The sequence below is a fragment of the Phoxinus phoxinus genome (genome assembly GCF_949152265.1).
Source record: "Phoxinus phoxinus genome assembly, chromosome: 15".
Lineage (NCBI taxonomy): Eukaryota > Metazoa > Chordata > Actinopteri > Cypriniformes > Leuciscidae > Phoxinus > Phoxinus phoxinus.
Window position 1 is genome coordinate 28,729,117 of NC_136890.1, and position 288,358 is coordinate 29,017,474.

The 288,358-nt window shown below is 37.6% G+C and overlaps 9 protein-coding genes and 1 long non-coding RNA gene across 26 annotated transcripts in view; 6 read left to right on the plus strand and 4 right to left on the minus strand.

Moving 5' to 3' along the window:
• Positions 1 to 17,686: 17,686 nt before the first annotated feature.
• rapgef1a (Rap guanine nucleotide exchange factor (GEF) 1a) lies at positions 17,687 to 46,635 on the plus strand. Of its 4 annotated transcripts, XM_079638891.1 has the most exons (25): positions 17,687 to 17,947; positions 23,288 to 23,433; positions 23,570 to 23,748; positions 23,857 to 24,013; positions 24,171 to 24,259; positions 24,355 to 24,507; positions 28,499 to 28,619; positions 29,517 to 29,697; positions 29,797 to 30,180; positions 32,979 to 33,175; positions 34,674 to 34,838; positions 38,310 to 38,402; positions 39,996 to 40,072; positions 40,228 to 40,333; positions 40,926 to 41,001; positions 41,537 to 41,621; positions 41,702 to 41,794; positions 42,098 to 42,283; positions 42,371 to 42,455; positions 42,531 to 42,625; positions 43,627 to 43,705; positions 43,803 to 43,904; positions 43,985 to 44,082; positions 44,483 to 44,611; positions 44,868 to 46,635. In XM_079638891.1, the coding sequence occupies exons 1-25, from the start codon at positions 17,920 to 17,922 to the stop codon at positions 45,016 to 45,018; spliced, it is 3,255 nt and encodes a 1,084-aa protein (XP_079495017.1). In that variant the 5' UTR covers positions 17,687 to 17,919; the 3' UTR covers positions 45,019 to 46,635. The 4 variants fall into 4 exon arrangements, with proteins under 4 accessions (XP_079495017.1, XP_079495018.1, XP_079495019.1 ...); XM_079638892.1 differs by lacking the exon at positions 38,310 to 38,402; XM_079638893.1 differs by lacking the exon at positions 34,674 to 34,838.
• Positions 46,636 to 46,893: 258 nt separating this feature from the next.
• anapc7 (anaphase promoting complex subunit 7) lies at positions 46,894 to 53,224 on the plus strand. Its single transcript, XM_079636781.1, has 11 exons — positions 46,894 to 47,154; positions 47,721 to 47,910; positions 48,611 to 48,730; positions 48,868 to 48,979; positions 49,072 to 49,225; positions 49,777 to 49,919; positions 49,997 to 50,114; positions 50,557 to 50,753; positions 51,640 to 51,864; positions 52,269 to 52,419; positions 52,494 to 53,224. The coding sequence occupies exons 1-11, from the start codon at positions 47,054 to 47,056 to the stop codon at positions 52,681 to 52,683; spliced, it is 1,701 nt and encodes a 566-aa protein (XP_079492907.1). The 5' UTR covers positions 46,894 to 47,053; the 3' UTR covers positions 52,684 to 53,224.
• A 753-nt stretch (positions 53,225 to 53,977) lies between these two features.
• Positions 53,978 to 80,444, minus strand: atp2a2a (ATPase sarcoplasmic/endoplasmic reticulum Ca2+ transporting 2a). Of its 4 annotated transcripts, none has more exons than XM_079636779.1 (22): positions 80,194 to 80,444; positions 79,929 to 80,079; positions 77,985 to 78,002; positions 77,817 to 77,899; positions 73,705 to 73,809; positions 73,410 to 73,548; positions 64,174 to 64,254; positions 64,004 to 64,089; positions 63,087 to 63,551; positions 61,727 to 61,815; positions 61,540 to 61,642; positions 60,435 to 60,566; positions 60,233 to 60,352; positions 59,914 to 60,132; positions 58,397 to 58,732; positions 57,443 to 57,663; positions 57,162 to 57,364; positions 56,960 to 57,045; positions 56,279 to 56,412; positions 56,077 to 56,194; positions 55,756 to 55,876; positions 53,978 to 54,285 (listed from the first exon to the last, which is right to left on the minus strand). In XM_079636779.1, the coding sequence occupies exons 2-22, from the start codon at positions 80,044 to 80,046 to the stop codon at positions 54,272 to 54,274; spliced, it is 2,991 nt and encodes a 996-aa protein (XP_079492905.1). In that variant the 5' UTR covers positions 80,047 to 80,079; positions 80,194 to 80,444; the 3' UTR covers positions 53,978 to 54,271. The 4 variants fall into 4 exon arrangements, with proteins under 4 accessions (XP_079492905.1, XP_079492906.1, XP_079492903.1 ...); XM_079636780.1 differs by having other exon boundaries at positions 79,929 to 80,083; positions 80,194 to 80,406; XM_079636777.1 differs by lacking the exon at positions 53,978 to 54,285 and having other exon boundaries at positions 54,579 to 55,876.
• Positions 80,445 to 81,702: 1,258 nt separating this feature from the next.
• ift81 (intraflagellar transport 81 homolog) lies at positions 81,703 to 100,011 on the minus strand. The gene is made up of 18 exons (XM_079636984.1): positions 99,565 to 100,011; positions 99,220 to 99,323; positions 98,575 to 98,755; positions 98,020 to 98,109; positions 97,876 to 97,941; positions 96,938 to 97,048; positions 96,700 to 96,784; positions 96,099 to 96,262; positions 95,488 to 95,583; positions 93,474 to 93,620; positions 89,712 to 89,861; positions 85,800 to 85,928; positions 85,541 to 85,630; positions 85,305 to 85,391; positions 84,346 to 84,417; positions 84,177 to 84,262; positions 83,047 to 83,092; positions 81,703 to 82,470 (listed from the first exon to the last, which is right to left on the minus strand). Exons 1-18 carry the CDS (start codon positions 99,706 to 99,708, stop codon positions 82,288 to 82,290), a joined length of 2,031 nt encoding a protein of 676 aa, XP_079493110.1. The 5' UTR covers positions 99,709 to 100,011; the 3' UTR covers positions 81,703 to 82,287.
• Positions 100,012 to 100,699: 688 nt separating this feature from the next.
• On the plus strand, positions 100,700 to 127,001 carry fnbp1a (formin binding protein 1a). 4 transcript variants are annotated; one of them, XM_079637166.1, is made up of 17 exons: positions 100,700 to 101,148; positions 103,086 to 103,201; positions 106,214 to 106,270; positions 108,085 to 108,232; positions 110,096 to 110,158; positions 110,734 to 110,838; positions 115,467 to 115,595; positions 116,038 to 116,184; positions 119,452 to 119,631; positions 120,645 to 120,827; positions 121,086 to 121,100; positions 121,382 to 121,491; positions 122,051 to 122,183; positions 122,551 to 122,678; positions 123,243 to 123,385; positions 124,868 to 125,026; positions 126,411 to 126,548. In XM_079637166.1, exons 1-17 carry the CDS (start codon positions 101,074 to 101,076, stop codon positions 126,416 to 126,418), a joined length of 1,899 nt encoding a protein of 632 aa, XP_079493292.1. In that variant the 5' UTR covers positions 100,700 to 101,073; the 3' UTR covers positions 126,419 to 126,548. The 4 variants fall into 4 exon arrangements, with proteins under 4 accessions (XP_079493292.1, XP_079493294.1, XP_079493291.1 ...); XM_079637168.1 differs by lacking the exon at positions 121,086 to 121,100 and having other exon boundaries at positions 120,645 to 120,839; positions 126,411 to 127,001; XM_079637165.1 differs by lacking the exon at positions 126,411 to 126,548 and having other exon boundaries at positions 124,868 to 125,847.
• Positions 127,002 to 138,583: 11,582 nt separating this feature from the next.
• LOC307011472 lies at positions 138,584 to 139,530 on the plus strand. The gene is made up of 3 exons (XR_013800425.1): positions 138,584 to 138,719; positions 139,101 to 139,174; positions 139,393 to 139,530. It is a non-coding gene; the product is annotated as an uncharacterized lncRNA (long non-coding RNA).
• Positions 139,531 to 140,139: 609 nt separating this feature from the next.
• pierce1 (piercer of microtubule wall 1) lies at positions 140,140 to 141,468 on the plus strand. The gene is made up of 3 exons (XM_079637178.1): positions 140,140 to 140,385; positions 140,642 to 140,720; positions 140,817 to 141,468. Exons 1-3 carry the CDS (start codon positions 140,237 to 140,239, stop codon positions 140,997 to 140,999), a joined length of 411 nt encoding a protein of 136 aa, XP_079493304.1. The 5' UTR covers positions 140,140 to 140,236; the 3' UTR covers positions 141,000 to 141,468.
• Positions 141,459 to 234,987, minus strand: tjp2b (tight junction protein 2b (zona occludens 2)). 6 transcript variants are annotated; one of them, XM_079637169.1, is made up of 24 exons: positions 234,849 to 234,987; positions 219,467 to 219,599; positions 176,424 to 176,477; positions 174,015 to 174,139; positions 173,292 to 173,394; positions 172,035 to 172,656; positions 167,906 to 168,009; positions 166,442 to 166,595; positions 160,844 to 160,955; positions 160,033 to 160,154; positions 159,351 to 159,414; positions 156,257 to 156,407; positions 154,709 to 154,817; positions 153,080 to 153,299; positions 152,648 to 152,829; positions 152,084 to 152,179; positions 151,450 to 151,529; positions 151,117 to 151,327; positions 150,412 to 150,512; positions 148,218 to 148,439; positions 146,880 to 146,996; positions 144,970 to 145,320; positions 143,781 to 143,866; positions 141,459 to 142,601 (listed from the first exon to the last, which is right to left on the minus strand). In XM_079637169.1, exons 1-24 carry the CDS (start codon positions 234,953 to 234,955, stop codon positions 142,430 to 142,432), a joined length of 3,798 nt encoding a protein of 1,265 aa, XP_079493295.1. In that variant the 5' UTR covers positions 234,956 to 234,987; the 3' UTR covers positions 141,459 to 142,429. The 6 variants fall into 6 exon arrangements, with proteins under 6 accessions (XP_079493295.1, XP_079493297.1, XP_079493298.1 ...); XM_079637171.1 differs by lacking the exons at positions 219,467 to 219,599; positions 234,849 to 234,987 and adding an exon at positions 230,800 to 231,079; XM_079637172.1 differs by lacking the exons at positions 219,467 to 219,599; positions 234,849 to 234,987 and adding an exon at positions 212,190 to 212,464.
• Positions 234,988 to 247,075: 12,088 nt separating this feature from the next.
• Positions 247,076 to 252,588, minus strand: fxn (frataxin). The gene is made up of 6 exons (XM_079637177.1): positions 252,388 to 252,588; positions 251,906 to 251,992; positions 251,690 to 251,766; positions 250,728 to 250,848; positions 248,356 to 248,453; positions 247,076 to 248,093 (listed from the first exon to the last, which is right to left on the minus strand). Exons 1-6 carry the CDS (start codon positions 252,496 to 252,498, stop codon positions 247,955 to 247,957), a joined length of 633 nt encoding a protein of 210 aa, XP_079493303.1. The 5' UTR covers positions 252,499 to 252,588; the 3' UTR covers positions 247,076 to 247,954.
• A 734-nt stretch (positions 252,589 to 253,322) lies between these two features.
• pip5k1bb (phosphatidylinositol-4-phosphate 5-kinase, type I, beta b) overlaps positions 253,323 to 288,358 on the plus strand; it is a 44,634-nt gene continuing 9,598 nt past the window's right edge. The window contains exons 1-7 of one of the 3 annotated variants that reach the window (XM_079637175.1): positions 253,323 to 253,545; positions 267,762 to 267,871; positions 268,097 to 268,165; positions 273,722 to 273,852; positions 278,099 to 278,216; positions 281,878 to 282,030; positions 283,319 to 283,615. In XM_079637175.1, the coding sequence (XP_079493301.1) occupies positions 268,097 to 268,165; positions 273,722 to 273,852; positions 278,099 to 278,216; positions 281,878 to 282,030; positions 283,319 to 283,615 (768 nt within the window). In that variant the 5' untranslated portion in view covers positions 253,323 to 253,545; positions 267,762 to 267,871. Of the gene's footprint in view, positions 253,546 to 267,761; positions 267,872 to 268,096; positions 268,166 to 270,136; positions 270,406 to 273,721; positions 273,853 to 278,098; positions 278,217 to 281,877; positions 282,031 to 283,318; positions 283,616 to 288,358 lie in introns of those variants that run through there. The other 2 variants (XR_013800424.1, XM_079637176.1) reach the window with 2 other exon arrangements.

Sequence of the window (288,358 nt, forward strand, 5' to 3'; positions counted from 1 at the left end):
ATACAGCCACAGAAGTGCAATATGGATGCTTAAAAAAAAAAGAAGTCACAACTGAAACACTTACTGTAGTATAATCACAATTTTGCTTGCAAAGATTTATTTTATGAATAAACAGTTACTTTTAAACAGGCCTTAAGATATATAGCCTATTTACAACTAAAGATAAAGGACATTAAAATAGTGAGCGTCACAATGTGTAACTATTTATGCAGGTCATGTTTCATGTAAAAAAAACATCTAATAAAAATAATTAATAATTGTATATGTGTGTGAAAAAATATAATGGAACTTTCTGGGGGGAAAAAACGAATAGAACAAATTATAAAAACTCATATGTATATAATTAGATAATAAATATTTGTCATAATTAATTATACTAATTGTTTTTTTAGTAATTACATTTATTAATGTTTAGTGACATGAGGCAAAATAAGTTTGAAACATCAACCACATGACAAACTGAAATGGCATGGCTTTTAAACGTTGTTTCTGTTTACAAATTTGGAAACTTATTCTTACTATTAAGAGAACAAACTAATTAAAAAACTGGGCATTCCCGTTTATTAATAAATTAGGCACTGAACGGTTTGAAGCGTTCACACTGACACTGAATTCACTCCTGTTTTGTGTTCTTCATCAATGGCCTCATTTCTGGCTATGCTTTGTGTGTGCGTTTAGTAATTCTTCCTGTTGATTCACACAAGTCTGGCAAAGTGCACGTCTCCTCTTAACAATACCGCGCCATCATCTGTTTTTGTAGACTTAACAGGTGGTGCAGATGATCCAAACAGAATTGTCTTATGGTTCATATTTGCCCACCCAAGACAAACGGCCGGTGAATTTCATTGACAGGCGACTGCGTATCTCTGAGCTGGTGAGCACAGGGGTGTCGGGAGGCGGGGAAGGTCTATGTTGGGAGGTTGTCCTGGGAGACAGATGGTGACTAGATCCTCTAGATGCCAAGAATGTTCTGGAAGATCTCCATGCTAACAGTCTCAGGCTTATGTAGGAGGTGCGTACATCGGCACCATGTTCAGGCACAGGCCACATCCACGTTCCATCTGTTCCCTGCTCATCTTATCTGCATTGTGCCGAATGCCTATGGGTTTGCGGTACATACCTGAAAGTAGCTGTAATGTTAAGCATTGTGTGAACACTTGATTCTCTGCACTGAATGGGGCTTTAGCCTTAGCTTTAGTGGTGTATAAAATCACATTGTAACCATTTATGTTCAAAGTAGCAATGGGAAAATCTCACAATAAATCCACTGTTCTTAATGCATATATGCATATAAGAGCACTGTGTGAGACAGCTTAAACATTATTAACAAGAACAGACACACACAAGCATCTATTCGCACGATTCTCTGGCACCAACTCGTCGCTTTGCGCTGATGTGTCACTGATCTGTGCCGGGAACTAAGATTCACGCTTCGCTCTGAAATTATGGAGCTCACCCTCTTGGCATGTTGAATTACCACCCACTAGAACTGTTAACAAGACCTACTATGCATCAGATGCTCGAAAACTCTAGCACTTATACAGACAGAATTTTTAACAGCTTATCGCAGATGGCGAGAACTTTCTCATGCACTAAAGTTGAACACGCAAGACGCAGAAACCAGGCACAGAGTATAGTGCCAGCATTACTCATGGTTTTAGTTAAATGTTATACGTGAAGAAAAAACAACTAGGCCTAATGGATGTTTGCTTTGCATAATTACAGGAACTGTCATGTAGACTAATGAGGATAGAGCTGACCCCTACGAAACCATTAAAGACTTAGGAATTTTTAGGTTTTGCAGCATGATATTGTGCAATGATGCCTCATAAAATTGTCATTTCAGATCGTACACAAACATGATTACTAGCCCTTTAAACTTTCACTTATTTCTCAATTTTCATTCAATAGCACGATAGACGAGACGGAACATAATCTGCAAATGATTGGCCAAGGCTATAACACAAACATTTGATAATGAACCACTTTATTCCTGCACCACAGAATATAATTGTTGGCTCTGTATCGACATCTGTGGTTGAAATATGAAATTGCATGTTACTTCTTCTGAGTGGGTGAATCTGATGGTTTGAGGTGAATCTGAATAGCTACACCAAGAGTCCCTATTTTCATGTTCTGGCTCAGTAATTCATTGAAACTTTCTCCTAAATAAACTTTTTAACTGATATAAAATAAGCAATTTTCCAGGAAACTGAGAAAAAATTACTGATGACTCGTCCTGCACTCAGAGGCAGTGCAAACATTTGTCCAATCTTTTTTCAATCAAAAATATTATAAATACTATAAATTATTATAGGAGTAATTTTTATGTATTGCTTTATATAATTTTTCATATTTAAATATTTCATATTTTAAAGAAAATGTATTTGTAGTTACGTGAGACATAATAAGTTTTAAAAAATCAACCACAACATAACTGTCCTGCATCTTCTACTTACAAATTTGGAGGCTTCTTATTGGATCAATAAAGGTAAATGTCATATTATGGGACAACCCTTTACTTTATGGAGAGCTTAGCTACAGTAAGCTCTGCCTTAAAGGTGCAGTAAGCGATTTCTGAGAAATGTAGCCAATCAGCAGTAGGGGGCGTGTCCACCCGTGATGGGGGAGGAGAGAGAGAGTGAGCAAGAGGGAGATTTGAAGAACGGCTGTAAAAAGAGAGATGGCTGAGAGACATTACAAAAGAGAAAATATCAGAGGAATTTCAGGAAAGAGTCCCACATTAATATTATAAAAGCTTTCCCGTGCTGGAGAGACCTAAGCAGGAAGGCTTTAAAACGGACGCTGAGGTTGTGTTGTTTCTAGCGAGTTAGTTTTGTCGTTGGTTCGTCATCTTCACTTTATTTTTTGTAAAGCATTATTTTGGGGACGAAGCAATGAAGGCAGGATGGGTTTGTTTGGGTTTATTTCAAATATCAACAGTGTTTCTCAGAAATTGCTTACTGCACCCTTAAGAACAAACTAATTAAAAAACAGAACTTTCCAGCCACTTAAATACCTTTTTAAATAGGAAATACAACATGGGACAGTGCATTTCGAGCCATTTCGTATAGGTTTTTTAAAGTGTATGTTTCTGTTGGGAGGACGGATGTTCACAGATGATAACATTATCAACTGGCGATTGTGTGACCTGTCATCCCTCTGCATATTAGAGCTTTCATTTCCGAGCGAATGAAAATATCAGCCTTGTCTTGTTGTTCTTTTGAATATTTGTTTTATTAGATATATTCAAATTAAAGTCCCCAGGCCTATCTATTCAAAAGCAATGCAGCATACTCTCTTGTCCTTCTGCTGAAAATAAATGCCACGTTGTTTGTTGATAGAAATGATTGTATTATTGAAATAGCAGCCATGCCGTGTGTTTGGACTGATCCAAGGGCATAGAGGTTGGCCAGCTTATTGTAAATGTAAATAAATGCAAATATTAAAATGGGGCTTTGTGCCCATGATACGGCATTAGAGCGTTGTTTTATGTCCGTCGGGGGTTAATAATGTGAAATCCATTGATTTCTGGCTTTTAGAGAACGATCCGTCCAAAAATGAAATTTCCGTCAGTATTTACTCACCCTGTCATTCTAAACCTGTTCGACTTTTGTTCTTCTGTGGAACACAAGAGGAGACATTTTGAAGAGTGTTGCTAGCGGTTCCCTTTGACTTCCTTAGTATGGACAAAAAATACAATAGAAGTCAATGGCAACTGAAACTGTTTGGTTACTAACATTTTTCAAAACAACATTTAATGTGTTCAGCAGAAGAAATAAGTCAAGCATACGTTAGGAATGACATGATGAGAGTGAATGATGACAGGTAAATAATGAGAGAATTTTCATTTTTGAGTGGACCCTTTAAAGCACATATATTACAATCATACATTTTATGATTTTATGCCATTTAAGTTGCTAAATATTGTTAATATAATATATTGTTGCTTGATATCATGAACTACATGTTACACAATCATGCTAACCAGTCAAGCATTGACCCATTGGTTTAAGTGATTTTGGTCTGAATAAAGTAGTCGTGTGGAATTTCATTTTTCTCTTTTTTTTTCACTTCATGAGGAAGACTGTAATTTTTAATAGTACTAGTACGATAAAATAAAGGGCATAGGGTGCACAGTTGGTGTATTACTGAAACTTATCTAAATAGCTTTCATTTTCTTATGGCTGCAGAGAATTGTGGGATATGTAGTTTTGTTGCACAGGTGCTACCTTATTAACTGGCTAAATGAGTATGCTATTTTCTGACAACCTTTATTGCTATTCTCCATCAACAGGGCACTAAATGCATACAAACTAAATTGCATATTCACATTTAAAGTCTATTATGATCAATATCTCTTTGAATTTCATAAATACAGTAATTCATGGCATGACTTGAAGGCAGCATTTAACCTTTGTATGTACAAACTTGTAACTGCAGTTTGACCTCCAGGCTCCAATTTATCTACCTAATTACTTTCTCAGAGTTCCTCATCATTCATTTTTCTTTTCTTTTCTTTTTTTAAACCTCAATCTGTACCTCTATTCAACCTCATAAGACATGTTGATCGATTCTAGGTGGAACATTCATCCTTGTTTAAAAACTCTCAGAAAAATGATGTAAGCCACTCCATTTTCCACAGCGCTCTTGAAAGCACATTTCCTTGAAAAGGAAAAGAAGACAAATGCAAGAACCCACACGCACACAAAACAAGAACTAATCCCTGACCTGACAGGCGGGAGAGGAAAAGCTATGAATTAATCTAAAAGAAAGATCACAAATAAAATCAGCCTAGTTGTGACCGTTCACTGACAGGCAACGGTTTCCCATATGTCTCTCTTCCTTTGAAGAAACCGAATGAAATTGCAGAGTGCTATTGAATGTAATCATACATTTGTTTAAGTGTGTAAGAGAGGCAGTCACATCCCATAACAGACTAATCTATATCCCTTAAACGCTGCCTGGCTGTCAAGAAAATGAGTCAACGGGATCGTTTAGGAATTTGTGCTGAGTCAAGTGTTTTTCCTATATAAAAGAGCCACACTGAAGAGCTGACAGCAATGACCTTCCACCTGTCACCTGTTATGACAAACCGAAACCGTTTGGCTGTATCCGAAATCGCATGCTTCCCTACTATATAATGTCTGAATTCACAGTACTCATAAAAGAGTAAGTACCCGGATGACCTATTCTTTCGGGCGAGATTCTGAAGTGTGCATACAGTGGACACTACTATCCCATGAGGCCACGGGAAAGGATTTGTGAATGGTGGTGACGTGACGTAACTGATGCTGGTAGGTCACATGATAATGACAACATGGCGAATGTTTGTCCAGATTAGGCTACATTCATACTACACACATACTATAGAACATCATTTTTTAGCAGTCAATTGTTTTTATTAGTTATTCAAAAGAACTACCTACTCAAGAGAGTTTGCGATTTCGAAAGCAACCAGTGTTTATTATTTTGCAGCTTGGGAATGAAAAAAAAAAAACTTATTTCTGAATGTTCTCTAAACATTTAAAATGTCTAGTTTTACAAATGTTTAAAAAACATATTTTCTTGGTACTGCAAATGTTAAGGGAACATTCAATTCTATCATTTTGCTAACATAATGGTAACAAACATCCAACTAAACGTTTCAGGTGAAAATGTTCCATGATCAATGTATAAATAATGTCCTTTCATGACAACTCTCGGAGTGGTTGGCATGGTAATGGAGATAACAATGTTGATATGTTTGGTCTTGGCAGAATAGATCTGCTACGCTGCTGCAGAGTAAGTACGGGACACATACGACACACTGCTGTGAGCGAGTAAGACATGCTGCTGCTGAACAATATAGCATGTGTGAATTACCCATAGCAGATCTATACAGGTGGAGCTGGGGAAGGTGGAGGGTTTCTGAAAGCGCTGCTAAGGCAAATACTAACCGAGTACAGTGGGGGAATCATTTTTTGATCCCCTGCTGAATTTTGTAAGTTCTCCCACTTACAAAGAAATTAAGGATCTATATTTTTTATGGTAGGTTTATTTTAACGGATAGAGACAGAATATCAACCAACAATCCAAAAAAAAACACATTATAGAAAGGTTATAAATTGATTTGCATTTCAGTAAGTGAAATAAGTATTTGATCCCCAAGCAAACCATGCCTTAGTACTTGGTGGAGAAACCCATGTTGGCCAGCACGACGTTTCCTGTTGGTACCAGGTTTGCACACATCCATGGAGGGATTTTGGTCCACTCCTCTTTACAGATACCCTCAAAATCCTTAAGGTTTCTTGGCTGTGGCTTGGTAACTCAAAGTTTCAGCTCCCTCCACAGTTTTTCTATAGGATTAAGGTCTGGAGACTGGCTAAGCCACTCAAAGACCTTAAAGCTAGGGTAGGTAATGTTGGAGAGCTAGCCAGATTTGAAAGTGGCACCTCTTCTAAGCTCCGCCCCCTCCTGTCAGTGCTCCGTCCAAATCTACGCCCCCCCCACAAACATGAACGCGCATCCACATTTGGAGTCAGCTCAGTGTTGCCAGACGTACGATATTTATCGTATTTGTACGATAATTTAGACCTCTGTACGATGTACGATCAATAATGAAAAAATCCCATAATGTACGATAATTTCAGAATTGTCCGCAAATTAGTTCAAATCTCCCGGAATCTAGATCGAGCGAGCAAGATCGCGCATGGGCGCGCACAACAGAGAAAGGGAGCGAGACCTTGCGTGTGTGTGCTAGTGTGCGTGTGTGCCTCACAGTGGTGCTCGGGCACGAGACATGAAGGCATCTGATTGGTTCTTTACATTCGCACCGAATGGCAGTGATTGGTCAGAGTTTTTACTGTCCTACAGCTGCTACAGAGGTCAGATTTTTTTCATTCCTTTTTCAGAACACATAATGTATTGACTACTATCAGAATGGAAGGACCATTTCACCCAGTATAAAAAAAAAATGTTTTTGAACAGGATTACCAACCCTACCTTTAATGTGCTTCTTGAGCCACTCCTTTGTTGCCTTGGCGGTATGTTTTGGGTCATTGTCATGCTAGAAGACCCATCCACGACCCATCTTCAGAGTTCTGGCTGAATTAAGGAGGTTCTAGTCCAAGATTTTACGGTGCATTGTCCCGTCCATACGGTGAATTTGTCCTGTACCCTCAGCAGAGAAACAGCCCCAGAGCATAATGTCTCCGTGCTTTACTGTAGGGATGATGTTCTTGGGGTCATAGTCAGCATTTCTCTCCCTCCAAACATGGCGGGTTGAGTTGATGCCAAAGAGCTCAATCTGACCACAGCACTTTCTCCCAAGCCTTCTCTGAATTATTAGATGTTTATTGGCTAATTTCATACAGGCTTATGTGCCTTCTTGAGCAGGGGGACCTTGCGGTGCTGCAGGATTTCAATCCATTGCGGCGTAGTAAAATGAATAAAGTGAATCATTCAGAGCTGTTGCTATGTTCACAACTGAAATGTGTATAATTTTTTGGTTATGTGAAATCCGACTGTATTCTAGAACTAGAAATCAGATTAAGATAATAAGATTTAATCTGTTTACTGACTGCTTATTCATATTAAAACACGTTATTAGATATACTTATACACAATATATTGTAAAATTTATATTTTGAAAAATGTAAAATAAATACAATTAAAAAAAAGTTTTAAAACTTAAATTGTCATAAGATAAGACATATGATGGTCCCATATGACCAAAAGCACTGCACCATAATCATACTTTTTAAAGGTGAAAGTCTTTGCAGTATTCCTCCGCACTATGATAACAACGTGTACACCATCATATCCATATTGAATAGTGAGCGGGGAGTGAAACCAGCCCTGCAGAGATGGCATTCCGATGAGGGGGAGTCATTATAAATTCTTTTTGATAGGAAATGTATTTGAATATCTTTCAAGCTGTCCCACTCACACCCCACACCTTTTATTTTTTCTTCCATGATTTAATCTTAAATTTGTCGTTGCAGGGTTCATTTTGCAGTGTACAAAGAATTTGCGCTAAACAAGTCATTTTCCAAAAAGAAAAATTACCCCTTGGCCTCATATACTTTGGAATATCGCTATGATCTGAAAGCAGCCGCCCACACTGTCTCCGACTGAGATTTTAAACTTCAGGAGATGAAATGTGGGATTGTGGGTGTTTGGATTGAATCCCTGTCCATGTGTCTATTCTTGTCATTTTTTACTTTTTTTTTTTTTTTTATACAATCAGCTAAATGCATTAGCTAGTTAGCATTTAACACTACGAGTAAATACCTAAAAGTAAATGAAGGTACAGTATTAGCAAATCTAGCACACATACGTATTATGAACATATGTATTAGCTATATTTACATCTAGTCAGCCAAGCTGAAGTTTTTGCATTGACCTCAACTTGAATCAAATGAAGTCAACACAGCCATATTTTTCAGATTGTGTCTTGTTTAAGGTTTAAATTAGAAATTGATGAAAGAATTAAGAAAATGTTTTATCAGTAACAAGACATTTAGTAGACATGGAAGTTAGATTTATTGCCTTTTTATGACAAATATAGATGATTTAGCAGAATACATTTTTAATTGACACACAAAAATATGAAATTCATTAGGAATGTTTTAAAATGAATATATTATTTATTATTGTTATTTATGCCATTATATGTATGCCAATGTATGCAAAATACACTAAATATTATATTTTACCCCTGAATAGAGACACAGTATGATGCCATTTATTGGTATAGAGATATATTAATAAAGAGCCAATAATCAATTGTTTACAGAACTGGAGTAAAAAAAGTAGAGGTCAAACTAGTTACTGGTCTATCTAAAAAAATACATGATCAATAAGTCATCAGAATAAGTTAAGCCATTTCCCAAGTAAATAAGATTAAAAAAAAATGTTATGTCAGTTTAATGTAATTTGAGTTGGAATGACTTCCATTGTACTTAAAAATTTGAGGCAGCAACTCTTTTTTTTACAGCGGTTCTCCATGTTTGTCTACGGACTTTTGTCATACTTCCTGTCCCGAGTGCCTTGTAGTCTTTTGTAGTTTTTCATGTTGATTAGTTCCCTGATTTGTCCTGCCTTGTTACCCCATGCTGTGTATAAATAGCCCTTGTGTTTCTCTTGTTCTCTGTTATTTGTTTGATTTAAATGCTTGTGTTCCTACTCAATGTGTTTCCTGGTTTCTTCTTGATTTGTTTATTAAATCATTCTGTATTCAGATCCATCTCCACCTGTCTTTTTCGCCTCGCCAGCATTACAACTGGAAATAAACAGAAAAATTTGAAACAAAGAAGTTTTGTAATTTGATATTCTAACATCTGCACTATTTTTAGGTTCCTAATCAAATAGAAGAAAATTAGTTGCGTTAACAAAAAGAGGGACAAAATAAAATAGGAAATTCTGATTAGTTAGGGAACTAGAAGCACTAGTGGTTACTAAGCACAGGTAGTGTTATATAGCTACAGTATGTCAGCCAAGTAAACATGTTTGCAATGGCGGGAAGAAAAGATTTGGTGACTATAATAACTATGTACTGGGTTCATCATTATCATCAGTATCCAAACAGCTGAAGTAGGACCAGCCTGCATTCTTGCCTTGCGTGCTTCTCTTTGAATGAGCTGCCCTGTGGATCTGTTTCCCTGCCGCCCGTCAAATGATCTCTGTCTTTTCCCAGAGTTACTAAAGGAGCTGTTCTGCTCTGCCCATCAAATCCTGTTTAATCTCTCTTTAAGAACACAGCCTTTCATCTCTCCAGCCCCTCATGGGAAATGCCCATTTAGGACCATCACCGTAAGGGTCATTCATTAAGGTCATAGAAGACGTGCTGCTCGATGCATACAACTCTTGCTAAAATCAGTATAGGATGGTGTGTGTCCTGATATTAACCAAGGACAAAGAGACATCTGAAGTGTCATTGGTCTGTTCTGATGGGAGGTAAGGTCATTGCGGTGCATTGCAGCACCGTGAAATCGGAAAACTGTTATATGCATTTAGATGCGTTTGACAAACATACTGACATGTAACAGATTTTAAGATGTTTAAGACCTACTTCAAAAAACAGTAAAAACAGTAATGAAATATTACAGTTTAAAATAAGTTTTCTATTTGTATATATTAAAAATAATAATAATAATGTACAGTATTCCTGTGATCATTACTCCAGTCTTCAGTGTCACATGATCCTTCAGAAATCATTCTAATATGCATGCTCAAGAAACATTTCTTATTATTTTCAGTGTTGAACACAGTTGTGCTGCCTAATATTTTTGCATAAAGTGTTTTAAGAACTCTTTGATGAATATAAAGTTGAAGTGAACAGTTAGTTGAAATTAAATTTTTGTAACAATATAAAAGTCTTTACTGTTACTTTTGACAAATTGAATGAATCCTTGTGGAATAAAAAGTATACATTTATTTTACTTTAAAAGCGTACTGGTATTTATTTTGAAAAAAAACGCTTTTTTGATATTGCAATAAATATGATGGATAGATGTTGGCTATACATTGAGATGCTGTTGACAAACACAAAATTACTTGAAAACTGATTTTAAGATGTTTAGGACCCCCTTGATGGATAGCTACTTTACAGATGATGTGTCAAAAACGGCATTAATTAAAATCTCTCTGGAATCTCTCCAGCCAAAAGCGTGTTTTTACAATCTCTATACAGGATTTGCGAGATGGTACCTGAGGGACACCGTAGAAAACGGGGGCAGAGGGAACGGGCTCTTCATTCATTTTCATCACCAATCAGCATGCGCCTCTTAAATAATGCATTGATCTCTGGGCTTGCTGTTAATTCCCCCGTTATCAAGATGTGCAAAGTGAACGTGGCAGCGCTTGATGGATGAGAGGTACAGGCCAGCTGTCTATTTGCTTTGACAGACATATTCCCACTGCAGTGGAAGCTCAGGCAACCTTTGAGTATCAACGTCTTATCTGTCTTTCAAAGTAGAGCAGAGGACAGAGTCTCATTAAACCACAGGCAGTGCTTTTCAAAAACAACTTATAAGTTATTATAGCAGTTCACATATAAAGCTCTTTCCTGGCAGATGCAAAGCTGTTTAATTCTGAGATACAGCTCAAAAAGAGATGCAAGGCATTTCTTTAGGCACAAAAAGTAGTACATCTTCATTACACACCTGTAATCTGCCCACAAATGACCATGAGATGGTATCATGAATATCATATACTATATCACATCAAATCCTTGACGTATTTTCTATTGAATAGGAAGCATTCTTCCTATGTAGTGTGCAAAAAAATACTCAGATGACTGAGATTCTGATGTGTGAACACTTTTCTGTCCCATAACTGAGGAGTGTCAGATTCAAAAATTAAATTATAATATAGGCTACAGTAAACTATGCCGTTCAAAAGTTTGGGAATAAAAATAAAATGGGAGGAAGAAATGGGCACTGTGATCCCAGACACAGAATTATGGGAAAAGAGTTTGGAACATACTCATCGATGTTCTAATAATGCAAGGCACTGCCTAATTCACTTTAAGATTCTACATCATCTTCAAAATATACCCTGAGATATCCCCTCTATGTGACCGATGCCTTGTTGCAGAAGACACGTTGCTTCACAGCTTCGTCCTGTGTCCCAAGGTTAAGATCTTTTGGTTTAATATCTTCTAGGATACTTAACATACAATTGGAGCCTAATCCACACATTATTATTTTAGGAATTTCAGACGTAAACAACTAACAATGCCTCCTGTCCTATAGTCTCATCACCGCAAAGAAGCTACTTCTCATGCATTGGAAAATTAGAGAAACACCCACCACAAAGATATGGCTTAGTGATCTTACTAACACTCTCTACTTAGAGAGAATAAAATATATTCTTATGGATAAACTCCCACACTTTGAAAAAGTGTGGTCACCTCTCATTCACTATCTCACACCTGGCAGTGGAAATGAATGTTTCCCTCTAACTATAATTAAGTAGTATTTAGACGGAAGGATAAGGCTGGATAGGGTGGGAAGAGAGATTATTTAGTTTTTCTGTACTCTGTATGTCTTTCTGTTGATTCTGTTCTTCTTTTACCATTGTTGTATGTTCTAAAAACAAAAAGAGGACAGTATGTCCTAACTGCACACATTTCTATGTGGATATACATCATACCCTTGTGTATGATGATATAACGATGTGAATATGTGCTCTAATAAAAATATTTGAAACAAAAGTTTGGGGTTGGTATAAGAAAAAAAAAAAAATTAAAGATGTTTTTTTATGCTGACCAAGGCTGCATTTATTTAATCAAAAATACTGAAAAAAGTAGCCAAATGCTGTGAAATATTATTACAATTTTAAATTTTCATTTATTCGTGTGATGGCAAGGGCTGACATTTCAGCAGCCATTACTCCAGTCTTCAGTGTCACATGTGCTCTGCATCTTTAGAAGGACGCCTTTGAAGGCCGATTGCATCACCGCGGCGCGACAAAGGCTGTCCCAATTCGACGTCTCCTTCAGCCTCCAAATGCGCCCTTCGTTTCGTGGGCAATAAAGGATACAACAGATGGATCCTTCGCGGCCTTGCCTAACCCAGAATTCATTGCGCGCCAGTGACTAGAGGATTTTTTTTTTAGAGAAATTGCTGGATTACACTTTTAAATGTAAGTAAGGGCTGTCCCAATTTAAAGGCTGAATCCTTCGAAGGACTCGGACTTTAAAGGCCACGCCTTCGAATGCGCGAATGTCCAACTGAGCGTTGTTAAATGGGACAGTCTAGCTAGCCTATGGAGGACTGTTCTTGTTGCCTAGCAACTGTGACAGCTGCCGTTGATGAGTGACAGTAACATTGGAAATGGACTTTTTTGAAAATTATATTAACCCTCAGCACAGCATTTCCTCAGGCAACGAAAAGTTTTCTTAGGCCCCATGTTCAGTACATGTTTCTTTAAATGATTGCAACCAATTAGAATGGTCAAAAAAAGGTGTGGGAGTCACTATCAAGCACCATTTGAAAGCGGTACTTTCTTTTCTGACACAGGTCACAGGAGCACATGGTGTGAGAAGAAGGCAGGATTATTTGCTTTAGTAATCTTATTTAAAATGACATGAACATAAAAAAGTATGCATGTGTGTATAAAGGTGTAAGAAGCCATTATGAAGGTTTTATGAAGTTTTTTTTATTTTACATGCTCAGAAATTCAGTTTTTCCTTTCATTGCGCGATAAAGGGTACTTTTCAATGATGTCTTCCTTGCGAACAATGTGTTTGGACGTTATCACATATTAGTTCACAATATATGCTAAGCTCTACATATAGTTGTATTCATTTATTTTTGATTTCTTGATATTTTTTAAAAAGATTTGTGATTTTACATTGCTCTCTGATCATTGTCTTTCTTATGATATGTGAATTAATCATTTTCACTTTGATTCTGTAAAAAAAAAAAAGTTTTATCAATAAAATGTTGCCAAATGAACCAAGAAATTATGTGGAATCATTTTGATCATGTACCATCAAAATGTTTGCTGTAGAGAGTTAAACTGTCTGAAAACAAAACAGGGTTAGTGTTAGACCACAAAACCAGTCTCAAGTCGCACGGGTATATCTGTGGCAATAGCCAACAATACATTGTATGGGTCAAAATTATAGATTTTTCTTTTATGCCAAAAATCATTAGGATATTAAGTAAATATCATGTTCCATGAAGATATTTGATAAATTTCCTACCGTAAATATATAAAACATTTATTTTTGTGAGTGAATGCAGCACAATCGTGAACATAAATGGACAATTTTAAAGGTGATTTTCTTAATGTTTCGATTTTTTTTGCACCCTCAGATTCCAGATTTCCAAATAGTTGTATCTCAGCCAAATATTAACAACAAACCAAACTTAACAAGCCATACATCTTATCAATAAAGTATAAATCTCAATTTCAAATAACTGACCCATGGTTTTGTGGTCCAGGGTCACAAATATGTTCACCATGGTCCATTTCTGTAAATAATAAAGAGTATAAACAATGTATAATCACATCTTGGTAAGAAATAAATTTGCTTTATAGGCTATGCTGTACTGTTTCGTTAGATTATTTGAGTAAATCATACTCAATAATACCCAATACTTCCATTTGAAAGTGTAATCCAGCAAGGCCACAAATGGTCCATCTGTTGTATCTTTCATTGCCCACGAAATGAAGGGTGCATTTTGAGTCCGCATTTAAAGGAGACTTTGAATTAGGACAGCCTTCGCCACGCCGCGGTGACGCAGTCGCTCTTCGAAGGATGCAGACACCAGGAAGTGGCGCTGCACTGACCGATCGGCATATGACATCAAAGTTATGACATCTCCATTTGCTGTTGAAACACTCTCGTGGTACTTTGATGTCATGCACTGATCGGTCTGCGCAGCACCACTTCAAGTCGAACACAACTATTCTAATATGCTGATTGAAAACAGTTGTGCTGCTTAATGTTTTGTGTCCAAAATACCATTCTCTCTTGAGTAGGTACTTATTTTGAATAAGTACTTCACGACTGTGATCAGTGCAATTTTTTGAAGGGGTTAAAGTGCTTCTTTTGACTTAAATTGTTGCCTACTTTAAGAACACCAATTATTTTGCGGTTTTATTTATGTCACATTAAAGCTACACTGTGCTACACATTAATTACTCCCATCTAGCGGTGAAATTGTATATGACTACCAACTGAATATTACTTTCTAGCCCCTCCCATTCCGAGGGCGTTTTAACTCCTACGATGGACGTATTATTTCAAATCTGCCGGCAGTCGCGAGTAATCTCCCCCTCGCATTCGTCGCGGTGCCACTGAGTGTAAAAACGTGAAAGGCGAAGCTTGAATTTCCATGTCCCTCTTTGGCTAATGTATTTTCAAGATGGAGGCGCAACATGGCTTCCGCCAATCGAGTAGCTCACCCATATGTATTATAAATGGTAGATTCTACGCTTACGAGAATACTTGATTAGTTGGAATAAGTAATTATACATTAATGAGCACATATAATTTTGAAAGAACAAAAGTGTTTTTTGCTAAGAATCAACTTAAAAAATGACACAATGTAGCTTTAAAGGACATTTGGTCAGTCGTGTAGCTGCAGTCCGTAACTTTTGGCGCTCTAGCGGTTAATAAACAGAACTGCATGCGGCTTGCGGAAGAACATTGTAGCCAAACTACTTCACTCTGTTTATGTCTACAAGTCACTCAGGTACTGTGCTACTCCACAGTGCTACAAACCAGTCTAAATTAGTCTGAACATAAACACTTATTATAGGTGTACGGTGTACCGTATTCAGGGTAAGACAAAAACACAGTTTGGAAAATGCATTCTTGATGTACTCGCTTATTATATCAATTTTGAACACAAAAAAAGTAACTGACTTTAAGGTTAATTTGGTCAGCTTTTTTTTAATGATTTTGTTGACTGAGGTAAGGCTGTAAGTAAACCGTACTAGAGACTCTCTAAATAAGAAGGTTATCATGACTTTAAAAGCTTGTGAGCTTTACAAAGCATTCATTTTATTTCTATACCTTTGATTTCTTTAGACCTGCATGTACCTAATGATATTTGCAAATTGATGACCTCAAAGCTAATATATTTGGGGTAAAACCCACTAAACTTCAATTTGGTTTTCACAGGGTCATATGTAAACTTTTTCTCCCTGTTCATTTTTCAGATAGGCTACATAAAAGAAGGCAAACTAAAAAAAGATGTAAAAGACAGGTTTAGTGCCTCATTTGGTTACAGACAGTTATGAATCATTGCTTTAATTCGATTTTTTTGATTAACGTAAGGTTGCGGGACATCAGGAGACATCAGTCCCCTTGTTCCAAAATGTAGAACTGACATCTCAAACCCTTCGATAATGTTGTATTCAATATTACTACATGTTCTGTGTACACATGATAGATGAATATGATACTGATGATGTCATTATTTGAGCTGAGTGACAGAGAGTTCAGATGTGGTTAATGTGCGTCCTCTGCTGGCTACAGACTGAAGTTACAGTATATACAACTATTCTCCATCAATATTACAACTATTCTCCATCAATAGGAAATACAAATCACAAATTAGATATCTTAATATCAGCTGATTTCTTACACAGCAAATAAATTAAGGCTGAAGTCTCCGTGTATCTCAAAACTTTTCCCTAAAAAGTCCCCAAGTAATAATTTCAGGTCTCCTCTTGAGTTTCAAAAGAGAGCTCAACAATTGTTCAGAATCTGCAATCAAAAGTGAGAGATTCAGTTAATTATTACCAAAACTGAATATTTAAATGAGCTGATTCTGAGTTATGTCCTCATTCATCTATCACCCCGTAGCCCTAGACTGGTTTCCCACTGCATCTTAGCAGGGTTGAGCCTGGTCAGTACCTGGATGGGAGACTCCTGTTGCTAAAGAGGTGTTAGTGAGGCCAGCAGGGGTGCAGGGGGGGGGGGGGGGGCTCTCCATGCAGTCTGTGTGGGTCCTAACACCCAGTACAGTGATGGGGACACTATTCTGTCGATACACTACACAGATGAGATGTTAAACCGAGGTCCTGACTCTCTGTGGTCATTAAAATTACCGGGATGTCCTTTGAAAAAAAAGTAGGGGTGCAACCCCAGCATCCTGGCTAAATTTGCCCATTGTCCTCTGTCCTCCTAATCATCTATATATAATATATATATAGATACTGATTGGCTTCATCACTCAGTCTCTTCTCCACCAGTAAGCTGGTGTTTGGTGGGAGTTATGGCGCACTAGGCTGCTGTCGCATCATCAGGTGGATGCTGCACAATGTTGGTTGAGGAGATTCCCACCTTATGTAAGGTTCCCACCTCTGAGTTCCCATGAAAAGCGCTATTATAACTAATGATTAGTATTATTATCATCATCATCATCATCATCGTCATCATAGCTCTATACTAGTATTCCTATATGTCAACAATTGACTGATTAGTGTCTATTTTTCCTGTAAAGAAATTTACGAGAAACAAAACAACACCCTGAATAGCTCCATTAAGATATTATATTATATTATATTATATTATATTATATTATATTATATTATATTATATTATATTATATTATATTATATTATATTATATTATATTATATTATATTTAGGGCTGTCAAAAGATTAATCGTGATTAATCGCATCCAAAATAAAAGTTTGTGTTTGCATAATATATGTGTGTGTACTTTGTATAATTATTATGTATAAATACACACACATTCATGTATATAAATATTTGCATTTATATACTGTATATACATTTATATAATTTATATTATATATAAATATTTTATATATAAATATAACCAATTTTTCTTAAATATATACATGATTGTGTGTTTTTATATATATAAATAATTATACACAGTACACACACATATATTATGCAAACACAAACTTTTATTTTGGATGCGATTAATCACGATTAATTTTTTGACTAATTATATTATATTATATTATATTATATTGAATTATATTATATTATATTATTATATTATATTAATTAGTATTATATTATATTATATAAAACACGCCATTGTAATGCAATGTAAGCAAAAGTGGTATAATATAATATAATATAATATAATATAATATAATATAATATAATATAATATAATATAATATAATATAATAGTAGGCAATTTTGCCTATGCTGCAAGCCCTCACTGTTTTATTCTCTCCATATGGCGGCGACATTACTGCAAAAATCACACTCTTCCACTCACCATCATCATCTACTGCTGGCCTGTCTGTGTGAGTGTTCGAGTGTGTGTGTGTGCGTGTGTGTGTGTGGATGGAGGAGGCAGAGCCAAACACACACACAGACCAGGACCACACCGACCGGTCTGTCTCCTTAAGATGCTGGAATAACGGCGAGAAACGAACATCTTTAGATTGTTAACCGTGGCCAGCTCACTTACTGTCACCAAAATGTCTGGAAAAATAGACAGTAAGCAAGGTGAGTGTTTACATTTGTTTACATGTATTAATAATGTGTAGATGAACTTCAGTTAGCCGCGTTAGCATTAGCGTCAGACGAGGGTTCAAGGCCACTGACAGGATCAGTGCATCTTATCTTAATCTTATTTTTAATTGCCAAATACATCATATAAATGACCTGTATTATATATTTAGGAAATTAAATACATTTATTAAAGGATATGGTATAAATGTCTCTACGAGTTCGTCTCAGACAGATGTATTTGGGTGTGGACGGAGCTGCTCAGCGCTGTTGTTTATTTTAGCTAGCTATCAGACTTCTCGTTTTCATATTTCTCCTATTTGCTGTTTATTTATAAGATGTAGTTTGTGTTATGTAGCATTGATTATCTATGTAGAGTTTGTGTTGCAGTTGTTTTTGTGTTGCTGTCTGGCATTTTGTATCAGTTTTTTGGTGTGTTTTAATGGTCTGTTGTGCACAAAATTGACTAGTCTGTATATTTAATTATACTGATTATTATTTAAAAGAAAAATCTGAACTTTTATCAGACGAAATTTCTCATTTATGTTGTATAAAAGCTCCTAACGTTATAGTTTATACGAGCTTGTGGCAAATGACAGTCTGATAGATAAGTTAGACAGACAGACAGTTTATAGGCTATATATTCAAATAGCTAGATTATTACTAATTACTAATAACCAGCTCTGGTTATTAGATTCTATCCTGTTAACTTGAATATTTTTATTGTGTGTGTGTGTGTGTGTGTGTGTGTGTGTGTGTGTGTGTGTGTGTGTGTGTGTGTGTGTGTGTGTGTGTGTGTGTGTGTGCGTGCGAGAGATACTGTTAGCTTACTTTACGCAGACAGGTAACAACAACCACTGTCACTTCCTTTCACAGAGGTTTTAGAGAAGTTTGAGTAGTCTAATTTACTATGCCAGTTCAATAATATTCAATAGAAATGTTGTCTTTTTATATACATGTGATTCACAATATGCATATATATTGAAATAAATACATAATTCCATTGCATCAACGCTCTTATATTTTATGCATTTATCTGTGGTTTGCATAATATTTATGTATTTATTATTATTTTTTTGTGCATGGGGAATTGTAATTTACTCTTATGGGCTGTATCCATTGTCACTTCCTTAACTTGGTTTGGAAAGATTTGAATCACTTTATTCATGTTAGGCTTGCTAGATTACATAGTGGTGCATAAACTGTTCTGTTAAACACAAGTTTAATATTTTATCCTGTTGCATTCAGTGACTGAATGTTTTTATGAATAAGGCAATATATCTGTTAACTAGCCTGTGAGGTTGCCAGCATTGTCACTTCCTTTCTGTGAGGGTTCAGAGAAATTTGAATCACTTGTGAACTTCTTGTCAGAAGTTCAGTTGTTCATCTCTAAATGGCCCACAAATGTAGACTCTTGTTTGCGTAGGAGGATGTTGGCCAATGTCTTCTGGTTTCAGTCATAGGCCTATCTCTTGAACTGCACTTGTTTTAGCTGGTAGAGATGTTTGCATTATTTGGTTTCAGTAAGAATCAGAAACTGAAAGGGGAAGTTTCTTTGCTCTTTTCAAGTTTATCAGGTCATGCTAACAATATTTTCATCTTCATCTTTCTTCGTTTTTTATCATTTAAATATATAACTGTTGTGGATTGCAACTTTGCACAAATCTGTTTTATTTAGAGTGATTGCTTTGTAAGATAAAACCAAAAAGAACATATAAAATCAATGCAAAAATTGCAGTACAAATTTAACCTGTCTAAAAACAGGTTTTACTAGAACATTTTACTGTAATAAAGCTTTGTGCATTGATATTTCGGTAACACTTTACAATAATCATATTTGCTAACATGAACTAGCAATGAGCAAAACGTTTGTTACAGTATTTATTAGTTAATACAAATACAGCTGTTCATTGTTTGTTCATGTTAGTTCACAGTACATTAACTAATGTTAACTAATACAACCTTTGATTTTAATAATGTATTAGTAAATGTTGAAATTAATAATAACTAAGATTAATGAATGATGAAGAATATTGTTCATTCTTAATTCGTGTTGTTAACTAAGGTAGTTAGCTAATGTTAACTAATGAGCCATATTGTAAATTGTTACTGATATTTCAAGCCCAGCCTCTGTGTTTGGTAGTAGAAACTTCAGGTTAAGATGTGGCCAGAGTTTGAGGACGGTTCTTTCTGCGTAAAAGGAAAAAAAAAGTCTGTTCAGAGCTTGTGGTCGACTACTTTGTCTGTTTCAGAAGAGGATATGTAGAAAAAGAGGATATGAATTAGTAGATGGCACTTCTCACTACGTGAGGATGAAGAAGCAGATGGAAAGATCACATCCTCTAAAGGCTTAAGCTCTCGCCTTATTGGTTTGTTGTGTTTTTATTAGCAGAGCACCGCATTTTCTTAGACAGTCATTCCGCAAGTTGGCTTGGCTCTAATGTTAATGTCAGATGTGACCGATAAGACTAACATCCTTCTGGGTAATTCCAGTCCTGCACAATTTTCAACTCATTAATTATCTTTCAGTAACCGTATCAGATTATTTTCCTGCTGTTATCTCTTTTTGTTTTTGACCGATAGAGGTCAGATTGCCAATAATATTTAATTGTTAATTTACAATCTTTTTATATAAAGCTAGAGTGTCCATAACTTTTTTGGGTTAAAAATTATCAAATAAATGTTTGCGCAAGTATGTACATAACCAGCCAGTGTTCAAAACGATCTGCTTGCTCAAAACGGTAAGCTTGTAATAATGTTTTTTAATTCCAGTGGTAATGGAGGATTTCCGCGGGAAATTCAAGCATGTCTTTGCGTCATTACATCACATCTGTACATATAAAGAAGGAGTCTCGGCTAGTAGGCTATACTGTGTGTGAGGATGTTGGAGGTGGAGATTTATAGCCTTTTCTCACAGCACTTGATATTATTAAACTTATCAATTTAATGGCGGATCCAGAAAGGTTCAAATGACAATCACCAGTGACAACTGGAGATTCACCCGTTGTAAAATGCAAAAGACTTCAAACTTCGGAGTGGCTACAGAAAAAAAAAACGTCAACCGGTCCCATGTGAAAACAGGGATAAATATCGGAAGAGCATTAAATGTAGGCTAGTCACGCAATGCTGATGGTTTTAATAACATTAACAATTTGAGAACAAAGTATAATTTGCACGGTTTGACGTGATATGATTAGCGATCGTTAGATTTAAGCAGCGTGATTTACTGCAATGCTTTTTTCCCTTAGTTGGTCAGAACAAAGTGAATGTTACTTACTTGTTCAGATGACATTTTCCGGTGAAAAATCTTATGTTGGCCATATTTCCAAAAAGTATAATCTGTGATTCCGAATGACAGTATCCACACCAATGACTGAGAGCCGCACATTCTCCTCAAATCATTGGATTCATCCATGCCGTGCCGAGTTACAACCCACGTAAAGTTGATAGTGAATAACTGCAATTGCAGATTTCGAACAGAGATGGCGAGAGAGGAAAAACTACGGACTGCAGCTTTAAGGAAAACAGTCCTAAAATATTTTTGATGTCTAACCCAGTTCCAAATTTTTGATTGTTTAAGGAATGAGAATGTCCTTTTCGCTCTAGCCAGCTGCATCTGACTAGCAATAATTAGTACATTACATTAGTACAGATGTAGATGTACAGATGTAGGCTACTAAACTAAAGCCTTGGATTGGCTAATTTTTAAAGGGTTAGGCTAGTTCACCCAAAAATGTTAATCTTTGGAACACAAATTAAGATCTTTTCCCACATTGACAGCTACAGAACTACCAATGTGATGCTTCAAAAACTTCATAAAGACATCGTAAAACGAATCCATAAGAATTGAGCGGTTTAGTCCTAATTTTCTGAAGAGACTCGATCGCTTTTTATGATGAGAATTGAACAGATTTAATTTAGGCTTTTATTCACATTTAAACATTCATCAACTCACACATCAGTTGTGGTAAAGCTCAAACATGTTCACTCGAGAACCAATGAGGTTCATTCTCGTGTTACGCAGCACGTTTGAGCTTCAGCAAGAATGTGGTTTGTTCTCGCGTGTCAAGCAGGGTCGGTTGAGCTTCTGTTTATGTTCGCTGATCAATGTTTAAATGTGAATTTAAAAAATCTAATAAATCTGTTCATCATATGGCGATCTAATCTCTTCAGAAATTTTGGACTAAACCGCTCAGTTCATATGGATTAGTTTTACGATCTCTTTATGAACTTTTTGAAGTGTCAGTTGTGTAGCTGTCAGTGGAGGGACAGAAAGCTCTCAGATTTCATCAAAAAAGATCTTCATTTGTCTTCCGAAGATGAACAAAAGTCTGACGGGCAAACTGTTTGATCCTCACTTTTCAATAGAAAGAAAAGCTTCTATCTTTGAAATGTGGTTGTCTTCTTTATGCCTCCTAAATACTTGGGAGCTCATCTACTCTACTTTCAAAGCTAGTATCCACATGAGTCGAACATCCTGACAAAACTCCATTAAATTCACTTGTCGGACTCTTTCTGGCTTTGATAAAAAATAATCTGTGTCTGTGTCGTATGGTTTGAAACTTCACAGAGCGCCCTCGCAAACCCCGAGCGCTTCATTCCTCTAATGTGTGTGAGGATAAATTGCCCCTAAATGGCTTTGTGCCCTGCACAATAGTGTCATCACCAGAATTCGTTCCAGAGCGACGCGCTCCAAGAGAGCGGTAAGACCCACTGTGACAAATTCAGTTTGTAGTCAAAGAGAATTTCTCTGTACACAAAACCCCAAAGTCAAAAGTCTCCTCTCGCATGAATTCGCAAGGTACAGAATATGGTTAATGTCTCATAGCGTATTGAACCCGAAAGCTACTAAAACTATTAAAAATGTAATTAATTGAAATAAAGCTAAAATAAAATATAAATTGGCAACTAAATAAAATAAGACTAGGTGAAGTACCTAAATTACTCAAACTAAACCTGAAATCAAAATAAATTAAAGCTAATTAGATTTTTTTTAAACTAATAAAAATGACAAAAGCACATAACAAAATTACTAAAACTTAAGTAAAATTAAAAGGTAAAAGCTAATTCAAAATATGAATATATTGTAATATGATATTATTATATTATATTATAACATAATACTATAAGAACACTGCTTTTGTCTGGACGACATTGTGTAGCGTGAAATGTCACTTTATATTATGATAAAGGCGTGAAATGTCACTTTATATTATGATAAAGGTGTGAAACAATATATATTTATTACATTTATGTTTATCTTGGTTTATGTTGTAATAACATATAATAAGGAAATGCACTCATTTTCTTCATAATAATGGTTTTGTTTTCCTTTAGAATCCCAGCGTTCCCACTTGACATCCTTTACAATGAAACTAAAGGACAAATTCCATTCTCCCAAAATCAAGAGGACGCCATCAAACAAAAAGTCCAAACCACCACCAGAGCAACCCGTGAAGTCCCCAGAAAAGACTGTGACCAAGGTACGAAGTAAAGTTACTATCGTCGAAGTATTTCCGGATGTTCACTATATAAACAAAGCTTTTTTCTGAAAACACAGGCAGTTTGAAAGCTAATATGCTTATTGATGGTTTTGTCGGCATTCTCTTCCACATTTAGTGTCTGAGTCGATTAGAGGAGCATGAGAAAGAAGTGGTCAGCGCCTTGCGGTATTTCAAGACTATTATCGACAAGATGGTGGTGGACAAGAAGGTCTTGGAAATGCTTCCTGGTTCTGCTAGCAAAGTTTTGGAGGCCATCATGAGCTTGGTACAACTTGATGGCAAGACACTGAGCAGGTAAAAATGTTTTATAGCATCTTGAGAGGAATAGTTTATTGTTCAGCTTTAAAAACAACAGTCATACATATACATTTTTATTTTACTTCCCCCTCCGTCCGTCTGCAGTTCAAGAGTGTCCTCCTGTCTCAGTCGTCTCTATCAAAGTCTCGCAAACCTCATTCGCTGGTCGGACCAAGTGATGCTGGAAGGGGTGAATTTAGAAGATAAAGAAGTAGTTGCAACTGTCACCACTGTGATCAAAGCAGTGCTGGATGGTGTGAAGGTATTAATGTTCAACAGAACTCTGTCAGGGCTTGTTTTGCAGTCTGTTGACATCTCCATCTATTCTCCACCCATAATCCAGCTGTATTTAGCCATGGGTTTTGTTCTTAGTTGATGGTATTGTGTGTAAAGATGACTATGCCTGTGTTTTCTTGTAGGAGTTGGTTAAAGTCGCCATTGAGAAGCAGGAGCACCCCTCCCCTACGACACCCGTCAAAACCCTGCCTCCTGTCACCAGTCCAAAGCGGTAAGAGCTTTTTGTGAAAGAACATGCCTTATCTTTAAAAGTGAGGTGGCTGATGTTGAAATATGTAATTCGTTTTTACCACTTTATCATGGCAGTGTTCCAGAACCCCCCATCACTGAGTCGAAGGAAACCGTCTTGAATGAGACCCCTACCCCAGCCGAGGCCACAGAGACCCCAAACGACGCCCCTGATGAGGAGATGGCCCCTCCTAAACCCCCTCTACCTGGACTCAAAGTGCCTGAACATTGGTATGAAAGCTTTGCTTAGTCAAACCTTAATCTTCGTGGCCTGAGAAATGCGTTCAGCTATGTGTCCGGGACTATCCACAAATATGGTTCATTTTATAAGCAATAAAGACACAATTCTTGTGTTTTCAGTTGTGGTGTTAAAAGCATTGAATATGTTATTATTATTAATATCATTATTACCACTGAGATATATATATACATATATATATACATATGACCCTGGACCACAAAACCAGTCACAAGTCGCATGGGTATATCTGTGGCAATAGCCAACAATACATTGTATGGGTCGAAATTATCGTTTTTTCTTTTATGCCAAAAATCATTAGGATATTAAGTAAAGATCATGTTCCATGAAGATATTTGGTAAATTTACTACCGTAAATATATAAAACATTTATTTTTGTGAGTGAATGCAGTCCAATCGCGAACATAAATGGACAATTTTAAAGGCGATTTTCTCAACGTTTCGATTTTTTTTGCACCCTCAGATTCCAGTTGTTCAAATAGTTGTATCTCAGACAAATATTGTCATATCCTAACAAACCGTACATCAATGGAAAGTTTATTTATTCAGCTTTCATATGATGTATAAATCTCAATTTCAAAATTGTGACCCATGTGACTGGTTTTGTGGTCCAGGGTCACATATATATATATAATTTATATATGGGTCAAAACACAATATGGGTTTCGGCTTGTTGGTAAAATGAACAATTAATCAGTATCACAGACAGAACACCAGTACTATCTGCAAGTTAAACTTTTTTTCTAAAAATAAATTCTTAATAAATTCTTAAAAAATGTAAACAGTTGAACTTGCAAAATAGTTCTGGTGTTCTGTTATGCTGTCAGTCGTTGGTTTATCACAACCAATGACATCCAACATTCTGCCCTAAACTAGCTGTCTCCTACTAAACTTACTGGGCAAAATCTGAAACCTTGTTACACATTTGTTTTAAATTTATTATAAAAATATTCGTTTTTTTTAATGTTTAAAATATACATGTAATTAAAATATTTTTTGTTTGTTTTTCCATTTAATTTAATTAATTTTTAAATGTATCACTAGGATATTATAACATCACACATCTGGGTTTTAAACGGAGTTCCCCAGTTTAAAAAAAAATACAGAAAATACAACAGAAAAGGTCATGGCCCTGTTGTATGCGCTATCATAGAAATGGGTGTTTATTTAGTTTACAAGTTTCATGGAGTGAAACAAACATAAGTGTGATTATATGAAAGGTGATACTGCACACGGGGAACAGTTTATAAGAGGAAATGTGAAATGGGCTGTGTTATCTTAACGTGCAATCTTATCTGGATTACATGCTGTAAACATCTAGGTACCACAGGTGATGTGGTTTGCAACTGCATGTCGTGTTTTAAGCGCTGTGTTTAGCTACAGATGATTGCACAGACCCATCACGGTTTGCGGGAAGCCTAAAAGAAAAGGTGTGAAAGAGAGATATAAATAGTGGTATTCTTGAGAATTCAGGTCTTTGGGTGCAGCAGTAAAGCCCCGGCTTCCTCTGGCAGAAAGTCATTGACATATGGGCTGTTTTCTGAGAAATGATCTTTAGAGTGTCAGCTCTCCTCTGTCGACTGAAAGAGACAAGAAAGAGAGGGTGCAAGAAGGGATATTCTGATACCAAGTCTAGACAGTAGAGGATTAAGTTGTGCTGCTGGCAATAAAGAGAGTTCGCTTTGTACTCTGAATTATTTCCTGGCATTTCCATCTTTTTGGCGGGTTTCCAGCCTTCCAACAAGTCTGTGTTTCCGATAGATGAGCTTTTTGTTGGAGATGCCAAGTTTAGCCTACCAACTGGTCTGTTCACTGAGCAGCCTGGTGTTTTTTGTCTATAATTTAAAGTCAGCTTGGTATTTAAAAGAGTTAATTCACACATAATTGTAAATTCTGTCATCATTGACATTTACTCATCCTCATGCCGTTCCAAATCTTCTCTCTGCTGTGGTACCCCATACAGAAATGTAATATATGACATAAATGTCCCTATATCGCTAGTGATGCCGTCATTATGCTAAATATAAGACAATATATTGGTATCACATATATACATATCTCTACATATATGTTGATATAGGTTTTTAACATATATAAATTTCCCATATTAAATTAGTATATTGACATATCTTAATATGATGTATATGATTATTATTTATATAATACTGTATGTTTTGACCATATATGTCACCGATAATATGTTTAATTTATATATGCCAAACTATTCACTATTTAACTATTTATTTCAAGTCTACAGATCAAGTCTACATATCCACATTTCCTTTCAATTTCTATCTCACTTTCGAATCTTTTATAAATAAAATGTACTATTTATTATTATTTTACCTCTTCTTGACCAGCTCATAAAAACAAAACAAGTACTACACAAATTCTATTTGGAAACTGATAATTATATATGTGACATGTATATAAAAAAACACTATTATACATACATAAAATAAATGTGCTGGTTTTATGTCAACTGTTCCATGTTCTAATAGGTTTTATATATGGGCATATATATCTTATATATGTGGATATATTTAATATATGTATATTTCATATGTGTACATATATTACATACATTACCCCCCCCACCCCCCACCCCCCCCATAAAATGTTAATTGTTAAAGGGTTTGTTACCTCTTTCAAGCCCCAGAAAGGTAGTAAATACATTATGTGACTCTGGATTACTTTTATGATGTCTTTACTACCTTTCTGGGCCTAGTTTTTCAGACTAGTTGCATAGGCTGCCAATAGAGGAAAGCTCTCAGATTTCATTTAAAATATCTTCATTCGTGTTCAGAATAAACAAAATTCATACCGGTTTGGAACGACATGAGGGTGAGCAATTAATGACATAAATTTTAATTTATGGCTTAACTTACCCTTTAATATAAATAAGGCAGCAAAGAAAATGGCTACTCTCTGCTGTAGTTTGTTCACTTGAATAATTAATGGGAAATCTAGATGCAATGTTTACTTCATTGAGAAATACCCTGTCATCAAGTTAATTTGATAATATTTATATGAATGTTTAATAACAACTTTAATAGCTTACTGTATATAAAGAAAATAGTTTTTTTTCTTGGAAAAAAAACTGGAATTTTGATCTTATGTAGACAAATATTAAATGCTGTAGAAGTTTTGTTCATGTAACTAATATTAACAAATGAAACCTTATTCTTTCATGACTGCAAGCAGTCTCTGATGAAGTTGTTCATGCGTAGTTCAACAACCTGATTAATAAGGAAATTCGCTATTGTGTGTTTTCAGTTGTCGTTGCAGTCCTAATATCCCAGAAGCACAGTTAGCTCAATGAAATGGCATGTAGATGCTTTCATGGCCAACAGTCCCTCGGCTCCCAGCCGAGGTGTCTCATCCCTTTACCAGCAGCCCTGTGTTAGTTTACATCAGTCAGACTGTTAAAATAAATGACCATGTTAGGACTACGACAGATCTTCCAGGTGTTTTATAGTTTTCTTTTCATAGCGAGAACCTTATTTAATCGCCTTTCAAGCCTCTCGTCTGGTGCAACAATTTAATACTTTAATGAAATCTGTCTGACCTGGCATGTTAAGACTGGTTAATCAGCAGATAATCGCTGTTTGTAAATGTCAGCCAGACATGCTCTACATTCACTATGAGTCAGTTCTTCTGCTAGTTGCTCTTCTGTATGACATCACCGTTAGCAGCTGTTTTGGGGCGACAGAGCAACTAACCAGACTGACTGAATGGCTGATTTATAAAGTTGCGGTTTGTGGTTCTAGAGCTGGATTCCACTGTCGCTTTGCAAAAATGTTCCTGGTTGCTTGGGATTGGTTGCAGAGACTTTCATAGCCCAGAATGTGTCTGTAGGTTTCTTGATTGACAGCTTGTATGCGACTTTTTAATATGGTTGAACTATAACTATAGTTAATCTGTTTGACACTAGCATTGGCTAAACAAACTCTCCCTTTGCAGTCCACCGGCTCTCCCCCCGAAGAAGCGTCAGTCGGCACCGTCTCCCACGAGGATTGCTGTGGTTGCGCCAATGAGTCGTACCACAAGTGGATCAAGTCTTCCTATTGGTATCTTTCGACAGGTGAGATTTTGGTGTTCCCTTGGTGCTCCAACCTACTTAAGAACCTTAAATGAAAGTGTCCCAAATGTGTTCTGTAGAAACCACTCAGAATTAATCTGAAGTTTTGTGCAATGAAAGATCACTCAGTTGTCAGTAGCAAGGACAACTTTTTAAGGAATAGTTCACCAAAAAAAAAAAATCTGTAATTCACTCATCCTAATGCCATCATGGAGCACAAAACAAATGTCAAAGGACATTTCAATTGTTTTTGCCAATAAAATTTAAGTCATTAGGGTCTAAAACAGCATTGCACTTAACTGATTTTTATTGTATGGATAAAAAATGAAAAAAATCAATGGTTTATCAATAATTATCAACCAACATTATATTCCAGACTAGCTTGCTCCTACTAATCTTACTAAATCAAATAAAATTATAATGAAAATATTATTTTATTTATTTATTTTCTATTTAATTTTAGTACAATAGAATAGTACAAAATCACAAATCAGAATTTTAAATGTCTTTTTTTCTGTGTGTGAAAAATGTCAAATCTAATAGAAAATCAATGCAAAGAAATGAAAGGTCACTTGGTTGTCAGTAGCTTGGATGACTTCCTACCCAAAAATGAAAATGAATTACTTGTCCTAATTATCTGTAAAACAAATAAGATATTTTGAAGAATGTTTTCAAACTATTTTGTTCACTTGGCTCTAAAACAACATTGGACTCCAATAACTTTCATTTTATGGATATAAAAGGCACTGAAACAATTCAAAATATCATCTTTTTTGTTGTATGGAAATAAAAAAGTCATGCAGGTTTGGAACATCATGAGGGTGATTAAATAAATGAATATCAGTCGGGAATAATGTTCGACTGTATCTTGAGGTTAACTGTTCTTATTTTCACCTAAAGGAATATGAGGCAGATGCTTTACAAAGGCGTTTTTCAGGAGGTAGTCACTCCTATGGAGGGGAATCGCCACGACTGTCCCCATGTGGCAGCATCGGCATATTGAGCAGGTCAGATGAACAGCTGTCCTCTTTGGAGCAGGACAGTGGTCAGTGCTCTCGTAACACCAGCTGTGAGACTCTAGGTGAGTGTTTAAATCATGATTGGGAAAGCTACTTTGAAACAGTAGCCTGTCAGGCTGATGGAGTTATATACTGATGGAGTTGTCCCCTTGCTTACTTAGACACAGCAGAGAGCTACGACCCTGACTATGACTTCCTGCATCAGGACCTGTCTAGCATTGACCAGATCCCTCCCGCACACACAGGGGGTTGTCTGAGCCCGCTCCCCGAGTCTCACCACGAATTATCCTCCTCCCCTGTTCAGTTTCAGTTGATACCACCCGCTCTCCCGAAGAAGGAACGGCGACCCCCTCCGCCTCAGGTGGAACGACTGTACTCTCAATATGACAATGTTTCAGATGAAGACATGCAGACCCCACCCTTCCCCCTCTTCGCTTCGATGCCACCCTCGAACCCTGGAGAATTCATGGGAAACTTCGGCCCCGCTGAGAACACACAGATCCCTCTGAGCCCTCCACCCCTGCCGGAGAAGAAGAGTCGGCATAGTGAGTATGAGGAATTCAGGTGTGCTGTTGGGAGGGTAGCAGATCACTGGGTTGTGGAACCGCTCTGACATTGTTGCGCAGATGCGTCTGGTATTTTGGTCCTTTACCAATTAGAGTGCGGATCGGGCCGAATTTTTCAGTCCGAGCCCGGCCTGCGTCCGACAGAGCAGTAACCGAACCCGACCCGAGCCCGACAGGCATAAAGATATTTATGTTCGAGCCCGACCCGAGCCCGACAGTTAAAATCCCATTTTTTTCTCATACTAATGACAATTGTACGTTTGTTTGTGTGGAAAGCCAGCTTTTATTAAGCAACTGTAGGAAGGTAATCGGAAATGTCAACAGGACAAGCGCATCAGCGCGCGGAGCAACAAGCGCTCTTAACACCTGGCGCGTGCACATTATGCACGCGTTTCGTTGTCACGGCTACATAAACAAATGTCCACACACAGGAAGACGGATGTTATGGTAATATTTTACATGTATTTAATCACAAAAACGAACGTTTGCATCAAGTGAAAGCATCAGGCACATCGCCTACCTACATAATAAGCTGTTTTAAATTTAAAATGTTAAATGCCTTATCGCGCTGATGTGACCGAGCCCGACCCGAACCCGAACATCATTTCTAAATATCTGTCCGAACCCGGCCCGGCCCGTCGGGTACCGGCGGGTCCCGTCGGGTCCCGTCGGGCTCGGGTCGGGTATCCATCCTCTATTACCAATCACATCCCCTTCTACTCTCCCTCTTTGCTTCCTGTCAATTCTCTGGATTGTCCTGTCCAAAACAAAGGCAAAAACAGCTAACTAAATTTTACTAAACTAACATAAAATATTTAATTTGATTGAGGTGGAAAACAAATTTCTGAAGGTGCTGGAAAAGAATAAAAGGAATGTTTTAAAGGAAACCTAAAACTGAAGATTCCCTTCAGTGAAAATATGAATAATAAAAAAATAATAATTATAAAAAATTAAATAAAAAACAGAAACATCATTCATATGGAAGCTTGTTTCCGCCACTGAATAAAAAATAAAAAGCTAATTGCAAGTTTATATCTCACAATTCTGATTATTTTCTCGCAATTGCTAGTTATAAAGTCAGAATTGTGTGATAAAATTCACAATTATCTTTTGTAGTATTTTATTCCAAGTAGTATAAAAATTTCAAAGTCAAGATAGATCTTCTCTTCCGTGTTGTGATGTACATCCAGTGAAGCGGATTATTGTAAAAAAAAAAAAAAAAAAAAAAAAAAAATCTATCAGAGTTGTTGATTAGATGGATATGAAGGCAAGCTTGCAGTCAGTTGTAAGAAAGGGGCGGGGTTTATGGACAAAGTCTGGCATACATCAGCAAAAAGAAATTATTAGGTAAAAAAAAACTGAAAAGATGAATCATATGCACACTTGAATCAATCACATTAAGATTAGTAACATGAATTTAGAAAATAGTGTGATTTTTCTTTTCATGCCGACTTTAAAACAACATTTTCAAGTACTACGACCAAACAAGTAGTTTTAGCCCTGGCTTTTCTGTTTTTCTCCAGACTAAGCCGTTTTCACAGGTCACTAATTCCTTGTGTAATGTGTGCAATGTGTGACGCAGTATGGCAAAGCCAGTTTTTCACGCGTTTTTCTCTGTAAAGCCCCTCAGTGTTGGGAAACAGTGATGTCACCTTTAGTTTGGGGTCAGATGGAATAATGCCTTTGTTGAAGAAATCTATGGCTGAATACAGTTCAAGGCCTCACCCAAGCCGGCAGGAAATGAGCTCTTGCTAAAAGACTCTTGTTTGGAGGGGAGGGGTTTTTGAATCATGTCATACTGTAATTCACGCATGAACCGCATGGCTTGACACAAGAGTTTATGTGAGTCCACACAGAGGATATAATTTTTCTCTTTTAAAATTGATTTAAATTACAGTGACTGTTTATGTCTAATTGTGTTCAAGCCTTTTGATAACTGTCATATTCCACGTAGGAGATGCACCTACTACTGTATGTATTAAAAAATATTGGCCAAGAATCAAGATGCTTTTGCCCATCTGCATATTTATTTGAATATAAATGAATTCAAATATAAATAAATATATGTAAAAAATAAATAAATGTTCAAATTAATATTAAAGTAGTTTTAGTATAGTAATATTACGATTAATCAAATAATTTTAATTAATATTTTATTATATACACTACCTTTCAAATGTTTGTGGTCAGTAAGATTTATTAATGTTTTAAAAGAAGTCTCTTATGCTCAACATGGTTGCATTTATTTAATCAAAAAATACAGTAAAAACAGTAATGTTGTGAAATATTAATACAATTTTAAATAACTGTTTTCTATGTGAATAAATGTGTTTAAAATTCCATTTAATCCTGTAATGGCAAAGCTGAATTTTCAGCATCATTACTCCAGTCTTTCAGTGTCACATGATCCTTCAGAAATCATTCTAAAATGCTGAGTCTTATTTTAAGACTTCATTTAATTTTGATGAATACATGCAAATGCCTACTGTTTTATCCAGGTTCATTCTAGTTATCAGAATATTGAAATCATCAGTATTCATTTACATAACGCATACAACATGGCCAAATTCCGATTAACTTCAGAATAAACCGAACAGAATGCTGAACACACACCATGAATGACTTGTGAGGTAAAGTGTGAAGTGTCACACTCTCTCAGCTTCTCACAATCTCAGAGCCTCTTGGCATCCTAACCCTTGCCCTATTAATGCATGTACTTGCATTTAGCACCTGCGTGTTAATGTAACCTATGTACTTTTTGCCTCGTCTACCCGCAGTCCTGAAGTACATGCAGTTTATGGAGGACTATTCCGAGCCGCTGCCTTCCGTCTTCTACCAGACGCCGCAGAGCGAAAGCATTTATGAGCAGCGCAATAGGAAGCGCTTTCAGGAAGTGTATGGCCTCAGCGACTCGTTCAGCAGCAGTGACGAGACCCTCCCTCCACCAGCGCTGCCACCCAAACAGAGACAACTGGTGAGAGCTAGATCACTGCCCACACACGCCGTCTCATTCTCACCCTCCCTAGATGTTGTGCAATGTTTTCCTTCCTACTGACAGTCACCGTTAATCACAATGGTAGAGGTATTATGTTTCCCATAGCGTCAGAGTATTACTTGTATCAAGTTGCTTATGGCACAGTATTCAAGTGTATTCATCCTCTGTTGGTCTAAGTGAAGTTCAAGTGTTGCCCAAGGCGATCCGCATCATCTATTTCCTCATTGTGTGTTGCGTGAACATGTCTGTTTATTCAGCTATAGCCTGAGAGGAACAACTCAAATGTGGTAACTTCCTTCAAATCTTGCACCGTTCCTTGCTGTGTGTAGCACATGCCGCTCTTTTTTTAGCGTTCAAGCGTTAGAAACAATCGACTGAAGTTTATTTTTAACAAGGTCCCTGGTCATTTTTGTGACCCATTCGAGAACAGAAACTTGTTTTGTTTTTTTGATCCTGTAATGCAGTTTTATAAAGAGGCTGTTTTTGAAGGATGGGACGTTTTTATGTCAAAACTAATCAAATGTGTACAGGACCTACCAGAAGATTTGAAAACTTGAAAAGAGGCAGCAACACTGTATCTACTTTCACATGTAAAGAGGGAATTTACATGGAAGTCTTGAAGGCACAACATAAATGGTTGTTAAACTCAAGGGTTAGAGAATGGACATGAATGTTTTGTTGCAAAAATATTTTTTTATCAAGTTTATATTATGTTGTACTTATGTTTATAAGTGAGCCGCAAGGGAGAAAAAAAAATGTTATATGGTTAGAAATGGGGTCAAATTCTATATATATACATAGTACATGATTTTCATGGCTTCCAAATTGCCTTTTAAAGCAAGGAAAACAACTGTTTTAATGTTTTGTGCTATTCTTGCTTTTGTTCTCATTCTTGTCTTGCTAACCCATCTACCTCATTTCATTTGACTCGGTTTCCACTGTTTTTTCTCTCATTCCACGTGACTGAGCAGAAGGATTCACCAAGGTGTGTTGCTTAGAGCTTTGAGCTCAGGTATAAAGTAACCTTAAGTGCTAGTAGCTATATTATCCACAAGTTTAGCCATTTATTTGAGCTTTTAGTCTTAGTAATTCCCTGTTTTTGTTCCCACACTCTGATTAGTAAGCACAAGCAGTTACCAGGCAAAAAGTAGAATCCTTTGTCTCTTAATATTTTACACTTTCACAAGTCAATTATTTCACATAACGTTGCTCTTTCCTGCTGCACAGTAGACTTTTAGTCTGAGTTGATGAAAATAACTTCCAGATAGGACTTTAAGGTCTTGGGTCACGTCTAATTTTCACAAACCATGTTTTAAAACGTTTCATTTGCGTCACATTTAATATTTCTTGCGTCACGTTTCTACTCCTGACTAAGGTCTTTTTCTCCATTCAGCTCACATCTGCTCAGAAATCTACGCTGTGCATGAATCTCTGGCCTTTTTTCTCTTCCTTCCTCCACTCTTCTCTTCCCTCTTAGGCTTCCTCACACTCTGCGTCTCCTTCCTCCTCCTCTTCCTCCTCTCTGTCATGTCAGCTGCAGCAGTGTGCGTCCGGGCCTGGCCCTGGTGAGACAGAAACCGCTCTCAGCCTTTCCGCATCTAACTCCTCTCTGAACCGCCAGGGCTCGCTGCCTGTCACTACGGTGAGTCCCGGCTGCCTTTCGCTGGCCTCTAACATGTTTTCCTTGTCTTCTTGTAACTAATAAAGTCTATATCTTCTTAATATAAAAGAAACAGCAATGCTTGCATTGCAGCAAAAGACTAGTGTTGATGTTTTTGGTAAGTTTAGGTTTCAGGAACCAATTGTAGAGGTTTAATTCTATGGCACAGCCTTGCAATCACTGCAGTTATGATTCTGTAGTTTTTCAGTTCATCCTCACATGCTGAGAAGTAGCACAAACATGCAAACACTGCTGATTGTCTAATTATTGACTCTGTGTAGGCGTGTGTGCCTGCGGCTACAAGAGGAAACATGTTCATAATAGCTCACATGAATCACAGGTGCTGTAGCCTGTAGGCAATGAATAGTTCACCGCCTCAATTAATGGTGGCACTGCCTCGTTAGGGTTCAGTGATACCCCCCACGCCTCTAGTCTTCAGTGGCGGTGATCTAAAGATCGCAAGAGTCAAAGGCATGTACCACGCGGGGGTCCTGCAACTGTGACCTGCGGAAAAGCTGAGGTTAAACACGCATCATCCCGCAGGGACCCGTTGGGTTTCCAGCTGTTAGGTGACTGAGTTGCCTGTTATGATGTTGTCTGCTGAGCTGTATCCTCTACTGAACGACAGGGAACTCTTTTCAATACCTCTTATTGGAAAAGCGACTACTAAATATAGGTGATCTGTTTTAAGGTTGATAGCTGGTTCTCTGTGTACCATATATTTGTAGTATAAAGCTCTCGAAAAAATTAAGACCACAGCAATTTTTTCTTAAATCAGTATCTCTACATGTATGGCAGCCATTTCATTTCAGTGTCTGTTGAATTCCAACACAGGCACACCTCATTCTACTGAGGAAAAGTATTAAAAAACTGCTGTGGTCATCACTATCCTCTTGCAATAGGACCAGCTGGATGGCAAAAACAGTGCTAGTAGTACCTCAAAAGTAATTGGAATCAAAAAATAACTATTGACTATGCCAAAAGTGTTGAAAAGGAAGGTTTTGAGTTAGGAAAAGAAGGGTTAAATTCTGGCTTTACTGGCAGAGGAATACAGTGTGCGTCGGGTTGCTTGCATCCTTAAAATTTCAAAATCGGCGGTTCAAGGTCAAGCTGCCAAGGTTAAGCTACAGACATTGAGGACAACAAAGCTACAGACCGGCAGAGGGCGTAAACGACTCTCCACTGCCCGGGATGACCGCCAACTCATTCGAATGTCACTCAACAACTGTAGGATGACATTAAGTGACCTACAAAAAGATTGGAAAACAGCAGTTGGGGTGAAGTGCACGGCGAGGAACAGGGTCCAAATGGCAGGGCTGAAGTCGTGCAAAGCTAGAAAAAAGCCCTTCATCAATGAGAAGCAAAGAAGAGCCAGACTGAGGTTTGCAAAAGGACATAAGGATTGGACTGTAGAGGACTGGACGAGTAAGGTCATCTTCTCTGATGAATCCAATTTCCAGTTTTGTCCAACACCTGGTCGTCTAATGGTTAGACGGAGACCTGGAGAGGCCTACAAGCCACAGTGTCTCGCACCCACTGTGAAATTTGGTGGAGGATACTTGTGAAGGACGCATGAATCAAGCCACGTACAAGGTTGTCCAGGAAGAACTCTGAGGATTGGTCTTTCCTGCAGGATAATGCTCCATGCCACACAGCCAGGTCAATCAAGGTGTGGATGGAGGACCAGCTGATGAAGACTCTGTCATGGCCAGCCCAATCTCCTGACCTGAACCGCATTGAAAACCTCTGGAATGTGATCAAGAGGAAGATGGATGGTCACAAGCCATCAAACAAAGCCGAGCTGCTTGAATTTTTGCACCAGGAGTGGCATAAAGTCACCCGACATCAATGTGAAAGACCAGGACGCATGAAAGCTATGATGAAATATCAGAGTTATTCCACCAAATATTGATTTCTGAACTCTTCCTAAGTTAAAACATTAGTATTGTGTTTAAAAATTAATATAAACGTATTTTCATTCCATTATTCAAGGTCTGACAACACTGCATCTTATTTGTTATGTTGACCAGTTGTCGATTTCTGCAAATAAATGCTCTAAATGACAATATTTTTATTTGGAATATGGGAGAAATGTCAGTAGTTTATAGAATAAAATAAAAATGTTAATTTTACCCAAACACATATCTATAAATGTCCAGAGCTGTATATATCTGAGTGGCAATGATTCAATGGATCAGTTATGAGATTACATTTTTATATATACTTCATGATGATGACAATAATAGTAGTTTTGTTTCATTTTTTTATTTTATTGTTACTGTTTTATTATTATTTTAATATAATTAGATTATTATTATTAATTCTTTAAATCGTGTTATAATATTATAATAAATATTACAATTAGAATAATTCTACCAATATATTTTCATTCATGACACAATACAATTATTTATAATAATATAGTAATAATAATCAAAAATGTATTTGTATAGCACCTTTCATATAATAAATGCAGCTTAAAGTCCTATACAAAACAGCATTACAAAAAGCTTTTTTAAGATACCATAATTATAACATACAGTAAGATTAAAAATAAAATCCATAATTGATGCAAAAGATGAAACACATAATAATAAAATAAGATAAAATGAATGTGCATACAGTGAAATGCATAACAAAATATGGATATTAAAACGAAGTAGTTAAAAGAACATGTATGAAAACAATACATATAATGCTTCAAAAAATTGCTTGTTAAATGCTAAAGTAAATTGATTTTTAGCTTGCATTTAAAATATTTTCACTTCTGAATCCACTATATCCACTATCCAGTAAATCCACTATATCAAAAACATAATAATGAGTAACTACTGCAATAATGGAATTGAATTAAACGGAATCAAATTGAATTAAACGAAAACAAACTGAATAAAATTGTAATCTACACCAAATTGTTAGAGAAAATATGAACTCTGGTGGACTCAACACTGGAAGCCTGCAGTTTGTTGTGACAGGAAACTGGACGGCTCGCATCATAATTGATGATTATTATGTCGGCTCAAGACGAGTCTGACGTCAATACACAATACACAGGCAGCAATGCGGATTATAATGGAAGCAATTGAGTTTTATTGCATAAATAGCTTGCTACACTGTGTTAGGATTATAAACGATATTATTTGTTGGAAGAATTGTTTATTGTGATAGTTATGAATAAATGTGATCGTATATTGAACATTTGATGTCTCCAACTTCATATAGTAATATCACTCTAATGCACAGCCTCTTGCCAAGTTTCCAGGCACCTGTCATGCAGTACCTTGCTTTGCTATAAGTGTCCTTTGATTTCAGGCCCACCAAAACAATAGTGGCTCCCTCTGAGAGTTTATTTCAGCTGTTCTTCAGCCTTGTGAGCATCAGCTCCAAACCACACCTTTACTCACCTTGACGCCTGCCAATGCTTGTGCTGTCCTCCCTCTTGTTTTCCTGTAGAGCGAAAGTGCTAATGATGAAGGTGGGGAGGGTGAATACGTCAATCTGTATTCATCCAACCAAGCCAATGGAGATGTGACTCTCTCCAATGGAGTAAGTAACAGCATGTCAGCGGTTGCAACCGACATGCTGGTTCCTTCATGCTGCGCTTGTGCTGTTTGTGGCGGTAATGCTTGGCTTTGCATCATGCAACTGGTTGATTGTAAATTTGCTGACAAGACACAAGTGTCCAAAAGCAACCGACAAGAAATCTCTTGCATGTTAATCTAAGTTTTGTCTTAACCAGCCATGTTTGTCAATATCGCACTGTGCTGGGTGGCCCTGCCCACGGTTAAATTTAATTGGTTCAAAATTCTGCTCTATATTGCTAGATTTGAAATGTCTTTTTGTGACCGTGCAGGATTTAGCATGTAGTATGGACAAAAAAAGAAGCAAAAAAAGCTAATTTTAGATGACTTTGTATGCAGACATTGTTGGGAAATCGAGTTTCTCTGGTAGAATTCAAGAACTGAAAAGAGGAATTGTTGATTTGATGATAGTGTGCTTTTCAAAAATAAAACCTGCAATTTAAGCAGTAGTTATTAAACCTCTTAACAGATCATCGGATTCATCCCGAAGTAGGACGCCCAATGTTACAGAAAGCGGAGTTATAATGTTAGTCACATCAGCATTACATTTCTGCGATATGTAATTTGACATTGACCTTGAATTATGGCATGACTTAAAAAAACAGAATATGTAAACATTTACAACACTCTAAAAAATGCTGGGTTGTTTCAACCCAATTTTGGGTAAAATATGGACAAACCCAGCCGTTGGGTTACATTTTTACATTACATTTTTAACCCAACGTTTGGGTTTGTCCATATTTTACCCAAAATTGGGTTGAAACAACCCAGCATTTTTTAGAGTGAAATTTTACACCAAAGCTATTAGCACCACACTTTCAACATTCTTTGAAAGTAGGAATAAATTAAATGAATTGTGTACAAACAACCAACAACAAAAAAATCCATAATTGGTGAAACAAGAGGTAATTGCAGTGCAATATTTTGGTGTTCACATATGTAGATATTTTTACTACGGAATATACATATTGAAGAATAACAAATTTATTAAATGTTTAATTTAGGAAACTGCAATATCTAATATATCTAATATGTAAAGATACAAATACTTTAAGTATATTTTCTTCAGTTATGATTTGTGTTTGATTATAAATTAACAGCTTAGCACAAATTATTTATCTAACCTCATGTTTTATAATCACATCATGCTTTCTGTAACGCTACTTTTGAAAAATATTTATTGTGATTTATGTGTGTGTGTGTGTGTGTGTGTATGTGTGTATATATATATATATATATATATGTGTGTGTGTGTGTGTGTGTGTGTGTGTGTGTATATATATATAGTGTGTGTGTGTATATATATATATATATATATATATATAGTGTGTGTGTATATATATATATATATAAACATTTTACATGTTTGTGATTGTGACTTCACTATATTATAATGTGTCATCAATATGCCCCAATCTTGTGTTAAATGTTTTGTGAAATGCAGAACTATCACCTTGTGCTCTTCTCTTAATTTTGCATTTTATTAAGATATCTCGTTTTTCACCCCATTGTATGGATGCAGTGATAGGCCTTGAATAATTGTTTCTGTCATTCCCAGGACTCTTCTTGTGGTGCTGAGGACTCACTCCAGGACTCAGAGTCAGAGAACAGTAAAGATCCGGCCGACAGAGAGGGGTAACATTCATTTGCTTCTGCTCAAAACCTTGTATCCTCTCTTTAGTTGTTCATCTTTTGAAACAATTTCAGACGTTTTTGTCTCCCACCATAAAAATGCAATTGCCTTCCGTGTTTTTGACTTTTTGATAACCTATCCATCCTCTCATCCACAGCTGGAAGCAGAAGTGTGTAGACTCCGAGTTGACCTCAGAAGAGGTGGACGAGCTCTCGCTGATAGACCATGATGAGATCATGTCTCGCTTAACACTAAAGCAAGAGGTAAAACTTGTGTGTAAGGTGTTGCATCTACTGCAGGTGTACAGAAATGCCAAGTTTTTGAAGTTTATAACTTGACTTACATTGGTTGTACTGATAGTTGAGTATTAGTGTGCTCTCTGCTGCCCTCTGCCTATGACTCAAAGCCTCTGCAGTGCCGCTGTGGTGAACCCCAGCATTGAAGTGCATGTGAAATACTGTTGTTCACACTGTAAGGTCAGACCTACCGCAGAGAGCATCTCCCCTGAAAGAATACATAAGTTAATAAGCGGACTACTCATACTCATAAGACAGGAAATGTATGACTCTAATGAGCTGGCTTGCTTTATCTTGTTCCAGTTTGTCTTTGAACACAAGAACATGCCTTGAAATGAAACATCCAGACATCTCAACATGTTTCTAATTGGGGTCAGTTGACCCTAATTATATAGGGCTTCCTAAAGTCCAACTGGTCACTGAGCCACTGACTAGTAGATTTTGAAAATATTATTTTGCACATCCCTCCAAGAAGTTACATTTAGGAGCTGATTACATGAAAAGCTCTAACTTTGACCTGCATGTTGAAAACTGCATAATCCTAATCTGTATTTCTCAGAACGATGACGGCCCTGATGTCAGAGCTGGATCAGGCGATATTTTATTAGTTCATGCCACCGAAACAGATCGCAAAGGTAAGAGTAATCCCTTTTAATCTGGGCGAGTCAGTTATTTTGTGCTCAATATTTATTTATACAACAGCAAATATGTTCAACTAGGGGATTCAAAATGTAGCTTTTTAATTACCGTTCAAAAGTTTGAGGTCAGTAGTTATCATTTTTTTAAGCTAATATTTTTATTCAGGTAGACCACTAGTGAAAAATGACCAAAATTATCAAACGTAACAGTAAAGACTTTTATAATGTTACAAAAGATTTATATTTCAAATAAAAAATGTCAATTTTTGAACTTTCCATTCGTCCACAATAATAGCATAACAGTTTTCAACTGATAATAAGAAATGTTTCTTGAGCACCAAATCATCATTAGAATAATTTCTGAAGGATCATGTGACTTTGAAGACTGACAGTTCTTTTACATTTTTAATGTTTCACACTATTACTGTTTTTACTGTAGTGTATTTTTTATATTTATTTACTCTAGTTCACATTCCCAAATCTTGACCTATAATTATGATTAAATAAATGCATCTCATGTTCTCTTTTGTAGATCGAGTTTTATACTGTGAAGCTTTCTTGACCACATACCGAACATTTCTAACCCCAGAGGACCTCATTAAAAAACTCCGCTACAGATATCCTTTCTGATGGTGGTACATCTTTAAATCTTTGCATTCCTACCCTTTTTATTCTTATTAACCTTAACTCTGAACACGTTTACCAGATTTTCTGTCAGCTCTGATATCATCAAACAACGATCTAGTAAAAACACCTTCTTCGTGCTGGTGCGCGTTGTGGACGAGCTTTGGTGAGCTGGAACTCAATTATGGGACATCAGATACACACTTTACAAACACAATTGAGGGGTCTCATTATATAAATATCTAAAGGCACTGATGCAGTTATTCCACACTTATTTACTTGTAGGCCAATGTGATGTCTAAAAAAAACTACATTAACATAACATACACAAAAATTCAGCAAACATAAATATTAAAGCTAGTACAAGCTAGTTGTTATTTACTGTTTCATGTTGCTAGTGACTTATGAAAGTGTTGTTGTTGCTTATGAATCATTATTTGAATAAAGACCCTTTTTTGTGTGTCATCAGTTTGGTGGAGCTGACAGAAGACATCTTGAAGCAGCTCATGGAGCTTGTGTTCAGTCTGTTGTGTAATGGAGAGCTCACGCTGGCCCGGGTTCTGCGCAAGAACATCTTAGATAAAGTCCAACAGAAGAAGTTTCTGCAGTACACTAACTCCCTCAAAACACTGGCTGCGCGAGGTGTGGCGGCCAGGTAATGCTCACCGCAATCATGTTCTTTCAGTGTTTCTTTTAGAAATCCATAGAGTGAATTTAATCGATTTTGGCTATTTATTACCAGGCCCGGCACTCTGCACGACTTCCGTAGTCATGAGATCGCAGACCAGCTGACTCTCCTTGATGCGGAGCTGTTTTATAAGATAGAGGTACAGCTTCTCTAATGTCATTCATCACACTTCCTACTGAGAGTTTTCCAACACGTTTGTTATGTTTGTCTGCAGATCCCAGAGGTGTTACTTTGGGCAAAGGAACAGAATGAGGAAAAAAGCCCCAATCTGACCCAGTTTACAGAGCACTTCAACAACATGTCATACTGGTATGATGCTTTGATTCTCAAGCTAGCATAAAACCATCAACACTTAAGAAAATAAACTTCAGTAGTTTAAGGCCACGTTCACACAGCAAAAGTATACGATTGAGTCCGGTTATGTTCGCGCGCAGTTCAGTTATTTTCTACATTCTATAACCAAACTCATGGCGGTACATTTTCAGAAAACCTGCGCTGTGTGAACTAGTTGTCTGTCACGTCATACAGTGTGAGAGACCTGCTCTGCGCTTCACAAACACGTGTGTTACGGGTTTTCATGTGTGGTTTTGGTAACTTATATCGACAGAGCTGTGTCATCTGAAGGTTTTAGATCCAGACACTGTTCTCCACCGGAGCTGCTCCTGTCAGTTTTGTGTTCGAAGTGCGACTCAAATGCTCCACTCCACACAGATAAAAAAAAACTGCTGTCAGTTAGTAAATATTTGATGGATGAACTCGGCTCGATTGAACTCTTGTCGTGTCAAAATAAGACTTTTCAGTGTTATGGACGTCTCCGTCTTTTAAATTACTTTGGTCATTGTCGCTGTGGTTACTGGATAGAGAGTACGGGCTTGACTCCCGTTGTACATTCATACAGACCGTAGACGCTACTGTAAGTTGCTATGTGAACGGGACATTTCGAGACTCACACCTGTGAAGTAAATGTGATCAGTGTGTAGCCTAAGAGAAAACTTTTTTCTTTTGGCTTACAGCGTAAAGTTTGTTTCATATTACAGCTTAATCTGCGAGAACTGCCCATTTAGACACTTTTTACATTATATACGTCTATATTTATTTGTCTAAAAATGAAGGTCACCGCTGGACCATTTAAAATAAACTAGTGAAGATTAAATTGGTGAAAAATAAATGGTGAACACTTACCTAAATGATACACAATTTCTTCTTTTAAATTTCTATCTTAAATCTTATGTTAATGGAGAAAAAAATATTTATGGACATGTTAATGAGTATACAGTACATTATATGTATTTTTATCTCTCTTTTTTAAGGGTTCGGTCCTTAATAATACAGCAGGAGAAAGCCCAGGATCGGGAAAAACTTCTTCTAAAGTTCATCAAAATTATGAAGGTACAAATTAATTTTATTCTTCCAAATTGAAATCAATGATTTATTGGCTTGATTTCTATTACAAAATAACTTTAACCCATGTCCCTTTGTATTCTAGCACTTAAGAAAACTCAATAACTTCAACTCCTACTTGGCAATATTATCAGCGTTGGATTCAGCGCCTATCAGAAGACTGGAATGGCAGAAGCAAACGTCAGAGGTAAATCACATCCATGCATCCCTGTCTCTTTTATCTTGGTTTTCAGCCGATCGTCATTATACCTTATGTTATCTTTACAGGGCTTGGAGGAATATTGCACTTTAATTGACAGTTCCTCCTCCTTCCGGGCGTACAGAGCAGCTTTGGCGGATGTGGAGCCTCCATGCATACCGTATCTGTAAGGACATGTTAAGCATTTAAAGTTGCCATGAAATGGAAGTTGCGATAGTCTTTTCTTTCCTTATTTTGATGTATGCCTGTGTAAAATGGCTTCTCAAACAAGAAAAAATGTAGGGCGGAACTTAATTTTGTCCATCGGGAATTTATTGGATGGTCGTGGTTTGCTATTGGTCAATCTCATGAGAGACAGTAAATATGTCGCTGCAAGAGGGAGAGGAAGTTATTTTGACGCATGAATTTCTTTAAATAATGATGTGCACAGATAAATCATTTATAATAAATACTGCAATATTCCATAAAAACAAGAAATGTTGACTTTAAAGAAAAGATACACATTTTTATTGTAATTCAAATGTCATATTTTGTGTATAACTTCCCTATTTTTTCACAAAATGCAGAGGTCTCATCCTCCAGGACTTAACGTTTGTGCATCTTGGGAATCCAGACCTCATTAAAGGAAAGATAAACTTTTCCAAACGCTGGCAGCAGTTCAACATCCTGGACACCATGAGGCGCTTCCAGCAAGTGTGAGTACTTGGACAATATGAAGCATCGTTCGCAATCCATGTAACTTCCATAATCAGAGTGAAAGCAAAATATTCAACAAAGTAAAAAATCTATTGGAACTGTATTGGATCGTGAAAAGCTTGGCTATGGCATTATTGGTGCTTGGCGTTAACCTACAAAAATAGATAATTAAGATGGGATAGAAAAAAATATAATTTTGTACATTTTAAACCGTTATCAGCATTTTGTGTGACTTGCACTTTCTCTTTCTTCCAGGCACTATGACCTCAAACACAACGACGACATTGTCTCCTTCTTCAACGACTTCAGTGACCATCTAGCTGAGGAGGCATTGTGGGAGCTTTCTTTGAAGATCAAGCCTCGCAACATCACTCGCCGGAAAACCGAACGAGAGGAAAAGACATAGCTCGCTCGGCTAGACGAACAAACTGCTTTTAAAAGCCACCCTCCTCCGAAGTTGCAAGACACAGCAATCAGAAGTTACTGTAATGGCAGCTACGAGACTGAAAACAATACTGTATTTCTGTTACAGTTTACATAAACTTTTTTTTTAAATGATTAGATTTTATTTTGTAATTGCACTGAGTCTGAACCTGTGTAAATTTGAAATGTGGAACAGTGCCGAGCGCAAAGACGGAAAACATGATACATGAGATTACGGGGTTTGCGGTCGTAACCTGGGATTTACGGTACGGTCTCCCCATCTGGATGTTTGCGGTGCAATCTGGACAAACAACTGCGACTCCAACTGCAAACTGATACCATGATGCCTCAACGGGCACTTTGGATGTTGAAGTTCCTTGAAGACTGATATTTTTATTTATTTATTTTGTATATAACAAATGCACATAGAGACTCTTTAGATTTAGGGGGATTGCTGTACGTTTAGCTGCTGGATTGAACAGCTTTAAGCATGTATGATAATAGGTCACGATGAGGACACACAGCCAGAGTTATTAATAGCACTATCAGGATTTTGTTGCTTATTCTGCAAGATTAACAGTATCTGCTTTAAAGCTTTTTTGGACTTTAGTTTCTGAATTCACTGAACCCACTAAAATTCTTCAAACAAGAGCATGCCAGTTTTAACGTGCATCGAGTTCAGATAACTTCATCGTCATATTCTGTTTATATTAAATTCATACTTCTCATTACCGTAATTTGAGGCCTATTTCAAATCAGTTGTCTTCCAATTACAATTAATTGCTAATAATCAGGGAAACCCATTGTTTTGTTAAACCTGCTTGTTATTTATTTGTAAATGTATGTGCGTAGATTAACAATATGCTTTGTATTACATGATCATTTGCAAAGGAAGCCTGCTTTGCCACTGTGGTTGTTGCAAGCAAGGTTTTAGGAGTTGTGTTACAACTGTATGTCTGGTACATTTCAATATTTTTCACTTTGCACACCAGTACGGTACAAAATAACCATATTTCTGTAGATCTCCGAGAGCCATCGCAGTGATCAAAGACCTACTATCAAGTGCTTGAAGCTGTTCATGAAGTGGTGTCAATGTGATTTTATTTTATATAATGCAGTTTTCCTTTTGTTTTTAAAAAGGATTTTACATGGAAATTTGCAGAGAGATTTACTCTGTTGTTGTGAGATGTGATCAAATGTGCACTTTGAAGTTGATTGTGGGAAACAAAGATTAAAAGCTGTTAGGTAACAGTTTTTAAGTGGACATGCATATGAGCCTGAACCCCTTCAACAATGCTTTCGGGGGGAACCTGTTCTTACCTGCAAATTGGACTGGAGTTCCAAAGACCCCAGACCACAATCATAATGTTTGAACATAATGATGATGAATCAGTTGCGTATAAAATACAACTGACATGTACCTCTGTACACATAACCCTGTGAAACCTGGTAAAAAATCATATACATATCATCAATGTCTGCTTTGTGTGTGTGTGGGATCCAGTTGTTCTGGTTAGGGGACAGCATAGAATAAAAATATATAAAAAAGCTGTGACAGTCATTAAAATCTATGCGTGAATAAAGATAAGTTTGCATTTAAGTAATTTGTCATATGTGAACAAAATGTTATATATAAAAACACGCATTAGTGATTTTCAATAGAAAGATTCTCTAACGTGTAAGTAAGGAGAAATCACTCACAATTAATATTATTTCCTATCATTATTTAGAAAGCAAATACGTTTTCTTTCTTTTTAAATCCCCCCCAAAAAAATGTAAATTAATATTTTTCAATACCAGTATGTCCAGTGTTTTAAACCTTTCTCTTTAAGATCGAAGATCTTTGTAAACAACAACATTTGCCAAGTTCGGACTTTGGAGACTTTTATTTTGAAATCGCATCATTTCCTTCCGTTTAAAAAACTCTTCTCTTCAGAACTGCTGCATCTTCCGCTTTGTTGCTGCGCATCTATATTAACTAGATTTTTTCTTCCAGACCGAAAGATAACCGATTGAAGATGAATGTGATCGATCATGTGCGGGATATGGCAGCGGCCGGACTGCACTCTAATGTCCGGATCATCAGTAGTTTACTCCTGACCATGAGCACCAACAACCCGTGAGTAGCTTCAGCTTTTAGGATGTAAACAGATCTGGAAGCTGTCTGATGTGAAGTGTGTGTCTGCCCAATAATGCCTTTAACATTTAACGATTTATTATATTAGATGCGCAGTATGCAGAAACAAGCTCATACGAAGTAAAAAATAATATTTAACAAAAGTGTTCATGCATTATTTTAGACAGTTGTAAATGACAAAAAATTCACCATGTAAACATAGTTTTCCCAAAATACTTTAGTTACTGCTGTCATTTCGATAGCTACCATAGTTTTGGGCCATGCTATAATAAATAAAAATGGGATCTCCTTTTAATTGTGTAAGAAACCTCAAGAATATTTTTGTCATTTTTTGAAATATCTTTTTAATAGATACCACGATGTTAATTTGGCAAAAACTATTTTTATTGTCTTAATACAATAACCCATGTCTTGTTTTGTCATTTAACACCCAATTCCCCACTGATAAAATCAAGTAGTCAATGTCTCACTAAAACGCATCATGGCAATGTGTGCCAGTTTTAAGAGACGAAGCCAAATCCATAGAAGTGTGTGTTTCTCTCTTTCAGGGAGCTGTTCTCACCGTCTCAGAAGTACCAGCTGCTGGTGTATCACGCTGATGCCATCTTCCATGATAAAGAGTACAGGAACGCAGCCTGTAAGTACAACATGGCTTTACAGCAGAAGAAAGTGCTCAGCAAGACATCTAAAGTTCGTCCCTCCAGCACAGGCGGCACGACATCTGCAGTGCAGGCACAGGTGAGCTCCACCAAATGTGCATTATTAGCTCATTTTTCTTGCTGACTAATGAGTTTTTGGTCACTGAATGGCTTTTCTGAGGTAAATGTAACATTGCGTGACATGGCTGTTTTATTGACGTCTTTCTGCGTTTGAAACACTGATTGGGCAATTACATGAGTCATGATATGGATTTCGGTAAGTCAGTATCATTCTGTCAACATACCTTCTGATGTTCATTCATTTCGTTTTGTAACGACTAGTAAAGCGTGTATATTACACTACAACCGTTCGTGTCAGTAAGATTAAATGTGTTTTAGAGAAGTCTATTATGCTCACCAAGGCTGCTTTAATTTGATTTAGAAAATACAGTAAAACATGATATTGTGAAATATTGTTACATTTTATTATTTGATTGAGATTTTCAGCATCATTACTCCAGTCCTCAGTGTCACATGATCCTTCAGAAAACATTCTAATATGTGGATTTGCTGCTCAATAAACATTTCTGCCACTTAATATTTTTGGGGAAACTATTTTAATCGAAAAATCTTGAAAATAATATCACAAAGTTAAAATTATGTGTATTTGCTGTGGCATTTAGGTGGAAATTATGGTTATCATGGTGATTTTTGTAATGGCTGCATTATTTCTAATGTTCATATATCTGTTTAAATGAAGTTTGACTCTAGTTAACCAGCTCTGTGTTGATTGACTGCAGAACTTGCCATCAGAGATTGAAGTGAAATATAAAATCGCTGAGTGTTACACTATTCTGAAGCTGGATAAAGATGCAATATCAGTGCTGGATGGGATTCCTTCACGCCAGAGAACGCCAAAGGTGTGTTTTCACACTCGGTTATTTACTTTATAATTCTGTGTGTGTCAATCTGACAAGCTAACATCATTAACATCTAAAAAATGAAATGAAATAAAATCAAAGAGAACATTGTTTAACTGTACGTGTTTCAATTACAGATCAACATGATGCTGGCGAATCTTTACAGAAAGGCCGGTCAGGAGCGTTCAGCCGTGACGAGCTACAAGGAAGTGTTGAGACAGTGTCCTCTGGCTCTTGATGCCATTATCGGTCAGTAAGAATACAGCATCTCGTCCTTTCTTTGTCTTTAAAGTTCACTGTGAGCCCAACATTAAAGCATCCTCGTGTGTGATCCGCTGCAGGGCTTCTGTCTCTGTCGGTGAAGGGGGCAGAGGTCGCTTCCATGACGATGGACGTGATTCAGAGCATCCCCAATCTTGATTGGCTGTCTGTCTGGATTAAAGCACATGCTTTCATACATGGAGGGGACAATCAGAGAGCGATCAACACTATCTGGTGAAGATTTGACACTGAATGAAAATAGGCTTTTCATGAATAAATCCACAATTTCAGTAAAGCAGATTTCTTAGCTGTTGCTCGGACATTTTTTGTAGAAATCTCTTTACAGAAATGTTTTATACATTAATTTTATTTATTAAAGTATAATAAATATTTGTTCTTGTGTGACTTGTTATTAGCCACCACTGTCATCAATCAGTTAATCATTATATTCACGGTTATTATTGTTGATTCATATATTTAAATTGACTTTTATTTAAAAATATATATTTTTCTTTTTAATTTTAGTTTGTCGTTTTTATAATTTTTTTTAATAGTTGTTTTATTTCAGTTAGTTGCCAAAGTATCATTTTTGTTTTTTATTCAAGTTTAATATTTCATCTTTTTTTCAATTAACCAAGATGATTTTTATTAGTTTTAGTTAATAACAATTATTATATTATATGTTGATTTTTCGATTTTCCATGTGAAAATGTTTAGAAAGCCCACCTTTTGAGGTATCTTTCCAGTCTTGAGCCGTTTTTGTTGAGTTGTACGTCTCTCCTCAGCTCTTTGGAGAAGAAGTCCCTCTTGAGGGATAACGTGGATCTTTTAGTGACCCTGGCGGACGTGTACTTCAGGGCTGGAGACACCAAGAACTCCATCTTGAAGTTTGAGCAGGCGCAGATGCTTGACCCTTACCTCATCAAAGGTATGTTCCTTTAGCCAATAGTTGTATTGCCTGATGATCCTTGTTGGTTTGAATGAAAGTATCATGCTGTTTTGTAGGTATGGATGTATACGGCTATCTTATGGCCAGGGAGGGTCATCTAGAAGATGTGGAGGTTCTCGGAGGACGGCTGTTCAACATATCTGACCAGCATGCAGAGCCCTGGGTCATATCTGGGTGAGTTTGACCTTCTAATAGGGCTTTTAACACTTGAAATAGTTATCCCTAGGTCAAGAATCCTGGATTATCTTGCTTCAGGTTTCACATAGTTTCCATAAAGGTTCCAAAATAGCACATCCTCATATTATGTATTGCTGACAGTACAGAAGGTTGAGCAGCGATCTCATTGGTTACTGATACAGCAGGAACCAATCAGCAGTGCCCTATAGAGGATGATGTGATTACAAGCAGATTGAGTTAATGACCTATCAGCCATTTAATGAGTTTAATGTCTGAACTTTGAATGTGTGAAACGCTCCTTTACCCAGGGTTAAAAGTGGGGTTTAGAACGACGATAACCCGGGGTTAAGCACAGTGTGAAAAGCCCTGATCCTGTGTCTGAAACTTCTTCAGATTAAGAAGATGCTAAACACCTTTTAAAAATGTTTGTTTTCCTCAGATGTCACAGTTTCTACAGCAAGCGCTACTCTCGCGCCCTCTATCTGGGAGCTAAAGCCATCCAGCTGAACAGCAACAGTGTGCAGGCGCTCCTCCTGAAGGGGGTTGCTCTGCGAAACATGGGCCGAGTGCAGGAAGCCATCATACACTTCAGAGAAGCCATGAGACTGGCGCCCTGTCGTCTGGACTGCTACGAAGGCAAGAAGCGTCTCATGATGATGGGGATGCGCCCGCTGGCTCCACTCAGTTGCCCGTCAACCTACAAGTCGTTTAGTCGGCTAGCTCATTTTTGTGATATTTTTGCTGGCAATGCTTTAAAGGGGATGAATTGAGAGAAGCTAGTTCTCCGAGAGCATTTTATCATGCAGTCAAAATGGAAATTACCCTTTCTGTTCTCTAAATGGGTGTTATTGATCTTGTTGTGAACAAGTCATCTTTGCAGTTTTCTTTTTATATTATGTTTTTCAACATTTGACCTCGTAATTTTCCATCTAAATGTCCCAACTTGATCCTCCAGTGAAATTAATTCCCTCTGGTGACGTATGCTGGACTTGTCCAATCATTTCGTCCACATAAACCCCGCCCCCTTCTTTAATCCGCAAAAAAACCTGCCCTACACTTTTTCTTTTTTAATAATCAGTTTCACTCGGCCTCCTTTTCATCATGTCTTTAAAGAGATGGTTTACCTAAAAAATAAAATTCTGTCATTAATTACTCACCCCCATCAGACTTTCGTTCATCTTCAGAACACAAATGAAGATCTTTTTGATGAATAACTGACACTTTGACACTTCAAAAAGTCCATTGAGAGATCATAAAACTAATCCATATGAATTGAGCAGTTTAGTCCGAATTTTCCAAAGAGAAACAATCACTATATACGATGAACAGATTTAATTTAGGCTTTTAATCTTCTGCTGGACAATAAAGTCTTTAACTTGAACTTATTCGTCAGTTGTGGTAAACAGAAGCTCAAGCATACAGACTTTGATCAAATATTTCAGATATTTAACCTATTTATTAGTTACTTAACCTCTGTTAGTTACTCTGTTGTGTTGTGTCCTATTTCCCCCCATGTCTTCAGGTCTGATTGACTGCTACCTTGCGTCTAATGGTATCCGGGAGGCTATGGGAATGGCTAACAATATTTACAAGACGCTGGGAGCGAACGCCCAAACTCTCACCATCCTGGCCACAGTGTGTCTGGAAGATCCCATGACCCAGGAGAAGGCCAAGACTCTGCTGGACAAAGCCCTCGCTCAGCGGCCCGACTATATCAAAGCTGTCGTGAAGAAAGCAGAGCTCCTCAGTACGTCAACTGTGCTCATAACAACTTCATTTATTTTAATTTACTTATTATAATTTTCTTAATTTATTCAATTTTTTTCTATTTATTATTTTTATTTATTTATTTATTTATATTTCTTCTTAAATAGTTTTTACCTATTATTTATTTATAAATTATATTATTAATTTTATTAGTATTTATTTATATAAATATATATATATATATATATATATAATTTATATAAAAAAGAATGAATAATATTAGATAAATGTGTATATATATATATATATAATATGTGTGTGTGTATATATAATATATTTTATTATTTTTTTAAATCTAATATTCTTATTAATATTAATTATAAATTATTGATAGCTGATAAATTGGTGTATTGCTATGTAACCCCTACTTCGTTTTCATTACAGGTCGAGAACAGAAGTACGAGGAAGGAATAGCACTTTTACGAAATACTTTAGCCAATCAGAGCGACTGCGTGCTGCACAGAATGCTGGGGGATTTTCTGGTAGCTGTTAATGACTATCAGGAGGCCATGGACCAGTACAGTATAGCGCTAAGGTAGCGTCATTTCCTCTCTACTGTACTTAACCTGAAACTCTCACTGAACTGATCGTTCTATTCCTCCTCCGTAGCCTCGATCCAAACGACCAGAAGTCTCTGGAGGGCATGCAGAAGATGGAGAAGGAGGAAAGTCCCACGGACGCCACGGTGGAGCTGGACGGGGACGATATGGAGGGCAGCGGGGAGGAGGGAGACCTGGAGGGCAGCGACAGCGAGGCGGCGCAGTGGGCCGATCAGGAACAGTGGTTCGGCATGCAGTGACCATCAACTAAGAGACTCTTAAGAGCTTGAGCACTTCAGACTTCACAGAAAGCATCCACACTTTTGCATTTTGATGTGTTTGAACAGAGAGATGCCATAATGCTCACTGCTGCCCTCTGGTGGTGAGTCACAGACATAACCCAATTTTTTTTTGTCATATCAAGAGATTAATTTTCAGAAAAAACCTGTATTGTCAGTGTATATAACTGGTCTCGGATGAGAATACAGCACAACTAAATTAACCAACACCAACATTACGACAAAGGAACGGGTGATCATATTTCAACATACAATGCTACCGGCATTTGTCTAAATACACAATATTATTTTCTAACAATTTATTAACATTAATTAAACATCATGCTTCTATTTTGTTGTATGTACAGGACTAGTGAACTCTGCTGCTCGCCCCATTGTATTATTAAATGTGTCAAATCTGTAAATATTTTCCATGCGCTTTCAAGCCTTTTTTGGTTGCAGCGCCAGTAAAAGTGATGATTGCTTCTGATGAAAATGCCTCAGGAAATGAGCCTATTACAAATTTCACATAATTTGAGACAATTTAAAAATGTCACTCCATTTTGCATTACTGCAATTTTACTGCTTATTCTCAATATTGATTTTCCATTACAATAATGCAGTGATATCTTTAATTATCACTTTGTTAGTGCAAAAGTAGTTTTTGGTTTATTTTATGCCATTATTTTCCTTTTGGTTTTGGGGTAAATGTATTTCTTGACAAGTTTTGTGAAATATACCGGAGCATATAAACGAGGCAATCAAAAATTATAAAAAAAAAGAGAAAAGAAATCTGTAGCCTTGTTTTTTTTTTTTTTTTTGCAGTGTGTTTGTCTTAATGTTTCTATATTGTGTAAATAAGACTTTTTGTAAATGTTTTGGAATTAAAATCATGGCATGAAAAAATGTGATGTTCAATTTTAGTAAATAGAATATAACTTTTACTAATACAAAAAAAAAAATCAACCGTTGACACTGCAACCATGTAATATCATTTTATTAACCACAAGTCATTGTGATAATTACAACACTAATTCGGCAGCTCCCGCCCTCCAGTTGTCATGGGAACTGCTGTAAAAGACCGCCTGTCTCTCAATGTCTCACACACACACACCGAACACCTGAAATGAGCCTCGGCTTTAAAACATATTGCACATCCCTGCGCAAAGCAACAAGAACAATCATTTTTGGTTATTTTACATATCTCACAAAAGATTTAAGGGGAAAAACAATGCCCTTTTCCACTAATGGCATCTTTCGCTTCTTTTTTTTCGTCTTCAAATTAAATATTGCAGTGCTATACAAAAGTTTATCATAAGGGGACATGCACCATGAAAATTGCTGTAATGTTACATTTGAAGTGTTTATTTTTTTTCACTGGCTTCAGATCTGGTCTCAAATAAGCTGTTATTTTACCACATTACTTTTTCCTAAACTAATGCAAATTTGTAAGTTTTAGCACAGTTGACATGCAGGCCTAGAAAGATGTGTGGAGCTGCTCAAAACAACACATGCACTAAAGTCAAGAAAACCTCACAGGTTCTGCAAGGAATACAGAGAGCGGATTGGCTCAATCATCCCGAGCTGGAGAGAGAGAGAGAGAAAGACGTGAAAATAAGACATTTGATCAAACAACTGAAGTACAAATCAAAAACACAAAAAGACCGTACACACAGAAATGTCGTCATGCAACTGCAATAGTCGTCAAACGTGATTAATTGCCTCTTCAGAGCCGTGATATGGAGCTCCTGTATAAATGTTTTCCAGATAATGGTGTGTATTACATCAGTCAGCACCACAAACAAACACAACGTTGTGATGGTGTATCATGAGTATTGCAGAATTATGTGAGCAGTACACACTCTCTTATGCACACAGGACAACACGGTTAGTTTTAATACGTCGAATTTAATCATGCATGATGTCTGGTGATCACCTGCAGCAAGACACTTTTACAAGAGAACTGCTTTTTAAAAAATGGAAGAAAAAAAACAGGACCCCTAGTGAATAAGTTGTGCCATTTACAGTTAAAGAGGTCTTTATCCAGCAACACTAGTTTACTAATATCACGGGTTTTATCCCAGAATTCATCCTAGATATTATAATACAAAAAAAGAGGATGATTTGATTTGTGCCCAGTTCATTTTCTCATATACCTAGTATATACACATATACATTACAGTAAAAATTATTGATCTATAATATTATATTCTCTACACTGTCCCTATAAATACATCCAACACGTGATAAAGTAAACAGCTTCAGAGAATGTGTTCAAAAACACTAGCTGTTAAAGAAAAAAGGAAACTGACAGTGTTTTAGAACAAGAGAACTGGTGCATTTGGCTAGTCTTCTATCAAGCAAAACTACAAAATGAAAGCAACCGACTGAACTGAGGTAGCTGCGATCTACTTAACACAGAGAGAGGAAATCATTTTGCTTCAAGCGAGGAGAGGAAACAGAAATGACATGGGTGACGTTACTGTAGAAAACTTCTAAATATAACTCAAATGCACATTCGTTCTTTTTGGCCCAGCGGATTCAAAAGGCTATAAAGACATCTCGGAGCTGTGAGCCAAAAATATCCAAAGCAATCTGATAAATATTTCATCTCTCTGTTTCAGACATCCAAAAAAAGGCCATAAAGGGACCTGAGAAAATATACACCTTTAATAATAATAATAAAAAACCATGAAATGTGCTTAAAAATGGAATGTAAAAAAAAAAGAACATACTATTTTCTGACAGCAATATGCCATATATGAGGATAAACATTATATAAAAATTCAAACAAGGCTTGGATGCATGTGCAAATGTGAACAGGTAAATGTTGGTGGTTAATGTTGCTTTTGTGGTTATTTGGAGTCACGTGTTAGCTTGACGGCAGCTCTGGGATCAGTCAGGAGGACCAGAACAGCTGGGTTATGTTAGTGTCTGTGCCGTACAGCCACGCCACTAGAGGGAGTGTCAGAGCTACAAAGGGCCAGGAGACGCCCTCAGTGCATGCAGAGAGGGACCAGCCTCTCCTGTCGGGCTCCTGGTCCAGGTCTTTACCGGGCTCCAGGTAATTCCTTGCCACGAATTTGAGCAGCTCGTCCAGGAGGATGACGGGCAATGAGATCTTCAGCACCATCATCCACTGGGTCACATTCAGAGGCGTGATCTGGAAGATGACCTGTGGAGCAAACAAAAGCATGGAATCAAACTTTTCACAGACAACAGCCGGTAGAACCCGGATGCAGGGCAGCACGAATAGCTCAAATAAATATTATCTAATCCTACTCTGGGCCCCAAGATGATGTTTGACATATACTCTAGTACATTGGGCACCTAATAATCTGTAAATGTTCAGATAAATCAGGATGGTTGCTGTACCGGCAGAGGCTCCACATGGAGGATGAGGAAATGCAGAGACATGGAGAGGCAGATGGCTCCCAGCAGCCAGATGTTCTCCCAGGGAGGCATGCGCAGCAGAGACTGGTTCTCTGACAGACTGCAGGAGGGAGGAGGAGGAGACTACTTTATTTGGGTTCAAATCTCAAATCTTTTTAAATGTCTGGATGTCATGAGGACTGACCTGTTGAGGGCGTTACACATCTCGATGGTGACCAGCACAGACAGGGCCATGGTCATGGGGTAGGGAGACTCAAACACGTGGCACTCCAGGTCCTGGAAGTCAGGATTATCCGGAGAACATTGCAGGAAATGACTCTGAGAAAAAGAGAGAGTGCAAAAGAGAAATAGTTAGAATATACAAACAAAAGTGGTGACTAACAAAATAAAACAACAATAATGATGACACAGATGAAATTATTCTTTTATATAATAATTACATTAAATACCAAACAAATAAATAAATATTTTAAATATTTTAATTAAATTACACAGGATAATGTGACTGGAGACTGGAGTAATGGCATGACAAAAATATTAAAAATATTGTATATTAGACAATATTAGACTTTTTTGATCAAAGAAATGCAGTTTTCTGGAGCATGAGTGACATCTTCTAAAATAAAAAGCGTAATATTTTTTTGCAATTCTAAATTATTTATTTTTTATTATTTAAAAATGTATTTATAAAAAAAATTAGGAGTCAAATAAATTGTGCTGCAATCAGTTGAATGTCAAATTCATGAAGACATTCGGGGGGACAATCCGATGATTCGACGTCAGTCTAGTTCTGAGCATACATTTTACATGTGTGTAATTAAATCTGATACAATAACATCTCTTAGTTTAAAACAGAGATATATACCAGCTGGTAAAGTGAGATTAGTGGACCATCTTCAGCAATAACGAACCACCAGGTTGCAGCTCCTACAGTCGCAGCACCCACATAACCTGAGAAACACCAGTTAATGCAACGGTTAACAGACCAGCAATAATTGATACTTTAGTAGATGCCAAATGATCTTATAGTCCGATCAAAGGATGCACAGGTCATGTTTGTGACTCACAGCCAATGGCCAGGTATCTGAAAAAGAGCCATCCAGAGATGAGGGGCTCCTTGGCTCTGCGGGGGGGCTTGTTCATGATGTCCAGGTCAGGTGGGTTGAAGCCCAGAGCGGTGGCGGGCAGACCGTCCGTCACCAGATTCACCCACAGCAGCTGGACGGGGATCAGGGCCTCAGGGAAACCCAGTGCAGCGGTGAGGAAGATACTGAGGAGGAGTAATTCATATCAGCAACAGATACACACAAACCTAAAACACCCACTGGCAGATGAAACACGGACTGACCAGACGACCTCGCCCACGTTGGAGGAGATGAGATAACGGATGAACTGCTTCATGTTGTTGTAGATAGCTCTACCTTCCTCAACGGCGGCCACAATGGTGGAAAAGTTGTCATCAGCGAGGACCATCTCTGAGGCTGACTTGGCCACAGCAGTGCCAGAGCCCATGGCGATGCCAATCTCTGCCTTCTTTAGGGCAGGGGCATCGTTCACGCCATCTCCTGTCTGCAAAGACACAACCGTAACAATCACAGTTGAGCTAAATCCAGAGGTGGACAAAGTACACTTCCTTACTTGGGTGAAAGTACAGATACTACTGGTCAAATATTACTCCATTGTAAAGTTAAAAGTTGTAAAGACCCAGAAGTACGTATCAAAAGTAAATGTCAATGCATTGTTTTATTATTGTATGCAATACTTACAGTACATTATGCCTCTGAATCTATGCCTGCTTACCTACCCTCATATCAATATCAAATTGATTTCTAGAACACAGTTCCAGTAGTGGGATTGAATGCGAGATTGAATAAGTGCACTCAACGTCCACAATGGTTTTGGATACCCAAATGGCTGTTCCCTCAAATAGTATCCTATTTAAAGTTTTTTGCTTTTAGTATGAATATATTAGCCTTACTGTTATCTATAAGCTAATGTCGGGTTCTGACGTCAACCCGACTTTATTTGCCAACCAAAATCCAACGTCGTCTATATGACGTCGGGTTCTGACGTCAATGCGACTTTCATTTCCAACCAAAATGAAACCCCTGCAACCAAAATCATCCCCTGACTAATGTTACTTCTTTCTACTCAAGGGACCATGACAAAATTGTAGTGGAGTAAAAAGTAAGATATTTGTCTTTCAAATGTAACCAAGTTAAAGTAAAAAGTGTACATTCACTTGATTACTGTACTTCTGTCCACCTAAATCACTATCTATTATCACCATAGGGCCACCTACCATGGCAGTGATCTCGTCAAAGCCCTGCAGGAACTCCACAATCTTGGACTTGTGTGAAGGCTCGACACGTGCGAAGCAACGAGCATTAATGACCGCCTCGCGTTGGGCGTGGGGTGAAAGGTCGTCGAATTCGCGGCCTGTGAAAGCCATGCTTTCGACGTCATCATCCTCTGAGAAGATGCCGATGCGTCTGCAGATGGCCACGGCCGTGCCCTTGTTGTCCCCGGTGATCATGATGACCCGGATGCCAGCGTGGCGGCAGAGCTTGATGGAAGCGGCCACTTCTGTACGAGGAGGATCCAGCATGCCCACGCAGCCCACGAAGGTCAGATCAGACTGGCAGATGGAGAGGACAGGCAAGTTTAGAAAAACTTAGGATAAACTGTTAAAACCTCATCAAATGTGGTCTTTTCTGGTTTCCACTTCATTAGCTAGATGGATAGATGCTTTGAGATAGCTAGCTAGACATAAATATGCTTTATTAGATACTGTGGCTATATATGTCATTAGAGAGCTAACTAGCTAGATAAATAAACACTTTATTAGATAGTTACCTAGTTGGATAAATCATGTATTAGATGGGAAGCTAGATGAATAAAAATATTTATGTTAGTACTATACAAGTTAGTAGTTACTAGCAAGATAAATACTTTTAGACGGCTAACTAGATAGATGAATTATCACTTTATTAAATTGCGATCTAGCTAAATGGACAAATATTTGCATAATATACTTTATTAAATTGCGATCTAGCTAAATGGACAAATATTTGCATAATATAAATATTTATTAAGCAAACAAGCATGACAATGAAACTTCATTAGATAGCTAGATATATTACGAGATAGCTACATAGTTAAATTATGTTATTAATAAACCATTTTGCATCTTAGTAGTTACAGTAGCTTTCTAGACAGCTTAATAGCTAGATGGATTATCACGAGTAGATGGCAAACTAGATAGAGTAAAAAGTGTCTCCATCAACCTGAATTCCCCCCATACATTACTAGATAGCTAGAAAGGTAAATACTTTATTAGATAAATAACTAGCAAAATGGAAAACAAAGTATTAGATTGTTAACTTGATGGATTAAAACTGAGATCGTTAACTGGCTAGATTGAAAAATATTTAATATGATAAATAGGAAGCTAGTGAGATGCAAAGATACTTTATAAGATAGCTAGATGTTACTAGATAGCTAGACAGGCAAATACTTAAATAGCTAACTAGCTAGATGGAAAATTGTTTATTAGAAACCAGCTAGATTAATGATTTATGATGTAGCAAGCTACCAAGAAGCAAAAAATAGATTTATTAGGTAGCTAGCAAGGTACCAAATAGCTATCCACCGTAATAAACTATCTAGCTAATTAGCTAGATGGATAAATGGTTTATAAGATAGTAAACAAGCTAGTGGTACAAAGATACTGTATTAGATACTAGAGAGCCATCTAGATGGATACACACTATGTCAGTACGACACACAGACTAGTAAAGTACAGTGTAACTCAGTCACCTCATACTCTCCAAAGCTGGCTGTCTCTGACAGGATCATCTCCTCTTTCCTCAGAGGATTATCACGGGTGGCCAGCGCCAGGCAGCGCAGGGTATCCCGGCCCGTGCCGTACTCTCTGATCACAGACATGATCTTATCCTTGATGCCTTGAGTCATGGGAACCCTGGATCCACCCACACGCACATATGTGCACCTATCGATCACTCCCTCTGGGGCTCCCTGAGGAAGACACTCTAGTTTAACAATGTGATCAAAACATCAGCAGTACAATGACATATATATATATACATATATAACAAAACCAGTATCCAGTTTACACCTTGACAAACATCTTAGAAGAAGAGGATTTGGCCTTGCTAGGGGAACAGTACACAGACATGGACTTCCTGTCTCTGGAGAACTCCAGGGTGAACTCCTTCTTCATCAGCTGCTTGATCACCTACACATACACACAGAGAGTTAGCAAATCATGATTAAACAAGTACAGGCATAATCATTTACTAGTAATCAGAAATATTTACCGAGTTGCAGGCGTTGGCTCTGTCGATCTTAGACAGGCTCCTGACGTCAGTGTCGAAAACGTTCATCTTTTCCACTAGGCAGGTCAGAGCCGTCTCCGTGGCCTCTCCAACCTTCTCAAAAACGCCTTTAGCCTGAAAGAATTGCATTTATCAAGGTACATCCTCCATGTGTGGAAATTACCTTCTCCCAAAGCTTTTCATAGTGCCTGTTCTACTGCTGGCAAACATGGTTAGATACACAATCCAATTATACAAGGAATGATTGAACATATTATATAAAACACACACACACTGCTGTTCAAACAGTTGTGATCAGTAAGATATTTTAATGTTTTTAATGTTGAAAACAGTTTTTTTTTTTTTTTTTTTACAGTATTATTTGATGAATAGAAAGTTTAAAAGATCTGCATTTATTTTAAATAGAATATTTTGTAACATTATAAATGTATTTACTGTCACTTTTGGTCAATTCAATGTATCCTTACTGAATAAAATGATTTTCTTTCTATAAAAAAAAAATCTTACCGACCCCAACCTTTTGACCAGTAGTGTATAATGTTACATAAACTGTCTATTTCAGATGCTGTTTTGTTTTCTTTGTTTTCCTCAAAGAATCCCCCCCCCCCCCCAAAAAAAAAAACTCGATCAACTCTCACGCAACATTGATAATAATAACAAATGTTTCTTGAGCAGCAAATCAGCATATTAGACTGATTTCTGAAGGTGTCATGTGACACTGAAGACTGGAGTAATGATGCTGAAAATTCAGCTTTGCATCACAGGAAAAAATTACATTATATAATATATTCGATTAGAGAACAGTCATTTTGAATAGTAATAATATTTTGTAAGTTTTTTTTTTATATAAAAAAATGCCGTATATCAATGATTCTTTCATATATCATACATATGATTTAATCAGTAATGTACACTTATTTTTCAGGAGTTTTGGAATCAGTTTTTCATAAAACTGTGTATAGTGTGATATTTCTGAGAAGAGAATATCAGTTTCATAAATACTCATTTTCATATTCATTATAAATGTATAATGATATCAGTTTTGCTTATATCTTCCACCTTAATAAAGGACAATTAGTACGCCTACCTCATTGAAATCCAGGGAGGAATCATTGCACAAGGCACAGATGGTCGCCAGCTCCACCAACCCATCATACTTGGAGCTCTTCACTATTCGGTTATCAAGGCATCTGAGTGACAAAAATGTGAAATCATGAGCATCAGTTTGACTGCAGTAATACAAGTACATATCAGAGCAGAGACAGAAAACTCACACGTCTCCTTCAGGAGCATATGTGGAGCCAGAGATGGTGAATTCACTCAGTGAGCACTTCTCCCCCTCTGCCTTGTCCATGATGAACATCTGAAACACAGATACATGTTAGGAACAGTCTTATTTATATACCACCTCATGTTATTCCAAACCTGTATATTAATATAACAATTCTCATTTTTGGGTGAACCTTAATGATACCATTTCCAACTGTTAGCTGAATGCATCAGTCCATCTAGAAGGAATTTGTTGAAAAGTTAACTGATGTTAAAGCTGACTATGTTAATTTGGACACTACAGCCATCCATCATCGAGCTCATTCTTGTATTTCTGCAGAGCGAGCAGCTCAGTCCTTTGACAAATCCCTATCATTGATGTTCTTGAAGCTGCACCAAACACTTCATTTCCAGAGAACGACTGAGGATTCTTAAAAGTCCAAATATACCAAATCAGAATAAAAAGATATCCTGAACGAGTACTGTTGAGTGCAGTTACCATGGGTTTTCAACGATTTGTAATGTGAAGCATTTATAAACCTGTTTCCAACCAAGGAGAAGATTTAAGCGCTTTAGAATGAAACAGTATTATTTCAATAGTAATATTTTTTCTTGTTTAATATATATATATATATATATATATATATATATATATTCTCTTGATATATAAATCACTATTATTTTGCCCAAATTGAACAGCATACATGGAGCTCTTTAAAAAAAAAAAATGAAAGCACAAAAAATTAGCTACCGGTATTACGATTTTTTTTTTTAGATCTGGAAGATCTAACGGCAAGAACAATCTTATCCCCTATGATACCGGTACTTATTTAAAGGCCCCATTTAAACCTAGGCTTTTAGTCCATGTTTATGTCTAGTCATTTTTTGCAGATATATGCAACAAATTTACCATCTTTTTCCCCCCAGGACAACAGACTTAAGGCTGGTTCACACATAACACGTTTTTGCTGTTTAAAACGCTAGACGCAGGTCAGTGTCAAGCTAAATCTAGAGTTGCATTTTTTTTTTAAAGTTGAACTTCTTTTAACTTGAGTGTCGCATTTTTAGATTGCCGTGTCATGCACGAGACGTGAACGCAACGGTTAAAGATGTTCGTCCAGCGCGTTTATATTGCGCTACTCTTCCATTGTTTTTCAGTGGAATGAAAAAACGCGATCTGTGTGAACGGCCCTTAGGGTTTTATACTCATTGAACAAGTAGCAAATCATGTAAACTGAAGGCTACTGGCCATCTGCCACAACTTCCTGTTTCAAATATGTCAACAGCAATCCTCAAGCCATTTTCATGGAGTTATTACTTTTGCACAAAGCCTAGGATGACTAAACTGCTAAAGGATGAGCTCACCCTGCAGACAGACATCTGGTTGGTGGTGAGGGTGCCAGTCTTGTCAGAGCAGATGACGGAGGTGCAACCCAGCGTCTCCACGGAGGGCAGAGAGCGGACGATGGCGTTCTTCTTGGCCATCCGGCGGGTGCCGAGAGCCAGGCAGGTGGTGATGACAGCGGGAAGACCTTCAGGGATGGCAGCCACAGCCAGAGCGACAGCGATCTTGAAGTAGTAAACGGCGCCACGGATCCAGGAGCCGCCATGGACGGGGTCGTTGAAGTGGCCAATGTTGATGATCCACACGGCGATGCAGATCAGGGTGATGACCTTGGAGAGCTGCTCGCCAAACTCATCCAGCTTCTGCTGCAAGGGGGTCCTCTCCTGCTCGGTGGAGGCCATTTCATCACGGATTTTACCAATCTCTGTGTTTACGCCTGTGGCCACCACCACACCCACAGCTCTGCCGGCAGCAATGTTGGTTCCCTGGAATGCACATTTAAAATGAACAGGAAGATATATTTAGTTTGGAAAAAAAATAATGAAGAGCGTACTAAAGCGTGTCTGGTTTCTCCATTTATGCTGATGGAGTTTGGGTTCCTTGCCGCTGACACCTTTTGCCTTGCTTAGTTTGGGACACTTAATATTCTGCAATCACTCACATTTTCCTCCAGAGCTGCTTTATAGATGAATTGAACTCATTCCAAAATTGATTAACTTTATTGAACCAAACTGAATCCACAAAGAACTGATTTCAACTGAATAATGACTGTTTACTATTGTCTTTTTAGAGTTGTTTTACAGCAGAATTGAATTCTGTTTGCATCACTGAATTATTATGTTCATGTTTATCACTGTAAAGCTTGGAAACAATCTGTATTGTATAAAGCACTTTAAATAAAGGTGACTAAAGATCAGCTGAAATCCAATTTTCTCACCGAGAACAACATGTTCTTCTTGTCCTGATTGACGGCACGGGGATCCGGCACAGGGTCGGTGTGCTTAATGACAGAGACAGACTCACCTGTAAGGTGAGAGAAATAAGAGTAAAACCCACAGCCAAATACAGTAGATGATACACCAACAAATGATCAAAACACTTGGTTACCTGTCAGGATAGACTGGTCCACTCTGAGTGTGGTGGACTTAATAGCAGAGAGACGGATATCGGCAGGTACCTTGTCACCCACTAGATAAGAAAATAGAAACAATAAGATATTTAGAATATAATAAATCATCAGAAAACAGACAAATTCACAGTTAAAATTGCTATTAAATGCAGTGATATAATAAAAATAAACTTTCTCTTCCATACAAAAAATTGTAGAATATAACTTGCAAGTCAATGTTTTTTTTTTTAATGACATGATTGTCATTTTAAGGACAAAAACAGTTTAAATGTTTTTCAAAATACTGTATTTTGTTTTGTCTTACAGAAGACAAAGTCTTACAGGTTTGGAACAACATGAAGGCGAGTAAATTACTATTTTCATTTTTGGGTGAAAACTAAATAAGCACATACATTATAGGTTAGCAATCATAAACCTCTTTGCAACTCAGCTGGGCTAATTTAACAGTCCTTAAGCGTAAAATATGTAAAGTTATGCATTATGAAGGTACTTCAGAAAGTTCCAACTTCCACATTGCAACATTAACTAGAAAAATAGTTTATAAATCAACAGTGTTTCTTCTATAGTCAAACTAAGCATCTAAGCTATGTGCATTGTATTTTGTGTGTTTTTTCATATGTAGTATCCTAACTGCATGTTTTATCCACAAATTGCATCATTGCAAGTGTCAGAGAACACAGTGTTCAGAAAGCATTAGATTAAATGTTTTCAGAAATCTCCAGACTAATAAAAAAAATCTTGGCAAGATGAACCCAAATCAAATTATGATCTTTAATCAAATCCACTAGTCCCTTGTGCAAAATCATGAAATAACTTACAGGACTTAAAAAGGGAACCAAGAGAGAGCGAGAGCGTGCTCACCCATCGAGAACGAAACACACATGCAAGCTCATCTGCGCCCTTGAGGGTGAGAGAGGAAAATCGCATGGGGAGGAACAATGCTCCACGCCAAAAATGGGAAAACTATTCAGATATGTTCGCCGATGCTCTGATCAGGTTTAAACATGACAGCAGCTGCCCCTGCGCTCAATAGGAAGAGTAAAGAGGGTTAACAACCACCAAACTGTCAATCAACTAAAACAACCTAAATGTACTCATAACTTATAACAATGGTGTTCAAGAGCAGCTTTGAGGACCATGTTTGTAATATGCTTCCTTAGGCCACATACTTCAAATATTTCTTTGCTGATCTGCTCATGTTAAACATTAACATGTCTATCAGAGAAAGTCTGGGGAATTTGCCCAGCCATTATGTGAGCGTGGCAGCAAAAAACGACAGGGTCTGACAACAATGGATGCTGCGTGGCCTTGGCACTGATCATCACACGTGAGTGCAATAGGATCTCTTCGCTGTGGATTAACAGGCCGTCCGTTTGCCACGATCTGTGAGCCGCTACACCGGCAAGGTCGTACACACGGGGCAGTGACGGCTTTTCTCAGAAAGACTTAATGGATCTCAATTGCAACTTCAGCCACCTAAATAGAGAACAAATGTACACAATGAGGTCCAGTTCCCAGAAGGTCACCCAGCATTGTTCTCTGGTAACAAGAGAACAAACTCAGCCAACATTTCTAGTGCGAATGAGGTTTTGATCATTGAAGAATTGATCATGAGGCTGTCTGATGGACAAACCATGATTTGGAGGTGAAGTGCAGATGATGTTACAGATAACTGTTCAAATGTTGGTGTAATGCAGGGTTGGGTAAAAGTCAGAATTTAATAATTGGCTGCTTTACAACTCACAAATGTGAATTGGCCATACAGCATAAATCGAATTAGTAGAAAGAGGAATACACTGAATTGCAATTCAAAGAAATTATTAATCATGATGAAATCATGAAAAGCACATTTTGACCTCCAAAAATGGACTCCAATGTTACTCGACCCTAAATAGAACCACTAAATTGGCCAATGATCTATTAATTAAACAATTTAAAGAAAGACAAATCCTCTCCAAATACAGATTAAGTGACCATGATCTAGAAATAGAGAGAAGACGTAGACAAACATGGACAGACAGAGCAGAGGATCGGCAGACACTGATGATCAACAGCAAATAGAGGACGAGAAACACTTTCCACTCATCTGTACTAAATATACCAATGTAAGAAACTTTTCTGCCCAGATTTGAAACATTGATTCCATCATTCATTGAACTTAGTGATACTGAGAAAATGTCCTTCATACTTGAATATGATAGCATAGCTGCAAAATATGTGTTAGCCATTCACAATGTCAGAGACGGGTAACTCCCTAGACCCGCTTTATTTATTAATTTAAGATGGACTGCATTTATTTACAATGCTACATATGACATGATTTATACATATGTTTTTTTATTATTTATATATAATATGTTAATGCTTTGGCAACATTGTGATACACAGTCAATGCTAATAAAGCTAATTTGAAATTGGATTTGAAGGTACATTTCAACAGTTAACGCATTCTAAGAAATAAAGTTAATTTATTGAACATAAATAAAATAATTACATAAAAGCGTTTGTATTCGCTGCAGAAGGGAGAAGAATTCAAGCATTCAAGTGAGAAGCATTCAAATTCAGTGCATAACAAACCAGGAGAAACATTATGCCATGAACAAGTTATAGAAGGCTTTTCCGTCCACAAATCACATTCACCATGGATTTAATGTAGTAATGCTAACCGTAACCATGATGGTATTGTGGCAGGAATTGAAAAATAAAAATTTAATTATTCATTTCAGGTTTCGTACAACCTTTTGAGAATGAAATTCAATCACTTTAAGGACTTTGAAATGCTTCACACACCTTTTTTCCCATCACTTCAAAGCTCTAAATATTATCCAATTTAAATTTTATTTTTTAACGTGATGACCAACTTATTGGCTTATTAGCCATTTCCACTCCCTAATATTTTTTCGTTTTGCTTTTGAATGTATACCGGTATTTAGAAATTATGAAATCAACTCAACCTTTATTTATAAAGCACTTTCAACACCACAATGTGGAGCCAAAGTGCTGTACAAAAGAAAAAAAGAAGACATTACAAGACATTTTCAAATGCTAAAGGAAACAAATGAGGTGTTAGCAAACTCTGAAATAAACTAAGTGTAAGGACAGAGAAAGCTTATTCTAGAGCCTTGGAGCGGCTACAGAAAAAGCAAAGAGGAACAGAGGAACCATAAGATGATGTAGCTGATCATTTGAACTTAGAAACCTATTAGATTGATACCAAATTATTAAATTAGAAACAGACTCTGGTTATAGGCCATGTCAAATCTTTGAAATCACATAGGAGAACTTTGTAATGAATTCTGAATCATATTGGAAACCAGTGTAAAAAAAATCTAATATTATACCAACAAGAAATCAATTTGTCAAAAGTTTGGCACTTTCTGTACTGAACTATGAAGTGTCACAAAATCTCATGAATGAAAATAAACCTTTTTGTTTCAAATTGAAAATGAATTACACAGAAAGCAAGTAAAGAGTGCGGCTTTTATAAACCTTTTTGTTTCAAATTGAAAATGAATTACACAGAAAGCAAGTACAGAGTGCGGCTTTTATAGTCACTGAAGCTGGTCAGTTCAGAATGATACTATAGAAGTGCTACCAAATCAGGTGCTGGTGCCACCATCTGTAGAACTTAGGCTACGTTCACACTCTCAGTCCAAATCAAATTATGTGTGCATCCAATTTGAATCTGATCTTAAATGATTGACATCCAGATTGCAACTGTTCACATCCAAATGTGTGCCCATGCCGCTCTTTAGTTTTCCGGAACATCTGCGTTGGTTTCTCTGGCAATGTTGTTGTGTTGGTAGGTAGGCATATGCCAAAACAACAACAAACACCGCAACATGGAGGGGTTTGCAAAACAGATGTCGTCTTATTTACAACATGACAATATGTAGCCGCTGTCCTGGACTACAGCGTCTTCTGAAGCAGCGGCAGAAACTGAGGCTGGTATGTGTGGCTTTATTCCAAGCTGTCGTCTCAGCTTGTTTCAAAACATGTCCCTGTTATATTGTCATTTTCTGCAGTAACTGTCAGCATGTTTTCTAGAACAAGAACAACCGGTGCCGTTTACGTTTTACGTGGTGTGAGAAAGTCACAAACCACACAAAATCCAATCAGAGCAGTCCGACTGAAACCGATTTCCAGAAATCCAACCGAATTTCATGAATTTTTTGCCTTTGTTTCACACAATCAGATTTTAATCTGATATGCACAAAAATTGGATTTGGACTGGCAGTCTGAACGTAGCCTTTTGGCACTGGTGCTGCTGCTCTTAAATGTTAGTCTGGACATACATAATGTATTACAATCTAAATTCATAAGACAATTAACCTACATAAACAAATAAAATCTATAGGTGACATTCAAAATCTATCCAAGGTCAACACATTTTCAAAAGCTTAAAAAAAAAAAAAAGCATTTGTAAAATCAAGTTCTTGACAAAGCATTACATGAATCTCATTCATTTGAATTCAAATCACAATTCTCCATCTTGTTTGCAACTTCAAATTACATTGTTCAAATTTAAATTTATATTTGAATATAAAAGGCACTCAAAATTCATGCTTCACAATGCACACCCCTGGTCCTGGATGAAGTGGATTAGATAGACTTTCTTTCTTAAAAGGTCCATACTTCAGATGATATGGGTACTTTTCAAAGATGCTTAATTGTGCTGCTGACTAATGCAGACTCGTACCACAAGGTGAGAATGAAGTGTCCATTCAATTCCGCTCTACCTGAGCGCTGATTCATGACTTAAGAGAGGCCCGATGGCGCTATTCACAAGTGTCAACACTTTCCAGAACATAGCAGCATTTATCAGTATGCATATACAAAAAGCCCCAGCGATGAGCTATTTCAGGCGTATCTGGCCTCCAGGTAGAAGCGTGACCTCCGAACCCCTGAGCTGTTGGAGTTATCTATCCGCCCACTGTACGCACACAGTCTCCTCATCGGCCCTCGAGGAGCACGGATTGCCCAGAACAAACCCAGCAAAAGGGCCCTACACAACACCCACACAAGGACTCGCCACATATTCAGCTCGATACTGAACTAGTAATGGAGCATTGCATTCAAGATCAAGAAATAACACAATTCAAAGAAAGATGGAGCATATGCGTGCAATCCAGCTGTCATATCAAAGCACTTAAGTCTCTTAAAATACCTTCAGCATGCATCAATCAGCAGGGTAAAATAGCTCACACCTAACCCTCCGCGGGAGGAGGAGGTCGGGGGACGGAGAGCAGTTCAGTTTTGTTTAAAGGTTTTTGCTTGCATCGGTCCCCCAGCAACACAGCACCGTCTCTGCTTTCATTCCTCTGCTCGCTGTAGCGACGCAGGAGTCAAACAAATATGCCTGCATTTTACTTGCCATGTCATCACAGAATAGCGCGAGCCATGGGGGGTCTTGAGGTTGTTGGGTCGAGCTCAAAAATGTACACTTATTTTAGAAAAGCTGAATTCTGCGAAAAGGACAGTCCTCATACATGCACATAATTTTGGGGGTGGACAATAGAGATAAATCAAGGCTGATAATCAGTTAATCCATATTTTTTAAATAATACTCTTTTCAGGGGGGAAAAAAATTAAACAAGGTTAATTTTCTATAGGTCTAACTAAGGTCTTTCTACATGTTAGATTTTGTTTTCTGAAATGGATACCCCACAGTATGTGCTTGTATGATGACAGCTCCCATTCACAACAATAGTATTGACAGTGACAGGTAAATTAACTTAAGTTTAATAATAACAACAACAACTTTTAAATGCTTAACACAGACAGCACAAAACAAAGATGATAATACATGTGCAACAATTTAAATAAATAAAAAATATTTAAACAATGAAACATCAAAATACCATGTATAGGTCATAAAAATGCATTTTCTGCCAATCTCTAATCTACAAATCGCTGTTTTTTTGATTGGCCACTCAGAGAAGTGTGATGTGAATTATTGGACACCTGTTCCAACCCCAACATTGATAAATGTCTAGTATCTCCTTTACTCTCATTCATATTAACTCAGCCATTTGTGGATTCTTGCTGACAGCCTGGGGGCATCAAACACCTGGCGGGCCCCTGCCGCGGTGATAGCCGATGGTTACCAGGTCCAGCAGAATGTTGCATACCACCCCGCCTGGGTGCTTGAATTCCCAAAGCACAGACTATGCTGATGGGTAAGGGTAAGGCCAATGTGAAAGCTTTTGCATTAAGGGGAAAAGGGGTGGTACATCATGGGCACTTCCCTATAAGGTCATCTCTCTGAGTGAACAATAGGAACAGCTGTTAGACCTGGACACCTTCCACTTGACAATTGACTGTTGCAACGTCCAGACTTCGAAAAGGTTCATTGTTTTAAGTATTGTTTATGCCTCAGACAATGACAATCAGCAATACACAAAAGGTCTTTCAGGACTAATGGACCAGTCTAAAACATAGTTGGCTAGACAAGCTCTTTCTGTTTGATGTTGTTAAAGACAACATAACCACATGGCCTGACGAGTCCATTTTTTCCAGCGTCAATGCATTTACCACATATACACATATGAATCACACACCTTAATGGACCCTTCGGGGGGGGGGGGGCTTGATTGACAGGTGATCTGACCAATCATACTTCGCCATCCGCCATTTTGTCCGACAAAGCAGTCAGGAGAGTTAGCAGATTAACATGGGAGGATTTGAACTTGCAAAACGGTGTGTACTGACATCTGTCTGCAGTTAAAAAAACATCCCTTCTTATGTTCATTCATGTTTATTTGATGTTATAAATAAACTAGAAGGAAGAGATTATTATTATTATCGGTTCACGAGCAGCTTAACTGAGGGTCTTTGCAAACGATCAATTGGCAGATGCTTTTATGCAAAATTATCATCAATTCATGCATTGAGCACCCATGAGCTTGGCGTTGTTAGTGCCATGCTCTATTGTTAAAGCTACAAGCTGGATGGATAGGTAAATAAGTAAACAAAACAGTTAAATATAATTGTAAAAAAAAAATAAAAAAAATCCTGCCCATGAGGACAATGCATGAACATGGACAGTAGTGGAATATTGAAATTATAATAGCCAAAAATAGCCAACTTAAGTACAGTAGCATATAGATGGCCCCAAAGCTATAAGAAAAAAAACCCCATTGCATTTAAACTGCTCATATACTGTACCAAGAATTATCCTTACATAAGGCATTACTCAAGATTACACCTGCAGTTGTCTTATATACCAAAGCACCTTGGCTTAGAATATCAAAGAGCATTGAGATGTAGCCTATGCTAATTAAAGCATCAGATGTGCACTGAGAGGACGGCGAGGTGGCCCACATGCTGAGCTCGGCCCTGCGCGGAACTGATAGGCTGTCAGGGTGCCGCTGGCTTCATTTGTAATTCTGTTCACGCCTAAACTGGTTACAGTCCCAGAGTCCTCTGCAGCGGGTGTGCCGAGCAGAGGCACGGATTGCGATATGCTCACAACCCACAGCAGGAGCAGAGACAGATTCAGAGAGAGACCACAAGGAAACATTTTAAACGATCAGCACAGATGCCATCACAGAGCAGATTCAGCCAAAAAGCTCCAGGTGACCCTCTCTTCCTAAATTAACCACATCGAAACAGTTGGTCGGTCAAATCTGTTATCACGTTATCTGCAAAATGTTATCTGCAAAACGTTCAGACAGTGAAATTGTGGATCGAGAAATTATGAAACAAAATGCATTCGTAGAAAATTTACCCACGTTTGAGCCTAATCACTAACCCCAAAACAGCATCATTCCACAATGACCTTTCTCCAAGGTGACTTTGCAGTCTGTCTGAATCATGTCTGACGTCACAGGCTGCAATTCTGTGAGACGCTGCAGAAGGGGTGGGCTCAGGGCCGGCACCTGTCATCTGCACCATTGTCGCTGTGAGTTATAATTAAACCATTCCATAATCTGAACAGCCTATCAGTGCTAAATATAACATCTACCACTTTACACACACACAAAAACAGCACCAGTTGTACTGCACAGGAGTTAAAGGTTAAAACATTACCACAATCCACATCACAGCTTTCATTTTGGTTGCTTTTCCATCTCTAAAGTCTTCAAAAATAGTAATTATGCAAGAAACTAGGAGCTTCATCTACAAAACGATCTGATCCTACATTAGATTTATAAAAGCAGAAACTGAGGCTGCATAATCAAAGGAAACAAAACCAGAACATGATATGATGCAAAGTGTGATGATCAAACTGCAAAGGCATTGATTTAATTAACCTTGAAATGAGAAGCGATTCGAAACCATCTGTTGTCCACAAAAGAGTAGATTTAAAGTCGCCCAGCAGTCTTCCACCAAAATGGTTTAGCGTTAGAAACCACCACGCTTGATGGTTTAGCGTTGGAAAAAGAAATTTAACAGCCATAAATATCAGTATTGTAATTTTACAGTTACTGTAAAAGTATTTATTTTTTTACAGTAAAATATTACAATAAAATAATATAAAAATTACTCAATCACAAAATTTATAGAGTGATATAAATCACAAATGGTGCAGCTCTACAAACAAGCACTTTTTATTGCTAACGATAAGAACAAAAAAAAAAAATTTTGTAAACGTACAATATATGCTAAATAAAAAGCTGATTATTTTGTAATACGTCACATTTTTGGAGCAATGAGGAGCGAGAATTATGATCACATAATGATGTGGACTAAAACGTTTTAAATGAATCAACCTATAATAGACTGATTTTAAAATAATTTGCGATTTATAAAGCAGGATGCAGGATCATTCTCTACATGTATTTATTAATTATTAATGCGTAAAGCAAAACATTATTAATTTGCGAGAACTCAAATTTGAGACACATTATCAGGCATCTCCAAAAAGAAGGCGCAAAAATATGAGAAGCAAATCAAAAGAGCCAGCGCTGTGTCCAACAGATATAGATGTGCTTCTGGGAAGAGCATGAGCGCTGACGAACATGTGATGAGGACTGACGCACACAGTCCATTGAGAATCAACAGGTGCAACCAAAAATACCTATACTCATACAATGAAGCTGTACGGGGTCCATACAGGGACAGAAGAGCTGAGAGGCTGTTACTTATCTCACATAACAACCCATAAATGCAGTGACCTTGCTAATATCTGCATTCAGAGAAATTACTGAGGCTGGACTGAGTGACACTGTGATCACATTGTCTTTATCATGATATAAAATGCAATGCTTACCAGCGATCTCCACAATGTCTCCAGGCACAATTTCTTTGGCTTTGATCCTCTGCACACTCTTCCTGTCCTGACGGTACACCTTGCCCATCTCTGGCTCATACTCCTTAAGGGCTTCAATGGCATTTTCTGCATTACGTTCCTGAGATGGACAGAATCAAATGTATTAAAAAAAGTTGATTTTATTCACAGGGAAATTTTGCAGTGGAGTTTGGGATGTGACTTTCATATGTGAGAAACCTGTTTGCCAACAGTCATTATTGTCGCAATTGTTCAAAATTCATGATACTTTACTGACCTGCCAAACACCTACGATGGCGTTAGCTATAAGAATCAGTAAGATAACAAAAGGCTCCACAAAGGCTGTGATCGTTTCCTCCCCCTCCTCAAACCAGGCTAATACCTGCAGGAAAAAACAAAGTCATGTCACAACACATCCCCTTAGATCTAATCAAGTATTTCACATTCAAAACACCCTCTGGATATTTCAAGACCAGTAGATCAAGATTCTAGACGAGACATGCCAGTGACATTTGCCTTCTCATAATGGATTCAACACAGCCGTTTACAAATTAGATTGTGTTTGGATTGCATTAACTGCATGATTTTAAACAAGTTTAAACATGAGGAATTTTTTTTTAAACGACAAAGCCAATCACAGGTGTATGATTTAATGACTAGATATAAAACTCCCACAGCTCACTGCAGCAACGACATTTTGCACCTTTAAAAATATAATTTGCATGATCTGCTTCATATAAAAAGTCCTCAGATGCACAGATTGAAGCCTTCCAATCAACATCTTGGTGGTTTTCTCGAGAGACAGTGGAGTTGCTGGTCTGTCTGTGGTAATGAGAGGCCTGCAACTGAAGGTCAGAGGCCTAATTTGGCCTGCAGAGATGCCCTCTTACACAGCCAACTATGAGACAGCTGTCAAACCGCAGACTCCAACACCTCAGTATCACTCCGCTGGGCGATGCTGGCATACCTCTCTACTTCCAGCCGACCAAGCAGCTTCATCTCATCCGCTATGTGCATGCATTCTAACTAATGCTTTTGGGTCAAACTGCCAAAGCATAATGATCAACCACCTTATCCTTACTTTCCAGGTTTAAATTATTCATTAAATTACAGTATATTAAAATTAGTAGTAATTTAAAGGATATGATCATATATGTGTGAGTGTGTGTGTGTGTGTGTGTGTGTGTGTGTGTGTACCTACAGTATTTACTGTATACAGAAACAAGTCAATTTAAATTTTAATATTTCACAGTATTACTATCTTTTTGATTAAATAAATGCAGCCTTGGTGAGATTAAGAGACTACTTTTGAAAAAAACTAAAACGTATCTTTAATGTGTAGAAAATTTGCAGGAATCAATTAAAATCTTTCATTTAATAACCCTTTCAAGTCTCCAAGCAAACAGCCACGTGTCTTTTCATCTGGTGGTAAACTCTTGGCTAATTCAAGAGGTCCTTAAACCTCAGCTGTAAAACTGCAGTGCACTGAGATGTCTTGTTTGGCAGCTAGTGACAGACACTCAATCTCATTGAATGCTGTTGTCACCATTCCTGAAGGAGTTCCGCTTCCTCAGCTGTTAGCCCTTCTGATCTGCGAGTAACCCAAGACAAGCGTGCAAGACTCGTGGAGCTAACGAGACATCTTCACTTTCACAGCACTTCCGGATACCAGTCGGTGTTTATTTCAGCGCATGTAACGCTGTGGTTTGTTTATAATGTAAAACGATTAACACCTGACATGAAACTGTGCTGAATCGCATCTGAGAAATGGCAGTAATTACCCTATTGAAACTCAAAGGTGGTCTCACTTAGGGCTGGGCGATAAAACGATAACGATAATTATCGCGATATATTTTTTCTCGATAAAACGATATCAAGAGTTCGATAAATGTTCGATAATGTTTTTGCGCCAAAAGCGGAACGAATCTCATTTGAACCGCGCGCGCCACACGGACCGTTTATCCGCTCGGCTCAAAGTCCAAATGGCAGCGCGAGCGCGAGCTCACTCATACTGTCTATGAGCTCACTCGACTGACTCGAGCAGACGCGTTTACTCTGATCGGTCTCGGTCACTAGATCCAGTGAGAGCGCTTGAATTCAGCAAGGAACAGAAATGTCTCAGTGATTTAAACCAGTTTAAAGGCAGATGAGACCGCGCTGACGAACAGGAGAAGCACTGTGCGCAACGATACAGTCAGAAGCTTTTCCGTCTACACATTCCCATCATTTACCACGGATTTAACGTTACTGTAACGTTAGTCTAGTAATATTAACTGCACCATGAAATAAGGGATATATATATATATTGAATTGTATAATATTATTAATGTAGACAATGTATTAAAGGACTAATGGAATATAATTACAGTTTTTAATAATGTATTTAGGCTACTGGTTTTCATAAATACCATAGAAACGTCACAATATGTGACGTTTCTCACATAGAAACCATAAAGTTACAATAGAAACCATAAAGTTACATTTTATCTGTGGTTATCACAGTGGTGGGCCGTCAGGGCCAGCAAGGCCTTCTCTGCTGGCCTAAATATTATCAGAATCACTGACTTGAACTTTAATATATATATTTTATGAATGAGTATTACATGATTTGATTCCCAATAGTCCATTCTCGTAATGTCATAGCTTTTCTCTTGGTTACGCTGCTTCCAGTAGTGTATGTTTATTTTAGCGCTTTTATCCAATCATATTTCAGCCATCATGTGTTGCCAGGTCAAATATATCTGCCTCGAGGCCTTCAGAATCGATAGTGCGGGCGCCTGTAGCTTAAAATGAATGGAAATGTAACGGTTGCTTTAACCAATCAGATAATCAGTCAGATTTAATAAGCCAATCAGATTTCGAGTTGAATGCACCGGGGCCATCTAGAAGGCATACAATAACGTAAGCATTTTCACGCCCTTTGATTGGATGGTCAGAGCGTGTACTATTATTACTGGAAGTCTGAGCTAGCTAACCGCATCAGTAGCGAACTGTGTAAACTAAAATATATTCCTGTAGATTTAATAGTTTTTCAACCCACAAATTAATGTTTCTTTCCTTCCTCGACCACCAGCAGGTTCAAACCTACCGGAAAAAATCCCTTATTCAGCTTTATTCAGTTTACGCAGAGTCACGGATCTCTATCGATCTGTCCGGGTAAAAACAGAACTGACTGCAATGTAACGTTATGCCAGGGCTGATTTCGAAGCCAAAAGTCGCGCTGATCTCATTGATATCGTTCAAAAATCTGTGTGAGAGCTTGTGTCGGCTGTAACGTTACACATCGTCATGTTTTGCGGTGTTTTCCCTGTTTACTGCTTCTGTCGAGCAGACACTCGCAGCACTAAAGCCAATTAAAACTTATGCCAGAAATACGTCGGGACAGACTCGACTTTCAGCACTTTATAGCCTCGATGGCAATAGAAAAGGTTGTTGGGACTGAAACGCACAGACAACCTGTACATCCAAGTAATTTAAGTCTTTTTGAGGAAAGAAATTAGAATGGATTTTGTATTTTAAAAATAATACATTCATACGAGTATAATGCATTTTTTGCCCCCGTTTTTGTCCGTGCATAATATTTTCTTCCTAATTTTTCTTGTAAATTTATGATCGAAGCAACTTCTTTTTTCAAACATTAATACTATTGTAACCATTAAAGGACAAGACAAGGGAGTTTCCTTTTCTGAATTTATAATCAGAACGCAAGAACCACTGTAGCCTACACTTTAAAGCCGAACTCACTCGCTCGTTTCTCTCTACCCAGGCTTTCCCGAACTCACCGCATTAACCCTATAACTGCCGGTGCAAAATAAAAACAGTAATTTCACTGTTTTTCGTTATTAATTCAGGTTGGGCATCACTGAAGGCCTAGGTGTGAAATGCACGGCCCGCCACTGGGTTATCATGATCTAAATGCATGATGCTGGATGACCAATGGTTAATTTTAATAAAACTAAAGAACATTTTACCAAATAAAAAGAATGTTGTTACTTTTTTTTTTATAAAGTAAATCTGCATCCTAACTCAAGCTAATACTACTGAAATAAAGATATTTATTTTGTTAAGGAAAAATGTCAAATATTTGAATGTTCTACCTCGGATTTGTGAAATGATCCCCTGTTTGGCAAGTGTTTGTCATGATATGTTCTAACAATAAAGAGTAGTTTAAAAACACAACGCTCTGTTTTCTACAGCTTTCACTTAGGAGTACAAATCTGTCTTTAAACTTGAAATAAATAAAGATTTGACATTTATCGATAATTATCGATATCGACTGATATAAAAAAAAATATCGTGATATTTTTTTTTGGCCATATCGCCCAGCCCTAGTCTCACTCAAAGAATAGTGTACAATAATAATAATAACTGCCAGAACATGTTACTTACAAAAGATATACAAGCTGCCAGTAGAAGAATCCGCACAAGTAAATCTTCAAACTGCTCGATGACAAGCTCCCATATAGACTTTCCTGTCAAACATCAAAATCAAATGTATCAGAATATCACGAGTAAAACAATGATAACATCATGTTACAGTTTAAAAAAGAATATTACCTTCCTCAGCAGGTAACTCTGTGTGGTTAATTGAAGGATATGGAAAGAAAAAAACAAAGAATAATGTTACAAAAATACAGTGAATACATTCCCAAACAGAAATTTATTTGACATTGACTATAACACAATTGTCAATTACATTAAGACTTGTGACCTTTAAGAGCCTATTAAAACTCAAATATTACATTCATCTTCTTTACTTTAAAATGTTGATCAATGTTACACCCAAGTTTAATATTTGAGAAGGGATAGTTACAAACAGTAAATATCTCATCATGTCACAATTTCAAACACCTTGCACTCTAAGAAGAAAACTTCAAATCCAAATGAGTGATTATCTGACTCATCTGTGAAATATATATACACATTTATTTATTTATTTATATTTATATATATATATATATATATATATATATATATATATATATATATATATATACACACACACACACACACACACACACACAAAAGCTGTTCTGAGCCAGCTGCAAACAGAACTATTTTCATATGTTTTCATAAAAACATGATTCTGTTAAATTGATGAAAGATGAAGACTGGAGAGCGGTCTTAGCTATGCGCGCTTTGCTTTTGCAGAAACATAATAAAGCCGGATAGATTTAAACATCTCTTTCGGCTTATTTCTGTGCTGGAAGGGCCTGTGTGTGCCTGTCTTCCAACCTTGTCAAAGTCTAGAGGAAATGTGCATGGCAAGCGGTTTTAACATTTTTTTCCCTTAAAACTTAGGGTACGATGTTTACACCACAACGACGTACTAAAGCATAGAAGTTTTTCCATTTATGTTTTTCATGCACAGATAACAACATTGCCAAAACGATCCCGATCACATGCATTACATCACTGTTTTCACAAATTCACATTTTTGTAGTTTACACAGACAATAGTAGTTTTTTTTTTTAAACTTGCACTTTGAAACCTATTTTCAAAAGTTTGTATTGTCAGACACCCCAAAACACTGTTGTCATGTACATGTCATGACAAATGAATGGCCAAAACGCTTTCCATTTTTAGTTGTCTCCTTGTAAAACTACAAAAACATGAATTTGTGAAAACAGTGACATCATGCACATGCATTTTACACATTCAGTCTATAGGTGTGTAGTGTTTCTCTACAAAGTGATATCACCAACTACTGGCCTCGGCCTGGCATGCGTTATACAGCATAAGTCGTTTTTCGCAGATCCATGTGAACGGGATTGTTTTGACCACTTTGTCGACTCGTCTGTATGCGAAAACTTTCAAGAACACAAAAGGAAAAACTTTTCCATTTTTAATACTCTGTTGCCATGTAAAGTACCCCAAGTAGTATCCATTTATAGCCAAAAGCACTTATTCAATAATTCCATAATGACTAGTATTTTTCAGTTTCACTAATAACTATTCATAATATTCCAATAGTGACTCATATCTATTCAATTAGTCACTAGTATTTCTTCTTGTGCTATTTATCATAATGGCAGTTAAGACAAGAAACTATTCAATTGATCCTTTGTAATTATTTAAGAAAAAAAATTCTTAGATTGTAGTACCTATTCTATTACTTGTATAATTTCTACAGTTCATCTCACTAGCTTCAATTGCTTTTTTGTTGTTGTTGTAATAAGTAAATGAATAATCAGAATGACTACTAATAAATAGAAATACTGCAAGTAACAACTATAATACATTACTAGCGTCTATTAATTTAGTGCTAGGAAAACTGAAAGCAAAATATACTAGTCACTACAGACCTAGCATAAAACAGATGCTAGTTTGCTTTTAAAAAAAATGAATGTTACACCAGCTTGCCACAAAGCGTGTTTGATGACGTCAGTTGTTTCGAACGCTCCTGCCGGCTGATTGCAACAAATGTAACAATTTCATGTCAACTTCAAAGCGTCTGTGTGGCGTCGCAGGCTGCGAAGAACACAAAAGTATGAGACGTACCGTTGAGACCCCATTTTTCTTTCTGCTTTTTCACCTGGTCTAAAGTCAGTCCCGTGCTCTCGTTGACGCTGAAATAACTATAAACTTCTTCCACACTCTTCGTGTGAGCGTTCTCCATCGTTAGACTGGAATAGAATCCCGCTCAAGAAATCTGCCTTGGTCAAAAAAAAAATAGATACGAATATGCCTATGAGTGACACATATATTGACATCCAATGGGACACAATGAAAAACATATGTGGAAAGTTGAGACGGGCAAATGCACCTTCCAATAGTCTTATCCAACAGAGTTCTTCTTTATTCGTCTTGTTGTTTCCCAAAGAACTGGGAGTCAGTGGAAGCCAAAAGAAAAGATCCTTGTTTAGTACATCACATTCAGCCCCCGTCCAAGCCTCTGCCTGCCTGGAAATGTGACGGACGACCCCTTTACACGTCCTTCTCTCCCGTTGAGTGGTGATGGAAACGGCGGCGTTTACTCGTTTTATCGCAGGAGACTCACTACTGCCTCTCTGCCGCATGTGGAGGACGCTGATTGGACAGCAAGTGTCCAAAGGAGCCCATCAACATCCAATCAATCGACTTTGGCTAGGGCGGCACTGACGTATATTGAGCAGACGTTTGTTTATTGGTATAACAGACTGTCACTCAATGCAGCTGATGTAACGTTTGCCCAGCCTCTCCAATGCAGGTGAATCCACCACAGGTAAACGGTGTTCTTAGAAAGCTGTCTGCACTTGTATATATTTTTGTACCCTATAGTATTTTATATATATTTCTCGTATGGTGAATGCGCATATGTAATTCATTTTCTTTGTCCGGATAAAGTACATTTAAAAAAAATACATTGATACAAAACATTTCTCTGTGATGTTTTCAATGTCTGAATCTCGTCAAGAAGTCATTAAAAGTTATCTATTGGTGAAATTTGTTTTTATCATACATTTAATCTAAGTTTTATTATAATCTTTTAGTATTGTTTATTTTAAATAAACATGAAAATAATATGTGTGTATGTGTATATATTTGAAACATTAATACTTTGATTTTAAGCCACGTTTGTTCAATTCAGTAGAAAACATGATAGTTACTAAGAACAATTTTTTTACATAAAAATAATTATTAATGTTCACTTACATGTATTCAACTAAAATCATTTTAACAATTTAATAAGTATAAAAAATTAAATGTGTGGATACACGCATTACATTTTTAAGAAGATTATTTTTTTTTTTTTTTTTTTTTATCACCTCATATACCTATATAGAATGTAAGATAAATAATACTTTTCTATTTTCCTCTAAATGCTGGTAAAAGAAAATCAAACTGTGATTATGATGTGAGACCGTTTGAACGAGACTGACTCAGTATTAAATCTTTTCAAGCTGCCAGATGTTCATTATACTGTGCAGACACACAGATATGCAACAGTACGTGAGGATGCAATGCTTACACCTACTCAGGGTGACCTATGCATATTATTATATTATTAATATGAGAATAAATGAATGAATTACCACCCTGGAGCTCTATATCTGCATACGGTATATGTATAGAAATCTGTATATAAGGGTTAATAATTATTGTCCAAACAATGACATTCTAGATGGATGAATGGACCAGACAGAAAAAGAAAGAGAGAAAGTTTTACTAGGTTTTAAAAAGAACCAGCAGAACAGCACCTGGAGCTGCAGGGTCACGCTGAAAACAGGATCTGATTCTGAACTGCTGAAGATTCTAAATTAGAATCTTAAAAAATATAAATACAACAACTGCATAACTGTATAAAATTACTTTATTATACAATATGTTTAGATATTTTTTTTATTTAAAATTTTCAAACAAAGATAGAAGTGAACTAGCCTAGCATAGTCTTCTCACTTTTCCATACAAGGAATTATTTTTATTTTTTTTACTAAATATATGATGATGGAAAAAAGGAGTGTTTACTACTTTAGCACTACCATGACAGAGCAACATTCGGAGATCTAACTGAATTCCTAAATTGGACCGCTCTTCTGGCCAAGGTCATGGCTGTTGTTTCCCAAAATAACTTGCAGCACAGGCGCATCCAAAGTGTAGCACTTTGTAAGGCGTTATCTTCAGACACATAGACTGGAGCTTGGTTCTTAAAGACGTGTCAAAACCGAGACTAGGGACTTGTTGGAAGTTAGTGTGTCAGCTTTGAGCACTCTTATTCAGACAACTCTCAGATTTCTTTTACTTTAGAATGCACATAGGCATATTCATATACAGTTTCATCATACATAATATACAAACAATTGTATATATATTGTGTATATATTGTATACTGTATATATTATTCATGTATAGAAAGACAACTTTTACATGGGAAATGGCATCACAGAACTAGCATATCCTTGCCAACATCCTGGATGACGTGCCCAATAGGCGCCTGGCTCTGAGCCTTGAGGTAGCACTGCTTCTTGCACTCCAACAGCGTCTCCAGGTCCTTCCACATCTTCATCTGTCTCATATTGGGCTCCTGGTTCTCTCGCACCTGCTTCACCTGCTGACGTAGAGCCTGAGAGTCCACAGAGACACAATGTTCGTCAGCTTTGAAAAACACGTCTAGTGCTGCATGTTCTGATGCTAATTGGAGATAAAAACAATCATTTACATATGTTCAAAGCACGGTTGGTGCAAAAAACCTGACCCCACGACACCTTATCCGAATTTCAAATTCTTGCTGAGCCGTTCAATGTATTGTACCCAGGTGCCGGAAGTCAAATCTGGTGTAATTCATGGATTCAGAAAGCTTGTGAAGTAGCAGCAGTAAACAGTTAAAGGGCAGAACGGGCAGTTATGGGAGAGCTTGGCATACCGCCGTGTCTGCTTCCACCGTGCTGAGAGGGTGATCCACTGGTTGGACATCAGGGCAATGATTACACAAGCTTTGTTTTAACACTGGCATGATGTGGCGTGACACTGATCGCATGCTCCACGCGGTTTAGCCGAAATATGTCAGAGGCCAGGCCCCCCACTCTTAACTAACACCAAGTTGAGCCCGACAGATGAGATAAAGACGAGAGAACGACCTGGTGGAACCAACTTATGAGTCAGAAAGGTTTGACAGATGGTCAAAGACGGTCTTCCTCACCTTGCCCAAGGACTCCTGCTCAGCTGTGTTCGAAATGTACTTCTCTCTGCAAGGGAAGGATAGACAAGTTGTTTTAGTTTAGTTAACAAATTCTGTCTTCATGTTCTCACTCTTATAGTGTTCCAAATAAACTTGCTGTATTTTCCAGAAAACTTTTGGATTTGTGCCGAATGAGAGAAGTATGTGAAGTTTATTTGTATATTGCATTTCCCCACATGCCAGTAGTTTCAGTTTTGCTTTAACTAAATTAGTTTAGGCATTTACAATAAATGTTGTTTATAATAAAAGGCACTAGAATTTATGATTGTTTTATTCTTATTTTTTCCTTCCTGTTCTGCTCTGAATTAAATTGAAAGGATTTGTTGTAGAGTATAATGTTTGTAAACGTTTCGTTTTATTTAACAGACATAACTGTTTTTTGTTTTTCTCTCAACAATGCAATTTTGACCCAGTGCGATTTGTTGTCAGGTTCTACTTATTTTCTGGAGCTTGACTGATCCTGCTCTCAAATAAATTCTACACAATTTATTATTATTGTTCTACACAAAAAAAAGAAATTCATACAGGTTTGAAACGACATGAGGGTGAGGAAATTATGACAGAATGTTTTTTACATTTTTAGGTGAACAATCCTTTTAAATGTCACATTTAGTTACTTTCTATTGAGCAGGTATCCAAATACACTTTCATTGCGCTAATCTTATCTAACAATAAGCAAAATAACTTATGATTTCTGATTACAGCACTTCTCCAATTCCTGAGTCACTCCTGCTTAGGATTGAACCTGCAACCTTTGTGTTAACAGCTGAAATCCTTAACCACAAGGCTACCGCCCACTTCCACATTTAACAGAAATTGTGCTCAACTTTTCAAATGTGTAGGCTGTATGGATAAAAAATGGGTGAATAGATACTTGAAGCATAGCTGAAACAAAAGACGTGAAAAAAAGAAGAAAAAACACATTCTGAGCAGTAGGCAGGCAGGCATGCTGAGAGCTGCGAGCTCAAAAGAGTCTCTCAGGGATCATTTGTTTATCAGTTATGAAGCACGAATTTGTGTGTTTGTGCATGTCTGTCTTTTCACTGGAGCTTTGAGGTTTCTCTATAGCAGATACATCTTCAGTTTCTTACCTGAGAGCCGTCCTCCGCACCTGTAAGTCCATTGACTGATTGATCTTACTCTGCTCTGTAGCTCTCTGCATTTGACTCTCAATAATCTGTGAAGGAGAGGCCGAGGGAAGAGTGAGAGAAAACAACAGGACTGGAAATCTCTGATGTCTGAGAGGAAAATGGGTTTTACCTCTCTCATGCAGTTAATGCGATGATATCGGCTTTCTTCCTGTGCAGTCTCTTCCCTGAGTGTCCTCACTTCCTGTATTACATCAGGACATTAAATCACTGTCTGCTCATCTAAGTATATTACTAAATGTATTTCATAAGATGCTAAAAAAAACAAGATGAGACCAAGGTCAGGCAAGAATTTAATAATAGCTATTTTTGGAATTTGAACCGCATTGGCCACACAGGACGCTGAACCTGAATCTGAACTGGACTGAGAGGAATAATTGCAGTTAAAATTAATATAAGATATAAACCTGCTTTGTTGTTTAGCTATCCAAATATAAAGACATGAAAAACTATACATTTCAATTTTCAGTATGAATTACCCCCAACATAATTATCATAACGATGGTGTGTACATTACATTATTCATGATAATAGCAATAATTATATTTATATTTATTTATGAAATAATATAGTTTATTAATTAAATATAATTTGATCCATCATGCTGTTAGGCTCCATTTTGAATATTTTCAATATTAACTGAAAAACAGCATTTTCCACCATGGCCTATTAAATGAAAGTTATTAGTTCTATATAATTTAACTGTATTAAAACAAAAATAAGTTACATTTTATAGATAATGTATATCAATCTAAAATACACTATATATAATTATTATAAATAAATGTAAATGTAATTATTACTATCACCATAAAATATATATATTACATTATTAAAATAATCGAATGTTTCTGGAAATACCTCAGATCTCGTGTGTATAATAAAATGTTTATGGGTTATTCATAATGAAAAGTTAAATGCAGAATTAAACAGAGAGTGCATTTTAATTTTACTTTCTGGAATTCAAATTACAATTATAACAAGTCTCAATTCAGTCTTAGGAGTTTCATTTAAAATATACTATATTTTGTGAATGTTACACAACCCTGGTTGAGCCCCATAATAGAGTACCTGTTCCAGTTTGGATCTGTTGCTCTCCAGTCCTGCAGCACAGGTGTCATACTGACCCTTTTTTTGCTCAAAATCTGGAGCGAGCTCCTGTTTTAACAAGCAAAACAAAAGAGAATATAATTCTGACAGAGCTGATATGCTGATTGGCTCTTTGTAGTTGATAGTAATTCTCAGTATGGGGGAGAGAAACAAATGGCTTTGTATCTCCAGTATCTTGCTTGACGCTAAACACTCACCGCATGTTCCTGTCTCAGAGCTCTCAGATCCTTTATCAATGGAGATAGAGCAGACTTCTTCTCTGCTATCACTGAATTCAGCTTTTTTACCTAAATAAACAAATCTTCATGAGAGATGATGATCCAAGAGAGAAACTACTAAATGCATTCACATGAAAAAGTCAGATAAAGAAACATAGTTTTAATGTTTTATTATTATATGGTATTTAGTGAATTCAGAATGGAGGCGGTTTGTATTCATGTACTTGGCCCAGCTCACCATTTCAGACATGTCGTCCAGCGTTCGCCCCTTCATCTCGTCCAGCTCGCTCTTGATAGCGGAGACTCTCTCCAGCTCTTCCTGAGTATCACTGTAGCCCGAGATCCCCCGCTGAGCCTCCAGTGATTGCTGAACACGACAACACAAACAAAGCATAAATAGAACAAATGTTTATTCACCTTGTCAGTTTGATTAGATTACTTACTGAAATGTTTCTCAGTTTGAGTATACTATTTGCATAAGGTAACCAATCAGTGGTACTTCGTAACATTTTAGCTGCGAGCTGCATAATTTCAGCTCACAAATCAAGATCTGAACCATGTTAGTCAACCTTTGTAGCAACAGACTTATAATGAATTCAAAATTGGCCCTATTTACTTACATAATAAATCCCCCCAGTGGGGGGGGGGGGACATTCCTGTTTATTATTACGCATCTGCCGTCAGACAGTCTAAAACGTCATTGCTATGAGTTGTTATGGCTTGACAGACTGGCATTCTGACACTGCCAGCTTGCTATGACCACTATTTACTCTTTTATATGATATATGAATGTTTTTAAAAATGTTATAGCCACGAATAAATAGAGGCTCTCGAGATAGACAAATCTCGAGTGCCCTGGCACTTGTTTTTGACAAGGAGTTTATGTCAGTAAATTTGCAAATTCATAACTGTTACCATACATTCTAGTTTACAAAAGCAATCGAGAACCACGGACCATGGCTCTCTTAGTGATTGCTAGTGTGTATTAGCCTGGGTTTCCCCATACTGCCTTTGCGCAGCGCGATTTTATTCACACTGAAAGGCAGTCTGGATACCATGGACCAGATTTTCGCCTCATCTAGGGAACCAATCACAGAACGGGGAGGGAGCAGCAAGACGATGATGATATCTATGTGACACAACTAAGCAGTTTGTTTATATCCATATATACCTTCGACCCTCATGTTTATCTTGCACAAACGGCAATAGTCGCTGAACGTCATTGTTTACACAAAAATATCTTACCCATCGTCTTCTTCCTTGTGTAATTTCTGTCGCTCTACATACGTCATTTGGTATAATGGAAACGATTAGCTATGAGCTACGCACAGGCGCATTTGATAGACATTCTTAGCACCCAATAAACGGCGCCGGGCATTCGTAACCACGCCTCAAATACGAGAAAATGCACATGTGGTTCCCAGACCCAAGTCTCAACGAGAATTGGGTCTGGCGTTAGCCAGGCTAAGTGTGTATATTCAATTGTACAAAAATTTGCATATTACATAATTCAGCCATGTCCATTTGTCATGTATAATACACAAACCAATCATGATGTAGCACAACAAGCTCAAATTTCGAATGCAGATTTCGAAGGCTGGTGTGTTTGTGCACGGCTACGTCAGCTAGTGTCATGGTTAAGCACTTTCTGACGGGTTGTGTCTACAGACATTCAGGACTCAAAGCCACAAATCGCAGTGCAAAGCACTTTATTCTCTGGGTACAGAGGGAACTTCACAGGTCAAGCTGAAACGAACGGCCATGGGTTTTATAATAGGACAGAAATGTGCTGAGCACTATATCCTGGGAAGATTACATGACTTATCACATTTTGGCACTTCAGTCTGACCCAACTCAACTTGCCATCATCTCCTAAACATGTTAGACTAGTCAGGGAAATTTAAATATGCAAATATTACGGGTGTAGAGGTAAAAAAATATATATATATTAGTGCTGTGATCACAGTTTCGGTTTGGTTCTGTAAATAGAAATGTCCATATTATATAACATATGGACAACAGACATAAACAGATCTCTAGTTACTGGGAAAAATCAATGTGGTAACCAATAAATGTATGAAGTTTCAGTATCAAAATATTAAAATTCGAAACGGCGCCAGTGAAAAAGCATTTTACGCAGTACCTCTTCGTAATATCTGTCTGTCAAGTGGTTGCTAGTTGCTCATTAGGGTATTGCTAGGATGTTCTGGTTGCAAGGGTGTCGCTAATGTTTCTGGATGGTTGCTAAGGTGTTGCTAGGTGGCTGTGGATGCTATGCTATGGCATTGCTATGGAGTTGCTAGGGTATTCTGGCTGGTTGCTATACAATGCAACACAGAAAACGCAGCCAAATACAGAAACAAGCTGCAAATACTTACAGCGCAACCAAATACAGAAACGCCTGCAAATACCGTACTCACAACGGAACCAAATATTGAAACACACTGCAAATACTCACACAACTCAAACAAATACAGAAGCACACTGTAAATACTCACAATGCAACTAAATACATAAACGCACAGCAAATACTCACAACACAACCAAATACAGAAACGCGCTGCAAATATAGAAACAATTAAAGTGGACCCTAACAAGTGACAAACCTGGTTGTCGAAGACGTGAAACATTGGGGTTTTTAGTTTATTTTAATATCCTGATCGTAAAATTCCTTAGCCTTTTGGATATTTAATTAGCCTGAATGATCTGACAAATTACACAATTAGCCTAACTGTGAAACGTTAAAGCGCAATTCTGTATTTAGTTGCGTTGTGAGTATTTGTAGTGTGTTTCTGCATTTAGTTGCGTTGTTGAGTATTTGTAGTGTGTTTCTGCATTTAGTTGCGTTGTTGAGTATTTGTAGTGTGTTTCTGCATTTAGTTGCGTTGTTGAGTATTTGTAGTGCGTTTCTGCATTTAGTTGCGTTGTTGAGTATTTGTAGTGTGTTTCTGCATTTAGTTGCGTTGTGAGTATTTGTAGTGTGTTTCTGCATTTAGTTGCGTTGTGAGTATTTGTAGTGTGTTTTTTTGTATTTGGTTGCGTTGTGAGTATTTGCAGCATGTGTTGTCCAACTGATGAAGATACTTTCTTAATTTGCTGGGGGGTTTTCTATTTGCATGTGTTTTCTTCAGTTGTCACGCGTTAGGCTCTCTCAGCCACCACACCGTATTATAAAAATTTTGCCCATGGTATTTTGATCTTATTTTCAGCATAAAGCTTTTACATTTAGCAGACGCTTTTATCCAAAGCGACTTACAAGTGAGGACTAAAGCAAGCAAGTCCTCCTGAAGATGCAAAAACAACGCAGAAAGTGCTCAAAATACAAGTTTTGCTGAGTAGCATAAGCCAGACAAGGGTGGATTAAAGGAAAAGGAAAGAATTATTATTATTTTTATTTAATTTTTTTAGGTTAAGTGCTCACGGAAGAGATGAGTTTTCAGTTGTTTTCAGAACATTTCTGAGGCATTCTAAAATACGTCATTAACAACTAGTTGTTCAGTTCAGCTATGTTCACTGTGTAGAATTTTGCAGTTGTCACTTCCTGCATTTTTGTGGTCCAGGCTCATGGAACCAACTGCAAAACTGAGGGGGAAAATTCCCCTACTCAAAAAATAACAGCATAGTACGCAGACAGGGAGCAAATGCCGTGATCACAAATAGCCCAAGCTCAGCCTTTCTGCGTCAAATGGGCTATCAGCAAGTCAGAGGCAGGGAGGATTCAGAGGTGTGAAGTCATTTCCAGGAAGGTGCAGTAACTCCAGCATTAATGCAATTTGTATAGACAGTGATGGGTACAGGGAAGGTAGATTATGTACCAGTGTGTATAAAATGCTGAAATTATATGCTGATAGACACAAGCTAAAACATTATTGATGTAAGCAGAACAAAGGTGGCCATTAAGCAGGGTTTATCAACATTTAGAGAAATTTCAATCCCTGAATTTGAGGATGCAGATTCGAATTTTAATGCAAGGAAGTGGATTTAAAATAAATTGAAATTGAAATACGAATGACAGTAATTTGTAATAAGAAAAGCAAGGTTGGCCTGGCTTGCTTTTTTGTCTGTGTTCAAAAAAGTTTGAACAAAGTATGAGCGTTTATAGGCCTTAAGGAGAGAGAGAGCAGTAGAATGATGGATAATGTGCGCTTACCAGCTGCTGTTGTCCAGCTGTGTGTCGTTCTCTCAGGATCTCTTCAGTCCTCTGCAGGACACCGTACTCTGCCTTCAGCTCAGCAATCTCCTGACGTTTTTTCTTATACGTGCTGCTCTTGCCTCGCATCTTGGCCACATATCGCTTAAACTGAAACACAGGCAGAAAAATCGAAACCTTAATCAAGACATGGAAAAAGGACAATAAGAAAGCAAAGAAAAACAACAGTAAAAAAGACTATAAGAAAAATAAGAAAAAAAGGAAAAGGGGCAATAAGAAAAAAAAAAGGCTGGCAAATAAGACAGAAAATATCCAGGAAAAAAATACTCAAATACTATTTCTTCTTTATCAAGATGTTAAGTAAATAAATGTATGAATGTAAAAGGAATTTAGGAATGTAACATTTTTAATTTCTCTTTTTCCATCACTAGTTAATTTCAAATGGTCCTGTGGTGTGACAAATGAGTTTTTAAAAACATAAGCACTCATGTAGTTTCTCAATTAATCATAGTTTAATTTTAGGTAATTGAATCTGCATTTATAATTATTATTTAAAAAAAACTAAGCCAAATGCAGTTTGAAGTAGTTTTACATGAAGTATAGCATGTCACACTGCAGATAGTCCCAAAAAGTAGGTATATTTCATGTAAACTAGGCCTACGTCTCAACTAATATAAAAAAAAAAAAAAAAAAGTAAATGCTTATGAGTCATACATTTTGGACAGTGAATACTTGTACGTATACAATAACAAGGACAGTCAATTTCATTTCATTTCATACAACAGGGTCAAAAGAATCAGGGTCAAGTGACATTGGATATTTCAGACAGGATCAACACAGATCACAAACACAATGAGCCCTGGTTGAGTGACTGTCTCACTAATGACTGCAAACAGAGCAAAGCTGTCATCTCACATGGGAAAATGGAATTCACACACACACCACCCGAGGTGCATGCGCATGTACGGGCTAAAGGATGCAATGAGGCAAAGTCAGGGGAACATTGTGGCCTTGGCTCAGTCTCTGGTAAGGTGAGAGGAAGGTGAGAATCTCTAAGAGAAAACAGCTCTGAGGAATGAGGGGGTGTGAAGAAGGGGCAAACCAGGGTGGCACTGGGACAACTCAGTGGATCGCAACAAAAGAAACCTGAGCCCGCCGGCATGCAGCCAGAGGGGATAAAAAACATCTTCATCTGGCAGCTCGCTCGCTCAGGCTATTCTTCTGTCCGTACTGCCAATGGCTATAAATGTTGAGAGGCACCAGAGAGCAAACTCAGAAATCACACAATGTGCCGTATGTCACTTGGGGCATGCGGAGATTGTGAGTGAGAGTTTATGCTTTGTGTATTTTGAGACAGCAAGGGCAGACAAGGTTGGAGCAATTTGGGAGGGGAGCAGGAATAATGCTGTGCTGTGTTCCAAGTTCCATCATCACAAACGATCAAAGCAGTAACACGTGAGCATTGAAATGCATTATTGCCGGTTCAATACAAGTTTACAGTTAAAATACAAGCTCGAATGACAGCATTTGTTGCGTAATGCTGATTACCACAAAAAAATTATTTCACTTCGTCCCTCGTTGTCTTTATAAAAAGGTCACGCTGAGACACTTAAGCCCAAAGTATACTTCGGCCGGACGTAGTTTTCATCATCAGGAGGGTTTATGGACGTTGCACATGCGCATACAACAGCGCAGTGCGAGTGACTTGAGCGCTTGAAAACAATGTCCATTAGATAGTGTGCACGTGCCGAATGTGTGTTTCCGCACTCATGGCCAAAGGAGTATACTTTAAAAGGCTTGCGCGCTCAACTGTGCGTGAGAGGGAGTGGAACGCAAACAAATAAGTATACCCAGGCCTTTACAATGGAAGTACATAGGATTTAAAATAAGAAATGTGAAGCTTATTATAATTTCATAAACTTGTGTATTATTTGAGCTGTGAAGTTTAAAAATATATATATTTTAAGGGTCATTTTAGGGTTTTAGGCTGTGGTCACACTAGACTTTGGACATGCAAAATTTCTTTGGACATTGCAAGGTTTGCGATGTCACGTTCTGTTCCGTCTTTTTAAAAGCATTCTGTAAATTCAACATAAAGCATATTGCATATATATCAGATCCATCTGGTTAATATATCAGATCTGTTTCATTTGGGTCATAGATGGGTCTCCCACTGGTCCAAAAGCCATTCTCTTCCCTTCTTTTTCCTTGTATTTTGTGCCACAAGTTGACCATACTTGGATTATGTCTATTTCAGCAGCTCAGACTTGCACATCTGCAGACACACACTCCCTCTATAGTTTCAGCTATCCATCACTTGGCTGCTACTGTTCACAGTTGGATGAACCATGGACAGAAGTAAGCGTTATCGTGGGGAGGCTGATAAAATCGCAGGAAGTCTAGAATTGGGGGAGGGATGGTGGCTATTTTAGCCAGGGTGCCGCTCTATCTGCTCACCCTGCCAATATCTCTGCCAAAGGGCAGGCAGGGAATGGAACGTCTGCTTGTTAAAAAAAATGCAGACAGACAGCAAAAAGTGAGGACAGGATAGTTCACAGGTCTCAGAAACAGACACAGGCCTGTTCATCACTGACAGTTGCTATGGGAAATATCCTGGGAAAAACTATTACAGCTCTGGCTCTGAGGCCAGTGTGAGAAAGTTCAGGCCAACTGACGTAACTGTCACCTGCCCTATCGGAGCTGTGCTGCTTAAAGGGGTAATTCACTGTTGGCAAGATGGCTTTTTATAAAACTTAGTCATCTATGCAATAGATTTTTTTTTCCAAAGAGGCCATATTATGTGAAGGCCAAGTATGGTAATCCATACTCGGAATTTGTCCTCTGCATTTAACCCATCAAAGTTAGTGCACATACATTAGGAGGAGTGAGTAGTGAACACACAAACACACTGCAAGCCATGGGGCACACACATCCAGAGCAGTGGGCAGCCATTTCACTGTGGCACCCAGGGAGCAATTGGGGGTTAGGTGCCTTACTCAAGGGCACCTCAGTCATTTCCTGCCGGTATATTGAGAATCGAAACCCATTACCTTCGGGTTACCAGTCTGACTCTCTTACTATTAGGCCACGACTGCCCTTTCACAAAATCTTGATTTTGTTTTTGGGGTCTACTAGAATATGTTTTCATGCTTGAATGTTCAAAAAACACATTCTTTTTCACATACTGTACATTGCTGCAGCACCTCTCTTCCCAGTCTGTCATCAAAGCTCTAATTAGTTCTTGTCTCTATGAAGCCCCTCCTTCTGAAAAGCACAATGTGGTCTGATTGGTCGGCTGGACCAGTGTGTTGTGAATGGTCAGCCACTTTGTGCGTGTTTTGGAAATGTCACACCTCTTACCATAACCATGAGTTTCAGCACACTACTAACACAACTCAATAAGGCCTCGCCCCTTTTTTTGCATATGCCCTAGGCAGGAATTAATTGTGTTGTATACATTCCCGGAAGAAAACTCAAGACTACAATCAAAGTGTTTTAGGGAGTTCAGAAAGAGTCCTTACAGATATAGAGAATAACTCTCCTTGGAGTGACTTTGCACTTTGTAACTCTGCAGATATATTTCAAGCTCAAACACCAACATTACACACTAAGTTGAAAATGTATAAGAGGGCTGTGGCATTGCCAAAAACCTGGTTAATACAGAATTTTTAATATGACAAATACTGTAATATTTCTATACAGAAGCAGATGAACCCTGAAGCACGTGCAGCGGCGTTTCTTTGTGCTGTGTGTGTTCAGTACCTCATCTCCACGGATCAGCTCCGCTCCGCCCCGTTCTCGTGCCTGACTGCTCTTCATGTTCAGTTCTCTTTCCACAGCTCCCAGCTCCTCACGGGCCTCCTGCAACTCCTCCACCTTGGTTTCCTTCTTATGGACTATAATAGCAGCCTAAAAGAACAAATTCATTGCATTTTACATTTATTACTTTTTGCTGGTTTATTGTATCCCACATGATAATTTGTTTTAATGCAAATTTCAACCTGAATATATATATATATATATATATATATATATATATATATATATATATATATATATATATATAAAGTTCTAATTTTTTTTTCTAGGTCATATAAGCAAATTTACAATATTGATGCTGATAAACAAATGTAATTTGTCACAAAATGTATTAAAAACATTAAAAACAAAGAAGAATTCTCACTACTGGCATTAGGGGACGTTCCCACAGAATGTGTTTTTTGCATTCCATTGTGCTGCTTTTACATAGTTTTTAATGTAAAAACACAAGATCTGGATCTCTATAGATGTGTTTGACTGTTGCGCTCGCATTTGTAATCCCGTTCTAAAAATGCAGCGCTCAAATTAAAAAGTTCAAATAAAAAAAAAACATGTCTCTATGTCTTGCGTTTTATCCACTGCCCTGCGTTTCATTCTGTGTGAATGGCCCCATAGACCTTCAGAAACCACTGTGTGTATCAGTTCGGTTGCGTGGGACAAAGGTCAATTATACAGTCTAGTTGTCATACAAAAGTTTTTGACTGACCAATCAGAATCAAGTATTCTGGAGAGCCATGTAAATAGGCTATGATAATAGACATCTGGCAATTACATATGAAACAAATGCACACTGTTGTATTAGCAAGTCAGAGAACATCAAACATTCTTTCATGTTCAAAGACTCGCAGGACAAAGTGCATCATCTCTCCATTACGGTTATGAAGGCCAGAGCGTGAGACAGGACTCTGTCAGGTAAACCTGCACCTGCCCCGCACCAGCAGTACTTAACCGTGCACACGACTCGTTATCTGACAACAGCACTAATTTAATTTTGTACCCGACCAGACCAGTTTGACATAAAGACCACGATCTGAACCGTACCTGCATTAAATCTACTACATCAGGTAGACAACATTCCGACAGCATTCTGAGTTGATGCATTTAAGAAAAAATAAACACACAGCCCAACATGGTAATAAAGAAAGCGCATCCGTCCTGTAAACAATACAAAACTTTTGCTTACATCATGTGAACAATCTGCCCATACAGGCTATTTTGTAATGTACAGCCAAATGTAAGCCTATACTGTCAAACAATATCAGGACTATTTTAGAAAATTCACTCTGAAATGAAATGCGGTTGTCTCTCCTGAAACTCTGCAGTTTATACGTGGCTGTTGAAACTCTTAGCAGCATGAAAGATTAACCTTTTATTCCAATTGCGAATAGATAATAAACAGAATGCCAGCAAGGACCCCTGCCTTAATGACTGAAGCTGTCAATCACTTCAGTTGCAGCGCGCGAACGCTGTCCTCAACGCTGCAAATCACATTGCAATTAGAAACCTTTGACGTTCTTTAGACTGCACAGCGTGAACAGAAATAAGCACGGGACCGTTTGAAAGCAGCTGCCTATCAGTGGGTAACGAATTGAGTCGAAGAAGTCTTGGCTATTGAACCGCAGTCCACCCATGCCTATTGATTCCCACACCGCAGATGACCACATAAATATTATTCCACCCGTTACATCATATATTAGCAGTTCACCCGCATACGTGCAGGACTCTGGGCCAGAGGTCACATGGTCACCTATACCCTGTGTTTCCATTCTGGGCACGTTGGGCTTAAAAGGCTTAAGGGGCAAACACTAAATCACACATTACTCAACCCTGCATGAATAAAGATAGTCTGCAAAACAAAATAAACGTGACCCATCAGGTAAATCGTGAAGAACAACACCCGTTTAAACTTTCAAAGTCACATAGGGGAGAAAAGGGAAAAAGAGAGATAACATCTAACCTGCTGTCTGAACAGAGAGAGTTTATCATCCATTGGGTCATTGCGCATCATCTTCTTTTCGATCAGATGGTTGATCTCCGTGTTGATTTCTCTGATCTAATGAACAAAAGACTCATTTCATTACTACATACACCACCATTCAAAGGTTTGGAGTCAAGGAGTTTTCTTTTTTCAACAAGGACACAATAACATGATCAAAAATTTATAGTAGTAATTACAAAATATTTATATTGTAAATAAGTGTTATTTTGAACTTTCTATTCATCAAAGATGCTGAAAATATGTATAATAATATCAGTTGATAATAATAAGAAATGTTTGATTGAAGACTGGAGTAATGATGCTGAAAATTCATATTTTCCACCACAGCAACAAATTGTATTTTAAAATATATTAAAATAGAACATGATATTAAATTGTAATTATATTTCACAATGTTACTGTTTTTACTGTATTCTACTAAACATAAGAGAGTTCTTCCAAAATATTTTAAAAAATGCCTTAAAAAAAAAAACTCCACTTTGAACATAACAATACTCAACAGTACAGAGCAGTGTTTGTTAAAGTTTGAACTGTAACAATAATATTCAAATCCATGCCCACAGGCTGACCTTGTCGTCCAGCTCCCTCAGCTCTGCTTGCCCCATAGCAGGCTCAGACGCCACCTTCTGTAGGTACTGCACCACCTTTCTCATGTTCTCCAACTCTCTGGGCAGCTTCTCAGACACCATGTAGGAGTTGAACTTGATGTCCTCCTCAAGTCTCTTCATGAGGCCTGTGGTTTAGGATCACATGTGTGTTCTATAGGGATCTCACTCTGTGTCGCAACGCTTGTCTATTGCAGTGAGAGTGTAATAAGATTCCGTGAATGTCAAAGAAGCTGTTTTGGAGTTCTGAAACTTGCAATGTGCGACCACAAGAAAGAGTCACAAAGTAAAAAACAAATACACTGGGAATAAACGATTAAATAAGGGTCACAAAACTAGGTACAAATGACAAAAGGTTAAAAAGTCGTCAAATCGCCATAATTTTATATCCTTTCTAAATAGAAAGTCAGCTTTGTTTAAAAAAAATCCTATTTATATTTAATTTGTATGTGTGTGCGCTGGGAATCGAACCCATGACCATTGCATTTTGTCAGCACTAGCTCTAACAACAAGAACACTCTCGAGTTAGTCTGGGACAGGTGTCCTCTCAAGTATAACAACTTACTCTCTGGCTTTTCGTCTGCGGCTGCCTGCTGCAAGTCTTTGAGCTGGATATGAGATCTCTGCAGTCTCTGCTCTGCCTGGAAGAGCTACGCCAGAGACAAAACACAGCCTATCATATCAGAATGTCCAGTAGACAGTGATTGCTTGAAAACAGGTCATGGAGCTCCAATGTGTTTATTCAGACATAAACACACAATCACAAACTGACGTAATCGTGCAAGTATTCAGACTGTCTCTACCTGGTTTTTCTGCTCTTGTTTCTGATGAGCAAGAGACTCTTCTCTTTCTTTTTCCACTCTCAACTGTCTGGCCAGTTCCAGCATGCGCTGGTGGTTTGACACTGCTTCCACCTAGTGGAGTAGAAGAACATCAAAAAAAACAGTAAAAAAAAATGTATTACATACTTTGATTACCAGCTGAAAGCAATAACAAATTAGCTAAACTATTAATCAATAATTATGCAAACATAAATAGCTTTTGTCCAAATTCTGTGGTTGCAACCTGCTAACAGGCATTATATGGGGTTTCCTGTTATGCCATCTTTTCACTATCATCTTGTCATCTCCGACAAACGACAGACTGTCATTAATTTTCAAATTGGGAGCTGTGAGGAGTTACAATCATATGCGTATGTGGAATTTCCAGATGTGTTGAAATATCAGAACTTTTTTGGCTAGACCGAATGCGACTGCCAGACCGGATGTGATGTATTCAAAGTGAGAATTACTAAAAAAATCCTCTAAAATGTTTATACTTCTTTAAACACCATTTCAGTTAAATGGCTGGTTATGAATAATTATGTTCTTGTACATTATACGTTTTGTTCATAAATTCTATGTTCTTATAATTAAACTTTTAAATAATTATTTACATTGATTAGTCCAAAAACCTATACTTTGTTTTTCTATCACAAGCTTAGATTCGCTATTCCTTCATTTTACCATGGTGAATAAGCGAAAGGCAAAGGATGCTTCAGGACCAACTTGACAGTTCTGTGCAACTGCCACTAGGGGGCATAATCCAACAATCATACACAAATGTTTGAAGGCAGCTTTAGCCTTTTAAACAGTGACATCAGCAGCTCACTTTGATAGTTCTCTGTAAATGTATTTGCAGGTGCGATTCCATTATTTGATTTAGTTTCACATACAGATTCTATAGGATTTTAGATCCTTACCCTCTTTCTAAGACGCTCCACCCTTTTGATAAGTTGGTCCTTCTCCTCCTCCATTGCAACAATGTCCTGCAGCGACACATTATTATTGTATAATGCAAAACACTACATGACCAGATGGGATTTTGGCGATGTATTCTTTCTTACCCGCCGGATGTCAGCGGTGGAGAAACCTGAGCTCTTCAGCTGTTCACACTCTTTATGGATGTTCTTGAATCCCTCCACCAGCTCCTCATACTGTGAAAACAATAGAATGAAAACAACTGAAAAACGCACAAAAAATAAAGTCACCATGAGAAGTAAAGACCAAGTAAAGTAACATTTTAAGAACTAAACTGAAGGAAAACCAATAAGTCAACATTTTTTAAATGTAAATGTCTCGGGAGAAGCACAACGAGTTAGCAACACTTCTGATCACACTGTAAAAAAAAAAAAAGCCATGTTCTTCCTCAGTATTTTTGCCTTGCTTCCAGTTCAAATCTAAAGATTCTTAAATCAAGATGCAAATACTTGAGATGCAAAAGGAAATAAAATGTGAACTAAAGTCTTGTTTTCTGTTAAATTGTTTAAACAATAACCAATATCATAATCTATAGGAGATACACAAACAGGGTACAATCATGGAAATAAAACGGAAGATAATAGAATAGAATCTAAAAACAAATCTTTTTTAAGGCCAAGCCATATGTTCAGTAGGTATACCTGGTGGTAGGTCTCAGAAATGATATCATCTTGGAGAAACTCAGCAGGAACCTCTAGTTTGAAGAGGAATCTGGCCAGATACGCTCTCTTCTTCAGCTCTGGAATCCTCTGTAACAGCCAGTGCAAGATGGGGTGCACCACAGGCTTACTGCCTGCCACCAAACCCTGCCGAAAACTGCTTCTGTTGAGGAATGCACATTTCAAAGCTGATTGGATATTTGAAGTACTTAAATCAATTTCATCTTCTATTTGAATAGCAGAAAATGGTGCCCATTTGTCCTGATCTAACCCCGCTAACAAAAATATGTTCTTGAACGCTTTGCTAACATTCCCGTTAAGTTATGAAAACTTTATTTCTGAATGTTCTCAGAACTGAAGAAGACTAGTAAGACGTTATTTCTGAATGTTCTCAGAACTGAAGAAGACTAGTAATCATGCTGAAAATTCAGCTTTGCATCACAGAAATACAGTAAATAATAATAATTTTTAAGTATATTAAAATAGACCTTGATGAGCATGTGAGACTTCTTTCAAAAAACATTAAAATTAGTAATGTTTCTAAACTTTTGACTGGTTCTGTATATACAATACCTATACATTTTTTCTGCACTGTTACATACTAATTTTTCACTATTTCTGCCTTACACTTCAGATATTCCTCCAGGCGGTTTGTATTTCAGCATCCCCAAAAGAGTAAACATTCTCTTGGCTGTCTGTTCGGGGATTTCCTCACGTATATCGAGGGCTTGCTGAAACAAAATATACATGGATCAAGACAAGATAACGTTAAAGTGTTACAAACAGCTGAGTAGTGGGAAGATTTAACACATTTAAGTTAAATAAACCTGACAGGTAACGTTATGCAAAGAACTCCAAGCTCTCAACTAAAAATGTAATGTAATACATAAAATAATACTGTTATGTACTGCTATGTATTATATTACATTATATATTGTGCACCAGTAATAATATAGACAATTTTTGACTCACCTTTGGATCAATTTCCGCCAGCACATCATTTAAAGTCTGCAGTAACTGCATAGGCTCCAGAGAATCGAAAGTAATGAGATTTAAGTTTTTCTTAAAAGGCTCCCTGTTCAGTTGTTCAACGATCAATTTGAGCTGTTCGCTCATCTTGAAGGGTGTGTGACTTTTAAACCCTACAAAAAAAAAACGGACTAACGTTAGCTAGCGATGCGTTGAAAAGATAACGTTTGAACTAACGTTAACGTTAGCTAAGTGTCGAACGATTTATTGCATTACTGTTCTCGGAGCGCTGTCACAGAATGTCGTTTTTTATTTGACTTTAGCTAAATAAAAATGATTACAAATACTTGTATGAACTGTATAACTGCGTATACCGCTAACTCCAACAAATCCTGCCTAGGAACGGTTGTCACACAAGGCCTGGTTGCTAACAGGAAGTTGGTCATCTGAAGAGAACGCTTATTTTTTTTAAAGTAAAAGTCCGCATAAAAGACTTTTAATGGTCTCTGCATTTTTGTCAAAGTACTTGTTTTGAAACAACAACAACATAATAATTGATAATAAATTATAAGGAAGAATATATGTAAGGAAAAAATGTGATATGTACTATTAATCTCTGTGACTGACTAGGAATTTTGGATAATTAAGTATTTTGATATTATTTTATTTAGTGTGTGTTATTTTATTTCGATGCCAAATAGCAACTGGTTACTAAAAGAACTTGGGTTTCAAAGACCTAACTTATAACCAGCTATCTGGAATGACACACTAAATATTATATGAAATATTTCCTTTAGAACCAAGGTTTTAACTAAAGGTCCATAAAATTACTTCAAGGTCTGTTATTATAAATATTATTATTAATTACTATTATTAAAACTATTTTAATCTAGTACTGTTCTAGTAAACCCAAGTACTGTAAAAAAAATATTTTCATTTATTTTTTCTTGAAACTTATTTGTCCATTTATCTGACAATTTTCCTTTATTTTTCAAGAGCAAAATTGTACACCATTGGCAATAGATAAACTAGAACTAACAAGTAAAAACGAATTAATTAAACTAGTTTAATTAAACTATAATTAATACTAGTTTTCACACCTGGAACAGGACAAAAGAGAAGAAATTAAAGAAAAGCTATTCAAAGAAAATGTTTCAAAATGTCCTTCCCCTTTCATTTTTATTTTTATCCTTAGTCGCACGGATCCACATATTTGAGAACACACATCTTATCAGTTTGTCTGTGAGTAACTGGTGTTGTGAGGTGGATTCTGGCGCTGCTGCGTCCCGCTCTGCGCGTGGCCGTCTAGTTCTCTCTGAGGCGCGTGAATGCACGAGTACACAAGGCATTATCTTCATTTCCAGACCAGTTTCATCGGCAATTTACAGAATGCGGAGGTGAAAACGGACGGTCTCGCCGATCGAGGTACAAATCCTTGACGGTATACACTGGTATTAGACCAGTTAGTATTATTTTTAATATCTGAACGCTGTTCCTGGGCGAAAATCACGCATGCATTCAAACAGAGGATTATCGCGGAGGAACTGCCTTGAAACCATGAGCTGCAGTTGGGGGACGGAGCTGTGGGTGAGTACCGCCGTGAGTCATGGAGGCGAATGCATCTGCAAGATATTGAGCAATATAGCGCACAAAATGTTTACGATCTCCATTAGTAACATGCATAATGCCCATTAGTGATGGATTAATAGCCCACCGCACCGCCCATTTTACAGTGTTGCAGACCGCAAATTCTAGCTACTGTTACAGGAATCTTTCATTTCACGAATTTAGCCCTCAATTTTATGCATGCACGTCCAGATATTTGAATGCAAGCAAATGCATGCTCCCTGAAGCTCGTTTAATGCAGTTATTAGTCATCAGCGTTGACTAAATACCCTAGATGGCAATAATCCTGTGCTAATGCTGTCCCTAACCACAAGTGAATGAGGCTGGAGCAGGTGCACAGGTTATTCCCAGGCATGTCTTTTCTCAGCTTTGATGTTGCAATGTGTCTGTAACAAAGTAACAGTGTTGTATTGTTGCACCACATGTTACAGCTTCTATTATGGTATTATATTGTATTAATATTGTAACGTTTTCTAATAATTTCTGGTCCTTGCTAGGCTAGCTGTAACATCATGGGACCTTTACCTAGTAACAACACCATAATGCAGGATAAAATATTCAGGGTTGTATAGCCTAGCGGTTAGAAATCAGGGTGCTACTGCTATCCAAAAAGGTTCAGAATTTCAGTCCAGGACCCATTTAATCTCAAGTCGTTTTAATATGTGTAGGAGAGACCAGGGAATTTGGGTGTGTTGTAAAATCACCAGTTTAACCATTTAGACATAAGTTATGGGGTGAAATCATCCTGCTTGGCCACCACCCTCCTCAGGTGACAGTAGAAGCTGTAAGTCTTCATAAAATATGACAAGGGTGATATTTTAAAAGGATTTACGGGACTAAAAACCTAGCTAATGGATGTTAAATGTCAGAAGTCGTATCATCTGAATCAGCAGATTCTTGTTTAATTTAATTAAAAGCTACAACAATAAATGAATGCATTCATCCAATAGTATGACAACAGTGCTCCTTGTACTTGACAATAATTTAATTTTAGAAATAAGTTGTTTATTTCTAAAAACTGCTTTCATTTGTGTCAGACAACTATAAAAATATTGGTCACACTTTAGATTAGGGTCCAATTCTCACTATTATCTACGACTTTTGCCTCAATAAACTCCTAATTACTGCTTATTAATAGTTAGGAAGGTAGTTGTTAAGTTTAGGTATTGGTCAGGATTAAGGGATGTTGAATATGCTCATGCAGAATACATGGCCAAAATCCTAAGCAACTAGTTCATAGTTCATACTACTAGTTCATAGTGAGACCCTAAACTAAAGTGTGTGTGTTACTATAATATTTGATCAAAGTTTAAGTCATTGTTCATAAAAACACAGTTACAGACAATAAAAGATGTTGAAAATGATATTAGTATCAGTCGGGTGGCTAATAAGTAATAAACTGAGCATTAGGCTATTCAAAATTGTCTATTTAAACAGACAAATGCTTTAAAAAGCTATACTATGGTACTCACGGGAGATTCAGATCGATATGTTTTGTAACAGTAACCTTGTAACAGTAACCTAGTGGTTAATAGGTTTCAAAACAAGTGAAATGCTCCGTGATGGATGAAGTTTGTACTGTGTATATAGTGATAAGCATTACGACTGGAGGGCTAGCACTGCTGAATAATGGATCTGACTCATTGCCAATGTCAGACAATACTGCAAACTCATGAAATTATATGGGATGACTTGATATCTCTCCTTTGGGTCCTCTTTCATAGTCATATCAAATCCATCAAAGCAAAATCTATACTTTTTTATCTCCTAAAGTGTTCTGTTGGCACTATACCTTCATTGCTATTTCATATTTAGTAACTGATATGAACGTGAGACGCACTAAATGTTCAGTCCTTCACGTGTTAACTTTCAGTCTGTTGTTTTGCTGTCCTTTGCAGGATCAGTTTGATAATCTAGAGAAACACACTCAGTGGGGCATTGAGTTTTTGGAGCGCTACACTAAGTTTGTGAAGGAACGGTCTGAAATCGAACTGAGTTATGCCAAACAGATCAGGTAAGATTTGTTACTCATATATTTGTAGATTTTATAATGATATAAGGTCATGTTATCATCCTTTAGTTGCTCAAATTGTATGTCAATACAAGTCACGTTTATTTATTAAGCGCTTTATACAAACAAATATTGTTTAAACGGCAGCTTCTCTGTGATAAACAGGAAAGTAACAGTGTTAATGTTACAAAATTCATCAGATTTGAAACAACTTTTAGCTGTAAAGCTCAGCAGAAGAATTTTTTTTTTATTTGGTTCAATTCAGATTCAATGTTGGTTCAGTTCCGTTCAATAATTAGATATAATTATAAATTATAAAATAGACAATAGGATCATTATCTTGCTCAATTCAAGTTTTTGTGTTATCATCTGATACTATCAGTACAGTCACATCAATAATATTTTCTGAATACTAAATTTGTCCGTTTTTTTAGGGATGAGCGGTGTAACCAAAATCTTATATCACAGAAATTGTATAAATTATAATATAATTATTATAATTCATAAAAAAATCCAGTGAATTAAATACTATTTTTGATCCTCACAGATTGATCACTGCATCAGCAAAGTACTGAACTGTTAGTCACAATTGATTAGTTGAGTCTGAATATGCCAGATATCTGGATAACATATGATTCACATTAAATGGACAATGTATTATGCAAATGTTCATAAAGATGCTGTTATATGAGGACAAGGTATTATGTCAGTGAGAACAAACATTAAACAGGTCACATGTCCAATGTGTATTGCCATGGATACTGGGTTTCCACAGCTCTGACCTACATTTTTATTATCCACCACTGATACTGTAATATTTCTTCCTGACTGCATTTTGGAAGTTTATTAAGCAGCAGTTTCCACTGGATATGTTGACCCCGAGGATACTGGATGACTTACCAGCATCATCTGCGCTCCTGCTCAAAGACATACGCAGAGAAACCTCAGCGTTTATAATAAACCCCACAGCTGGAGCGCGCCGATTTGACCAGACGCGCACCAAACAGGCCCTTTCTGTTTTCATGTTCTGATCTCATAAGAGTAAATCCTCTTTATGTGGCCGTTTGCTCAATCCGTGCATTGTTGTTGTTTTTAAGAAGTGTGCCAGACTGTATTTTGTTCTGAAGAAAGAGTCTTTAATTCACAACATCTCCCAGAGGCTTTTTTTTTTTTATGTGTTCAGATCGCAGCCATGGGTGAAAGATTTATTAAGCGCTAAGCGCATGTTAGCAGATAAACTGCATCGACATGGATCTGTCTCGCCGAGGAATAATAGTCCTTTGAAAACCGCTGGGTTGGGTTATTCTAATGAGGATTTATTTATGGCTTTGTTCACCTTTTTCCTATTTGCCGTCGCATATTGACTCACAGGGCGGCCCATTAGGCAGATCGTAGGGAAACTAGCAGACAATAAAGCAACTGCATCGGTGTGGTCTTGTCAAGAAACTGCAAGATGGTGATCTGCCTAGCAACACGTCAGACTCCTGGGAGGTACCGTTGGGTGTGTGCAGAGAGAGGGAGAGATAGAGTGAAGGAAAGCTGCAGGAAAAAGCATAGAGGGGGCGGCACCGTCAGCATGCGCTCGCACCATCATAATTGATTTTAAGCCATTTATAGGCCCTCTTGAAATTAATCACATAATATTCATGTATAAAGCAATGATTTTCTCGTTTTTACTGTGTCATTTGACGTCGTCCTGTACAAAGGTCAGCCTCATGAATCGGACGCCTTGTTCAGTGGGATGATACGATTATTCTGATGGTGACTATTAGCTTTTGTTTGCGCCGCAGCCTCGCGTTGCACCACAAGCACCATTAGATGTTATTTGTCATTGAGATGCACAATTTCATTCATTCAAATTACCGGGATACAAAGGCACCTTTGAAACAGTAAAATGTCTTAGTTTGCCTTGCTTTCTGCAAAACCAATAGTTTTGGGTGGAAGAAATGTTTGCTAAATTTGCTGTTTTTTATAACTGAGAGGATGTAAATGAATTAACACTCAGTATCTTTTGGCCCTTTAATGGTTAAAAAAACTAAACTGCATGTATTTTGCAGAAGAACATTTTGGTTGTGCTTCGACTCATCGAATGAATATGGTTATCCTGCTGCTCATAAAACATTCACTACTAGGCTTAAAAGATATGACCAGGTTAGATGGAAAGGATTTCAAGCTGACTAGACATGGTACGTCCTTGGAAAAAAAATTCCAGCACAGCGCTACAACAACCATAATGAAATGACCCTTCACACAATAGATAATGCTTTACAATGACCTCTGTTAGAGAGCTAGATGTGGCAATTTATCTGTTCAATAACCTCGCTCTCCAGTTGAGTATTAAAAACGCCATCGCTTTTACAACATTTTTGTAATTCCTCAATTCCTCAGTTCTCGCCATCTTTGAAAAGCCAAGCTAATGTTGATACTTGTTTTATTACGAGCTCTGGCGCGCTCTCTTTTTGCCAGCAGACTCTCCTCTTTTCTGCGTTTTTTAAAACGGGTGATTCCTCAAAGATTTGAGATTAAGCGTGTCCGTCATATCCGCATGTCAACCTTTTCCGCCCGTTGTCAACTAACCTATATGCCACTGCACCATATGCATCTAAGTGGCCGGTGACCAACTTTTCTCTATTTACGGATATGACAAGAAACACACGGGCGAGTGATGTATGATATAAACACTTATTATAATAAGGTTACCATAGTGAATCAGGGTAAGACAAAAACACGTTTTGGAACAAGGATTGATGAGGTATTGACTCAAAAAAAATTACAGTGTACCTTTAAAATGTGTAATTTATGTACCACCAGCTTCACCAAAAATGACGACTAAACACTTCCTCCATCTACCATTGGTTGGACAAACAGACAGTCCCGCCCTAAAACTCACACTGGTTCAAACAAACAAAATTCATTTACAAACGGCTTGCTTATGGTTGTTTAATAGGAGAAAATATTTTAACATGAAATATTGACACCATTTAAAAATACTCTGTTTTGTATGTCTTATTATAGGAATCTGTCCAAGAAGTATCAGCTGAAAAAGAACTCTAAAGATGAGGAGGAATACAAGTGAGTGGGAACAGTTTGGCACACATAAATCATACACATGCATTGATATCTTAAGCCTAGCCATTTACTAGCGATGTATCAGCTTTACTTACACCAAACAGGGTCCCACTTTATATTAAGTGGCCCTAATACCTGTGAACTTACATGGTAACTACATGTGTACGTACTAGTATGTAACTACAGTTCAAGTACACATTGGTACATAGTATCTACAACTGTATTATTAGTGTAACTACACGTATGTAACAACACATGTAATGGTATGTGTAAGTAAAAATGTGTAACAGGACATTGGTAACAACACTTTTTTCAGATCAGTAAGTTTACATGTGAAACAGGAATTATGTAACTACATTTTGTAACAACAATATGTAGCCTATTTGTTGTTCCACTTCCACATGCAGTCTTAGATACTGCAGTTACCAGTTTGGGTATAAATGTATTTAATTTCCAACAAGTGGACAGTGCCTATGGAATTATCATGTAACGACACTGATGTGCGCAACAATTACCTTAACAATTACACTTTATATTAAGTGGACAGTTCCTGAGGAGGTTACCATGTAACACTGGTATCACAAGGTGAAACTTTAGTTGTAATTCAACATTAGTCCTGCCAGTCATAAATGTATTCCAACTGGTAACTGCAGTATCTAAGACTGCATGTGGAAGTGGAACAACAAATAGGCTACATATTGTTGTTACAAAATGTAGTTACATAATTCCTGTTACACATGTGTACTTACTGAAGTGAAAAATATGTCATGTTACACATTTGTACTTACACATACCATTCTGAGGGTTGTTACATATGTGTAGTTACGCAAATGTTACAGCTGTAGATACTATGTACCAATGTGTACTTACACTGTAGTTACATACTATGTACACATGTAGTTACCATGTAAGTTCACAGGTATTAGGGCCACTTAATATAAAGTGGGACCCAAAACGGTCATTTCCTATATACTAGGGTTCAAAAGTTTGGAATGAAAGATTTTATTAATATTTATTATCGAAATCTAATATGCTCACGCTGCATTTTTAAAATAAAAAATACAGTGTGAAATATGATTATAACTGTTTTCTATTTGAATATATTTTTTTATGTAATTTTTATTCCTGTGATCAAAGATGAATTTTCAGCATCATTACTCTAGTATTCAGTGTCACATGATCCTTCAGAAATCATTTTAATATGATGATTTGCTGCTTAAAAAACATTTCTTATTATTATCAAGGTTGAAAATGATTTAATGCATCCTTACTGAAGAAAATAATTTCTAACCCAAACTTCTTTGACTGGTAGTGTACACATAAATGAGTGTTAATTTAATTTGAGCAATTTTGCATAGGCCTCATTTGCTGTAATCACATTGCATCATTTGGTTGCCCCAAAATTATTTGTGCACAGCCACATTGTAGAACAAAATATCAAACTTTACAAGTATTATTTAAAAGGAACAATAACATGCTTTTCAATCCAAATCTTTAACAAAAAAACAAGTTTATTAGGTTATAAGTTGACACCAATTAGTTAAAAGGGCTCATAAAACTGACATGCAGACATTATCAATGTGACTTAAGGGTCCATACATTTTTGGGGCCACTATGTATTTTGGCATTACATTGGCCAGCATTGATATCAGTATCAATATCAGCCATTGAAAAACGAATTAAGTTTATCACTATTGTAGTCTTAATCATGAGTGGGCCATTTTTAATTAAGGAAAATAAACAAATTATTGTCACATCTATAATGTCTCATCTTGCTTTTTGTTGATGTATTATAACGTTTTCGCATTTGCTGTTAGGTACACGTCATGTAGAGCATTTCTGATTACCTTAAATGAGCTGAACGACTACGCGGGTCAACACGAGGTCATCGCCGAAAACCTGTCCTCTCAGATCACCGCCGAATTGACCCGCTACACTCAAGAACTGAAGGCTGAACGGAAATCGGTACGAACATGTCTTTTCCGTGCTTTTCTTGTCAGGACGATGCCAAAAAATCCTGCTTTCTAGAGATCATTTAAAGAGAATCTAAAAAAAGAATCAAATCCCTCAATAACATGAATGACCCGTTCAATACATGTATGAAACTACAGTAATTCTTTCTCTGCGCTCCAGCACAGGCTCACCTCTTATAAATCCAGGGTTAATCGCGTAGGAATATGGTATTATTTTGTTTATGATTTCTCCCAGCTCCGTGGAATGAAGCCAGACCCAATGTGGGTCATGTATTCAGGTCAATGGAGTTTGAGAAGGTCGCCCTCCCCCCGCTCTTGGCCTCTCTTGTCTAAAGGTTCTCGCACGGGTTCAGGAGGCCTCTGTCTGAGGCTGGTGGCTGGAAGTAATACGACAGCAGAGTAAAACAGCGCCGCGCACGAGCTGAGGGAAGCTTCATTCCCTCTGTTGATGCATTTTGTCTGCCTTTTGTGTTCAAATGTCACGCTGAGAGAAAGTGGTCTTTATGTATTTTTCATAAAGAGAGTAGTGGAATGCCATGAGTGGGAAGACACAAGCGATCGCCTGTGCCGGTTTGTCAGTGAAGTTTTCGCTAATGAGAACCCCTAAATAAATGATTTGTGTTCCAGGGAGGAATTCTGCAGTTAATTAACATTTATTGTACTAGAGTATGTCTTTGCTGCCGTAATTGAATTCTTTATGGAATGACGAGGGGTTTGGATTCAGCGATAGCTCTGGAATATAATCTTTCTAACAGCTGCTGTCTGGCTTGATTGTCTCATATTTCATTTAATCAGCTTAGTTTCCAATTAAATGTCTTTTCAGCATAATATTTTAAAAGGATGTGTTGGACTGTGATGGTTGTCATGACTGTGCAGGAGCTGAAATAGAATTGCTTAATCCTCAAACCCACTTAATTATGGTAAAAAGTTACTGTACAATACAGTTTTTCATGGATTGTTTCTGGCATAAACAGCCAAATGTTCAATGAAAATGTCCAAAAAATATTTTCAAATAATAATAATCAGAATAAATTACTTCACCGCCAAGTAATAAAGTTCATTAATCTACTTACCGGTATATTGTTTTAAGTTCACTCAAATTTGTTTTAACATTTTGTAATTCAGTGCACAAGTGGTATGGACTACTTTTTTGGGTCACCATCCAATTTGTATGGAAAATAACTGCTCTGCCTTATCTTTTGAGTTTCATGAAAAAAATGTAATAATAGGGTGAATTATGAGAAAATTAGCTATTAATGTAATTAATGCGTAAAAATGTAATTCCTTTTCTATAAAAAATGTATCTATCCTAATGTTCTGTACCCTTTTTTATTAACCTCCAACTGTACAGACTCCATTTCAACTTGTCTATTTTTAGTTTTGCACATTGTCTTTGCATTTTCTTCAGAGAATGTAGAAAATCTAGTTCACTATTTCTAACTACCGTTCAAAGGTTTGGGGGCAGTACGATTTTTAAAAAAAGAAATTGTAATAGTTTTATTAATCAGGAATGCATTAAATTAATCAAAAGTGAGAGTAAAGATGTTTATAATGATACAAAATATTTCTATACATTCATCAAAGATTCCTGAAAAATAAATGTGCATGTGATACTGAAGAGTGGAGTAATGGCTGCTGAAAATTCAGCGTTGCCATCACAGGAATACATTACATTGTAAGATATATTAAAATAAAAACAAGTTACTTTAAATTGTAATTATTTGTATATTTTTACTGCATTTTTGATGGAATTAATGCAGCCTTGGTGGGCATAAGAGCAAAAAAAACAACCCTAAACTTTTGAATGGTAGTGTATTAAATTGTAATTATATTTCTTGTCTTTTCTTTCCAATAGCATTTCCATGATGGCCGCAGAGCGCAACAGCACATTGAGAATTCCTGGAAGCAGCTGGAATCGGTGAGTCAGTTTAACTGAACAGAACATAGTGTGACTATTCAAATTTTTCCTGATACTGCCTTCTCTTTCATCACCTGTCTGAGATATGAGCTAGAACTGGGTCACTTTGTACAGTAAACGCTTGTGTGAAATGAGCCACAGGTGTCTGTAAAAGGTGTCTCTTTTAAAATAAGCAACAACTTACTGCTACAGGTTTTAATACAAAAAGAAAGGAACTATTCTGGTTTCACAGACGGGGCTTAGATTAAGCCAAGATTAGGCCTTAGTTCAATTAGGAAATTTAAGTAGCTTTTATAAACGTGCATCAGAAAAAAACATTACTGGTGTGTATCTTGAGACAAAACAATGGCACTGACATATTTTAAGATTTGACAGTGCAAGTTGCTTTCAATTAAAACAGCTCAAACATGCATTTTAGCCTGAGACTGGGGGATAGAGTAACAACTAAAAGTAGCGCCACTACAAGCTGAACTAAATTTTTTTAGTCACTTGACCGTTGTATACTTTTTTTTAGCAATTAAAAAATACTAATTTTTAATTCCTCATTTTAATGCAAGTTTCTTTGCTCTTTTCAGAGTAAGAGAAGATTTGAAAGAGACTGTAAGGAAGCGGATCGAGCCCAGCATTACTTCGACAAGGTGGATGCCGACATTAACGTGACTAAAGCAGACGTGGAAAAGGTATGGATCACGTGTGTGTGTGTGTGTGTGTGTGTGTGTGTGTGTGTGTGTGTGTGTGAGATGGAGAAGAGACCGATCCTATCATAAACCCCTCATTCTCCATGACTGCTTTCATCCTTTTCTGTGAGTCTGTGTGGATGATCCCTCTTTTGGAACGAGGCGGTGGTGACGGACGCTGATAGAACCCACCGTGACCTTACACCTTTTACTGTACCTCACCTGCTCCTACCTTCTCTGTACTGCAGAAAATACCCATTTTGTTCAAAGAGAAGTTGGACTGTATGCACGATAAATCTGTGATCAAATTGGTACCTGCTAAATTTTCGTTGTTTTTTTTCATTAATGTTAGTCAGATAATGCATTAACTAATGTTTACTATTGGGACCTTATTGTAAAGTGTTACCGGACATTTTTTATTATTTAAATGTTCAATAATAAACTCAAAGACCACAAAAAATGAAGGTACGGTAGTTTCAATAAGAAAGAAACCATAACTAATATGGCAGCGGCCTTTTTGTTATTATTATTATTATTATAAGGCTAAATGAACGGATTTGGATTTTGTTTAGCCCATGTATAGATGTCTTCTTAAGTAACTTCTGTTATTAGTGTGTCTGTGACACTAATCGACTCTTGTCTTTGTTTTTTAACATGTCTTAAAGCGGTGTTCTCTCAAGGTAGGTTTGAACCAAGAGTCGTCTTTGTCGGTGAGGAGTTTGTCAACTTGTTCGGTGTATTACCCATATCAGCAAAGAGTGTTTGTCGTAATTTGCGTTGTTGTTTTTTTTTGTTCGTTTTTAGCTTTTGTTACGTTCACGTCTATGCTTGCAGCGAATCTTTCCTGTATTCACCTTCTACAAATGTACAGAATAAGACTAGTCATGGAAGACTGATGTTAAAATGCATTTCGATTGCGAAAATGGGCTACAGTACGTTTACGTTTAGGGTTACACAAAATCAATAGCTATTACTGTCACCCACAAAAAGTCCTGAGTTTGAGAGTCTGTGCACACTGTCTGGTTCATGTACATGGTTGTATACAGTATGTACAGTGGCCACTAAAAGCATTTAGACTCTTTAAAATGAATGAATTTCATTGCATTATGTGCTGTATCAAGTCATTTACAAACACTTTTCAAGCAAAACACTTCAGTTTGTTGTGTTGTTCAAAATTAATTAAAAAATATTGTGACACTTTGGGGTTGCAAAATGTGAGTGGAACATAGTTATTGTGATAAACTATACGCTAAAAAAAATTGCGCTAAAATGTCAATTGTTATTTCTGAGAAAAGCTTTACCTTTTTTGCATATGGAACTTGGATTTATATTTTGTGTTTAATGCAATTAACATTCACAAATTTGTGTGTGACTTAAGTATCTAAATGCTTTTTTGGTCTGCTGTATGTTTAGTTAGTATGCATGATGAATGGATGTCTGGTGAGAATAATTTGGACCACTTTCACATTTTGTTTTTGGAACATTCATTGTCATTTTAGTGGGTGTGTGTATGTTTGTGTGTATTTATTTTCTCATACACTGTCGATACTCCATCGTGTTATTCTTATCAGAGTCTTCTTCATCGTTATACTATATACTATCTCTGGAGTGTGCAGTATACAACCAGAGCACACTGAGTGATATATCCCACAATGCAATAGCCAAATTGACCTTCCATTTCCAGGTTCAAATGATCCTGAAGGAATATCAACTGCATCTTTTTTTGACTATTTTTTAAAATTAAGACTGCCATGAGTTCAGACATTTGTACACAAAATGAGTACGGAGAACCTAAAGGGACATGGTGGAGGGAGAACGCAAAACATTTGGGAGAGAATGCAAAAGCATTGACTTATTTTTTTTCCCTCCCATCTCATATTTTTTTCCATCACCATGTCCCTTTAGGGGCTCCATAAAATGGGATTAAAATTCAGAGTAACTGTTTAATTTTAAATGATACTGTAACGATTTCAACACCACTAGGTGAATGAAACATGCAAATTGATCAGGTCATGTAGCAAACTAAGTAAAAAATGACCAAAATTGACTATTTTGCTTTCTAGCGTTTTATGGTTAGGCATAGACAGTATATCACCTTTTGTAGATTAAAGGAGTAGGCTACTTCACTTTAAAATGAAAATTAGCCCATGATTTACTCACCCTCAAGTCATCTTCGGTGTATATGACTTTCTTCTTTCAGACTAATACTGTCAGAGTTATATTAATAAATGTCCTGGCTCTTCCAAGCTTTATAATGGCAGTGGATTGCAACCATCAGTATGAAGCTCAAAAAGTGCATCCATCCATTATAAACGAACTCCACACGGCTCCGGGGGGTTAATAAAGGCCTTCTGAAGCGAAACGATGAGTGTGTGTAACATGTTAAATATGAATATTTATTCTAAAATATCAGCAGTATGTCGCATTACTCCAGGGTTCCCACGGGTCCTTGAAATCCTTGAAAGTTTGTGAATCGGAAAAAAAGATTTCAAGGCCCTGGAAAGTTTTTGAAAACGATCATAATAGATACAAGTCCTTGAAAGTGCTTGAATTTATTTTGTGCAAGAAGTTTTCTGGGGAAAAAAATCCATATTATTCCCACCGGTCCGCTAATGTGTTACTTCGGCAACACTTTGTGGCCTATACGTACTAGCTTGCTTGATTTACGTTAGTTAAGGCTGTACTTCTGCGTCGGGTGTACGCCGTAGTGTACATCGTAGGCTACGCACGTAGGCAACACTGTTTAATGTTCCACTGTGTATAGATTCCTCGTGGCTGTTTTGATTTGGCTACTACAAGCAATGGCGACTGAAAGAGAGCGGATCATGTTGGAGCTGGAGCTTATCGAGTTGGAAAAACAGTAAATTTTAGTGAAATTTCTGAATTTAAAAATGGCGGGCGGTGCAGAAGAACACGCCGGAAACGCGTAGGAGGAAACGCAATGCTACCAAGCCGACCAATCACAGATCTTGCGGTCCGCGTCGTTGCGACGTGTAGTCAAATTCTTGAGGAGGTGCGCGTCAGGGTACGGCGAAGGGTACGCCGTATGGTACACGTCTATGCGTATGCTACGCCGTACCTACTGCGCGCACCCGACGCAGAAGTATAAATTGGCCTTTCAAGTTCAAATGGAAAAAAAATAGCTAATAAAATTTTTATAAATATTGCGTAGTATCTTAAAATCCCTTCAAAATTCTAAATAATCAAAAAATAATATTGAACAAAAATATATTACATTGGTTTTCCTGGGGGGGGGGGGGAGAAGTTGCATGTCAAGGCTTCGGTCACTTTTGACCGCGACAGAGCCAAGTGTGACCCCTAAATGAAGATGACCAGAGGGTTAGGTCCTTGAATTTTAGGCTATTGGACCTGGAAAGTCCTTGAAAAGTCCTTGAATTTGAGGTTAACCAAGGTGTGGGAACCCTGTTACTCGCATAAGTTGCACTTTACACTTAAGTTAAATCCATATGTTCGTTTGGCCGGTCGCTAGTTATTTTACTTTATTAAGTTTTAAATATTAATATTTTTCTTACACACACTCATCGTTTCGCTTCAGAAGGCCTTTATTAACCCCCTGAAGCCATGTAGACTTTTGTTTATGATGGATGGATGCACTTTTTTGAGCTTCATACTGATGGTTGCAATCCACTGCCATTATAAAGCTCGGAAGCATTAGGGTGTTTATTCCGATTGTATTCGTCTGAAAGAAGAAAGTCATATACACCTGGGATGGCTTGAGGGTGAGTAAATCATGGGCTAATTTTAATTTTAAAGAGAGCTACTCCTTTAAAGCATCATTTGACAACTTCATCTGCTTAAAGTCACCATGAAATCAAAATTGACACTTATTTTATTGTGTGTGTATGGAATATTGCAGTATTATTATAAATGATTTACCTGTGCACATCAATGTTTTTCGAAAATTCATAGAATTAAAATAAGTTCCCCTTCCTTTTTCAGCGACTTCACTTTTGGGGTGAGGGCGGGACAACCTGTCACTCACATGAGATCGACCAATAGCAAAGCACAACCATCAAATCAATTCCCCATGGACAAAATAAAGTCCTGACCTAAATTTTTTTCTTGTTTCTGAAGCCATTTCAATCGGATACAGGTCACAATAGGGATCGCAACTTCTGTTTCATGCTGAATGTACTAAATGTACTAATGCAGCGGTAAATCAACCACCGGCCTTGTTATTGGATATTGCACATTTTCGGTTTTCGTTTGTTTTTGAGTGGACACTCAGTGAATGTGTAAAATAAATTCTCCTAGCAGTTAAACTCTACATAAAAAACGATGACCCACAAATTTGCTGAATGAATTACTGATAAACATAGCTAGCTTTTGCGTTATTTTTCCTGAGTACATCATTTGATTATATTTCTGTGTTTGATCTGTGCTGTTTGGTTAAGTGTAGATCACTGACTCTATTGATCTGAAGTTGACGTCAGACTACATGTTTATATTATGTAATCTGCTAATAGACTCTCACTGTTTGTTTACTTGTCATGTCAAAAGGTGATTGTTTTATTTGTCAGTCCTTGGCCTTTACGTTCTGATGTCATTCTTTGTAGAAAGGATCTTAATTAATTTTTTCTCTCTGTCTTTTGTGCTGTCTGTCTTTCTAGGCGAAGCAGCAAGCTCAGTTGAGGCATCAGGTAGCTGAAGACAGTAAAAACGAGTACCTGACATACCTGCAGAAGTTCAACAAGGACCAACACGAGCACTACTACACCCTCATACCACATATCTTTCAAGTAATTGTCTCTCTTGATCATAAATTAAACATTATATTAAAATATTCAGTCACACTTTAGATTAGAGTCCAATTCTCACTATTAACTAACTATGACTTTTGCCTCAGTAAACTCCTAATTACTACTTATTAATAGTTAGTAAGGTTGTTTAGGTATGGGGTAGGATGAAGGGATGTAGAGTATGGTCATGCAGAATAAGTCATTAATATGTGCTTTAATAAGTACTAATAAACCGCCAATATACTAGTAATATGCATGCTAATAAGCAACTAGTTCATAGTAAGAATTGGACCCTAACTAAAGTGTTACCAAATATTCGAATGTTGATGAAAGAAGCATAATTATGCTATTAAGCTTAACTTTTATGTCTGATATGCATTGTTTAGACCATGAACTTTACAATGAAGTATTGCATGGTTTAATGGTGTTTTCTCCTTTGCAGAGGATACAGGAGATGGAGGAGAGGCGAGTGGGCAGGGTGAGGGAGAGCATGCGGGTGTACACTGAGGTCGAGCGTAAAGTATTACCCATCGTCAGCAAGTGTCTGGACGGCATGACCAAGGCAGCTGAGTCCATCGAGCCTAAAATGGTACGTTAAGTGCTATGGCTCCTTTATGCTGAAAATGCACTGGTTCTGGATTCCACAGCCATCTGTTGATCAGCCTATTGCTGGAAAATCCTATTCAATGAAAATCTTTTAGGCCATAAAAATACCTTTTTAGCAGTGTGGTTGAGAATCGAGAACTGGTTCTTGTTCAGAATTGGTAAGATTTAAACAAAATAGCACATACACAATGCCCAGTCAGTGTCTAATGACTCTTTTAGATCGGTTCTTTTAATAAATCAGTCAAAAGGATTTGCAAATAACTTTTAGACTCAGATTACTGCTTAATTATGAAGTGTATTATCTGCACTACTAATTTAGTTTCTAAGAGTCTATAATCAATAATAATGGCAAGACTTGATAATAAAAGTCCCTTTAGTTAAAGGGATATTTCACCCAAAAATGAAAACTCTGTCATTAATCACTCACTGTCATCATGTCTGTTCATTTTTGTAACACAAAGATCTTTTTTAAGAAATCGTTTTGATGAGCTTTGTGTCCCTCCATTGACAGCTACACAACTGACACTTCAAAAAGTTCATAAAGAGATTGTAAAACTTGAGTGGTTTAGTCCAACTTTTCTGAAGAGACATAATCGCTTTATATGATGAACAGATTAAATTTAGACTTTTATTCACAAATAAACATTCAAAAGAAAGTCTTACGGGTTTGGAAATAATGACAAAATTTTCATTTTTGGGTGAATTATCCCTTTAACATTGAGAACAGGAGAGAGGCTGCACTATGCATAAATAGTCTTTTTATTTGCACAAACGCATTTCGGCGCGTGCCTTCTTCAGTGTGCTTCTTCACTGAAGAAGGCACGCGCCGAAACGCGTTTGTGCAAATAAAAAGACTATTTATGCATAGTGCGGCCTCTCTCCTGTTCTAAATATTCCAATTATTCAGGCCAGCACTCTTAAAGTTTACTTTAATCACTGAGTGAAGCCCGCTCCTATTCCCATTTACCCTTTAACATTGAGCAATACATTTGTTACAGTTTTTATTCATCTTTCTTTTTTAATGTTACAAAAATACTACTGTCTATATTAGCTCAGGTCCATTAAAAAAATATTAAGATACAATGCTTGATTTTAGTAATGCATTAGTAAATGTTAAAATTAACATGAACTTAGATTAATATATGCTTTACAAGTATTTTTTATTGTTAGTTCATGCTAACAAATGGAAACTTATTGTTAAGTGTTAGCATAAACATCAAGACATTTGTATGCACTACTGTTCAATGTGGGGTCAACATTATTTTTCTTGAAAGAAATCTCAGCAAGGCGGCATTTATTTGATAAAAATATAGTAAAAACAGAAATATCATTACAATTTAAATTAACATTTTTCCATTTGAATATATGCTAAAATGTCATTTATTCCTGTGATCAAAGCGGAATTGTCAGCATCATTACGCCAGTCTTTAGAAATCAGTCTAACATGCTGATTTGCTGCTGAATAAAAGTATTACTTTCAAAAAAACAAAGATGAAAAAATCTCCAAACTATAAATAAATAGGATGCGTGAAAAAGGAAAGTAGGAAGAAGAAATAAGGGGGCTTATTGATGCGCCACGTCACCGGTAGGACTATGATTTGTAGAAGCAGCACATAGGAGTTCTCCTGGCTGTGAGGTGATTCAACTTTTCCAAATGAAGCCAGCAGCAAATGAATAATATAGCAGTTCAAAATGCTGACTAGATTTCTGTGATTATCGTTGGCCCACTTACAAGCTAACGAGTGGTGATCGTAATACAGTGTCGTCGCCCAGGTTACCATCAATAATTTACAGCTGCGGGGGAATCGCTGCCAGCTAACGGCTGATGTGCCTGTTGTCCGTCTCATCTGCTAAATCCCGTCCCAGTGCTCATGATGTGGCCATTGCCGTCCTGTCCAAATATGGCAGATGGGAAGTCTAATTTCCAGCGCAGCACTAATTGACTCATACGAGCTGGGTTTTGCAGCAGATTTGAAGTGGCTTAGCAACAAAGACTTAAGCCTCTCTGTGGCTTTTGGGCTGTGTGTGTGTGTGTGTGCACGTATAGTACGTGTGTGTGTCTTTTCAGAGATAGTGTGCTGGTCATATGAAGCAGCCCTCCATAAAATCAACCTCCTATAGAAGTCATAGGTTCGTTTGGTTGGGTTATGGATGCCATGTATATGCTAAAAATAGTCTCTTGGTCTGACCTGAACTGCAGTAGAGGGATTAGATCGAGGGGATTTACAGCCGTCTTATTTCTGTGGTGGTTGTGCATTTCATTGTCCGTAGTACATAATTGTACTGTGATTATGATGTGAGTTGGAAGGTTATCTTTGGTTAACCTGTAGCCTACAGTGAAGTCTGTATTGCCATAGTAAATCATCCATGACAGTGTTTCCTACAGGATTTAGCTTCTTTAGCAAGATTAGTAACTTGATAGACAATGAAACTTTTTGTATTTATATATATTTTTTTTAAATAGTTAAAATATAATATTATTTATATTTGATTTATTTATTTACAACTCTGATGTGACATTCAAGTGTAAGTGTGTGTGTGTGTGTGTGTGTGTGTGTGTGTGTGTGTGTGTGTGTGTGTGTGTGTGTGTGTGTGTGTGTGTGTGTGTGTGTGTGTGTGTGTGTGTGTGTGTGTGTGTGTGTGAAAATGTAAATAACTTTTTTTATATTTTATATAACAAAATGTGTAACTTTCTCTTCTTTTGAATTAGATTTATATAGTATAAGAATTTTTAAAAAATTCATTCAATTCGTGATGTCTACAAAGTCAATGATTAGTGTTAAATAATCATGATCACAATAGTGACCAAAGTAATCTTGATAACAAAGTAACTCATTTTGAGTCAGACGTAATTACAGTACTTGCGGTTTACAAAATGAGTTAGTAATCTGATTAATCTGATTCAGTAAAGAAGTGAATAATTCAGTTTGATTCGTCAGTTGGTTTTAACTAATCTATTCAAAAGAACCTCACCAGTTGAACTCATTGGGTGTATTGGAAGTTATTGAGAAAAATGCATTAGAAAGTTATGTTGCCATTTCCAACCATATGCTATGTTTTATAGCCTTGTTTTTTTCAATCTTGTAAATGATATACATTACAGTGAACAGACTGTGCTAAATTAATATCTATGGTTTGTGTTAGCAAATGTTGTGATTTTAAACCCACTTAACTTGAAGAGTCATCCTAATCTCTGTTTTTGTTATAGCACAAAGCCTTACTGACATTTTTATCCCTTTTTTAATCTCAGGACAGTAAGCAAGTCGTAGAATCATACAAGTCGGGCTTCGAGCCGCCGGGTGACGTGGAGTTTGAGGATTACAGCGTGTCAATGAAGAGGGCCGTGTCAGAATCAAGCTTCCTCAATGCTCGCGGAGAGAGCAGACGCCGGAGCAGGAGCAAACTGTGGCCTTTACTCAAGAGAAATAAGGTACGGATCTGTGGATCATAGACACCTGCTAAAATCACTAGAAAACTGGAAACTACGTTGCACATGTATGGCCCATTAAGATGCCGTTATATTCAAGTTTTATTGCTATTAAGGAGTGTTTGCAGTGGCTATTTCATGCAACTAGATCATGCAGTTCGTTATAATAGAATCTTATTCTGATGATTAAAGTCAGCATAAAACGGAAGTTGTGATAGTGACATATATCCGAGTAAAACTAAAAAATGTAGGGTCGGGCGGGACTTGATTTTGTTAATTGGTAATTAATTGGATGGTTGTGGTTTGCTATTGGTCGATCTCATTTGAGTGACAGGTTGTCCTGCCCTCACTCCAAAAAACACTTAATCAGAGAAGAAATGTCGCTGCAAGAGGGAAGGAAATCTAATTTGATTAAAGATTACGAGGGCATATCAAAATAATGATGTGCAGGGATAAATTATTTATAATAAATACTGCAATAGTCCGTAACATTTTTATTTCATGGTAACTAAAGCCGAGTTGACACTGTACAATTTTGAGACAAATTTGGACAATTCTAAAAGATTCCTCTGATCCTGGGCCAAAATCTGTGATCGCTAGTCTGACATGTTTGCCGATTAATGACCAATTGCAATCAAATTTGACCTCTAACTGAATTCTGGCAGTGTCAGAAGTTTTGAGGCACAGTCCTGTAGTGCGACTTCTATGACAACCGTCAAATCTAAAACCAATAGGAGCGCAGAACCTGATCACGCAATTAGTGAGACAACAACAAACCACCACTTGCTCCACACACATCTTTGGTTGTTTTGATAGCGCCACAGTTTGTAAACTTTGAAAAATATATTAGATTGCATGCAACACCTTTAATAAAGCTTGCAGTGAGTTTTTTTGTCACCGCATGAGAAGCACTGAACATTGGCTTTGGCCTTGAATATTTCTCTCTCTTCATCTTCTCTCTTCCTCTCTTTCTCCATTCCATTTCTCAATGTGCTCCATCACACCCTCATCTGTAGCTTATGTCTTTGTTAGCGTCGCCCCGCCAGCCCCCTCCCCCTCCCCCCACCTCCCCGTCTCCGGACGGCCTCCTCAACGGCCCCCAGTCCCCGCAGCAGCCCAAGGAGCCCCTGAGCCAGCGCCTCAACGACTTCATGAGCACCAAACACAAAATGCACTGCCTGCGGAGCCTGAAACGCGGGGTAAGTTCACGAGTCGCCACGTCACGCGTGTGTGTTTCCCATGGATCTGATTGGACGACTCCAGACACTAAAGCACCATCAGCTCAGTTTGGTTCTAAAGTAATGTGTGGATGTGTAATCTGTGTCTCGTTCTCATGCTTTTTATCAACGCCATCCTTAACATATCTGTCTTAACAGCAACATGAAACTCCCATGTTTTCTTTGTGTGTGTAATAACAGTTTCCGCTAACACGTTTTTTCTTGTCTTAACATTCACAGCTTTCTCTAAAGCTGGTAAGTCTGACTTGATATTAAAATGTGCTATAAAATCCTCAAGACTTTTCATAGTAAATGTTTATTTTATATATTATGTATTTTCATTTTGACTACACACTGAATTTTTAATGCTTGAAGTAAAGTAAGTTATAAAAATAAAGGTTTGACAGTCACACTTTTGGCATGAAGGCTGATCCACATTATAGCTTATTCTGTCCCAGATCTGCCCACTTAACTGGCAAGCTGTTTGTGTTTGGTTTGTTATTTTTCAACTCATAACTTTCTGCATATTTTCACAGGGAACAGGCCAGGAGGACTACAGTCATCTGCCACCCGAGCAGAGGAGGAAGAAACTACAGGCCAAGCTCAATGACATCAACAAGGACATCCAGAAAGAGATGGATCAGAGGTAAATCACCCAGTAGCTGCCATGCTGGGAATAGTAACAGCCTTTCTGCAAAATACCCCATCGTTGTTTAAAACATACACTACCGTTCAAAAGTACGATTTTTTTTAAAAGGGAGAAGACACTTGTTCAGCAAGGCTGCATTAAATTGATCAAAAGTGACAGGAAAGACATTTATAATGTTACAAAATATTTATATTTCAAATAAATGCTGTTCTTTTGGATGTTCTGTTTATCAATGAATCTTTGAAAAAAGTAATGATGCTGAAAATTCAGCTTTACATCACAGGAATAAACTACTGACCTAATAAAGACTTATTTATTCTCTTTGGCTTTTAATTCTCCTTGAACAGTTTCGATTATTGGGTTACTATTGTTGTTTGTTCCTTGATTTTTGTAGTTTTATGTATTTTATTTAATTTTGTGTACAGCACTTTGGTCAGCCTTGGTTGTTTTAAAATGTGCTTTATAAATAAATATTGTATTGCATGATGTAACAATATGTCAAGTGAGTTCACATGCTATTGTTTCTACTAACTATTCTTCTTATAATTGTTTTCAGGGACGCCCTGACTAAAATGAAAGATGTCTACATTAAAAACCCTCACTTGGGGGATCCAGACAGTATAGATCCACGGTTAGAAGAAATCACACAAAGCTTGGAAAAATTACAGCTGGAGGCACATAAATTTGAGGTGAGTCCCTAATGAATTTGGTCAGGTACCTTCGAATGTCAATCGTGAATATACTGTGATTTATGTGTGTTTTTGTCTCATACTCAGTGTATACCGGTAGTATAATATTGTATTGTATGTTTACTACCTGTATTTGAGTCCCTTATATATATACTGTGTATGTTGTAAATTGTAAATATTTGTAATACTGTACATGTTTGTGTGTATATTTTACACTCCATACTGTCAAGCTGCAGAGATTGCACCAAATAATTTCACCACCTGTACACTTGTGTTCATGGTGTTGTGAACTTGTGACAAAGTGATTTGATTAGAATGATTAACTATTACAAATAAATCGAAAGATCTGTTGCTTGTGTGTTCTCAGGGCTGGCTGACGGAGGTGGAGAGGAAGTTACTTGAAAAGGGATCCGAGTCTCAGAGAAGACAGAGCAATCATTTTGACTCGCAGGGCAACACGCCTCTTACAAACAACTACGGTCAAAACCGAGAGAGGTACTTCAGTCCCTAGACAGCAGGGCTGCCCAACATGATCCACATATTAAAGGGATAGTTCACCCAAAAATGAAAATCTGTCATCATTTACTCAGCCTCAATGTTGTTGATAAAAATATGATATTTTGACAAATGTTGGCAACCATTAACCATCAACTGTTTTTTACCCATATTCTTCAAAATATCATCTTTTGTGTTCAGCAGAAAAAAATTAATTCATAAAGGTGAATAAATGATGACCGAATTAAACATTTTGGGTCAAATATCCCTTTAACTTTCATAACTCAAAACTTCCTTAAAAAGACTGTGGATACATCTCTGAACTCTTTGACGTTATAAAAAAAACCCATTACAAGTGAACTTTATAGAAAAAAATGATATAATGCGGTTTAATGCTATTAAAACTTGATCTTATTTCGACAGTACAGTAATCTTATAGGCGGATCGTGAATTCAGTACAGCCTCACGCGAGGCATGCGACGGTGTAACATTAACTGTATAATCTGGCTATAACGTCAAAGTTAATTTTGTCTGTTTTACGCATTGCATGTCTTCTGCACATAGTCCGGATGGCAGCTACACGGAAGACCCCAGCACAGAGACGACGATGCAGTTCAAATCGCGCAGTACTGAGTTCGATGACGAATTTGATGATGAGGAACCTTTACCCACTATTGGAACATGCAAAGCACTTTATCCGTTTGAAGGTAACAGAAAAGAAAAATGTGTTAAGTTCAAATGTGCCAGGAATTCACGTCTGCTCAGTGGTTATGAAGCCCTTTGTCAGTTTCGGGGATAAGAAGTTCAAAGTAGTTTCAACCAAAATGTGCATTTAAGCATAAACTTTTCGATCAAAACATTTTTAATATTATGAGAAATATGTTGAAATGTAAGTGTATCTAAACTTCTAAATTTATATTATTCTATGGCAGAAATGATTGAGAAATTGCAAAATGGAAAAAATTAAGACATGCAAACACAAATTAAATAAACAACATTAAAATGAAATTACCGTAATTTTAAGATTTTAAAACAAAACTTTTTAAACAATTTACTCGATTAACTAAAATAAATAAACACAATAAAATGTGTTTAAAATTCAAAAATGAGTCAAACACTTTTTTCACAATTATTTGCTTGAATAATTTGTAAGTCGCTTTGGATAAAAGCATAAACATTTGGATTTAAACAACATTTTTAATTAAAAAATGTTTAACATAATGAGAAATATATTCAAGAGTATAAGTGTGTCTAAACTTTTGACTGGTTCTAAATTTATATAATAATTCTATGGCAGAAATATACAAATTTGGATTGATAATTGGCAGAATGGAAAAAAATAACAAGTATAAAATGAACATACAAATATTTTTAACAAAATTATTAAAACAATAAAATACAATTAAATTTAAGAGTTAAAAATAAAACGTAAAAAAAATAACTCAACTAAATGACATTATAATAAAAACAAAATAAACAAATATAAAATGTAAATATGAGTAAAAACTGGGGATGCACCTAAATGAAAATTCTGGGCCGAAACCAAAAATTCGAGATACACGTGGCAGAAAACCAATTTATTTATTTTTAATTTTTTAAACCACACTTTTATTTCAAGTAAAAAAAAATGTATATAAAATAGGCCTATAATAAAATTATATTAAATATCAATGTTTTAATTAAATCAATATATCAGTATATTATTCAGTTATATGCAGCAGAATTTGATTTAACAGATTTATTTTTTGACCTATTATCAAAATAAAGCTATTATTATCAGAGCATGTGAGCAGATAGTAGGGAGAGGATCAGTGAACAAGAGGATAGGGTCATTTTATCAGCGTTGCCCAGCACGGCCACACACACACACACACACATGCACACATAGCACAGTAGGGCTATTGCAAACAGAAACAAGTTCAGAGAAATTTTATGCCGGCATGTTTTTTAGCGGACTTTGCCTTTCCGGTGAGCGTGAACGGTACATGCAATTTGTTTTTGTTTTTACATTTTTTTTAAAAAGTGTCTGCTAAATGAATAAATGTACTCAGAATTAACAATTAAATGAAACAGAAATTATGCTTGTATAGAAATAATAATTAAAAAAGTGTTATGGGTGAAGGTTCATTTTTTTATCAAGTTGACTTGTTTTGGAAACCAATACAAATTGCGTGTTTTTGCGTCTGTAGGTCAGAACGAAGGTACCATATCCATGGCCGAGGGTGAAATGCTGTATGTAATCGAGGAGGATAAGGGTGATGGATGGACCCGTGTCCGCAGAAACGAGGACGAGGAGGGATACGTGCCCACATCCTACATCAAACTCTTTTTGGACACGAATGCCAAAGGTGCTATGACATACATATAATCCCACGCCACAGAACACCCGGAAAGGGTCATTAGTGAACGCCGTTTGTACATTACCGTTTGTACACTGTACATACAGTAGAAGATCATGAAAATGTCCTCATTGAACAGAGGAAGCAGAGCAATTTCTGTTTGTACATGTTCAAGATGCCATGTGTCATTTCTCAGTTTTGGTCTTTATTTACGTTTTTTAATTATTTGTCTCAGACTTTATTTCTGCATCCATAAGGGTAAATTAGGCAATAAAGACACAGCTGCTGTGAAATTTTGATATATCTGATGGAATGGCATTATATATAGCATTATAGCTTGGCATTATGGTGGTTTTCTGCTATAACCAAGATATTTAGATACTCATCATCTTCATATTTTTTAACGATCTACATGCAATCAAATACTTTTAGATTAGCAGCCAAATGATTAAGAGCAGAAATTCTAATATTCTGAAACCTTCTGGCAATAAAAAATAATTTACTAATATTTTGACCTTAAAACTACAAATAAGTAGCAATCCTGCATTTTAACAGTGTTTTTAATTGTAATAATTTTTTAAGACGTCGAAATATCTGACTTGAGAGAATCTTTTGCATGAGAGATGGAATAGAATATTTTCTCAGGTATGTTTACGTTGGTCTACTACATCCTTGTACCTCAAATCCTGAATATACGGGATTTTTTCTTCTTTTTTTTTCCTTGCAGCAAATCACATTCAATTTAAATGCATATCATTAAATGTGAAGAGCTCAAGTAATTAATGCATGCGTCTTTGAGACTTAAGCTAGCTTTGCATTTGCTGCTGTACAAAAAAGATCCGCTTTAGAAGTAAAAAAATATATACTCACGAACCCATAGTTAACACAATGCCTTTCAGTGTAGTGAGCGTTGAAGCAATAATTCAAAAGATGCATGTTATTTGTACATTGACCAGCATGGAAAACCAACAGAACATGAAGTTTCCAGAAGGTCAACGCAGTGTGTATTAGGAATATTTACAGCTGGAATACCGCTCTATATGCATGCTATAAAGCAGACAGGCTACTTATTGCTGCTTAACGGATTCATAATTTGTCCATAGCTTTATCAGCAGCTGTTAAATACGCTTGATAGTGTCGCAAGCTAAATATATGAACAGTTTTGTATCGTTTTTATACCGTCCCTGTCTTTAATTCACATGACATAGTGGAGCTGCACTCTGAAGTTGACTGAACGTTTTTAACCCATCATTTCATTGCTGTCTGTGAATCAACGATTGTACAGGAATGTCATAGTTCAATTCTTATGCAACATCTCTAACATGTCTTGTGTGATGTTTTTTTTTTTTTTTTTTTTTTTTTTTGCTTTTTGTTTCTGTTCCTTTCTTTGCAGATCCCTAAAAGTGTTTGGCTGGCACAGGAGTGGCAGGGCAAGCGTCCTTGCGTGAAACGTCCTCCTCTTGTAACTGTAGTCAGAGATGTGGGACAATGTGGGACTAACTGAAAGGATATTCCATTTTTAACGCAACCTCTTTCACTGAACTCCTCTCGTCTGCCATAATAATGCAAACCGATCTTTTTCATGACTAGCGTGCTGATTATTTGCTAAAGCTTGCTTCTCGTATGGACCTACAGTAGAATATTTAGCCGTAGCTGCTTGCCGTCAGAGCAGAGCCTTTAGGTTTGTTTGCAGAGGCACAGAGTAAGTGCCGTGTACATGTCTTGTTATTGCCTGGCTTGCTTCAGAGCCGAGAGGAGTTTTCTCATGAAGACATTAGACTTAATGAATATTTGTCAGTGCAGACTGTTCAGTTGTGTGAAAACTATAAAAATGTGGGGGATAAATGGGACTCATTTTATACATTATAGGCTTGCTTTGTTTTGTTGTACAGTGTTTGCAAGGCGGCACTGTATTTAAATCCTTCTGCATTTAATCCAGTTACAACTATAATACATTTAAGATTAAAGACCCATTAAAATGGCAATTTTCTTTCCTATGATGTTGATGACTGAATCAATGGACATATCAAAAGGTTTGGGGTCAGTAAGATATATAAAAAAAATTGGAAAGAAATGAATTATTTTATTCAGAAAGCATGCTTTAAATTGGCCAAATGTCACAGTAAAAACTTTCATAATGTTACAGAAGGATTCTATAACAAATAAATGCTGTTCTTTTGAACTTTCTATTCAAAGAATCCTGAAAAAATGTATTATGGTTTTCACTAAAATATTAAGCAGCACAACTGTTTTTTTCAACAATGATCATTAGAAATGTTTCTTGAGCAGCAAATCATCATATCAGAATGATTTCTGAAGGATCATGTAGGACTGGAATAATGATGCTGGAATGCTGGCCTCACAGGAATGAATTACATTTTTAAATAGTAAGATAGAATTTTTTATATTTCACAATTTTTTTATTTTTTTTATTTAATTTCGCAAATAGTTTTATTTATCTTACTGACCCCAAACTTTAGGGGTCTTTAAACCGACTTATGATCGAATGTTTTTTAAAATGTAAAGGGGTCATGACATTTTTTTTTTTTGCATCTATTTTCAATCTTCTCCCTGTCTGAAACAATCTGTTTTAAAGGGGCGGCTACTTTAAGGCTTGTCAGTAAACGGCATGTTATGATTGGCTAACGTCATTGCATTGGAAACCCACTCGCTATTCACACCAGTAAGTGTTTTGAAAACATCCATATAAAACCATAATTTACAGAATACCATAAGCATTATGAAATTGTTTGCTTACGGTGTGTGATGCAGTTGCTGTCAGATCCAATACAGTTGGGTGCTTCATCTTTCAACAAAAGTTTATTTATGATCTCTCCATTACACTGTGCCTTGCTGACACAATGCTCCGTACAAACATATAATCCATATAATAATATAATGGGTTCTATTTGCTTTTGACGCGACGCTAGGCCAGTGTAGGCAAATGTCAGCCGTTAAGCCACTGAAGGCCAGTGGGCGGGGCCTATGGTGCGATGTATAACTATTCGTCGATGTCTTGCTCTGGAGGCAGTCTTATGCAAGCGTATTTGCCTGTGTGTCGTCACAGATCCCACAATATGAAAACAAGCTGTTTTTGGAGCTTGATTAAACTAAATGCTTTGTTTATAATGAGGAGGACGTTTTAAGCTGTAAAACTTGCAGGATGTTTGAATGGTACAAAGACCTCTTATATGTCAAAACATCAAGGAAATTTGATTGTGCATGTCATGACCCCTTTAACAGACAGTGAATGTCATTGTAATATATGCATACTGAATTGTTTCTTTTCCAGCTGTATTACTATCAATCTCTGTTTGTAAATTGAAGCTATCATTTTACCTTAACGCTGTTCTTTTGCTGCCTTGCAAGCACTGGTATTTCCATCAGGAAATGCAAATCTGGTTATTATTATTACTATTATTATGAATGTATAATCATCCCCTACATTTTGTGTGAGGTGCTGTTGTAGATGAATAGTTCTCTATGGCAGGTGAAGTGGTAAGCATCTTTTCTGGTTCTCTACTCTTTCCTCCCAGAGAAGAAAGAAGTGTCACCTCACTCACTCATTCACACTTTCTTCCTGCGATGTGTGCACACACACACCACAGCTGCTCCCTTCTTTCTCTCGCTCTCTCTCACCTCTTCTGTTTCTCTCACTGTTGCTGTTTCGCCTCCTTTATCTTTCTTCTGTTCATATTTTTCTGCAGCTGTAGCCCTGTTTTGATGGGATAGTTTTACCAGAGGATGTCTGGTCAGATAAATTAGTGTTTCACAGATTAACAAATAAATAAAAATCTGTCTGAATCAAACACTATCATGATAAAGAGCAAATTACTTTTGTTTATCGGCTAACTTGGAAAGTCTAATCTCATCTGGATAAGCTTGTCTGCAATTATTGTTTCACAACTACCCCAACTAAAGGCCCGTTCACACTAAGAATGAATACTATAAAGATGACTATAACATTAGCGTTCACACCAACACACTTTTTGTTTAATCTAAGAGTGCTGCAGAATTGTCATCTGCCACTTTAAATGCTCGAGCTCTGAAAGTGATTCCAACGATATCGTTTCTCTATGCCGTTATAGTTGTGGTGTGAACTGCTATTTTATTTTTAAACAATTTTTTAAACTATAACTTTATCGTTATAGTTATCGTCCTTGGTGTAAACGGGTTTTAAAGCTAAATATCTCATTGCACTGCCTAGTAGACCTTTGTTATAAATGTAGACTTTTTCCCAAGTTTCTAGGTAAATGGTTAGTTAGCTGATTCAAAATAGTAATAGTTGATACTAATCCTGAAGAAATAAAAAATGAGGTAGTATTTACTGTGAAATTTCACTAATAATTACAAAGAAACGACAAGTAACAGAATTAAATGTGTCATTTTGAGGTAGGAGGACTAAGGGGCCGTTTACACGACAATGCCGTTTTGCGTTTTGGAGGCCTGAAAACGCATTCTTTTGAAAATTAGTTTCAAAGTGCATGTTTTTGAAAACTAAACTTTTATTGTCTCTGTAAACTACAAAAATGCTAATTTGTGGAAGTGGTGACGTCACGCGCATGTATATTGCATAATTCAGCGTTTTTAGTCGTTGGATCGTTTTGACGATATTGACGTCTTTACACAAAACTTTTCAAAAACGCAAAAGACAAGACTTCCGGTTTTAGTACATTGTTGTGGCGAAAAAACGAAAAAGTATTTTCTTGTCAAATGTACTCCAATAATCTTTATTTCTAAAAATCTTTTTTTACAGTGTACTCTGGTCTGAAATGCTGACAACACAGGCAAAGATATATATATAAATAAAGTCTCACTGCTCTATATTGAAATGTCACTTGGCCAATCGAATAATTGGATTCCATCTGAATCAGTACATGAAATCCCAGATGTCCTCTATTAATAATTGTAACTTTAATTGGCATTTATAAAAGTGATCAGCCTCTTTTTCCTCTCTTCTTCTGCTCTTTTTCTTTCATTCTCTCTCTCTGTCTCTGTCAGCGCGGTGGATGTGGCTGTGTATGGTGTAGCTGTAGTGGTGCAGTCCAGTAGATGTTGATGGTGGTCCTCAGCTGGTGCTGTGTTTCGACGCATGCATGCTTGCCCTGTCTCTGTGTGTGTGCCAGTCTTAGGGGGTCCAAGTCTCCATAAAGTTCAAGCCTTCGACTTCTGATGGTTGAACTTAAGCTTTTTGAATTGTGTTTGTGCCTGTTTATTTCCTTCTCTACTTTATCTTGAGTGTTTTATTTCTTTTGGAAAAGATATGCATGGTCTTGTCTCTACACATCCCCCTAAGTTATTCTTTTAAATTGTTTACACCGTTTTATTTTTATTTTTTTTGAGTCTCTCTGAATGATTGATATCCAGGTCCAAGATTAACGGTCACCAAGCGCCAAGTAAATATGTCATTACTTGCTAATTTACAACTAAGAATAAAGTCGATTAAACCTGCTGGTTTTATCTGATATAAGTATTAAACACATAAAATATGTAACACTATTAATAAACTTTCTTGTAATATTTATTGCACCAAAACAAAATCACTACGTGTCTTTGTTCTTTTACACAACGACCTACAATGAACCAAACTGTGTTTTTAATAAAAATATATAGTAAAATAGGGTTTCTAAAAATGTCAATTTTTGCTCAGTTTACCCGCTACTGTTCATTTTGGACCCTGTCAATATCATTCTGATTTCATTTTTGATGTTAAACGCAAGTATTTACCTCATTCAGGATAGATTTTGACTGCTCTTCAATAATAGGTTCTGAACGTGACGAATACGGTCATATCCATTCATGAAGAAACACTACTGCAGAGATGAACTGCCTGTTTTTCTGTATATTGTGCTTTTGAACTTGCTGGATCCCTTCCTTCGAAGACCTCATAAACATAAAACTGCCAAATAAAGTGTGAAAGGCTTGTGACTTTTTTTGCAAATGCTAACCAGTATAGTAGACAATGATTTGAGTTTTATTTCAGTTATCAAATCATTCAAATTGTAAAAGTCAAAATTGTATGTCTGTCGAACTGAGCAGTTTTTATGTAGAAGTTTAACAAATTAAAGGTCATTTTAAAATGGTTCTATTTGTCCCGTTTCTCATTTAACTAAATGATTGTGTAACGTGTAGATCAGCTGGATTTAGTTCTGGACCTTGTTTTTACATCTATTATTGTTTATTGTAACAAAGTGAACCTGGTATTTAATGTGGTCTTGCATAAATCACTGCATGTCATTCAACCCATTTATGTTCCTAATCATGTATGTTAGTGAAGTTTGATTCAACCTCATCTTTATATTTTTTTTATTTAGCTATCTCAAGGATGTTATATGCACTTTATTATTTGTATTAGTGCTGTTATTGTTAACTAACTAATACTTTTCAGTCATTAAAATAAAGCTAAAATATTAGATGGAAAAAATTCAACTTTGAAAATATGAAATGTTGACTAACTAGCATAACTTGATGTACTAAATGACAAATTAAATGCCAAAGGCACAGAAAATTACTAACATTTAAATGAAAACAAAGTATAAAAACAAAAGCCAATTTGAATATTAATAATTACTATAATAGTATATAAATAATGATTAAATAACACTATTCAAATTATTTTCAGCCTGCTGTCTGCTATCCTTTCAGAACAGACCTGCTACCCATTTTCAGGTCACGACCCCACCAGAACTGTAAATGTGACCACAAGGGGGCATCAGATCCCAAATCAAGTGTGGTGAAATTCCCAAATGTGTTTTATGATCATTACTACAGTACTCAGTCGGGAACGCGGAGAAATCCTCCCACGCCCAATCGTGAACGGACCGAGGGGGATCACCACCACACCACAAACCCAAACCAAGGGAGCTCATGAACATGAAAAATGCTAACACAAAAGCATGACAAATGGGTGCCACAATACATCCCAGAGTTACTGAAGTATGAGCAAGAACAGAGATGCTCTGACACAACAAAGACCATGTAGAGTTGTTTTAAGATCTGTTCTGATGGAGTTAGATTATTGCAGCAGTGCAAAGGTTCAAAAATAGCACACATGTACGTCTTCATTCAGTATTGTGACTGTTGGGAGTAAAAACAGAGATGGGCCTAAGTTGAGTAATAGAAGTTTAAAAAGTCTATATGTCGAGTCGGTTATGTAACATAATTTGATAGGATTTGTCGTGAATCGCCATCACATAAAATCCCAGGAGCAGCCTCTTCTCGTAACTCTAAAAGAAACATTCATTCGTGTAACGGGTCATATCCTCGATGGTCCGGTGCAGGAACGTGCAGCGCTGAGCTGTGTTTTGCCTGTCTGCTCTAACAGGAACTCAGCGCTTCAGATGAATGGCTTCCTCCTCCTAAAAACGTACCCAGCGGTCTAGAGCTCAAAGTTGAAGAGGCTTTAGAAGGGAAAAGGGGGTGCGATTGGTTTAGCAGGTGAGGGCTGGGAATGCCAGATAAAGAACAGAATTTCTTGCATCACTTCCGCTGTTTGTTCTTCTTTCTATTTCCAAGCAATGGAATGCTTTGCCATTCAGGAGGCGAGGAATTCAAAACAAGTTCATTAAGTTTGAATAGCGTCTTCTTTTTAAAGCTGTGTTTGACCACCCCACCCTAATATCACAAAGGCTTTTCCACAATACACATCCGTCAGCCTCCAAGAACTGATTTCCTGCCTCAAAACACATTTTCATTTGAACATATCTGTAGCAGTCTGTTTTTGAACAAAGTAATAACTGATGGAACAAACTAATGTTTGCTCTTGCTTAAGTGTGGGTTGCGGGATATGTTCATATCTACTGTAAATAGATGTGTTGGTCAACACGAAGTGGCATTGGCATAGACTTGTTAAGGATAAATATACACATACTCAGCGCCCCCTGCTGTTATGGAGGAAGAATAACTATTTTTGTGGAAAACTTGCATACTGCCTACTTTTTCTTCTTCTTTTTTTACAAATAGTATATGAAAGTGTTGTTAGCTAAAACTATTTTAAAAAAATGAAATAAAGCTGAAATAAAAGAAATATTAGTAAAAAAAAATTAATTAGGAATGTTGCCTTGACAAGAAAATGACTAAAACATTTTAAAAAAACAAATAAAGCTAAAAATATAAATATTTTTACTTAAACTAAAATTAAGGTCCCACTTTATATTAAGTGGCTTTAACTACTATGTACTTACATTGAAATTAATAATTTGATACAATGGATTTATTGTGTACATATATGTTTTTACATTGTAGGCTACTTATATTTTAAAAAATACCTGCTTGTAATTACAGCGGTAGTTAATTTATGTAATTACAGTTGTAATTACACTGTTGACCCTTCCCTTACACCTTAACCCACCCTTAAACTTAACCATACCAGCACACCTGTCCCTAACCTTACCCGTATCACGCCTCAATAGCAGAAAAAGTATTTTACAATACAACATGAACACAATAAGTACATTGTACTTATTTTTCTATGTAAGTACATAGTAGTTAAACCCACTTAATATAAAGTGGGACCAAAATGGTAATATAAAAATAAAAGCAAATTCAAAATATTAATAAATACTATATAATACTAAAATAACACTGAAGTGAAACAGAGTGCATTATGGGACAAAACATTCAGCAATAAAGTGCTGCAGGTATGATGTCCGGAAAAATAATTAGCCAGTGGTTGCCTCAAGATTTTCTTATAATGATTAAAAAATATATAATTTTTTATAATATGTGTGCATGTGTGTTTCCAATAAGATCTGTGGTAAACATAACTTGACATTTCGCTCTACAACGTAAATTACATACACCAAAAAAAAAAACATTAACAAATTGGCTAATTAAAAGCTTTATTTTAATTGTTTATTATAAAAAGCATTTGATTTGTAAGTAATAAACATTATAAGTAATGTTTGGGGTGTGAGTGTGTGCAGTTTATGCTGCAGAACAAAACGGCCAGGTATCATCAAGTTGTTACCACAGACCTTATTTTATTTATTAAATTTAAAAACCCATAGGATAATCTTGAGGGAACCGAAGTTTTTTCTGATTTTGTAGAACATTTAAAAATCTATAGAGCCTTTTTCTAAGAACCTTTTGTGCGATGGAAAGTGACCATGGATGTTAAAGATTCTTTATGGAACCATTGATGCCAATATAGAACCTTTTAACCTTTTAAGTGAGGCGTCTGCAAACAAATGCAGGAGCTTTTCTATGAACTAACTTTTCTGGTTATCATTATTACTATTATTATGAATGCATAATCATCCCCTACATTTTGTGTGAGGTGCTGTTGTAGATGAATAGTTCTCTATGGCACATTTTTGACAACCACAAATTTAAGTGTCCAAATAGGTTAGGCTACTTTTTGTCATAATTTTTAACATTAGCCTACAAATATATAGCCTATATATATATATATATATATATATATATATATATATATATATATATATATATATATATATATATATATATATATATATATATAATTATTATTATTATTAATTTATTAATATGTTTACTACAAAACTTTTGTGAAATATTTTGCTTTAAAATGGCTAGATATTTTGTTATCTAATATATAATCTAATATATATTTTAATCCTAGTCAAGCCTAGTTTAAGTGTCCACATACTTTGGGCGCATAAGTATTGTGTTAATGTTAAAAGTTTTAAGGATATGGTTTACATTTCTGAAATAATTGACCATGCCCACGGAAGTGTTTCATAACAGCAATTCTCGAACGACGTGGAATCTATGCGTGGAATTTACTTTCGATGAAATAAGGAACGCGGCATTGTGCTTAAGGTCTTTAAGTGAAAACACTGATTTTTCTCCCGACACTTTAGATTTGGCACCATTTTGTCTTTCTAAAATCTGTCACTCACTGCTGACGCAGATCCTTTTCCTGAGCGGGTGAGATTTTTATTGTTCAGATGCAGCAGGCTCTGCTATCTCCATCCACCACGGCTTCCTGTTTCCTCCAACACTGGAAATGCTGCGTTTCTGTCTCCCTCCTCATGCTAACCTTCAGACATAAATTAAAACCCGTTGGCCTCTTGTTTCCCCTTTATTTTCAATGGTTTTCTGTGTTATTAATACTTTGTGATATTTTATTAAACAGACAGTTATGGTCCTGGATTATGGAGTCTTTTTGTTATTCTGTCAGCAGGCACTAATTAAAAATCAGTTTATTTATGCAAGGTAGCTATCACACGTTTCCATCACGCGAAACGACCGTTGTTGACTGACGCCTTTCGCTGGAATAGCTTTCTGTTGCATAAAAGTAGGCTACTAACGTTACTGTGATAGTAGGCTACTGTGTTCAGTGTTGCATAAAAGTACTAACGTTACTGTGATAGTAGGCTACTGTGTTGCATAAAAGTACTTCCAGGACAATAAATAATTTATAGATTTAAAAAAATGTATACAAACCTTTATTTTACGAAGCAATGCACAATTCACAACAACGCTCTTCTGACGAGGATGCAAAAAGCCCGCGATCTACTCAACAGTTCAGACAGAGGTTCAACTGTAGCCTAATTGACCCAGCTAACCCAAGGGCTGGGTAACACAAAAACTAGTAGGCTAGCCTACTACCCAAACATCGAAAAAAATAACCTACATTTACCCAACAGCCTTAGGGGTGGAAAAATAACACAGAGTGTAGGATAAGTCCTGACATAAAACTAACATGACATGATCCTGATCCTGGAACAACATTCCGGTCCGAAAATGTAGTCCTCCCTAAATCTAGCCCTATCTGGCCCTATCTGGCCAACTTATCCTTAAAATCACAGGGAAATAATAGAAGGGCTGCCAACTTTAGAGTAGCGTGAAGTGGGAATTATGGATGGGGGGTGGAGGTGAATCGATTCGCTTCGATTTGATTCTGATCTTGATTCATTTGGCAAAATCAGTAGCTAGCTACAGTAGGGCCTATTTTTTCTTGAGAAAACAAATCCCTCTCAACTAATGCTGTAAACATACAGGGAAACCTGTCAGCTGCTATTGTTATTAACAGCTCATTCTTATTTAATTAATGTGGTTTTATAATAACGTTATAATATTTTTAATGATGTAAGAGTAAAAATATAATAAATAGGCCTATGTTATATAGTGCATGTAGCAAAATTATCCTCTCTAAAGAGTTAATTTTCCTATCTAACTAACATGCTATATTATATGGTCATTGATTAGCTTTACGTGACTTTCACAAGCTGTTTTATTCACATCTTTCCGTGGTTGAAACACTCATTGAACGATTAGGCATGATACATTTCAGTAGCTGTACTGTATCTTTCAACGTAACTTCTGATGTTCATTCATGTTATTTGGTGCTATGAATGAATGAGGGATTTATAGCCTAGCGCTTTCATGTGTAATACTGTACACCCAAAGTGCTTTACAATCATATCAGGCCACTGAGCCACTACAGCGATCTGTCACACCACATTAAAGAGCGCCAAAACAATATTTCTGTCATGACAGCTCTCGGGGAGATTGCCATGGTAATGGATTTGGCAATGTTAATGTATTTGGTCTTGGCGGAATAGATCTGCTACGCTGCTGCTGTTGCAGAGCAAGTACAGAGACTTTATACTGCCAATACATTCACATGCTGCTGCTGCACATGTAACATAAATGAAATAACCCCCGTATAGCAGATCTATAGGTGGAGCTGGGGAAGGTGGAGGGTTTCAGAAGTGCACTGCAGACTGCTAATAGGAAACTACTTGAATTTGAGTGTTGAGCTGCAGCTCATTGGCCGCTGATGCAACAGCAACCAATCAGCTGCACTGTGTCGATAATGATGTGATCACTACTAAATGAGTTAAAGACCCATCAGCCTGCACCATCTAGAGTTTCATGCCAGAAGGTAGGCTATAAAAAAAAAAAAAAAAAAAAATTAGTTTCATATCAAAAGTAACCTGCTGTGTCTTGTTGTTGTCTGTCGGTGCATTGTCAGCGTCCTTTTTGCTCTGCGATGTTTTTTCACTGAATGAGAAAATGGATGTGTGGCGTGAGAGCGTGAAAACATTGTCAATTGTGTGAGTTTCACACTGAATGCGTGACAGTTGCCAGCACTGATGTTGAATTACACTGATACAGAGCACCTAACCCTATAGTTGTAATCTTAAAGTTGACATAAACTGTAAACTTGTCCCTCAAATCTGATTGTTTGATTGGAATGTTGTTTCAGGATCGGCAGAAATGTTGATCCAGGAACGTGTTGAACTTGGTGAACCCACAGTTTTCAACAGCCCCAAGCAGAACTAAATGAAACCTAGTTATGTAAAATATATAATTAGAAGATGCAGTAATTCTAAAAACAGTTATTTTTGCTTAAGTGTGCATAACTTCCCACTTCAAAAGAATGATCAATTCTTCTCGGAGTTCACTGACAGACTCCAGGAGTTCTAGCAGGATGGAGCTTGTTCTTTACAGCAGTTTTATCAGTTCCAAACACACACAGGAATTCCGGTTTGGGGAATGACCGTCCTGGTTCCTCACTTCCACAGGAAGGTCAAATAAAAAGAACCTCTTTCACGAGAAAGGCATTTCATTTCTCACATGTCTGGACAGAAGTAGGCTATCAGCTACAATGACTGCATTAGTAAAGTCCTGCTTCTGGAGCACAATCCTTCGTCTATGGAGCTCCTCATGTCTCAGATTCACCAGCTGGACCCAATTTGGAAACAGATCCAAGGTAGAGTTTAGAACAAACAATTTTCCAAATATTTTTTGGTCACACTTTACATTACATAATACTTTGTGACTATAATGAACAATATGTTGTTGCTTTTTGGAAATGCTTTAATTATTTTATTGTTGCTATTTTAGTCAAAAACAATAATACACAAAATGGACACTGTAATGTAAAGTTTACAGTATGTTTCAGATAAATAAATAAGGCCATTGGCTTTTCTTTTAAAGTTGTGCTGATTTTACTTCATTTTTGTTTGACATTTTTGAAAAAGTAGTATACAAGAATTATAGAATAATACGAGAATTATAGAATTTTTTAAAATGCTTTTTTTGATATGTAATATACATTTTATTAACATTTTAGAAACATATTTATAATTTATTTTGAATCAAACTACGTCAGCTGATCACATAATTGTACAATTTGCCAACAGAGGGCGCAATTTAAAATAAAGTAGGGCGTGGAAGTGTTTAATTATTTGTTTTGTGCATGTATTTATATTCATATTAGAGTGGTACAATGTTCTAAACTAAGTTATTTCAGATTAGTCTAACAATATTGCTTTGTTTAAAGTATTACATCATGTTTTTCTACCCCATCACTGCAGCCCTGGATGGATATAAAGGGATAGTTCACCCAAAAATGAACATTTTGTCATAATTTACTCACTGTTCCAAACCAAAGAGTATGAATTACTCTCTTCTGCTAAACACAAAAGAAGATATTTTGAAGAATGTTGGCAACCAGACAGTTGACAGTAGCCATTGACTTCCATGGAAAAAACATATTATGGAAGTCAATGGCTATCGTCAACTGTTTGGTTGCCAACATTCTTCAAAATATCTTCTTTTGTGTTTAACTGAAGTCAGAAGTTCATACAGGTTTGGGTGAGTAAATGATGAGCTATCCATTTAACCTCTCAGAGTATATCAGGCACCTCTGAGGGCCACTAAAGAGGACTAATGAAGACTAAGATGCTACTTCTAAAGTCTGCAAAAGGTAAAGTCTGCTAAATTGTAGCAATTTACAAATATGTTCAAATTCTATGTGTTTGAAAACAATATAAATGGTTTCATTTTACAATGTCATGCCTTGATGAGAAGAAAGAAGCCCTTTTAACTGCTTCACAGTCCATTATTACTTTTGGTACGCGCTAGGCCAGACTCAAACTCGTACCGTGAGTAATAATGCACCGTGGCAGTGTGTTTATCAGCGTGGAGAAACTCAAGCCAGGTTTGGAAGCAAATGTTTGCATAAATTAACACTTTGCACTTGCCACGTATACTTTCCTTTGGCATTATTCAATTCAATTCACTTTATTTTATTTTATTTTATGAAACTGCACTTGGTGATGGACACACTGTATTGTTTTAATTTTAGGTTTGAAGTGAAGTTAATTGCATTCGATCACAGAAGTGGAAACTCTGGATAACAACTCAAAATGTTTATCAAGGGTATGCAGCATTACACTTCTGTCTGTCTTCAGTCTGAGCATTGCCTCCAGCCGAAATCAAGTTTATCTGGCTATAAATCTGGGGTTTACTATTATTTTCTATGTATAAAAACTACTAAATGTAAATGTTAACGGGTTAACGGGTGATTAAGAAGTGGTTGTATGATGTCCAAATAACTAAATGTAAAAAAACAAACATTTTTTTGCCTTTTTTCCAAGGTTGAGAGGATTTTTCCGTGGACGTCTGACAGTCTTTTGCAAACTTCAATGTTCATTATAATCTTTTTGCTTTTGTAACAAAACCGATTCCGTCGTCACAGTGTAACATGTAATTGATGCAATTGAAGCAAAAAAGAAAATAGTAATGTGTATACTAGCTACCATGTTTAAATATGTTTCCTTAAATAAAAATCATACAAAAATGGTTTATATTTGTATCAATATTTGAAGCATTTAATGTTCGGTTAAATTTAAATGCAATAAAATATATTTACATTGTTTTGAGAAAGAGGTTGTCACTTGTCTTAGTGTTTTTTATGAAAATTTAAGTTTTCACTCAGTAGAAAGGCCTGTTGTTGTTCATATGAATCTCTCTCTCTCTCTCTCTCTCTCTCTCTCACTCTCTCTCTCTCTCTCTCTCTCTCTCTCTCTCTCTCTCTCTCTCTAATAAAAAACCCGGTTTCACAGACAATGTTTAAGCCTGGTCCCAGCAACTTGCACTGACATAAGCCTATGTTAAAATATGTTAGTGCCATTGTTTTGTCTCAAGATGTACAACAGTAATGTTTTTTCTAAGGCACGTTTAAAAGCTACGTAGATTAAAGGCATATTCCTAGCTAACCCCTGTATGTGAAACCAGGCCAAACTTTATAACATGCTAACAACTTTTTCTATCTTTGAAAAACAACTTTGTGAAGAAATTACCAACTAAAGACTGAGCGGAGGCACATGACGTCACCTAGTTACAGTGTTGATAGCAACCAATCACTCGCACTTCTCGCAGGGATTGCCTAGTGTGAGCATAGATAGACCATAGCATAGGCATAGACCCACAAACGGAAACATGGACGATCATTCCGCAGATGAAGGGACAAGGACGGAGCCTGAAGTGTTAGCTAATGATACATTTGAAATAAAGACAAGCGATGTGTACAATGTGGATAACAACTTACCAACTCGCTTTAATAATCCGGAGTGTTTCAGAGGATACAGGTGAGAACGAAGAGACATTAGTGCATCATGTGATCTGAAATAAATTTAGTTATTCGTTCATTCATTCATATACGTTAATATATGCTCTTTAGAGGCATAGATGAGGTAATTAGTATCTAGCTATCTAGATAAAATACGTTACGTAGGCTACTATCATTGGTCCATCTTCATAGAAATAAGTAGGTGCTAGTCGAAATCAAATTGTTAACGTTATACCATTAACAATGATCCTAATAAGATCCATTATACTTTTCAGCCAAAAAATGAGCAACCCTCTGTACCAAACAACAAATCAAACATATGGAAGCAAAAAACTAACAGTTCATGAAATGCCGGTAAGTAACGTTAGCCTAGTCTACACAGCCATATTAATACGATTATTCACACATTAGTATTTACAATTAACGTTACACCCACCGTTTATTTTTCAGACAATCTTTAAAGGAAGTCGTCGGAAGTTTTCTGAGCATCTTCTGAAAAGTGGCATGTACAGAGAAAACGGCTTCAACACCGTGCTGGACAAGAGCCGACTCACTGGACCCAACACAATCACTGCGTTTCATGACAGAATCAATTTCCATTGCTTATACCATACAGATGGGAAATCTCAGTGAAATACAGTAAATTGATTCTGTTTAACAAAGGCAATCATGCTAATTTGATGCAAGTAGGGGTTGGGCTGTCATTTTTCTGTGCAGACATAACTTTCTGTATGGCGTTTAAAGGAACAACTCACCCAAAAATCTTCATTTACTCTCCCCTGAGTTTCTTCAAACCTGTATGACTTTCTTAAAAGATGGTTTGACAATATCTTTACAATAAACAATAAAATTGTTTTTAGTCCTTCATAGTCCATACAATGGAAGTCAATAGGCTCACATGTTAATTGGTTTTCAACGTTCTTCAAAATATCAGGTTTGGAATGACCTGAGGTGAGTAAATGCTCACAGAATTACAATTTTGGGTGAACTATTCTTTTAATTTTATAAAAATCAATCAATTTCATTTATAGCCTACAGTGTGATGGATTCCAAAACACTTCCTGTTTGAATATTAAAAAACACACAACTAAGTCAATATAGTTTATTTTATTTGGTGTAGTAGAGTGAAATTCCACAGTAGACCTGAACGTAAAAGTCCAGGGAAAATTCTCTCGGCGTGTGACCCTCACACACAGCCATCAAAATATAATCCACGAGTTTTAGAAGCACTTTGAACCAATGCGTGGAGGTAAAGCGGACTAACCTACAATCAAGCATGTTAAAAACGTAATGCAGTGGGGTTGAAATAAGACAAACCGTGACATCAGCAATTCCAATAGCTCGAACCAACCAGCATCCACCTGAATTGTGAAGTGTCCCTTCGGAAAGAGAACTCATTTGTCGTTGCTGTCGCTACACTGAGGATACGGGCGGGCGGTATTAAGGGTTTTGGTGTTGACTTTTTCCCTGTTTTTCCTTGGAGCTGTAAGCAGCAAAAATATTGTCCAGAGGGCTGGATTGTCAAGTCCACAAACCTCCAACATTATTCGTAAAGTAAAAGGCACTTCAAAATGTTGTAACAAAATCCAGTGTATTGTCTTACATCATATAACACACATGATCAGAAATGAAGGAATGCAAAGATACTGTAGTATAAACCTTAAAGAGAGTGACGTTTTAAAACAGTTTTGCTTCAGGCTTATAAAAAGAAAGTAACAAAAAGCTGGTTTGTTGCACACGACAGGTTTAAGGTTTTCATGGAGCGAAGACAGAGAGAGTGACTCGTGGCGAGACGTTTCTGTAGCGTTGCAGAAACTGAAAAAATTGCATAGGCAAGAAAACATGGTTCTGGAATCACACAGAAGGAAACCAAACGAATGCAAATATAAGATTCTATCCACACGGACAGAAAGTTGAACTTCTTTGAAGTGAAAAAGACATACTGTATACGCGTGGGAAACTTAAAAGCAAACGGGACTTCCAAGTCAGCAGCAGCAGTTTTGGTGCAGGGCGGCGCCCCGGTGGAATGGTGAAGCTGTGCAGTGAGCCGAAGCAGAGGAACTCTACAGCTCAGTGTCCTGATACTTTTGTGCTGTGGTGTAATAGCCGCGCTTGGTCTGCTCCGCCAGCTGCTGTCGAATATCCTCCCCGGGCTCCTCTCCAAGGCCGAGCGGGCGGCTCTCCGGGTATGGCAGCTTGGAAGGAGGCGTCTGGGGCTCTGGTCGCGCACTGGAGCTGGACGCAAAGCAAACGGAGCAAGATCAGGGAAAAATTTAGCACACTTTTTCACACGGAGAGGGATCAATTAAATTTACTCACTCACCCTCAAGTCGTTCCAGACCTTTATGAATTTCATTCTTCTGTTTAACACAGAAGATATTTTGAAGAATGTCGGTAACCAAACAGTTAAGGGGCCTCATTGACTTTTATAGTATGAAAATAAAATACTATGAAAGTCAATGGGGGCCATCGACATTCTTCAAAATATTTTCTCGTGTTCAGCAGAAGAAAGAAATTCATAAAGGTCTGGAATGACTTGAGGGCGAGTAAATGATGACAGAGTTTTCATTTTTGGATGAACTACCCCAAATCTGTCCATCTTAAAAAGTGATCATGTCTCTTCAGACTTGGATTAAACCGCTCGATTCATATGGATTTATTTACGATGAATGAAGTCCCCCTATGGTGAAACTATATGTCTATGGGGTGTTTTTAATATGCTTTAAGACAAACCATGTGCAAATTCATGTTAACACAATTGCTGAGTATTTTCTCCTTAAAACTGCAGTGAACCAAAGACAGTCTGAAAAACACGGGTGAAATCGGAGGTGTTTCTGATGTCACAAACTACCTTGTAACCAATCACATCAACGTGTGATCATCAACGAGTGGATCTCTAAACTGGTGTGAGTGAGTGGAGGCGGGGCTAATTTGCATATTCCTAGAACCGCGTATACTAAATGAGGCAAGAGTTACATTCTAAAGATTCTACAAGCTATTTTAAGGCATGACAATAGTTTTTTCAAGGAAAAAACGTATAAATATTTTGGTGATCAAAGGTGAGTTTTAAGGGATAAAATGACTGACTACAGGGGGACTTTAAGGGTTTGAAATGACACAAGGGTGAGCAATAAATGACAGATTTTTTTTTTTTTTGGCCGAACTGTCCCTTTAAGGAGCGGTCACATATACTGTTGTTCACGTGAGAGTGTAGGATTTCCCCATGCAGACTTCAAAATGAGTTCGAGTTGGTCACACAAATTTGCCGTGTTGAACAACAAGAATCTACTTGGTTTGAAAGTATGTGAACTGTACTTCATACATCGCTACACTATGAACAAATAACATATACCTTTATCGCCAGCAAAATTTTGCTTATGTGACCACACTTTCAGAACAAAACAAAACTCTTACCCGATAGGTTGTGGCCGGCTGTGGTCCAGTTTCTGAGACTTCTTGGGGACGGCATAGATGTCTGGATGTTTCTGAGCAATCTCCACCTGAAAAAAGACAATACAGTATGAACGCATCAGAATTGATACTTGTATATTTTGGCAGAAAATAAGATCTGTGGTTTGCTACATGCAATTGGTATTTATAATTTGGGTGCATTCTCTTTTTTATTAGACAAAATTTTTACTATCAAGGTGAATCATCAATACTTTTGGATTGTTTTTACAGAAGAGTGTACAATCTCGATTTATAATTTTATATTTCATATATAATGTTTTAAATAATAAATATATACTTTTAATATGAATTTATTTATTTTTGAACTGCTAAAATAAAATGTTGTCAACCTACCCAGCATATAGATGACTACACAGTAGTGTTCTTTTTATTTATTTTGTTCTTTTATTTTTATTATAGCTTTATTAATATTTTTAATTAGCTTTAATTAGTATATTTTTAGTTTTCATGTTAATTTTTGTGTCATTTTTAGTCATTTCACTATGTGCTTTTGTTATTTTATTCGTTTTTATTATTGTTTTTACATATATAATGCTATTTAGGTTTACATTTATTTTTATTTCAGTTTTAGTTGTAGTTCATTTTAGTTTTTATTTATTTCCAGTTAATAATTTTAGTGCTTTAACTTAAAACTTATTGCAGTTTATTGCAAGGGCAACATTTCTAATTTCCGTTTAGTTAAAATGTTCAATTTCAGCTTTATTTCAATTAACATAAATGTTTTTTAATAGTTTTAGTCAACAGCAATAACCCTCCAACTAAACAACTTTACATTTTAAATTCCATTCAATTTATTTGTATAGCATTCAATGTAATGTTGTATATTTTACAATATACAAATATTTTGTTCCAAAGCAGGTTTACAGACAACAGAAAAAACACAGATCAAAGGAAAACACCAAATTGAAATTAATCAATGAATTAAAAATTACTACGGATTCATCACAGATTGAAAAAAATAGTGATACATTTTTTTTCTTTAGCTACTGGATGATGAGTGTAAGGGACACATAAAAGCCATAGTAAATTGTCTTTATTAAATATGCTACTAGGCCAACCTGGCATCAGAGGAGACTGACGAAAAGTCGATGTACTGGTCATCATGCAAAGCCTAAAGATGATGAAAGCTCACCCTGGCGTTCTGGGCCTCTTGGATCTCCAGAACTCTCTGGTTCCGGGCGAAGTGATCCATCTGCTCGAAGGCCTTCACTTTGCCCCGGAAAGACCTCTGAGAAGGATCGTCGGGACCGTCCCCCAGGGGTTCATTGTCCCGTACCGGGGGGCTGTTTACGTGGCCTCTGGAGCTGCGGGACGCGAAGGTAGGTTTGAGTGCTGGTGGGGGGGGAGGAGGGGGCTTGCTTTTTGCCGGAGAGTCCTGGCTGCGCGGGTGCTCGCTGCTTGCGGGACTGCTTGAACGAGAGTCGTAGTTTCGAGAGGGGTCGTACTGCCCCCGCGACACCTCCACTTGTGACAGCACCTTTACCTGAAAGACATTTGAATATGTGTTTTAGAGAAAAAAGAGGCACTCAAGTTAAAAGTTCAACTTTAAAAAAAAGTTTTTTAAAGCAAAAGTGCATTCTGCGTGAATGGCCCCTTAAAGCTAATTCACACCGCACCGATAAGACGGCATCAGACACTTCGTCAGGTTTAGTCAGATCAGATCCCTGTTGGCATCGGTCAGAGCTTGTTTTCGCTGGATCAGAAAGTCCGAGAAGTGACGTGCTGTAATCTGGTGTTGGTCTGTGTGTCGGTGCGGTATGAATTGGCCTTAAAACCACATGTAAAGGCCAGTTTTAGCACTGGATTAAACTGAGATTTAATGCATCTACTCAGGGACACCACCGCTGTATTTTCACATTGAGATCCAGGATTCCAAACACAAAAACCTACAACAGCAACACTACCAGTACAATCTCCAACACTAACTACTAATTGTGCCAGTTTTTCTATAAACACTGCAAAAACACTAAAACTACTATTAACACTTTACAATAAGTTTGAATTCTTTAACATGAGTTAATACATTAGGTACCATGAACCCGTTATTGGTCATTAAAACTATTAAAAATGAATTTCGTTTAGAGAAATAAAGCTGAAGTAAAATAAAATAAATATTAGATGAAATTCTTGGAACTGTTGCCTTTGCAACTAACTGAAATAATAAAAAAAGAAAGTACTACAACTGAAATAAAAATAAGAATGCTAAATAGAAATATAAAAATAAATAAAAACTAATAAAAATGACAAAATCACATAAAGGTATTCAAACTGAAACTAAAAAGGAAAACCGAAAATATTAAAATAAAAGCTAATTCAAAATATTTATAAATAGCAGAGTGGTATATAAATAATCCTAAATAATAATTTCTACATATATCAATACATTTTTAACATATTTAAAGATAAATCAATAGTTAATGTATTATGGAAAAAATATGAATTACAAATAGCTTAATTATAAATAAAACAAAAAATATACAACATATTATAATATAATATAATAACAGATAAAAAAATTCTGTAAAAATTAAATTTTAATTAACTAATGTTATCGAGTTGAACCTTATTGTAAATGGTTACTAAACTACTTTACCACCAATAGTTTTTTTTACATCAAGGTCACAGTATACATGTCTGACACAAATGATTCAAAATCCACTAGATTCTGACAGTTGCTTTCAAGCAAACTACACTAGTTATTACCACAATGTGCCATTGAGCTGCTGCGAGACGATTCTGAACTGCTGGAAAAATGGTTGCGCCAAATCAGGCCGTTCTTCTGCATGAATGCGGGTTCAGTCAGGGGAAGAGTTGTGTTAGTCTGCGTGAGTTTATCATCTTTACTGCAAACTTTTCAGTGCATGCCACTGCCTTACATAATAAAATATCAATGTAACGACATTCCTCTATTTAAAGTGTGGCATAAGTGTCCAAAAATGACTATTTTATGACAAAAAAAAAGTGTTTTCTCTTTTGACACTAGTCTAATATCTGGTGAATGATGAATGGTGTTTTTAAGAAAGGAAAGCCACATGAGCACACCTTGGCGGGGTCAGGCAGGAAGGTGGACATGAAGGGGGGACTAGCCTCGGTCAGCATCTCTCTGCTGCTCACCCTGCGGATACGACCTCGAATCTCTGGGCTGGACTTCCTGAGGATCTGGAGGGGGGACAATTCAGATAACATAGAAAGACTAGGCAAGGGAATGCATTCATTCATGCATACACACAGAAATGTGTTTGTCTTGGGTCAACAATCTAGCATACATCCATCTATCTATAAGGTTCCCACACCGTTGTATTGACCAGTTAATATCCATGACTTTTCCAGTCCTTCATGAGGATAAAAAAAAAAAAAGATTTTTTTTTTTTAGTACAATTCATTTTCATTTCTTGTCCAGGCCTTTTAAAACACAATTTTCGTAATGTTATTTTAGTATTATTATATACTCTTACGGTATTAATTAATATTTTGAATTTGCTTTTATTTTAGATTTTCAGTTTTCATTGTAATTTTAGTACAAATTTTTTGTTCATTAATCATTTCTTAGTAATTTTAGAACTTCAACTTATTTCAGTTAGTTGCAAAGACATTTCAAATGTTATATCTATAATCTAACTATATTTAATATTTATATTTTATTTTTGCTTCATTTCAATTAACGAAAAGTAAAAAAAATATTTTTTTGAAATAATATTTTTTGACTTTTAATAGCTTTAGTGTTAGTTAAAGACACTGACATTAGTTAATCACAACACTGACTCCCTGATATTTCCAGCTTTTTCATAACCTTAATAATGATATTTGCAGGAATAATCATAATCTGTTACCCTGTTGAGTAAATATTTAGTGATCAGTCATGTTGTAGTTCCAACATCTAACAGAAGGGGGCAGAAGAGTCTGATTTTTGCATTTACATATACTCAGTCTGAATGTTTTTTTGTTTTTTTTAAAACATGAGTTCCAAATGATTTGCCATGTAAACTCATTGTCATGCACTTCTTGCACTTACAGCAGGTAATGCATGCATGATAAGTGTGTGCTGGTGTCTCAATATGCTCAATATGAAAATGTATTTCCCTGCTGGCTTGACCTCTGCTGTCTTTCTTTTAGCACACAGCTGACTTTGTGCTGATCTAGGCAACTGTGAGGGTTGCCGTCGCAGCAAGCATGTTTAAGTGTGTAGATGCCATGCAGTTCACCATCACTGTGAGGGATGCATGTGTCCATATGTCTTCGGCCATGATAAATAGCCATCGATGTTTTGGAATTAGTATGCATGCATGAGTGTGAAAGTGTGTGCATATTCCCTGATATTTCCAAGGTTTTCCATGACGTGGGAACCCTTTAGATATGTTAAATGTGAGTGCATGTGCTAACCTCCTCTGGCATGACTGGCTCAGAGGAACGGCTAATGGCCGACACCCGCTGGCGGTCGAGTGGTTCGTCCGCTTCGTTATCCGTGTAAGTCCCGCCCTCATCCGCCGTGTCTTCGTAGTCGCTGGCCAGCCGGCTGTCCATGCTGAGATAGTCAGCGCTCATCGCCGAGAGATACGACACGCGGTCGTCGTGAACATCAAGGTCCCCCTCCGTCCCGTCCAGCTAAAAGAGACACATGATGGATCTTGTGTACAGAGAGGAGTGAAAACAAACGAAAACACAAAAACAAAACAGAACGAAAGCTGTAGAGCACCACTGAAGAATGATGAACAGTAAAAGCACAGAAAAACAGGAGGAATGTCTACCATGAGTTTCATGCATTACAGTAGCAGGTAAACTAAGGGTTTAACTAGAAGGGAAACATTGAGGAATACTGGGAAAGATAAAGTGGGAAAATGTGAATGAAAGCTCTAAAAGTAAAGAGATGCTGTAAAATGTTGCATTAAAGTTAACATGAAACCATAATCGATTTTTTAAATACACAATCCTGGTTTTAATGTACTGCACATGATTCATCTTGAACATTTTAGATACAAATATATTACTATAACATAATACTAAAATAGTATTTTACTTATTTTTATTTTAAAGGGGTCATGAATTGAGAAATCAAACTTCGGTCATTGTATTCTAAAAAAAAAGTTTCAGAACTCAAAACTTCCTTGTTATTGAAACGACTTGTTTCGGATTTTGTCACATTATTACGTCATAGTGCGACGAAAGACCGCCTCTGCAGAAGAAGATCAACAGCTACTTCTACATCATTGCCTCTTAAGCCCCGCCCACCCATTCACACATGTCATGTAGTAGTGAATATGAGACAGATGCAAACACAGGTTTACTCCAGCAACAATGTCGCAACACACGAATATGATATGTACTGAGTATTTATACAGTAGCACCGCAGTCAAACTGAATATTGATTTGTTGTTCTTTCCTTTGCTTCGGCATTTATGCGGTTAATGCAGGAGGTTCCCGGATACAGAAAAAAGCACGTAGAGAATGCTGCTCTTGTTATTGTTTTGATCCCATTCGCTGTAATCCTGAATAAAAGCTTCAGGGAGCGACATCGTCAGTACAACACGGTTCATTTTGTTTAAAACACGAGACTGCAAATGACAATGTTTACGTTTTTCACTTTATCGAAAAGGGTGAACTGTGAATAGCGTATAAGAACGACAGTGTGACAAACAATGGTACATTCAATCATAATTCAGTTTACACAAAATTTTCAATTATAACTCCAAGTACTTACTGATTTTAATATGCACAACTGTTACCCAATTATAGCAGTGGGCGTTAACTTCCAAGTCTTGAATACGGCACGCCCATCAAAACGAAGTGTTTGAAAGAGAGGGTCAAAAACAGGATGGAAAATAGCTTATCACTTCTAAATTAGGATGTTTATTTATGTAAAAATCTTGATAACATTATGAGTGGACCTCAGAGAACATTATAAAAAAATAAAATGCAGTTCATGACCCCTTAAATACCTTAGATTGAAATCATTGGTTTTCTTTTGTCTCAATATCACAATTAAGTAAATGTGGTGAATTAAAAAAAATAATTTAACTACTTTTGTTTTTAAGGGATGTTGGCAGGTGTGAAATATTTTAGGTGTTTCCTTATTTAGTCTGTTTCTAACTTTAGCTCTGCAGTTTCCTTTGCATTCTTCTTTTACATAATAGCAATACAATATTATTACTATTATTACAAGTTATCATTTTTATACTATTTTTATATTTTGTATATTATATACAATTATATTATATAATGTATTTGTTGTTACAAGCTATAATTTGTATTTGCATTTGTATATATTATATTATTGTATTACATAATTATAATATTATTTAGTTATTGTTATTATTATTAGAATAAACTTTTTTACAAGTTATACACTACGGTAGTAGTGCTGCATAACAGAACTGACCACTTCAAAAAAAGTAAATATTTGAATGATTTCAGAGATGCCCTGCATTTATTCTTTTTGTATATATACAGTTTCACAGAAATACATCAGATGGCAGAAGTAAAATAGGTTGTAAACAGTGTTTCATGTTGACTTTAAGAGAAGGTTTTGTTTCAGAGTGGATAGAAGGTGATGAAGAACTATAACGTCCATTGTTTTTACCTTTCCCTCCGAGACCCACACAGCGTGGGTCTGCTGGTCTCGTATGGTCTCCTTCAAACTGCCGTACCAGGCATCATTAGCCGAGTTCAGATCGATAACAGCTAACAGTCCGATGGGGGAGGGAGAGAGAGTGAGAGAGTGAGAGAGAGTGAGAGAGAGAGAGAGAGAGAGAGAGAGAGAGAGAGAGAGAGAGAGAGAGAGAGAGAGAGAGAGAGAGAGAGAGAGAGAGAGAGAGAGAGAGAGAGAGAGAGAGAGAGAGAGAGAGAGAGAGAGAGAGAGAGAGAGAGAGAGAGAGAGAGCATTTCGATTTGGGTCAACTGTCTCTAGGTTCAACTTGATCTATTTATCTCACTGTGTTTCCGTCAGCTGCTTTCAATCATTAGATGATTTTCGAACTGGAATCTGTGTCAAAGTCAGTTTTCATTGATATGTGCCAATCACAATATTTGATAGCTACTCTTTACTGCACTTCCCCTGAATTCAATATTCAAGCATTTACAATAAACAGAATCATATTATAATCTGCTTGTACATGCTAAACTCGCCTCCACAATGCTATAATGCAAAATAATGCTAAAGAAAATCTTTAATTCAATTAAATGAATAATAAAATAAAACAAAATAACCTTTCAGAGAGAAAGTCAGCAAAAAGTGAGCAAATACTGACAGCTTTTTATACGAGGTGTCTGGACCCCCAGGACTGACCGGTAAACAGGTGCGAGCAGGTTTTCCTGAGCTTCAGAGCCTGATCGTAGAGTTTGCGGGCACTGCGGTTAGAGCTGGGGATGACTCTCTGTCTCATCGCCTTCACCCCAGGTTTGCTGTCCGGGCTGAAGAGGATGACTATGGGGTACCACTGCGTGTAGTTCAGGGTGTCCACAGCTTTAGGAGTGACGTCCAGGAGAGCGTGCTTGTCCTGCATCAATGACAAAATGAGTCAATGTAGGTTAAATGTACAGTACATTCATATAAATGACTCTGACTGAAACAAAATAACGCACGTTTTGGTTATTCATTTGTGTGTGATTACACAATTACCTGTTCGATGATCTGTCGAATAGTGTTGAGACGAACCACCCCAGAGGATTTTTCCGAGCCCGCATCTTTGGGTTCTGTTTCTGATGTGCCATTGGAAAAAAACAACAAGTATAATCAAACTACAAATTATTATTTTTTATTTAACTGTAGCTAAAGCGCAAACATTTTAGCGTGATGTCATACCAAACTTTATTATACATTTATATGCATACAAAGTTTATATTCATGAAAAATGGCTACACAAGAATATGCATCGAGTTTTTTCATAGAAAAAAGACATTTGATCAACACAATCTAAATTAAACTTAGACTGAAAATAATTTTTGGAGTTTCACATGTGTGCAAGTTTAAAAACTTCAATTGAATTATTAATACAACTTTGTATTATTTTATAATGAAATTAATTTATTTATATAATATTTAATTACTATATTTTATATTTAACATTTAAAATGTGTTGTCATTTAAATGGAATTAGTAATAATTTAGTTTTATCCCAAACAGAAGTTCAAAGCATGACATCATATTAGGTTGTCAGTATTCATTATGGTGTCTGAAATCATTTTGCATGCTTAAAATCTAGTGTGACAATCCCATTATTGATGGCATCACAGAGACAGTCTCCTGAACTCACTGGCGATTACAAACTGGTCTGGAAGCTCAGAGGCCAGTTTTTCACTGGCAGCATCAGCGATTGGTCCAAACAGCACAACCGGCCTTCGGAATCCCGCTATGGGAGGAACACAAGGTTTACAACAAGGATTTCACAGTCGAGGTAATCTGTTTTAGCCTGACTAATGTACAGAATGGTTTCTGTTAATGGTAATAAACACTCCTTTAGCTATGTCAATAGGGTTCAGAGAGGATTAAAGAAGAGCCTTGACTGATGATTCAAAACAGCCTTTTTCCAATTCTTGACTGCAGCTTCTGCCAAATAAATCTTGATGATTTTATTAGGTAATTTTTCTTGAACAGCGTATAGGGAGCAATCTCTCTCAATGATGAGCCCATTTTTCAAACATATTAAAAAATTCTCAGCTGCACAGACTTTCATTAGCGGTATTAGGCCGGTCAGCTAAGAGATTTGAATAATGTTGTGTGTAAGAAGTCATCATCTTATTGAGAAAGTTTATTGTGTAAATGATAAGTAAATTGCTCAAAATATTACACACACACACGTATGTATACACACACACACCTTCTCTCAGCACCACCCTCTCATAGGCAGGGAATCGTGTGGCGACAGCAGCAGAATTTTCTTCTCGGCTCTTCCGCAGGTCTTTCTTCTTGGCCGCCCTCTGACCACGTAGTCTCCAGAAGTCGGCTCTGTCACTTCCTGAGCCCTTATGTGTGTTCTGGACACTTGCCATCTGCTCCGCTCTGATCGGCACAGGAGAAAGGGTTATGAGTAGAAAAAGAGAGAGATGGATCATTATAGACCAATGATTTGTACATTTGTGCTAAGTCTGCTATCGGGTTTTGATAACATTTACCGGTAACTAATTCAATTCAACGTTTGCACTATTTCCGGGTTAAAGGCTTAAAAACAGTTTAGCTTCGGCATAGTTTGATATGTATAGCTTTTAATCTCAGGCAAATAATCTTAATCTCCATCTTTTTCCGTTCTCACCTGCTCTTGTTGGGAATGATGCCCTTCTCCAGCAGCTGGTTGAATTTGCCCAAGCGGATGGCCAGCCAGTTTCCCAGTTTGCCGTCGTATAAGGTGTCCACCACCTTGAGGATCTCCCCCCGGGAGAAGGCGAGACACTGAGGCAGCTCCTTCTCATACTCAAAATGGGTCCGGATGAAAAACGAGTCCCCTCGACCGGATACCAAGATGTCTTCATAAACTAGGACACAACACAAAGACATAAGCTCCCAAACATGCCTCAGACTCAATGCTTTGGGATTCATTTAAAGTGCATGTAATTGCAATCAGAAGAATGAGACTAAATATATATATATATATATATATAGATATAGATATATATAGATAAAAATTAATAAATAAATCAAAAGGTTCTGTAAAAATAAATATACATAAATAAACATACTATAAAATATATAATAAGAGAATATAAACACAAAATAGATAAACAAATTATAAATAGATATAATAAATAAATGGATCAAAATTTATAAAATAATAATAAAATTCAAGTGGTTATGTAAAAATAAAAATACATAAATATAAAATACAAATAGACAAAAATAAAATGCATTAATTAATTAATTAAACATGATTTTCAGTCTACCAATCTCTCACTCTCTCCAAAAGTAAAGCTGTAAATGAATTCTGTTGTTAATGAATTTCCTTTGTGAATTTTAAATGGGTGATTCAGTGTCATTTCAGGATAAAATGAACAGCGGTCAGAGTTCCTCTAGTGGTGCCGCCCGTCACCCTCTTGATTAAAGCTTTGACACCACATCTGACTCGGCTCAGACCAAATGAGCTTCAACCCCTGACAGTGCCAGTCCTCGCTTTCCCATGAGACATCCACACCGAGGAGAGGCGGAATGAGAGAAATAGAGATGAAGACAGGGAGTGAATGCGCTGGAAGGATGGCATGACAGCAGAAAAGGAGGGATAGAGAGAGTAGTGTCAATTCCAACAGTAGGGGTCACTGCTGACGTCCCGCCGTATTGCGATGGGATTAGGAACTTGTTTTTGGTTGGACTTTTTTCTGAAAGTTTCTCTACTGGGGTTGAACCAATAAACATTCAGCACAGGGGTTCTTTTAGTTTCTCACATTACTGACAAGAGAACAAACATGAAAATCAAGATTTTTGTATGTTTGTACATGTGTGCACATGACCACACTTGACACGGCGGTCCCTGGAAGAGCCAAAACTGGCTACAACTGGTTTTGTACTGATGAGCAACAAGCCGAAGCCTCTCGACAGGCTTTGTGTGTATAGGGGGAAGGGAAGAATGAAGAAAGAGCACTTCAGGGCCTGTTCACACATACAGAAATGTATGGCTTAATAATCCTGGCTTAATCTAAGCCCCATTGGTGAAACCAGGCCTATAATTATTAATAATAATAATGAAAACTAAAATGGAAATGAAAATAAATTAAACCTAAATAGCAATATTAAAAACAACAACTAATACAATTATAAATACACATGAAAATATAAATATAAAAATCTAATTAAAAAAATGAATAAAATTATGATAAAACTAAAATAATACTGCTGTGTTTTTGTGTGTTTAATGTGTGTGGTGTGAGCGAGGCTCATGTACTCTTGCTCTCACCCTCAGTTTTATTCTGTGCCAAAATGGTCACGACCTCACCCCGCGGGATCTCCAGCAGGAACAGCACGGCCTCCTCTCGCACAATGCCCCGAAAGTCAACGTTATTCACCTTTAGGGAGAGACAGATAAAACGCACATACAGTTGAAAAGGAAATGTGGCATATGCAAATCAAATTCAAAGCACATTCTCTTCGCCTAAAAGGATCTTGGAAAACTGTACATGTAGGGGTGGGGAAAAAAATCGATATTGCAATATATTGTTGTGCTCTCTGTCGCAAAAAATAATCGATACACTAACGCCCAATATCGATATTTTATTACAACACAAAATGATTAATTTACCCGTTGTCTGTGTCACTGTCACTGCCCAATATCTACCATTCTGTTTGCGGGGGGCGCTGTTCGAGTAAATAGGGGTAAAGTGGCGGTGCAAACAGCGGCCGGTGAAGAACAAAAGTAAAGGCGGGCGTACACGGTGCGAGTTCGGACACTCGGGAGGTCGTGAGATATTGCACACATTACGAGTCAGTTAAACTGATAATCGTGTCAAAGCAGCTGGTACACGGCACGACTGTCCTGCACAAATTTTATCCCGAGCCGGCGGCAATCACGTGAGCATTCGCGCTAAACACAGAGACCGGAGCTTTCAATGTTGCAGGCAATAGCTTTAGCTTCAGATAGAAAAATGACAGAATGTGTGTGCAAATAATTTGTTGAAAAGCAGAGAACAGTAGCCATTCCGTTTAACATAAAAAAACAAGAGAGAGAGAGAGAGTGTGTGTGTGTGTGTGACAGTGTATGCGCATGCTGTATGGTTGCTGCCACTGAGGTATAGCCCCATATGGATATCGTCAAGGCAGTGAGTTATTATGCAAATGCATATTTCTTTGTACAATGTTGGAAATGTTGGCATTAATAAATGCATAAAATTTCCTTATTCCTTCTTTTTCTTTTCAGTCACATATATCGTGATATATCGTTGATGAAATTTCTTCCAATATATTGAATATCGTAGATATCGTTCGCGAATCGTGATATTATCATATCGTGGACCACATATCGCCACAGAATTGAATCGTGAGGTACCTGTATCGTCCCACCCCTATATACATATAATGTTAACTTAAAGCTATCTCCCTAATCCACCTAGGCTTTTTCTGAAAAATACCATATAATAAGCATAATAAGGTTTGTGAATCATAAGAGATGTAATTTACATTCATAAGATTTAAAGATACAGTAATACAAACAGCTTGTTTTATTCTAAGGGTTGAAGAGAGCATGGAAAATGGTAATAAATCAATTATAGTTATGATGCAGAAAACCTGTGAACCTCACAGGTGTAAACCTCAGAAAAAAACTGTAAAATATATTCCCTTTAAGTAGTGTTCAATGGCTGGCACTTTCTTACAACTCCATGAATAAGACCATGTTATTATGAATTATTCATGATGCTATATTCTGATTCGTGAAAAACAATAGAAGGCCACTAAAATGATCTGGACATTAGTAAGTGCCATGATGTCAATAGAAATGTTGATTTTGTACCTTCATGATCTGATCCCCTACGCGGAGACCTTCCTCTTCAGCCGGACTGCCCTCCTGCACTCCTGCTATGAATATTCCCACATCATTTCCTCCAGCCAACCTCAGTCCAACACTCTCTCCTTTCTGAAAGCTCACCATCACTGTGTTGGGCCTAAAAAAGAGAACGAGGGTTAGGTATTTGCCAACATCTTTAATTTTTATAATTAATATATACTGTATATATATATATATAAATAAAATAATTTAATTATATTTTAAATAAATTAAAATGGTAAAATAGTAATTTTGATTAATGAATTTGTAGACATTATAGGTAATTTATAATGTTGACTCAGTAGCCATTGTGTTCCCATCAAAAAAGAAATTATAATAAATAAAAAAATGCTGACAGACTCCAAATGTATGTTAATCACACACACCTTCCAACTCACTATTGTTCAAAGTTTGAGGTCAGTAAGATTTTAATTTTTTGAAAGAAATGTATACTTTTATTCTGGAGGACGCATTACACTGATCAAAAGTGACAGTAAAAACATTTATAATGTTACAAAGTTTACAAAGGGCATTAAGTTAAATTCTAACTCAAAATATTCATTTAAATTCGTTTAGTTTGAGATCTCAATTGTCTGATAGAAATGTTAATACAAGAAATGCAACAGGAACCCGTTTAATAGAAAGACCCCCAAATAAGATGTTTGGAAAAAAAAACAGAGGCTTAAAAATGATCCAATTTCCATTCATCCTTTCCAAACACACCAAAAACCAAATGCACTGTCATGTCTTGCTCTCCAGCTGAAAGCACCTCTCTCATCCTGTGCTCAGGTAAAAACAAACTCTCTAGTCTCTAGTCTTAAAGCAAAGCGTCTCTGTAAGCAAGTGCAGGACACGAAAATAACCTCTCCCAGTGGATACGAGCAGCAGCAGACTGCCTCTTCCTCATGAATATGGAGGAGCTGACGGAGAGGATGATTAAAAGAGAGAGAGAGAGAGAGAGAGATATTGCAGCAGGATCCACCTCGTCTGTGAGGCTGTGATGCAGATGACCCCCCATCTCGGTTTCATTTTCTGTGCTTTGTCTTCCTGTCCGCTCTTCCAGCAGTGTGACAGTTTAAACGGATAGTTCACCTCAAAATTTAATAGTCCATATTATGCCATTACAAAGTCTTGATTTTGTTTTTGGGGTCTATTAGAATCGGCTTTCATGCTTGAATGTTCAAATAACACATTATTTTACATTGTTGCAGCATCTCTCTTCACCGTCTGTTTAGATCCTGTCTCTTTGTCTACGTTCGTACGGTCAGTCCAAATCCGATTTGTTTATCGATCGGAATCTGATCAAAAATTATTGACGTCCACATTGTGTATCTCAACTGTTCAGATACGATTTGTGTGTCAATGCCGCTCTCTTGTTTTTCGGAATATCTGCATTGGTTTCTATGGCAATGATTTTATGTTGGTAGGTAGGCATACACCGAAAACAACAACAAAAACAACAACAACCACCAAAACATGGAGGGGTTTGCAATACAGATGTTGTCTTATTTACAACATGACAATATGTAGCCGCTGTTCTGGACTACTGTGTTTTCTGAAGCAGCGGCAGAAACTGAGGCTGGTGTGTGTGGCTTTATTCCAAGCTGTCGTCTCCGCTTGTTTCAAAACATGTCTCTGTTATATTGTCATTTTCTGCTCATCCGACAATTTGCGACAACACAACCTTGTTTCTACAGCAACTGTCAGCATGTTTTCTATAACAACGTCTGACGTTTACATTTTACGTGGCTTGAGGAAGTCACATAAACCACACGAAATCCGATCAGAGGAGTCCGACTGAAACCGATTTCCAGAAATTCTATATGAATAGGATTTCAACCCACATATGAATGTAGTTTGAAATGAATTTGAAGAAGAAAAAAAAATCACATTTCACACTTGTATTCAAAAGGATATGCAAAAAATTGGATTTGGACTGACAGTCCAGACATAGCCTATGAAACCCCTCCTTCCGAAAAGTGCAATGTGCTCTGATTGGTTGGCTGGATTAATGTATTGCGATTGGTCATCAGCTTCCAACTTGTTTCTGAAATGTCACGCCCTTAGTTTTAGCACACTACTAACGCAACTCAACCAGGCCTTGTCCCCTTTTTTGCTTATGCCTAGGGTAGGAATTATTTAAATGAGGAATATTGTGACATGTACGTTTCCAGAAGAAAACTCATGACTACAGTCGAGGCGTATCAAGGAGTTCAGAAACAGTGCTTAGTGATATAGAGAATAACTCCCTTTGGAGTGACTTTATGACTTGTAACTTTGCAGACCTTTTTCTTGCTTAAACAGCAACATTACACACTAGAGAAAGTTGAAAATGTGAAAAAGCATAATTGGTCCTCTTTAATAATCTTTTTTTATATATATGAATTATTAACAATAATAAGAAGATAAGAACGTTTTTTTTGGGTGAGGTGAACTGTTACTTAAAAAAAAAACAGATATACAGACAAACGGCTCCAAGTGCGCTGGTGCTTTGGAGCGTTGGTCTGTATAATGCGTAGGGCAGTGCGATTAATCAAAATTGAGTTTCGATTTCGGCTTCCAGCGATTATGAAAATACGATAATTGAAATAAAACAATTATTATGCCTCATTCCGTTCCTAAATGGCTAAATGGTCAATACATGCAAAAATATGTCCATGCTGGGCAAAACCCAGTCGGTTATGTCTTAAGTATATATAAAATGTTGGGAGAAAATAATATGTGTAGAGAAAAATTAGTATGAAAAATTGTGAAATTGCACTGTTTTTTTAAAATTTAGATATCACAGCAACCTTATTTCCAGTAAATAGATACGTGATATATATTGCTATCATTAAATAAATGACTCATCTAAGGTTTTGGTGATATAGCCCACTCATAATCATGTTAAATAATCGTGATTACAATATTGTGTGGGCTGAACTCCAGCCCCATCTACAGATCTAAACTCAGCCCTCAGTGAGTCCTCAGGTTTACAGCTTGTGAATAAGATCTTAGTTCAGTGAATAAGATCATGCATGAGGAGGGTTGAACCTGCGGGTTATTCACAGCATCCACTCACCCATAAATGGCCTCGTCCTCTGGGCTCGGTCTCAGCAGGATCTTGGGTGTTGTCTTTAATGCTGCTGCACATTGAACAAAAAATTATTTAGCATCAGTTTAATTCTGAAACAACTGCAAGCAGACAGACCCGAAAATCAAAATCATAAATACACTACGGAGCAATAAATGCAGTCTTGGTGAGGGTAAGAGACTTCTACCAAAGAAATCGTACTGACCCCAAACTTTTGAACCTACCATGTATTTAGCATACATTTTATTTAAAAGATAAAACAAAATAAACAAATAATGTTCTTATGACATTGCAATTGGGTAGCAGTTTTCTTTGCATACTATTTTTAGTGACACATTTAGTTATTCTAAATAAACTTCAAATGGTAAATGTCAGAAGTAATGACAGATGTTTTCTTTTGTAGGAGTTTTGGTGATTTTTGAATCACTAACATCCGTGAGGGTCAAAACATTTAACCTACTGTATGTAATGCTGCAGTTTCAACGTTTCTGACAACCATTCGTCTGGTTTTATTTGGTCAGCAAAGCCAATTATACTCTCATTTGACAATTGACAAGTATTTCTAATCCTCTGCCAGAGGGTATCAAACCATAATTCATCTATAAACCAAAAGTTTAGATCTTTTTCTACTATCAAACTATGAGGGCTATACAGAGAATCATGTTCCTACGTGGTGGTGGCTCTTCTTCTTGAGGTTCTGCTCTCTCCTCCTGGACTGGAAGCGGCTCCTCTGGAGTTTTGTAAGGAGAGGATGTTACAGTGGGCTTTGCGAGTCGGCTCTGAGGGTCCTCCCTAAAAATAAATGCAACAACAGATAAATTTTGGTTTTGATCTGACAGTTTCTGACTGAAAATACACATATTCCACTAACATTAGACAATTGCTGCTGAATGTCTTGAGCTAACAAAATATTCTGACTGAAAGGTGCATTTGCAGTGTCTTTAAAAAAAATGCCATTAAATAACATAAACGCACATTATTCAAACTTAAATGGCTGTAATTCATGAACGCTTTGGAATACAGACCTTAGTCTCTTTTGTAAAAAAGAAAATCAAAAGCACTTCCAAAAATTAAAGGGTAAAAAAAGTTACAGAAGTTTAAGTTTACTGTAAAATAAATGCACTGCACTAAACATTTTATACAAAATATATATTTTAAAAAATTCACAAAAATCGAGGCTACATCAAAAATGAATGAATAATTGAAATTTATCTCATACTGTATGAAGTTTGCATCATTATCGTCCAGTTTATAATTTTGAAGCTCTGTATTGTATGAAGTGCTATATGAATAAAGGTGACTTGACTTTCATTGCACAGATAAAAAAAAACACATTTACAAAATATCTTTGTGTAAGCCAATTTGCTAGTTTGGGTGAACTATCCCTTTAAATGTCCAAATACTTTTTAGAGCTACTGTATTATCCATCATCCCTAATGTGTGTTGAAAATATCTAGAGCTGATCTTAAAGCTGTGCGCACCTGGCATTCTCTCGCGCTGCGTCATTAGAAGAGTGCGAGGAAAGGTCGGATTGACGTGACCTTTGGTCATCTTGAGGCGAGTAGGAATGGTAAGACTCCATCTCAGAAATATCTGAAAGAAACAAAAGTCTACAATGAGAAGAGACGGACTTTCCTTCTGTTAGTTTCTGGACAGAAAAGAGACGAGGCCCAGGAGAGACAGAATTAAATGGACCCACAACCACAGAGAACGAACCACCATGTTACTGTCGACTTGGTGTTAATTTGCCAAGATCTGCCCCGTTATAACAATCATTTCTGTTTATATACAGTATACTGTGATTTTGACCACAGGATAGCCTTTTTGACCCAAATCATGGAGATTTACAATGCCAACATGACTCAAATGTCCAGAATTGTATGAAGCTTTCATGAAGAGACTAATAGCAGTGTTATACAGAGGCAGAAGGTGTGTTGGACAGGTGTGATTATGAATACCCTGAGAAAGGTAGAGAAAAAGCACAGAGAGGAAGTGACATCTACAGCAACTGCCTTGGAGAGCAGATGTGTGTGCGAAAAGCAGCTAGTGCTTGCATACGTTAAAGATACTTTGATTGTTAAAAGGAACAGTTCACCCCCCAAAAAATAGAAAATAAATAAAACGGAAACCTCACGTCATTCTAAACCTGTATGACTGACTTTCTTGAGTTAAAAGAGATTTTGAAGACTTTAAGACATCTTTATTGATTCATTTTTGAGTACCGGTAGTTAACTAATCGTTGCAACCAAATCACAGAGTCAGTAAGACAACGGAGAACCTGATCAGTCGATTCGTGAAAGAATCATGCAGTATAATAGTTCAATCGGTCAATTAACAGATTATCATTAAATAAAAATGTAAGTCTTGGTCTGACTCATATGAACTACTTTTTTATGTTTTATTGTATCATTGTCACAGTTATCTGACCAAATATTCTTCTAATCATTAATTTTTTTTGCGAAAGTCTTTTACATCGACATGAGGGTGAACTATTCCTATAATTTCTCATTTTAGAGCTCTACATTGTCCAGGGAAGTTAGGAATTATTTGAAAACGAGTGAAACCACCAAGACGCAGAGCAAGGAAAGTGAAGCATCGCCCTGAAAGAGAAAGCAGGACAGAAGTAGTGACGGCCGGGGAAAAAGAAAAGAGTTACTGTGTGGTCTGCTGGTGATCTAAGTGCATGTCCAGTGCATTAACAGAACTCCTCTCGCTCTTCTGAGCGCCGCTGGTGGGCGGTACGCCATGCCTGTCCTGCAAATCTACAACACACTCCATCCATAACAGAGCAAAAGGACACTGCCGCCCACCTGCTTTCAGAGCTCAGCGGGATCATGCTTAGAGCTAACACAGTAAACAGACACACATATGATCCCAGCACTGGCTGTAGATACAGTATTTAAAAAAATTGCGGACATTTTTTACTCAGGATGGGCCGAAATCTGCAAGTGATACAGATGTTTGATATTACAGTGGTGTCAGAAAGTCTGAGACAACAATGAAATCTGGGATTCAAAATGTAATTTAAACATGAAAATAAACAGAATGTTTAAGGGCTTTTAAATGTTTAAAACCACCAAAACACAAAAAAGGGGGGAAAAGTGATATTGATTTTTAAAAATAATAAACATAATATTCTACAATATTTAAAATATAAAAAAATTGTTGTAGTTTATACACACACACACACACACACAAAATTGACAACTTGAAAGTGTTCAAATACTTGAAAAAGTAACTTTTGAGCTAAAAAGCTACTTTTGTGAAATTAAATGTGACTTTTATCCTCTATGTTTATATGCACAAATTGTCCTTGATCCAAATTAAATTCAATCCGACTACAGATTCCAAATGTACTGTTTATATGTTCCCTAAAATCTGCAGCACGATTAAAACATGTTTACATGCATGTTACATTTATTCTGAACTTTAATTTCTGAGCAAAGCCGTTCAAGAGCAGCATCAAGTGTCACGTTATCTTAAGAACAAGAAGCTTTCGAGTTCTGTCAGCTGATTGAATAAGAAAGTCGATTCAGTGTGTATCTAAAATTATCCCCCAAAAAAGCTTTCTTATGTTGCTAAATTTATTAAATGGAAAATCAGAAGCAGGATCCCAATATCTTAATTTATTCAGATCAAGTTGAAATTGTTTTTCCCCCCTAACTGTTCTGTACTTGAGGGATTTTCATTCCGATGGGCTATCGGTCAGATTATTTGCGGATTATTAGTCTGCGTGTAAACACAGATTCAGGAGAACATCAGGGAGGATCAGGGAGCTGGTGTTTCCATCTGTTGGGTGGGGATGAAATTACATTCTGTCTCTTACGAGGGGGAGGACAAACCACAGAGTAGAGACAGCTGCTGTATACTCCCTGACTACAACCCAAAACAGCACGGCCAGGGCTGGATTTAGTCCGCAGCGCTACTGTGACAACACATGCAGAGCAACAGAGAGAATGAAAGAGAGCAAACACACATACATACATGCTAATGCTAGCTAGACCCTAGGGCTGGGCGATATTGCAATGACTATATTTGATATTGATATATTCGGAGGGGGTGGGGACTATATATGTGTGTGTGTGTGTGTGTGTATACCATAGAGTAAAACTTTACAATAAGGTCCCAGATGTTAACATTAGTTTAAAAAAAACCTCTAAAGCATTTATTCATCTTGGTTAATGTTAATTAAAGCATTTATTCATCTTGGTTAATGTTAATTTAAATATTTACTAATACAATATTGAAATCAAAAGTTGTATCAGTTAATATTATTTAATGGACCTGAGCTAACATGAACTAACAATGAATTTGCTTTTATTCATTAATCTAACTTTAACTAACATTAAGAACTAACATTAAGCAATGTAACATATATATATATAAACATTTCTAGATATCATTATATTTTATAAACATAATATTGACATTTAGTAATATTTATAATATGTATACTATATTTAATAGTATAAAATAATATACAAATATATTGATTATATATTTGTTTTAATTAAATGATAATATAACATTAAAAAAATATTTCTAACATGACAATTTTATTTCACCTGTAAAATAGTGATATATATTATGGATATTCCCTATATCGCCCAGACCGACTAGTGACTGAGAATAAACAAATGTGCTTCCACTGTTCATAGTGTGTTAAAAGACAACATATAAAAAATGTAACTATTTACTTCTGAAACACATGTCCCTGGTCTTGTTTTATTTCCTTAAAAAGAAACATTCATAACCAAACCCCCTTCATAACAATTCATTAAAATCCCACAGCACACAGTCAAGTCCCACCTGACATAATTTCCCATTGAACATACTGTTTTACATAGAAATAAGCTGCATTATGAAGTCAAATGCATTGTGAATTCTATTGCCATCATGTTGTCTTTAAACACAATTACCTGAATTGACATAGCACAATGAAACACATGTAGGGGTGACATCCAATTGCATACAAAACTAATTGAAGATAAAGACACAGGGGACAGTGCTGATTTACAACAGTAAGCATTGAGCGTCACGGTTCAACGTGTTCAAGCATGCTACACTACAAAGTCACAGTTTCTTGAATACAATGAACAATACAAATGAGGAAATAGCTGAAAGCCGGCTATCACATCATCTAGTCAAAATGAAAAGTAGAGCACAATGGTGCCTAAGAGGCAATGAACAGTACATGCTGCATTTTTATGCCAGGGAGTAAATCACATCTCAATTTAACTCGAAGCAGCATGCACAATGCACACAGTGACTCATGTTCCACTGCTGATGAATGCAAACATGAAATGGAAATGCATTTAGCTGTTCTGCCCTGCCCCACTTGACAAGCAGACGCTTTTTCTGCACTGAAATTTACTTCCACCTGCATTTAATACCTTGAGGATGGTAGATCTGTAAAAGCCATGCGATATCCAGCTGTCCCACCCTAATAACAGCTGAAGAGCATGAAATAGCAGCTGAGAGACTGTCATCCTTCCAGACACGCTTTCTCCTTTATGATAAATAAGTCACCACCACACAGACATAACATTGAGCAGACTTATTTATTGTTAAAGAAGGTATTAAAAAAAAAAGGAGGTTAGCATTAAACATAAGAGCACAGTGTGAAAGTTTTACAGGTTTGACGAGGCACAGTCATGATTAAAGATTAAAGGCAACCAGACTTTATGTTGTGTCTCAGCGGTCCATCAGCTAAAAGTATGACATATCTGTATTATCTGTAAAAAGAGAACACAAAAATAGCATTTCTGTTGTAAGCTGTTTGCTTTTTCTCAGGCAAGCGCATCTTTCTGGTGTTAAAATATTCATTGTGTTTAAGTGCAAACAATGATGCCTATGTATCTGATAGAAAGGTTAAGATACCTGCTATTAACATCCATTTATATAAATGCACAAAAAAATAAAAATAAAAAAGAAATATATATATATATATATATATATATATATATATATATATATATATATATATATATATATATATATATATATATAATATAACTTTTTTCTTTAAAATCAATTTATTATAATAGTGTTTAGCATTTAAATGTATTAAATAATTGAGTAAATATATATAAAATCATACAAAATAATGCAATATAAAAAAATATAATAAACGATGTAATTATAAAATAAATATATATTTTCTTGAAAAAACTACAAAATTTTAATACATTTATACAGTATGTGTGAATTATAATAAATTATATGCTATGGCTTCTACTTTTCGATCTGATGTACATTTTCTTTAAAAGCTGTATCTACCACTCAATGTTTTAAAAGTAAAAAAAAAAAAAATTATATATATATATAATAATTAAAAATCATGCAAAAAACAAGAACAACAAAACTATTTGTATGTGCTTTCAGGAATAAAAAAATAAAAAAATAGTGGTGCCTTTGTATCTTTTATCAGAAATGCGGGACTTCCCTTAATATATTGCCATATTGAGTGTTCGATTCCTCCCATTAATTTTTCTACAAATGGGTTGTCTCTTTATTCTGTCTCTGATGTGGTCCGCTAGTGGTCAGATAACCCGAGACGGATGTTAATAGCAGGTATAAATGGAGTCAGTAAATCTCAGCTCTTTGCTAAAAACAATAGTCTTGTAATTTCTAAATGACTATGTGTTCCTGTTAAATATACTGTACTATCAATCTATAACTATACAGCCAGAGGAAGTTTTATAAGCCATGTCCGACTGCATTAACGGTATCACCTCTGTAGACTTATTAAATCCATGGCATATAGTTGAAATTGTGCCAGTGGATGATAACCATGCTCCGACACAGACGGTGACAAATTGAGTTTTGTGCTTCGACACTCATTTCGAGTCTATTAATAGTGATTCGCATAATTAACTGTAATTTATTACAGCCTCAGCGCCTGGCGAATGTGTACATGATATTACTAATCTGATTTATCAGAGCCAATTCATGCTATCTGCTTTTAATTAAAGTGTGGAGTTAGAGAGCAAACAGCCAGAGGGTGAGCACCACGGCTCAGGAAGCGCTGTAATGGAGACTAGTCTATGGACAAGTGCTGCATGATAGAAGAAACTTACCGTCAGGCTCCGAGTCGCTGTCTGCCAGGGCAGGGATGCGCACCAGGACCTGCCGCTGATCTCTTTGGACCACCAGTTGCAGCTTGCCCCGTGATTTCTCAATCAGCTTGCCGGCGTCACTCAGAGAGAGGTTCTCGGTCACCGTTCCGTTGATCTGGAAAAAAGAAAAGATGTAACATTATTGGTTCAAGCTTTCATAACGCTAGGGTGCTACGACATGAGTCTGATGTCAAAGGGCTTGAGTTTGGAATGCCAATTTGGTGGAGGTGTGCGAACAGTCACCCCAACTAATATATATATACTGTATATATATTGACAAGGTTGATAAATCGGCAGATATTTTTCATGATAAAAACATAAATCATAATTATTGATTATCTGCCTTGATACCGTCACTGCATTTACTAATAATATTAATGTCAAATACTAGATTCAATTTAAAATATATTATTTTATATGATATTATTATTTCATAGTTCATTTGATACGTAAATATTAAGTAAAATTAAGTTAAATATGTACTGTAAAATAATCAAAAAAGTTAATTTAATAAATTGTGTGTGTCACTGTCTTTAAATTGTGTGAAATCAGGAATTGCAACATTATATTAGCCATCAGCAACCATGTGCAGTGTTTTTTAGTATTATTTATTTACTGTATATACTATTATAGTATTTAAATAACATTTTAAATTAGATTTTATTTTTACATTGCCAGTTTTCATTTTAATTTAAGTTTTAGTTTTTTTGTTATATGCTTTTGTCATTTATATTAGTCTTTTTTTAATATTTCAATATAGCTTTAATTTATTTCAGTTTTACTAATTTAGACCTTCAACTAAAACATTTTATTTCAGTTAGTTGTCACGACAACATTTCTAAATTTCTTTTAAGTTTTTTTTTTTTAAGATAACCGTTTTCATCTAATATTTACATTTAGTCATTTAGCAGACGCTTTTATCCAAAGCGACTTACAACTGAGGACTACAGCAAGCGAGTCATCGTGAAGAGGCAAAAATAACGCAAGAAGTGCTCAAAATACAAAGTTCAGGCATTGCTCAGAGTAGCATAAGCCAAACAAGGGAGGATTAAAGGATTAAAAAATTTTTTATGTCAAGTGCTCACGGAAGAGATGAGTTTTCAGTTGTCTTTTGAATGTAGTTAGGGATTCTGCATTCCGGACGAGGGTAGGGAGATCATTCCACCAGCAAGGAACCGTGAATGAGAATGTTCTGGAGAGTGATTTTGTGGCTCTCTGTGATGGTACCACGAGCCATCGCTCATTAAATATATATTTAATACAAAATATATATTTATATTTTATTAACTGGATTTTTAATATATTTAGTTCTAGTTAACAATATCAACAATGACATATTAAACACAGAAAGCTACTGGGTTGTTCTAGCTATTTGATAGATTTCATGTATGAATATGGCTGTTGTGTGAAGAGTCTTATAGGAACCTTGAGAATGATGTCGCCCTCCTGGAGATTTCCATCTCTGGCAGCCAATCCAGTGCTGGTCATCTCTTTGATAAAGATCTGGCTGCCCAGCCGGAGGCCGTACTCTACAACGAAACACAATGAAACATTGGTTCTGTTCCGCAACGCTAACATGAACCTAACAACCATGATGACCTTGACCCTTTTAAGTACTCAGCAATCCCTCCAGCTGTCAAACAAATTGAAACTGAAAATATGGAATATTGATCTGACAGGCAGAATCAGAGCTCTGAACGCTCAAGAACCGCTAACAGAACTAAATATGATGAACATTTTTTGGATCAAATATTGTTCTGAAGAAAAACGTTTCCTGTTTTCCAACCCAAGGCATAATCTGGTAATAAACAGCGCTCCCCGCTTTGCCCTTCTGAGCTGAGGGTTATGAGCAGCTGGTGAGGAAATCGGAAGAGACGGACCGCTTTATGTGAAGTCACAAGAATGTATCTCCTCTGAAATCTCCTGACAGGGCCATCATAAATAAATCAGATTAAAATATCATCAAAATCTACTGAGGACACAGTTTTAGGATGGGCGTATGGAGGTCTAAAGAAAACAGAATGAGAGTGAAATAAATAAATGGGATAATTACAATAGGACGGACAGAGAGAGAGAGAGAGAGAGACAGAGAGAGAGAGAGAGAGAGTCAGAGAGAGAGAGAGAGAGTTAGAGAGAGAGAGTCAGAGAGAGAGAGAGAGAGAGAGAGAGAGAGTCAAAAGAGAGAGAGAGAGAGAGAGAGAGAGAGAGAGAGAGAGAGAGAGAGAGAGAGAGAGAGAGAGAGAGAGAGAGAGAGAGAGAGAGAGAGAGAGAGAGAGAGAGAGAGAGAGAGAGAGAGAGAGAGAGAGAGAGAGCCAGCTGCCCTGTTCACATGACTTGTGTGAAGCTCAGATGGTCTTTTTATGTTGTGTGTCATTTCCGCAGCATCTGACCTGATCTCTACTGCAGGAATAAAGGCTCTGCACCTGTAAAGGGGTCATATGCCATATTTTACACTATTGAGATAAAAATGATTGATGAACTATGAAAATATGCTGTTATGGATTATTTAGTGAACATGTCACAATATAATGCAGCTTTGGAAAGATGGGGTCTCACAAACTATATACTGGACCTTACAGAGCAACATGAAGACTATATACACTACCGTTTGTTTGGGGTTGGTACGATTTTTTGAAAGAAGTCTCTTATGCTCATCAAGGCTGTGTTTATTTCTATTGATTAAAATACAATAAAAACTTTTGTGAAATGTTACAATTTAAAAAATATTTTAAAATGTAATTTATTCCTGTGATATAAAATCTGAATGTTGAATGTTGAAAAAAGCTTTGCTGCTTCATATTTTTGTGGAAACCGTGATTTTTATTTCAGGATTCTTTGATAAATAGAAAGTTCAAAAGAACAGCATTTATTTGAACAAATTTCTTTACTGTCACTTTTGATCATTTCAATGTGTCGTTGCTGAATAAAATTGGCAGAATTTTGTTGTTGTTGTTTAAATCGTACTGACCCCGAACTTTGGAACGGTAGTACATTAAGCTTTTTTGTAGTTTAATAATGTAGCTAAAAAAGGCCATATTTTTGTCAAAAAAAAAAAAAAAACTTTCCAGAAAGTTGCCACAGAGGTCATTTGCATGAGAAAATATGAACTTGCAACAAATTTATAGCAATATTTACTGTGTAAACATTGATTCACATTGAGTATTTCCTTTAATAATGCCCACGAAGAAGCAATGAATAAGGGGTGTGTTTGTTTGGGTTGATTTCAAATATAAACATTTGCCAACAGCATATTTCAAAAACGGATTAACCCACCTTTAATAAACTACAAAAAAAGCTATGTTTTAAAGGGGTCATGACATGAGAAACCAAATTTGCCTTGATCTTTTGGTATATAAGAGGTCTTTGTACCATTAAAACGTCCTGCAAGTTTCGTAGCTTAAGACGTCCTCCCCATTATAAACGAATCATTTATTTAATCAAGCTCTAAATACAGCTCGTTCTGGATCCATGGTAAGAAGTGACGTCAGGGTACGAAGTGACGTACCAGCGTTTGCATATAGACCGCCTCCAGCACAAGACAACTACGCTTAAAGCGCAAGGCAACTACGCTCATTTCGTATCATTGTCGCGCCCGCGCGCTGCGCGCCTCACAAGTGTTCAGTCGACGGACAGCGAGTGGGTCTGTGTACAGGGAAATTACGACGCCGCAGATGTGCTGTTCCTGGCTGTGGACAAACAACATCTTTGAATACGCTGCGAAAGATCCAGTCGTCAGGGAAAAATGGATGCACTTTATTTTTTGCGGACGTCTCAGTCACGGCAGTGTTAGTTTAAGCGTTTGTTCTATACATTTGAAGGATGAATGTTTTGAGCTTTGCCAGAAAACTGTTGCTCAAAGATAAGTCCGTGCCGACTATTCTTGGCTCAACATCGACGACGCAAACTGTAAGTAATGTATTTAAAACTTTAAACTACTTTTTAAATACGCTGAAAGATCCAGTCGTCAGGGAAAAATGGATGCACTTTATGTTTTGCGGACGTCTCAGTCACGGCAGTGTTAGTTTAAGCGTTTGTTCTATACATTTGAAGGATGACTGTTTTGAGGAAAAAATCCCAATATGATGCTTGGCTTTGCCAGAAAACTGTTGCTCTATGGTCCGTGCCGAATATTCATGGGCTCAACAACGACGACGCAAACTTACTTTTTACCATGGCTAATATAAACACATTTGTATAAGAGAATCTTGAAAATATGTCGCCTTTCGAGTAGGCCTACATGTGATAGAAAATTAAAAATGTTGCCTTTATCAATGCTGCATCTTCAAAGATGGCCTGTCTGTGCATGCATTTTTGTCCGTGGTACACCCTATCATTTCATTGGAATTAGTTAAATAATGTTAAACTGTTAGCAAATTAAGCTATAGGAAAATTATGTAACAATAATCCGTTTTCAAGTGTCTCGGGTTAATTTTTTTTTATTAATTCAAAATAGTTTCACTTTCCATGTAGACACGGGCTGATCCAGTCTTCGTTGTTGTGGTGATCGTTCATTTTCCTCTGATTCCGGCTCAAACATAATAAGGTTTTATCATTGCAAGAGCCATCGCTTCGCATGCATCCCCCGCTACTAAACAGTTGCGCCGAATCCGCACAGGTTCTGGCTGGGGGCGTTAATAATTGATGCATAGGCACTGACGTTAGCCAATCATAACAGTGGGCGTTAACACTGAACTCTTAAAGGGGAAACACCCCCAAAACAGACTGTTTGACTCAGAGGATGAGAAACCGGGTGGGAAAAGGTCATAAATCACTACATTTTAAAAGTTTTTTGTAAAAAAAACTATAGTAATACTATATTTGCACATAAGGGAACATAATAATAAAATAAAAAAAACCATGTCATGACCCCTTTAAAGTATCATCTGCTGTCAGTTAGGTGAAATTGAGAAATTAATACTTAAATTGAGCAAGGATGCATTAAATTGATCCATGGGTGTCGGAAGCAAAAAAAAAGTGGGTGGGTCCTCCTCCAGAATTTTTTTACTGGAGTAAATGCCATTTCATGTATTCTGGTGCCTTTTAATTAAACAAGTAAACTAAACTCGGCTTCACGTCGGCCTGTTCTTTGCCTCCACGTCGTGCATTAAATGCACAGCTATACCATGGTCATTTGCCAACAATGCCAACTTAAAGCTGTTATTGATGTTTGCAATGCGATATTTGACTGGAAGGGTACAATTAACGGGCGGTTATTTTCGCCAGTTGCGGCTGGTTGAGAAATATAATGTAGCGATTTCAGCAGAAATGGAGTTTAATTCATTAGGGCATTCCTCAAGTGGAATGGATTTGACTGACGGCGCTCTGAAAAGCGAACAGACATATGCGCTGAATTTAAAAGTGAGTGGGTCCAATATCATTGTTCTTAAAGAGTGGGTGGGTCTTGTCCCACCCATATACAATGGTTCCGACGCCCATGAATTGATCAAAAGTTACAGTAAAGACATTTGTAATGTTACAAAAGATTTCCATTTCAAAATAAACAGTTTATATTCAAAATATGCGATTAGTGACAAGCTAAACCCGAGGTTCTCACCTTCATTGGGCCTGTTTTTCACCAGCATCACATTGATGGGCGGCTCCAGGGGCTCATAGTTATGAAGGTCTCTTCCTCTGTCCCGCTCTTTGCTGGGTGAAGGCGAGTGATCCTGCAGCCGGTCCCTGCTGTGACTCCTAACCATCTTGTCATCCGAACGGGTGTCATACCTCCGCGTGTCATAGCCCTGGTCCCTCCCGTAGCTTCCGGCAGGGCTTCCTCCTCCACCGCGGCCTCTACTTTGCTGCTTATGATAGCGAGGCTCCGGGCTGGATCCACGCTCCAGTGTCCGGCCCCGACTTCCGTCCCTGCGGTAGCCGCTGTCAGAGCTGGGCGATCTCTCGGTGCTCCTGCCTCTACTTCGTTCCCGCCGAGAGTCGTAGTCCTGGCTGCGGTAATCCGGATCCAGGTAGTCTATCCGGCTCTTGTCGAGGGTGCGGTCAGGCTCTCTGTCGCGGGGGTAGCCCAGGCCGCCATTCCCCCGAGGGTAATCAGAGTCTGGGTCACTGTTAACACTGCGGTTGTCCTCGGGATAATAGCTGGATATGTTGTAATCACGGCTATCTACACTCGGGGACGGGGGGCGCTTGAGGACAGACACCTTGCGAGGCCTCTTTACAGTCTGTGGGGAGCAATTGAATAAAATGAGTCTTTATACAATCAGCCCACTGTTATCAAAAGGGATTTATCTTACTATATGATAATCACTTTAAGCAGGGATCGATTGCAGTATATTCATTTGAATGCTGCATGTGTATTGGTTTTAAAACAGACCTTAACCAGCGCTTGGGGCAAAACTGCAAAATTGAAATCTAAAATTGTCAAAAAATATATAAAATGTGGGGGATAAAAAAAAGATTTTGTTTATCTTCATAATAATCATAAAATGTAAACTCCGATCTTACAATAATTTGACAAACACATTTCAAATATTAAAATTGTATCCGTGTAAAGCATTTATGATATTATATTTATATCTTACAATACTTTTGTATTTGATGTTGATTGGATTTTATAGGTAACATCAGTAATATTTAAATCATAGAATATTAATTAATATTCATATTCATTTTGAAACTAATGTATTTGACATTATTGTTTTTTTGTTTGTTTTTTATCATCAAAAGGTAATAATAATACATTGAAAGGCAAATATTTACATAAAAAGTTAACATCTGACACTGCTAACCTATGCTAATAACCAAAGTAACTTGTTTTAGTAGGCCTCTCATAAGGGTCAAGTTGACAAATACTCACTATTTTGGCCACTTTCCCACATTTCCGAAGTGACTGCACAGCAAAAGAATGAGGCACATTATCCATGGTGATGGTGTTGACCTGTATCACACGGTCGTTCTCACTGTCCACAAGCAAAACAAAACAAATGTCAAGTCTAAAATATTATACAGACATTCTATTTAACAATATTATTGGCTTTTATGTTTATTGTCATGTTTAAACTATTTCGATTTCAATAACATGTTAAAGAAAGTAATATGGGAATACATAACACTCATTTAAGACAAAATATGGTATAGGCAAATAATTTAAATTCTATAATGTGGTACATGATGTATTTCCAAGTGAATATTCTGTGAAATAATGTAGGCCATAATTGTATACCTCAGTATTTGACTGAAATGTGACAGGTAGGTTATGATATTATTGGTTAAGATCATTTTACTCAGCCTTGAGTACATCAACAGAAAATAAGCTGTTTGTTGAAATGTATAAAGTTATTAAATTGATAAACGATTATGAAAAACATTTCCTCTTTGGATTAACATGCACTAATATAACACGCACAATAACACCAAGGACATTTGTTAGGGCAGTAAGCAGCAATCAATTTTGAATCGATGTAATTTTAAAAAGCTCTATGTGAAAACTCGATACTTATTAACCGGCCTATGCTGGTGTAAAATAATGGTTTACCAATACGCTCAACACGTATGCATTAGTAAGGCGAGTGAAGCGTACAAGAGCAGTCCATCGGCTGGTCCTCCTGGCAGCACGTCCGACACGATGATGGACGTCTCCCCGCTCTCCACGTTTGGATTGTCCCGGCCGCCGGACACAGCAATTCCAAAGCCCATTTTAGAGTCCTGCAAAAGAAAGAGAGAGAAATCACTTTCAGTGTGAAAGTAGCACTAACGCATTTCCATAGTCATACATCACAGCTAGCCTCCCCAAGGCAGTACTGCTTAATATTGCTTCTGAGAAGCATGCAAACGGCCAGCGGTGTTACACAATCACGTCCGTGCGCTCTTAAAATAAATCTCTCATAAACGTTGACTGCGTGCCACCACAGTGCGGTTTTGCAGAAAGCCACTGCACGCTAAAGCTAATGGAGACATGGTTCCACCTCATTGCTTAGCCAAATAACAACCCGCTGTACCTGCCTCAGAGGAGCGCTGAATAAATAGAGTCTGATGAGTGGGTATCGCTGGCTTGATCTGGCAATCTGCTCCAAATATATTCAGGACCAATTAAAGCTGGAGATAAAACCTGACAGCAACGAGTGAAACCGAGATTTTAGAGTGTGAAGTAATGGCACAGACTGACACTGAGTCTAGGGGTAGTAGGTAACCAAAAGCTTATATAACATTACCGCAGGCATGAGTAAATATATACCGAAATAACAAAATAGACAGGGCTCTCAAAGAGCACATGTGCTCCAAAGCTGAGAAATTTAGGAGCATATTAAAAACACTTTAGGGGCACAATAGAACAAATAATGCATTATTCCTTACAGGGATACAAGGAGACATTTATAAGGGAAATTATTTATTTTATTAGAATAATAATAAGATTCATATTCTATATTAATTCTATTAATATTTTCCGATATTTCTGCTTCAAACTGTATTTAGTACCGGTATATATACTTTACTATTGCCGGCTGCTCATTCAAAAAAGATGCAGGAGATAAAATATGCACTCTTACAGCCATCTACAGCATATTACAGGAACACCATAAGTAAACATTGTAATTCATCAACAGCTTTCTATTAGCATAAATGTGCAGTATTCACTGATTGTGAGCTGTAGAACGTGCAACGGCGCCGCATTCCTACTTTGAAACATGCAGCTTAAATCATCTTATTTAATAATCACATTAGGCTGTATTGCGATTCCTGTTTTTCCATCCCCAAATTAAGACGTCTTAAAAATAATCAATATGTTACTTATAAAACTAAAAAAACCGAGGACCCCCAGGGACTTTTTTTTTTAATTCACACATGTGCTCCTAAATACATTTTACACACATTACTTTTTAGTCGCAAATGCGTGTAAATCACTAGTACTGTCAAGCCCTTATAGATCATGATACGCCATATAAACTTGTCCTCATTCTAAGTATCCTGTTTTTTTTCTAAAACTTCCAAAAGCTTATATCTTCCCTTTTATGTTGCAGCGATAAGACGAGACAATTCTTATCTGAACCCAGGGATCTGACATGTCAAAGAGCTGAGATGTTTTCCCAGGATGAGTCTGATATGTGATGGTGGTGATAGTGTCTGTGTGTTTGGATAGTGTGTGTGAACCCTTGCGATCTGTCACGCGGGAGATAAAAGATGCGCATCCTGTTGTGCATGATGTTGGAGGAAAGAGGAATGGGAGGAAGGAAAGACAAGATGGGAAGAGAGGGGGGAGGGGTAACTTCATCTGACAGGCTGAAGCACTTCAAGGAGAACACAAGCACAAAATGTTTTGATGCTAATAAGTTGTTAGTGACAATGTCCATGTTTACATGACAATTATGTCTCATGCAAACACCTTATTTGGGATTTCTACTGTTCATTTATACATGCACGTGTCCATATGGATATAATTATGAAGGTAACAAGAAACTGATCACACTGTTCATTTACTAATATGGATTGCAATAAATAACAAGAGTGAGCCAGTATTTCCATAACAGAATAGAGGGAAAAGAATGTTCATGTCATATTCAATAGTTTTGTTGTTGTTTTAAATAATGACTATACATGCACTTTTGTGCAAACGTTTGGGGTCGGTATGATTTTTGTTTTAAATAAATGAATACTCAAAAGTGGCATTTATAATGCTACAAAATAGTCAGATATAATCATAATCCTGAAGCTAATATTCTCCTGGATCCAGCACACTGAGTTTGGATCTTGAGGGGATCTCAGGTATTGTTACTGTACATGTTAGAGGGGCTGGCGGAGCAGTTAGGCTTGCTCTAGTCTGTTTGTTAAGAGGCCCATCATCTATCTGTGCAGCATGTCGCCTCTTTGGTCACAAACATGAAATTTGTTGTTCACTGCCGAGCCGCTCTTCTACAACATATCTAAACCTGCAACTCTTAAACCTGCAGTGGGTGAGCTAGTTTGTGTAGGTTCATGTAAAAGAGTTTCATACCCGCTGTAGAGTCACAGTGTACTGCTCCCAAACCGTCTCCTCCATTCCTGAGCTCTGCATGGAAAAGAGAGAGAAACCACCATTAAATCACCAGTCAGGCGTCACTAATTTCAGTATGCTGTGCAGCGTGACATGTGGGGTTGAGTGTCCTATACACAAATTGGTTCTAAATGAAGTGTCCTGAACTAATTATTTCATAATTACATGGATGCACACATAATATTAAAGGAATATTCCTGGTCAAGTACAACTTACTGTAAGCATGACAGTATCTGTGGCAATTACTTTGGATACACATAATTAGCAGTTCCTCCTCCCCATCTCAAAAATGATTTTTTCTTTCACTGATTTGTAAAAACTGAGGGAGAAGTCAAAATGACTGTAATTTTCTCTAATCAACGGCATGCCACAGATTCTATCTGTACAGTTTAAAGGTGAAGTGTGCCATTTTTTTATGTTCTTTCCCAGTTTAATGTAACTATATGTGGCAGCACAAAATACTGATATTTATTTAAGCATCCCTGCCAGTCCAGTTTGGGCCAGTAACAGCGAACTGAAAAAGTGTTTGAGATCTGTTATTTATTTTATTTGTCTGTTTTTTATTTACATTACTGATCAAAAGTTTGGGATCAGTACGTTTTATATTATTCAGCAAGGTTGCATTAAATTGATAAAAAGTGACAGTAAAAACATTTAAAATGTTGCAAATTTCAAATAAATGCTGTTCTTTCGAACTTTCTATTCATCAAAGAATCCTGAAAAAATTGCATCACAGTTTCCACAAAAATATCAAGCAGTAAGTCTTTTCAGCATTCATAATAATAATAATATTATTGTTTTTTTTTGAGGACCAAATTAGCATATTAGAATGATTTCTGAAGGATCATGTGACACTGAAGACTGGAGTAATGATGATCCTGACAATTCAGCTTTACCATCACAGGAATAAAGTACATTTTATTAAAACAGAAAACAATTATTTTAAATTGTGTAATAATAATAATATTTCACAATATTACTGTTTCTTTAAAAAACTTTTTAAAAAATCGAACCGACCCCAAACAGATGTATGTAAAATGTATCTGCGCAACATAACACACTTCACTGTTACATTGTAAATAACCAAGAATATTCCTTAAAATGACATTATGAAAATGAATATTAGTTAAAAATTACGAAATGAAGACCCCCTCCCCAGCTATATAGTATCTACACAGAAATACCTGTGAACACCCAGTGAACACCCCATTATTTGGTACGACCCGATACGTCACTGCATCAAAATGAGGGTCTACCACATACGGCAGGAGAGTGTGTATGAAGGATGGGCCTGTCATTTCCACAGCTCACTTGGGCGAAAGCATCATTTCTTTGTTTTTAAGAATGATCACATATGAGGACTGAATCCATGTTAACTCACAGATCTACGTAAGCCGATGTCCATAAACACACTGTGAATGACACCAGTCTGTATATCTCTCTTTTTGACACACAAAAAACCAGCCTGACAAACTCACACACACAGCTCAAGGGTGTGTTTGTTCCAATGAACAGCAAGACATGCTCATCAATATTGATGATTAACTGGAAAGCGGCCACAGTAAAACCCAACCTCAACTAAACCATGACGACACAAGGTTAAACCACGGCGACTTTGACCGTAGGTCCGGTTAAAGCTTCTTAAAATAGTCGGCTTTAATTAAATAAGAAATCTGTTTGGACAAAACAATATCCTTATCTACACCTGATTCTACTTAAATTAAAGGACAAGTTCGGTATTTTACACTTAAAGCCCTGTTTACAGATCGTATCTGATGAAATAGAACGGTTAAGATTAAAATTTCGACACATGCTGCTGTCGCGAGAATTTTAGGTTTATTTAGGACCTATTTTGCCAAACGTGTCACACCCGTGATTCTTCCGTTGAGAGCTTGAATAATAGACACTCAAGCGGCGGAGTAATACCGCACCTCACTCAGCACATTCAATACAAGTCATGGAGTTGGACAAAAACTACGATAAAACCTGTTGGAATGCATCTTTTTCAGCGATTTTTGAGTGCACATACCAGTGAACACCCCTGACCACTCGGTGAGTTTCACGTCTTTGTAAACGAAAGTTTAATGTGTTTTAGGAAGGAATCTTCCTGTGGCCATAGACAACCATTGTGGGGGTGAGGGGGGAAAGCGATATAAACCTAAAATTCTCGCGACAGCAGCATCTGTCCAAAGTTTAATCTTAACCGTTCTATTTCATCAGATACGATCTGTAAACAGGGCTTTAAGTGTAAAATACCGAACTTGTCCTTTAAACTTTTCTCTCTTCCATGTCAAATTTATTTAAATAGCGCTTTTTACAATACACACAGTTTCAACACAGCTTCACAGAAATTCATGTGATGTGACAATGTAAACAATCCCGCAGCTGACATTTTCTATATAATATATTGCATTATGCGAGTATACTGTGCGCAGGTAAAGTATATATCAATATTTTCGACAATATAGCAAATCGAGCATTTGAGGTTTGCTATATATACTGCTTAACGTGAGTGTACTGTGTGTCAACGGTAAGGTTGGATAAATGGATATACTTATATTAGTTGTATAATTGGTTATTAATTTGTTAATTAATTCAATGCTTTATCTGGTGATAATGTTCATTTAAAAGAACCAGGGCTGGCCAATCACAGCACAGATCACGTATGACATCACTCTGATACCAAAACTAGGTCTAGTCAAGTCATCTTTATTTATATGGTGCTTTATACAATACACATTTCAAAAGTGATAACAGGAAAATGATTTAATGATGCGGACAGAGTTCGTTTCGGAAGTACAGCTGCTCTAAGAAGAAAACAGTGTCATTATTCAGCTAAAGTCAGTTCAGTGTTGATTCAGTTCCGTTGTAAAGATCATCAATTATTAAATTCGTTCATTTCATCTATAAAGCAGCTCTGCAGAAAACAGTGAGGTCATCGTCCAGCTCAGTTCAGTTCTCATCCAATAGTGTCGGTTCAGTCAAATCGATAATATTGTTGAATATTAAGTGTCCTCCTAAGGACAAAATGGCTAATGTGCAACACACACATACGTTTTAGTTTTTGTCTTCTGCACTTCCCTTTAGCTTTTCCTTGCAAACACACACTTCCCCTTGTTCTCAGCCGTCCCCGTTAGCGTGAGGCTCTAATTGGAGGATTCTGCCTGCGGATATCTGCCCTCAGACTACTACAGAAGCGTACAATTAATGTGGACATGTGCATTTGCTGGGCTCTCCACAAGCACTCAGATAGTGCGCTATGCAGCAAATAAAACTAATCCACAGAGATAAAGTAAATAAAGGGCCTGATGCTGATAAGCTAAGACAGCTCTTCTCCTCTCCTCCTGCACTGGGCTGCTTTCTGTGGGTGGCTAGTGGAGATGTTGTTCATAAGACGGTGATGAGAAAGACAGATAGCGAGGGAGCTAAAGATGCTGCATCATTTGAAGGCAGTTCAAGCTGCTTTTACAAAGCACTCACCTTCTTGTTCTGGAAAATGATGGACAGTTTCATAGCGAAAAGGAAAATTACAAAGCTGCTCGCTTCATAAATCAAAGACAGGCCCCGCAAAGGCTTTGCAAATGTTAAAATAAACAAGAATTATGAGCATTTTCTCTTAATCTAGTTTGCCCGACCAAGTTAATGAACAAAAACGCATTTATGAACACGTTAACATTATTAAAGTAGCAGTTCGCCACAAATATGAAAATTCACCCTCTAAATGTGTCTTTCTTCTGCACCAGTTTTGATGTCAGCGACAAGAAATTAGCCTTAGGATGATCTTCACCGACGTCAAAGCATATCTGAACTCACACGAATACGATTTGAGAGCTGCGGAGGTGAGGAAGGTTTTCAGCCAATAAAAATTTACATTTCAATTTGGTCATATTCGGCTATTGTTATTTGGAGGAATTGAATCACATAGGCCACTATTATGACATTTATAAAGTCATTGTTGGACAGGAGCCATCCTTATAGAGTGCTGCTAGTATGATGTATTTTTGCGGGCCAATCGTGAAAATGAGCATTTTAGCACTTCCAGTTTCATCTTCCTGGAGTCAGTAGGTTTTTTGAATGAGTTTTTGGTTCAATGCCTGAAATACTGTCTGTAGCGCAAGCACAAGATATTTTCACATAAAAAACATCAGTAATACCACCTAGTTATTTTTCTAAACTTCTATTTGGGTGGTTGCTATAAAGTGGCTTAATGGGACTACAGAGGTTGTTGGGGGCTTTAAACGTGATCACACAAACAGGAAACTCTTCTAATAACTCGCTAGTTCGCTTTTACAGCCTTGTTGTGTATCTCCTGCACTCTTGCAGAGTATTCTAACTCAAACTTTCATGAGATTTAAAAAAAAAAAAAAGGCTGAAAGAGTGGTTTAGCTTAATGGTGGTGACGTTTAAAGCATGCGACCACGGTGCAGTTCATTTATAGCCTATGTTAAGCTTTTCCTTCAGGCGATTGTATTTAGGCTTCAAAATTCATAAAAGTTGTGCTGATTTGTTAAGATCACCCTGATGAACGAAACATGTTAGAATCATGAACTCTTTATCACAGAGCTTATTTTCAGTAATAATCCAAAAGCCAATGGAAAAATACTATTGGGTTTTTGTCGAGGGAACCAGGGTGAAGCGAACTTAAAGGTTGGCCTAGAAAAATGACATCACTGCAGTGTACTGCATTGAAAAGAGAAAAACAACACATTTCTACAAAAGAAAACAACATGTTTAGAATGACATGAGGGTCCTTTAAAGATTCATATACCTGGGTTTCTGTCTAAATACATTGAAAAGCTCCTAAAACACATGTTCTAGATATGTTGAGCCTTGGTTCTCATCCTGCTGACACAGGTTCAAGTCTGATCCCCCTCTTCAAATTAATAAAATAGCATACCATCATCTCCATCTGTCCAATAAAGCAAATCCAAGCCCAAAAATATACAAATTAAAATCCTGACTGCTATTCTTGAGATGTCTCCACAGGAAGCTGTCACCCATCTCTCCTGAGAACTAACCTAAAAAAAACCCTCAAGTCTTATTTGGTAAACTCCTCACAACAAGGTCAAGACTCTCCTCTTTCTCCGGCTCAGCTTAATCTCAGAGGGACGGGACCCTGTAAGCAGCCTGTGAGGAGGACCCTGCTGTTCCCAATAAGCTGAAATGCGTCCTGTCGACAGGACCATCAGCGTGAAGCCGTCCACACCACACAGACCCGGGTGAGCAGGGGCGCTGGGACAGCATGTAAACCCAACCTGCAGATCGCAGCCAGTAATGCTAACATGTCTGAACAGCCTGTCCACACGAGCAGATACAACAGGTTAGATGTTGACAAAGAGGGACACACACACACACACACACACACTAAACCAGTACCCACTAGAGCAGTAAATCGACCGCCACACTTGTCAACAGAACACCTGAGCAAAAGCAAAGGCACAATTGTATAAAAAAATCCTCCATATGATCGGGAAGTCCTAATTGATTTATAAGCAGTCAACCAAGATAGGGTTTTTTAATGGCCGATGCTGGTATCTAGAAAGCAGGGTGGTCAATTACGACTACAATTATAAAACTGTAAAACAGAGTTATTTTACATAATATTCACTGAAAATGGTTACTCTCTCCATTGACGAGGTTATTGGTAGGTTTTTTGATACAAGAATGAACAAACACATCTGTATATCAGCCAAAGCGACATCAGGCCGGTAACATCCCCGACAACGTGGACAAACTCTTGATGGTGGGTCAGGTATAGCCTAATTGTCCATATTCTTGTAGTGTTTAATTTATTTATTCATTTTTATAATGTATATGTATTTTCTTTGTGTTCTAAACTCTGAAAAACAGATTTTTACGTTCTGATCTCAGAAAAGTTCATGCGATGATGTTGGCAAGCTGTATGGATGCGCTTGAGACCTTAATTAATACTTTAGATTATCATTATTATGGTTTAGTATTTCTCTCCCGACTAATCGACTAATGGCTTAACTTTAGTTGGGGGCAGCCCTACTAATTTTTATGTGTTTTAGCTGCATAGGATGGTGAACAATATAAAAAGACCAACAAGTACACAAAACATCACAATGCCAATGCACAAAGAATAATATTCCCAGTAGTTACATAGCAATTTTACACACTAGGGCTGTGTGGTATAGATACAATAAAATATAATACAATATAGTATTTATAAATATCCACCAGGTCTGAAGGAAGCCTTTTAAAGGATAATTCCGGTATTTAACACCTTGAGTCTATATTGTAGTTTGTTTTGGATGAACAAGAGTGGTAGACAATATTTTTTTGACAATGGTTCCTCTCTCGAGTTTTTGACTATAAAAGAATTGACCATGGACCCATTCAACATTGGAGTCAATGTGCATGTCCGAAAATGTCATTAAAACAGCCAATAATGTTCGTTTACAAAACTGTTAAACTCACCGAGTGGTTAGTGGTGTTCGTTGATGATTATAAACAATATATCGTCGCAATATATGATTCCAATCCGTTTATTTTGCTATAGTGGAACTATTTTTTCAGACACTTCACAACCGTGTAACTTCCGCTCAATATTTGAATCTGAAGCGTTAGCACACTCCCGACCACTTGATGGCGATAACCGATGTTTATGTCTCGCGGGACACTCACGGTCACAGTCGAGTTCAACTTCATATTGCACTGGTCAGTGGTCGCGTCTTTCAATATTTTCAAGGTTTTGTTTGTTTATTTCGCTTACTCTCCCAGGGCACAGTTGCTCTGCTCGCTAGCCTTAACGGAAGCGAGCAAAAAGATTACATCGACCAAATGTAAACAGCCCCCTTTCCGTTTCCGTTAGCGCATAAATATTAACGAGCACTCAGTCCTTCAACAGAATTCAATGGGATTTTACAAAATGACGAATAAAACACGACAGAAACTGAATTTCGCAACACTTTTTGTTTCTGGAACATCAACTAACATCACTAATCACTCGGTGAGTTGCACAGTTTTGAAAACTAATGTTAAAGGTTGTTTTAATGACATTTTCGGACATGCACATTGACTCCAATGTTAAATGGGTCCATGGCCAATTCTTTTATAGTCAAAAACTCGAGAGAGGAACCATTGTCAAAAAAATGTTGCCTACCACTCTTGTTCATCCAAAACAAACTACAATATAGACTCAAGGTGTTAAATACCGGAATTATCCTTTAAGCCATTTCAGAGAAAAAACACACACACTATATATATATATATATATATATATATATATATATATATATATATATATATATATATATATATATATATATATATACATACATACACACACACACATATATACACATTTTCTCTGAAATGGCTTAAAAGGTTCTTCAGAGTAGATTAGGTAGATTAAAATTGCTTAATGTACCAAGTAAAACATCTATTTAAAAATAAGCAAGGCATGTGATGACCAAATGAACACTAGAAACCAATATAAAAATATACATATAATAAACAGCATTCATGTTTACATATATTTAAAACATTTAAATATATGAAAAAAAAATGCCACAAGTAATTGTCTCAATTAATAAAGTTAAGTTTTGGACAGATTCACAAATATTAAAATCTTAAAAGCTATATTTGCCAATTTTGCACATTTATTTTAAGAGATTAAAACATCTCTGTCTTAACACTCTCATATTTGTGAGTTTTGAGACAATGGGGATTGTGAAACTAGTCTAATGACATTAGTAAACTTGCTTGATTGCAATATTCATAATCTTGATTAACTTCACTGCTAAACCACTGTGAATATTTAATTCATCACCCAGCCCAAATGCACGCACACATGCACATCAATTCGCACACGCTAATTTGCCAGTCCCTCTAAAAATACGCCTCACACCTGAGGGAGACTGAGACCCAAACACCTGCTCCCCTCTGCATCTCACGGTAATGACCGAAGCACAAATCCCAGACAATGAAAGAGTTTAAACAGCTCGGCAGATGGATCAACAGAGGCAGTGCAGCCGCTGCCAGCAAAAGCTACGCTATGCGACAGGAGCCAGTGAAGTCCACTCCATACACACACACACACACACACACACACACACACACACACACACACACACACACACACACACCTATACCTGCACCTGCATTACCGGCTCATTATTGCACACGCACATCAAGTAAGGATGCTTCGTTATGTTGCAATTAAACATTGAATCTGTGGTTTACGTTCCACTAGCTTCACAATCATTATAATTCTTTCGCAAAGTTTTATTTAAAAAGTAACATCAGATTAATGCCCAACACCAGAACTTTCCCCAAGCACAAGCAAAGCCACACACCCAAACGCTACGCTAACACACAACACAAAACATCATGATATATATGACAAAAACTTTGCACACAATCACAAAACACGCCCACTAACGCGATACAAACCAACTCTGTACAAATCAAGCCCCGAGATCTCTACTGCGGGATCTAGGAAAGGGGGGTAGAAACACGACAATCCTCTCTCTAAGGTGGCAGCTGATGGAAGGGTTTATCCCTGGAGGATCAAGCCACCGCAAGCGCCTTTTTTCCCATCCCCACCAGCAGTTTGAGCAGGCATGACGCATGCCTGGGTGAGAAGAGGATGATGAAGCTGTTCCTTAGCTCCTTGGACTCCCCCCGCACCTCGATTCGCGCCCCTCCGCGCCGCCTCCATCTCTGGGCTCTCTGCAGGCGCACGCAGCAACCAAAGGGGAGCCAGTTCACACTCATCTCTCCCCATGGCCACCCGACCTCCAATCTAATTAAGCTCTGAGGCGGAGAAGATTAGGCACCCGGAGAGAGAGGGAGAGGGAGAGAGAGAGAGGGACTATAAATAAGACTCACAGAGCCACGGCGAGTCCTGAACGACTGCACAGCGCGTGCCCACTTTCGGCACAGCACCGTTTTCATGTCTGCGCTCTCTCTCTTTCTCTCGCTACAATTCTGCCGGCTCCTCTTCTTATGTAATCCTAATACACAACTGGCCTACATTTACACACACACACAGAGATCAATACCTACATATTTACGTGTGTACAGATGGAGTGTATACAATATTAGCGTATGCACACACACACACTCCTAAGAATTCCTAAGAGACTGCAGCGATCCGCAGGACAACGGTGTTCACTTTAATATTTCAACATTGCGCACTGCTGAGGAAACTTTGCAACATTTTTTTAATGCTTTAGCAGAGTATCTTCTACTTGCATTTGCATTCTTAACATATAGAAGTCTTTATGCTATTTATTTATTAGTGATGACAATTATTGTGTAAGTATTAAGTATTATCATATTACATGAATTATATAATTATTAATATAATAGTTTCTTCTACTCCAATTCCTTGTTAAAATATAAACATTTAAACTGTGGCTGTAATAGAAACTTGTTTTAATGACGATCCTATATTTAACATGCATTAAATAATGAAGACAACAGGTTAAGTAAAAATATACTGAATATTTATGTAATATAGTGCATATATTTAGCAAAATGCTCCTCCTCTTAAGATTTAAAAGTCCAGACTACGTTTCATATCAAAAGTAACTAAGCACAAAGCTTATTGCAATTATTAGGGAGACGCGATATAATAATGTATAGTGAAGGTTTGTTTATGCATCTCCTGAGAACAGCATAGACTAAAAGTGAAATGAAAAGTGAAAACATGAAATAGTCACCGTTTCGGCCATAACCGAAGATTCGTTTTTGGACAAATATTTTGGGTTGCCGAAATGTCAGTGCATCACTACTATATATTACTATTTATGTCTTAAAACAGTTAATGGCTTATTGCATTTAGATCAGGATAAAATGGGATACAAACCCAAAACCCCTCACAAATCTATGTAAAACTAAAACTATTGATCATTCCTTCTTACGCCACGATACATTTCAGGGAGAACGTTCAGCTGTGAGATTGAGCACTTCCTCGGTTACTGATTTAATCATCTATGGAGACCAAAACAAGAGTGTCTAAATCAGGAAATGGTGGAAACGCCATCGGATCTGACCTCATCTATTTCCCAGCATTAACTTGATGATGCAGGCTTGATGTCACTCAAATCCAAGAGAAATGAACTTCAACAGCTGGGTTAGTAAACGTAATTTGTCATGTGACTGTGAGTAACTCATCATGCTGGGAATTCCAGGTAAGTCAAGAAGAGATCAGGGGTCATGAACCAGGCACTCATGACATGGTCTCTGTTAGCGGTGAAAAGAAGATTAGAGGGTTTTACGGCCACTAACAATCTCCTGTCGTCTCTGTTCATACTAGCACAACACCTAAGGATGATAATGACCCAGCTAACAGCAGCTAACACACACACTCTAACATGCTTGACCTGGACATGAAGATGTTAAATCAGAAGAGCGCACACATATTTGCAGCACTGCTATATGGAGAGCTATTGAGGCAAGTAGGGGGCGCTCACCCTGTGCTCTGTGTGGGTCCTAACGCCCTGGTATAGTGATAGGGACACTATACTGTAACAAGCACCGTCCTTCGGATGAGATGTTAAACCGCGGTCCTGACTCTCCGTGGTCATTAAAAATCCCAGGATGTCCTTTGGAAAAAGAGTAGGGGTGTAACCCCGATATCCTGGCCAAATTTGCCCAAATCTGTCCATCATCACGGACTCCTGATCATCCTCATAGTATATACTGATTAGCTTCATCACTCCGTCTCCTCTCCACCAGTAAGCTGGTGTGTGGTGGGAGTTCTGGCGCAATATGGCTGACGTCGCACCATCAGGTGGATCATGATGCACATTGGTGGTGGTTGAGGAGATTCTTCCTTCTATACATAAAGCGCTTTGAAGTCCATAGGCAGGAGAGTACCAAATCACATTACATGTAATAAAATCTCCCCACAAAAGGAGAATATACAACGTATTGTCCATCACTTAACAATAAATACAACAATCCAAATTACTACCAAAAAAACCTCATTATACATCCTAAAAAACATCACACAATGTTACAAAATCAATAAATGTAACAATTATTATTCCCACTATTTAAATATTCAGGCCAACACAATTTCACATTAGACCGAGATAATTACTGATTATGAATTTACATGTGACTTATATAAATGTTGTGTACATATTATATACATGCACATTACCTTTCAAAGATTTGGGATTGGTAATTTTTTTGTTGTTGATGTTTCTGAATGTCTTCTATGCTTGCTCACAAAGGCTGCACTTATTTGTTTAAAAATACAGTAAACATTAATATTGTGAAATATTATTAACATTTTAAATAACAGTTTTCTATTTGAATATGTTTTAAAATGTAAATTATTCCTGTGACGCAAAGCTGAATTTTCAGCATCATTACTCCAGTCTTCAGTGTCACATGATATACTTCAGAAATCATTCTGATATGCTGATTTGCTGCTCAGGATACATTTATTATTATTATCAATGTTGAAAACAGTTGAGTGATTTTTTTCTTTCTTTCACTTTTGATCAATTTAAAGGGACAATGTGTAGTTTAAGTATTTTATTAACTAAAATCAATGTCTTTATTCATAAATATGTCGCGTTTTCGTTCAGAGCCAGCGTCACGTGACTGAAACCAGCAGAAACTGACAAGGAGAGAGGCGTAATGCGTGTCACTGCCACGGTAAATTTGAAAGGCTGCACTGCACGGTACTTCATAATTCAGGATCATACTTATGCCGAGCCACAGGAGAAATGCCAAAATTTTATTTAAAAGGAAACGTGACCGGCGAATTCAAAACGAGGGTAAATAACGGGATAGCTTTACCCAGGTGGAAAGAGCTAATGAAGGAGAAAGACTTTGAAAGCTTTCTTCTCGACAGGTAAGTCAATGTTACGGTCTAAATTACAAGCTTTTTTTCATTGCTTGATTGTGTAATTCATTATAGGCAGCATAACAGTAGAACATGTAACGTATAGTTAACCTCGACGAAGGGCTATTGTTGTCATAGCTTCTTGGTACATAACGGCTACCGTAGTTGCACACGCATTTGGAAAAAGCGAGGCGCTAGAGAGCACTATTCGTTTGAATGCAAAATACAATTTCACCGCTAGATGGGAGAAAACCTTCACACTGTCCCTTTAATGCATCCTTGCGAAATTACTACAACATTACATGTATTACAATAACAGCAACAATGTGCCAAGCTGCTCTATGACAAACATTATACAAGTGGTTCTTTTGTATTATCAGTACTGACACTAACACAGACACTAATTAAACATGTGACCAAAAAGCAAAAAAGGCCTTGACATCATTCCTATGACAAAACAATGAATCTCCAACACAGAAGACTTACTGGAGCACAGTCACTCTTTTCTCAGAACACTGGGGTGTAAAAATAGAGCAAGCGAGCGCTCACACTTCCAGAGAAAGCAGCACAGGCACAGACATCCACAAACTGATGCTCTTTGTTTGCTCCACTGGACAGGCAGTCCTCCAAAATAAAGCACTAACTGTCCCAGAGAACAACTCCAACAATGGATGGAAAAAGAAAGTCTTTGTAATCTAGTTTCTTGGACAACCTACTCTGGGGAGGGACAATGAAAGATGCAATACAGAAATCATAGTTTGACTTTGGGAAGAATTAATACTTATGTGAAAATACTTACAGCAGACACACCAAATGTTGAATATGGGTTGTACAAGTCACCATGAAATCAAAATGGACAATTCTATTTTTTTATGGAATATTGCAGTATTTACTATATATGATTTATTCATGCACATATTTTTATTCATGTGCCCACATAATCTTTCATCAAAATAACTTTCCCCCTCTCTCTTGCAGTGACATCTCTTCTCTTCTCTTTTTTCTGCATGAGGGCAGGACTACCTGTCACTCGTGAGATCAAAGCAATAGCAAACATCAGTTTTTCTTGTTGGAGAAGTGGTTTCACTCAGATATATGTAAGAAAAGGGAAGAAAAGGCTAACACAGCTTCCATATCATGCTGACTTGAAGTACTAGAAAAATAAACACTTCCTCTTAATGATGTAGGCCTAGCCTTATCTTATTTCATGTACAGATATAAGCCCGTTTTACTTCCATAATGTGGCGTATTTCTGTGAAACAAATATTCAACAAGAAAAAAAGATGGACTTGATTTTAATTGATTGGATCAGTTCAGTCACTAATTCAAGAGTTGACAAAATAATAATATTAAATTTTCTTGTTTTACTGAAATATTACTGTGAAATATTTACTATGTACACACACACACACACACACACACACACACACACACACACACACACACACACACACACACACACACACACACACACACACCAACATTTTGAGCAAAAAGCTACCTAATTTGTGTTTTTGTCAGACTAGATCCAGATCGGATTCAATATGATGATCAAAACACAGACGGAGTAGATCGAGTCCATCAACACCCCCAAAGCTTCACAGTCCTAAAGCTCGTCCTGGGTCGACATTTCATTCAGTAACATTAGGTAGTTTTGATTTATATGCGGTTTAATATTGATGATCACTTTATTTTACATATGCATAGATGCTTGCATAAGGTATCGCTTGTTTCCGTTTCTTTTCACCTGTGTTTTGATCCGGAAATTCAGTACTCTTTTAGAAGGTGTGTTTTCACTGTTATATACGGTAGGGAGTGCGGAAGAATTTCCGCAACCCCCCGTAATTCAAAGAAAGAAACCCAAGTGTCTCGAATCAATTTAATCTGGTGTCTATAGTATTAAAAAGAAGCATACAAATATGCTAATATAAAATCTTACTATAAATCTATGAATATATTTAAAAGTATCAAAGACACAAAACTGAATGTGTTGTAAGAAATTTTCTTCCTTCCCAAACTTCCTTCTTCCCATCCTTCAACCACACACCATCTCTGCTAAACTCTGACATGTCAGCAAGCCTAAATGAGCAAAAGGATTGACATGCCTATAGAGTCCAAAGACCCCAATATACCTCAAGCGAAATTGCAAAACAAACTGATGTGAAGTCTATGTTTATTTATGGGTGAACTATTCCTTTAGGACAGCAATTTCAGTGATATTATGGGAAAAAAAACACACCTTTAAATGCAGATAATCATTGTGTGATGTAAATGGTCACAAATGCCCTTCCAATTTCTACAGTGCAATTTAACATAGCGGTAAATGCAATTTCGACACACACGCACAGTCGCACACCTCTCTGCATGTACCATGACTTCTAACAAGCTCAGAGAAATAACCTGCGTTCCTCAGTGAATTCAGAGCGCTTCGGCTAGAGCTGTGAGCGGACTATTAGCACATGATTAAGAGTCTCCTTGAAATTCACTGTCACTTTCCATATGGTTCCTCCAGTAATAAAACATTCCCCCCTTCCTGCACATGTTTCCTTAAATAAAAGACAATTCCTATTTTAGAACCTAACAGCCCATAATGAATGACTTTACAATTAATGCTTAAAACAGTTATGGCACAGTGTGATAAATGTAACAGCATTAATCTAGAGGAAAAGAACAGCTAGTATAAAGTCATACACTACCGTTCAAAAGTTTGGAATCGGTAAGATTATTTTAATATATACCGGTAGGCTATTTAATAAAGACATAATGTAACAAAAGATGTCTATATTCAAATAAATGCTGTTATTTTGAACTTTCAATTCTATTAAAGAATCCTGAAAAAAATATCACAGTTTTTCACACAAAAAAAAAAAAAAAATTCCTGAGCAGCAAATCATATTAGAATGATTTCTGAAGGATCATGTGACACTGAAGACTTGAGTAATGATGCTGAAAATTCAGCTTTGATCACAGGAATAAATAACATTTTAAAATATACTGAAATAGAAAACTCTTATTTTAAATTTAAATAATATTCTACTGTAATATTACTGTTTTTACTGATTTTTTTTTACTGACTCCTTTATTTCTTCACTTTTACTGTTTATAAAATGCCAAAAGCCTTAAAAAAAGTGGTAAAAAAATAAGCACATTAATTATATTGCAAAGTGAGCACTGTACTAAACTCAACATGCATCTCAAAAGACGATTAAGGGTTAGATCAGTTGACATAAGGTGAATCAGCACTGTTCTCAGAAACGAACACATTAAATCTATGCGCCTCTCCGCCATGTTCATGTCTTATTAAAAGTTGTCTCTAACCACTCTAAAATATTCAACAGTTCTGTTCTGCTCAAGCGCAAAAGGCAGAAAGTATGGAATAGTGTCAGCATTTTTACTAACATCATCAGAGTAAAGCTTTAAAAAAATGATAGAAAAACAGGCCTAATACTTTGGCATGTTCTTAAGAGACACTTCAGAAAGTCCAGATCCACAGTGACACTTCTATTAGACAATACATCAAGATCAAAGCACAGAAAAACAAGCACATTACCCAAGTCCACATCCACTTCCCGCGTCCTAAATCAGATGACCCTGTTCTGTTCCGACTCGTTTAAAGCGATGTTTCATCTTCAAAGAGACAAATCGAGCCGCTTCACTGAGCAGCCGACACATTTTCCTCCATCACTAAACTAGTGAGTAGAGCTAAACCATGCCCGACTTTTACCATCCGGTTATGAGGCTTCACTTCATCTAACTGATGATCGTAAAGAGGGTCGGCGTGCATCTCAGACGGGGATCCGGTGTTCTGTAGTAGGGCAGGAGACGGCTGGCACATTTAATCCAAAGCTTTATTTGGATGTGTGGATGGACCAGGCTCATCTGCATAACACACTGAATTTCTTCAAGCAGCAGGAAGGGCTGAAGTTGAGGGGTGTCAGTCATAAAAACACGTCCAAACGGCTACAGGAGACGAGACAAATTCTTCTAGCGCCACTCCTTCCTCTAATAATACAACAGCTACCGATGCCATCCCAGCTTTCGTGTCATTACCGAAGGGATGACACCTCACTTAGCCGAGTCCACTCTTGCTATGCGAAGTAAACGATACCATGAACAGGATTCTGGCATTGGATGTTGAAACGTTATACACACACACACACACACACACACACACACACACACTTAGCATCTCAGAATAGCAACTCCACTATACCCGATAATTGCCTACTATGAAGCCGGAAACATGTTAAATGGTGAGAGAAACGGTCATTGGAAAAAAAAGAGCATGTAAACTAGATAAAATAGGGCCCTATGAAATAAAATGTTCAATAAAATGTTTAATTTTTTCTGGATTCTGTTTTTTTTTTTTTTGGATTAGTTTTAATGGTTAAATTAAATGTTATCAAAAACATGCCTAATTAATTGAAATCACACAAAAAAATGTTTAGGGCCCTATAAAATACACTGAACAAAATTATAAACGACCTGATCAGCTCTATGCGAAGGAGATGTGTTGCACTGCGTGAGGCAAATGGTGGTCACACCAGGGGGGTTTTCGGACCCCCCCCCAATACAGTAAAACTGCACATTTTAGAGTGCCCTTTATTGTGGCCAGCCTAAGGCACACCTGTGCAATAATCATGCTGTCTAATCAGCATCTTGATATGCCACACCTGTGAGGTGGATGGATTATATCGACAAAGGAGACACTAACACAGATTTAGACAGATTTGTGAACAATATTTGTGAGAAATAGGCCTTTTGTGTACATACAGTAGAAAAAGTCTTAGGCCACATTTACATATAGCCGGGTATTTAGAGAAACGAATATTTCCCCCCCTCCGTTTTCAATAATAACATCGTGCACACAACCAGCATAAATACGCCGTCGAGCGCCATCATAACTATGCAAACCTATGGGCGGCAGTGTGGGGAGAAGGATAAAGCCATGCAAGCCAATCAGAATCCTCAGAATCCCAGTTGACACGACAACATATAAACGGCATTTTCAGAAATCTCCACTTTGGCCGGAGTTTTTAGAAATAATCGTTTTCTGGGATAAAAACGTAGTTTTCGTGTAAATGACAGGCCAAAACGCAGAGAAATATCTGCGTTTTCCCATCGTGTAAACGGGGCCTTAGATCTTTGAGTTTAGCTCATGAAAAATTGGGGCAAAAACAAAAGTGTTTTGTTCAGTATAATATGTCATCTGTTTAAATTTTTCTGGATTTATGATTTAATATAAATCTGTTATCAATAACAGTGGTAATCAAATGAAGTCCTAAAACATTAATTTTATTAGTCTTTTAAAATGAACTTTTAAACTTTTCCTATTATTATTATTACTTTGAGAAGTACATTCTCCTGTACAATAGTAATATATTTCTGTCACAGTTTCTACAAGTTAAACCAACTTTTCTTTTGACGGGTTGTCATGAAGACCTTTGGGTTTCCGTGTGTATGATATGACAATATTTTTTTCCACAAAAAAACGGTGAAATAGTCGTGAAGATTTTTGTGATTCCACGATTCGGTCCACTTTTTACGCATTGCGGAAATCATAGGACTCTAGTAAAATGTAAGTCAGAACTCTTCCTGGCTGTTTTTCAGTCATGTCCTCATGTAGCTCATCTGCATCCAGGCTAAAGCTTTTAAGCAGAAGTGTTACAGTGAAGACTGGAAACTGGGCCGAACGCCTATCACAAGTGTGTTTGTTATCTCTGGTTGCTATCCTCATGCTGTGTCCTGCCGGCTGGGCGTATAAATGTGAAAGGCCAAAACTGAAATTTAGTTTAAAATTGTCTCATGTCATACATTAGAGGAGGGTACAGATGTGCTTGTACATCCAATAATCAGTCTGAGGTTCCTTTTGAGGTCAACGGGTTCTGATTTCTGTGCATCATAACAGTGTGTGTCAATCACTGTTTGGAATAGAGTTTGACAATATTACACTAATGATCAACAATGACATTCACAACTGCAGAGTTTGTTCTATGTGGCTGCCAATTTATTTAGACCAGTGTTTCTCAACTGGTGGGTCGCGGAGAGCATAGTCAAAGAAACAACAAAAAACATCATTCTAAATCTTTAAACAAGAGGCATCAGCACATGAGTGATAGCCTGGCAAGCCAGAGCCACATCCCATGTTAGGTCTGGGAACTCACCATTGGGATGGCTCAATCCGAGGGGCGGGATAAACAGCGGTCTTTCAAATTCCCTCTGCACCCAATAGGATAACGCTACAACCAACCAGAGCAACAAAGGTGGTGACGTAGTCAGAGCGGCAAAGATCCGGTCGGCAAAAACTCCGAACACATCTTCCTTTTTTAAGTCTTCCTTTCTTTGTTCTTTTCTCAAAGAAAAGCTTACTGTAACTCCAAGTCCTCCAGAGTCGCGGCCAAAGCCAATTCAAAAGAAGGCTGTTTGCCAGCAGCAGCAGCCATTCTTTCTTTTCAAGTAGCAGGGAACCGTCGCAACTCTATCGCCATTACGGCCCGCCCGCCGACTCTATACACGATGTGATTGGCCTGACTAGAGTTTGGTTTTTCCAGCTCGAAAGCCAACGGAGAGTTGCTAGACTAAAATCAATTTCGCTGCCGCTAGGGTGCGTCTAGATTTCTAGGCTACATGAGTGATGAACTTCATAGAAACAGAGATGGACAGAAGGCATGAAGCCGATGGACTGCTTTAAGGGTTACGGTGAAGACTGCTGGTGACAAAAACACAGCACCCTTGCATACCAAATATCCAAAACCCACAAACATCACAACCATTCCGATACTGAAGAACACGCTGTAAGGAGATCTGAAGGTCACAGTGTCGTCGTCTGCCTTAAATAGAGCATTCCTGCTGTGCAATCTGACGCTACTCAGTCAAATTTTCAAAAGAAAATGTCTGGACAAGTGCGGAGCGCGGCGCCAGTTATTCTGCCACAGTGATTTTGGAATGAGGCGGCGTCTAATCCAGGATAGCGGCATGTTTCCCAGCGTGAGATTGGAGGGTTCATTAATGTAAACAGCCACTCAAGTAAACCTTATTATGGTGGGTTTTACATTGATGCATCATTCATGGAGCCTTTTCAAAAATAACTCACAGCACAGAGAAAGAGGTCATGCTTAAACTGTAAACAATGATGGTAAAACAATAGTTGTCTAATTATGACGTGCAGATAAAGACAGAGTTAGTCAAAAGAGGATGTGCAATGCAGGTCATTAGGAGGCCACGCTTGACGCACACCCAAACATCTATTCAAAGAGACAAACTCCCAGGCATGTGTACCGCACAGACTAATTTTACCCACTTCCCATTTGACCCGACCCTACATTCCACAACCATGTGCATGTCAAACTCTTCTTTAGCATTAATTAATGGCCTTGACTACAGAAAAGAAGTTCTTCAGATGTTTTCATGTATATCCTGTTTGGTTACAAGTAAATTCCTCAAGCACAGTCATCAGATTGTATCACGGGCTGTGTTATTACTGTGAATAAGTGAATCAGAACACTTACTGGTTTTTAATGGCAACATGATACAATGCACCGGGACTTTATCTTTGTATTTGCAAAGTTTTCAGCACATTCCAACGTGCCAACACATTCACTAATGCCTAAAGCTTCTGTTCAAAATATCGAGGGGAAAAAAAGAAGAAGAAAAAACAGAAACCGCAAATAAACGAAGGCTGTGCTGAGTGAGAAAGTGATCATGTGGTCAATAAAATATTTACTGTTATGGTTCTCTGTGTTTGCTAAACAGATGCATGCAATCTTGTTATACAATCAGCTAAAAGTAAAGCAAGCTAAGAAACCCCAAACAAACCATCAAAAAATTAACATTAAGCACAAACATCAATGCGTTATCACAGCAAAATAAAGTTCTAAATGAACAATTAATTAGGCTATATTAATAAAAGAAACTAATAATTAGGCCTATATTAAACATTCAACTAAAATAAAGGAGTAAAGAAAAGGATATACAACTTTTTCGTCAGACGATAGATACATAGATAGATAGATAGATAGATAGATAGATAGATAGATAGATAGATAGATAGATAGATAGATGGCAAATTTAGGGGCTGTTTACACGACACCATTTTCAACTAAAAACGGAAGAATTTGTATGCGTTTGGGCTGTTAATTTATACGACAACTGCGTTTTGGTGGTCTGAAAATGCAAACGTTTGAAAACGGGGCTCAAAGTGCAAGTTTTTGAAAACAACACCCTTTTATCATAATGTCGTAAACTACAAAAACGCAAATCGGTGAAAACGTGACGTCATGCACATAGCATGTTTAGTCTATATAGCCTTCTATTAAAAATTTAATTATGTAATTTGTGTCTATAGGCATGTGGGTTCGTCTCGAGTGCTCTGTAGTAAAATAATGCGTATGTGCGCAGTCTTTCTTTACAAAGTGACATGACCAACTACTTGTCTGGCATGCATAATACAGTGTTATTAGTCGTTTTCATGGATCAGTGTGAACGGGGATCGTTTTCACAACGTTGTCATCCGTACAAAGAAAAAGCTTTTTTTGTATTTAGCCCATCGTTGTTGTGTAAACATACCCTTAATTTAAATTCACACGCATGAATTGAAAGGGAGCCAATTCCTCAATTCAAAATGTATTATCAACCCAGCCACTAAAGTATTTACATGGTAATCCAAGCATACAATGTAATAGAAATTTTGTTATCGATGTAAAACCTTAAAAATTCACAATGAAAGGCTGTATATAAACTTGCGGATGCGTTTAGTCATCTAATTTGTATAAACTAGTTCTGCTTCACTTGATTCAGTAACTGAAGTCACACACCATCCCCTCAGTTTGAATGCCTGCACCTAATGCAGCTCAGCACATGCTTACTTTCAGGTCAAAAGTCCAGCTATGAAAAAGCCAACACAGCAGGACAAGCCTGAGCTCCGATCAGCCGGTGTGTGGTTGCCCCTTAGGTATCAGGTGCACACCTATAGCCATTACAGGCCCTGCAGAGGTTACCTGATGCAGAAACCTAACAGCCATCCTGCACTGCGATTCTCAGGTCGAGCGGTTCAACAGATCTGTGATCATCAACTATCCACATTCCTTTGCTTTGCCGAGTAATCCCAGTAAAACACAGCAAACAAATGATGAAAGATAAGAAGGAAGCAGATTTCACCTGTATACTTCCCACAATGCTTTGCATAGCAGAAAAAAAACAGATCTGCCCTCAGGAACATAAGGGCACAAGGCTCTGCCCACACAGCAGGGTTTCAGCCAATCAGGTGAGAGCTCTGTGACGACGTGCTGAAAGGTAATTTGATGAACACAGGAGACTCTCTTACGAGCAGCAGACAGCACAAACCTGCCGCTTACGAAATGAGCACTCCCTGTTTTCCATGAGGGATACCAAGATGTTTGAGAATGATTGAGTAGTGCTACACTGGGAATTCGAGAGCAGTGACTAAATAAAAGAAACCTCAAAACCAAAGCATGTCGAATGTCAACGGACCGCTGGCCAGTGGGTAAGAAGGTGTGGTAGGGAACAGTAGTGTCATTTTTTTAAGGACAATGGAACTATCTGAAATAATAGATCATGTTGAATATATCTATGATGCAAGAATGTCAAAAGAAGAAAAAGCCTTTAGTCCGGATTTATTTAAATCCTATGCAAACTTTAAAGAGGACACATTATGTACACAATATCTAGTATTCAAAGATTTTCAAAAATGAAAAAAAAAAAAGATAAAACAGATTTATATTTAACTTTTTTAATAAAAAAGTTTTCAAAAGCATTTAACTTTTTCTGTGATATTGTGAAATACTAAAAACAAAATGTTGAGAGAAAAAAACAAATCGCACTCTTATGAAAAAAAAAAGTATGCATATAGATAATTAACATCAGATGATAATATCATGGCATATTTATATATATTATGGTACTGTACTATAGTATTTTAATGGTACTCCAAGATCCTTCATATCAGGGCTGGGAGATATGGCCAAAAAATGATAGTTAAATTAAAATTTAAGACCAGGTCAGGATACTCAGTTTATCTTCAACAGGATTCTTTATTGAGAACACCAGCTGTTGGTAGCTGTCGTCATCAACTAAGGCAGTGTATATTGTAGTTTATAGCTTTTAAAGGTAGTGCTTAGAAATGGAGACAACGCTCCTGGGTGACGACCTTAAACAAAACATGCAAATGAAGTTCACAGGTATAGGAACCCGCCCCAGACTCCAGAGTGTTACCACTCCTAATCCAACCAGCATAACTATTCAAAGAATGGGACAGGGGCTACAAGAACCATTCAAGACAAAAGGTGAGAGCCTCAGTAATCTGGCTCATTTGATTTACAATAAAGAGAAAAGGACTGGCAGGAACCAACCTCAAGAACCAATGAGGTTCATTCTCGTGTTATGCAGCACGTTTGAGCTTCAGCAAGAACCAATGAGGTTTGTTCTCATGCGTCAAGTAGGTTCAGTTGAGCTTCTGTATATGTTCGCAGATCGATGTTTGTATGTGAATAAAAGCCTAAATTAAATCTGTTCATCATATAGCCGAGCTGATATGGTCCCTGTGGCGCAGTTCAAATGAGTAGCTCTGTTTTGTTTCTTCTTTTGGTGCGTTTGCCTTTAATGTTTCTCATATGCAACAGAAATGGCAGCTCTCATCATCAGTTAGGTAAATAGGACTTGGCACCAGTGCGATGGTCTGCAACACACATGCGCAGCATTATGATGTCAAACTCTTGTTATAATTTAATCAAATTATATTGCAATAATCCCTTTTATCATTTTATAATCCCAGCCGTACTTCATATACATGCATCCAAAAAGCCATGACAATAATGTAGCGCTTTTGGTCCTATGGCATTAAATGACTAAATACACCAAATGTTTGAAGTAACACCCTGTATACACACATAGTGTAAGAGCACCAGGAAGTACATGTTTCTTCCCACACAAGTGGAGAAATAGATCTTGCATCATCTTTTTATTATTTCCATGATCACATACAAGCACACTTAATAGATTTCCAGTACTCAGAACCCCCCTTCCTCCTCTTCCTCTGAGGGTCTCTCAAGCATGAGTGCTTCATTGTTTCAGAAAACATTTATGAAGAAACAATGATCGGCTTTCACTGCCGGTGTCTCAGTGCACTAGTGTAAACAACTCTTTCATTCGTCCATCATCCCACGTTCTCCACCTCCTCGCTCCAGTCCTCCCCTCTTCTGCTTGTCTGTCTGAGGTCACATCTCTGACACACTCTAATTGCTCAATAATTGGATTCGTGCAAATGTTTGTAATTCCTAAAGCATTAGCATTTTTTTCAAAGATAATTACAGGGGATCTAGTAGGTTTCATTGAGGATGAAAATACTTTTAAAGGGATAGTTCACCCAAAAGTGAAAATTTTATTTTGTCATTACTTTCTCACCCTCAAGTTGTTCCAAACATGTATGTATCATTTGAGCTTGAGCATTGTCTTGTTGTAAAAAAAATAAGAACCTGATCATTCCTCTTTAAATAACCTTTTAATTGTGGGAAGCAAGCCATTCTCCAATCTTCTCCTGTACTCCAAACAAAGCATTAAATGACTTCACAGTGAAGTTGCTCACCAATACCAGCAGCTAAAAAGGCTCCCCACACAATGACAGCTCTTCCTCCATGCTTCACAGTGCTAGAGATGGATTTATTATTATATTTCTCACCAGATTTTCGAAGGCACTGCTCTGGAGCATCACCATGCAACTAGTGTTTCATTGTGATTCATCACTCCACACACAACTTTCCATATTCTGCCAAAAACTTTGAAACAAAAGCTTATCTTTTATGGGAGTGGCTAGATGCAGCGCAGGCGATGCAGATACAGTAACTTAGTAAAAAATGCTGTCTGCGGTGCTGTCAAGCTTAAATTAAGGCTGACACATAACAAATCTGCTTTACTTGTAAAATTTAATTAATTGCTAATTACAACATTGAAATAAAAATGTAGCGCCTGTAAATGTAGCGCCTGAAACTGTGCTGATCATAGTTTCAAGTATCCATATATCTGTGTTTTCCAATAAACACAAGAACACACAATAATCTCAGACAACTTAATACAGATATTTTAATAAAATCCCCAATGTTTTTGAAGAACCAAATTAGCCAGAGATCAGTTATCACAATGAGAAGATCCGGCATCTGTCAAAACCTCTCAGATGTATTAAGCGAGGTACAAAGAATGCTGCTCAAAGCGTGTGAGTTATTTTTGCCACCTATAATTGGATGGTTAAATACACTTACTTATGTGTCATAACGCCCGTCCTTGCGAATAGCCTCTTTAACATAGTAATTTACGTCTTAAAGGGGTGGTTGATTATGATTTCACTTTTTTAACTTTAGTTAGTAGGGGAGAACCGGGGCGAAAGTAACGCGGGACGAAAGTAACAAAGCGATTTTCTCAGAGCCCTCACTATATTAGCATTTCAAGCTATGACAGCACGTTCAGTACGCAACCCTTGACGGAGCTGCCGAATATCACGTGATTTCGTCATCGTTTCCCGCGGTTAGGTCCGGAAAGCTGTTTTCGAGTACGATAAGTAAATACTGAAGCGGTACTTTTTTTCTAATTACAAGTTTTGTTTTTCGTTTCATGTGTCACACAGTAATGATCAATCTACAGGTTATTTAGTGCTGTAACACATCCTGAAGTTTGCCTTGTCAGAGTTTTTCAGTATAAAAGTAAATTGGGTTTAAATGTCAGGAGTTCCTGTCGGGACGAAAGTAACACTTGTTACTTTTGTCCCGCTACAGTGAAAACAAGTGTTTCTTTTGTCCCTCTGCTAATGTGGTGACTTTGTGTGTTGCAGCATTCATTAAAACATGTTTATGTCATATTATACCAACAGAATATGACAGATGTTTATGAGAGGGCGTTTAAAGCTTAAGTCACATTTAAATCAGCTGATTTCTGTGTCACTATTTATTTTCACTCAATCTGTTTCCATTTACCTAGTTACATTTAGGTTTTAGCCATACCTTATAGCTTTTCCAGCTCCACCTATGAAGTTGCAGGGTTTCCATCCAGATGTTTTTATGCACATTTTAAATGTATGCATAAAAACAGCTGGATGGAAATATGACTATTGTTATGTTGAGAATTGATATTATGCTAATTTAATTACATTTTCATATTTTTCATGTTGAAAAAACATTTTATAAAATGCATTGACATTGCCAATACAAAAATATTCTAAACAATTCAAGTTTGTACTGTTTTGTTACTTTTGAAACATTTGATGAAACTGTTAATTCACATTTTAAATTTTTTTTTAAATTTTTTTTGCAAAGATAAAGGCCAAAATATGTTTGCATGTTTGATGTTACATGTTAACAAGGTCATACTCAAGTATATTTAGGCTAATAAAAAAAAAACAAGAGTAACTTGAGTATCTACCTTGTATATTGTTGTGTTACTTTTGACCCACCTGTGTGTTACTTTCGTCCCAACTGACGGGGTCGAAAGTAACATGAGCAGTCTTAAGTTCAAAGTGAAATTATACTGAAGTCATTCTACATTTTTACAAAATACCACCTGGTATTGATAGATCATACTTGTGAGTGACTGAGCACAGCAAAAATATATCTCTGTCTAAACCATCATCTTTTAAAATTATGTTTTTCTGAAAAATGGTACTTTCGCCCCCGCTCTCCCCTATGTAATGTTGCTGTTTGAGCATAAACAACATCTGCAAAGTTACGACGCTCAAAGTTCAATGCAAAGGGAGATATGTTCTTTTAGGGCTGTGCGATATTAATGAGCCCCTAAAGGGACGTGGTGGTGGAAAAAATGTAAAATGGGAGAATTTTTTTTTCAAAACTTTTGCGTTCCCCCGAGAAACTTTGCGTTCCCTTGCAAAACCTTTTCGTTCCCTCGCAAAAATATTTGCGTTCCCACGCAAAACTTGTGAGCTCGGACAGACACCAATTTACAATCACAGTAACCTAGACACAAGCAACAACCCAATTTTCCTCAAACCAAGCTTTATAATATAAATGTGTCTATAACCAGCCGATTGAGAGACAAGTCCGAATAAGGGACCGTCTGTAAAGTGCAAATCCTAAAATTATTAAACATATTCAATAGCTTCATTGTAACACACTGTACTAGTTTTATCTAATATTAATTAATAAATATATTATCTAATATTTTTCATACTATTAAATGTGCATAAGCCGTGTAGTATGACCAGTGGGACACCATTGATGTGTAAACTGACTTGGGTGGCACTACAGTTTGTAACATTGAAGTTAATGGCTATTTTTGTAGTCATGTTTTTTGGGTTATATTGCACTTTGCAGAAGGTCCCTTCGGACTTGTTTCTCAGCCACCTGCTCATAGAGATCCATCACAAAAACCTTATTTAAAGCAAAAATAACTATATTGTGATATTTCGTTATTGTGAAATAAAATAACTCATATCGTGATACAAGATTTTGATCATATCGCCCACCCGGCTATAACATTGTGTTCAAAAACAACTAGGCTACACGCCGGCATCCCTCGGTTAAGTAATCTCCACGAGCATCCGCTAATGAAACATATTCTCAGGGGAAATCAAAATAAGTGTTCTAAACAACAAATCTGCCCTCCAGCTAAAAGAAGCATCTTTTTATAACTAAGTAATTGCAGAAAGCTGAAACAAACTGATGCATATCTGCTTCAAATCAACATTGTCGTAAATTCAATTAAACCATAAATTAAAATAACACCCCAAACTGATGAAAACTGTCATGGTTCTGGGCTCTTTCTGTTCCTCTACCTCCCTCTACTGGTCTTTTTGTTACACTCACATTAGTTCCACCTCATCAGCTGAACCACATTATCTCCTCTCATCGACTTTGATTAGGGCTCACCTGTTCTCTATATCGATAATCATCTTTGCTACATCTAGGTCCCCTTTTCTCCCTGCTCTTCGTCAGATTCTTGATGTTTATACCCCGAGTTTACACGCACCTCTCGTGTCCTTGTCCTGTCGTGTCGTGTCCAGTTGTATGTGTTCTACCACCTGTGATTTCATCTACGTTGGTAACCTGTTACGTTTGCTCTGCACTGTGTACAGCTTCGTTTACGAGATCGGGTTCGGCTGAATCATCTCGACTCTGAGGCGCTGACGAGGACGGTGGGCTGTGAACGTCAAATACCCACGCTCCTCCCGCTAGTTTGCCAGGAGATCTGAGGAGCAGACTTTATTTCCTCAAAGACTGTTTATGTTATATTTTACTGTGCCTGCCAGAGCGGCTACCTTTCTGTTATATACCTGATTAAAGTGACCATTTCATTTCATCTCGCAATTGGGTCCTCATCTCCTTCTCCACACCACCACAGAAGAATCTGACCAGAAATGGACCCAGCGGATGAACATCCTATTCGCTCTGCTGTCGAGATACAGGGAGCTATGCTCGGGAGGCACGACACGGAGCTTGCCGCTGCCTGTCACGCGGTCGAGTCCCTGGCGGCCCAGCTCTCGGATCTTTCGACTCAGGTACATCATCTCCAGAGAGTTTCTCCAACTACCGCCAGAGAGACGGAGCGTCCGGAACCTCGAGTCAATAATCCTCCCTGCTACGCTGGAGAACCGACTCAGTGTCGGGCGTTCCTCACACAGTGCGAGCTGGTATTTTCACTGCAACCAGTCACTTACGCCCGAGAACGCGCTCGAGTCGCCTTCGTCATCTCGCTCCTCACTGGGCGCGCTCGTGAATGGGGAACAGCCGCATGGGCGGCTGAAGTTGAGTATACTTCCCGGTTCAACTCCTTTAAAGAAGAGATGATTCGAGTGTTCGATCGTTCTGCTCACGGCGAGGAGGCATCTCGGATTCTCTCTACTCTGCGTCAAGGAAGACGCACAGTCGCAGACTACTCGGTGGAGTTCCGCACCCTTTCAACCACATGTGGCTGGAACGAACCGGCGCTCGTTGCGCGCTTTCTGGAGGGACTGTCTGCAAACGTCAAGGACGAGGTAATCGCCCGTGAGCTGCCTACTCGTCTTGACCCTCTAATTGAGCTGGCAATCCGGATCGAGAAGAGGTTCGATCTTCGTCATCGGTCGAGGATCGCTGATTCGTCACAGCCGTCCGCTGCACCTGCCTCTTCTTTTCCCTCTGCCGGGTTCGAACCGGAGCCCATGCAGCTCGGTGGACTGCGGATCACCTCTAAGGAGAGAGAACGTCGCGTTATTAATCGCCTCTGCATGTACTGTGGCGCTGCCAACCACTTCGTGTCAGCTTGCCCAGTAAAAGCCAGCGCTCGCCAGTAGTGGAGGGATTACTGGTGAGCGCTACTTCCATCTCTCCGTCCAAGTCATGCACCTTGATCCCAGTGGTCTTAAAGTGGTCCAGCTCTTCAGTTTCGTGTAGTGCCTTGATCGACTCAGGGGCTGAAGAGAACTTTATAGATGAGACGTGGGCCCGCAAGCGAGGCATCCCCTTGAGGGGTCGCAAGGAGGTCACTCCCCTTTTCGCCCTTGACGGTAGCTCCCTACCTAGGGTTCATCTCCAAACTATACCTTTATCTCTCACTGTTTCTGGCAATCACCAAGAGACTCTTTCTTTTTTGATTTTTCACTCTCCTTTTGCTCCTATAGTTTTAGGACATCCTTGGCTAGCCAAGCACAACCCCCATATTAACTGGTCTACCAATTCTATCCTCTCTTGGAACTTGTCATGTCATGTTGAGTGTTTAATGTCTGCTAATCCCCCTGTTTCTACTGTCTCTGTGTTACAGGAAGAGCCGGGCGACCTAACCGGCGTGCCGGAGGAATATTACGATCTGAGGGCGGTTTTCAGTCGGTCCCGGGCCACTTCTCTCCCGCCTCACCGTCCGTATGATTGCGCAATCGATTTGCTTCCGGGGACCACGCCCCCTCGCGGTAGGCTTTTCGCGTTGTCCGCCCCTGAGCGCGAGGCGTTAGAGAAGTATTTGTCAGAGTCTCTTAGAGCGGGTACCATTGTATCCTCTTCCTCTCCAGCGGGTGCAGGTTTTTTCTTTGTAAAGAAGAAAGACGGATCTTTGCGACCCTGTATCGATTATCGTGGGCTCAATGACATAACTGTTAAGAATCGGTATCCATTGCCACTTATGTCATCGGCCTTTGACTTGCTGCAGGGAGCAAAGTTCTTTACTAAATTGGATCTGCGTAACGCGTATCATCTTGTCCGTATCAGGGACGGAGATGAATGGAAGACTGCCTTTAACACGCCCCTAGGGCACTTTGAATATCGGGTTCTTCCTTTCGGCCTCGTCAACGCCCCGGCAGTCTTCCAGGCTCTAATTAATGACGTTTTAAGAGACATGCTCAATATTTTTGTCTTCGTATATCTGGATGACATTTTGATTTTTTCTCCGTCTCTCCAGGTCCACGTACAACAGGTGCGCCGGGTTTTGCAACGCCTCCTCGAGAACCGCCTATTTGTTAAAGCAGAGAAGTGCACTTTCCATGCATCCTCCGTCTCCTTCCTCGGATCGGTTATCTCATCCGAGGGAGTGAGTATGGACGTTTCAAAGGTACAGGCTGTGACAGACTGGCCCGTTCCTGACTCTCGCGTCGCGCTTCAGCGTTTTCTGGGCTTTGCAAATTTCTATCGGCGCTTTATACGCAACTTCAGTCAGGTGGCAGCTCCTCTTACTGCACTAACCTCGATCAAGTCAAGTTTTAGGTGGTCAGAATCTGCACAAAGAGCTTTTGACCATCTAAAGTCTCTCTTTACCTCAGCGCCTATTCTCATGACTCCGGATAGTACTAGGCAGTTCATCGTTGAGGTCGACGCATCAGAGGTGGGCGTTGGGGCTGTTCTCTCCCAGCGCTCATCCTCTGACAATAAAGTGCATCCGTGCGCTTTTTTTTCTCACCGGCTTTCGCCTGCAGAACGCAACTATGATGTTGGTAATCGCGAGCTGTTGGCCATTCGTTTAGCTCTGGAAGAATGGCGCCAGTGGTTAGAGGGCTCTACCGTGCCATTCGTGGTTTGGACAGATCATCGTAACCTTGAATACATCCGTTCCGCAAAGAGGCTTAACGCTCGGCAGGCACGTTGGGCGTTATTCTTTACGCGTTTTGACTTCGCCATTTCGTTTCGTCCAGGCTCTAAGAATGTGAAACCCGATGCGCTTTCCCGTCTCTTTGATTCTCCAGACACTTCCTCCGCCTCGAAGGAGATCATCTCTCCTTCCCGAGTCGTCGGTTCGGTTGTCTGGGGAATAGAGAGAGTGGTCAAGCGCGCCTTGTCTCACTCCGTCGCACCACGAAATGTTCCTAGGAACCTACTTTTTGTCCCGACAGTCGCCCGTTTAGCCGTACTCCAGTGGGCTCACACTTCTAAATTGACTGCTCATCCCGGCGTTAGGGGCACGCTATCCACTATACGTCAGCGTTTCTGGTGGCCAACTCTCGACCGTGACGCGCGACGCTTCATTGCCTCTTGCGCAGTTTGCGCACAAACCAAGTCCAGTAGCGCGCCGCCAGCAGGTTACTTAAGACCGTTACCCACTCCGTCCCGTCCTTGGTCTCACATTGGCCTTGACTTTATTACTGGTTTACCTCCATCAGCTGGTAATACAGTCATTCTCACGGTCGTAGACCGGTTTTCGAAGGCCGCGCATTTTATTCCTCTCGCTAAGCTACCCTCGGCCAAAGAGATGGCGCAGGTTCTTGTCGCGCATGTATTTAAGATACACGGTCTTCCCACTGACGTCGTCTCGGATAGGGGTCCTCAATTCGCGTCCCAGTTTTGGAAGGAGTTCTGCCGTCTGGTTGGTGCGTCCGTCAGTCTGTCCTCTGGTTTTCATCCCCAGACTAACGGCCAGGCCGAACGCGCTAATCAGATCGTGGGTCGCCTTCTGCGCAGTTTAGCGTTTCGAAATCCTTCCACTTGGGCAGAACAGCTTCCCTGGGCCGAGTATGCCCATAATTCATTACCTACTTCTGCCACCAGTCTGTCTCCGTTTTTCTGTTGCCTGGGTTACCAGCCTCCTCTGTTCGCTTCTCAGGAGGTCGAGTCCAACGTCCCGTCTGTTAATGCATTCATTCGCCGTTGTAAGCGTACCTGGAAGAACGTGAGATCCGCGCTGTGCCGTACTAAGACCCGAGCCCGTAAGGTTGCCAATAGGCGTCGTAGAAAGAGCCCGAGATACCTTTGTGGTCAGAGAGTGTGGCTTTCCACCCGAGATTTACCTCTCCCGTCTACTTCACGCAAACTGGCTCCCCGTTTCATCGGGCCGTTTCAGATTTCGAAGATCATTAATCCTGTCGCAGTTAGGCTTAAGCTTCCTCCCGGTCTCCGCCGCGTTCACCCCGTTTTTCATGTCTCGTGCATTAAGCCGGTAATTCGTGCGCCCTCTCGCGCGCCTCAGTCTCCTCCGTTACGCGTTGAGGGCGCGTCTACCTACACCGTGCGTAAACTTCTTGATATGCGTCGCCGAGGTCGGGGTCACCAGTTTCTCGTTGACTGGGAGGGTTTTGGTCCCGAGGAGAGAAGTTGGGTACCTTCACGGGACATTCTGGACCGCTCTCTCATTGATGATTTCCTCCGCACTCACCGGGGTTCCCTCTTGGAAGCGCCAAGCGGCGCTCCTTGAGGGAGGGGCACTGTCATGGTTCTGGGCTCTTTCTGTTCCTCTACCTCCCTCTACTGGTCTTTATGTTACACTCACATTAGTTCCACCTCATCAGCTGAACCACATTATCTCCTCTCATCGACTTTGATTAGGGCTCACCTGTTCTCTATATCGATAATCATCTTTGCTACATCTAGGTCCCCTTTTCTCCCTGCTCTTCGTCAGATTCTTGATGTTTATACCCCGAGTTTACACGCACCTCTCGTGTCCTTGTCCTGTCGTGTCGTGTCCAGTTGTATGTGTTCTACCACCTGTGATTTCATCTACGTTGGTAACCTGTTACGTTTGCTCTGCACTGTGTACAGCTTCGTTTACGAGATCGGGTTCGGCTGAATCATCTCGACTCTGAGGCGCTGACGAGGACGGTGGGCTGTGAACGTCAAATACCCACGCTCCTCCCGCTAGTTTGCCAGGAGATCTGAGGAGCAGACTTTATTTCCTCAAAGACTGTTTATGTTATATTTTACTGTGCCTGCCAGAGCGGCTACCTTTCTGTTATATACCTGATTAAAGTGACCATTTCATTTCATCTCGCAATTGGGTCCTCATCTCCTTCTCCACACCACCACAGAAAACCTTAAGGGGAGGGAAAACTTTCAAGCACAAGGTTATGAAACTTAAATTAAAGGCAGCATGACCTGGAATTACAAAATGTTCATTGCATCCACAACACATGACTCATGTCAAATATGATAGAGCAGGACATAGATGCACTTCCCAGAAATCTCTGTCATCAACTGGCGATTAGGCCAACGTCTGGAGAGCCTTAGGGATCTAATGAGTTTTCTCTGTGCACAGGGTCAGCAATCTTTAGGGTGTGGTACTGTTCAAAAAGGAAAGCATTGCACCAGAGGAAGCAAACTGTAAACTGCCCTCATCCTGTACATTCCCAGATAAGCTCAATCTTATTCCTTAAGGCCAGGGAGGAAATAACAACTTCTGGAAAGTCTGAAGATTTCGTCTAACAAGCCAATCTGAAACAAAACAAGTAGGTATTTTTCAATTAAACTAAATTTTGATGAGAATACAGGAAACCACAATACAGTACATGATCTTGTACTGTACAAGATCTTGACATTTGTGTGTCCTACCGATCTCACAGCTTGCATGAACTGATGTGCATGTATACAGGATGTGCACCCTGGCGAGGTGGAGCAAAGGCCCAAAATATCCAGCACAGGGGTTCAAACTCATCCAAGAGACATTTTCCAGCCACAAACTACAGAGAAAAAAAAACAACCCATTTTAGGCTTAAAAAAAAAAAAAAAAAACTCAGTTGTGTCTCTAGCTTGGATCTGCATAAACCAAACAAAGGTTCTTACAGAATTCAAGTTTATCTTAATGCAGAAGCAAATTACATCTCTTTGATACAATTGCTGTTTGCCATACACTCCAATCAGACTTTAAAGTAAGATGGCAATTTGGGTGTCAAAACAGATTATTAACACATGCTAGCAGTTTAATTAGTTCAAACCTTTAAAGTGAATGTGAGAGACAGGTGGAAGCATTGTTGTTGAGTCCAACCACTATGGCAGCGCAGCCTGTGCAGGAGGAATGTAAACCGAGCGCCCTTGTGCCTGGCACAAAGCGTTTGCAATAAACCAGCTGTGATAAGACAAGTAATGGTGTGCCGAGACGCAACATAGCCTCAAAACCTCTGCGATTTCTTTCCGAACATTGCACAAAAACAAGATTTCCGTGTTGTTTTTGTCCTCGTCATAGACGTGCACATCTATTATCAGAGGAAATGATGTCCTAATATGAATACACAAACAGAGATTCCTAATTAAAAGGTATGATTGGAGCGGAAAACCGAAGCCAAGCGACCTCGTGGGAGATTAAAGGCAACTGGCCAGAATTAAAAGCCTTCCCGTGGATTAGGCCGGATTCGAATATGGCAATCCACGTGTTTGGTCAGGGGGGCTCCATAGTGTGGACACCCACTAGATGAGTCTGATTAGACTTGACAGTAAAATGCAAAAAACAATACAATAGGGAATTCTAATAGTAAAAACCATTATCTAAACTGTTAGTTCACCCAACAGCGGAGATTCAGTTATCATTTACTCAACCTCATGTTATTCCAAACCTGTATGACTTTCTCTTTTTGTCAGGAATGACAGTGTTCATAGTGACCATGGCTGTTTAGCTCCAAAAACAGACCAAAAGCACCATCAGAAAATGATGAAAGTGGTTTATATTAGTCATACACTATATTCTAAGTATTTAGAAGTCATGATTTAGTGACAAACAGGCAGAAATTTAAAGGGGTATTTTACAGCTGGCAAAATGGGCTTTCAATAAAACTTGGCTGCTTATACACAGTAGAAAGGCAAAAAAAAAAAAAAAAAAAAGTAAATCAGTGCTACCTGACTAGAGAAAACTACTTCCCTTTTGACAGATAGGTAGGAAAACACCCATAATGCACTGGGAATGTTGCCATCCAAGGCCACTCCCAGTCTGCTATGGATACACTTGACCAAATACCACCTTGCTTTAGTAGGAAATACTTCTTAGCAAACTTGAAGTATTTCCTTCAAATGTCGACTTGTATTGTATTGTATTGTATTCAAGGTGTCGACTTGTATTGTTCTCTGGTGCAAAAAATCAAAGAGTAAATGTCTGAAGAACACCCCGCCGGAAAATCTGAAAAACTCCTTGTTTGTAGTTAACACTTCAAAGTGGATGACTACAAACACATTGTTTTAGGCCAAACGGAGGGGAAAAACTAAAAGAAATTGTCATTCTGTCTTTTATATTCCACTGAAAAAAATACACATTTGGAGCAACATGAGGGTTAGTGAATAATGACAGAATATTCATTTTTAGAATAGCTTGCATGGAAAAGAATATTAATATTGCATCTGTACAGATCCGTCAAACAAATGAGCCTCTAAAGTTTAATTAAGTGAACTTGAATGCACTGAATGTTGCTCACAGAAGTAGTGAAGACTTTAAATCAGTTCTGTGAGTGTGAGTATAAGAAGATTGGCTCTTGAGAAGCCATAAGTCTGGGTGTGATTATAACAGCTCTTCTCATCCTAACATCAGAATCAGGCCTCTTCACTCCTGAATAATGAGGTCTGATAATCTGCAGCCCAAGCTGCCCTCCCGCTGGGCCAAACCAGACAGAAAACACAGAGCCAAGCGAGGAGGCCACGGCGGGGTGAACGCAACACCTCCACACTGAGGCGACAACATCACCAGTCCGTTCGGATGAGGCAACAAGAGGCAACATAGGTTGAGTTGTAAAGTATAGTGAGCTGCCCCTGCCTACCCCCAGACTGCATTTTTGCACATCATCACCTTGGCTGATTCAGGACTTGCCTAGGATGCCCCAAAATGTATTCTATGCAGGCAGCTCACTGTAGGTAATGAGACAGAGCCATAGTTTCACTCAAATCGAGTCAAGGTGACCTGGTCCCAGCAGCTCCAGGAATAGTTTCTGCATCACTAACAGTTTAATTAAGTTATATTCTGATGTAATAGTAGTTGATCTGATATGAAATGCTAAATACTAGAGCTGATGCAAAGAGTGAGTTACTGGACAGTTCACTCACTGCCCGTCAAAAGTTTGGACAGACTTGATGGAATGACAAAGTTAGATATTAAAAACTTGTTGATGCAAATGTCTGAAATAAATTAGTTTGTAAATGTAAACATTAAAAAAAAAACTTAAATCAAATGGATATTATTATTATTTTGCCTGGGCGATAAATGTGACTAAGATAACTCTGTGTGTAATGTTGTTATGCTTATGTCGACAATCTATCCGAAGTGCTCACAAGAGACCAAACGACAAAGTGTCAAACTTCAGTCTTGACTTTTCAGGCCAAACACGTCAACACTTCCGAAGCTCGAATCCCAAAACGAAAGCACAACAATTCCCTGTTTTGTTATTTAGACGTGGGCGTATGTAAACGACAACCAAACAGCTAAATATAAGTCCTGACAATTAGAAGGACATATAAACGGCTGTAAAAGGACATTCTTTTGGATAAAGTTGACAAGAGCGTGCTGATACTGTAGCGTCCACCCTGAGGAAAACTCAACAGGTGAAGCTCACAGTACAGCATGCCATTGGCTGAAACCAATCTCCGTAAAACTACCTTATTATAAAAAACAAAATTAAAATACACTATCTCAGATCAAAACTGAGTAAACACTTGTGTTTTTTCCCCAAGTAGCCTAAACATAAAACTATTTCTGAAAAACTATACATGACATTCCTCCAGCAGCGATAGGCTACTTACAACAGTCTCGCTTTTATTCGGAAAAGCAACTCTTCCTCCACCTTTCACGGGCATCCTGATTTCTCTGCGTTCAAAAAAGTACTTCGGCGCTGGAAAAAAAAAGGCGATTATTTCAGATTTGTCGTCGTCGTCAGCCTCTTGGATTCAGCATGGCTTTGAGCATGAGATCCTTGCGAAATCGTTACTGGTGGAGCGATCAGCGCCTGAGTACGCGAAAGCAGACCCTGGGAAACATTTTTGCTCCGAGCGACTTTCAACCCAAGCCAACCTACTTCACGATTGTACCAACTACGGAAAAGGGGTGTGATGTGCTGTTGCGCAGCTTGTGTATAAGTCCCGCGTTGTAATATTAAATACGTATATAATATAAACTAAAGGCTTACAATTTATTTATTTTTATTTAATTTTTTATTCTGTTATCTTCATTCAATCCTTCCTTTTTGCGCTTCTTAATTAAGCACCGTTCCCCGTTTATCAAATGGTCGCGCCCAGCGGGCAAACATTGATTTAACTGTTCCCTCAGAGAGTTCCATGATAACACACTACTAAACCATTACTGTCAAGGGTAGCTAACGACTTCTGATGTCACTAAAGGGAAGCTTTGCTTTGTGTTAGCCTATACTATATAAAAAAAGAAAGAATTAGAAATGTTAAACATAAACATAATTTATTACAGAAAATAAACACTTTATGGGAGGGGAGTTAAGTTTGTCTGGTCCTTATATAATAGGTAGCCTATTTATCTCAGTTGCGATATGCATTTTGAATCTAGACAGATATTGATGATGATAATTAAAATCCTGAAAAAAGGTCAGGGGTGTAGGTCTACATAAACCTGAAACAAATATGCCTGGAAAAACAAACAAATTATAAATCAAAACATTCAATAACTTAATTCTATATATAAAAAATACGGTTACTATTTAAGAATCTTGTAGAAGTGTATAAGTGCTGGGTTGTTTCAACCCAATTTTGGGTCAAATATGGACAACCCCAAACGTTGGGTTAAAAATGTAATTAAAAAATTTAACCCAACGGCTGGGTTTGATCATATTTGACCCATTATTGAGTTGAAACAACCCAGCATTTTTTAGAGTATACACATTAGTATAAGTAAGATTTAAATGTATGTATTTGCAGATGCTATCTGAAGTGACTTTAATTGCATTTTAGACTTTGGATGGATGGATGGAAATATTAAATATGTATATAATAAGTGCCCCTGGATGGATGTATATGGATACAAATGAGATTGTATATTGTATATACTTATTTCTTTTATTGACTTTCTTATAACAATAACTCTAAAACAAAACAAAAACATAAAACAGAGAAAACTAATATTTCCAAAATAATGGTGTGATGTTTTTGGCCTATACTGTATGTCAACAGTCTCCTCAAAAATATTCACTGGAACTCAAGGGACCAAATGACAAAGTGTCAAAACTCTAGTCTTGATTTTCAGACCAAACATGTCAACTCTCAAAGCCAGACTCCAAAGCAAAAGCACACAACAATTCTCTTAAGTCTTTTCATGAGATATTTTCATGAGGTATTTTGATCTAAATTTATCCGTTCAGATCTAAATTTAAAAATTACATTTGGACACTGGCACACACAGAAGCTGCTGGTATAACTAAAACCTAGTATAATCCAGTCTCAAGTGCTTAAAGCAACATAACATAAGACAATAGAAACATTATTCACTGTGTGTATTATCCTTTCCGAGGTACAACGATGACCTCACTGGTCAAACTCAGAACTGCTTATTGTCAACAGAAACACACAGCGAGCTTGTTTACTCATACGTGAACTGTGTCACAGACTTCTTTTGTCATCTCCCAGCATCCTCTCTTACGGATGATGTCACCACAAGGGGCGGAGCCACAGTGTCATGAAGTGTGTTCAGTGAAGTATATCACATTTCACATGCATTAGCATGAATCTTTTATGCCATAGTGTGTGGTCAAACATGTGCTTCTCCTATCTGATCAGCAGTATTTGTTGTGGGTGTGTGCACATGTGATGGAGTGTGTTGTTGTGTTAAGTCATATTCTGGTGACTGACCTTGTCAGCATGACAGAGAGTTGCTGAACCAGTCTGGTTCAGTGACTGGCCTCTTTATCACAAGTGGCTTTACAGATTGCAGCTGTCTTGAGAAGTATTGGCGGCCAGGGTTGTGTGCCATTCAGAACTGAAAGAAGGCTTTTCATTCACTTTCAAATGCTGAATTTGAACTGAGGTAGCAAACAGGACACAGAATTGTAATTCAATTTTGAATTTAAGTCCATAGAATGTAAAGTTAGTTTTTAAAGTGAACATGAAATCAATCTATTTATTTTAATAATGCATGCCATTGCCATTCCAAAGGGAAAAAAGGTTTTCCATTACCATTTTGCATCAAAGTATTTTACAAGGACTTTCCTTGACTGCTGATTTTACTTTGGCCACATGGAGCATTTGATAATGTTCACTAATAGCTCTCTTATGGTATATAATATGCCCACTATTAATTAAAAAAAAAAAAAATTGTAATAGATAAAATCAAGTCCCGTCCTACATTTTTCCTGTTGAATATCGTGGAAGAGGCAAAATGTGCAAAATGGCAATTTACGTTCACATTAATACATTTCATTATGAATTACCCATAAATATATCACACACAACATGTGAGGTACTTCCAGAAACATTAGATAATAATCCATTTTTGAAATGCATACCACATAAAATATTAAATATTTAATTTGTAATAAATTAAATCCCAGAATGCTTTAATTTACCTCAAAGTCTTACATATGATATATATTGATTATATATTGAAACATGATTATATATATCTGAAGTACTTTTCCAAATGGACATAGAAGAACCATTTTGGGTTCCCTAAAGAACCATTCAGTGAAAGGTTCTTAAAAGAACCAATTTAGTCTTAGTGTGAAGAACATTTTATTAATGTAAAGAACCATTTTCTATACTATAAAGAACCTTTTGAGCAATGAAAAGGTTCTATGAAGGTTAAAGGTTCTTCACTGGACCATCAATACCAATTAAAAAAAAAATGTTTTGATTGTTTTGTAAGCTATTTATATAATTTAAAAAAGTATTGAAGTGAAGGAAAAAAAATGTATTCTACATATCAGGGAATATTTTAAATTGTAATACAGTTCAACTTAAAATTCAGAAATTTGTTGGCCACACAGACATTTAAGGAACTCTTTCTCTATACCAGACAGCCTTGAAATTATAAATTTTTAAAACCCTGCGATGTGTGCGATAAAAGCAAGAATGCAAATGTGTACAGGGACCTTTTGTGCCGCACAGGTGCTTCAAGTGTGAACTCAGCAGAGCACAAAAAGCCTGTTTCCATGGCCTGGATCGGGTCTGTCACTATGAGCTCTATCGGCTCTATCCCTCAGCACATCCACGTTAGGTGTGAGGAAAGGTGAGAAAAAAAACAAGGACCTGAATAAAATCCAGCATATGGACCTAATTAGCACCTTCAGAGAAGGCATGGAAGAAGAGCCACATAAAATTACATAAAAGCACTCTGGAGTGAAGAAGCCGCTCAGAATGAAGTCTAAAAAAAACATTGGGATCTAGTGAAACAGTCAAGCGTGGCCTGGCGGGCATGTTTTGATTCAGCTGTCTTGCACATACTAATCAGAAAAGATTAACAGGCTGTTGAGTTCATGCAGTGGAGATGACTGAAGTACAGTGTGGTGTGCTGGTTTCCTAAAGCCCTTCATTCATTTTAATCAGAAAGTGGGCAGGTTTTTTTTTAAACAATCAATAAATTTGACCATGGAAGAAAGTATAAAAGAGAAGGAGAAGCTGCTCACAGAAGTGCCAGTGGGTGGAGCTTGATGTCCAGCTCCTCCTCTTTGGGTGTAATGGGTGGGAGATCCAGTCACACCCTAACTCTAACCCTAGGTTATAAGCTTTATTATCTCCACAGAGGGGGAGCTGGATGTCATTTGGCTCTGCAATGAGCACCACTTGAAAATAAGTCTGAGCCAACTCAAAAAATGTCTTCAAAAAAAAATTAAGAGACAAAATTCTAATCAGTTTACATTTATGCAAAAAAAAAAAAAAAAGTGTGGTAGCCCAGGAGAGTTTTGCTATTACATGAATGGCAGAGCTGACTGCATAAATGCTCCTTTGATTAATAAACTGTCCAATCAGAATGCATATGCATTGCAAATGAGGCAACATCATTGCTCCTTCAAGTCACCATGAAATCAATTCTTGGTTTGTTTTTTAAGAACATTGCAGTATTTATTATAAATGAATTATCTTTGCACATCATCGTTTTTGTTTTGTTTTTTTTATTCATGTGCCCTTGTAATCTCAAAATCAAAATAACTTCCCCTTCCTCTTGCAGAGACTTCTCTTCTCTGATGACGGGAGGGCGGGGCAACCTGTCACTCACATGAGATCCACCAATAGCAAAGCATCCAATCAATTCTTGATGGACAAAATCAAGCCCAGTCCTGCATTTCTTCTTGTTGCAGAAGCAACAATTGGGAAAAAAAGACTATCGCAACTTCCGCTTTATGCCGATTTTCATTATACATTTTAAAATAGCCCATCCTCTGAATATCACACATCATTACAGGTCAAAGGTCAGTAAAAAAATATTTAATCTGGCACAACACTGGCTGGACTCTTAAACTCAAAGTTTAAGACTGGTATTGCTGCTGAAATATGCATTGACAAAGTATGAAGTGTGTGCCCTCTAGATTACGGCGCCTGAAGCTACGCTTGAATGAATAATACATTTCAAAAGTGTGGGGCCAGCTCGACAGGGACAGAAATAACCAAGATGAATGAATGAATAAATAAATAAGTCCACATAAAGTACATCCATTTATGTCAATGTCCAGTTCCTGCCAAAGAACATATCAGCTAAAACACAACAAATCTGACATGGTCTAAACATCATCATTTAAAGCACACTTTAGATTTATGTACAGTATGTGAAGCCGTCTTATCTTAAGGTTACCCATAATTTTGAATAGAAGTAAAGCTGAATGTTTCTGAGTTTCTAGTAGACTCACTCAGCTACTGAGAACTGTTGGTGTAATACCATTTTCAAACACAAGAGGGACACTTTTCACATGACTGACTAGATTTCATGCAGTTGATTAGAAGGTGATGTGTAACTGCACAAAACATGTAGGTTTTCTCAGACTGACATGGAAAGGGATTTACAGAGTTTAGATGAGATTTAAAAACATTTACACAAAGAAAAAAAATCAATCAAAATCATATTATACTGTATATGGGCTATTCCTGTTATATGCAATATCTCCATAACCTAAAAAAGATATGCGTGTCCTGTAATTTAAGAAATTACAGTATTTCTAAAAAAGTTATTTGGAATTTACATAAAAGAAAACTAATAAGATTTCCATCTTTAAAACTGAGTTATATACTGTGTATATATATATATATATATATATAGACTATATTTTATATCAGAGAACTCTCTGAAAAGGAGTGATCTTATTAGCAAACAGCGTAACAACACTTCTTTTCATGTATGGAATAATAAACGGCTAATAAACTAATAAACAGACCCCCTGTGCACCGGCCTATGACGACAACACTTGATAGTTCACACACAGCAAGACTAAGGCATAGCCTCCGTGGCTGGTCAGGAAGCATTGGACAGACGAAGGTTAACCTGACCATCTCCTTTATGTTTCTCCCTCTGGGTCAGGGCATAAATCAGAGCTATGGATCGCCCGGCTCCCAAATGCCAGCTTCAGGGAAAAGTCTAAATCAGCAGACGTATTAAAAGGCCAACCCAGCTATTGTGTCCAGGCTGAGATAACACAGGTCACGTCTGTACTATTATGCCAGCTTCAGTGGTTCAAGTTGTTCTAACATTCATGATGCATGACTTTTTAAATGCATTATGTATGAAAATAAATGTTGTTGTGGCCTATTGATGTAACAGGAGGAATAAGAGATAAAATATGAACAGGCTGAGGGTGAGGTCTGTAGTGCCCTAATTTACCATGTAAAATCATTTAAAATATGAAGTGTGTATTTTTTTTATTCAAACATTTTGACGTTCATTCTTAATATTCCCCACCAAACAATTTATGAGACTCGCGGCATTATTTGAGCCTTAAATTGACATTCTCAAATGACAATTTAATTTGAAAAAAACGTACGTTTTATCATTACATTAAATTGCAGAAAGATACAAATTGAAAAAATGCTTTAACATCTAAGAAATATTCACCTTTAATATATAAATCAATTAGAATATAATAGCCATCACCTTATCAGCATAAATTAAAAAAATTACCCAAATGTCCTTTCATGCTTTTTTAATTTTTGCAAAAGGAATTAAGCAGAATTATGCTAATAGAGCAATACAATAATAAAGACACCAAAGAAAGATGTACAACACAAACAACTACATTACACCTATGTCTGAACATATAAATGAACCTAAAGGGTCTATTATTTCAAGCTACACGTTCTAAGTCAATTTGCCAGATGTATTAAACCATCAAACCCTTCCTGACGCTTTCTGAATAGAGATTGAGTAAAATGTCACATGAAGGACACAAAGGTAGATTGTGTTGAATGCTTATTGGAGGCTTACACGAAAGTCAGCAGGACTTCAGATGACCTATATATAGCAGTCTATGGATAAAAACGAAAAGATATATCTACTAAATACAGAGAAAACTTGCTGTGAAATGATGTGGTTTTAAAAAATGAGGTGTTTCTGCAAGGCCTCTGATTCTGTGACCCTGGACCCTGCGGCCGTCATGTGAGGCCTGTGACGCAACACATGGAAATGCTTTTGGGTGAAAAACAATTGATCTGAAACAATAGCATGATGAATATGTCTAAGATGGAAGAATTTCAAAAGAATAAAAAGCTTTTGGATCTGATTTATTTTTCGATCCTTCAAGCTCCTTGCATTTGTGCAATAAAAATGTGATACAATGTGCAGTGTATAAACAAATCCCATGACTAATGACATAATTTACATACAGAAGTCTTCAGGTAGTAACCTAACAGCATGTTTAATTCCGAGAGAAGGGCACAGAACCAGAGTGAAGGTGGATATGGTTATATGAAATTCAATTTTGCCCGCAAGAAACATTGACGGCTGTTATAAGTAGAGAGTCCAGGGAAACATAATGCTATGAGAGGGTAGAATATATCCCCAATAAAGTCTTCAATGAAAAGATATCAGGTGACATGATTAAATGATAAGAAAGAAGAAAATGAATAGAAACATGAAATACCTGCCACAGCTGTGTTATACTGCGTACAGAGGCGCGGCGTAACTCCGCGAGGTACATGTATTGTGGTTCGCTGGTCCAGTAATTGTTCTCTCTGGTGTAGCTGGAGGGGAACAACTCTGAGGCGTACTGGTCCCTATAATAGAACATGCAGATTAGCACATGCTAGCTAAAGCCTAACCTGGAGGATTGCAACTATCAATACAGTTTACTTCCATTTATTAAGAACATTGATTGACTGGAGATTGTTTAAAGGAACACTCCGACTTTTTGGGACTTTAGCCTATTCACCTTATCCCCCAGAGTTAGATAAGTCCATACATACCTTTTTCATCTCCGTGCGTGCTATAAGTCTGTTTGACGCACCCACCGCTAGCCTAGCTTAGCACAAAGACTGGATGTAAATGGTTGCAGCTAGCATACTAATCCAAATAAGTGACAAAATAACGCAAACATTTTCCTATTTACATGTTGTGATTTGTATAGTCACAGAGTGTACAAAAAACAAAGTCACATGAGAGACAGACATATTTTAACCGTAAATATACTGGGAACTATGTTCTCTGAAGGCGAAGCACTGCTACTTGGGCGGAGTGATAACCGCAGCACCTGAGACGCGCCGTTGGTTAGAAACAGACGCGCCGTTGGTTACGGCGGTGATCCACTTGTCCGTGCAACACTTCTGTCGCGCTGCACTCCACTATATTCCTATGGGTGACGTCAAGCGACTTTGACGCTCTCGCAAAGCATTCCGGGAAGGCGGCGCTTCATTTGAAAAAATGCCGCGCGTCAAAAAGCTGGCCGATGCCCATCTTTATGCAAATGAATTCCGTTGAACGTGAGGCGTCTATCCAATAGAAGCACGCACATGGAGACGGAGGGAAGTCTCTCGCGGGTCCTTTGTTTTTGACTGGCCGCTGGCTCAAAACCACGCCCATAGCGGTAAACTAGAAGAACGCCCATCAACGTTCACATGTTGGGAGGCGTTGCGACACCACACGACATTCGTGTCGGACAAGTGGATCAGTACCGTTAGAAACAACGGCGCGTCTCAGGTACTGTCATTTATTTGGATTAGTATGCTAGCTGCAACCATTTACATCCAGTCTTTGTGCTAAGCTAGGCTAGCGGTGGGTGCGTCAAACAGACTTATAGCACGCACGGAGATGAAAAAGGTATGTATGGACTTATCTAACTCTGGGGGATAAGGTGAATAGGCTAAAGTCCCAAAAAGGCGGCGTGTTCCTTTAAGCAATTATAGCCGTCAAGAGGGAGGGGGAAAACAGTGATGTTAAAAGAATAGCCGGGAAATTATCGACAGACAGATAGATAGATGAATGCTTTTAGAAGGACAATGTCTCTTTCCAAAGCTCATATAATCTCCCACACACAGCATGGTGGCGGTCCAGGATGTGATGTATGTGGGCATCGCTGTCCTCATTAGCAAAAACCACAGAAGTCAGTCCATCAATCTAGAGGCAAACGAGCCACTGATTCCAGACAGACTCATTTGACACCGGACCCCCATTGCTAACCTGGGTGGTGGTCAGGCATACATAAACAACCATACACAAGTACTGGACGCATGTACACAATCAAAGACTTCGGACTGACACACCTGGTGTCGAAAGTCACAGAAATACCCTGAGCAGCATGTAAAGAGAGGTTGGATGAAGGCCACAGGCAGTGTCTAGCAGCAGTCAGACTCCGGGCTTCAGGCAGCAGGTCTGAGACGCAGGCGACCGTCGCCACAAGCTGTGCAGACGCACAGAGAGCCTGATACTGTGATAGGATGTGACAGCAAGAGAGGAGATACGGGCTGGAGCTGCCCCACTGCGAGGGGTGTAGGGGGCTGGTTAGCGGTGCTAGCAGTCACACAGTCGGTCTCTTATAAAGGAAGAAACAGAACAGGCACAACAGCCCACAACACAAACTGTCATCCCAAAAGAGACAGGAGTTAGGAGGAGTGACCTGACCTCTTCACACCAAAGAAGACTTTTCATATGTGCGTCTTTATTTAAAGAGTATAGATGTGCATAATAAAATGGTCAATTGGTAATTTTGTGATAGTCTATCACATTAACCGAGAACATGACGCACTAACACTTGAGTACCACAAAGTGTCATAATCCTTTTGGTCATCATTTTGAATACGATATTCAAAGTCAAGTTTATTTAAATAGTGCTTTTTACAATAAATATTGTTTCAAAGCAGCTTTGTTTGTATGTATCAATCTGCAGTATGTCTAATGTTTTATTATTTAAAACAAACATGTTGCATAAATTCATTGCAAGTCACTTGGTTTGATATTTTGTTATTTAATGCAATGAAATTCATGTTGCCTACACACGTTGGTTTTACACACATACACACGTTGGTTTTACACACATACACACGTTGGTTTTACACACATACACACGTTGGTTTTACGTGTTTAAGTGGGACATTCCATGATTTTTAAACTGTATATTCTATCCCCTAACCCTAAACCTCCTAAACATAACCCTCAGAGTCTTGTCACAGATTAAAATACAGATATGCGTACCGGCCCACTTCTAGCACTAGGTATACGTGAACAGATCTCGTTGGGACATAAATTCACATTTATAGGGCACAAAGATGAGATGAGAGGTGAGAGGGGAGTACATACTCACAGAGATCATGCGATCATACATCATCAGATAATCTCAGCGCTGAGCAGATAAACATATACACTCATACATTTTTATAAGAGGATTTACTAAGGACAAAACTTAACCCTTATTTGACCTCCTGTCAGAGATGGAAGACAGTAAAATACAGTTATAGAGAGAGAGAGAGAGAGAGAGAGAGAGAGAGAGAGAGAGAGAGAGAGAGAGAGAGAGAGAGAGAGAGAGAGAGAGAGAGAGAGAGAGAGAGAGAGAGAGAGAGAGTGTAAGTGTGAGTGTGAGTGTGTGTGTGTGTGAGTGTGTGTGTGTGAGTGACAGTAAATAGAAACACCGACGGTGGCAGATCCTTCAACCTCAGTGTGTACACAAATCCATCCCAGAACTCTTGAATTCAGAGAGCGATGTGTGTATTTTTATATTCCCGGATGCCAGCAGAGCTGTGTGAGGGGATTTTGAGTTGGCAATGTCACGGCCAGACATCAATCTCGAACTGACAGCCGAGATCAGACTCTGATGTGACACCCCCCTATTCAACTGACCCACAGGGCTCACCCGAGCCTCATCTGCTCTGACTCATGAAAACACACACACACACACACAAACAAGACTACATTCCCAAACAGACGGTGGGGCAGACAGCCATAGTATGATAGAAAAACACCTCCAAGGTCCTGATTCAATAATCCTAGCACTGAAGCGCAGCACTGATGATAGTGTTGTGGCACTGTGCCACTATGATGAAAAACATAACGTCAGTGATGCTCCAAGATTCATATAACATAACATGACTAAATGCTAATATTCTGTTGAGCGATACACACGTTTACAAGTGCATATGATAACAGCAAAACCATAGTTTCTGCCAACAAGAACATCTAAATGACTGCTATTGACAATTGAATCCATGACTTGCAGCTATTTTATTTCTCATAACTGCAACTTTAAATCTCAAATGTGAATTTTTTTTCTTATTTTGAACTGTCACAATTATCTGTTTTATTTGAAGCAGAAACAGGCTTCCATAGATTACACAGTTGATCTGATGTATAATACACACAAAAATGGCACAATAGTCTCAAAAAATTGTGCAAGGTATTTAAATAATAAAAAAACACACATTCATGCTGATTAAGTCCGTACTTACTTTACTGCGCATCATAACCCGACTTTGTGCTGCAATTTATTTGAGTTTGTTAATCTTTTATTGTGTGGTATGAACTATTTTAGATAGTCCTACCCATAAACAGCACTTAAAAACAGTAAACGTGTACAGTGCGTGTACAAAATAAGCGGCAAGCTACTAGAAAAGTCCAATAAGTAAACTATCATTTAAAAGTTTCGCCTTGATAATATTTTTAATGTTTTTGAAAGAAGTCTCTCATTCTCACACAGGTTGCATTTATTTGATCAAAAATACAGTAAAAACTGTAATATTGTGAAATATTATTAATATTCAAAATAACCGTTTTCTATTTTAATATATTTTAAAATGTAATTTAATTCTGTGATCAAAGCTGAATTTTCAGCATTATTACTCCAGTCTTCAGTGTCACATGATCCTATAAATCATTCTGATATGCTAATCTGGTGATCAAGAAACATTATTATCAGTGTAGAATACAGTCGTACTGCCTAATATTTTTGTGGAAACCAGGATAAAACATTTTTCGGGATTCTTTCTAAAGGTTCAAAAGAACAGCATTTATTTGAAATATATATATTTTTTTAAATAATAAATGTATTTACTGTCACTGATCAATTTAATGCATCCTTGCTGAATAAAAGTATTAATTTAATTTTTAAAAACCATACTGACCCCAAACATTGAATGGTAATGCATGCTTTCAAAAGACACACAGACTTCTCCTAAACTCTCTATAGACATAAAGATGCTTCAGATAATACACAGTGGGGTGCAGAAATCAATGTGAGAGGACAGATGTCAGCATAACTTTGCTCTCTATTTGAATTTTAAACCCTGTTTGTGAACGCATGAGCAGACCCACAGACTAAAGGGATTTACATGCCAGGCCTGTCAAAATAATACAAGCTTCCCACTTTTTTCCCCTTGAAGCCCAGCGCAGTAATTGACAAGAAAGCCTCCGCATGCTTTTCAGGGATGGTTAGAGTCGTACTGTCATGCAGATCTTTGCACGTATTTTTTTTATGCACAAAGGAAGCTATATCATATTCTACTTTGGGCATTTACACTGGCAGTCAGAAGTTTAGAATAATTAAGATTGTTTAATGTTTTTGAAAAAAGTAACAGTTTATTACAAATAGAGAAAACAGTTTCTATGTTAATATACAATGTTAAAATGTAATTTATTCCAAAGCTGAATTTTCAGCATCATTACTCCAGTCTTCAGTGTCACATGATCCTTCAGAAATGCCGATCTGCTGCTCAAAAAAAAGTTGTGCTGTTTAATATTTTTGTGGAAACCATGATAGACTACCATTTAAAAGTTTGCGGTAAGATAAAAATAAAATAGAAATTAATATTTTATTCTAACAACATTTATAATGTTCAAATAAATGTTCTTTTAAAATTTATATTTATCAAAGAATCCTGAAAAAGTATCACATTTCCACAAAAATATTAAGCAAATATTATCAATGATACTAATAATTAATAATGGAGCACCCATAATAACTGATAAAAAATGAACACTAAATCAGCATATTAGAAAGACTGGAGTAATGATGCTGAAAACTCACAGGGATAAATTACAAACAGGAATTAAATTGAAAACAATTATTTTAAAATGAAATAATATTTCACAAAATTAATGTGTGTTTTTAAAAAAAAAATAAATTCAGCTTTGTTGAGCAGAAGAGACTTCTTTCAAAAAAACTTTAGACCGCCAGTGTACATGTGACGTTAAGAAAGTGCCAGCCCTAGCAAAACAAGAGGGAAAGCGAATTTCTCAGGTGATACCATAAGGGCATGTATTTGTCCTTGAAATATACATCCAATGTGCAAAGCACAGTAACCTGCTGAGAAAGCCAATCGTCTTCCGCCGGCACCGCAGTGCACCTGGGCAGTGGTTCACAGCCAAATGCCAGTCATGAATATCGGTGCCAACTCCAGCCAGACTCCCCTATGTCATTCCTCAATGCAACTTGCCAACATTTCCAGCAATGTTTGCACAGAGAGAGAGATTTGATTGACAGGGGGGAGGACTCAAGTACTGCAAATAGTCTGCACAAATCACTCATTTCATTTGCGAGACAGTGGAAATGATACATCATTCCTCGTTCGTGCCTTCTGACGTGAGAAAGTGTTGTGTCATCATCTCCACGTGTTTCCGCCAAGGTCTGACCCATACAGTTATGTAATGATGGCCTGCAGTGTTCTCAGTACAGCGGTTCAGAAAAGAGTAATTATGGGCATTGTGTCCATGCTGCCTGCTTGTCCCGTTCCCTCCACCATCTGTCTGTGTTTAATTACCTCTCCTTTTCTCTGTGATCAGGACGAGAGCAGTGGGGGTGTTGAGAGAGCTGGAAAACAAGAGGAAAGATGCCAAGGGAGGATCCGATTTACTAAACTGATGTTGTGCCGGATAAACAAACTATTGAGTATTAGTTGTGGTGCGAATCCAGCTTGTGGCTTTCAGCATCTCTTTACTTAAAGTAGTTTATAGTGTCTAATAAATGCTTGATTCATTAACAAATTGATATTTTGAGTCCATTTTTTTATTTATTGTAATTTTCAATACGTTCGTTTATTCGGGTCACAAAACGAATTTCGGGTCACTGTCTGAATGAATCGTTCACAAGTGTTTCTTGGGTTATCAACTTACTCACACACACACTCAGAGATGGCACAAGCAATTCATGAGTTTGTCGAATCATTGAATCAAGATATAATTAATTTGGGTTAACCGCACATCAACTCATTCAGCCGACTCTTTCAGAGTCTGTTCAACTCATAATAACCTGAGAACCGTGGGCTGAGCTGATGGGAAGAGCAGTTGAAGTTAAATGACTTATGGGGCAAAAAATTTAAAAATAATTTATAGGCAGAATTTCCTAAATTTTAAGAAATAAAACGTACTGAAAATATAATTGATAATTGATTGTTGTTCTTTTTCACATGTGTGTTTACGGTTTGTGGAAAAGACCATATTTTAATCATGTATATATTTAAGAAATATTTGCATTTATATACTGTATATACATTTATATAATTTATATTATATATAAATATTTTATATATAAATACAACCAATTTTTCTTAAATTTATACATGATTGTGTGTTTTTATATATATAAATAATTATACACAGTACAGTACACCCACATATATTATGTAAACATAAACTTTTATTTTGGATGCGATTAATCACAATTAATCTTTTGACAGCCCTAATAAATATATATATTACATATAAATATTATATATATATATATATATATATATACTGTATTTTATTAATTAATTATTAATAAGTATATCAAGTGTGGAAAACCCCAAGATAGATTAGTGAACACAAATGTCAATTATGTTTTTATTTATTTATTTTAATTGTATTATTAAAACATAAAAAAATGCTGGATTAATAAAATGGTTTGAAAAAAGATGAGTTGACTCACTAATAAACACAAGTGTCAGAAAGTCCAGACTAACTGATTATCATGTCAACATCAGCAAACCCGTAGAACATTTGATTTTAAAATTACACAAGGATTCCTTCTCCTGACAGACATCGGACTGAGTCACGGCTAAAACGGTACCTCCAGAAGAGGGAAGGACGAAGGAAAGACAGAAGGCTCGGGAAAGATTAAAGGAGAGAAGATGTTGAAGAGAGGGGGCAGAGGAGGCCATGGGAAAGAGATAATGACCCTCTCATGTTAACCATTATGTGTTTCACGGGTCACATGTTGGCCCTTTTTACCAGCTAGTTTTTAAAAACAGTAGAAGGATTTGCTATATCTCTGAGGACAGGGTTAGCCGGTTAGCTTCAGCCATTAGCCCCTGCTGGTAGATTTCATTATTACACTCTCAAAGCATCTTTCTCCTAGAGTGCATTCTGACAAAACATGTCCATTAAAATAATAATAATCATCATAATAATACATTGAAAATATGTAATTAAAATTATTTTTTTAGATTATAGACTATGTTGCCCTGACAAAATGCCATAAAAAAGAATTAGATTATAGAAAATGTAAGTTTTTATCAGTTTCTGATTATTTCTGGAGAGCTCTTAAAAAAATAAAACGGACTGGTAAGATGGTATTTTCCCTAATATGCAGGTTGCATACTTCTAGAACTGTATGGTAGCCTAACAACTGCTTTTAAAACGAATGTGAATGATAATAGATCGATTTCTCGGGTTGTTATTATAACAGCTGGAAGGATGAGCCTGCAGTCAGCAGGGTTCATAGGTCAGACGCTGTTTGCTGCATCACAGAGCTGCTCGCCGGGAAGACGCTGACGCACTTAAATCTCTTTAATCTTTCCCATAAAATACAGAAGAATGTCACATCCCCCACATGAACCTATTAAACATGACCGCCCTGCACAAGTAATATGACATAATTCTGCAAACGGCAAATTACTTCCCAGCAATAAGATTAATCGAGTATATCAATATGAAAAACACGTTATTAAATAATAGTCAGCAGACCACAGGAGAACACATTAATGTGACTCATCATGTGACTAAGTATGTGTTAATTCTTATGAAAGTGTGCAACCTTTACATGTGCCCTTTAAATATACAAAGGTTAAAGGGTATTGTGTGAACGTCAGTCTATACAGGCTGTTAATGAGCAAATTCCCAAAATAAATGTGTGTGTATATATATAATTAATCTAGGTTATACAAAATAACTTAATTTACAATGATTTGTACATGACAGTAATGAGATAAACATGTTTTTTTTGTGCTATTTGCTATAAGCTATTTATTTCAAGGTGAAAGTGGCAAATGATTTCCAAAATCTTGCTTGAAACGAACTGCGACCTCATTGTGCACTTCACTCTATTTAACATTCATTATAATGACATCCATTATTTACGAGCTCATCAAAATTTAAGTAACGAAAACATGTTTAAGCTTGTCTGTTCCAAATGGGTTCGCTTTACTGAACACTGACTGCTCGCGGAACCACAGTGACCTGACACATATTGACGCCTGCGGACAAGCTCGGCATCCTAAAAACGGGACACATGATTGCCGTCCTGCAGGCTTCAAACATTTCAGCCTTGAGAAAAACGTCAGCGAATATCAGCCATCCCGTTCAACATTGACATGCAAATTATTTTCAGTTCTTAGAGATTTAAAGCAGATTAACTAACGTTAAAAAAAAACAACAACAAAAAAATCAACATTAATGTCATTTCACAGGGTCATTCGGGATCGATGCAAAGTCTATTCGGCTCTGGGTTCATTTGCATTTTGCAGATGTTGCAATCTTTTCCAATGCTTAAAACAAAGAATAGTCTATTTTGGAGAACCAATACACCTGTGGGACTCTAAATGTCCTTGAACCACATTTTTTAATAAGCTTCCAAGGCATTTTGACACTACATGGAAAATACAACATCTCAAACAGGACAACATCCCAAAATTGCCCAGTTCTTGTCATCTGATTTTATCCAGATTTGACAACAATAAGAAAACGGCAAGAACAGTCTACCGCCATTTCATTTGAACACTATATGGCATTTCATAAAGGTCATTTACAACAACAAAAAAGAAAAAGAAAATTCTTTCAAAATATGCCACTTTCAATCATATATATCCTTGAATATGTTGGGCAGAGATGGGTAGGAATGAGCTTGGTGCTCCATTATGCAGAATAGCATCTTTCTCAAGACAATCTATTGGACCTCTGGGAATAAACAGTGTGGGATGAGTTAAGCTGGCCTGCTACATCACGGTCATAGATCTACACATCCAAATTGATCAATCAATATGGAAGCATTAATCTGGCGAAGTGATGTCGTAACACGTCCAGGACAGACTGATTAGAAAAAGACATACGTCCTCCCACTCGCCTTGAGCTGGGAGATTCACAGCGTTTGGGATGGGAGCAAAAATGCCTCCACTTAAACCCACACACAAACATGTATTAGACGTAATTGAAGCAACATTGTTTAAACCGAATTACTGGTGACACGGTTTACGCCGTGCTATTAAATGATTGACTCTAATTACAGCCCTTTAAAAGCACAGTGAAAAGTACCAGGAAAGTAGGCTAGCAGTGTGATGTGAAAACATCAATTTTGCTCTTTATTTAATTTTTAATGACAGTTTTCCAGATCTAGGTACTTGTACGTAGGACTCCAAAGCAAATAAAAGTACATGAATGTCTGTCACTGGGTGGTCAGCGTGGATTTATCGCTTGTCAACACTTGCTGTTTTCTCCTCCAAGGTCACAAAGACACATTGACTTGTGAAAGAGGCACCAAACATATTATTCCCATGATCCTCAGCACTTCTGAGCCGACACCACACACCAGATAGAGCAGCTGTCAATTATGAACAGACATACAATGTCCCTAAAGCCATAAATACAAAATTTAAAAGAACAGAAATGAAAACATTAAAATACACCTACATTCAGGTTTGGCGTCAACGATAAAACATGCAGGATCAATTGATGTATCTAATGTCAAACCTATCACATTACTTATTGACGCAAGATGTTTGAATGTGAACGAGATTTGAACCACGTTTTGGCATTTTTTTTTAGAAGAGAAAGATGGTAAAGGATAAATGTTCACATCTAAGTTAGTTTTGCCAACTTTTTAGAGTACACTAGAACCTCAAAGCTAATAGACTTGAACTAAAAGCCATGCAACATAACAGATTTCAATGGGGTCTTTACATGTTTTGAAAATTCACAATGAAAAAAACTTAATGGTCCTAAAAATGGCAAGACATATCAGAAAATATAGTATATATTAGGCTATATATAATAATAATATATAAATATCAATTATAACATTTTATATTACAAAACATGTATTTTATAGGTCATATTTCTCAAACAAATATGAAATGATCTGGTTATCTAGTGTCAGCTATTTATTTCTAGGGCAAAGCACCAAATGATTTGACAAAACTAGACAAACCTACTATATCCAGAAGACTTGTCACAAGTCACATGGACTACTTTTATCATACTTTTTTGATAATTTTTCAGATCTCAGCAACCCTGGTCCCAATTTGCTTTTATTATATGGACATGAGCAGCGTCAACATTTAGCTAAACTTCTCATACAGGTTTGAAACGACATGAGGATAGATATATGATGACAGAATTGTCATATTGTGGGTGAACTATGCCTTTATGCAACTTGGTGAGCAGAACACAACACGTCCTACTGAATAAACTCCATCTAAAGCTGTCAGTCTGGTTTCTGACATGACAGAAGTGTCATCAAGACGTCCGCCTCAGAGTTATTTGTCATAAGTCTAGAGGTTTCTCTCTCTGTCTCTTTATCTTCCCACTCTCGGTGGCCACATGTTGTGACAGCGAGCTGCCGCCGCTCAACACTTCAAAACACCCCTGCTTGCCAAGAAAACACTCATACAAAAACGATTCCAAAACAACCAGGTTCCTTCCAGTCAACAGAAAACTAAAGCAGCGCATTACAAAGAGAAAGACAAAGTGTTAAAGAAGTTAAGTTCCTCTCCTGCTCTCCTGAGGAGAGGAGAGGGATCCTTCTACCTTTCCCTCCGTCCAACAGAAGCAGATGTTGCTGGAGGTGCTGAGGATATCCGTAATGAAGCCTGAAATTCCCACACGCATGGTGACGGCTCAAGAGGGACAGATAGATGGACAGAATTAAAGAGTTGAAGCTGAGAGAAGAAGGGAGTAGAGGTTTGGGTCCCTGGATGTTGTCAGTGCGAAGAGTGAGGCAAGAGTGGGAGAGACGAGGAGAAAGAGAAAGAGAGAGAAAGAGAGAGAGTGTTTCCTCCACTCTCTAGCGCAGGACCTGTGCGCTCCCTCCGTACACTCACACACACACACAACAGGTGCAGCCCCGAACCGGCCAGCCAATGGCAATTGTCCTCATCGTACACACACACACACACACACACACACAAGCAGGGTCCTGAGCCTTGATTCTAGCTGACATACCCCTCTCACACACATAAACATGCATCCAATAACACAGTCAGTCCTCTGCGCGCTGTAGGGAGTCTCTGTGTAAATCTTCCTCAGCATGTGGATGTGACATAGAGGATTTAGAACACACGCAACATTTCTTTTTACAAACACACTCTTACAGACAAAGTTGTAAAAAAAAAAAAACATGCAAAGCAAACGAGTAAGTTTCCGAACTCCGCTTCGCGTCGTGACCGCATTACCACCTCGGGTGTGCATTATTTTTATAATAATTCAACGGCCTGTCGTCAATTATTCCGCTTATACTACAGTTACCACACCTCGAAATATTGTTCAGATGATGTATTTCAAGACGTTTGTAAAGTTTTTGTCTTTAAAACGCTCTAGTATGTAGGACTAATTCCTTGCGCATCTAAACCCATGCTCCGTTGCTAATTCCAAAACGTCATTTTAGAGTTAGTAACGGAGGTTTGAGCCGCTGATAGCAGAGTAATGCTGGACACACACGTAACGACTAGAAACATTCTCTGACTGTGAATGCAGCAGATTTTAAACACCGCTGTGAACACAGACTGAACGCGCTGAAAACTCGTGCATGATCAGTCATAACATAAGTATCAAATTACATTCATAACCGGCCTTAGAGAGAAGCATGTGCGTCAATATTATTATTTATTTATTAATTCAATTCGTTTTAATTAATTCGTTCATTCTTTTTTTCTATTAGTGACAGTAGACTAGACTAATTAAAATGAAACACAAAGCCCTTTTAACAAGTATAGGCCTATCAATTTTATTTATTTGTTATATAATCTTCAATAATTACGAAAACCCGTTCAACAGGACTATCAATTTATTTAAATATTCAGTTTAATTTTCTATTGATTATGAATAGAACTGTTTACTTTATTTATTAAAATTAAACTGCATGTTTTCATTGATTGTGAAGTTAGACATTGAAAATTGCAGATCAAGCGCATGGGGCTGCAGCTTTTTCTTGTTATGAATTGTATCATATTGTCCGTTATTACAGTTGACTACGCGAAGTGATATGGAACTGTAATGAGGTCAAGACCTGCCGGAACTACTTTAGCCGTGCGGTTCCCTGAAAATAATTGCACACCGTAGAACGTTCCTCAACCAATCAGATTCAAGCATTCAACGGCCCTGTAGTATAAGAGTGCCGATAATTCAACGGTTATTTATTTATGTTTTTTGTATCGATTACATTAAAAAAATAAAAAAATAAATAAAGTCAATGGGGTCGTTCAAATTATCTTATTTTGCATTTTAAATTAAGAGAGAATTCAGGTTTGTAATAACATAACGTTGGATAAATTATTTTTTTATTTTACGGTGAACTATTCATTTCTAAGGGGTGTTCACACATACAAGTCTCTTATGCTCACCAAGACTCATTTATTTCAGATCAAAGATAAATAATAAAAAAACACAGTAAAAACAGTAAAGGCCCGTTCACACAGAACGCATTTTTCCATTCCACTGTGCTACTTTTCCATTGTTTTTCAATGTAAACATGCAAGATGGACTTCATTAACCGTTGTGGTAACGTTTCGCAAATGACAGCATCCTAATAACGCAGCGCATTAGTTAAAATAGCTATATAGCTAAAATAGCTTTTGGTCCCTTTTAGATTTTTTTGAAGAACTGCTCATCTTTTTTGTTTTTAACCTGTAGCACTTTGAGATCTCTGATGAAAAGTGCGTTATAAATATAATGTATTATTATTAAAATTATTATTATTATTTAAAAAAAAACGTGATTCTAGACCCCAATACTCTGAAATGTTATTATTATTTAAAAATACTGTTTTCTATTTAAATATATTTTAAAATGTCATTTATTCCTGTATTTATTCTGAATTTTCAGCATCATTACTCTACTCTTCAGTGTCACATGACCCTTCAGAAATCATTCTAATATGATGCTTTGCTGCTCAAGAAACATTTCTTCTTATTATCAATTACAAAAGATTTCTGTCACTTTTGATTAATTTAATAAAATCTTTGCTGACTAAAAGTATCTAAAATCTTACTGACCCCAAACTTTGAATAGTGATCTCCAGTTACAAAGAAACTAAAAGTCATTAATTTCTCATGAGGTAGCAAAATCAGTAAACACATAAGTGATAAAAAAAAAAAAAGTTTAACTTTATGTGATGTAAAGTTGTGATGCGATGACCAATAGAAATGAAGACAGGGGAGGTCACATGATCCATATCCTGTCAGATTGTTATATATATGTATATATATGTATCTGGTCACATACAGCTATAGTGATGCTTGATAAACCAGAAACTGTCAGCATTCGAAAAGAGTTTGATTCAAGCATTCAAAATGCTTTCCCTGTAGAATATGAAAATTTAGTGTCAACAAAATTGATTCCTTGTCAAAATAGAATGATATCTTGTTTTTAGATTCTCAACCTTTTACGTTTTACCTTGATTTTAGCATTTTATTTTAAATTAGAGAAATTATTTTAATATATTATTAATAATGTATTAATTTAAATACGTTCAAATCATCCTGTCTCCCACTTGAAAGTTTGCTATGGCCCCCAGTGGGCCCCGACCCCTGATTCAGAACCACTGGTTTCGACTCCAGACGTGACCGAGTCACTATCTAGACTACTGTAGATTATTATAGAGACTTGGTGGACTATTGAGACAATAAACAACCGCACAGAAAGATACCAAAAAACACTTGCCTTAACAACCACATTGCAACACACTGGCTCCAACTCACAATATTTTAATGTTAAGAATCACTCAGATTTTCTTCATATATGCAATAGCGTTTGCCTGCTGCTTGTTTTCTGAGTGACAGAACTGAACCGGTTTGAGAACGCTTTCCATTTTCACTCCCGGGACGCAGTTTGGGTAAACTTTTCAAACACCAAAGCTTTGAAGCAAGAAATTAATATTAACAAAAATAAAATCAGCCCATACACTCTTAAAACTAGGTTCTTTATTGGCGCCGATAGTTAAATGAAGAACATTTGACGTTCAATGAAGAACCTTTGACGCCCACTGAACCTTTCCATTGCACAAAATATTCTTTATAGTGGAAAAGAGATTTTAGATCATTAAAATGTCCTTAACACAAAAGACAAAAATGGTTCTTCAAAGGCATGTACATTTGCATTTACATTTATGCATTTGGCAGACGCTTTTCTCCAAAGTGACTTACATTGCATTTCAAGGTAGACATTTACATTCTTATCAGTTCTTGCTTTCCCTGGGAATCGAACCCATGACCTTGGCGTTGCACGCATCTACACTCTACTGTATGAGCTACAGGATTAGCATGTATATGGTCTTATATTTCATTACTACATTGTTCATTCCAAATGAAATACAGCAGCACATTAGGTCACAGAATTCCATCTTATATTAAACCAACAGCGCTCTGCTGGGAAAACAGCATTTTTCTTTCTTCTCCATGGAGACTAGCTCATTATCATGAAACAAAAAAAAACATGATCTATGCTATAAATAGAAACCAAAAATAACCACATCAGCACTTCTGTGAGGTGTGACTCTCGGCATCAAGCCATCTTTTATTTTCCTTAGCGCTCACCTGCCCACTAAACACACAAAACAGACCAACACAAACATACACACTTACTCGCAAGATTTCCAGAGTCTTCGAGGGGGAGGAAGGAATTCTCGTTTGTTGAGCGGCACAATGCCAACAGCCGCCTGCATGACAGTAAAAAACTTCTTGTACTTCATCTCGGCGATGTGGCTCAGTCACCAATGCCAAAACACTCAACCCGGACGGATGTTCACGAGAAAAAAACCCCCACCATGACACGCTCCTCTACATTTGTGGCTCTGCACCGACCTTGTCCATGCATGTCTTTTGTCTTTAAAAAAGGAAAAAGACATTAATTTGGAGATTTGTGTGGCTGTTATCCTTACATAATTCAGAGAAGACCTTTATAACATTAGACAAATGAAAACGGACTAGAGGGATAATTGTGTTACTAAGCCCATGGAGATAATACAGATTCTCCATTCTCTTTAATCCGTAACTGCGGCTTAAAAAGCCCTTACGTGAGTTTAACCGTGACCCCGCAAGACAACACACCGCCTCCCTCCCTGTTCCCGCTCTTCTCCCATTCAAATGAACAGCTATGGACGGGGCGAATAGGGATGGACATGGTTACAAGCGTGGTTATGAGCTCAACCAGGCCTAGTTAAACCCAAATGAGTGTACGCGCATGTACGCACAGCCTCGGCCACGTGTAACACAGAGTAAAAAAAACACGTAGGATGAGTAATCACTTGTCAGGGTTGTAGGCACTGAGCCAGCGTGAGCTTTGGAAATGAAATTACTCGATGGCAGTCTGTGTGGACGGATTATGTACGCGTTGGTTACAAGCGCAAAGTGGGATTTCGCTGTCAAAGAGCTCGAGGTGAGACGGGGGGGAAAATTCCACGAATTAATTCTATGAATAGGTCTGTTTTTGGCCGCACAGATGTATCACAATGAGCCGTTGGCAATGAAAGGATTTGAAAGCATTTTCTCACGCACATAAAAATCCATAAAAGCTTATGATGTTACAGAAGTAATAGGCTATGATTTAATAACCAAAATCCTTAATGCATGGATGACTGCATTAGGTGCTAGAGAATATGCCGTGCAGCTCTGACCAGACAACGTATTCGTTCAGAATTATTAGTGATACATGCTAAGGCCAAGTATTATTCATGCTTAGGATTAGTAGGCTTTCAAAAACTCTAAACCTAAGAATGAATAATAGAATTATAGGTGCACAACTTGTTCTGGACTTATTAAAGGGACAGTTCATCCAAACATAAATTCTGTCATATTAACTATATGACTTGCTTTCTTCCGTGAAACATAAAAGTAGATATTTTGAGAATTTAATTAATTTTTTGGTCCATACACTGGAAGCCAAAGTTTTTCGAAATATCTTTTTATGTTCCACAAAAGAAAAAAACTCAACTCTTTTTTTTAAAGAAATTAATACTTTTATTGAGCAAGGACACACTAAATTGATCAGGCAACTTCCTTTACATCAAAATAATCTTTTTTTCTAGTTTCTAAACAAAAATTGTATATATTATAATTATTTCTGAAGGATCATGTGACACTAAAGACTGGAGTAATAGAAGCTGAAAATTTCAGCTTTTTTTGAACTATGCCTTTAACTTGAAGGTTGATTTATGAGCAACAGTAATAATAGCAAGCACCACTAATGCCAGAAAAATGCAATAATACCAACGATTCTACTAAAAAGGTGATCGGATGCATCCAATAGCCTGAAAAGTGTTCCCAGCTTCATTCAGATCAATAACATGCATAGCATTGCATGGATATTTACAAGGTCAATCTCATATACAACACAAACAACATTAAGGAGAGAAAGACAGAGATGGAAAGGGGTTAGGAAGGGAGAGAAAGAAGGAGAGAGAGATGGAGTGTGTGTGTGTGTGTGTGTGTGTGTTGGCGCGGGGATCATCCTCATTTGATTACAAGTCATGATCCTCTTGCTAGGAGTCAGCTGGTCTGGAGTCAGCAGTATTATGAAAGCATGGCTGTGCATTTGGCTCAGGTCTGCTCGCACATGTGCAACTCTGATTTTGCTAAATCAATCAATGCTGAGACACTTGGAAATATTAAGCACTTACATAGGCATGCAAATATGAAGCTTAAGCATTGACCAACGAGCTCCCGCTGTGACATTACAGACGTCCCGCTGAGGAACATTGGAGACCTTCATGCATCAGAGTCATTTCTCCACATGCACTAACTTTGATTTAAGTAAACTGAAATATACAGCATGAACTCGCATTAAGATTGAGAATTTGCAGTGACAGTAGGCAATTGAAGCGTTTCATCTTGGTCATAAAATCTGCCCTTTAAAACACCCAACACACAGGCGTTGACATACAGTATGCATAACATTTCATCACAAGCTGTAAAAATAAACTTTTTTTCATTCCTGTCAAAAAACGTATATGGCACTACTCTGACTAAGGTCTATAATTGTGATTAATGAGCATATTAAGATTGATTCCAAACCACATCAATCTTAATAACTTACTTAATAAATATACTTAATAACTACTATATTTTGTATATAAACATTTATAAGTAATATATTATTGTTAACGAGGGCTCGAAGTGAAAAATGCCTTATATTTATATGTGCTTGATTATGAAGCAGATTTTCTTGGTAAAATGGGCCAAAAAGAAATTTAACTCACATCGAAAAGTCCAAAATTATTAAATGCCCATGCGAAGGATGCAATGTTATAGAAACATATATTAATTTAAAAGAAACATTTTTGGGTGAACTAAGAATACAACTCAATTAACAAGCAATTAAAGCAATACAGAAACACAGTAGATGATGACAGAGCTACAGTGTGTATCATGAAAGCAGTCACAGGACTGAACTCTATCTGTGTTGGTTCAATGCCACTGACAGAGGTGACCCTGTCACAACACTCTGCCTCTTTAATTAGTGTGAGCACCCTGAGGATGTGCTGATTACTCCTTTCATTACAACCGCTAAAAGCTGAAAAGCAAATGGGTGACAATTATCTGCTTGTGTTGATGTCAGGCTGTGAACTAATCACTGCTAAAATCAATTGATACAGCACCGATAGGACAAAAATATGCAAAAATCGGACTCCAAAATGCATAAAGTGATTCATTCAGGTAGGATGTGTTCTGAATCAACATCCCAGCTGATTCTTACATTATTATCAGCTAATCAGATTTTAAGGTTAGGCTAAATGTACAGTAAGTGTTAAGTCCAGGGGGTCCGTTTTGGCTGGTTAGCATGGACTAGGCCTAGTTAGTCTACAGGTAAATGTTGGAAAGTTAACATACCAATATGCGGCTAAACCAAGCATCTTTCTCCAAACTTTTGAACAGTCAAACAATAAGTTATATACTTAACAACAACACCCTATACTGCAAAACATATTCCAGGTACATTAGCTACATAGCTAAATCATGCAGTGCGCTTACCAATAATGGAGTTATTGTGCAAACTCTAACTACAGGAATGAGGCACAAGTGTTCATGGTGTGTGTAGCACTAAACAAAAGGCACAACCTTCAGCAGATATGTTCTCCTATAAAGAGCGAATGAGACTAACACATCAGCTGGCTACTCAGCGAGGGGGAGGAGTGTCAAGGACAAAATAAAAATCCATCGCTGCAACCTTGAGCTGCTGTTTTTGGCCAATTAAAGCAGCCCTTTGGCTCTATTCCGACATGGCTTACTGTACACTGCTGCTGTGAGACTGAGGGTGTAAAATGTGTTAAGGCATCATTCTGATGATGAAATATGGAATTCTGGGATTGAAGGGAACAACTGAACTCTTATAAGTGTTCTACTGGCCGAATGAACACCCCCTCACTAGGAAGGGTACCGACGAGATCAGCGTAATACAAGCCGTTTCACATGCACTTTCAGCAGAACACGTATGTAAGCACTGTCATGACTTTATACAAGGGGTATTTGCTTACTACATAGGGAAGACCGCCCGGGGCTTGTTGTCACAAGGGCAAAAGTCCTTTTGAGAATTAATTTCTTCTAGCAGTGGTTTTGTATTTTAGATTCAGACACATCATGAGTTCAAAACTCTTTTAAACCCAAAATTTGAAATGTATTGGGGCAAGTTGTAACAATTTAACTGGAAAAGTATTAACAGCCTATTGATGAAGATATTATGTGAAATATTAGTTTTTTGTGTTTCTTCTACTTGAGACAAGATTTTATAAGTTATTCTTCTCAAATCAGTGTTTTCTATTGTTTTCTAATCATTGGACTTGAAACATGAGTAGAATGAATCCCTGTGTACATTGTTTGCAAAACTGTTCTTACATAAATTGTCACTTTCAATTACATGCAACAATTTATGCAAGAATGGATTAATGAATTATTTACACAAATTTGTTCTGCATGTGTTTTATGAATGAGGTCCAATGTGTGTTAAATGAAAAGTAGCTTTTTTTCTCATCAAGAATGTTGAAATATTCCATACCAAGACTATTACATGTGTTTATACTAAAACTGACTTTCAAAAATAAACCTAGCCTGAGAAATATACACTTGTATAAAAAAGAGACAACTTGCCCCGGTCTCCCTTACAGTATAATAAAGTCAATACACATTGCACATTAATTTGTTTTTATATATGAAATGCACAATAAATCTGTGTTTAAAGTGTCTGGGTAAAACAAATACTTTTACACCTTCACCTTTAACAATTTGCGATAACTCCATGATTAAATCAAGGAAGGCAGAGGTTGAGCTTCATGATAGATGACTTCAACTAGTCAATACTCACCACCACAGAGGATCTTTATCAACTGTGCTACCAAATTACTTCTCATGTCTAAACATAATTTAATATCCCTATGTCAGAGTCACAAACACGTGATATCCAAATATGTGCATAGTGTGTCTCCTCACACTTTCATATTAGCACACTGTTACATTCATCTTGAGCGGAGAGCCAATTCCGCTGGGTAACTTCTAAATGATGTATTAAACCACAGAGCTGCTATAGTCTCATGCGTCTCCATTAAATATCAAAGTGCGCACGGCACCTGTCATACCACCAACAGCGCTCCAAATGACGTAAATGATGCCTACGCCAAGGACTTCAAATGGAGAACAATCATGGCGGCCACAAGCGCTCGAAGATAACTACTTCAAAAGGGCCTTGGGTAATGAACGTTTTCATAGGGTTCATTTGATGGACACCTCAGTTTGGACTAATCACCATAAATCTGCTCAAGGTTTGCCAGATTTCAAATCATATATTTCCAGGGGGGCAGAACCAGCTGAGCAGCTGCCATTAAGATGAATGGGAATGCTATCGCTAACGGATAGCTTTCTCCAGGTATTATAGACCTACCTGATCAAGACCCATGCAGCGACTATCCTGATTCCAAAGGAGCAGTCAGAGGAAAAATATAAATCCATTTCATGTTTTTAAGAGCCCTAAAAAAATATGTACTATATCTAACAAAAAATTATATAAATGGGAACAAACTAATATTAAAATTGCGGCCAACACGAAAAAGCAATTAATAATTTTAATGTAATTTTCATCATTTTAATTTTCATCAAATTACTGGTTTTATAATTCTACATAATTGTGTCTAAATAAATTAAAAATAAGATCGATCATTTTAAATGCTACAAGTGAATTTCGGCATTGCAACATTATATGTACAGTAAGAAAAATGGATATTAAATTTGAGACTTGGTAAAGATTTAATGAATATATATTAGAGATGCACTAATATTAAGTTAATCATTATTAAATTAATGATCAAGTTAATTATTTGTGGCTGATTTTAATGTTAACAACATTTTCAACAAATTGCAGAATTCTAAACTATAATGTCTAAATAAATAAAAAACGGACACTTAAAAGGACAATTCCGGTGAAAAATGAACCTAGGGGTAAATAATTAACACATGGTTACCGAGTCGATCGTTCTCTGGGATGCGTTTTCATGATAATCGAATGTAAAGAGTTTTATCTCTAAAAACAGATTAGCTTATAAAGCTAGTATATGGGGCATATAATAGGTAAAAGTAAGCTAGTTAATACCACTAACAAGGCTCAAAATAGCCCCACACTAACACAGAGCATAATGAGTGAGGGTCCCTATGCAAACCGAAGCATTGAGAACTTTGTAAGTGTACAGACAGACAGTTTAATAAGAAGATACTTTATAAAGAAAGTACATTACGCGTAGCCTATACAGGCAGGAGCCATCTTGGAAAACAGTCTCAACTAGTCTGTCTTAAGGGGTTAAGATGATGGCTAAGGTTGGGTAAATGAGCATGGCCAATTTAGCCTACATATCCCATATTGATTCTTATAAAAAACTTCCCGATAGGTATCAATATTGTGCATCTCTAAATATAATGAATCTCACGTTGTTTAAAGGGGTCATGACATGGTTTTTTTTATTTTATTATTATGTTCCCTTAGGTGCAATTATAGTATTACTATAGTTTTTTTTACAATTTTTTTTAAAAATGTAGTGATTTATGACCTTTTCCCACCCTGTTTCTCATCCTCTGATTCAAACAGTCTGTTTTGGGGGTGTTTCCCCTTTAAGAGTTCAGTGTTAACGCCCACTGTTATGATTGGCTAACGTCAGTGCCTGTGCATCAATTATTAACGCCCCCAGCCAGAACATTTGCTGATTCGGCGCAACTGTTTAATAGCGGGTGATGCATGCGAAGCGATGGCTCTTGCAATGATAAAACCTTATTATGTTTGAGCCGGAATCAGAGGAAAATGAACCATCACCACAACAACGAAGACTGGATCAGCTCGTGTCCACATGGAAAGTGAAACTATTTTGAATTAATAAAAAAAAATTAACCCGAGACACTTGAAAACGGATTATTGTTGCATAATTATCCTATAGCTTAATTTGCTAACAGTTTAACATTATTTAACTAATCACATGTAGGCCTACTAGAAAGGCGACATATTTTCAAGATTCTCTTATACAAATCTGTTTATATTAGCCATGGTAAAAAGTAAGTTTGCGTCGTCGTCGAGCCCATAATAGTCGGCACGGACTTAAGTTATCTTTGAGCAACAGTTTTCTGGCAAAGCCAAGCATCATATTGGGATTTTTTCCTCAAAACAGTCATCCTTCAAATGTATAGAACAAACGCTTAAACTAACACTGTCGTGACTGAGACGTCCGCAAAAAATAAAGTGCATCCATTTTTCCCTGACGTCTGGATCTTTCGCAGCGTATTCAAAGATGTTGTTTGTCCACAGCCAGGAACAGCACATCTGCGGCATCATAATTTCCCTGTACACAGACCCACTCGCTGTCCGTCGACTGAACACTTGTGAGGCGCGCGGCGCGCGGGCGCGACAACGATACGAAATGAGCGTAGTTGCCTTGCGCTTAAAGCTGTCTTCTGCTGGAGGCGGTCATTATGCAAACGCTGGTACGTCACTTCGTACCGTGACGTCACTTCTTACCATGGATCCAGAACGAGCTGTATTTAGAGCTTGATTAAATAAATGATTCGTTTATAATGGGGAGGACGTCTTAAGCTATGAAACTTGCAGGACGTTTTAATGGTACCAAGACCTCTTATATACCAAAAGATCAAGGCAAATTTGGTTTCTCATGTCATGACCCCTTTAAAAGCTTTATAAAGGATAGCACCCTAGATCGTGTGTCTTGTCTTATATAGGCCTATAATAATAATAAAAACGAATCTCGTGTAGAGTGTTTTGGTCTTGTAAGATGTGACATCTCATTCTCACCTGACTTCAGTGGGGTTTTGGTCTCTCCTCTGACCTCCTGGTGCTGATAGTGTCCCTCTTTGACTCGCTCCACACTCATATCTCAGAGAAACACTAAATGGAAGGTCATCTCTAAGCACACGATAAGCCTACTCAAAGTTTGGAGGACATGAAAATACAAGGTAGGCTACAACCTCGACTGTAAAAAGGTACAACATGATAAGGGATAATCCACGGCTAAATGTGTTATGCATTACACGATTTCAATGTTGCCTCCGCGGAGTGCATTCAAATCGTTTAAAGCTGTTATTGAATTTACAGGCAGCGCAATTTGACCGGAAGGGTAAAAACAACGGTTATTTTCAATAGTATCTGTTATTTAGGGCTTGTTAGAGCTAGATTCTGGCCGATTTGAATCAGACACAGAGATAAAGTAGTATAAGATTATATACATTTCAATTAATTAATTAAGCATTTATTTGAATTCATTATCGATCGAGACTACGAGATTGGAGATGTAAATTAGCCTATGTGTGAATTAGGCCTACCTTGGTCTCAACTCTATTAACAGCGAAGCTGTGAGATGTTATCCCCTCGTTGCTGAGAAATATAATGTAGCAATTCAATAGCGAAACTAATTTATAAATAAAATTCGCAGGGCAGCATTGATAAGTTTCTGTATGCGCACTGCGCGTGATAGTGCGTGACTGTGCGTCAATGAAAACAAACAGCGCGAATGACGTTGCGTTAAACTGTTGATTAAACTGACTGTTGATATCAGAAATCAACAAAGTCTAGGAAATTATGCCAGACCACCACCAGTGTTTTGGTGCGTAAATAAAAATAGCTATAGTGACAACAAGTGTAAAAGTAGCTCATGCCACAGAACCATTGAAATGAACTTGTGAAATTCAGAAGTTAAAGCTACACTGTGTAGGAATTACTCCCATCTAGCGGTGACATTGTATATGACAACTGAATATTACTTTCTAGCCCCTCCCATTCCGAGGGCGTTTTACTCCTACTGTGGCCATATTATTTCAAATCTGCCGGCAGTCGTGAGTAATCTCCTCATCGCATTCGTCACAGTGCCACTGAGTGTAAAAACGCGAAAGGCGAAGCTTGAATTTCCAGGTATGTCCCTCTTTGGCTATTGTAGCGCACCCTATGTATTATACATAGCAGATTCTACGCTTACGAGAATACTTGATTAGTTGGTAGAAGTAATTATACATTAATGAGCACATATCATTTTGAAAGAACAAAGTGGTTTTTGCTAAGAATCAACTTAAAACATTACAGTGTAGCTTTAATTAAAATGGTGAAGAACAGGAAATTGTGATCAGTTACAGAACAACATCATAACCCTTCTTTTACCAGTGATATTCCTCTGACCTTTTCTCTTTTGTAATGTCTCTCAGCCATCTCTCTTTCTACAGTCGCTCTTGCTCCCTCTCTCTCCTCCCCCATCATGAGTGGACACGCCCCCTTACTGCTGATTGGCTAAAAGTGTGTTGTGGCGCTCAGTCTGATCCACTTCAACAGCATTTCTCAGAAATCGCTTACTGTAGCTTTGAAGTCTGTCTGTAATACTACACATTTTATCCTCCATTGCCATTTTATAAAAAGTAATAACACAACTCTCCTCGACAAGTCAGACGGTGTTGAGCAATAGTAATAGTGTTGCAGTAATTATGACATACAGTAATAGATTGAGAAGCTGAATGCTATAGAAAGCAATGTTTTGGTTTGGTCAAAAACACTTAGTAAGACACTGTGTCTCATTGCACCTTGTTTGCTTATAATATATTGAATGCGCTCTAGAGTAGACAGACAGCTAAAGTAGTGAGAGCCGCTTTATATAGAAAGATAAGGTCCGTCTCAGATTATCCTTCAGATGCTATCTCAAGGAGGATTCACAATATGAAGCAAAAACTGTTCACCCTGCTTTGTAGATACGAGTGCTCCAGAGTCTGTCAAAGATGAGAAATTAATCTCTCCAATTTCCGGTGAATGCAGCAATTTGTCTCAATTTTCTTCAGGTCTGTGACAGCACTAGACTCTGCTGCCACACTCAAAAGATTCAATTCCTCCAGTCCTCATGAAACACTTACCATTTGTCATTTGGGAGACTAAAAACAGACAGTAAACATAAATATAATGTAATAATGAGTTAAGATGATCAATAATCCAATTGTGAAAGTTTAATTTAAAAAAGCTTTTTCATTTATTTTTAAATCAATGGTGGCTGACTAATTGAAATGGATATTTTGACAGATTTTAGGATAATGTATACAGATTTTTTTATTCTTCTTGTCATTTGTTCGAAATTCATTTTAACGATAACTTATAAACCTTAAAAAAGACAGCATACTGTGAACTACGTTGTTGTTAATCGATGGTAAGCTGCCAGACCAAATTATTTCAACTGAAATTAATTCTGTTTAACAGCGGAATTGGTGGAATATTGAACAGACAATTCCACCAATCAGAGTCGAAAAAGCAAAACGCACCAAAATAGCTCTTTAGTCCGATTTTCTAATACTTTTTTGGTTCAAATCAAAGTTTGTAGTGTTGTAATTCACCTCGTAAACTCGTTTCTGATTGGCTTGGTTCATGGCTTATACCAGTAACTCTTTAACAAGAAAATGAATGAAAAAAAATACTTCCGAAACCAGCGCCGCTGAGAAAGGGGACAAGAGCTAATGCACAATTTCTTATCATTTTTACTGTCATAATTGACTATATCTTAAAATGTGATATATCGTGATATGAAGTCACAATTGTGAGAAATAACATTTGCAATTGTGATATATATAACAGTGCAATAACAAGAATAAAGTTATGATTTTTTTTACTTTGAGAACAGACTAAAATTGCCATCTGAATATTATAGAAATCCCTTTGATAACTATGCAAAACCATGGGTTGCAACAACAAAGGAATGAAATGTACAGATTCTGTGCTTATTAACATCCAACAAATTCTAATTAACCGGTTTCTTTTGATGTGGAATTAATTCCAAGCATCCCACATGATCTCTGCGCAGTGCAGTTGAGTCATCTGAAGTGCATGGCCTTTTGTCTGATTCATGCCATTGATGTTGACTGAGTAAAATAGCAAGAAAAGACTCACCTGAATTGAAGAATAGTTCCTTTTTCCTCTTCTTTAGAAAAACTAATGCTCAATTAGCAAATGCAAATGCCAAAAAAAAAAAAATCATGATTGCATCATCAGATAAGAGTTAGGGGCATGCATCTAAATGTAGCTTGACATAGGTTCATTTTTCCAGGTCACATTGTATTTTTAGCCCCATGCTTTCATGTTAGTCCAGAATGTTTACATTAGATGACGTCCTTCTGAGAGACGCTCTGCCGAGGGCGATGTTTCACGTCCAGCAACGAGGCCGAGATGACAGTAAAACGTGCGTGAGCTCGGGGAATCTTTCAGACTTCCTTCGCTTGTTTGGAGCAAAACCACTCAATTGACATCAGAGTTCAGTGATAAATCCATGTTCCCATGGAAACTTCATGCTATTTTTGGGCCTGTGAGTCGAGCTCTATAATAGACATTTGCATATTCATGTCTGGACAAAGAGAGAAAAGATGCTCAAAGTGTTTATCATCAGCCGTGAGCTCTGATTCAATAGCTGCTCGTATCATAATTAGGTGCCATTAATACTGGGAATAATCTGGCATCTTAAAGGACACTTTAGCTCAAAGACAGAGGGTGTTACAGCTTTCACAAAGATTTAAAAGCAGCTGGTGCAATTTATATGAGAGGCTTATCTCAAAGTAATTGGTCTCAAATCTTCATATCAAAGTGTAGCTAACAGTGAAATCAGTGGCAGACATCGAGGCAGACTCAGATTCTCAAGCACGTACCGAAATTAAACTTAAGACTGAAAACCGGTCTAAAACATTGTGTTGCACAAAAAAACCCACCCAAATATTAATATTTGAACATGTATTAATATATCATAATCACTTAAAATATGTATTACTTCTAATACTAATACTAATATTTTAATTATAATATAATGATGGAATAATATTTTAAGAAATAATAATACAATGTTAAAAATGTAATTACTGAAAACTGAAGATATTGGTCTAAAACATTGTCTACATAAATATAATAAGGCAAATTAATAAAAATAAAAAACTAAGAATAATAATTTAAGCATGTATTAACCATAATCATTTAAAATTATAATAATACTTCTAATAATCATATTTTAATGATAATATTATGATAAAATATTGGTCTAAAACATTGTCTTGCAAATAAAAATAAATAAATAAAAACAACTAAGAATTATAATGTTAGCATGTATTAATAATAACCATAATAATTTAAAATTATAATAATACAATGTGAACATTTTAACTACTGAAAACCATCTAAAGATAGTGGCCTAGAACATTGTCTTTGAACATTTCATTAATTAATTAATAAAACGCAACCAAGTATTATTATTTTAACATGTATTAATAATAATCATTCAAAATCATAAATATTAATAATAATGAATAATAAAAATAAAACTATGACATGTATACAATGAAAATAAAACAAACATTATAATTTATTTAACATTATATTTACATATGCATCAATGGACAGAGACATCAGATGTCAGACATCAACACTGGGGGAGATGTGCCATTCATCATATACAACCTGATTAAATACATCACACATTTCAACATTTGCATGGACTGCGTATCAAGTTAATGTTGCGATACATGGGCTGTTATGTTAAGAGGCGTCTGGAGTAATGATCGACTAGGTTCCACCACCAGAGTTAATGACACCAGTTTAACTGATGGGTGGGTTGATGCTAATTTGGGCTGGTATGTTTAAATCATCTGAGGGTGGTAGTAAAGCTCTGAGGAATATGATCGGAGAGCGATGCCGTTATTCACAGATAATTCTTAAATAAAGGCTCTGGCCGGGGGCTTTTAGAGCAAGAACTTCTCCATCTGTCAGTCGTAATCCTCTTCTTTTCCTGCATCTACCCAGCAGCCTCTAGTTCAACCAGGGCCAGGCGTGCAAAATGCCGCAGATAAACACAGCCTCCGAAAAACAATCTGTGACCATTCGTCTTATTCAGGTGGTTTGAGAGCCATTAAACAATCTCTTTAATCCAACCAGGTTCATTTACAGGGATTTGATTATGAGAGCACTTTATGAGTGCATTTATAACATATAGGTTTGATGCAGACAAATAAATCCTCCCTGCAGTTTATCTGAGGACTGTGCTTTTAGGGCCAATTTGTAGGTCTGTGAACAATGGGTATATATAAACCATAAAACATCAAGCCAGCCAGGTTTTTTGAGCATTGGCTACAGTAGTAACTTGTTAAGATCACGAAAGTCACAAGAGAACTGGCGAGGAAAAGATCAATAACGGTGTCTGTTTTTCAAATTGTTCTCATCATGAATGGATGAGATGCGACAGGTCTATATTTGATTTGAAGATGACAGACAACTCTTTGGAGAGCAGACTGTGCAACGTCACACCATCGTGAGCATACACCCATCGCTCCCCCGTCCAATCGTAGCGCTTTGGCCCACTGAGAAAGGAAACATTCAGAAATGTCTGATGAAGCTGAAAACTGAACATATGCGCTCTCATTATATCACACTGTTAATATGTAATTCAAGAACTAGCATTTCTAATGCCACTCAGTTAAAGAATACAAAATACTGACACAAAGTAATGAGTACATAAGTACGTTATCAAGAAATTTGCCGATTTAATTCTCATTCTTTTACATAAAACGGATTAAATACAGTTAAGCATTATATAGGAACATCAACAAATGACTGTCTAACCTTGTCGGCGACGAAAGCCAAATCTGTCGGTTGGGTGTCTGTTTGTTGATAACGTATGTGCCGTGGTCAGAGCCAACTTTCACCGTCAGCACACCACCCTTAAGACATAACACACATGTAAATGTATGAGAGCTTTAGTCTGTGGCTTTAACATTGAAACAGCAGCATTGACAGGGAGGACGACCTGAAAGATTATTTTTTACAAATATTCAACTTATAATTGCAAAATATATCAAAATAAAAGATGTGCACTTATTTGTTTCTCATTTATGTAGACTTTTTTAAAAAAAATAAAATGTTTTTAATTATTTATAATCACTTTCACCCATCAATGCCGTCCAAATTAAGTTTGAGTATCAATATGCCAACATTTAAAATAGATAAATAAAACAAATAAATAAATAATAATAAATTAATAAATGCAAGGGGTGTACTCATTTTTTTAACAGATAATTATCCTAAATCAAAAAGAAAAATATGCAAACCTAAAAAACTGATGCCTATAACACCACTGGTTCAGAATTCGTAAAGAACAAAATGATGGTGATACAATGTATATGAAACAACCTTAAAAAAGATGATCTATATACCGGTATGTGTGAATGTATAGGCATATCCGAGGCCAAGCATTGGGAACATGGCTCAATTTGTCAACCAAACCTTGACTTGCAGGTGTCCGAATGTTTAATGTAAAGGGTTGTGGTATCATTATATAATATCAACTGTAGCAACAGAGTCAGTGTGCAAAAAGAGATTTTTTACTGAATAAAATTTCAGGGGACGGCTACACTGTGAGGCTACTGTTGAAAACACCAGCACAGTGTTTTCCGGCTGCATGTGAGGCTATAGAGAGGTGTAAAAACAAGCTGCTTAGAACAAGTAGCTGACAGGAAGCTCACCGTCTGACATTTATCCAGCCAGAGGAGAGCGAGGAGCGTGAATGACCAATCAATCTGTCAGCAGGGCCTGCTGGCCACCCGCCAGATGCTTAAATGGAACCAGTGCAAGGATTTAATCATTCCATGGGTTTGAGACCGATATTTGTAAAAATATAAAAAATAAATGATATATATAGAATTTTTTTTTTTATATTTATATTTTTATATTTTATATATATATATATATATATATATATATATATATATATATATATATATATATATATATATATATATATATATATACACACAGTCGTGCTCAGAATTAATGGTACCCCTGGTAAATATGATAAAAAATGGCTGTAAAAAATAAATCTGCATCGTTTATCCTTTTATCCTCATATTTAAACTCCTGTGAAACAAGAAGTCATGGCTGGACAATTTAATGTTCCTAGTCACCCTGGTGTGCTAAAAAAATATATACTTCAGAGATATTTTACTCATAAAAAATTCTAGGGGTAACAATAATTGTGGCCAACGTGTTTTGGAGAAAAACATTTATTTCATAATGTGATTTCCCCCCACTTTCATTTATTTGACTTAAATGCAAGGTTAGATTTTTGCCAATTTTTTTAATGAAAGATCAAAAGGATAAACGATGCAGATTTATTTTTTACAGCCATTTTTTATCATATTTACCAGGGGTACCAGTAATTCTGAGCACGACTGTGTGTGTGTGTGTGTGTGTGTGTGTGTGTGTGTTTAATGATTGGAAGTTACATTAGTCTGGTCTTACAATAACATACTAAAAGCTCAGTGTTTGTAGCCTTCATAAATCCTGCAGGACATATGCATTTTCTCTGCAAGGTCCTCCAACAAAGGATGCTGCACAAAAAGCAGTTTTTGGCTGTGAACTTTTAACAGGAGTTGTGCGGGAGCACTCAACAACAATAACACTCAAGCAAACCTCTTTTCTATAAAAGAAGAAAAGATACCATTATAAAAGTTTTACGACCCCTTTTCACCGTACAGAGCAACAACCTAATTGCAATGTTCCACAAAAAGGCTGGCGATGTTAAGGTTAGACAAATGGGTTACGTGACAGGTAAAGTGTGTTTAAGTAAAGACACCAGTTGGAAACACCAACTCAATTCATTTGAATTAAATTAATAGTTCTTGAAGAATTTTTTATCTTGCTAATTTTTCTTTTGTAAAGGCAATGGTCTATATTGTATCTGTATATGTTTTTTTTGTTGCTAATGGTCAATTAAAAATTTCTACCCTGTTATTTTCTCACTGAATATACAATTCAATCTAGAATCAGATGCAATCAGTTGCAAACAGCATTTCTTGTATAAAAACATTTTAGTTTTTAGACCAACATTGACCCCTACTGGACATCAAGGCAAAACAGACTTTTCATATAGTTGAGATGTAAAAGCACAGCAGGCAGTTAACATGTAAGGATGTGAGAATAAGGGCATGTGTACTTACAGAAAAGACAACATCATAGTCCATTCCAGTGAAGTTCTCATCTGTGAGGTCTTCAAAATAATCTGATAATGCGTCCATTGTCTCATCTGCTAGTCTCCCATAGTCAGTCTCTGTTAGTTCTCTATACAAAACAATTACTTTGTAGAATAAAAAAAATAGTAGTACCCCATAATTGCAAAAATATTGGTGCATGTGATCATGCTAATGTATAAATAATATATGAGAAGGTAACACTTAACAATAAGGTCCCCTATAAATGAAAATGTTGTCATAATTTACGCACCCTTATGATAATCTAAACCGATGAATTTCTTTCTTCTGTTGTAAACAAAAGAAGATATTTTAAATAATGTTGGAAATCAAACAGTTGACAGTAGCCATTGACTTCCACAGTAGGAAAACAATACTATGGAAGTCAATGGGGACCAGCAACTGTTTGATTTCCAACATTATTCAGAATATCTTCTTTTGTGTTCAACAGAAGAAAGAAACTCATTTGGAACAACATGAGGGTGAGTAAATTATGACAAAATTTTCAGTTTTGGGTGAACCATCCCTTTAATGCATACCTAATATTAACAATGAGCAATACATTAGATATAACCTTTTTAATTATTTTAATAATGTTTAAGTAAATGTTGAAATTAACATTAACCAAGATTAATAAAGACTAGAACTATTTTTTCACTAATATAGCTAACTAATGTTAACAAATTAAACAAATAAAAAAACCTGCATATTAATGCTTTTAAAGCAATTGTACACACTAAAATACAACCCAGAAATTTAATATAAAATAATTTTTGAATAAATCGTACAATAAACACATTTTCAACACATTGATAAATCATAACCAGCAGTATCTTAATGCATAATCAAAGTACAAGGAATATTGCAAATATTGTGCTCTACGAGTCAGTGATTATTACAAGATTACACTATTCACTCAGAACAATATTTACCTCAACTGAGGTGCGTTTTCTTCTCCAAGAGGTGCACTTGAATGAAGTTCTCTTCTCTTCAGACTGCCATCAAACCACTTAAAAATATTTGAATATCAGACAATATGGATGGATATGATAGCAGGTCATTTAAACCTTTATACATTTTTATAATTTATTTAGAAATGTTGATTTTAATTCTGTCATAAAAGGTACAAAAGGGTCTGAGTCCTTTACCTGTGTATGTCCTTCCCATACACTGGTCCTTGTGACTGTCTTTGCTGAAGAAATACTACTCCTCAGTTTGCCACCACCACATATTGACTAAAATCAAATGGGTCATAAACAAAACAGAGAATTAAAGAAACATTTTTTTCCTTCTGACTACTAAAACACAAACAGTTACACTTATTTAATTCATCCAAATTGGACAAGATTTCAGCATGAATGACCAGAATCAAGTAGGCTAATTAACTTAGACTGAAAGTACTGAACTACAGGCAAAGTTTCATGTTTGATTTTTCAAAGAGCCAAAAAAAGAAAAGAAAAAAAAGAAAGAAATCGTGCTAGTCACGTCCTTACACAATAGATTTGTCTCTCTATAATAATAAACAAATAAGAGATATTTACAACAAATGAGGCAATATGAGACACCACGACACATATAGGCAATTCAGTCATGCTAACATGCCGGAAATGTTTGTTTTAAACTCACTCACTTCAAGTCCACTGCTCATTGTTGACAGTCTGGAGGTTTGTTGGTGGCATTTCCATCTGGAGCTCAAATTTAGAAGATACAGAGAACGACACGTAATACTTAACCTTGACATAGCTTCAAAAAGGATGCAAGTATCTGTCCAGTCAGTCTGATTGCATATGCGCGCTTTGACACTCACAGTCCTAGTTACATTTCAAAATACAAGTCCCAACAAAATAAAAGTCTGTTTTATTCAGGAAGAGTTTCGTTTTTATTAAATCTCTTTTTTTTTATTTCTTTTAAAAGTGGAAATAATTAGAAAGTATAAATAATAATAATAATGTTTAATGCTGCCTTTACGTGCTATCGCAATCATCGTAAATTGCCTAAAGCCCTCCCAAGTCAAAATTTGAATACGATGAGCTCGTAATTACGACTTCAGAAATGGGAAGTAGGACATTTCCTATAGCAAGTGAAGGCAGCATAATTTATATAGCGCCTTTCCATTGCTCAAGGCATACAATAATTATAATTGGCATACAACAAGAAAAGAGTAGCCTAACAACAATTAAATAATACAAATAGAATAGAAGAACAAGAATGATATACAGACCAAAAAAAATGCATTGCATAAACAAGGTAGCAATTTTCAACATAATACAAGAACAGAAACAAACAAACAGAACAACACGTAGCCTATGATATGACAGTTAATATTTAAACTCCGAAATATGATAGATAGATAGATAGATAGATAGATAGATAGATAGATAGATAGATAGATAGATAGATAGATAGATAGATAGATAGATAGATAGATAGATAGATAGATAGATAGATAGATAGATAGATAGATAGATAGATAGATAGATAGATAGATAGATAGATAGATACCTCAAGCAAGCCAGTAGGTGGCGTTAACTGCTCACATTGAGAGCGTGGTGGTATTATGGGAATGAAAGATGTTTCTCTGAAGTGCAGGAGGAGGCGGAGACTCGCTGCCGTATGACTTTAGTCGCCTTCAGTTCAATAACGATTCCACAAAGTACAGAGACACTGACTGCACTAACATCTAGTGAGAGAAACATTACAGGCTCTCGGAATATCAGTGTCCACTCAACCTCTCGCTCTGTCTCTCTCTGAAAGCAAGATAGACCCCCACCTTAGAAGACATATAGAGGTAAGATATTTAAAAAAATTATGTTTATTGCGACGTAACCTGTCTGAACCTGTCAGATGGACATACACCTGTACCTGCTACCAGTTCACCGGTGTGTTCTTCCGCTCTCGTGTAGGCAAGACGTCATATTTGACATAGCCTATTAATGTGTTGAATTATATGAAATATTTTAGCTATGCATGGTAGTAAAAAACTTTAACTTTACTACCTTAATTTTACTATTTACTACGTATTAGCCCAATTAAAATAATTTAGGACACATTAAACTCAAATGTTATCTTGTTATATTTGTTCATTGCAAAATCATGACAGACTATTTTTACATTTCAAGATTTTAGCTTTTACTCTAGTCAAATAGTCAAAAAATTACGTAATATTATCGCTGGGAAGAAGTTCTTAGAAATAACGAGATTTTGACGGGCGTAGATGTCGAGTCGTGCATCTCAAAACCTGTGCTGTCGATTATGGTGAACGTGATTTCACCAAAAATAAATAAAAAAAATGTTCCTGGAACAACATTCTAATCACCCAATCAGATTTGAGGGTCAAGTTTAGGCTTACTGCCAGGGTTAGGTGCTTCTACATCAATGTTATCCATCTACATTTTAAGGATAAGTTATGAGTAGGATTAGGCTTATAGGGGTAGGGATAGGACTACATTTTCAGACTGGAATGTTGTTCCAGGATCAACAAAATATATCTTAGTTGGCTGTCCTTATAGACAACAATTTTGGAAATAATTGAATGCTGTTTTTAAAACATGTTCGCATGTTTTTATAATCTTTCAAGTGTTCCTTATTTAAAAATCACACATAAAAACATTCAAGTAGGGGAGACCTGGGCTAGTTCACATATGTATTGGCACAAAAGGTTAATCTGTGTTCAGTGAACTGTATAATTTATCTCTGAGCAATAACAGTGAATATTGTAAATGGCTTTTTTTGTCAAGTCACCTTTATTTATATAGCGCTTTATATATACATATACAGATTGTTTCAAAGCAGCTTTTCAGTGATTACAGGAAAATGATGCGTTTCGGCTGTTGTTCAGCTGAAGTCAGTTCAGACATTTTGTAGTCAAGTCTTTAAGGTATATACAGAAAATGTACAGTTCTCATCTTATTGATTGATCTTTTATAATGTCAGTGGGATAGAACACAATAACTACATATTTACGTTATTTCTGAATAAGATTGAATAAAATCTGGTCCTATTACTGAAACGTACTGTGTGTTATGAGAAAAGGCATAAAGAACATATTGAATTGCTATAATTTACCGGTTCAAATGAGGTCATGAGAAAAGTCTAATAACTTTTAGCCATGTTGAAAATAACCCTGACTGGGCAGTTGTTTAGACAAGCTTTGTACCTGGAGGCACGAAATCACATGACAGCCAGGAACAATGAGAGGAAGAAGAAATATTCCTCTAGTGTTTGTGGTTGCGAAGCTCAGTGTCTCTTGTGCAGATCCTTTTCCAGGTGTTTGTTTGCAAAAGCGTTTCAGCAGCGGTACTGAATTACATAAATCTGTATCAGATGTTTGCACTTTTGTGCAAAATAGCCTTGTAGCAGCTTTTTCTTCATTAACACAAATATGAGATATGTTCAGAATAAAATATTAACATAACAGTCTCACTATTTCTGCAGTCTTGTCCATAGAATGCATAAAGAGGTCATGGTTTGTCTAGTAATAATTCATTGTAGTTTAGAGCATCTATAACATCTCTTTTTATGACTCACCATTTGTCTGACTAAAGGATTTTTTTTTTTTTTTACACAAAATTGAATAAAATAGCCTATTTGATTACTCCATGCCACTCATGTGCAACATGATGAGATTGTACTTTATGTTCTTTTTAATGCACAAGTCTGATCTGTATCCCAGTCCTCTGTCAGATCAATAAGCCACGTCATTTCATTTCATTTTAAATCTTTCTGGGGCCTTTCAAAGCAGCAGCTGAATGATGAACAGCAGTCGTGACCGGCGGTCTCACTCCCATGCACATTTTTTTATTGCTCCCACATTGGCATGCTACATTCCTCCCTAGAATTCAGACTGCAGACAGCCAATAGACAGACTGACCCTGACCAGTTTGACCACCTCTTATATAAGAATTAAGATCTGTTTTATTTAACTAAGCTGCTCTTAGATCAGTACAGAAGAGCTGAGATGGCATGTGACATGCTCTTTTGACCTTGATGTGTAAAATACCATCTCCCTGGCTGGATTATGTCACCATCATCATTACAGTAATATACCTATAGTGGGGGATTTGAAAGTGAACTTTTGACTAAAAGAAGTTTTGGTCACATGACATCAAGATTAGTATGCGTACTTGGATGGGTTAAATGTAGAGGATAAATTCTGTGTATGGGTTACCATAGTTGGCCTTCATGTCACGTCACGTTTTCTCCTTTTCCATCTCAAAACCTATTCTGCTCACTGGTGATCGGAGGATAGTGCATGTTGTTTGTTGATGATTTTTGTTAAATAACTTCTGTTTTTGCTAAAGTGGTTGCAGGGCAGTCTCATTTATTGATAACAAATAATATTGATGATAATGAATAATATAATAATATTGGGCTTGTTTTTGAAGCTGTGGTTGCTTATTTGTCTTATACGAGAGTTGGCAACACTGCTTGTGAATAATGTTCTATATTTTGTGTTATATTGCTAGTACACATACAGTAGGACTGCAGTGTTTGAATGTGCTTTACTGAGCGGTAAAAAGGATACAAATTGCTCTGTTAAGGGATTTCTGAGAAACACTGTTAATATTTGAAATCAATATTCATTCATTGCTCCGCCCCCAAAACGCTCTTTATCACGTCTCTTTATCATAGCTGAAGTGAAGCAAAATAATGCAATAATAAAGAAGATGACGAACGAATTATAAAGAAGAACAAAAATGTAACATACAGCATACAAGAGTATATGCAAGCAATAATTAATTGTTATTCGCCAGCAGTACACCAGCTCCAGACAAACAATGACACATAAAAAACTGTCTTGTTACTATAGCAAACATTATAACAATGTTACTCACATGGAGCAGAAACAACACAAGCTCAGCATCCGTTTTCAGGCCTTCTCGCTTAGGTCTCTCCAGCACGGGAAAGCTTTTCCTAATATTAACACAGGTTCTAAAGCTCTTGCCTGATCATAACCCTTCTTTTACCAGTGATATTTCTCTGAACTTTTCTCTTTCTTCAGTCGTTCTTCAAATCTCCCTCTTGCTCACTCTCTCTCCTCCCTCATCATGAGTGGACACGCCCCCTACTGCTGATTGGCTACACGTGTGTTGTGGTGCTCGGTCCGATTCCACTTTCAACAGCATTTCTCAGAAATTGCTTACTGCACCTTTAAGGCACCTTTACACAGCCTATAAGGCTACTGTGATCAGGCTCTGTGTCGATTCAAAATTCTGTCTAAAGATGCAAAGCCGAATAAAAATCATACTAAGATATGCATCTCTGAGCCACTTCAGCCCCCCTAGCACAAGTGGCAGCTCTAATGCAGGTTTGGTTCTGTGGAAATTAAGTGCAGCTTTAAACTGTGTTATTGTCTTAACAGAGCATTTTTATTTATGTATTTAGATACATTATAAATAGATGTATTTAATTTTATAATTTAATGATTTTTTTATATTCATAATTTTATATTTAAAAATTATTTGTAATGTTTTTTAGGTTTATTTATTTAAAAATTATTAAAATTTTATAATAGACGTTAATTGAAAATAATTTCTGCTATTATAATTTTATAATTGTACAATGTAATTTATTTTTTATATTCATAATTTTATATTTTAAAAGCTAAAACATTATTTTTAAATGCATTTATTTGTAAATTATTTTTTATTTATAATAGACATTCGTTTAAAATATTTTTTGCCATTACAATTTTTAATGAATGCGTCTGTGCAGCATTAAACAGTGTAATGCGACTTTTTTGTATGCCACTTCAGATGCAGCATTAGTTGATCAATTTGCAGAGAAGCAAGCAGTGTTACTTTATTCATTAGTGTAGTGTAATGTTTATTCATTAGTGCCGTGTAAACCTGAGAAAACTAAAAGACTGCGATTTGCATAGGATTTCTTATTCTTTCACGTAGCTCTCACTGCTGAAGTTTACTGAGCCAGAGCTTTTGAATGGGAAATCAGCAGATGCAAATGAGTGTCAGCAAAAAACACATTCACAGCATCATGGCCATCTTTCCCTCTAAACCTGTCTGTAAAGGCGATGATACACAGGGCAACTTTTTGGGCAATGTTGCCGTCAACGGGCAACCAGATGAGACACTGGGCCCACGACCGATCTAAATGATCCAGATAGAAATGTATTGCCCATTTTCAATGGGAAAGTGCCCAAGCAACAATCGCTCGGCAAGATTGCCCTGCAACATTGCTCAAAAAGTTGCCCTGTGTATCATCACCTTGAGTCTCCCTTGAAGAATTGCATAACAAAACCTGTGATGGTGCATAGCTGAGCCAAAGGTTGACGAGACGAGAACCTCTTTAGTCTGAACAACCACAATGTCACACTGTTCTTGAATATAAACTTACAGATGACTAAGTTAATTGTGACTCCAGTACTAGCTGCAAAGGACATTTCTCCCGTTGACCCAATCAAAAAAAAACGTGAGGTTTTCATTTGACAGGTTATATAACCAGGTTCCCTGAGGTTGTTTCAGCCTGTGGGCTATTTAGCAGGCGGTCATGATCACTTGTGTCTTGTGGCATTTGTAAAAGTATAATGAAATGCATTCTTGAACGTTACTGACCTTGAATATGTCTTCTTTTATTTTGAATGTGGCAATAATAGCTTGTTTGAAAATTACTTTATGTTTTCGTCCATCTGTTAAAACTAAGTGTAGATACTTCACTCACTGGAAATAGTAAAATAGGAGTGCGAAATAGTTCCTGATCCACTATAAGTCTCTCCATAATAAGCCGTGTAAAAGATGGTTGCAAAGGTGTTCTGAGTAGTTTGGTCACATGACATGCTAATGCTGTTTGGCATCAAATCTTACATGACTTATCAATGGCAATATGTTTTTAAATTGAACTCAGCCATGGATGAAATTCAAGAGCTATGATGGAAAATAAAATGTTTATTACATTTAAATGTAACAGTCAATTATGTAATTGTTTTCTCTGTTTACATTTTTACCTATTATATTTTTGCAGTTCTGTTTAGTGACGCTAATTGTGCAGAAATCATACACTCCATCCTTAATCTATCAATATTTTTTTGTGTTTCATAAAATAATTTTGCAAAAATTAAAATGAGAATGAGCAAATAATACATATTATGTTTTTCTGAAATATTCCATTAAAGTCACCATGAAACAGAAGTTCTGATAGTCTTTCTTCACTATACTGTGATGTATATTAGAGTGAAACTAATAGCTAATATCAAACTAATGTTTGATTTTGTCCATGAGGAATTGATTGGATAGTTGTTTTCTATTGGTCGATCTCATCATGTGACTCACAGGTTGTCCATCCCTCACATTAGTTAAACACATCATCAGAGAAGAGAAGAGATGTCGCTGCAAGAGGGAGGGGAAGTTATTTTAATGAAAGATTTTGAGGGCACATGAATTGAAATAAAATAAGGATGTGCATGTATAAATCATTTATAATAAATACATACTGCAACATTCAATAAAACAAATAAGAATTTTGATTCCATGGTGACTTCAATACTCAGTTTTTTCTTGTTTTTTCTTATAGATGTGAGAATCCCTAATTGCCTTTGCAAGCACTACTATAACTTAGTTAAAAGTGCACAGTGATTACTCAGACTACAGTGGGAGGGCAATCCCACCCTGTCATGGAAAGCCTGTCAATGAGCTTGTTGTATAGTGATTGGCTACTTCATGTGTAGGACTGAACCAACATTCTCACATTTAGTGTTAAATGTCAGACAGCAGTGCATGTTATCTGTTTGGAGGCATTGTGGGGGAGAGACGAACGGAACTGCCGGCGATGTTGTTGATCTCACAGGTTTCATAACAACAATGGAATCTAGACATGTATATCCTGTTCTTTTGATTTTCAAAAAAAGCATCAATCGCCTCCAATGGCAACGTGTCCCCCACCAGGCAACAACAAGCTCCTGGAAAGGCTCTTATTGTCAAATAGTACAGTCTGAGGGAGTTAATAGTCCCCTGCATGGTAGGGGTTGGTCATGGGACCTTTTGTTTTAGTTACCATGTCTTATGATCAAGTTCAAACATCTCATATACCATATGCCTCTCTATAAGCAAATGCCCCCTAACAACCTGAGAGAACTTAATGTAATATGCAGAGGAAATTATATTTTCCACATCTAAAGTGTTTAGTCTTTACCTACTTCGGCATCTTATTATTTATTTGAAATACCTCCTGCGATTTTGCATGTTAGACATTCTTGATTTTTTTTTAAATCACAAATAAAAAACAACAATACATGTAATAATTTGTATTTATTATTATTTTATTAAGATAAAAGTGTTCTATTTAATTGCTAAATGTATTCAATTATATATATATATATATGTATAATTATTTTTATCACAATCTCTTGTTCCATCACAGATTTGGAAACCGTGTCAGTTTGATGTGTTCACCGTTTCTCCATTTCCATTTTTTATATTTTTGAAAGAAGTCTCTTTTGCGAACCAAGGCTGCATTCATTTTGATTAAAATTACAGTAAAAGCAGTAATACTGTGCAATATTATTACAATTTAAAATAACTGCAGTTTTCTTTTCAAATATATTTGAAAATGTAATTTATTTCCATTAGGGCAAAGCTGAATTTCCACATCATTACACCAGTCTTCACTGTCACATACTTCAGAAACCATCCTTTAACAGCATTTATTTGAAATATAAATAATTTGTAACATTATAAATGTCTATACGGTCACTTCTGATCAATGTGTCCTTGCTGAATAAAAGTTTTAATTTCTGACCCCAAGCTTTTGAATGGTAGTGCATTGGCAGATGTCTTCTTCTGCTGATCTCATGGAATGGTTCTGGCCATATGTGCTGATTCAACTTAACTTAAATGATCACAGAGGTCATTTAATTCCATGTCTTCTTCACAACTTCCTGTCTGCAACATGCAATGACTTAAAAGGCACAGTAAAGGGAAGGGCATAATGGTTTTCTTATCACAGGCCTGGACCTCAGCCAGAGTGAGAGTGGAACAGCGGGTCCAACTCCATCCTGGGTACATTATCAGATAGCAGTGATAAAAGTGCATAAAGAGGCTTATTATGTGGCCGTGGTAGACTTCTACCTTCCATATCTTTCAGCTATCCCTCATTGACTTGCAAAACATTTTTGTTTTATCCCTGGAGAGTTAAGTGAATAATTATTCTTTCTTTTTTCTTTAAAAATTAAAAAAGAGGATCACTGTTATGTTTGTGTTTCTGCACAGGAATTTTGACTTATTTTTATATTTGAGTCAGAAACCAACTTTATGTTGCCCTTTGTGTTTTTGACTTAATAAAAAGAACCAGTTCATACACGTTCAGTCATGCATGCGTTCTCCATTCAAACAGACTACACGTGATGCCCTGTATGTGTCTGATTTTTCTAAAAAGAACTGGCTCATACGAGTCAATAGTTAATACGGACTGATTCATACGAGTATTTCATTCTGGAATCACAATACACAGGATGCACTGTGTATTTTAGTTTGATTAACTAAAAAGAACTGGTTCATTATTGGTTTATTTTCAAATCAGACTATACTGGTTGTGTTTAACTCCAGTTTTAGACATACACTTGCAAACTTCCTTAAGCACTTCCCCTTGTGGAGGACCTCCGTTGCAACATAGTTGAGTAGATATTGCAGAAAACTCTGTCAGAGTATTTTACTACTGTGTTCTATGCTCATTGCATGCGGAAAGTGTTATTAAAAATGTGCACAAATGCGATTCTTTGTTACCAAAATTTATTTAGGCCACAGGGAGAATTCCAAACGTGTTTTTGCACCCAAACCGTAGCGGACGCCATTTGTAGGGTCGTTCCAAACAAAAGTGAACAACTGAATTCTTTCACGAAGGGCCCTTCACAAGTCCGTTAGCGAAGGGAATATGCAATGGTCACTTTAAGGAAGTAATTTAATCTTTTATGGTCATGTGACCCAGGGTGACAAGTCTTTGCGATTCATTTTAATATGGCGCGAGAATTGGAGTTAACGCATAAACAGAATAATTCAAGTTGTTTTGTTTTGCTTTGATATTACACACATTTTCGTCATGCATTTCATAATACGTTCAAAAAAGTTGAATAGATAAGAAATGTGTTTAATGCTTTACATGTTTAATGCTTAACTTATAAAGTTAAGAGCAGATTGGGAACACACACACACACACACACACGCACACACACACATAAAGCATGTTTTAAATACTTAATTATAAATGGACATTTATTTGTTTCATATTAGCAGCAATAATAAGATATTCCCATTGTCACAATGACATTCCACGTGAAGCTTAGGAGGAAATTGAATGGTCCTTCATTGCTCCCTTCGCCAAATGCTTTCCAAACAACTTCATTAAGACACAAGTACCCTTCTCCCTCCAAAGTCCCCATGGCTCTGCCCTTCGGAGTGATTAGGGCTTAGGGATGCTCACTTCCGATTTGAGTTTGCCCACAGTGTACCACTTCAGATTGGATGGCACAGACATTAACTTTAGCTTATTTGCTCTCTTGAGTACTGCAACCCTTGCATAAATGCTTGGGTAAAGTATGTTGATGGCCTCTCTCAAGCTGTTTATTTTCTCTCGTTTGACTTTCAGTGCAAATCACTCTGTCCTTGCTGCGAGTCGAGTCTTTCAGCAGTTGGTCTGCTTGATCACCTTGAGTTGAACTCGCTCAGAATAGTAAATAGAAATGTAGCCTGAATGTCATCCCTTTCGTTTACTCTTTGCTCATTTTCTTTATCTTGCACTTCCTCCTCCTGACACTCCCCTGCTGCTCCTCAGAGGTCTTAAGATAAGCTCCACAACACAGCTGAAAAAAAAAAAAAGCATTTCTTTTTGAGAGGAGAGAGAGAGGACTGGAAATGATGGGGAGGTTATCACCTAATGTCACGAGTCGGATTCAAACATTTTAGTTACATTGAGATACATTATAGTTTTTTTTATTCATATTTTAAATTAGTTTTAGTTTTATTAGTTTTCCTTTTAATTTTAAGGAATTTTTTTGGCTTTTGTATTAGTTCTGTCATGCAGATCTATACAGGTGGAGCTGGGGAAGTTGGAGGGTTTCTGAAAGCACGCTGCAGGCTGCTAACAACAACACTACCGGTACTTGTTTGAATGTTGAGCCCCAGCTTATTGGCCGCTGATGCAACAACAACCAATCAGCTGTGCGATCTATGTAGATAATGTTTTGAATAGAGAATAGAGTTTTGTGCCAGAACTAGGTATTTATTGTTTTTTGAAGGTCTACATTGTTTCTATTCATTTTTATTTCAGTTTTAGTTATTTTCGTACATAAAGCTCAAAGAAAATTAGATGTGTTTTGTATTTGTTTTTATTCCCAAAAATGTTTTAGTTAACTGCAGTAACCCTGATTAAAACCTCACGTGAAGACCACCATTTTTTTACACATTCAGATGTTTGTTTCTTTATGCATCTGTTATCATCTTGTTTATGAATTGCTTGTCAAGTCACATATATTTCTATAGTGTTTTATACAATAAAGATTTTTTAAAGCAGCTTCACAGTATTAAACAAGAAGATAACTGTTAATATTTGGCAAAAATATACTTTTTTAATAACTTTAAATAACAATTTCAGCTTGCAGCCTTTTTTAGTCTTCTCTCATTCATTTGCCTTGGGGGGGGGGGGGGGGGGGGGGGGAGTCAGCTTCGGATTTTATCTGGATTTTTTTTTGTATCTTTTTTTGTTGCTTTTTTAAAGGAAAAGGAAAGAAAAATACATTTTGTCAAATTAGCCAAATCTCTATTGGATATTTCTCTTCAGTTTTGCATATGCCTCCCCAGTGACTTTATCTGTACAGCAATAATTAGTATTTATAGCTTCACTGTACAAAGCTGTGCACAATGCAAAGCTGTGCATATTGTCCTACAAATTCTTCTAAAATGCCTTTAATAGCATCATATCCAATTACAGCTTTTAGCGGGAAACTTCACACAGTACACTAAGCCAGTTATGTAATCACTGTCACTGTATCCAATTAGCAAACTGAAGAAAGAACCTCCAGTCAGAACAAAGAGTGCATACGTGAGGCCTGTGCCGTGTTGGATACGGCCCTAATCCTGTTCTCTAGCTTTAAGCCCTCAATTCAAATGAACGGAAATGGAATTTTGACCCCCAATAATTCTTTGGAACTGTTAAAAAGTTGAGTTTCCACTTCAAAATGCTTCATGGATGCTTCATGGCATCCTGTCTGTCAATTCGCCGATTGCATGGGAACGATTTGGTGTTTCAATAAGCTTTTGATAGTATTTAATCAGTATGGTCTGAAAATTATTGAACCCAAATTTGGGGTCGATCAGGTGGGAGCTGTATGAAGAAATTTTCCACTATCAGCATAGTTAATCGTTATCATCATAGTTCACCGAGTCAGTGTTTCCCTATAGTTCCTCAGTTCCAACGACCATTTGCAAACAGCATCGCAAAGTTGTGTGGTTGGAGTGGAAGCTTTCGACCTGTGGTTAAAAGCAGAGTTTCTTGTTTGCATGACACGTGGACCTAATAAACTCTTATCTTCTTGAGGAAAATAAACAAGTTGACATTCAGTACAATCTAATTTACGTCATTTAGTTTCTCAAGAGATTTAAACCGCCGTTTTTGAAGAGTGTGCATGTGCGTGCTCTAGTATGAAGGAGCCTATTAATATGAAAATAAAGAAAAATAACTGAGAAAAATGAGAAGTGGTCCTCAGATGCCATGTCCATAATTTAAAGTAAGATCTCAAAACGGATTATAGTAATAAGAATACTTTTTGTGAAATGGTCGTGACTAGCGAGTTGAATTCTTCAACGATGCATCGTACTATAGTTAAGCAGCGAGTTAAAAAGATGTGAAAAATAATGTGTTTTTTGAACATTCAAGCATGAAAATCTATTCCAAAAAACAAGACTCTGATGAAGGGCATACTATTGGCTCTTTAATAAATCTGAGGTAAAAAGTACTGTACTAAAATGTACTTTAAAGGTTGATGGCTCGAGGTTTTGAGAGAATTAACCCCATAATGTTGAGACTCTCTTCAATCGATGTGCTAAATTGCTTGTGTTTATTACCAGTCAAATCAGTCTGAATATTCAGGGGGTCATGTGCCCCTCAGTGCCTGCGGGTGGGTACAGTACGGCCACTGTTTACAAGCACAGAACCTGGAGTCATAGCAACCACAAAGAGGAGAACGACGAGAAGAAGCGATAGATAAAGGGAGAGAGCGAAAGTGAGGATAGGTTTTTAAAGTGTTATGGTGATAGAAACTTAAGTGTTTTCTGTTCTCTGTCCTCTTAATATCTGGCACATGGTCACATATCTTTAATACCTTTAAAGGGCACTTGCCTCTTCTGAGAGCCCTTCATAATCCGTGTCTTTTCCACTGTCAGTGCCACATAATTTGTTTGTGCTTCTTACAATGAGACTATTGTTCTTAACTAAATAATAGAATAATGTCATATGCTATGTATGTTAAACATAAAGTTTTATGTTTCAAGGGATCGTGGATCATGGGGCTTGCAGTTCGGACAGACTCTGCTCTGGGCTTGTTAACTGGTTAAAGGTGGAATGTAATACCGTATAACTCTCTAGATATTTACATAAACCAGATGTTGAGATTGACCATAACTTTGCATCATTAGATGCTTTGCTAAATACAAATTATTTGTTTAGCCATTTCTCAGACAGTTAAATATTGACTCGTGTATCAATAAATCATCTTATATTGACACTGCTTATATAATAATTTGGCTTTATTATAAAAGCAGCTATTCCAGTATATTCATAGACACAAGACTGTTCAAAAGTTTGGGGTCAGTACGATTTTTTTAAATAGTACTTTTAGGATTAAAAATAGGATTCATGAAACTGATAAATTAAAAAAAGACATTTATTTCTGTTTCAAGTAAATGAGCACTAAATCAGCGTATTAGAAGGATTTCTGAAGGATCATGTGACACTGAAGACTGGCGTAATGATGCTGAAAATTCAGCTTTGCCCTCACAGGAATAAATGATATTGTTAAAATAGAAAACAAACATTTTAATTTATAGTAATATTTCATATTACTGTATTTTTAATCGAATAAATGCACCCTTGGAGAGAATAAAATGTACTGACCCTAAACTTTTTAACGATAGGTAACATGATTTGACACAAAAAATGTTTTCAAAATGTATTCTTTTATTTATATTAATCCACAAGAGGCAACAACAAACCCATTAGCTATGGTTAAATCCCTCTACTGCATGACCCCTTGTGTCTTAGTGCTTCTTTTTTTTTATCTTAATGTTCCATGATGCATCTGGCTAGCGATCAGTCGTATATTTAAACACTGCTCCATGAGTAAGCTTTGTGATGTATGATGTGCCCTTTTCTAAGTGTAACATTTTTTATAGCCTCTATTTTGATTGTTGGTCAGTGCTTACGCATTATTGACTATAAGGTTAATGACACAAGGAGGAGGTTGTGTTTTGCATGAACTCAACTATGAAGGATTGTTTCACTCGAAGTGGATTATTTAATACATCTGGATTGCAGTCTTAGGTCGCACTGACATGCAGGTGTTAGATGCTTCTCAGACAGCAGCTGGTTATCAGGAGCAAACATCCACACTTTCGCTGGGTTTTCCCTCTCTGCAGACCCCCTGATATAAACGTGCTGGCACAGAGCGAATGGCACTTTAGACTCACAGGCTGCTCTTGACTCTGAATAAGGGCTCGGTCTCACAGTTTGTTTATGCAGACAGTCTGAAAGACCATTATTCCTCATTTACACAGACTGTGAGGCCCTGCACTCTTGTCTGCTGACTTTACGACGCACCGTTTATTCAGTGCTGTGGCTGCAAACACACACTTAGGTGGTCACAAGATCAACTTAAAAACATTCTGCATTGTCTCGATGAGAATGCCTGAAATCAATCTTTCACTGAAGGTGAAGTGTGTAGTTTCTGCACCTCTATAGCTTTACAAACAGAATTGCAAAGATTAACCAAAGTTTAAGTCAGTTCAACCTAGTCGATCAATAATGCACAATTTCTCTTTTTCTGTTTTATTTATATTTTCAGAAAAAATATTGTGTAAAAACCATGTTTCATGCATTCAAATGTTAGGGTTGGTAATATTTTTAAATGTTTTTGAAAGAAGTTTTTTATTTCACCTAAAAATTTAAATTCTGTCATCATTTACTCTCCCTCATGTCGTTCCAAATCCGTAAGACTTCCGTTCATCTACAGAACACAAATGAAGATATTTTTGATGAAATCTGAGCTTTCTGTCCCTCCATTGACAGCTACACAACTGACACTTTGACACTTCAAAAAGTTCATACAGAGATCGTAAACCTAATCCAAATGACTTGAGCAGTTTAGTCCAAATTCTTTGAAAAAACTTGATCACTTTATATGATGAAAAGATTGAATTTAGGCTTTAATTCACATATAAACATTCATCAACTCACACATCAGTTGTGTTAAACAGAAGCTCAAGCATGTTCGCTCGATGTGTGAGAACCAATGAGGTTCATTCTCATGTTACGCACTACGCAGCACGTTTGAGCTTCTGCAAGAACCAATGAGGTTCATTCTCATGTTACGCAGCACGTTTGAGCTTCTGCAAGAACCAATGAGGTTTGTGTCAAGCAGGTTTGTTTGAGCTTCTGTATATGTTCTATGTTTATATGTAAATAAAAACCTACATTAAATCTGTTCATCATATAAAACAATTTGGACTAAACCGCTCAATTTATATAGATTAGTTTTACAATCTCTTTATGTTCTTTTTGAAGTGTCAAAGTGTTAGTTGCGTAGCTGTCCATGGAAGGACAGAAATCTTTTAATTTGTGTTCCGAAAATGAATGAAAACCGTATGGGTTTGGAGCGACATGAGGGTGAGTAATTAATGACAGAATTTTAATTTTTGGGTGAACTATCCCTTTAAAACTGTTTGGTTTTCCCTCCACTGTCATACTAACTAGAACATTCTCCTTCCCTTCCCATCCTCTGGTTGACAGGACGAACATCAATTCTGAGCCAGACCTCTGCTTTCCACACGGCCCACATGACTGAGCCATGCAGCAGCGCTGAACAGCAGACCAACACCTGTGTTCTTGGTTAAAACAAGGTAAACCCTAATTGCGTCATATTTTATTAGCAGAGCCACACATGTACTGCATTTACAAGCCACTCAATTACTCTGGCAGGATATCCTGTGGTCTGTGTCAGGCTCCTTTGCAAATCTGATGGTTTACGGCTGGACACGGCCTGAGGACATTATTTACATACACTCAGCTAATGGCTGTAAACTAGTCTTGTGTAACTTTTAACTCTTTATTGCTTCATGATGTAGATGTCATCAGCCAATGAGAATGGAGTCAGCGGGTCTAGCAATAACAGTAGAGAGAAAACATACAAAAAGGTAAATTACTTTTCATTATTGTTTTCTTTATATCTACAGTATTTTGTTTGCATGGAGAACCCATTATTATAAAATATGACTTTTTTTGTATTTAAAAAGCACCGCTTTTTAATTGTCTATTATTTTTCATTTGTATAGAGCTGGTAAGTCCCGCCCCCTCCGTAAAACCCCGCTGGACCTCAAAGTTGAAAAACCGTCAATGCAAGTGAATGGGAGAAAATAATTATTTTCTGGTCCCGTTTGAATTGTGCCATGAATGTGAACATATGTTGTCTGTGAATTTTTTATATAATCTTTCATGTTACAAGTTTGACAGTATATGGTACGATTCGTCGGCTAGCAGTTGTGGAAAAGACATAACGAGAAAGACTACATGTCGCCTATGTGACGTCTCCCTGAAAAAAGGCGGTGAAGTGCACCAAAGACACAGCCATGTCTAGCGGGATCCGTGAGCTAGAGCCGTGAGCTAGTGGTGTTGACGTTTCAAACGCGTCGAAAGCAGCGAAGAGTTGTAGTCCACAAAGTGCTCTCACACAAAGTCTACCCGTATCAAACTTCTACCCGCTAAATTGTAGCATTCTTCACACGAAAGATTATATAAAAAATTCACAGACAACATATGTTCACATTCATGGCACAATTCGAACGGGACCAGAAAATAATTATTTTCTCCCATTCACTTGCATTGACGGTTTTTCAACTTTGAGGTCCAGCGGGGTTTTACGGAGGGGGGCGGGACTTACCAGCTCTATAGACGTGCATTTTTTTTTTTTTTTTTTTTTACATTTGATTGATTTATAAATATTAACCACAATAGCTCCTTGTCTGTGATGCTGTTTATACCTAATATATATATCAATAGATCTACAGTAGACTAAAGCCTTTGCAAAAGTAAAAAAGTAAAATTAAAATGAGAAAGAAATTAGAAAATAAAAAAATCCAAGAATTATTAATTTTATATATTTAAAGTATTATAATATCATTTGGGAGTTGGTGTTATCTTACACCCTTCTCCTGTCATCTAATGCCGGGTACAAACTGCATGATTTTAGCCCCAATTTTCAGTCACCGACAGTTTTGTGAAAATCGCCAACAAATGGCCGAAATCAAAGAGAAATCGGTGCTTGTTCGCGTGAGTGACAATCATGTAGTGTGTATTATCTCTCTGAGAGAAGCGCAGATGTGTCGAATACGAAATATTTGGACCTGTCTGTGACAAGAGACAAGAGGCTGTTTTTTTATGGATGTCAATGGAGGAGAGCTGAATAAACCGCTTTTGTTAGGAAATAGCTTATCGTTTAATGAATCGACAGCCCATCGGCTAATCTTCAACATGTTTGCTGTGCTCTTAAACATTAATTTAGGATTGATCTATTTTTAGAGTTTACACCGAACAAAATAAGTGAAATTGCACAACAGGCATGATTCAGGTTATGGCACGTATCATTCATTTCTATGGTATCTGCAAACAGTGATTGACTGTCACACAACTCAAATACAATGACATCAAGGCTGTATGTGATTGGTGATGCAAGTTAGCCGTTACTTTTTTCCAATCGTAGAGACACGGACCCTCATATCTCCCAAAAAAAAAAAACATCTCTGCTCAGAGTCATGCAGTCAGTGTGAATTGTGTTTTGACTGGAAATGATATCGCCGACGACCTTCAGCCAATGAGAGATACAGGGCTAGGTAAAGTTCAGGGGGATGAGTCGAGTCATAGACCTGCAACAGAATATCAGCAAGCATGGCTTCTGCAAGCAACCATTCTCTCCTTCATATTCTTCTTTTTTTTCTTTTTCACTGCAAATAGTGCACAGACACCTTGGATCACAAGCTTTTGCGTACATCATTTTAACAAGAAGAAATTCAGTCGCGAGAATCTCACACGTGATCTCGCATTATTTTCTGTATCAGTTCTCGCGCGTGTTCGGTTGTGAAAAGTAGTTCTCTGTGATTCTTCCTATTGAAATGTCGTGTAATGTGTGACCCCCTGTGGCAGATCCGCCGTGTAACTAAATGGTACCCTAGACAGTCGTGTAGTGTGAGAAGAACAGCTATCCGACGACTTTGAAAAACATGCAGCATGTACCCGGCATAACCCATTTGTATATACAAACAAAACAAAACCTCACTTGTGATTGAATTTTCCAAGGCAGGGCCTCTGAATTCATGAATTTGCTGCATGTTGATAAAACACAGAAAAAGATCAACAAATTGTCCGCCAACACCTCTGTTCGGTGAATAATGAGCTACTTTTTCCATTCACGTTTGTCCAATGACGAGTTTGCCATGTTGATAATATCCACTCTTCTAAATGTTGGTATCAACAGAGGTCTATCAATGAACTTTACAAAATTCCAAGATTTGATGGTTTTGTCAGACCTTTTCATGTTAAGGCTGATCTAATAATTCCAGTGAACCTTCCTCAAGAGTTTTGACCTGCACAAATGTCATTTCATTTGTTTATCTGAAAGTTAACACAATTACTCTATACTAATTTGTTTTGCTTTTTATTACCGATATTGTCTCAGACTACTTCATCTGCCCTGAAAGGAGCTATCCAGCTTGGCATTGGTTACACCGTGGGGAATCTGACCTCAAAACCTGACCGAGATGTGCTCATGCAGGACTTCTATGTGGTGGAGAGTGTGTTTTTACCCAGGTATGGACAGGGGATGCATACATGTGCAGGACGCTGCCTGTGCATATTGCTGTTTTGTCTATGTTGATGTCAAAGTGGAGGAGGAAGTTTCTCAAATTCTCAAATATTGTATTTCGTTTGGGTCATCTGCTCTCCATTTTTTTCCCTAAATAGGGAAATCATAACATCAGTACATCTTGCAGTGATTAATCACACTCTAAAGAGAGTGTATCATGAGAACTAGGAACTTGAGATCATGCTGAATCCTGCACAGTTAATTCTTGCACAAATGATTCCCAAAAGACTAATTTTAGTGAGCAGAGTATACACAAGATTCAAAGGGATGCCACTGATCCACTAGCCTGACTTCCTTATTTATAGAGTCTGATTCTCTCACTGGGGATTGCACTCCAGTTGCATGCGCTCGCCCTCAGTTTGAACCAATTCGACGGTCTGTGGTTGTGTACTACTTACAATATTTTGCATATACTTTGTGATGAAGCTAAATTCTTTGTGCAACGTTTGAATTCATGTTTGCATACTGTGAATAATATACTGTATGCATAGTAGGGGAGTGCAACAAATATTATGACCTGTATTATATTGGGTATGATGACAAATGTATTTGTATTCGGTTTAAAGCAGAAGAGGACAAGTTGGTTAAAACTAAAAGAATTTAAACTTTAAAGAACTTTATTATTCATACCAAAACGTTTACAGTCAGTAAGATTTTTGCATATATACTCACCAAGGCTGCATTTATTTGATTAAAAATATAGTAAAACAGTAATATTTTGAAATATTATTTATCACGGGTATGGTGCGGATGAAGACAAAGGCAAAGGCACAAAGCTCCAATTCAAACTTTTACTATAATAAAGCTTACACAAAACGGAAACACTCACGATACACTGTAACATAATCAAACACGAGCATAAGCAAACATTGACCGACAACTGAAGGGTGAGAGACAGGAACTTAAATACACAGATGACAACGAGTGACGACAGGTGATGAAGATGATGATTAACAATGACTAATTAACTAAACAGGTGACGAAAATGAACTAATGAAAATGACGACAGAGATGATGAAAACACTGAAGATGGAAAACAAACTAAAAGTCCATGATAACAACAGAAAACACATTAACAATGTGACAGAACCCCCCCCTCCCCCCAGGCGCGTCCTCGCGCCGTAAAACATCCAAAGGGGTGGGAGGGTGGGCGCCCTGGAGGCTGATGAACAGGTGGCCGATCTGGAGCAGGAAGCCTCCAGGGCGGAGCAGGACGTGCAGGTGGGCAGGGCGGAGCAGGATGAGGGCGTGGCCATGGCGGAGCAGACGGACCCTCAGGCGTCCATGGCGGTGAGGACCCTTCGGGCGGCCACGGCGGAGACGACCCTTCGGGCGGCCACGGTGGTGAGGACCCTTCGGGCGGCCACGGCGGTGAGGACCCTTCGAGTGGCCACGGCGGAGACGACCCTTCGGGCGGCCACGGCGGTGAGGACACTTCGGGCGGCCACGGCGGTGAGGACCCTTCGGGCGGCCACGGCGGTGAGGACCCTTCGGGCGGCCACGGCGGTGAGGACCCTTCGGGCGGCCACGGCGGTGAGGACCCTTCGGGCGGCCACGGCGGTGAGGACCCTTCGGGCGGCCACGGCGGTGAGGACCCTTCGGGCGGCCACGGCGGTGAGGACCCTTCGGGCGGCCACGGCGGTGAGGACCCTTCGGGCGGCCACGGCGGTGAGGACCCTTCGGGCGGCCACGGCGGTGAGGACCCTTCGGGCGGCCACGGCGGTGAGGACCCTTCGGGCGGCCACGGCGGTGAGGACCCTTCGGGCGGCCACGGCGGTGAGGACCCTTCGGGCGGCCACGGCGGTGAGGACCCTTCGGGCGGCCACGGCGGTGAGGACCCTTCGGGCGGCCACGGCGGTGAGGACCCTTCGGGCGGCCATGGCGGTGAGGACCCTTCGGGCGGCCATGGCGACCGTGTCGGAAGGGCCTCCACGATCCCCTCAGAGGACTTATTGCCCCCCCCAAAAATTTTCTTGGGGAGGTCAGCACTGGACGGGACCAGCGGCGAAGGCTCTGGGCTGTACGGGACCAGCGGTGCAGGAAGCTCTGGGCTGGACGGGACCAGCGGTGCAGGAAGCTCTGGGCTGGACGGGACCAGCGGTGCAGGAAGCTCTGGGCTGGACGGGACCAGCGGTGCAGGAAGCTCTGGGCTGGACGGGACCAGCGGTGCAGGAAGCTCTGGGCTGGACGGGACCAGCGGTGCAGGAAGCTCTGGGCTGGACGGGACCAGCGGTGCAGGAAGCTCTGGGCTGGACGGGACCAGCGGTGCAGGAAGCTCTGGGCTGGACGGGACCAGCGGTGCAGGAAGCTCTGGGCTGGACGGGACCAGCGGTGCAGGAAGCTCTGGGCTGGACGGGACCAGCGGTGCAGGAAGCTCTGGGCTGGACGGGACCAGCGGTGCAGGAAGCTCTGGGCTGGGCAGCGATGAGGGCTCTGTGCTGGGCAGCGATGAGGGCTCTGTGCTGGGCAGCGATGAGGGCTCTGTGCTGGGCAGCGATGAGGGCTCTGTGCTGGGCAGCGATGAGGGCTCTGTGCTGGGCAGCGATGAGGGCTCTGTGCTGGGCAGCGATGAGGGCTCTGTGCTGGGCAGCGATGAGGGCTCTGTGCTGGGCAGCGATGAGGGCTCTGTGCTGGGCAGCGATGAGGGCTCTGTGCTGGGCAGCGATGAGGGCTCTGTGCTGGGCACACTTTTCATGTTAAGGCTGATCTAATAATTCCAGTGAACCTTCCTCAAGAGTTTTGACCTGCACAAATGTCATTTCATTTGTTTATCTGAAAGTTAACACAATTACTCTATACTAATTTGTTTTGCTTTTTATTACCGATATTGTCTCAGACTACTTCATCTGCCCTGAAAGGAGCTATCCAGCTTGGCATTGGTTACACCGTGGGGAATCTGACCTCAAAACCTGACCGAGATGTGCTCATGCAGGACTTCTATGTGGTGGAGAGTGTGTTTTTACCCAGGTATGGACAGGGGATGCATACATGTGCAGGACGCTGCCTGTGCATATTGCTGTTTTGTCTATGTTGATGTCAAAGTGGAGGAGGAAGTTCCACGGCGGAGACGACCCTTCGGGCGGCCACGGCGGTGAGGACACTTCGGGCGGCCACGGCGGTGAGGACACTTCGGGCGGCCACGGCGGTGAGGACCCTTCGGGCGGCCACGGCGGTGAGGACCCTTCGGGCGGCCACGGCGGTGAGGACCCTTCGGGCGGCCACGGCGGTGAGGACCCTTCGGGCGGCCACGGCGGTGAGGACCCTTCGGGCGGCCACGGCGGTGAGGACCCTTCGGGCGGCCACGGCGGTGAGGACCCTTCGGGCGGCCACGGCGGTGAGGACCCTTCGGGCGGCCACGGCGGTGAGGACCCTTCGGGCGGCCACGGCGGTGAGGACCCTTCGGGCGGCCACGGCGGTGAGGACCCTTCGGGCGGCCACGGCGGTGAGGACCCTTCGGGCGGCCACGGCGGTGAGGACCCTTCGGGCGGCCACGGCGGTGAGGACCCTTCGGGCGGCCACGGCGGTGAGGACCCTTCGGGCGGCCACGGCGGTGAGGACCCTTCGGGCGGCCACGGCGGTGAGGACCCTTCGGGCGGCCATGGCGACCGTGTCGGAAGGGCCTCCACGATCCCCTCAGAGGACTTATTGCCCCCCCCCAAAATTTTCTTGGGGAGGTCAGCACTGGACGGGACCAGCGGCGAAGGCTCTGGGCTGTACGGGACCAGCGGTGCAGGAAGCTCTGGGCTGGACGGGACCAGCGGTGCAGGAAGCTCTGGGCTGGACGGGACCAGCGGTGCAGGAAGCTCTGGGCTGGACGGGACCAGCGGTGCAGGAAGCTCTGGGCTGGACGGGACCAGCGGTGCAGGAAGCTCTGGGCTGGACGGGACCAGCGGTGCAGGAAGCTCTGGGCTGGACGGGACCAGCGGTGCAGGAAGCTCTGGGCTGGACGGGACCAGCGGTGCAGGAAGCTCTGGGCTGGACGGGACCAGCGGTGCAGGAAGCTCTGGGCTGGACGGGACCAGCGGTGCAGGAAGCTCTGGGCTGGACGGGACCAGCGGTGCAGGAAGCTCTGGGCTGGACGGGACCAGCGGTGCAGGAAGCTCTGGGCTGGACGGGACCAGCGGTGCAGGAAGCTCTGGGCTGGACGGGACCAGCGGTGCAGGAAGCTCTGGGCTGGACGGGACCAGCGGTGCAGGAAGCTCTGGGCTGGACGGGACCAGCGGTGCAGGAAGCTCTGGGCTGGACGGGACCAGCGGTGCAGGAAGCTCTGGGCTGGACGGGACCAGCGGTGCAGGAAGCTCTGGGCTGGACGGGACCAGCGGTGCAGGAAGCTCTGGGCTGGACGGGACCAGCGGTGCAGGAAGCTCTGGGCTGGGCAGCGATGAGGGCTCTGTGCTGGGCAGCGATGAGGGCTCTGTGCTGGGCAGCGATGAGGGCTCTGTGCTGGGCAGCGATGAGGGCTCTGTGCTGGGCAGCGATGAGGGCTCTGTGCTGGGCAGCGATGAGGGCTCTGTGCTGGGCAGCGATGAGGGCTCTGTGCTGGGCAGCGATGAGGGCTCTGTGCTGGGCAGCGATGAGGGCTCTGTGCTGGGCAGCGATGAGGGCTCTGTGCTGGGCAGCGATGAGGGCTCTGTGCTGGGCAGCGATGAGGGCTCTGTGCTGGGCAGCGATGAGGGCTCTGTGCTGGGCAGCGATGAGGGCTCTGTGCTGGGCAGCGATGAGGGCTCTGTGCTGGGCAGCGATGAGGGCTCTGTGCTGGGCAGCGATGAGGGCTCTGTGCTGGGCAGCGATGAGGGCTCTGTGCTGGGTAGCGATGAGGGCTCTGTGCTGGGCAGCGATGAGGGCTCTGGCGCAGGATCGGCGGGCTCTGGCGCAGGATCAGCGGGCTCTGCTGGACTGGCGTGAAGTGCAGGCTTGGCTGGACAGGCGTGAATCGTCTCAGGCTGGGCAGGCCGGACGCGAAGCGCAGGCGCGGCAGGCATGACGTGCGGCTCAGGCTCTGGAACGTCGTGATGATCAGGCTGAGGAACGGCTGCTGTTACCGTGAGGGAGGAACCACAAACCCAAAGAGCTCTGTCCATAAACTCCATAAAAGGTCTATCTAAGTCCCTGAGCAGCAATATCTGGGCTAGTGGATCATCAAGTCCTCTCCAGAACCGTTGCTTCAAAAACTCCTCCTCCCAGTAAACATCCTGATGAAGATGTAGGTAAACTTCCACAAACTCCTCCAATGAACTCCCATTCTGATTGAACAGAAATGCCTCCATAGCGTTTTTGGTCGGTCAATCTGTCACGGGTATGGTGCGGAAGAAGACAGGCAGAGGCCCAAAGCTCCAATTCAAACTTTTACTATAATAAAGCTTACACAAAACGGAAACACTCACGATACACTGTAACATAATCAAACACGAGCATAAGCAAACATTGACCGACAACTGAAGGGTGAGAGACAGGAACTTAAATACACAGATGACAACGAGTGACGACAGGTGATGAAGATGATGATTAACAATGACTAATTAACTAAACAGGTGACGAAAATGAACTAATGAAAATGACGACAGAGATGATGAAAACACTGAAGATGGAAAACAAACTAAAAGTCCATGATAACAACAGAAAACACATTAACAATGTGACATTATTGCAATTTAAAATAACATTTTTTTATTTTAATATATTTAAAAATGTAATTTATTCCTGTAATGGCAAAGCTGAATTACTCTAGTCTTCAGTGTTACATGATTCTTCAGAAATAATTCTAACATGCTGATTTGCTGATTCCTTGATGAATAGAAAATTAAAAATTATTTAATCATGCTGAATAAACATAAATCTTACTGACAACCTTTAACAGTAATGTATATTTAGTATAGTAAAAAGTAGTAAAGATGATGCAGAACAAATGTAGGCTAGTACTGGATGTACACTCACATGCTTTAATGCATTTGGAATGACAATTGAATAAAATGAAATGGCAAGCTCGTGATTCACATTACAGCAGTAATATTATAAAAAACACATAAGTATTTAATTTGATTATGGCTCTATTAGGCTTATCTATATAAGAAAAAAAAACAAAATAGAACATCACAGGCATTTTTCATAGAAGGTAGATTATTATTAAACAGGGAATGCTCAGACTTTGATATTATTGTTGACCTTATACTGTAGGCATATCACTAAATTCTAATTTTATGTGTTGATTGAAATATGTTATGATATTATCAGTAATACAAAATACATATATTACTCAGAAGTATTTGTTATTCATTCTAAAGTCATTATTCATGCTTTTCAGGATAAGGTAATCAGGCACATCCTATCCTACGAAAATAATAGTAATACATTAGTATGCTATTCTGAACATTGTCTGCATTGCAGAGAAGCAGAAAGAAATGACTCATATGTCTATGAGACAGATTTGCACATGCCGAAGCCCCATTTTTCAGAGTTAGGTCAGTCGTCTGCCCCTCATCTGCCCGCTATTGTTTTAGTTCTTAGAGACAAGCTCTAATTCAGAGGTCAGTTGTACATTTTGGATTGGGTAACACAATGGGCACGGATCGTCTGCAACAGCTAATGCTCAGAACTTATTCAATTGCCCTGAAAAAACAACAATTCTCTAATCCACTTGTTATGAGGGATCACAGGCACTTTTTGTTTAGCGGTATTTTGAGTGATTATTACATCAGCTGTACACGTTTAGGAATTATTCAAATGGGGTTAATCCAAACTACTAATGACCTGCCTCATAATAAAAAAGCGGGGTTTTTTCCACCCAGGGCTTGCTTTCATTTTATAATGTGTAACTGATGTGGCTGACCCTGGTCTTTAGTTTGTGTAACCATTAGTAGAGTAAGACTAGGACCTCCTTGTCCTCAGGCATTGGTTACTGTTGTGTGTCTCTGGAAAAGAGTACCTCTGGTGTTTACTGCTGGTGGGTCACATTGCAACAAGGACATGCTCAATGGGGCTCAGAAAGATCAAATGTGTCTCTTTTCCTTGGGCATAAAGAAGCATTTAGGTTGGGTAACAGTTTCTCACTTTTTTTTGTCCTCTTACAGGATTATGTTTACAGACAGAAACCAGATTTTGCCCAGAAGCCTCTTGTGTTAGTGGGAATGTGATGATCATTAATGAAACAAACCGTTGATTCCCATATACGCTTTGTATATTGTGATACCTTAAGCAAATGCTTTCGCTTTTGCAGTGAGGGAAGCAACCTGACTCCAGCGCATCATTATCCAGACTTCCGTTTCAAGACGTACGCACCACTGGCTTTCCGCTACTTCCGCGAGCTGTTCGGGATCAAGCCAGATGATTACTTGGTAAAGCACAATTTTCAATTTTTCTTTATTGATTTTGGCTACTTTTTTTTCTTTTTCAATACACTTGAATGAAATACACTACCGTTCAAAAGTTTGTAATATACACTGTACAAAAAAAAGTTGCTGCCTTACATTTTTAAGTACAATCAACTTCGATGTTTAAGTAATTTCAGCTTAAATTAAAAAAAAAATTGAATCTTGTATAACTTACTAACGTATTTTGATGAGTGAAAGCAATGTAAAAATATATGTTGTCATAACTTATTGATCATATAATTTTTTACAGTGTATTTCAATATATTTATAATAATATTTCACAATATTTCTGTTTGTTGTTTTTGATTAAATAAATGCAGCCCTGGTGAACATAAGAGACTTCATTAAAAATAATTAAAAAATCTTACCGACCCCAAACTTTTGAACGATAGTCATATCCCTGGACTTATTTTGAACTATTCATCATTGCAAAGCATGCATGAACTGCTATGACTGTAATTAAATGCAATTTTCACCTCCATATTATTGCCAAGATTATTACGTGTGTCCCGTTCCCTCTGTCTGAGCCATAACAAAGCATCATTGTATGAATTAAAGTTCAGTGCCTGCTTACATCAGGCGCCAGTAAGAGTGACCAAGAGACTGCTGACCACTGATGAACTTTACCGCTGCATCTTGCCAACTGTGACTGGCAGGAACTCAGAATCTACGTCCTCATTTCTAAATTCCCAGCAGGGATTAGCGGTTTGGTTTGATGTGTTCTCGCTATGTAAGATGCGTCCTGGCACATTGATGAGGTGTTGGAGGTGTGCGTTTCCCTGCACTGCAACACATCTCGCAGCCACTGCAGTGCCTCTGCAGCATCTCTGCAGCTCTCATGCAGTTTAATCTGAGTGTTTGCGTATGTGAGTCAGGGTGGACGATGCTGATTAGGCATATGATCTCAGTCAAGCTGTTAATTGCCTCCTCTGCACTTTGACATGTAATGGCCGGGTAATTAGCCCAGCAGAGCGGTATCAATCCCAGGTGCCTGATAGTCTGGTCTTCCCATGTAATTTATGAACCTGCATGATATCATCCTCTGTTATGAATCTATTGTGTGCCCCCTTGAGCTTGCATTGCACAAAAATGTTAATTATATAGTGTGTGCTGTGCAGAAGCTGGGTTTTATGATGTCTCTAATGATAAGGGAATACCTTTTTACATACCGGTAATACTATTCAAAACAACCTTTTTTGCATTCTTTATTTTGCATAGGCGAATTGTCCTTGCAATGACAAAGTTTTGGTTTCTATTCCCAGGGAACACATGCACTAATGTTAAAAAGTATCTTATGCTCACTAATACTACATTTAGGCCCTGTTTACACCTGGTATGGAGATACGTTTCAGTCGATCGGATCTTAAGTGGACGACGCTAAATACAGGTGTAAACGGGGTCTAAAACTTTTTGAGCTTGTCTACTTTCGACCACTTCCAGAGGTAGTCGAAAACACATTAGACCGGATTGCTTTCATAGTGTAAATGCTCATGTGGTCGAATGGGTTTGAACAGCCACAATAGACCGCCTACTGTCCGCCTACTGACTTGCGTAAACATTACGGGAAGCGCGCTTGCCAGACGGGATTTAAACTTTGTCGGCTGAAGACCCGAGTTTGGTTTGAAGACGTAAAATATACAGAGCACAATGTTCTCATAGTGCTACATAGGATACATAGGATAGGATACAGTATTCCATGCATATACTGTGAGCTCTGTTGTATTTTGGCAAATGAAGTAGGTCAACCAGGTATGGGCTATGTTTGAAATAGCATATTAACTGTTTTTGCAAGTACAGCCTGTACAGGATATAGCCTACCAAGTTTAGTCATGGAACTCTTTCTCTGTCCCATCGCTGGTTCTTCAGCCAATCAATCGCTTCTTCCTATCTATGCTCGCCTTTATTTTTTCCGATCTGACTAGATTGAGCTCAGTCTGCGCACTGTCACTTTTTATTTAGTAGTAGGCAGTACACAGCAAAGTATTCAGTGAGATAGTAATCTATTCCAAACACAGATATGCATACAGAAAATCTGCATACTTGTGCATACATAATGTAAAATGTATATGTGTTGTTTTGTGTTATGCTATTCTAAATATACCCCTAGTCTTTATACACTAGCAGTGACCACAATATATTGTGTTTTCTAAGTCCTTTGGTACAAGGGTAAACTACAAAAATGTAGATGGTTTGCACTATAACTGGGCACTAGGAATAAGGAATGAGAGAATAAAATGTACAGTTAGGGTAAAGATGAAAGAATGTGATGTAAGTTTACTCTTCTGATTATGTTGTGTACATTTTTGTAATTAAGCAGATAGGCCAGAGGAAGTGCGAGCTAATTAAGAAGCCACACACACGCGGGATGACACGCAGTCCAAATGCTAATGTCCATGTGTTTGGGCTGGAAGTACAACGTGACTGTTGACTTTCATTAGGCAGGCCTTGAATATGAGTGTCTGGCCTCAGTTCAACACTGTCCTCATGCTGCTGCTGCGTCCCGGCTTCCTCAGGGAACACCGCCAGAAAGGGCAGTAGAAATGTTTGCTTTAAGACCTCATAATGTTTGGGTTTTTTACGCAACCCTAATTAAACCACAGGACTTCCTGGCAGTAATAATCTGGTCTTTCAGTGTGTAAGGCAAACTGCTTTTTTGGATATTGCAATAAAACACAGTAGCCTACTGCAGCCAGTCAATTTGGTGATGTTTTATAATTCATGTTTTATGAGTAACTCGTTTCTTTTGAGTTTCTTAAGAGTATTGTTATTAGGTTTTTCATATATTTAAAACACAGCTAAAAATAGATGCTCTTTCATAAAAGTCCCAGAGTACCTCATTATAAGCTGCACACACTGTAGTCCTGTACATTTCAGACACCTTCTGCACTTGATGATTGTGTAGCGCGCAACAAGACCGACCACTTTTACAGTGGCCTTAATTTTCATTCAAAATGTGAAAAACAGGCACTTGTGTACTTCTATTGATGAAATGATCTGCCCATCCCTTGATGAAGCATTGCCATTGACAATAACATGAAATATCGATGGTACAATATGTATATTATATTTTATTTAGTAATAGTATGTACATATACGCCTCTTTCAGACTATGTAAGGAATAAGTACTGTACGTTTATCTGCTCCATGTAGCTTTTAAGTTGCTTAACTATTTTAATGACAAAATCGTCAGGGCAGCACTAACAACACGTTTCTGTGCGAGTGTGTGTCTGTACTGTATGTGTGTGCGTTTGAGTAGGAGAGAGAACAGGAGAAAGAGAGTATGTACTTTCCGTACATAATAAAACATAATTTTGTCGCAAAAACATGGAACTAATTTGCCTATTTATTTACTATATTTATTTGCTTGGTCAGTGTCGTTGTAGGTTTTGGTTCTTTTGTAAGTCTGCAAAAACTTTTGAAATAACTGAAATCATTTGGCGAAGTGATATGGAACTGTAATGCGGTCAAGATCTGCCTGGAACTTCTTTCGCCGTGCGTTTCCCTGAAAATAATTGCACACCTTAGATTAGAATGTTCGTCAACCAATCAGATTCAAGCATTCAACACCCCCCTGGTATAAATATTTATAATGGATACGATTGTTGTTTTTCTTGTAATCCTGCAGTATGCCATTTGTAAAGAGCCCCTGATTGAGTTGTCAAATCCGGGCGCCAGCGGCTCACTCTTCTACCTGACCAGCGATGATGAGTTCATCATCAAAACCGTCCAGCACAAGGAGGCCGAGTTCCTGCAAAAACTGCTTCCAGGATACTACATGGTAGGTCTCAGTAGAGTAAAGAGTCATTCATCTCTTTAGTAAAGAAACCTGAATAAAACGCTGTGATTCAGTAGTACAGACTGTTTTGTTCTCACTCATCTGTCTGTTTTAGAGAATTACTAATGATGTCTTTAAAAGACCATTTTTATATATAATTATGTTTATTGAATTTTAATTATAACACAAATATAGGAATCACCAACAAAAACAAAAAACTAAAAAAAAAGGTACACACATAGCTCAAATTTGTATAAAAGACAGGAATACTTAATAATTCTGATACCATAATAAAAAAATAACAAATTACACAAAGATTAAGAAGAGAAGAAATATTATTCAAAGTCCAGAGTATTATATAATTACAATATTCCTAATATAATAGGATGAAGAGGAGATTCCAAATAGTCCAGATATGGGGGTTCAGAACTTCAGATCTTATAAAACTGGCCTTGTTTTCTGATGTAATACATACGTAAGACGCTCTAGTGGAATCAACTCAGAAATAACCTTATGCCAACCTTTAACTGCTTTGTGACATTTGATTTCATGTTACCCTTTCTCATTTTCACCTTTCACTTTATCCTTTCACATTTGTGCAGAAGTATTTATAGCAGCCAATATAGGTTTACTTTTTGTGGCTGGAAAAAGCCATACATATTTCTAACCAGACACAAAAGTGTATTTTACATCATTTTTTAAGATAATATTTAAATTAAAATTAAATAATTAATTAAAAAATAAATAAATAAAATCATATTTAAATGTTTAAAAAAAGTAATTATATAAAATAATATTTAAAATGTTTATCTGTTATTTTTTTCTGTGTATATTTGTAGCAAACAGGCCACTGCGTCACCCAGTGCATTATATATTAGCTAGTTTTGATGTGAAATGCTGCCTCGAAAATATTTATACACTCATTTTGTTTGTTTAATACGAGTAATATGTAAATTTTTAGCTATCTTACTGTTATAGATTATACTATTCGTCTATTCTTCATGGTCATATCCGTATGTCCTCTGTGTCTCTTTTTCCAGCCTTTCCAGTTCAGTATTTTGTGTACACATTACACCAGAAAAGTTTGTTTACGCAGATACTCAACAGTTGTCTTGCTGTTATAGTTAAAAATTTCATGTGAAGTGTGTAAGTTTTGGGCTTCTAGTAGTTTTTGATAGTGTCACAGAGCCCTAGAATGACTTAAATTTGACTATAATCATTAGGATAGAAGGAAGTATTTAAACATTTAAAAAATGACAGCTCCTTAATTTAAAGCGTTTCGCTTTCTCAGAACCTCAACCAGAACCCAAGGACTCTCCTACCCAAATTCTACGGCCTGTACTGTGTTCAGTCCGGAGGAATCAACATTCGTCTCGTGGTTATGAACAACGTTCTGCCGCGGTCTTTAAAGATGCACTACAAATATGACCTGAAGGGCTCCACGTACAAGAGACGGGCTTCTCGGAAAGAGCGGGAAAAGGCCTGCCCCACATATAAGGACCTAGACTTTGTGGACATGCACGATGGCTTGTACTTTGACACAGAGACATATAACGCCCTGATGAAGACGCTACAGCGAGACTGCCGGGTGAGTACTACCCCATTTTTGACATTTTTCAAAACAAATGTGAATTGCGTCTGCTTGTGGGTGGTTTTCAGGGAACTGCTGTGGTTGCTGACGTGATTGGAGTTTGCTAAGCGTGTTGCCAATAGAAGATAAAACAATTTGAAAGCTAAGCAACAATGAGGAATCATGAGATGGATAAAACAAATGTATTTTTCACATTTGAGTAGCACTAATTTTGTGATGGCCTATCTTAAATGAATCAAACCTGATAATCTCAGTGTCACTGCAGTGTTTTAAAGTTTGTCACAAATCATTACAGGTTCAGGGTACATGTGACAAATCATGCACTTAAGTGTATCATATGGCTTATGTTTCATTGTAATAAATGAAGTTCACAAAAACAGAGGAGGGCCATCAAAATATCTTTATCTCACACTCATATTTAGCTTTTTACATGGCTACTCTGTTTCAAATAAATGCTGTTCTGTACGTTCTGTTCATCAAACAAACACAGTTTGAAGAAATGTTTCTTAAGAAGCAAATCAGCATATTAGAATGATTTCTGAAGGAAATCTGATCATATGACACCGAAGACTGGAGTAATGATGCTGAACGTTCAGCTTTGCATCACAGGAATAAGTTACGTATTCCAAAACATATTCAAATTCAAAACAGTTATTTAAGTTAATTGTTACTCCAACCTTTTGAATAGTAGTGTACATGGAGAGCTAATTGCTTGTTGTCTTACACTGTTGACAAGATTACAAAAACCCTCATTACATGAACACTCATGAGACAAAAACATGCATTAAAAACCTTAAAACACACACTTTCAACACTTGATACTTGAATCACGAAGAGGTATCAGTTAACTAATCATTTTTACATCTCAAGACAATATAAATAAATAATATTTCCATTGATGTATGGTTTAGGATAGGACAATATTTGGCCGAAATCTGAGGGTGCAAAAAAATCTAAACATTGAGAAAATCGGCTTTAAAGTTGTGCATTTATGTTCACGATTGTGCTGCATCCACTCACAAACATAAATGTTTTTTTATATTTACGGTAGGAAATTTACAAAATATCTTCATGGAACATGATCTTTACTTAATATCCTAATGATTTTTGGCATAAATCGATCATTTTGACCCATACAATGTATTGTTGGCTATTGCTACAAATATATAGCCGTGCGACCTTGTGACTGGTTTTGTGATCCAGGGTCACAAATCTGCACTTTCATTGTTGTTATTTTTGACTGCTGCGAGTCCTCTGCCCCTTTAATCAACTGTAAAGATGTTTAGTCTCATCCTCGTGCACAAGCGCTCATGCAAGACGCCACAGTTTCATGGGAAACAAGTTCATGATAGTCTTCAGCTCCACAGTAGCTTATTAACAGATTCAAAATGTGCTGAGTGGCAAACCTCTCCGTTCAGCTGGGAAACAAACCGCATAAATCCAGTCTGGCATTCCTTTCTATTTTAGAAGATTGGGCTGTTGACATGGTCTGGTAAATATTGTTGTTTTTCTGCATTTTTTTTTTTCTTCCAATAAATGATTTGTTAAAAATCAGGGTATTTCCCCTCCTAGACATTTTCCATGAATGCTTAACTTACTTGCCCTAAATGGTCTGTTCTGACAGTATCTGACAACTATACTGTAGATAGATAAGCAACATTATTTTGTTCCCCAAGGAAACCGCTGTCACAATGCTGAGACGTTGTGGGGTTTTGCCATGGCAATGCTAAAGTGTGGTTGTTAAGGTGTTCTGAGTGGTTTTTAGAGCATTGCTAGGTGGCCACCTAAGGAAACACTACTACTACTAAAATGAATGTAAAATAGCTGACTCAGATACACTACCTTTCAAAGTTTTGGGTCAGTAAGGGTTCTTTTTTTTTAAAGAAATTGATACGTTTATTCAGCAAAGATGAATTAGATCAAAAGTGAACGGAAAGACATTTAGAATTTTACAAAAGATTCTATTTTAATTTAAAAAAAAATGCTGTTCTTTTAAACGTTCTATTCATTAAAGAATCCTGAAAAAGAAAATGTATCACATTGTCCACAAGAATATGAATCAGCAACTGTTGTTGATTGATGACAATGATGATAATAATAAAAAAATAAAAAAATTATTGAGCGTAATTGAAAAAAATAATTGAAAATTATTATTATACAAAATTTTGGTCTTGGAATATTATTATTATTATTTTTCATACAAAATCATTGACTTCTGATAGGCAATTCTAAGCAAGTTTGGTAAAAATTGGTAAAACTATACTAAAATTGCTAGTTGCCATTTTACTTTTCTTTCTGTGGAAAACAAAATATATTTTGAAAAATGTCTCAGTGTTTTGTTTGGGATTGGGACCCCACTGACTTTCAATGCATGGACAAAATCGGTTGAAACATTCTTCATAATAACTCCTTTTGTGGTCCACCGAAGAAAGAAACTCATTCAGGTTTAGAACGATTTTTGGGTGAACTATCCTTTAAAGTCTTCAATTGCTTTTTTTTATTTTTTTATTCTCCCTTCACATTGCTGTCCAGATTTTTTTATTTTTTTTAAATAAGCTCATTTGTCATTTTTGTTTCCTATTTGTCCATCTCAGTATCTTTCAGGGACAAATGCAAACTCTTTTCTTTTACTTTTTAAGTCCCCTCCAAAACCGTGTTGCAAGTAAACAGTCCAGTAACTCAATTACCCAAATGATTGTGGCATGATGTTGAAGTGTCCCAATGCTGCATTAGGTAACCGTCTGTGGTCGCCTTGTGCTTCTTAAATTCTTCAGCAGACCTGGTGTTCGACCAAGCTAAGTTTCTTATACTGTTCATTTGTTTACAAACAAACAAGCCTCACAACGGTGCCATAGCGATGGCATTCCAGACATGACCTGTTGTTGAAAATCTTAGAGACAGAATGTTCCCTATATAACAGTTTTTGGCACATTAAGTATGTACTGACGGCCGGCCCCAGTGAGCGCTGAACTAAAAGGATCAGCCGTAATGCGAGTCACAAGAGGGCCGAGGGAAAAATGAGAACTCGAGTTTCACACAGTAATGACCATAGTTGGGGACACTGGCCCGCTGTAGCCCACCTGTGATCTAACTTCAGGCTTTAAGATAAATTTAGTCTTTTATGAATTAAAATTCTTCAAACTGATTTTTTTTTTATGTCATCCTTTTAACACTATACTATGTATGAAGAAATGTTATTTATGCAAGGAAACACAAAGTGCAGTTCAAACACATTCCCATGAGTACTGTAAGATTTTATTGTTAGCTTTTCCTTACGTCCTGTGAAGAAACTAAAATGAACACTAAGCAGAAAGTTTCTCCTGAGTAAGCAACACACCCTGGGCCTCAACTGCAGAGCACAATAGAGCCAAATCTATAAGAATCAAGAACAAGCCTTTTAATGCTATCTGCAACTCGTCATCGAACAGACAGCGCAGCCCTTATGGGATTTCAATAGTATAGCCTATGAAGAACTACACTGATATTTAGGTTTGATTTTAATCTGGCATGAACGAATGCTCTGTTAATATTAGTCACCCCTGAAGCAAAGATTCAGTTTATGAACTATGAAACGTAAAAAAAAGAAACAAGAAAAAAAAAGGTTACTGTGTGGCTTTATAAAACACATGGCACAAGAGATTTGAGGGAATAATCTTTAATAACTCAGAAGAACATACAGGAGAAAAAACAAAGCTGCACTTACACATGAGGGCTTAAATACACAGGGAGATATCACAGAGTGTGTGTGTGTGTGTGTGTGTGTGTGTGTGTGTGTGTGTGTGTGTGTGTGTGTGTGTGTGTGTGTGTGTGTGTGTGTGTGTGTGTGTGTGTGTGTGTGTGTGTGTGTGTGTGTGTATGTGTACCTAGGCAAGGGTGTGGTTAGCTGGTACCCTCTTACGTCACAGGGCCCCACAACTTCCAATAGGAAAATTCAACTGCAGTAGCCACCGTTCAACCTGAAGAGGGCAGCACTCAGACGTTTTTACACCATATATTGTAGAATTAAAACACTTTATACCCAAATGTCAAAAAAATTACTTGAATTAATGTACAACATTAATAAAGCCCCAGTCTTACAGATCATTAACTAAAAAAAGTTGTTTTAGGGTTTGGTTAGAATTTTTTTAATTTTTGTTGGATCACATGTGGTCATATACCTCATGTTTACATACAATATGAACACAAGTGACACATTTTTCGTTGAACTGATGTTAATGAATGACCAATGACTGTAAAGAGTACAGATCTACATTCTCATTTCAGCCGACTCGACCGATGGCAGCACACCAAGAAGCAAAACCGGCAGTCTTGATAGTGGTACAACAAGTATCTCAAAACAGGAAGAGCTTTCACATAATAACACCAACCGTTCACATCTGGTCCCTTTTGTATTCGCGTATGTGAACTATGTTTATTCTATATTTGTACTTTTTATATTTTGTTAAGGAGTCAGATCATGGAATCAAAAGAGCTTGATGTTCTATGAAAACGTACTGTTATTTTCAGAGCTTCCTCCCCAGTTCAAAAAGGCAAAAACTGTTCATTTTGAACTTCTGCAACCTTTTGACTTCAGACAAATGAGTACAATTGAGTTTGTGATCATTTACAGTTACACATCAACAACATGTATTCACTCTTAAGCCTCATGACTCATGAGAATGTATTTTTGACTAAAAGTGGATCCTTAGGGAAAAACACTAATATGATATGACTGATATGACCCCTAAAAATGTCTCATTT

Coding starts and splice junctions, on each gene's coding strand:
- tjp2b (XM_079637169.1), bottom strand. CDS start 234,955: ATGAAGTACAAGAAGTTTTTTACTGTCATGCAGGCGGCTGTTGGCATT. Junction 146,997..148,217: donor AGCCAGTCATGCCAGAGGAG/GTTAGCACATGC, acceptor TCCCCCCTCCAG/ATCCTCAGGAAGTCCAGCCC. Junction 142,602..143,780: donor AGCCGGCCACAACCTATCGG/GTAAGAGTTTTG, acceptor CTTTGCGTCCAG/CTCCAGTGCGCGACCAGAGC.
- rapgef1a (XM_079638891.1), top strand. CDS start 17,920: ATGTCTGGAAAAATAGACAGTAAGCAAG. Junction 41,622..41,701: donor ATTAAAAAACTCCGCTACAG/ATATCCTTTCTG, acceptor AACTCTGAACAC/GTTTACCAGATTTTCTGTCA. Junction 43,905..43,984: donor GGCAGAAGCAAACGTCAGAG/GTAAATCACATC, acceptor TTATCTTTACAG/GGCTTGGAGGAATATTGCAC.
- fnbp1a (XM_079637165.1), top strand. CDS start 101,074: ATGCATTCAAACAGAGGATTATCGCGGAGGAACTGCCTTGAAACCATG. Junction 108,233..110,095: donor TGAAGGCTGAACGGAAATCG/GTACGAACATGT, acceptor TCTTTCCAATAG/CATTTCCATGATGGCCGCAG. Junction 110,159..110,733: donor CCTGGAAGCAGCTGGAATCG/GTGAGTCAGTTT, acceptor TGCTCTTTTCAG/AGTAAGAGAAGATTTGAAAG.
- atp2a2a (XM_079636777.1), bottom strand. CDS start 80,046: ATGGAGAACGCTCACACGAAGAGTGTGGAAGAAGTTTATAGTTATTTC. Junction 73,549..73,704: donor CCATCGTAGGTGTTTGGCAG/GTCAGTAAAGTA, acceptor TGTCCATCTCAG/GAACGTAATGCAGAAAATGC. Junction 63,552..64,003: donor AGAAGAACATGTTGTTCTCG/GTGAGAAAATTG, acceptor TGTGCATTCCAG/GGAACCAACATTGCTGCCGG.
- pierce1 (XM_079637178.1), top strand. CDS start 140,237: ATGGACGATCATTCCGCAGATGAAGGGACAAGGACGGAGCCTGAAGTG. Junction 140,386..140,641: donor GAGTGTTTCAGAGGATACAG/GTGAGAACGAAG, acceptor TATACTTTTCAG/CCAAAAAATGAGCAACCCTC. Junction 140,721..140,816: donor TAACAGTTCATGAAATGCCG/GTAAGTAACGTT, acceptor TTTATTTTTCAG/ACAATCTTTAAAGGAAGTCG.
- fxn (XM_079637177.1), bottom strand. CDS start 252,498: ATGTCAAGGTTAAGTATTACGTGTCGTTCTCTGTATCTTCTAAATTTG. Junction 251,993..252,387: donor CAATGAGCAGTGGACTTGAA/GTGAGTGAGTTT, acceptor ATTTGATTTTAG/TCAATATGTGGTGGTGGCAA. Junction 251,767..251,905: donor TATGGGAAGGACATACACAG/GTAAAGGACTCA, acceptor AATATTTTTAAG/TGGTTTGATGGCAGTCTGAA.
- anapc7 (XM_079636781.1), top strand. CDS start 47,054: ATGAATGTGATCGATCATGTGCGGGATATGGCAGCGGCCGGACTGCAC. Junction 49,920..49,996: donor TGACCCTTACCTCATCAAAG/GTATGTTCCTTT, acceptor GCTGTTTTGTAG/GTATGGATGTATACGGCTAT. Junction 51,865..52,268: donor GAAGAAAGCAGAGCTCCTCA/GTACGTCAACTG, acceptor TTTTCATTACAG/GTCGAGAACAGAAGTACGAG.
- ift81 (XM_079636984.1), bottom strand. CDS start 99,708: ATGAGCGAACAGCTCAAATTGATCGTTGAACAACTGAACAGGGAGCCT. Junction 98,756..99,219: donor CCTGGAGGAATATCTGAAGT/GTAAGGCAGAAA, acceptor ATTCCTCAACAG/AAGCAGTTTTCGGCAGGGTT. Junction 97,049..97,875: donor TGGAGCGTCTTAGAAAGAGG/GTAAGGATCTAA, acceptor CTACTCCACTAG/GTGGAAGCAGTGTCAAACCA.